The sequence below is a fragment of the Dromaius novaehollandiae genome, chromosome W, assembly GCF_036370855.1.
Source record: "Dromaius novaehollandiae isolate bDroNov1 chromosome W, bDroNov1.hap1, whole genome shotgun sequence".
In the NCBI taxonomy this organism is placed as follows: Eukaryota; Metazoa; Chordata; class Aves; order Casuariiformes; family Dromaiidae; genus Dromaius; species Dromaius novaehollandiae.
This window is the reverse complement of record NC_088130.1, coordinates 26190070-26478427: the sequence shown is the minus strand read 5'-3', so window position 1 is coordinate 26478427 and position 288358 is coordinate 26190070. Positions and strand designations below refer to the sequence as shown.

Below are 288358 nucleotides of genomic sequence, written 5' to 3'. Positions count from 1 at the left end.
TGGTTTCTGCTCTCGGTGCAATGGAATACTTCAAGTGCCACCTCCTGGACACCCAACCCTACTGCACAGCACCAGCCCTATTTCCTGTCTTCCCAAGTCTAGCACATAGAGGCAAAATTGGTTTTCCTTTAAGTCTTATCTTGATCCTAATGCAAACAGGTGGCTTAGTAACTTTTTTCTTTTAAATCAGTAGTTAAGAGTGATAGAACATTATATTCTTAGGCCTTGATCCTACTCCACAGGCAAGAGACCAGAAAAGACTAGGAAACTAGATGCAACATGGAAGCAGTGTGACTGGTCCAGAGGAGGAGGGGGGTGGTATCCCAGACCCATCTTCCTGATTAAATGGTAGTATGGGTTTAAGAGGATCTCCCTTCTGTCCATACCTGCCAAGTCCTGTCAGGTATACCCTTCATGAGGAAGAACAAGAAGTAGAAGTACTTGAGAATTGACAGCAGTTCATCAGGGATATAACGCAGTAAAACCGGTCATTAAATAACAAAGATCAAATACAGGTTTGTGGAGAGGAAGGGAAGGACATTCACCAATTTTAATACACATTTCTGCATTTCATTACAATCCTCACATCAGCTAGAACACAAGTCAAGAGTTAACTTGGTCCTGAATGATCATCTGTAAGAATGAAGTGACTAGGTGACCAATGCATTAGAGCACAGCAGGTGCAGCCTTTGAAATTCTGCATCTTGTTCAAGGGAGGCTAATATCTTGAGATAGACAGAAGAGAAAAGGCTTTGGGGCATCTTTGGGTAAGAACTTCTTACAGTAAGGCTGCTGCACCTATCTGGCCAAATGGAACGAAAGAGAAAAATGCCTTTGATAAATACAGGAGTTTCACACTGGTGACACAGGCCAAAACTGAGAATTACAGAATTCTACTCAGATAACTAAAATAAGGAAAAACACATCCCAAGCTTATTGGATATTAAGATACTGTTTTTGTCTCAGCATATGCCTGTGCTAAAAGGAACAGAAACTATCAAAAACAGAGCATGCCAATGCACCTCTACATTCAACAGGCTACCCCATTTGACCCTGTCAGACAAGGCAGGTGGACATTTGACCTCACCAAGGAGTCATGCTTAGCTAAAAACATGCCCCATATAGAGTGGAAAATCACAAATGCAACTATTCCTGTAACCACAGCCAGCAGTAATATCCAGTTGTTTTCATCACTGACTTGCTTCCAGTTAGTTCAGGAACAGAACCACCGCCTCTCCCTGCTGGCTTTAGCTCACAGGGAGTGTCTCCAGCAGTTTGGGGTGTTTTGACACTGAAACAAGTATCACATTCCCAGGAAGTCTGAATTCTTCAGACAAGGCCACAGCTGGATGCTCTAATTCAGAACTCTGTTCATGAATGAGAAGGCCAGATAAGCAGAGCAGTAGACTTAAACCCTGGGTTTACACGCAAGCAGCAACATTTCATTGTACCATAACATATCAACATTGACTTTCAGCCAAGTGCCTTCTGTACATTAAAAAAAGCACTAATTCAGCACAGCAGATGACAAAAATTGCTTATATAGTTGAAGTTTGCCTTTTACTCCCATAGTCTCCCTGTACATTCTCAGTAATTTTTTTCTTCTCCAAAGTACAGCATTGACTCCTCCAGATGCTCTGGACATCAGTGATTGTCTCCTTGTAGATGCGGCTGTAGGTCTCTGGCCTAGAAGCATAAAGATTACCAAACTATTAACATTCTCTATAGAAATTTTTAAAATAATAAGATTAACTAGAAAAACACCAGAAAAATATGGGGAAGCCAATACATAGAATGAAAAAAAAAAAAACAGAAAAGCAAGATGGAGGTTTATCTGATTTATGATTCCTCCCTAAAGGAATCTAGCTGCCTTACCATCAGGTTCTTGGAATAGGCCAGCTTTTCTCCTTTTGCCTCCAAAACTCAGACTGGTTATCTTGAACCTAAGACAATTTCCCAGTTCTTTGCTTTATCGTACTGCAGAACAGCAAATTCTCTCCCTGCATTGAACATCTCTTTTCAAAACACAAGAGTACAGTCAGTTATGCATGCTAACATCACATGCTCTGACATTTCTAACATTAAGTACTAAGCATTCCTCATAACTCAAAAGAAAGTTTGCTTTTTTTTTTTCCCCCCTCTGCATGGTCTGATATTTCTTCCCCATTGGACTGCATTCACAGACTTTCCTCCCAGCCTCCACACCAATCTGCCCATTTCAGCATCCAGCTGAGTTCTTCCTCCAGGCACTGCCACCTTCTTCCATCATCTAATAAGGGCAATTTTGCTCCTCAGCCCTCCCCTCCTGTTTCAACACTCCCTTCTCTTACCAGAAGGCTCATTTCGTACAGGCAACTCAAAATGCATATGCTCATTAGATCAAAGTGTCAACTGTTTTATTAAGATGACAGGTATAATCCCGATAAGAAAAATTCTCTATACAAATTACTTGAGGCAAAGCACTCTATATAAATATACACACAGACTCTATGACACATTCTTAATACAGCAATTGCAAACACCTCTACATCTCACTTCGGCGACTAAGACTGCCTAATTTTCAGCAGTACTAAGGAGCTAACTCCTGAAAAAAATTTTTCAAAGTGATTTCATAAGATGGTCTTTAGACTCTCTTGGCCTCTGGCATACACTATATATGTTTGTACATAAGCCACAGCCACTTGCAAGCAGTTTGAAATTATTCTTGATGAAATGCATTAAAAAAATAATGTATTACTTACAATCCATATCAGTGTTAAACCTAGATCTCACACAATATTTAGTAAGTTTGGGAGGCTGTAATAATTTTTTTTATTTTTATTTTTACAAGCTGTAATTAATTATCTTTAAAAAACTCCCTCAAATTTAGTCAGTCTTTGATCACATCTTGGAAACGGAGACAAAATCAAATCAGCCCAATTTCCCCTCCCTTGCCTCACTCTGCATTTCAGTCATTTACTTGTCACTAAGATGAAGTGTTGTTAACAGGAGAAAAAACACTTTCCATTCTGCATGGGCATAAAGAGCTTTGTGGAACCCAGAAAGCTTCTTTATTTTGGGCCTGACCTTGCCTTCATTTCTTTCCGCTCTTCATCTGCGCTTCACTCCAGCAATTTTACTGAGATAGTGAGATAGATGTTAGCTGGCGGCTGGGGGAAAATAAAACCCAAGAACATACATGGAATTTATGAAACTCCTTTAAGATGCAAAACTTGTTTACAATTTTCCTTCTTCCCACTAGCTATACAAGAAATTTAAAACACTCTTCATGAATGATCTTGTCCTTTTCTCCTCACCTCCCAGACAACTGTGGAACACTTGCTTTCTTTCAAAACTTTGTAATGTGCAAAATCAAAGGAGAACAGCATTTTATTGCAGCTTCCCAAGCACAGTCAGCTTATTTTCATTCATCTGTACTTCACTTGTGGGCAATAATGGTGCTTTGTCACACTGGAGAAGAGATCTGGCCACTAAGGCTCTCGAGTACACAAATAGTAGTGTTCCTCCCAAAAAAACAGTGCAAGACAGACAGGAGCACAAGTTAAAGGAAACTCAGTACAACACAGCTGCAGGCTTAAATATTCACACAAGTTATTTTTCTGCTTCATCATCCAGATCGGTGAGTAATACTGTTTAGGATTCATGTGGCATCACCTTGAAGGATTCAGAGCTACACAACATCAGTCAAAGCAAGAGCAAAGTTCTCAGGCTACAGGTAGTAACTTTTTAGTCTCAGCTTGCCTTGTTCCAGAAATGTAGTTTCTTTGCAAAAACTGGAGTGCTGGACTCAAAAATTCATCAGGCTTTTGTCTTTCAAATATTCATCAAGATGCACAGAATGAATTTTAGTGCTTTTCCACATTCCATATGGGTTAAAATTGGTTTCTGAACAGTAATTTAAAGTAGCAAGGCCAGAGGGAGGATAAGGAGGGTAAAATGCCATTAAAAAGACTTTCATTGACTTCTGCCAAAGTGAAACTGCTGACTGTTCATTAATTCACCCACCATCTTTCCAGACATTCAAGACTGAGTAAGCAAAGGAAGAGGTAAACAAAAAATTGCTTCAGAATCAGAACTTAAAGAATCTTTTCCCTTTACTTTGTATTGCTTGGCTCAAGCTAGAACATAGGAAAGTCATTTAGTATTCTTATTCACAATCTAGAGTAGAAAGAAAATATATCAAATTCTATTCTTGATTGATACCACGTCAGCAGTGGTTATGAATACATAAGTGTATGGTTTGGAAAACATGGAAGGTTTGGAATACAAAACACATTGCAAATCAACCTGAAAAATGTCAAACTAGAACCTCTGCATGGGAAACAATTCAAATACTCAAATGAAGCTGATTAATAATCGGGATAGCACACAGGTATATAGAGCAGGAAAGTGAAAAAGCATGTTTCGGTCCTCCATCGCATTATGGACGGAGAAAAAGCAATCACCTGCTTGCTGAGCCCTAGCACCAAGGCTTCTGAGTAGGTATCTAGACAACTTACTGAAAAGCTTCAAACAGCAACATCAGCACATCTAGAGGAAGAAATGTGGAGGAACTACCACATGTAACAACTTAGCCCATGTAAAGTAAGGGGAAAACAAGGTACATGTGTACAAATATCCAAAGGGAAGAAACAAAGGAACTGAAGAATCACCTGCTGAAATACGAAGCTTGCTATATGTTGAACAGTGAGATGAAATTAAAATAAAGGCATTTAAAATGTGTATTAAAAAAGAGACAGTTGATGGTATTGTCACAATAAAATACATTATGGCTATAGGAAATAATGCAAACAGAACTGATACTTCATCAGAAGGTAAAGGAGGAAAAAAGTCAATTTGTTATGTGTACAATCATCCTGCAGCAAAAATGAGATACAGAAATTGCCCAAAACCAGTGATCCTACAGCACTTTTGCCACAATGTTTTTACCCAACACAAGTGCCAAATGTCCATTTAAACATTACATTGGTAATAACAGTAAAAAAAAAAAAAAAAAATTCTTTGAAAGTTGGAATCTTGGCATGCCCCAGTGAACACTGACATGTTTTTCCACTTCATATAGACATATCCAAAACATTGGGAAATACAGCATTAGGGTATTTATTGCAACTTTTTCAAGTCAATGTTTGAGGCAGTTTTCTCTCAGCTGTAGCCTCCCTGCTGATAGGTCAAAGTAGGGGCTTTCAGCAATCAGGAGAACAGGGTAAGTCCTTTGTTATGGGCCACCACATGGCACAGGGCAAGCCAGCATGCCCCTAAACTGTCAAGAGACAGTGTGCAAAACAAAGCCGGCCTCTTTGCCCCCCCTGCAGAAGGCAGGATTCTGGGGCAGGCACAGGACCACAGCAGAAGAAACTCACAGTGGCTTTAAATGACCCATAGCTATTTTTATTACTCATTTTGTTACAATTACAACAGCAGCAGCATGACAAAGGCTGCAGATTTTCAGGTGGATGTGCAGAACCAACCAGCCGCAAGCTTGCAGCCTGGCTGTACGCACGATCAAAATGAACAGACTACAGAGACGGATGAAGCCCCCTCTGACCTGAGTGATGTTGGTGCTTACATAGGAACCTTCCCACTGCGCTGCAGATAAGCAATGACAGACAATACTACAAATTAGTGAAGGTCAATAGAGCAGGAGGCAGCAGTTAATCAATTACAAAAGCAAACCCTCTGTTAAAGCACCAAGCCCTGTGTTTTCTCAGGATAATCAACTGCCTGAGTCATGGAGTCTAATAAAATTGACCTGTTTTTCCTTCGTCTAATTGACTGATGCCTGGAATCGCATGAACTTTAGGTGTGCTAGAATTTAAGTCTTAATATCATGTACCAAAAGGCAGACATCTAATTAGTCTGCCTTCCAGTCTAATGGATGCTTCCGTGACATGGAGTTTCACCCAACCATGACCAAAATCTTTGCTTTCAAGAAGGTGTTTACAAAGAAAAAAAAATGCTTACAGGCTATGTATGAACTCTATTGGGTGCTAGTAAAGTTGCTATAGCAAAATAGTTCTTGTGTGAAGAACAGGAATTGAATTATAAACACAATTAAAAAAATCCCACTTTCCTCAGATGTGTTCTTTCTGGCAGAGAAGAAAAGAAATTAGGAAGTTAATTTTCTTCACATAGCAAGGGGTGGTATTTTTCCTGATTCATTCTCCAGAATAGGTCTTCTGAAATCCTAAGTAGCCTTACAGATTTGCTTTTTCCCCATAGCTCAGTGGGTCATCTACATAACTATTTGAGCCCTTTCAAAAGCCACATACAGCTTCAAGATTTTCTAGCTTTTTGACAATTATTTCCTAAGTATTTTAAGCTTAAAACTCTAAATGGCCTTCCACCAAAGCACCTCAAAGATTGCTCCTAATCATAACTAGCCACAATTGCTGTTGTAGCTGAAGGGAGCTGCTGATTTGCAGCACTTCCTTTAGCCAAGACACTTGTCTGTGCACTTGAGCTTAGCCACTATTGCTGTGTTCATAAACATTTGACAATGCTCAAGTACTATTTGACACATGGGTTTTCAAAGGAACTCAAAGCCACCCAAATCTCACTGCAAGAGTTGGCACCTAACAAAATCTCAACCCAAACCAGTAGATACCTTTTTTGCTGTTGTCCACATCTGTGAGTAAAAAAGTAACTGGATATTGACAGTCTAATTTGAGATACATGAATTATCAATCTTTTTAACTTCAGGCTCTTCCACTTAACTCCTCTTGCCCCACTTAGATTATATTCATCGAAGTCAGAAAGGGGACAGTAGCTGTAAAAATCCACTTCTATATATGTTTTTGGTATGAGAGAACAGATATCCAAGAAAAGAGTAAAAATTGAGACAGTCTCCAAAAGTGTACCTTCTGTGTACAACTCCATATGCACTCGTAACAGTATTACGCAATTTCTTCTTTGGACAAAGCAATTGCCAGGGTTTACCACTAATTAATTCTGCTCGAAAACGTATTATATATAATAATTATACCTGGTTCCTCCAGCAGCACACCACCAAGTACAGCCCCAGCAAAGGGATGCTAATGGCATCAGGAACTATAAAACAAGAGCTTGAAAAGCACATTCTCAAAAACTCAGAGTGCTATTACAGCTTCCATTTATGCATACGTTGATGACAAAGTATACATACATGCATATGTGTGTATGAGATACACAACTTGATAAATCACCTTCCAAATCCATCCAGTTTCCCATTGTTGTACCAGCACTTTCTCTGCTCCAGTAAACCTCTAACCACATTTTTCAGTGTCTCTGTAATAGTGTGATATTTCCTAGCTACTGTCCTTCTTTCCCAGCTGCACTCTTACAGAAGCCTTACTAACACTGTTTCCGCTGAACTGTCATCATTTTCTCATAATCTCATGACTTTGACTCCTGACCATCTGCATTGTCTTCCTCCTAGCATCAATATCTGGACTACAGAATCCATTCTATCACCATAGCAGATTAATCCTTTATGAGGCAAATCAATTTATTTGCTATTACTCACTTATACCATGAGTCCACTTACTCAAAAATTCAAAATTATTTTTCAATCTTAAGAACACCACACCTCAAATGTACACCATGAAACTCATGTTTTATACCAAAAGTTTCTGTGCCTACAGATGTTCAGAAGTGAGCATCCAGTACAATCCAAAAAGCACTGGAACACTTCTTGGTAGCACCAAGGGCTGTCTAGACTATCTAGATCTATAGTAAAAGTCCAGGGGAAATGGAATCAGTTGAGTGACTGACATGATTCTGTTACATTCTTAAATTGTCACGGATATAAACATTTCAGTGGCAGATAAAGAACAATGGAGAATAAACAGACTTTATGTGACCTGCTGATCAGACCTAGTACACTATGTAGCTCCATTAAGCTCCTGCTTAGCACCAGCACTTCTCAGAAATCTTTAATGAACTTTAGTTTCTCTTGAATTCTCATATAGTTTTAGGGGAGTTCCCAACAGGCACTGCTCTGACACCACTATCAGTGTTGTCATGTACAGTCAACTTTTGCATAAATATTCCCATGCCAAAGCACAACTGCTTATACAATAACAGCAAAAGCTAAGCACACATCAGAAGTCTATGTCCCTATTGCATACAGCCACTAATTAAAACAAATCACTAGCATAAGTAAAAGTGACTTTTAGCAGGATTAGCATTCAAAACTATGGGATTCTGTTGGAGTCTTAGAGAAATCAGAATGCAAAGTTTCATTTTAGTCAAAGATGGTATTTTCTCACTAGACAGAATGGTAACAAACACTAAGGCAAAAGTCTGAAAAGGTTAAAAAACCTCCAGCTTTGTTCATCATTAAACATTAAATGTGTTTAAGCTCCTTCCCAAGAAGGACATAACATCAGTTCTGCAGTCACTTTCAGTGCAAGGCAATTTTATGCCAAATAAAGTTATATTCAAGAGAATGTCTGAACATACCCTTGCCTTTGACCATCAAGGTCTTGGCTTCTTGTCCAAGGCAGCATGAGAAAAACTACAGAGGGAAAGGATGGAGATGAGGAAAACAAGCCTTCTCACAGATCTGAGCCTTGAGGCACCCTGCCCCTCTTATGTGCATCAGCAGGTTCAAGTGTTTCCAGCCGGTTCTCCTGCATTGGAAGTGCACTGCACTCAGAGCAGGCAGAGCCCAGAGGGGACCAGTGGTGAGACCAGGAGGACTGAAACACGTTCAGCAACCTTGCTGCATAGCCACAAAAGCTAGACTTTGGTAAACACCCCCACCCATGCAGCTCCACTAGCTGAGCAGTGCGCGCATTCAGCACGTCTGCACCACAGGGCCCCGTCCCCACCAGAGCACACCAATTGCGTCCAGGCTGGAAAAAGGGAAGGCCCACTCCTCTACCAGTTCTTCCTCAAAGAGAAGGAGACATACACCAAAGCAGAGGCCTCGAGCATACCAACACGCAAATGACTGAGGGACAGGATTTAAATAAGACAAGAGAGCACCAACACGATCTCATAAACACGCCCCTATACATCCCTCAATTTGAGCAACATGGGGATCCTCCTTACAAGAGGCAAATCTTAAGCTGGCTATCAGTCTTTGATAGCACAATAAATGCTCAATAGAAAGTTGTGATCTGATAAAATATCATTCAACATATATGAAAGCCAAAGAGGACCCTTAAGATAAAATTAGTAAGATTTTCCTGAGGAGCAATATTAAAACAAAAGCATACAGAAAACATATGCCACAACTATACATAACTGTATGTTGCAGTTTAAATGGTTTATAAGACTATCTTAATGTTGCAATCTCATACTGATATATGAGGCCTTTGGAACAAAGAAAATGGAAAATGTTGCTAGTGATCTTTGAAAGCACGTTAATGGAAAGTGGTTAGCACAGTAAGGCAAATGAAAGAACTAATTTATATGCAGTTAGACTCCAGAGATTGAGAAGTAATTCTCAAGCCTGTCCAAAAGAGACACAAAAGCAAGAGAAAAGTTCTAATAAATTATTAGCTGGGAAAACTAAGGAATCTGGTTTTTAGCAACTTGTCAGACAAAAGCCAAAGGAAAGATATTTAAACACAGCCTTTCGTAGAAGTGGGTCAGCCTATGTCCTAACTTGGGAAGAGAACATGTTAAGAGAAAAACCAAGGAGAGTAGAATATAATTCTTAGTCTGCAGGAGATGTTGAAAATCAAGGAAAGGACAGAGGAGGGTGAAAGGCTGAAGAAACCCAAGCAGTCCTAAACAGGACTACAATATCTCAATCTTCTGTAAGTGTAAGCTATGTTTGCAATTTATGAGAGTTAGCATTTAACTATGAATAAATTGCAGCTTGAATGAGAAACCTCTAGCATGAATACCAGCTTGGTTTCTCCATTTCATAGAGAAACAAGTCTGTTAAGAGAACAGAAAAAGGCATTAATACAAATTATGTTCTTTATGTCAAGCTAGGGATTTTTTTTTTTTTGGGGGGGGGGGTCCCTCCCCCAAGTACTTTTGCAGGGACAAGCTCAAAGACTAGTATGACCTACACTGCTCCACAGAACATTTGAAGCTAACCGGACAGCTCACCAACTTGAAAAACATGATCACAAAATGCCAACACCATGATGATGTTTTAAGTTAACTACTTGACCTTGCAGCTTGCATGACAGACACATGTGGCCAGTTACCACATCACCCAATAAGAAACACTTGTTAGTTTGCAGCAACATTACTTGACATCTTGTTCATATCATTAACTAAAAACCACACTCACCATAGACAGGATAAGATTTCTTTTAAAGACTAAAATACTTTGAAATTTTTTGTTTTATTCTACATTTCCCAGTTTTTGTTTGCTGAAATTGAATCTGACCTGTTATCTTGAACTAGTATTTTAAGAAATTCTTTAAAAGAAACCAGAAGCTATCAGAAGGCTGAAATTTAGATACTCTTGCTAAAACGGTAATTAAATCTCTGTGGAATCACACCTACTTCTCTGTAACCATGCCATACTGTTCCCTGCAGCCTTTAGAATTGATGACCTATGTCATCAAGAGAGCACTATAAATACTGTGCCTTTTTCTATTAGCACAGACTTTTGATCCAAGGAGCACTGAAATATAAACATGTCATAGCAGTTCCCTGTGTCAATGTGCTCTAAGCACCATTAAATTAAAGTTAATGACATTCCAGAGCATCATTAAAATATTTTTTGTCAAACTGAGTTGGTTTAATTAAAACCTATTATATCCCGTAAGGCACACTGCAAAAGACAAAGGCAGTATGCAAGAGCTATATACAATATTGTTATTCCTAACAGGTAAAAAACTGCCAAGAAGAAATTTGTTTCAGTTTAAAAATAGCAAGTTATTAAAGCTCAAAATTATGTAGGTATAGTATATAGTACTATTTCAAAACAGTTATCTTAGATGTGAAGTAAAACCTTTAACAAAAATGTTTCAGGAAATATGTTACTAAGTATATCATCTCCTCAACCTTACTAATTAGACACCTGACAAGTGAGGAGTGTGCTTCTCTACTTTGGACTATCATCACATCCTTGGGTTTGTGCTGCACTTAATTTACATTACACCATAGCTAGCACAAAGCTATTTAGAGCCACTGTATAGGAGATTCAAGGTCTTGTCCTAAGCCATTTGCATATCCCGTTGAGCTTTTGATGTCACTGCACATTGGAGCGTGTTTTCAGTTCTGGGATGCTCAAACAAGTTTTACATGCTGCACTGAAGTCCTTAGGCCACAAAGCCATGATGAGAGTAGGGAAGAAGCAAAAGGAGCAGACCGGCCCCATCTAAAAGGGGCATTCCGTAGCCACAATCACCGTAGAGGACAAACTCTGGCCTTAAACAGCACTGCTGAAAAAGATAAATAAAAATGACAATTCACCCATTAACTTTTCAGTTAACTCCTTCCAAGCATAAAGCAAGTATGTTAGCAGTTTTTGAAACCTGAATCAGGATGTAGAAATTAAGTAACCTTTGTAAACTCCTCACAGATTCTCAGATAAAACGCATTATCTTCTCTAGTACAGAAGCAGGCCTATTTGCACAGCAAATATTTAACTTGTTTAATAAATATGGAAATTAAAACAACTTTTGGTATTGACCATGCATTTCTTGCATTAGCTACCATAGTTCAATTTTTAAGATATTTCATTTCTATTCAATCTTTTTTCTGTTCTTGCATACAAGTATTTACACCAACAAACTAAGCCTTCAGGAAGCACAGCAATGTGAAAGGCAGTTTATCTGCTTCTTCGCTATAGTCGTTCCAGACCTATCTGTAAAATTTTGACACCATATTCTTTTATAAGCCAATTTAAGTTGCCTAAGAATTGCAGCCTGGTACTACTTCAGGCAACACAGACCAGCCATTTAGTTCTGTTTTAAAGCAGACTATTTCTGACAGCTTCAGAAGCGATATACACATGCACTCTTTGGGATTCCAATCTGACTGCACCTCTGACTATCCTATAGGACCAAGCTTATTAATACTTAAACATGAACATTAAGACTACCATGCAATTTACATAGGATGCTTTGGTTCCAACACGATTTCTTCCCTGAGTCACTGGCCAGTGAGGCACTTGCTTCTGTCTTACCTGAATTATTTATGAGGTGTTCCCCTGTAGAAATCATCAACTTAACTGGAAAAGCCACTCTGCAGAAAACTCCTGTCATATTTTATTTTTACCCCTGAATTAAGTTCTAATGTAATCAAGAGCACTGGATTTTTTTCCCTTGAAAAAGAAATTACATCCGAAGCATTTATTCATCAATGTCTATTACCTGCCACACATCTGAAATAGTATTTGGATTGAAAGGAGGGAAATCTCTTGTGCTGATCACAAGGTTCCTAAAAATTAGTGAAAAATGCAAATAGGTAGAATTGAATAACATTTTGATATAAATAGACAAGTAACTATCTCTGGAATGCCTGCTCCTATGGAATAATATTTTTTTCAAAGTAATCAGTATGATAGTAACTTTAGATCAACTTGCAAGCGGTGGGGGAAAATCAGCTGGAGAGAATTCATACCATTATTTTAGGAGGCTAATGTTTCATTGCCAGAGTCTGAGACATATAAAAAGAGTTATGTTAGAAATAAGCTTCTGTCTTCTATAGTTGCTTCAGCAATTTTGGAGGCAGAATGTACACTGCAGATTACAGGCATAAAACTGAAGCTAGCTATAAAACTTGCAGAGGATTCAGTCCAAATAACCAAAATCTCATCCAAAGCTTCACAAAGGCAAAGTTCATATATCTGCAAAAGGCAGTACAGGACTGCGTTTTAATACTCCAACAGAATATAAAGGTGAAGATTGGGAGCTAGTTCTCTGGAGGTGTAACATTCACCTCACAGCCTTTGTAATGTGAAAATGCTAACAACTCAGAGTAGATACGAAATTACAGGGTCTAAACTCTCAGGTTCTGTAACCAACTTGTACCTCTCCTCAGATCCAATCCAATTTCTTCAATAATTTCTCCCCTATTCCGAAATTTGTTTATAGTTACCATAAAAAAAAAAAACTCCAAAAACCCCAACTCCCACACAAGCAATTGCTTATGAAATTGAGAGCCCTAAGTATTGTTACTGAAAACAAAGACAGCTGCGTCCATAAGCAAATCCTAGAGTGATGTCTTGGGTTTTTTTCTTCTATTGTTGACATGTATCACTATAAACTAGGTATCATTTTTTAATATACATCCTGTGAAGACAACAACAGTAATGCAGATGAGTTACTGGTTAACGATGCTGCCAGGTAAGTGAATGACTTCTCCTGTTCTATTTTTAAATACATTTCCTCTTGCTGTAAAGCCCTTAAACTTAAAAGGGGACCTCTCCTGAAGAAACAGCTGCATCTATCCCCAGATTCATTTTGACATTGATAGTGCACAGTGTTACAAGAAGTTTGAGTTGCACGGTGTTCATGCCCCTTTCCCTCCGCCTTTGAAGCGACACATGCCTCCAGAAATGCAGAGAAGGAACTGTCCCTGTTTTCCTTCAATAGAAGGGCTACGACTCTCCTTGCACCTTGTGAAGGGCACGTAAATGAGGATCTCCCTTTACATGCTCCTAGGGAAAGTACAGAGTCTGTTCCTTAAAAGTTCACTTTCATATTTGGTCCTTTACTATTTGACAAACACCAACTTCATTTTTCTCATTTCAAATAAACTTCTGTTGAACAGGAACTGCAAGAGAAACTTGCACTCAAGCTGTCCTCTCTTTTCCTGTATCAAATACATACAAGGCCCCAACAACGCCAGGACAGGTCTGCAGAACATCACTGTTGACTCCACCATGACTACGGGGTCAAAAAGAAAACATGCTGAACGGAGAAGTAGGGGTGATTTTATTTCTCAAGAAGATACAGAAGTTCAGTCTGCCCTATTAAAGAACACAAAACTCTTATTAATCACATGACGACCAGCAAAGTGAATGACAGAGGAAAGAACTGGTCTCTATTTTGGGGGAGGCAGATGAGTAAAGCAAAACAGAACAAGAAACTAAAGTTTAAAGATCAAAATTCATTTTCTCTGCTAGTAAATGTCTGTTCAAAAATAAAGAAAATTCTTTTGAGTAAGGGTCACAAATCAAAAGTATTCAATGTTTTACCTAATACCTGACCCATTAACACATGCCATTACTAATACAATCCAGAATTAAACAGTGACCAGCAATACTGCAGTTCTGCATAATTTCATTATATTCAAATAAGACAACAAATAAAAACCCTGCTCCACACACACTCTTAGGCAAACAGAAAACCCACGCAGCCTTCCTAGGGAAAATTACATAAATGATTTTCATCTGAATTTAGTTTTCCCTCACAAAACCAATTCCACATTCGGCATACACTAGCACATCTAGCACAGACTTCAGGCATCCTATCTAATCCTAGCACTGAAAAGAACATGACAACTGGATTTTGTGCAAAAATTAAAAATCCCTTAGAGGTGATTTTCTAGTATAATAACCTACCATAACTTGATAAATATATTATAGCGTCACCTTTCCTCAGCGCCTACTACTAACTACTATGGAAGAGGTTCAAATACAGACCTTAGTTCAGTAAATGCTTAATTGCAAACAGTATGTGGCCCATTCTTCAACACACCCCTCAAAAAGAAAAAAAGTTTACATGATGCCTTTCATCTAAGCATCTGTTGTATTTTCAAATGTTCATATAACTCCTGCAGAGAAAGACAGACATGAAACTAGAATCAACCATTCCTTAATACAAAGGTAAATTAACTCTAAAATGCTTTTTAAAATCTGGTGTTAATTAACAATAATTCATGTATGGTAAATATGAACTCTGTTGTATACATATGTATGCATACATATGCAAAAAAACATTAGTAATTCACCAAATCCTGTAGGTTGCTCTGCTACTCTAACACATAAAGGAGTAAAATTGTCTTAATAGGGTTTAAATATTTATATACACTAGGATGTAAGTCTTTATTAAGGCTTAATCCCAACATTCAAGCCCAACTAACTTTGTTTGGTTGAAGAAACCTTTACATGCCAGAGAAAGTTCCAGATTCAGTTCAGCTATTAACAGGTAAAATTTGTTACCTGTCCTTACGCTAGGGCTCAGCAGAGCATATGGACTGCTAAAAGTGGTAAGCTTTTTTTAGTTATAGCTTATAGAGGCAGAGAGAACAGTTCAAAGCTACTTCCAACTGAGCATCTGCTGCCTGTTATGTCCATGACAAGATGTGCAAGACATAGGCAAGCACAGTCCACTCAGACCAAGTGCTGTTTATATATATCAACATAAGCAATAACTCTGCTATAAGAATCACTGTCCCATAGGTACAGCAATTTTTCTGTGGCTTAGTGGCAAACGCGTCTTCTTGCACAGAAAACTGATAAGCACCTTTCAGGAAATAACGGGTCCAAAGAATACTTCAGTATGTTTTAAACAAGTAAAACAAAGCAGTCGCTCTGGCTTACAGCCTGCAAACAAGCCAAGCTGTAAGGAGAGCCCTGGTATTAACACTAAGCCATAGTGATGTGCATCAAGCTTTCTACCAGCCATACCGCAGCAAGAGAAGCAACTTCCATCTGAATCCATAAATCAGCTTTTCTCTTTACCGCATTCTCTCCCCTCCCTTTCTCCCACCCGCCCCCCCCCCCCAAAAAAAAAAAAAAAAAAAAAAGCAAGCAAGCTCTCAGAAGATGAAATACGAGGGTTTTGGAGAGATTGTGACGAGATACAAGGAAGTGACCAGATACCTAAGGGAACATGGGAGCCCCTCGAGTGCAGGTTTTGTGGCAGGGAAAGCACAAGGAAAGGCTGCACAAGGACAGAACCAGCTTTGCTGGAACTTGAGGGCAAGAATTTGGGGGAGGAAACGGTAAGGGGGAGAAACACAAGGTACAGATAGTTACTCCTAGTAGGGTACTGCATTGGAGATGCAGCACTTAGGCGATGCTACAGTATGGGAACACAAAGAGGTTTGTGGGGTGGGAAATACAAGCCATCAACTAGTGCAGAAAGCAAGAAAGGAGTTCTGAAGTTGAAATGCTTGAGTGCAACGGTCAGAAATTTGGTCTTCACGCAGGTCTTGATGGATAACAACAGAACCTTTTTCTTCAGAACGGCACAAGAGGAGCCATGTCTCTTCCTTACTCAAGTGAGTGGCGCAAAAAAGGCACAGCATCAGATTGGGCCTACATCTTTGTGATACCAGCATATGTGAACAAACTCAATTCAGTGCAGAAGCAGTGGCATATGATCATAGTAAATTAAAACTTCTACGGCTTCAAAGCAAAAACATACGTAATTTATGTGCATTCATGTATGTAGGTACAATAAACAAGCCTCAAAGGAAAAACATGAGCCATTACACCTTTAAAAGTTCAGTTTTTAATTAAGCTTTTAAAAACAGGAAAACTCAAAAAAACCCAAACATGAACAATTTTAACCTAGGCTAAGAAAACCCTCAGTCTAAAAATAACTTTTGCCTTTTCTGAAGTCAGTTAAACACTTACTTTTTTTGATTTAACAGAAAACTAATAACAAGAAATTGCTTGGTAGTATTTCAGCACCATCTTCTAGCTGGAATTCTAACAGGGTTATGAAGCAATGAGAGTAAAATCCTGAAGATAAAAAGAAATTTATGCTTGTCCTGGGCCAGAGTTAACTTTTAATTTGAGGCTTTCTAAACAAAAGCTTTTTATGTTCTAATCTGAAAGATTTTTTCTTTTTCTTTTTTTTTTTTTAAAAAAAAACTTCGTCTTACAGATTATAAAAATACACAGATTTTAGAATTCCCTCCTTTGCAAAATTGTTACATGTGCTCAGAAGCCAATCCATGTCACCATTCCCCAAATCATGACACAGTAGCACATGGAAGGCAGATTTCAGTATTTGGAAGTACAAAGTGGACAAGGACAAAGGACCAAATATTAAAAGCAAACATATTATTCTTTTTAATCAGTATCTTGTCAGACTGCTGCTTTTGATCCATTAATCTCTCAGTAAGTGAAAAGTGAAACAGACTGACCATTAAAGCACAAAATAAAGCTGCTCATTAAATTCATTCTAAAGAAAACGCTTGCAAAGAGTGCTACTTCTTCAAACACGACCTCTCTCAAAGAGATCAGAATTTGGAGCACCCATTTCTTTCAGATAATTTAGAGGTAAATCCCGAATCCAAAAGACCTGAAAACACTTTGTAAACTCTTAAATACATTTTTCTACTGCATATATATTTTTAAAGCCACACAAGTTCCACTAAAAAGTAAGGAAAGAAATTTGTGTTTTTAATAGCATCAAACAAATCCTTAATGTGAGATTGAATTTCATATGACTACTGTGCTGCACCTATGTGGTCATTCTATTATTGCTAAGATGGGACAGCAAAAATCATAAAAAAATAAAATGCCTGGAGATTAACAGTGAATTATTTTTCATTCCTTCAGCAACTACTGCATACTGATTGATCTTCTGGTACTGTACAACATAATGAATTAGCAACTAAAGGCTTCCATGTGTCCAACACTGCAATACTACAAATCCTGTTAACTACAGGAGAAAATCATGAACGGCCTCAATGAAGACTATTCACATTAGTAAAGGCTGCTTAGATGAGTACTGTGAAATTTGTCCTTTGCTCAATTACATGAAACCTCTGAACTCACAGATTGTGCACACAAAAGTACTTAATGCAAGACTGTAACTCAATTAAGACAACTTTTTTTTGATCCTGTAATTCTAAGGCATTTTGCAGATGTCTGATGCCCAGGCAGTAATATAAATTTCTTTTCGTTCTTCATAATACAAGTTCAAATTGTAAAGACATATTTTGCCTTCTGTTTAGGAAAATATCCTTCACAACATAGGCTGAAGGATGCTCTGTTGTTCTAGATGGGTTTAAAACAAGGCAAACCAAATTAACAGATACAACATTAAACATGGACTTCTTCTAAAAAGGTAAACGTAGCATTAACGATAAAGCCCAATACCCTGGTTTCCTTTATCAGCGATGCTTGGACATGTCTATACCATGTCTTGGAGCGCGGAGGAAAGATTCACAGCCCAGCACCAGCCATGTCAGCCCTGGAGCAGGGGGCAGCATCACACACACAACCCTGCGCACACACAAGTTGCACGAGACTGCAACTTTAGCATGTCGATTCCTGCGCTGCGCTCCACTACAAGAATAACTGTGCCCTTCCTATGTTCCAATGAAGAGTGCATCTACGCTATAGTTAATCACATTAGACTGTTTGCTTCAGATTTGTCAAAACTAATTCGGGTTTACTGATATTAGCGAAAGATACAGAATTTATCTAGCCCAGAAGAACAAGGTTATATAAACTTTGCTAACATAGCCAGACAAATGCCTAAACGAAAGGTTACTGTCAGCTCAGGGTTAGCTAAAACTTATTAGCTAATCTCTGACCTAATTTTGACCTCTCCTGTTAACTGCATAAATACTTTCAAGTTAATATATTAGTGAGCCTTGTTTACACCCCCACTTGTACAGTTTCTTTCCTTGCTGGTCATCAATTAAAATCTTTGTGGTCTAAGACTAATTAGAACCTGATTAGTTCTACGCTGTTACGTAGAGTGGAATTGATAGTAAAGACAAATATTAAGCATTTAATTTGTTTCATGAAGGAGGCATTTATGAACATGAAAGAAGGAATGTCAAAGCCTTTATTTCACCTTTCTTCTTCTTCAGATCATACAATGTCACTCCACAGAGCTCACAGACATACCCAATTCTATTGCTTGCTAGTGCTTGCCATTAGGAAGAAGTACAGTTATATTTTGGATGAAAGAGGAAAAACTAATTAAATAACACATGTCAATCTAATGGACCTGCAAACATGTTAGCAGCTTGTATCCAGAAATAATCATTTGCCACTAAGTGATAATTCTGAATGGGCTGTTCACATTGGGCTTGTTTAATCCCTTTAATAGCATAATTGTCATAAGATAGGTATTGGTATATCATCCATACCTTGCCTTCCCTATGCAGATAAAAACAGTTTTTGCACAAGTAAAAAGTGAGGAACCTGAGCTGTAATTACAATAATCATCTCTCTACATTCAATTTCCCCTGCACCCTCCCCCCCCCAATCTGAATCAGAAGTGTTCAGATTCCGGCAAAAATATATATGGGCTTATCTTAAAGTCAGAGAGACAAACTAAATCTGACAGCATTGTAAGATGCATATAAATTTACAAAAAAATTTTAATAGTGTAAGAAATGAAAGTCTCAAAGTTTAAAAAACTATACAAATACTGCCTTATATTCAGGTGAACTAAATAATATAAGGAATTACAGTTTGAAAATCTACTGTAATTAGATATTAAAATTTTCAGTAGAAATTCAATACTCTTTAATACTGGAGCCTTACCATTGCATTACATTCAAATTCCTTGTCTTTCAGTACTGATAAAAGCTTCTCCAAAGTATATTTATCCAGTCATATTGAGCATCACATTTTTTACCCAAGAGATAGCATAATTCTAAGTTATTCTCAGAATTTTTTCTTCTATAGGAAATAAGAAGAATGATCTTTTAACATTTGAACAAAGGCACCCGGCCTTTTGCAAAATTAAAAGGCTTGTCCAGTAAAAACTGCTGTTTGGATTAAATCCAGGCTCATTCATTTGCTAGCTTCAAATAAATCCCCTTGTATTATCAGCATAGTTTTCCTAGATTTTAACATTATTTACCAAAAGTTCCATTCTTCTGAGTTTGCGTTTATTCTTTGGCATGGGCTTGTCATACATGCCATTTTTGAGAAGATGCTCCTTGCTGTGGTGGATCTGGGCGCCATGCTGAAGCTGGAAAGAACATAAAGCTTGAAGTGGACGGAGTATAGTCTGCAGAAAAACAGGGGAGACAAAAAGACTCAACTTCTTAGTAAACCATGACAGAGGAATCGCTTATTTCAGTTTTTGTATTTGAGGACCACTATTAAAAAACTGATTAAATATAATTTGTCCAAAATCAGTGGGGCCACAGAGGGCACAAATGAATAAGAGACATGCTAAAAGCCACACAGCAGAGACACGTACAAGTGCTGTCATTCCTTACTCCTTTCTCAGTCCTCCTTACTCCCATCTTATAGCCCCAGCTGCATTAACATAAGTTAGGGTTTTACTTCACCTTAGCAATGGACTATGATCAATTATCATGACTCAGTCAACAAGCAGTAATAAGACAAATAACTAAGTTCTTTGTGATTGCATAAAAACACCTTAAGGCAAGGTTTTAGAAAGAGAAGGGTTTCACATTCAAAGTAGCTGGGCTGCTATCCTGGAGACTGGATTTCATCCCTGTCTGCCCCCAGTGATATCACATAAGACTAATTAAACAAACTTATCTCAAGTGGTTCCTAATTGAAGGTTCTTCATTTTCTAGTTGCATGGCTTATTATTTGGCCTCATGTGCAGATGTGTAGAGCAATCACACATGAAACTAAATCAGCAGGAGCTGAGTTTAATCAAAAACCATGACTCCATGCACACTCAAAAGCTTAGTGAGCTATACTTGGCGCCAATTTAATCGGTCATTCTTAACTTTCATTTTTCTGGAACTCAATGCACCATTTTATACACTGGAGAACAGCAATCCTAACTTAATTCAGAGAGGTTATTAAGAGTTCACTGAGGTTTATGAAACTTCGGTATTGCAACATTTGTAGAAGCACTTCTGAAAGCTGACAATTTTGTCTTTGAGAAGCGGATTGGACCAAATACCAAGTGGTCGGGACAAAACAGAGTACAAGACAGGGAGCTGTACACACTAAGGAAGCATTCAATCCTGGGCATGAATAAGATAGCAGCCCTGATGAAGGAAAAGTATGCCAACATCGTCCTAGCACACCAAGGAGAAAAATTAAATACTGAATTTAAAGTGGGATTTATGTATTTCTTCATTTATTTTTTTTTGACTTTTAAAATAACTACATTCTTTCAGCATAAAAGCATATAATGTCAGCACTGTTATAGAAGTATACAAGTTGCTGGGAAAGTTTCTTTACCCATATTTCAAGTTTGAGCCACATTTTCCTGTATGGCCACACACTGCATCACAATTTTGTTCTAAAGACAATCGATTTAGTGTTGAGGTGACTCTTGTGTCACAAGGCAGACTGTCACTTATGGCATTCTCCCATCATCCTTGAAAATCCAAAGTGAAGTAGCATTGCTAGAGAAAAAAAGAGGAAGGGATGGTATACTCTACATTAAGCCAATTGCACAAGCAATTTTTTGCCCTGGGAACTATTTTAATGGATAGATGTCAAGTACCAAAACATTCATTATTTGATGGAGAAGAATATAAACACCTGCAGTGGATACTAGAATGTGGTGAATACACAGATGAGCTTTCAACCTCTTTCTATAGACACCTCTGGACTACTACTCTTATAAGCCTTTTAAAAATGCTCTAACATTGACATTCTTAAATTTGGAATAAACTTAAGTACTGCTACATTCCAAATTCCTCCAATCACACTAGACAGCTGTAAACTGGTTAGTAAGAATGTAGATGTAAGCCAGGGGTTGCACTCCTTGCCTGGGGTTCTGGCAATCAGTGGGACAGGCTTACAAAAGCAGTTTATCTTCAGTCTGCTTGCAGACTATATTCAGATAGACTCTGCAGTGTAGCTTTTGCAAAGAAAAACGTAGTACTTTCTATGTAGTAGTACTTAATTGCCCATCTTGAATTGCATCGGCTTTTGTTTTCTGAGAGTTAAAGATCATCTTGCCGTGCTTTGATTTTTTACAAAATCATTTTAAAATATTTATTAAAAAGATAAGAGTTATTTGACTCCAGTATCATGAAACCAACAAAAGATACTACGGAAATGAATCATAGAATCTAAAAAAGTTAACATAGTGGTCTGCTAACAGCAGCCATTCTCAACTTCATTTGTCAGACAGTAATTTTAAATCCAGATCTCAGCTAAGCAAATCACCTGTAAACTTAAAAGGCAGTTTAGGATTTGAAAATCCTAATTAAGAACAGAAACTTTAGTGATGCTAACTTCAAAATTTTAAGTTTCCATAAACCTTGGAAATATTCATCCTTTCAAACAAATTCTATCCAAACCTGTATTAGTTAGAGGCTCTTGGGAATTTCTGATAGTAACTAAAGTAATTCTACTCCCCATTATTAGACTGCATAGCCACTTGTTTACAAGATAACTTGTGAAAGAAAACTTAAATGTTTCTATTTTGTACTCAAATGAAATACATCGTTTTAAGGGGCACAGGGGTGTATATACACACACCCCCTACATATACACACACACATACATATATAAAAATAAAATGTAGAGTTTGTAGGATGAAAAGACTGACTTTAACTTGCTTTAGATTTCATCTACCATTAGGAAGAAGTACAAAAGAGTCAAAAGGCACAAAGCTTTCAAGATTCAGCACAAAAATTTCACTCCAAACACAGACTGCCACACCATTCAGTACCAGTGATTCACTAACCAACTAAAAAAACATGATGCTTTTTTGGCTTCATGAAAATTATATAACAGAACGATTATAGGTTATAATCTCTGCTAACTTTACTAGTATTTTCTGCTGATACGAAATACCAACCACACTCTTAGAGTGAAAACAGCTTTGGTAACATGAGAGTACAATATGTAAATTCTACACATGACAACAACTAAGCATGCAATTTGTCGAACTAGTACATAAAACAGTAGCTTTTGATAAGCTACAGTTAAGAAATAAGCAAAGAGAAATGTTAAAAGTATATCGAAAACAGGTTATATTAGTGCAATTCAGCATATTACAAATGCCATGTACACAGTTTATGGTAAGTTGTTTCAAAATATTGCAGTAAAAGCATCAAGTGAACTTAGGAAAACCATCACAGGAAGAGATACCTGTAAGCCACATGCATTACTTGTCCTGCTACACACACAACAGTGCTTCTTCTACTTATTTTGGGCTCGGTGTAAGAAAAAAAGAGTAACTGAGATGACAAGTTGGGAACATAGTGGTTTTCAGTAACTAATCTGTTGTTCCATATACAAAATGTGCTGCCAGAGGTAAAACTGGTCCATTAGATAAATGTTCAACATTGCATTCAACCTTGATGGTCATGCCAACACCAAATACATTCTGTTACAGGAGATATCTGACACTAAATGGTAATTTAAACATAACCAAAGCAAGATTTTTATCCTTGAATATTGCCCAGGTTTATCTTCATACCACTCCTCATAACAAAAAGCCATTCTAATTCCATTATTGATATAGGACTACAAATACTGCACCAGAATCTAAAGCACTGAAAAGAATATCAAAATAAAGTCAAGAGCATTGTATGTTACAAGTTCTCTCAACGGTTTGACAGCAATGTTGAATAAGCCTAGAAAGAGCGTACAGACTCTGAAACATCACAGGGGAGAGTTGTAATAATTTGACTATATTACAGAGTTCATAAATATCTGACATAAAATAGCTTTTGTTAGTACACTCTTGTTTTAGTTTGCTATGGAACAGAACCATTGTATGGCTCTTAAGACTTGGACTGTCAAATGCAGTATTAATATCTAATTTTGCTGTCCCTGTGCTATTCATAACAGAAAAACTCAAATATTTAGAATTAGTTACATACCTCTTGTATACTCTTATTTTTTTCCATGATGGTAAGAGCAACAGCTGCACATTCAAGTGTAGACAGGCAGGTGTTTGTTGGCTGTGTACGAATTACATACTGACTTGAAATGTTGGTTTTTAATTGCACCTGAAAAAATAGCAAATTCTGAAGTAAACAGATCAGTCCAGCAAACAAAATACCCCTTCCCTGCACTAAGAAAACTGAAACCCTGATCCCCTTCCACTCAGTAATCGTGTTCTTACCTTTTCTCTGTTTTGTCTCCCAACAGCCAATGACCTTTGCTACTATTAATATTATATACCCTGTGAGCCACCATCACAGATGAGAACTGAGTATTTCCCACTGTACAAACATGCATAATTAATACAACTGATTGTCAGGAGAAAAACTGAACGAAACAGACGTTGTACAATAAGACTAAGTTTTTCGTTGCTCTTTTGTGCTTTTTTTCCATTAGCAAAAAAATCCCACAAAAATGAATAAAATACTAGGAACCAGTTTCAGTCATCATACATGCCCTCAAACAAAAATAAAATACCTGTCATGAAAGTCCTAGTCTTATTTATATATAATCACACATGCTTGTTTTATCATACACACTGAATACATACATGATCCTATACAGTGTACAATGGTTCTGTATACACTACTGACCCTGTTTAAACACTGTCATGTTTTGAAGCAAATATCTTTTAAAACTACATTTATTCATATAATTTATTGTTCAATTTGATTAGAACTGATCTGCTTACTTACAACATTTCTCAAACTGATTTATTGGCTCTGCCTCAAGTGATAAGTTTATACCATCTCAGAAGTTAAACATTAAAGAAAGAGAAACTTCATTCGACCACCACATTGCTCCAAAACATCAGCTCCAAAAAGTATTGCCTTTATGAACAGCTGAGAAATGATAGATTTCACAGTATTAAACTAAATGAGCATTCAGTTATTACTCCTTTATTCTTAAAATTCTCATCTCCAGATATGTTTAAAGTATACTTTGCCATATAAATTAAGGTTTTGTAACATCATCACTGTCCACCAAAAATTATCAGTTCCTTTTCCAAACAATTACAGTACAACACAATAAATCCTAAAGAATTGTTAGAATAGCGCAAGCCAATTCATTTGCCTTGTTTCATTTTCATCCCAGCAGTTTTGTCTTATTTCTGTTTTCTCCAGAAAATGAGTGATTGTTTCCCCTGCCCATTTCAATATTGCTGCCATCTTGGTTGCCTGAGGCTTCTTAATTTTTCCTCACTTTAGACTTTTCCTTCTTCCTCACCTTCCCGATTTTTGCTTTTCATTTGTAGTGCATCATTTCCCTTCACCTCTTACATCCAGTTGCCCGTTCGTTAAAGTTAAAATTCCTTACTTACAAAAGGGAAACTCTAACCTGCTCAAAGACTCTGGATGACTGAGATCCAATTCCAGTACCTTAACTGACACTATGGGAATTGAAAGAGGGGGGAAAAAAAAACCAAAACAACCCACAAACAAGTGCAAAACCATTCTGTAAATACAAATTCAGGATGGAAGAAGAAATACAGGAAAAGATAAAGTCTTTAGTTGTTAGTGGGTAGGTTTAAAGGACAAGAGACATGCATGATTCAGAGTGTTTTAGAAGTTTCTAGCAAGGACTAGATAATGTTTAGATAATGTTTAGATAATTTAGAGAGATCCATTTCAACACCCCAAAAATACACACTTCAACCACGTTACTTACATAAAGCAATACAACATATTAACATTATGATTTCTGCATTATATAAAGATACATCTATCTTCTTTTCACAACTGTAATATTGCAGATATCTAAGTAAACCATTTAAAAACATACCTTGCAAAAGCCATTTTGTGCCCTCTTTCCTTTTTCTCACATATCTAATTGTCATTTTTTTTTATTGTTGTCATCTTTTTCTCTACCCCTTTCTCTTCTCACTGCTCTAGCAGTGTTCTTCCTTCAGTCTCCTACAACTCTGATTTTTCAAAATCTCTCTCCTTTGTTATTCCAATTCATTACTATCCCAGGGCATGACTAAGCTCTTATCACTTCTCTATATATCTCAATCTCCAGGTAGCCAACCCCAGAAATAATAACATACAACCCTACCTTCTAAATCACCTGACACAAATGCAAAACTAAATTCATATCTTAGTATGTCCACTCCCAAAAACAATCTCACTCTTCCCCATGAGAAAACTCTGTTACAAATAACATAAGTGAGCAGTAGTAGGTCTCTCCATCAGAATCTGGAGATAAGTACACAGGCCAAGACATAGTTCCTTACACTAAAGGATCCTAAGGAGCCAAACACCATCTTTCAGCTCCTATAGCTTAAATTTACTCACATCAATATTTTAAGATGTATCAGTCCTTGGACAAAACCATGACTGAAGATCAATGCATTTAAAGTTGCTTGCCACAACAGTTACCTTGGACACATTTTTAATCAGGCTATACAATTAGCAGCTGTTAGTTAATTTTAAAATGCACCAGTGGTCTCAAAGAATATATAAGTGCATCTTTCCTAAACATTACTTAGTATTCCTATATGTTCGAAAGGAAGTGGTAGAGAACATGCTTTATAGAGTTATTTCCTGCAAATTTAATGTCATCTTCACTTAAAACTCATTTTTAGTTTCTGCAGCTACTCAGCATATTTCTGCAAACAGTCTGGCACAACATATGACAAATTACTCAATTAATGAATGTGTACTACTTACTATAATGTCAAAAATAATACTTCATATTTAATGCCAAGTTATCTGAAGTTATTTCACGTCTGCAAAATCAAGGTCTACAGTCTCTAGCTCTGTACTCCATCTGACCCAGGGGTGGGGGAAGATTTTCTACTTAACACCTCATTAGCAGATTATGCTTGCTATTACACTATGCCAGGAGCCCATCATACAATCCTTAAATTATGGTCATACTAGAGAATTTTCATTATTTTATATTATAGAAAGGATGTTAACACTTATTTGGCTATTAAACTGCAAATCTGATCCCCATACCGAGGAGTAGATGCAGAGCAGATTCAAAAATGAAGCTCATGAACATATACTGGCCTTTGCCAACTACTTTCTTCAATTTGTTACAGTACTGTCAAAAGAAAGAGGAAAAATTGATTTAGGAGAGAGAATGCAGAATTAGGACCTCCAAATTTTGTGTACAGAATGAAATGCAAAAGTAAATGAAAAAGATATTTTTGTTGTTAAGGTTTGCTTTATTTTTACATTCCCTTCCTCGAACCATGCATGGATCTCCACCATGACACAGTAGGAAAGCTGGTTTATTCCAATTATGCAGAGGGCATTTTTAGCTCCTGCTAGGAACCCTGCTAGTTCCCAGCTAGGTATTAAGAAGGGTAAACTCAGACCATTGGTTCTCCAGGATGCAGCTTGAGCAACAGACCAGGCACCAGAAAGAAATCTTTTTCTCAACAGTGGACAACCACAATCTTCACAGTCTCTCCAGAAACTCAGAGAAACCACCTCAGATAACACTAGACTACCTGCAGATGCACGGACATCCCCTTCCTTGGGCCCAGACAACAGTGCCCTAAAGCCTTTTTTCTGTAAGAGCTGCCTGTGAGAAGGTCTGTCAGCTGGGTTCTGCTCCTCATTGCTTTGGGCTCAGCCAAAGCTGAGAGATTCCAGATCATCAGTATGCCAGAGGGAGGAAACTTGATTCTAACTCGAACTCGTGATTCTAAAACAAGCTCTACCCAAGAAAAGCTGGCTGCACTCTGCCTTATGCCATAGAGTCCAAAATCTGTTAAGCACAGCTTTCGAACAGCTGACTTGGTACAAAAGGGCAAATTTCTATTTCAACCACCAGCAGCAACCAAGTTTCTTCTTTTCTGGGGAGAGTGAGAGAGGATGGAGATAAGTGGTCCCAATCCATTTTTCTGAAAAATGAGATGATCACTGGGAAGAGATGAAAATAAGGAACAGCTGATTCACACACACAACCCCACAGACAGCACAGCACTGGGGATCAGAGAAAGAATACTTGACCAGGACAGCTCCCTGCTACAGTCTGTCCCTATCCTCCTCCCCCCGCCCTCCAAGATGCAGTTTACTCTTAAGGCATAGCACCTAAGAGATCCTCAGTCACAGGAATGTCACCTCAAATACAATCAGGGTGGCCTGATCGCCCACCACAGCTGGAATACACTGACTGAATGATTGATTCGGTATCACAAGCTACATACATCAAGGAGGAGTTCTGCCAACTTTGAGCACAAACTGAAGGGTAAGACAAAAGCAAAACAATACAGAAATCAAAATGAAATACAGTCAATACATATTTCAGACACAGCAAAAACACCCTCTTGAAAATTTGCCTAAAACCTATAAAAATACATGAAATATTTACTGCTCTCAAATGTGACTGGGGAAGTAGACCACTTCTAACCATTTTAACTAACAGGGCTAAGACACAAATGCATGACTTGCCTAGCCTTTTGTGGAGCTAAGGTAATTGTCTGCGAGGCCGTTTCGGGTAGGGTAATGCAACCATCTCATCAAAACTGCTCCACTAGATAGACAGACAAAGCATTAACATCCTGTACATCTCAAATCCAGCTTAACAGAGTTAAGGAAATGCACCTCCACATCTTATGTAGATAAAAATCTGATTTGATCTATCTTCTGCTTTACATCTGAAAAATCTCAGAATGAGTATTCATAAATACCCTATTCAAGTACATTTCAAAACAAGAATCAAGATATTTTATAACCATTTCCTCATAACACAATAAAAATATAATGATACAATAGTTGACTATTTTTAAGCTTGTCAAAACAATTTGTAAACCATAAGCATACTCTGGAATATTTCAGTTACTACCAAAATACAGCAATTTCAGGTTCAAAGAAGAGCAGCACATTTAACACCACTCAGCAAAACTAAACAATAGCATAAAAAAGAAAACTGAGAATATCTCAACCAACTCAAACTAGAGAGAAGAATTTAGATAAGCTGAATGCAATTACTCAGTGGAATTTAGCCAAGACACGGAAATTAGCCTATCTATTCTTTTTGTAAGTGCCAGGGAATTTGGGGGCTTAGTTTTCAAGCCATCAGAAGCCTGAAGCAACACATACAACCAAGTTTCATTTCTCTGCGTAACTCAAGACCCAGGGTTTCCAGAGACTCTAAAGTCAGCACTTCTCAAACTATTACACTAATTTAACAAACACCGGCTCCTCTGCCAAGACATCACCCTGTGAGCAAAAGCTAGAACCTTTGACTGCTTGCTAAGGCTCTGAACCCCAGTAGAAACAGTAGCCCTTTAGCGTTTTGCAGGGCTGAGCTCTTCTTTCAGGACCATCTTTGGGACTTTCCTAGTCAAATAATGACCCAGCTGATCCTGTTCAGAACCAATAAAAGCATAAGCATTGCTTTGATATGGTCAAAGACATAATTTTCAGAAATTAGGTCAAGCAACTGATTTCTGCTCCTATTTTAAATATTGGGACTGGAGCTCTTGCAGAAAACTAAGCACTATGCTTTGTCTTCTCCTCAGTGCCAATATCCTTCTCTTTTGCCACCACCTCTTCTGTGCCAATTTCTTCACTGCCCTTTTACTGGCTTTACTCTCCAAACAAAACCCAGCATTACTCCAAAATACCTTTGGGAATATAATGCACCTCCAAGAACAGAATGACTATAAGGGTTAGTAATACCCATTTCACAGGACACAATTTCTGCAACTCTTGCTTCCATTCATCCCATTTTCTACATTTAGATTACAGGCGCCTCAAAACAGGAAGAGGAACAGTACAGCCTTCTGCAGCTTCTATGAGAACCCTGGCATTTATTTTAATACTTCTCATGAGGATAGCGACCTTTTAAAATTGGGATTTCTGCATTGTAAATACTTTGCTCAATGGTAAGAGAATGAAATAAGTACATACCATCAGCCACCCTGTTTAACAATCAGTGGTTATTACTTTTAAGTCCTGTTTCTTTAAAACATATCTTCCAGAAAAATACATGAGTTTTTTGTTTTTTGGGTTTTTTTAAGTGAACTCTAAGAGCACAAAACCCAGCACGAAAAAAGCCCTCATCCTTCCACCTTGCCCATCATTCCAGAAACTGAGAGGTGCTGAAGAGAAGGAGCACCTTCTTCCACATGCTATTGTACAACTGATCTCTAACAAAAAGGGGAGCCAGGCATGGAAAAGGTCCGTCCCTCAATACCTTTTGCTTGTAAGCATATTTTCTAAATAGGATAGCATAAAAATCTCTCACACAGTTAAATAAAGTTACCTTCGTGACAGAGAAGATAGCCTGAGCAAAGTAAGCCTCAGCATGCAATTGCAATTTACATCAAGAATATAAATAACTTATTTGTTCAAAATCTTGGCTTTAAATTAAAGTGACATCTAAAGAGCTCTTTTCAAATTCTGCAGAATGTAACTGTCATGCAACTGTCACAAATGGACAGTCAGAAAAAGTAAATGGATGTCATAGAAATCTCCTCCCACTCCGCATGCCTTTTGATTGAATATTTAGATGCAACTATGGCATTCCTTGGTATCTGTTGCAGGTAAATTGCTGAAACAAGTCACAGATTATATTGCTACTCAAGTAAACTTCAGGGAAAGCAATTTGTTCAAATTCTTTGAAATGACAAGCTACTCTCCCCATTTTCCTGGACAATTTCCAGTGACCTCAAAAACACAAATAAAGCTTCCTTTTCCTTTTGGTACCTCACAAGCTTTTCCTCCCAGTTTATCACTTCCGGTTAGACTCCACGGTTCCATCACTACAAGCAGCCCTGGAAGATCTCACTGTCACACTGACAGGAACTATGGTAACCACATAATATGTTTTCTTCAAAAAAGCAGCAGAATTGCTTCTGCTGAACAGCGCAATGTGGCTGCAAACCCTTCTGCCTCCTCATTGTCCTTTCAGCCCTGTGCAGGAGAACATGAATCTGGGATTGCAATTCTGATTAACTCTTTAACAAGTCAAAGATAGTTTTCTTGCCTCCTTATATAGAAGGATCTGAGAGGTGCTCAGAATTTCCTTCAAGGGTCAAACATATGGCTAATGTAGGAAAACACAGTAAATGGCTATGCACTTTCAAAAATGTCCTTTGTTTGCTTCTTAAAGCAAAATGATTTAAGAACCAAATTCTTATTGTTGGGGAGTATTATTCACTACACATAAATGGTCCAAATTAAATCAGTAGAGCTACTCACCAAATGACTTAATGCTCAGCAACTGAATATAACCCTACAAGATCTTTGTTCCATAGCTATGTCAAATGATATCTCTTAAAAGCATTATCTCTGCATTTAGTTCCATCTCTTTCCAGTTACTGTAAAAGCAAGAGTTTGAAAGAAAATAAAATGAGTATCTTGTAATCTGATGTACTCATCAGGGTCCCAAATACTCCTATGTTCTGAAAAAAACATTATTCAGTATTTCATATTCTGATTTTTCTTTTTTTAAAAAAAATCTTTAAAAAGGATAACTCAGAACATACAGAGGATTTCTCTCTGCACCTTGCTTTCATTTTCAGATATAGTTGCGGGCCAAAGAAGCAAAATTGCAGAATTAAAGAACATACTCAGATTTACACCACCTTACTACAAAAAAGTTGAATAAAAAAAATTTTGTAACCAACAAACCAGAAGTGTATGCACTCCCCCCACCCCCCGCCCCCGATTTCAGGTTTCTATAGTGTCTGAGCCAAATTTGTTCAACACAAACTCTTTTCTAAGAGCTGGGAAAGTGAACAGTGAACCTTACAAAGAAAGCACTGCCTTTAAAAAGGCAATCAGAATATAGGCAAAGCTCTTGCAGTATTAAGAGATAACATTACATTCTCCACACATACAAAATTGTGGTACATTAGGCAAAAAGAAATACTGTAAACAAAAACCTTACAGGTGGCATCATTGCTTGGAGAATACAAGTTTCTTACAAAGCAAGATTGCTGTTTCATACTTTAGTTGGAATACAAATTAGAGGAATATTTGATGCAAGAACAAGCAGCTTTCATTTATTAAGTAGTCAGGAAAATTAACATGTCAAATGCCTACTAAAGTTAAAAAACAGCAATCAAACAAGTTTCTCTATTCTAAAAATATCTATAATTTACTGTATATATCTATATTGATCATCTTTAGAAGTGATAATGTTTGGAAGTCAGGTAAAATTCAGGTTCCAAAATACAGATATTTTCAGAGGAAAACCTGACACTTCATTCAAAATACCCACTACAAATAGGCACGCTGTTTTGAGATAGTCCAAGAGCTTCCTTATAAGTCTTTATGCTAAATATTTCTTTTCTCTCTAATACAATATGAAATCAAAGACATTTATGCAAAAATAGAGAACATGCAGTAGCATTCTTCACACTTCATGTACTTTATATTTGCAACTACTTCTGCCTATCTACTCATTTTTAAAGTGCCTTCCACCAGGAAACTGTCATCACAGCTTTCACAATAACTCAAGTTTTGAGTATCTTACCAGAGAAGCTAAGACAATGCAACAGTTTAGCACTTGTCGCACACTCAAAATGAAAAAATCTCCTTTCCCTTTAGGTTCTCAAACATTTAGCTTCAAGGTAGTAGACATACTTGCAAACTCTAGTAGTTTAGAAATGCCACCAAAATAAAGAGGCTTTTCCTCCTCAGAAAAGTAATGGAAATGGAATTTGTGTAACTGACATGAACTGAGAAAGAAAGACGCTAACACAAGAGTAAATCAAAAAATGAAAAAATACTAACAAAGTTCAAACAAAAGCAAACAAAAAAGCAGCATAACACTCATACCTGCTAGAAAGTTTTATTACTTCCAGAAGCAGAGCTATGACATTCAAAATGAACTTAGAAAATAATCTGAAAATGAAAAATTAAGTCCCTCAAAGAAGGGCTTTCTCAGCTCAGCACAAAGGTAAACACTGTCTTTTAAAGTTATTTACCATTATGAATGTTACTTTCATTGCATTCATATCCTAATGTTCAAAGGCTAAAAGGCTTTAGGGGTTGGGTCCCTTTTTTTTTAAGCTAACTTTTTAAAATATTTTTACATGCTTGTTTTTGAAAATATTTCAAAGGTTGCTTATGCCCATCTGCCTATTTGCAATCTCTGATGTCATGTACAACACAAGAGGGGCAAAGTTACAAAATCATAATGCTTCAAGCCGTTTCCCATGTCTTTTATTACTTACAGCATACATGAAAACAGCACAAGTTAAGTCCCCAACTCAAAAAATAATTACGAAAATAAAACTATGCTTACCTGAAAAAGTCCTTTTCAAAGGAGTAAGCAAGATATGCTGGCTTACTTTTAATAAAAAAAAGTATGCAAACAGTAACTATATATAGTTATACCACTTGTCTGCAGGAAGTAAAATATTTAACTGATCAGTGCAGCAACATTAATTTTTAAATTAACGAAAACCTTTATCTAAAGTAGCACTTTCTAAGATGGCATAACCACAGGCTGCTGACAGTGACAGACATGTCTCAGCCCGCAGTGCTGGAAGGAGGCTGAAGTATGTTTGTATCCACATATCCTGCTCCTCTGAGAACAGGACACTGGACTAGATGCCAGGAAATAACCTGACCTCACTGAATCACTGCGCTACTTTAGGCAAGTCGCCTTCTTTTTCTGAGCTCCAAGTTCTCTATCTGTAAGATGATATTTACCCAATATGGTAAAGTACTTGGAAGGCTGGGGAAAGGGGTGATGGACAAGTAGGAGACAGGAACATCAGAAATAGTGAGAAGTTATCTATAGATGAGTATCTTCTTTCCTCTCATTTTTTTGAGCAATATATACTTTTAAAAAGCTGTGGGAGTGACAAGGACAAAGTAAACAAGAATTATGAGAATCCTTCTTACATGCAGGGATATCAGAAAAATCAAGAGTCTCTTTACTACTGCACCTGTGTTTCTCGCATGAGCATTTATAAGCATAAGGAACATTATCAAAACCTGAAGACCTTAAGAAAGCCAACGTGTGGTCTTCAGTTAAAATAGTTGACTGAAACAACACCCTAGTATAGAGAAAAGCTAGTTTTAAGGTAATAGGTCCAATTCCTCTAACAGAAGGCAGCTTGAGGTTCACCTGAACAGCTAACACAAAATTAAGAGCTAACAGATAGGAAAGTTGAAGGGAAGGGAAGACCTCACAGATAAGATCAAAGAACAGATGGGACTAGCCTGATAGTATTTGGTCTATACACTTCCTATCAATAATTGAAATACCATCTAGTTATGATCTCAGCTTCTGAAATTGCAGGGTTTTTACCTATAACAAATACATTATATAATAGTGGCATTATGCTAAGTAAAAATAAACATACTTAAATAGGAGTTTTACAGTGCATGCCCAGCACATCATAAAATAGGCATTTTTAGTTAAATTTCTTTCCATGCTTTTTTTTTTTTTATTTAAGTAAAAGAAAAATCGAGAAACAGTTCTTAGTATTACCTCTCTTGCTCTGCTTACATTTCTAAAATGAATGTCAAGCAACAGATCAATATTTTATGCAGCACTATTCTTTTAATTATTAATAAAAGAGGAAAGTGCTGCAAGTAAATTCAGTCAGTGTGCAGAATACAGATCTACAGAACAGGGTCATGAAATGAAGAAAGAAAATTTAATTACATGTATTGTCACAGCTATTTAACTTTAATTATCTGCAAATATCAGAAAATTGAAAAGGAAAATTAAATACCTCAGTGTCAAAAAGTAATACCAGAGTACTGACATTGTTCTTTGGAACCTACTAATTACTGTTACTTTCTTTGGTTTCTTTTTTTATTATGTTACAAGGCAGTAAGTGCTTCCTTGGAAAAGGAGCAGAATCAGTTCCTGAGAACAACCTCAGGGGGATGAAGGTACATGTGCAGAAAGGTTAAAGAGGGGGAAAAACCCTTCAATTACAAGGTTGAGAACAAGGTCATTCACAGTTAAAAATATTTAATTCTAGTTTCCTTATTACAAAATCTTCATATCCCTTAAGAGCTTCAGCATGGGTTCAACACTACAAAACCTGCTCTTGAAATGTTCTAGCAGCAGGATATTCACATATATACATATACACACACAAAATGCAAGTAAAGAGTTCAAAAATATTTATGAAAGAAACACCAAATAAATAAATTTAAAGCAAAGAATGCTTCTGCCTAACGTTCAAGAGTGAAAACAGCCTATGTTTGAGATCTACCAAACTACCCAGGACCAAGTCACAAAGAAAATGTCACTGTAGAGAGGAAATAAATGCATACTTCTAAGCAGAAGTCAAATAAAGTGCACCTGTGTCACTCAAATTAATCCAAATGTCTGAAGGACAGTATCCTGTTGATTGCTCAGTGTCACATCTCTAATGCATATAAAGGCTTGACCCAAGATAAATCTCCATTGTTATCCCAGTCTGCTCAAACCAGTTCTAGCACAGAACACTTCGTTCTTTAGGGTCCAAGATATTTTCTTCAATGTTTCAGTCATAATAATATAGCAGGTACAACCTGAACACATTCCTAAACATTTCAGAAGAAGAAAATCAGATTTCTTAACTTTGACTCAAAGCCACATTTTTATTTTTCTTGATCTTTGAAATCATTACACAGCACAAGGTGTGACCTACTTATTCAACAAAAACAAATTTCCTTGCAACAACAAAGACTCTACAATTTAAAAACACCAACATAAACAAGGAAAGCAGCTTACTGCCAAAGATTTTAAAGACTTCTATGGTCTACAGATCACTGGGCTCTCCTAGGAGATTTTTAGTAAAATCACAGATGTCACATAGATCTAAATCAAAAGTGTTTATAGAACAAATCAGTGGAAACAAGGTACTTTTCTTCCACTGGAATCAGGATGCATGGCTGAATACATGCTCCTTTCTGGGACCTATATTCCTACGATTTCCCCCACCACAACTGTGCAAATGGATACACAGAAACACTAACTAGCAGCATTACAAATCCACAGAATCCAGTCAAATAACCCACAACAAAAAAGCACATTTGCTGGGGGGGGGGGGGGGGGGAACCTCCCCCCAAAACACTCAGCATTCAGCAACTGAACCACTGCTTCAGGTTCTCACTAGCCTTCCGCTGACCTGCCCCACAGATATTCCAGGGTGGTCAGTGAACATAAGGGGAAGAAACAGAAAAGCACAGGTGTTTCATATATATTTCACTGCATTGTCTTCTAATTTTAATATGCCAATTTGGCCAGGTTTCTCAGAAGCTGAGGATAAGACAGTTTCCCCCACTCCAGTACATTGTCATGCTTTATGAAAATTCTTTCATTCACTGAAATTCAAGACAGCATCATACCATGATGTTGCAAACTTTTACTTAAAAAAAAAAAAAAAAAAAAAAAAAAAAAAGACAACAAACTGGTCAGGATACCTCTAATTAACCAGTCTGAGGTCAAAGGTCATAACTTCCTGTCTTCAATAACACTTTTTCCAAACCTCCCCCTTGTATTGGGGATAATTGTATTGAAGTACCTCGATGGGTTTTTGGAGCACTACAGTATTTTAAGTCATCAGTAAGCACTTTTGAAAATGTGCTTATATTGATTACAAACTGCAGCATGTTTAGTGGACTGTGCTCATCTTATGAATGGAGTGAGTCAAGGGCCTTGATCTTTTCAAAAACTACACAAAAGCCAGAGAAGGAATGAAATAAATTTTGCAAAAGTAATCCTTTTCTAAACTTAGTGCTGAGCAAAGAGCATGTGCACAATAGCTGGGAACTTTGCAGCTCATCACCACAAACAAGATCATAAGCAAAAGCCTTTGGGGCAGTTTGCTCAAAACCCATTATGTTTACCTGTAAAACTGCAACTTCTTGAAAGCTAATAGTTTTACGACTAAGCATTTACAAAAGCACCTTTTATCACAGGATTCCTCAAATTGCATAAGAGTGTGTGTGTGGGGGGGGAGACTGTATGGTAAGATCTACCTCACCTACTGGCAGGTAACACTTTTTTCTAGTTCATTTAACAACTCATTTCAAGACGATGAAAGTTGTGTAACACAGAATACTTAAAGGAATGCTTAATTGAAACTACAGGGGAATTTAGCTTAAGAAAAGACTGTTACTTTCCCTTACAGGGAAGAATTTGGCTAGGATACTTAACAGCCCATCACTCATGGAGACAGTGCATAAGAAAAAAAAAAACATGTGCCACCCACTTTTTTTTTTTCTTTTTCTTCCCTTTTTTCCCTCCTAAAATCTAGTTGTAAGCACTTCAGCGAAGCACCAGCATCCCCAGCAGCAGGAGCTGCCCAAACTCCGGGTCTTTCCCAGGCACACCGGTGAGAGTAGGCACTCAGTCAGAACTCAGATTTTTGCTGCCATTTGAGAGAAACCCACCAGCATTTTGTACACTCAGCACTGATGATTTGGAACAACCCATCTCAAAGGGAAGGTTGCTCCACAACTTGTCACCTATTCTACCTGTCTTCTCACAGGTATTCCCACTCTGGTTGGTGTCAGTAGTGGGATGAACCCTCCGCCACAGGCACGGAGTGCTGTCAGGGAGCTACACTCCCACTTGGCTCCCAGGACAGAGGCAAACCCTTGTGTGTTGCTGAGAAAGCGTTCTGGAGCTCATCGCAGTCTCCTCACATCATAAGGTCCCAGCACAGGGGAAGGAAGCAGGAGGTGGGTCTGAAGGAAAGAAAGACCTAGACCTGGCAATAAAGTCATACCTGAAGCAAATTAAGTTGAAGAGCATCTAAGGAAAAGGAGATAATATAAACAAGTGGAAGAGCTGAGGCTACAGGGAAGGAGGGAAACAGAGGTGAAGGGGAAGAGTATTTAAACCTGAACAATTAAAAGTAATCCTACAGTTAGCATAAGCCCACCCATATGTTCCCAGCAATAATGAAACAAGGAAGTAGGCTTCTGCTTCCTGCAATTGGCAGCTTTCTCTCAGCTTGTTTAATGACATTAGCTAATACTGTGGCTCCAGCTCACTCTTAATGACAGTTTTAAAGGAAATTGAGGTCTCCCTTCCTTAATTTAGTCAGACAATTGAGCACCAAAACAAGAACAATAATTCTGTAAGGTCTGTAGAAGATCATCAAGCATTGCACAAAAGGCCAACTAGATCCCTTTGCATTAGAAAACTTTGCATTTCCCACAGCATTTGTAAGACCCATTGTTTCCACCTAAGCAGGAACGCAAAGGTTAACAATCTCACAAAAGCTGAAGCACACATGGCACTACACAACCTGTGACAGGGAGCATTTTATTCTTCAGCTTTATTTAGGCTGCACAATTAAATCATTTAATATGAAAAACACACTTGTATGGATGTACATTATTTATTCAAAAAACCAAAGCAATTCCGCTGTACTGTACTTGATATTAAGCTGATTGTCTGGAAGTTGGAAACTATTTTGTAAGGCACTATTTTTCTCTCTCTCAAAAAAAAAAGAAGGAATTTCTGAAAGTCTTAATAGAAAGGCTTTGTATTTTACAGAAGAAATGTGTAACAAGAAAGTCTTGAGGTAATATATTAATACCCCGACTGATCTGAGAGATCAAGAACTTAAATCTCTCCAAATAACTATTCTAAATGGAATTACTATGCTCTTCTGATCCAAGCAGTGACATTCAGTCTAAGTAGAAAACTCACCTACTTGTGGAAGTTTGTTTCTCATTTTAACAGTATCATATATTCTCATTGACCACAATAAGCATTATTTAGGAAAAATGGATAGTAAGCTGACTCAAAAGAAAACCCAAAAGTGTTCAAAAGAGCCCTTGTGAAGAGACGGTGGTGAAGACAATGATGAAGCAGGGATAAAACAGGCTGTGTACAACAGTCCACAAACATGAGTATCAGCAGAGGTTAGATCTGTATGAAAAATTAAGAGAATTCATACAACTGGATAGAACTGAATTCCTGAGTTCTAAAACCCTTGAACAGTACTATCCCCCCCACCACACACACTTTTTTTTTTTAAATGTATTTTAATTATCTTGAATTCTATTACTTCTAGTTTTAGGTGCTAACTATACCATTATCTGCATAAAGCTGAAATACAGTTAATCTTTATTTGTATAGCTCTGATCCAGAGAAATATGTGTGTGTGTGAATGTGTATTTATATATAGGTATTTAAATGTCTGACTGTTTTACCAAACGTATTATGGAGTTCAGTATAAAAAGTGTGAAAGCATATGTACGCACACACACATATATATACACACACACACACAGAGCACGCAATCTTTCTCAAACAGACTACAACCCATTAAATTTATATGAGAATAATTGTAAAATGAGAAAATAACACAGTTATCTTCAACAAAAAAGTGTGATAGCATTTGCATAAAAACTAAACACAAATGAGTATGAGTACACTGACCTTAGGTATATGTGAGTCAGTAGCTTCATTTATGTAAGCACTCCCACTGAAGCCACCTGGACTACTGAGGCATACAAAGGTAATTTCATACTTAACCATTCACAGTGCTGGGATCTAACACTAGCACCCTGCAATCTCTCTTCATCCCAGGTTTTCACAACGGCTCACACAGATCAAAAACTAAGTGGTCTGATCCTGTCTGACATCATTTGTTTATAGATGAGCCACAATATACTAACAAAACTTGAAATTACTTTTCCAAAGCAACAAGGGCAGCAAAGCTTTCCAAACTGACAGCTCAGGGACTAAACATGTTTTGCTTTTGTCCTTATGTGCATCATTATATTAGGGCTTGTGAAAGCCTGTTGTAATAAAAAATTCTCCATACATAATTTTGCAGTGGCCGCATGAATATTTACTAAAGAAAGGGAAGACAGTAGTGACAGCCATCTTTTTCAGAGATATGAGCCCTTCTGGTCCAAGGGACTTCAGCATTTGAAACAAGTTTATTCCTGTCTCATTCACAGACAGGTATTTGTACACATTTTTATATTAAAGCTACATAAAAAAAATAACATGGCCTTTTTATTTCCATTCTGCTGAAGAGTTGAATTCTAGTAATTGCTAAAACAAATATATAAGTCCTAATTAACTGCAAGTAGTGAAATGAATTTATGAATAGATGGACAAACTATGAGATTTACAGATGAAATCCTTCCACCCCCTACTCAGCTCTGCTGCTTACTTGTGACCTTGTGAAGTCCCTGAATTCTGTATAATTTTTTCTCACTCTAAAACAACACCTTCTTTGCTCTGCTATAAAAAAAAAAAAGAGCTAGTTGTGTGGAAAGTAATCTCTCTAAGCTCACAAAAAAAAGACGCTCTATACAAAACACAGGAAGCTTCAGTCAAGTAGCCTCTTTTTAGGACTGCCACATCTCCCATGCAGCTAATGAATCAGTACACAAGAAACTTTGTAACTAATGCTCCTGAGCCAAAGACAAAGTTTTCCTACCAATTTTAAGAACTGATCCTGTTTCCAGGCGATAAGACTTTTGCCTCAGGGTTAATCATACCTGCTTCCATCTGCCTTTGGGGAAACAAATTAGGATTTGTTCAATCCATTGCCAGCCTCATCACTCATGCCTCATAACAGAAAATTTTGTATTTCAGGATTTGTAAGAGAAATTTTAACACATGCCATGGAACATCAGGAACCAGCTGTCAAGGCTGAAAAATACAAACAGTAAGAATTACAGACAGGCAGGAATAAAAAGACCACTGAGCAGGAATGGATGCAAGTGCAAATAATAGCTGAATGGGGTATTACATTACATGTTACAGAAAGTAAGGCTATATAGACTTCTTGTTAGGAGTCTTGCATGGCATTAATCTCTATACTTCCTAGGTTCATCTCTCATTATATTTGATTACTGCTATCTAACAAATTAAGATAAATCCCACTTTAACTTAAAGGGGAAAATCTAGGATTTCTGCACTAGTACTTACATAGAAGGTGAACACATTTTTCTCTTCTTTGTAACTGCAGCAATAGTGTTTAACACATAAATGTTTCCAGTGAATACAAGCCTCAATAACCTACTCCAGTTAACATTCCTGTTCTCTAACTGAAGAGATTAAGCAGAAAACATCATTGACAAAAGTATTGCCAAGGAACAACCTGATTTAACAATTCCAAATCTGGTGCTGAATTTGGAATCCAGTCGTGTTGCACATGAAGTCCAAAGCATACAGATAATGCAGTTAGGTATTTAATACACTTGGGTTCTGCCCTTAAATGAGAATACCTTTTCATTGCAAGAATTATTACTGAAGGCCTAAGTTGATGGGCCCAAGTGCTGTAAGAAAGCCACTACCTACACTGTTGGGCAATTTAAGTTAATATTTAGAAATTACTAAAGAGTATGAGAAAGACTATAGAACAAAATTACAAAACTAAAGACCAAATTCTGCCATCCTTCACTTGCACAGTAAGATGCTAAATAGAGACTTTCAAGTAAGTGTCACTGATTTATCAAATGACTAAGAGAAGCCAACTCCTGTCCTGTTTTTTCTTTATAAATGCTGAAAGCTACCTTCGAATTTTTACTCTTAAGTCACATATAGTCATCCCCTTGATTCATGACTAAACCCTGCAAATTCGCAGCTCTTCCAGAATGACAGTAGAATACCTTTACCAATAGTAGAAACATTCAAACTTTTTGAAACAAAATAGTTTTCTACAAAAGATTTTGACATTGCCAACTTTCAGGTGGTGAGACCAAGAAAATTGGCATAGCTTTCTCATGTGCTGAAAGACTGTATTTTTTAACCATACTTTTATTTCTTTTAAAGTGATGTGAGAAGTGCTGGTAAAACACAGCTTATATTAGAAGGCAAAACTAAAATAAGAAAAGGAATATGATCAACTAAACAATTTGGAACAAATCACAGCAATGACTTAAGTCACAGACAGTTTACTAGTCAAAACAGATCAAGTAACAAAAAAGCACTGAAAAGACAAAAAAAGAAGGCCTGATTAAGAAAAATCAGAAGTAATTGTAAATAGGAAATACAAGAGCAAATTATTGCCTAGTTTATCTTTTCTTTGAAATAATTTATACTAAACATATACAAAGACAACAACAAAATAGAAGCTCCAGATAAATTAATGAATTAGCAGCAGAAATGAGCATTGCTGTTCAGAAAGCACCTTAATTAAAATAAGTAACAGACTGCCCATACACTAAGGAAACAAAATATGTTCACAGTGATATTAGCAGTAAAGGACTACTCCTGCAATATTAGTACTTTGACACAGTGAAAAGATGAAACCAGAAGCTCCTGGAAAAGTGGCTTCTTTTCTTCTTTCCAGAATCTATTCTTCAATTTTGGGCTACACTATTTTCATTACCAGCTGCTACCTTGTATTTATATTGTCCCTGTCCACCTAGGGCCCCATCAAGTTTCAGAGCCTCTGTGTCAACCTCCTGCTGGCTTACTGCCCCCAACATTATTTGATCTTTTCACCAATTTATTTTTTCTATCTGCCAAAACATTGTGTGCCAAGTATTGATAAGTGTACAGATCAATAAAATAACTAAGATCTTAAATGACACTGCTTCAATGGAAAAATACTTATATAGTCTGCTTTGTGCATGGTAACCTCATGCATGAAATGTTTCTGATGCATGGTAACTCTGAAGTCTAAGTATTCACTATAATTACTGTCAACAGTTTGACAAAACCTCTGAACAGCAATCCATCTAAGTATTTATTTTTTTAATATAAGCTCAATTAAGCAAGGACATAGTTCCGTTAAGTCTTTTCAAGCCATGTCCTGGGCTCTGAGGGAGCTGGGTGATAGAAAAAGTAAGGCTCAGCGATAGAAGGGCGGGGAAGGACAGAAGAGCAGCAAGAGATGAGCATAAGCTCATCTCAGGTATAAAGATGTCAACTCATTTGAGAGCTAGCGTTTGGAACGATAACATATGCTCAACTGTGTCCATTACCAGTCTGGCAGATTACTGCCTACAGCGCAAGATGAAATGAAAGCTGAACCTGAAATGTTAGAAATCTGCTGTAAGAAGCCAGATTTTAGCTGATGATATCAAATTTAACATAACAAAGGAAATACAAGCCAAACAAAAATAGATACATCAGAACTTGCTAAAAAGGCTGATAAGAAAATGAGGTGCTTAAAACATGTATAATGGCAATGCTATAATGAACACAAATACAAAGAATGATTTACCAGTATTACACTGCTAACATTATACCCATTAAGAGGAGCACATCAATGAAGAACTAGAGTGGAAGTGAATATGAAGGCCACCCCACACACTATAGCCTCAAACTGGGCCCACTCACACACAAGCAAGGACAGCATTCAGATTTAGAGTAAATATAGCTAGAAGCAAAAAAAAAAAGTCATGCAACCTATGCAAATGGCAGCATTACAACAGCTGGAATAGTCTTAACTTCATGAAAACATATGGTGCTCTTCTGATACATTAAATTATTTGGTGAGTGCAAAATATCAAGGCAGAACTGCAGATTATCAGGTATAAATACTATGCATAACAGGAGGAAAAAGCAAAATAATTAACAGAGCTACACTTCGTGCCCTTTCCCTAACCATCTGAAATCGCATTTCTCTTGACAGTTGGCTAGAGAGATGTCAGTTTAAAATTAGAAGGTAAAACTCAGTTTTCATACACCAGTGTACATCCAGCTGATTTTTTTTTTTGATACTCAAACAGCAGCATATGAATTCTGTCTCTCCAATTCTCATCAACTGTGCAGCACTTTCAAAGCTCACCATTTTTTAGGAATGGATGATTCTTTCTTTTTAGAAATATACAGTATAAACAGCAACCTAACTATTACAGGGAGCTGTTTGATGGCTGTTTCATGTAGGAAAATGAGTTCAGCCTACAGAAATAATCCTTTCAGGTATTTGCTAACAGATGCCTAGATGTAAAACAATGGATCAGAAACACAAACAAATAGAACTCATTCATTCACTATCTACTTCTGGTAAGTGTCATAAACAGTAAAACAATTTTATTCATATATTTGTGATACTGTGTCCATGTTTTATATCTGTGCTTGTCCCTAGTTTGTTTTTTTCCCCCTCCAACTTTTTTTGGTGAAGTAGTAGTAGAAGGTCAAGTGTTTTTTTGCCATCTGTTCCCACTATGCCATGCATATCTCCTCATAAATGGAAGCAGTTTCACCCAGCAGTTTCGCTCTGTGATTGCTTCAAACAGCCTAACTGTGCCAAGCATGCCTGCTGTGCAAACCAGCTCGTTCTTCTCGCTCAGTAACTGCATCCACTGGGCCAAGTTAATGCAATATTTTTCCATATCACCTTTGCCAACCACGACAGCTGTTGCAAGAAAGCCTGCAGTGCAAACTCTGATGCTTGTGGCCTCTGTCTCAGTTGTGGCTATGCAAAACATCCTGGAATAATGTGCTTCTCTAAAGGGTGCCAGTTCATAGAGTACAAACCAATCAAAGTAATCATATTATCAAACTATAAAAGTCACCTTAAACCATACATCTCATACATACAAGTTGCTGTTTTCCCAAGCTTCCCCTTTTCTATTTAGAAAAACAGACGATCAGAAAGACTCAAGATATAAATTAAACTAGCCCTCTTAAATATTTCTGATAAAGTTAAATACACAACCATAAATATCTTTCCCCTGGCTCTTTCCACAAGAGGCGAATAGGAATTTCTTTAAAGATTCTTTTCAAGGGAATAGGCTTTGCTGACTGAGCTATTGATTTCTACAGCTTTTTACTGGAGACATGCAGACTTTAATTCTAATTTAAAACAATAAAGAAGTTCATTTAAAAATTTGACACTACCTTTAAAAATCACTCTGTTTTACCCCAAATCAGTGAAGCAATGAAGGAACAATTAAATGCGATCTTCCAATGCCTCCAAGTTTGGCTCTTCATAGTATATCTTGCAATTAAGAATTGATAATCTCTTCATTACTAAGACATTTTTTCTATGTATAAAACATTGTGTTCAAAAGCTCAAATAAGTATTTTTTATGAGATTTTTAATTACAGCCAAGTTTTTTCCTTTATAAGTAACTCCTATAGGAATCACCTTCTCTTTTCATCTAATACCTCTTCTTTGGATATTGCCATATCTACCTCATTATCTTTCTGAAACATAAAACTGCCTTCCTACATTCCAAACAATGATATTCTACTTATTTTGATCTAGCGTAATTGTGTTATCAACCCAAACTTTGAAAATGCGAAATAAAAACCTCATTTCAATAGAGAACCATTCACAGAATATTTAAGCACAAGTATAAACGTTCTCCTTGCCCATGAGTGACAGCCTTTCCTTTCACTCGCTTCCAATTTTTGGCTCGATCTTTGACTAAATTCAGCAACTGGAGACTATTAAAAGCCAATGTAGATAATTATCTCAATTGATTTCAAGACAAAAAGTTAGGAAGCAGAAGCAACCATGTGCTCACAACTGAAGGAGTTGGCAGCTACAAAGTCACTGTCCCATGCTTCTCGTTAAGCAAAGACCAAAAATTCAGAAGTAGGAAATGGCCAAAAAATCCTGCGTTGTTGGCCACTGTCTTGCTTAATGAGAAAGAAGAAACAGAGACAAGAGTCATAGGGTGAACAAAATTCAAGCTGCAAGAGTTTTGGTGTGTGCTTCCAGATAGTTTCAGAACCCTTGTTTACCACCTGACTGGTGATTTCAACAACTGAGTAGCTTGTTAACCTTATCAGCTATAGGGGATTGCACAAGTAGCTCTAGTTCATTTCTCAGCAAAGTAACCTAACTTAGCTTACTACACAGTTGTTCACGCAGTGCTTAAACCTAGCCTACTTGTCTTTGTACTGCTCCATACTCCATTGGTGTCTTAACTGTGTACTACTTGTCTGAGATGACGACTACTTGGAGTTACAGCACTAGCTCTAGCTCGCTACTGTACTACCAGGATTGCACAAGCAAAGCTGAACTCATACTCAAACCATTATATATAATCTTTAAACTTGACTGAAGAGACAGAAGCCACTTCGCTCCCACTTGAATATCGGAAAAAAAATTGTTTTTGTTTGGCAGGAAGTTATATCTACATTGGAGAACTCTACCAGTGTCATTACAACTCTGGACAGCTCTACCTCTTCTGAGTATCTTCTGAATATCTGCAGGTATCAACTAGTATATACAGTTAAAAACATTCATATCAGGTCTAGTAAATTTAGTAACACCAAAATACCTGCCAGTTTCAAAAATATTTTAATATACTTATTGATTCTTAATATGCCATGAGTCAGTGTTTTTCATTTTCAGTAAAAAATTAAAGCTTTTTAAAAACAGGACACGCACTGCAGTTTCAAGAAAAAAGGAAGGGAGGGAAGGGACAGCAAAATATTCTTTTCATTTAAAGAAAGATCAGATAGAAAATACAGAGTATTATTTCGACAGCACTAATTGTAACCACTAGTTAACCACTATTATAAGGCTGTGATCTGTGCAATGCAGGTTCAAGTTGGCACAAAGCACCAGATTTACACTATGCAGAAATCTGCTAGGAATCTTGCTGTCTGCTCACATTTTTCCTCAAGAGCTCAGAGTGTGATCATTTTCAGCATTGCTCCATAAAATTCAAAAAAGCTTCCGTCTTATCAGCCCCCACGATAAACAAAAACTAACGGTTCAGTTTTGTGAAGTCTTGAATTGTTTATAAAGCCACATACTACAACTAAGTGAAAGTACATGGTACCCTGTAACTATCGGCATTTGAAAGGCCGATTCTTGAATTTCAGGGCCACCCTGCAGTTATAAGTTTTTATCCATACTCACATAGGGAGGGTTCCAGATTAACATTGCCATTTGTTCTTACACATATAAATGTCTGTGCAAAACAAAGAACTCAACAAAAAATTCATACCAGTTATAGGCAAATTAAGCTTCTTTGAAATCACATGACTAACTTTATACCTAGCCTTTCTAGCATAAAAACTTCCTACAGTACTAGCAGTTTGTCTCTGTAGACAGCAATTGATTTTTAGTTTCTCCTAGTATGCAAATATTTCATAACTTTTTAGATTCAGTAAGAAGTTAAACTTTTCAGTCTGTCTGTTAATACTATGTATTAATACTTTTAACACTTAGCAGCATTGTCTCAGAAATGGAAAAATGTTTCCTACTGCATGGTCAATACTACTGTCCACTTGCCCAAGATTTCCTTGGCATAATATCTTATTATCCATTACATCATGTTTTTGTCATAGCACTTCAAAGTTTTTCAGCCTCATCTTGCATTAGACTTCATTTCAGAATTTTGTAAGAATCCTTATCTATTTTAACAAACAATAATTTTATTATCTCACCACAAGATGTAGCAGAAGAAAGTACTAGATATAAGAAAGGCCAGTGTCAGGTTGCAAATCAATCCCAGAGATTTAAAAGTGCAAACAAAGAAAAACATGTCAATTATTTGCTTCTTTGACATTACTTGATTTGAAAAGCAAACCATTTTCATTCTCACAGGACATCTGCCATCTATGTGAGAAACAGTTTTAGTAGTCAAGCCATTACTGTTACTGTATCAATCCAAAAATTGTATTTCTGATTCACACTGAATGAAACTGTCACAGAATATGTTTTCTCCCCTTGGCAATATCCTACTTTAACTTGAATTTATAAAACTGTATCTAAGAACTTTTCACATGTTTTATCTGACTATGAATGTCACCATCCCAGTCTGCAATCAAATATTCTAATGCTCTTAAAGTTCAGGATGCTAAAGTCATAAAAAGTTACAACATAAACTCACACTTCAATAATTGACTGGTGAGTAGGCACATATCATACAGCACCCAGAGTGGATGGGCAATGGGGCTATGCTGAACACTGCAGAGGGGGCCACAGGACTGCCACCACCAATATCAAGACTTAACACTATTACTACACTCCAACAATTTGTCTCTTTCAGTGTTATACACCTTTATATCAAGATATTACCAGGAAATCATACATGTCCTGCCATGACCAGAAAGTCAAGGTTACATCTGTGCTACTTCATGGGGTGATACAATGCCAGCAAATGGATTAAGGCTGACATGCTCCCCAGCAGCTCATACATGCATGTTGCTGAACACAACACATACCCAGTTCAGCAGCAGCATGTACAAATAGTGTACATACAACACACTGAGCTCAGAATCCTAAAAACTGCAGCTGTACTCAAGACATGATCTAAGGCCATTGTTAAAATTCCCAGGGGATTAAAATCCCAGGGATTCCCAGGGTCCCACAAACCAGCTTGTTTGCTCCAAGTCAACCACACAGCAGTGCATTACATGAAGATGATGCACATCATGCCAGGTGCAGTCACACACAGTGTAGCTCATCTATACTGACCCCAGGAAAGTAGCAGTGAAAGCCTGAGGATAGTACATACTGCTAAGTTTACTATCCTAGCAAATCTGTTTTTAGTGTCAAATTACATAAGTATATGCATAAATGACATTCAGATATGTATGTCTGTATTTATAAGCAGTCCTTAAATGAGTATCTGATAAAATCAACATCTGATAAAACACTTTGTTTTGTTCAAGTTATTTAGAAATTATGCATTTAATCAGATGTTAACCGTTTCTCCAAAGCTGGAGATGGTCAGGGGGTGGGGAGGAGGGGGAATGTTATGTATTTTGTGGTTAAATTTACTACTTTTCTCTATGTCCCAGAGCCAGAGGTCCACCTAAATTATTTAACTTGAACTCAGTCAAAAATGATCCAGTTATGAACACAATCATTAGTCCCAGTTAGTACACCTAATAAAGCTATTTCTCCTCCCTAAGAGTTAAGAGCTCAATGAGCAAAATGCAGTATTTAGAAACAACCAGAATATTACTTCATATTCATGAATTCCCTAACCAAGCAATTATTAGAATCTGTGTGCACATACAGATTGCACACAAACTAGAATGAGTGCAAACACAGATTATAGTAGAAGTGGGGAGGGAAGGACTCTATTTTAATTCTCATATAAATAATCTGAAAAAGGGCACACTTTTGTCCCATGCACAAAAAGCATCTATTCCAATTATCCTTTGCACGCATCTGACTGGAAAAGGATGAATCCTCTCTAATGAATTATTTTCTATAGGTTGGGCTTTTTTTTTTTTTTAACCACTAACCAGGGCTGCCTTATTAAAAGCATATTTGGAAGTGTTCTGGGGTGCAGAGTTAACATAGGGGTCCTAAAAATCTGAAATGCTGAGAATGACAACAAAACAAGTGCTGTAGGCTTGTAGTTTACAAAAACACAATGAATATAGAGTTACACCAAATCAATAGCTTTTTGTGTCAGCCTCTAGTCCTGTTGTTGCATATTATAGCCTCAAGCTGACTTGTCTGAGTTTTGTTATTGTCAAACAACATGCTAAAGCTAAATTATCCGAATGCACTGACCTCAGCCATGAACTTCTTAAACTCAACTGTAATAGTGTGTGCGTGTCAGGGGAAGCAATTCACTTCACCTTCCCCAACTACTTTTAGATCAGGACAGCTAGAAGTTCCTGCTACAACACCGACTGTGATGGTCTCTATTAAGGATGTTAAACCACTCAATATGGCTTTGCTGTGCAAAACAGGACACGCTTAGCTCCTCACTAGCAGTAGCAGTGCAAGAGATGGGCATATTTTCTGACTACTGTTGTCAGACCTGCTCAAGTGATAACCTTCCAAATTGTCACAGTACGAACAGGGACTCTTTCATTGCAGCTCTTAAACAAAAGAGATTTTGAAACATTGGTGACCACTCCACCCATTGAGGTAGCAGCTTGACCAACTCACCAAGCCCCTCAGAGCACTCCTACTAATTTCAGTGAGTTATGTCTTACTTAAATCCCCAGCATTCAACCTCAAAGTGAGGAACTTAAATCTGTTTCCCAGCTAGAAGAATCTACATGTTTCCCATCTCTGAACTAAATGCCCTTTCCCCCCCCGCCCCATGCTATGAATTTTACCTGTTCAATCCTACTGTTATTCAAGATGACCTACAATTTTTCAGAAAGTCCTCCTTATCTGGAGACCAAAACATTCAATCAATGACTAACACAGAATTAAGGAACAGTACCCATCTGAAAGCATAAGCATTAGAAGCAAGAAGGCAGAAATTTTACCACAAGGGAACTGACAATGTGTGTGAACGACAAAGGAGCTTTAAAATGGAAAAAACTAGGTTCATTTTTTACTCTTCCCAAGAAGCTTTGTCTTTTTTAATCCATGAGAAAAAGTAACCTGACTTTTTAGACCCGTGCTTAAAGTATCCCAGAAAGCATTGGTAGTATAAAAGAAAAAAGCATTCTTCCTTAAATTTAGACATCTTAAAACCCATACTGGATAGTTAATAGATAAGTATCTGTCACATATGAGAAGGCTGCCTCCATACAGCTCTCATGTAGGAGCATTAGCATATCATTAAGGCTAACATGGCACACTCTCTCTTTCAAAAATATATTCTCAGGAAATGTTTTATAAGAGCTCTCTGCATTAATTTCTTTTTAGGATTTTAAAGATTTTTTTTTTCCCAATTAATTTGAAGTGCTCTTTGACTTGCATTCTGCCTATGGCATTGCCAAATGTATTGCAAGAGGAAAAGAGGAACATAAACTAAAATCCAAGACACCTACATATCTGAGGCTACATTTCAGAGTTCTTAAATGAAGCTTGCTACTGAAGGGGTCTGCTGACCTTGAGGTTCTACAAGCATATTCCATGATATTATCAGAAACTGGAGTTACCGGTATATTTGACTTTTTCCAAAAGCATTTTAATTGTAAAAATAATGCTTTAAAAATTTTAATATGTACCATTAACTCTGTAACTGGAGAGCATACAGAACTGGAGAAAGACAACAGAAAGCCATTGCTACATGGTTAAAATGGTAGTCCTGACTGCCAAAACTGTACTTATAGTACATCAGCAAAGCAGATTCCTGTAAAGGGTACAGACTTTATCCTATCAACTAAAACAGGTGTAAGAACCCATTTTGCCAGCAAGATTTCTGTCAAAATACAAAGCAGCAAATTTCTGAAGCAAAACATGATATTAACACAAAATATGAAGAGGAACAAACTTCAGAAATAAACTGAAGATCCCAATTTGCTTATCCTAGAGAGATGCTTAAATCGAGAAACATGTAAAGGCAAACACAATCTGTCCTGCTTCTCCCCTCTCAGGGGCTGAGTACACTCACAGATAAAACAGGTAGTCCCCTGAGAGAGGGAGCAACTCAAGCAACACACTCTTCAGTTCACTTTCAAAACACAGTGCAATGCACAACTGGATGTAAAGTTTACAGCTAGAAAGAACTCACTGCACATTTTCTGCCTAAAAGTTTAAAACTAAACAAATTCAAAATAAAGATTCACATATTCATGGATGACAAAAATGAAGGGTTCAACAAAAAAGGAAAAAATCCTTTCAACATTACAGAATTATAACAATTCCAAAGGTCTACATACATTGTGTTTCTGTCACAAGCCTCCTATAAATTTAGGTCCTACGATGTCAGAGACACCTGTCAGATTAGTTTAACTGAGGAAGTGTGGCTTATTGTATATTCAATATCAGTATATAAAAATCAGAAGTGAAAAGAACAAGCTTTGCCCCCTGAAGAAAGACTACCAACCTAAAATGGAGTGGAAAGAATGAGTTGGCTTTATAATCTCTGCTTCGGTTGGAGAAGCTTTCAAAGTTGTGCAACCATGGGGAGCACTCCAGTCAGAATAATTTTCATCTTAAAAGGGAAGAACATTTTCACTAAGCAATTACAGGTATTCTAAGGCAGCAATCCTGCAGAGGGCTAACTCTGCCTCATGCCATCTGCTTAAGTTTCCCCACTGTATATTGGCTGCTATCATAACTGCAACATCTGTGTTGACCCATGCCATGAATTAGATAAAATGTCAGAAATCTAAATAAAGTCATGCAAATATTCAGAAATACAAAATATTTGTCCTTATAGTTTACCTTCAGAGATGGTAACATTCTATGAAGCAGCAATAAGGTAGATAGTTGATAAATTCTTGCATTTAGATAATACATAAAGAAAAGTGCACTTTATTAAACTTTCTCTTAACATTCAATGTCATTAAATGTTAAAACTGGAACAAAACTCAGTACAGTAAAATCATCACAAAGTATCTTCTGTTACTTGTCAGAGCTTCAATAGAAATTTAAAGTCTTCGGTGTACAATTTTGAGCATACATCTATAAATAATAAGGAAGTTAAATACAAAGCCAGGACTGACTTGAGAGAAGTCAAGGCAGTAAGAGTTATCTGAAAAGAGGCACCAACATTTAATCAGACTAATGAATCCCATAGCAAGGAATGCATTAGTTATGAGCAAATATGAAGATGAAATGAAAGTAAATAGTTGATTCTGCCAGTAGGGAAGGCCGACAATGTGTGCCAGCATGTTAAGTCAATAATTAGCGTAATAAAAACACAAATCGCAGGATTTCAGCGCTTTCCTTCAGGGTGTCTTTTATTCCTTCATAAATTCTGCAGGATCTCAAACAGATCCATCCTTTCTTGAGAGTCTTCTGAAAGAACTTAATTGCTTTCTGAAACTCTCACATTTCCACAAGTCGTTTACATAAGAATCTAAGCAAACTTGCAAAATTTTCTCTAGATGGGCTCTCCTGAAGCCCAGACCAAGCTCTCACCCACTCCTTTGCTTCCAGGCTATCTTCACTAGCTAGACTGCCTTTATATGCTCCAGCAGACTTTTTTAAGAAGCCTGGTATGAAAGAAAAAAGTGCACAGAGAAGCAGTCCCACATGGAAAATGAAAGAAGTTGATCATAAAATATACGAAAGTCTGGAAGGAACAAAGTAAATTTTACGACTTATTGCAAGGCCTGCATTATAAACTTCGTAGTTTTCAGAGTCTCTGTGGACTTCTGCGGACTAATTATTAAATACTTTCTATGACCCCCAAAGTTTCACCTATAGATTCTTTCATAAGATCAAATCACTTAGATCTCCCAAAAGGCCCAAGAGAACATTTCTGGGCTTTGTCAGAAATGCACAGTTAAAACCCCTTGGATTTTCAAAAGAAAAAGAGTTTTAAGGATTTTATTTTCAACAATAAGCTTTTCCATAATGTTGAGGTACAAGTCAGATTCATAACCTACTTTCTGTGCCTTCAGCTCCTTGCTACAATCAGAACTATGCAAGTAAGAATTAGGATCACTAGTAGGTCAGAAGGATATTACACACACACACACATACATATACACACATACATACAAATCTCTGCATAATGTTTTTGGACTGATGTTTTTCTTCACAAGTTGCCTTGCCTTTTCTTCTAATAAAGAAAATGATCTTCTGCCCACAGCTCCAAACCACAAATTTGTATACATTTTTCCACTTGGATTACTGAAATTCTTTATGCAGATCCTGTTTCCTCAAGAGATGTCATACAATTAATAATGTGAACATCAGAAATGTACATGCACAGTATCTAAACTGGACATCTCAAAACAGGTCCCTGACCCACATAGCTTACACACTATGAAAAGGTAGGTAGGATTTCTGTTCAATAACCAATGAAAGCTGTCATTGAGTAGTACAGCTTGAGAGAAGAATCACTTCATGTTTTAGTTGCATCAGTATGATCAAATTTATCTGCTACAGAAGGTTAAGTGAGAGGTTAATTTGTTCTGAAGTTTGTTTTCTGTTCCTTATTGACTCAATGTTAAAGTTCAGCAGGTTAAAACAAATATTTTAGCTTTATGTATAAAGAAATAAATATTCTGTCCCCATGCATTTACATTAGGAACATTTCATATTCTGCTATTTTGAACAGTTCAGTTCTGTGCTTAAAGAATTTTTCAACTATTGGACAAAACTGGCTGGCTATGTCCCTTTTAATTTTTTACTAATCACTGAAATCTGCTGGTTTATGCATGACTATTCTTTACACTCATTTCAGTAATGCTATGTTCACAGGCAGCATGGAGGCATAACACTGGTAACAAAATCCCAGCATATAGCTGTTAAGGTGTCTTCCAAGTATATTACTAATTTACAATATTTTTCCATCAGAAAACACATCTGCACCTCATTTTACTTAATTCTCTTAATTATCCTGAAGAGTTCTGTTGTGATCAAACATTGTTTTACTAGCTCATTCATTGTTTTTTCTCAACAATAATGTGTGATAATGGACTACACAGAAACGAGTGCAAAGAAGGAATAAAATAAGAGTTGAGCTTTATTTAAAAAAAATTGTTTACCTTAATAACCTGTTATTAGCTTTTTTCCCTAAACAAAGAAATACACACCATTTCTTCCAGTTCAGATATTTTTATTTCAAGGAGTCATTTAGAAATTAAATTTAGCTTACATGTTAACTACTGACTGGACAAAAACAAAATTCGATAGTTTATGATACAGAACAAGAAATAGGTTCTGCCACAGCAATAAGCTTGAACAGTATAGCTTTAAACACTTTAGAACAAGATCTGAAAAACAAGATTGTCAGCCAGCTCTTCCAGTCATGCTCCTCTGAGCAAGGAGCTTAAAAAGATTAGGAAATAAGAGTAAGCTAAGCTGAATAAGTGAAAACCTAGGGGCTACTCGCTCTTACCAACATTTTCCAAGAGAAATGGAAGAAGATGCTATCTTGAAGAGACAGATGACAAAAAAGCATTATCTACTCAGTCATCTCATCATAATGCCCCTACTGATCTGATCTGTCAAAAGCATTAACAATAGGCAGACATAGCTAATAGTCAAATGCCATAAAGTTGTCATCACTTGCAACATAGCTCGAATAACTGCTCTTCAAAAAAAAAAAAAAACCCAAAAAACACACAAAAACACCCAAAATCCATTGCAGAAGACAATCCAACTGTCAGCAGAGAAGAACCTCACAGGATGATCAAGTTTCAACTTTACAGATGAAGGCAGCATGAACTTCAGCCCTCCAAACACATAAGGTTGACTGATGCAGAAGTAAAGGACATCAGTCACTTAAAATGACTGGACAAAACAAAACAAAAAACACTTTAGAAAGCATACGATACCCTTCTTCTTGTTCCAGTTTTTGAGGAGATTGCCTCATATGTAATCACAGGGAGAAAGTTCAGTCTGCAGCAAGGATATAAGAGAACACAAGCAAAAGGCAAGGCAACAAAAGCCACCTAAGCTATTCTCCAAGTTAATCTTCAAATAAGGGATACCAGTCAGAGAACAAATTCAAAAGCTGTGTTGTAGAATAGTGGGCAGGAGTTTAGCTGTAAGCATTGGATCTTATCTTTAAAGAGATTAATCTATTTAGTTCATCTAAAAAAAGAGAAAGCAGCTGTCTAAGTACAGGAATAGTTAGTTTCTGGCTTGGCTAATAAAACTAGAAGTAATTCAAAGTTATGAAAAGAGAATTAAAAAATGACAGAGTTTCTCCTTTATCTCCCCTCTAAGTGAATGTATTAAGAGAAATGACTTGTTTTTTCTAATTTGGGAATAAGCTAGTTATTCTCCATCCAGAGTGTAGAGTTAGAGATATGTGACTTTTACTGGCAAATTTGGTAGGACCCAACTAAGCAGACTCTATGGAAACACTTTCTCACTTTAAGGTCAGTCATGTATCAGTCAGGTGCATCGGTTTAAGACAAATGTTCTGTAGAATTTGAAATGAATTGCAGTGAAATAAATTCCATAAAATCTATTCATAAAGTTGCAGTCAAACTAAAATGCAGTGAAATGAATTCCATAAGTTACTGGTTTTAAGTTTTAAGTTTTATCTGTTTTACTATCTTTATTTGAAAGTCAAAATAACCGGACTAAAACCTAGCATTTATTTTCCATTTCACCTGCACCAGTATAACCTAATCATTATGCTACAGTTAAAAGCCCCAAAGCAATTCTCAGATCTGACATAAAATGGAGATTTTGCCCTCTAAAGGAAGTTGTTTGCAACTTAGACATATAGCAGCTTAGTTTGGCATTAACAGCATGTTAACTAACAGTATTCAATTTAAACTATTCTAACATCACAGTCAATAATGGTTTGCAAAGTCTGCAAGTTTGCAAATTGCCAAATTTTTTTTCATCCCCAGAAAGGATACAGCCAGCTCTTCACCGATTAAAGAGAAATTCAGTAACAAATAATTTGTTCCATTATTAAAAATGGGAATATCGATACTTTTTCCACAAAATACCTTCAACAATAAGTTAGAGAATAAGACAGCTTTGTCAAAAAATTATACCTGGACAAGTGATCCTCATCTCTTGGAACTACTGCAGAAAGAAAAACAGAAGTCTTGTTTATACCAGTGTTCAATATTTTTATACATGCTGAAAAACTGCCCTCTAAGCCCCAACCACTATGCCAATATATGGGGAGAAATATCTTAGATGTCATTCCATCTACAAGAAGCCAAGAGATGAGGACAAAGTACTGCCTCTTATTTTGATCCCAAGCAAAACTGCTCCCTTTTCCATGCTTCTGCAGCAGATACTGACTTGAGTGTGAATTAGTTTGGCCATGAGATTTCAGCACTCAGATTTTTTACAACTTTATCAAGGAAGAAGCAACCAGAGAATCTGTGCCATAACCAGGCCTCAAAACACTACAGCCTTCACCATGCAGATCCCCTGTGCATACAGTCTCCTTAACAGATTTTGCAGGACTTGAGAAGTAGCCACTTGCACACCATCCTCCACTACAGAAAATGACAACACACACACAAGTGCCAATGCAGTTTAAGTACACCATCACAAGGGTTTGTTGTCTGTATTTCCTAGACCACGAACAGGATTTCCATTATGAACTCGGTTCCTAGAAAGCACTCCATAAAACCTACCACACCTTCCACTAGCTGCCGACATAACTGTTAGTCAAGAAAAGGACAATCTGGACACAGAACTGCAGTGTGCCAAATGAGCACTTTCCCTAGAAAATCTGTAACGCAGGCATTTAACCCAGGTACAGCATTGTAGTGTAAAGGAACACAGCCTGATGTGTTTACATAATATATATAAAGCAAGTTCAATCTAATAATAGGAAAAAAGTTTCTTGAAAAACAGTGATAGAATCACATGTAACTAAGCTTTACTGTCAAAGCTTACCGAAAGGTTTTCATATGGTGGAGGCCAAACATAGGAGACAGTCTGACATTTTCATAAGGGACTATTCTACTTTCATCTCCCTGTTAGGGCAATACAAAACACTTATCCAGGAAAGAAAACGCATATTTTGTTGCACATGTTCTAATGTCTCAGGTAACAGAGAGGCAAAGTTTTCCATGCAAGTCAGAGTAGCTCTCAATCTGCAAAGGAATTGATTATGAACTTAGATGCATTAATTCAACAAACCAAAACAAATGCCAAGTGATAAAAGTAAAAATCCCACTAAGTCATCTTTTTCATAATCGCAGGTTTTTTTTATTGTGCAAGTTTTCCTTAACAGTTGGTTCTAACTAGGGGAAGGGGGGAAGGAGGGGGAAATTCCATGAGATCCCCCTTTAACAAAAAGGCTCCTTTTCTGGCTTGTCAGAAACCAAACATATGTTCTACACATGTAAAAAACAATACATACGACTTACCTGCTTGGGAAGCCGGAAGAGAGAATTTTTGTAAAATATATCTTTAGCCTGACTCCATGTTCCATCGATGATTATCATCACAGATGGACTGGAAGGCATCAAGGCAATTTCTTCCAAATTAGTTGCTTCAGCTCCAGGATACAAAATTAGAGTATTGGGATTTCTGCACACTGTGGCTAATTCAGGATACCTTCAACGCACACACACAAAAAGATAATAATAATTAAACATTTCCATGACAAACACACACTTCCAGGTATTCTAACCTACTAAATTCAATTCATCTTAATTTTACTTAAGTTTCTAGATAAATGTCCCTCACTCAGCCACCAATCTCTTCTGAAAACTTCAGGTAAAGTTCCTGGTTGCCCCTTACCTCCTAATTGGGGGGTGTAGTGGGGGGACACCCCCCACAGATGTAATCAGTGAAAAGCTTAATGAAGCAATTGGGAATATTTTCCAATGCTTTAATCACTACAGATTAAGAACATCCTCTAATGTCTGTTTGAAGTGAAGATGTTTTGAATTGTTTGCTAAAAGTTTAACATAAATATTCTAATAAAATTTATTCAGATGCTAAATACAAAAATACTAGCCTCCCCTTTTTGAACCTTGAATACATAAAGACTATCAGTAGTCCTTCTGGTCAGTGTCCATAGGACATTTCTGAAAATTTTTATCATCTCAACTTGGTTTAAATTACTACTTCTATAGGCATACCCCCAAACCCCATACATTCTTCTCTTCCTCCCTGTTGGTCTGTAGATTTGGCACAAAATAGATGAATTACTTATTCTCTCAAGTGTTCACATTTTGAACAAGTTACCATAAGAATCAGTGAGAGGCACTGTTACTCAGGTCATACTAGAAGCTTCAAAAACCCACCTGGGCAAGTTAGTCAGCAAAGGAGAAACTGAGGAAAAGCTAGCCTTCTAATCACAGCTCATTACTTGTCATGAATCAAATCCAGTAATATCGGCTCACAGTCCTCAGAACTGCATCAGTTCAGGAAGGAGACAACAAAAGGGTTGACTGAAGCATGTGCAGCAGACTAAGAAATCAGTTCTGCATAGTACTTCAGAGGTTATAGAGTGACTGACTGTTGGGGAAGAGGGAGCAGAGTAATACACAGTTGACATTTTCACGCTCTGAAGTCGAATGGGAAGCCAGTACAGCTTAACACTGTTCTGGCCTCCTTACCTCCTATATGATATGATTTCTAAGAGGACCAAAAGCATACCCAATCATTAAGCTCAGTGAGTAGCAATGCCCCTCATCTGGTGTACTATCTTCAGAGTATCTTCAAAACAGTCAAGTGAGATACATCAGATATATCACCATCCATTTAAAAACAATTAGGAAACCAAAGCACCTACTGCATACGATCTACAAAAGGGACCAATGCATGGGGAAGATCAGGTACAATGGGATTTACAATAGTCAGTGCACCAAGCGGGCTCTCCATGCTATCTAACAAGAACCACAAAGGACAAGTATATGTGCCAAGACACCAACAGAAGCAGGATTTAAAGATACCAGCTCACAAAGGCAAATTCCTAATGCTATTGTACTCTCAGTTTTGAGGCCCCAGGACCTGGGTACCTGTACCATTTCTCTAAAATTCAACCATCTCCTTTCTTTCCTTCCTTAGAAGAAAGAAAGAGGAGGAAAAAAGGCTAAGAAAGCAATGCTTAATAACAGTTCTTGAGCTGATATGTATTAGGTGTACCTCAAACCTGCATGCTACTTCACTCTGGACAGATGTGGAAACACAATTTGATCAATGTTAAGTTTAGGCAGAATTTCAGTCCTAAGACAGACTGTGAGCTCAAGACTTGTCTAGGACCACATAGGAGTCATCCAAAATGGCAGAATTGAATTCAGTGTGCCAATATTAGCCCAGAGTTAGTCTTCCAATATTTGACCACCATCACTCTCCAAGTAAACAATCCAGATGGTAGTGTTGAATCAGACCATTGCTCAACACTGTCAATGTTATTTACCAAAAAAAAAAATCCAGTAATAAACTTTTCCTCCAAAATAAACAAAGAAGTGTAAACAGAAGACAGTTGTAAAATAAGTCTGTGATAACTTTCTACCAAGGACTACATGGAAATTTACCTGAACAAGTTTTAACCTTAACTTACATTGGTAATTTGTAATCACTTCAGCTTAACCACAAGTCATGCTATACATGATCATATACAATAGGTATTTCACTACAGGCTACCAAAACACTCAAGGTTTAAATCTACAAAATTGGTCATTAGCTTCAGATGCTTGAGTGCCCAACTCCTCAGAAGAGCTAGGTATCCTAATTCTGGGATGTTAGAGCTTTAAAATAATCAAGATCTTAGATGACAGCTAAAAAAACCCAAACAAAAAACCCACCCACCATCTTGAGTGATGCTGGGCATATGTAGAGAGATTTACCATACTTTTCTTTCATAGTAAAAGGTTCCTAAAAACGCATGCTGCTCAACCCCTTGCAGGCCACGGTACCTCACATTAATTGCACTGTAGGCTTTGGGTTTACTTGTTTTCTAAGGCTTTGCTTCCTGTTAGTTTGTTACCAATACACAGTGCAATAGCCCTTTTCCTGCTCATGACTTACCACTATCAAGAATTTGCCTCCCTTCCCCAAACAGGTTTTATGCAAATCCTTTAGTGGCATTTAATTATAACTGCATAAAAACTGAGAAAGTCTCAGAGAGACCAAGTCTGCAACACTGAAAAATATAAGTGGACCTTGGTTAACTGAACAAACTGATGCAGCATTTGAAAGGCAAGTACCTATCAACAATACCACTTTTCACAGCCACTTGGCAAGAGGACGCTTCTGATCTGCTTGCTTTGGGTAAACACCAATACAGTATATTTAATCACACACTACTATTAAAATACTGCTATAGGGAAGGATATTCTCTGCTCGAGCCAGATGTTTTAGAAGGAAGCCATTATAAGAAACAATTGTGAAAAATTAGCCATTTCACTGAAATGCTGAAAGAGCTGTTGCCTGCTCAGCTCTTTTGAAAACCTGATCCACACACTAATAATATAATTTTTTTTGGCATACAAGCTTTGACTTGTATGCTTAAGCTTACTATAGCACAAAGTAAAAGATTATGAATTAGATTTCATCTCCATGTAACTACTTCTAAAAGCAAGGGCATATAGTCCTACAATAAAAATACATTAAAACAATGTCAATATTGATTTTTTCCCCAAATACCACTAATTTACTCCATTGTTTAAGTACACAAGTAATTTGAGACAAATAGCATGGCTCATTAAAAATAGAGAAGACTTTTATTAAGGTTGATGTTTGTATTCATGACAACTCATGAAATATTAACCAACATGCCAGCTTTGAAACTCTCCTCAGAGCCACAGCAGAAGCTCCTTGCTCAGTGCTATGCCTATACATTGAAATGTATTTTTGCTTTTCATCTCCACCACACAAAGATGGAGTTGAAAAACTCAGCACCAGACCACTCACATATATGCACTACCCAGCCCACCCCTACATTGTCTAGAAGCATCCCATTGACTAGAGACAAAACCCAGGTCACACATCAGATCAGTAAATTAGGAAGGAGACATGCAACTTTACAAAGACACCATCTAAGCCCAGCAAATTGCTAAATTGCTGAGAGGGGAATCAGAAAAGTCTCATTAGAGGCTTAACCTGCTATAAACCACTCTACTGTGAGCTTATCTTTTGAGGTGGGATGGGTTTGGGGTTTTATTTATTTATTTTTTCAAACCGCTGTTTAAATTCAGAGACATAATTCTGTAGTCCACCTAAACCAGTGAACACAGGGAAATGAAATACAACAGAAAGAAGTAGGGTAGGAATGCAAGGATTCAGTTGGGGTAAGCACAAGGATAAGTTAGGAGCACAAGTGCAGGCAGTCACATCAGGAAAACTAGTCTAAGCTAAAGAAGGATTAGTTGATTGTTATGAAGTAAAGTTTCACACAGCAGCTGCCTGCAGTCAGAAAGGTGATTTTCTTACTCATCTTGCCATACCTTGATGCACAGCACCTGACAGCTTTCATAGCATCAGCCATCTAGCCATGCAGTTTTGGCAGTGCAGATGGAGAACAGGGACCTGTCTGTTCAGGAGTCTGCATTTGCTGCAGACAGGATACTGGGACCACATGCTTCAAAAATGAAACTTTCTTCAGGATGAAGTTTTCTTCAGGAAACCTCTCAAACAGGCTTGCCACTAATTTCATTATAACTTGAATCCATGAACAGTTCAGTGAAAGAACTCTCTTGTGATCAAATCCCTTCTCACTGGTGTTCAGGAGATGGTAATCTTCTGTCGTCCTTGAAGCCTCATGCGCAAATGCTTGAACACAATTGTGGCCTAATGCTGGCAAACATGTCAAAGATGATAGCAAGGCTCGGCACAGTCAGGAGCACAGCAGTTGGCACAGGAGGTCAGAAGAGGACAGGAAGAAGAGAGCAAAGCGTTGTGTCTGCTGGCCGTTGCTAGAGACAGACTTTGGTTACATGTTATTCATATGTAGCTTGTCTTAGGACATTCCATCATGCTTTCATAGAAGCTTTGCTTAGTCTGAAATACGTAAAAGGGACTTGAGTTTTACCTGACATTTTAATCAGTACAGCCTGCATGCTCATGGCAGACTCTTTGAAGCTACCAAATCTCAAGAGAGGACTAAAGCTGAATTCCTAAACAACCAGTACTTTTTTCCTACATATCAGAAGCTGACCTTAAAAAGATTTTACAACTCTGTCAGTCAGGGGAAAAAAGAGAAAGTTTCTGCATATGCAAAAAAAAAAAAAAAAAGTTTTCTTAAACAGTCCAGCTCCTCCTGAGCTTTAGCTTTTTCGAAGAGCCTGCAAGTACGCTATAAACTCAAAACTGAAATGAGAACTCATTTCTGACTTTAGGTACCATACTTTAGTGTACTGTCAAACTTGGTGGGATTCAGAGTTACGTCATTTTGGATGCTATTACTCAAATAAGTTCATTTAAAAAGCAGACCTGCTAGAGTACTTCAAATGCAGAGTTGTTCTATGTTAGTAACAATCAACTACGCAAATCCTTCATTTATTTTTGTCACATGTATTCATGCACTTTTAACAGCTGTTATCAAAAGCTTCATGCAGGTTTGTTATGATTATGACTTCAAAGTCATGAACCCAGATCCTTTTTTCCCTAAATTGAAAAAAATTACAGTGAATCACTGATGAAGTTAAATGTATGCAATTCACTCACACGTATGTAACAAGGAAGAAAAACATGCAGATCTAACCTTCCACCTCAGCCAATATGACTAAGTTCTTAATTCTTAATATTGTGCAAAGAGTTGAGAAGACAGCTTAGTTCTTTCGGAAATTTGACAATCATGACCATTACATAACAGATTTCAGGTGGTGTAACCTGAAAGAGCCTGATAATGAACATGGCTTCATTGTCTGTAAGGCATGATCTAGGTTTGTAAGTTAATGCAGAACAAAGAGCAGGCAATATAATAAATTATGATTTGAGTGGTATGAGTGACACTTGAGGGAAACTAAAGAGGCCTTAAATTCACATGCACTGGACATTAATAGAAAAAGAGGGAGGTTGCTCAAGGTTACAGTCACAGAAGGAGGTGTTGCTTTTGTTCTCTGAAACCTACAAGGCAGAGCAGGATCCAGTCTGTCCTCTGCGGGTCTCTAAGCCAATGCCTAAGGACAAAAAAATTTCAAGACAAGACTAAGAGGTTAATCAAGAAGTGGGAAGGTAGGATACTGGAAAAGAAATTCAAGTCTTACTATTTCCACAAAAGAAAGAAGCAGCACAAATTAAGATGATAAAATACATGGGATTAAAGAGAAACCCAAAACCTAAGTCATAATTATTTCATTATGTCAGAAAATTAGTAGAAAGAAGTATAATAAATATACAGACAATAGAAACTCACTCAGATACTACAGATGGTTAATACCATAAATCTAAGTGCACATCAGAAAAGCTAGGTACAAAATGAGAATACAAAACCATTCCACAAGTACATTAAGAGCAGGAAGAAAAAACCCACAAAAACTGGCCTGCAACTCAACGGGGAAAAAAAAAAAAAAAAACCAGCAATACATAAAACCTCAAGTTGAATCCCACAGTTGAATTTTGCAATGGAATCATACAAGTAATGCAAAGAGCTTCAACAAACAAGTCAGCTCTTCAGTTACAATATAGGCACCTCAAGAAGTACTCTATCTCAGTCATAACAATTTGTGCAAAATCTGGAACTGTTTGTGAGAAGAAATCCCTCAAAAAAACATGAACTGAAGAAAGTTTAAGGACAAGAACAGCAAGAGTAATCAAAGCCTTTACAGAGAAACTGAATAGACTAGGTTTGAATATTTTATAAAAGAGAAGGCCACAGGGAAATCAAGGCAGTATCAAAAAAATCCAAGTACAAAAAACACAAGAAGTTGCCTGTTCTCCCTGTCCCCAGTAGACAGGAAGAGAAATATTGAGCATAACTGCAGCAAAGATGCATAGTGACCAAGGAAAAATCCTCCCAAGATTTTTAATGGTAAAAAATTAAGTCCATATATTAAAATAGATTCACTGATACTACTGTAGAGACTCCACTACTGGACTGTATTAACACCAGGCATATATACAGTTGATTTTGCCTTCTGTACGAGAATAACATAGTCACATCCTGAGGATCTTCCAAGCTCTACCTCTGTAAGTGTGCTACTATATAGTATAGCAAATATCAAATGCTAATGGCCTTCTTTACTCTTACTCTTGCATATGACTTCCACTAATGGCACTATACTGAAAGAATGTCTTATCTATAGACATCAATGTTTCTAGTGTTCCCACACATGCACTCAATATAACAATCTTCCTCTGAAGACTCACTTCAGGTGCTCTACTTACAGTCTCTGCATATATTACTAGCTTCTGAGGTTTCAAACTACAAGCATTCCCATGCAGAAAAAAAACAAACAAAAACCCCAAAAACAATTATTATTTATGGTTGCAGTATTCCATTTCATTCCATTTAACATTTTCCTCCAATAATTAAAAATTTGACCAACCTGAAGATCATCAACTTCTTTCTATATATACACACATTAAAATTCCTTATTACCCTCCTTTCTACAACAGTTAATGTACAGCTCATGAAAAGATGTGCTTTAAAGGTGTTTTAAGGTATGTCTATGGCCTTGAACCCCAAGGGAAATGCTTACAATACATCTCAGGCAAATCATTGTCCAGCCTCAGTTTTAGTATGCAGCAGGCACTCTGGGCCTATGTAATCCATTTAGTCTTACAACAACACTCTAACCAGAAATACTGGGGTCTTTTTCATTTCTGCCTAAACTGTATCCAACCACTTTGTCATAGAAGATTGATATGTTCTCATGACCATACTTAAAACAAGTAGCATCTCATTGTTCCTGGGATGCATGCTTTAGAACTGTGCAAGTTAAACACTGTCTTATCTTATTATAATACAGTCTTTGCAGCATAAACATTTTTATTACACATCCAGAACCAGTTTCTTTCAAACTCTTTAAGGGCTTTCAATTCAACTGGAAACTATTAAACTTCAGTGTTAAATACAAGTGTTCAAATTAAAAAAGCCACATTGCCAGTTAGCATCAAATAGTATTAGTATTATAGAAGAGATGCTCATTTAGCATCTTTTAAAAAAGAAGTAGGTTAACAGGAACTTCTCATTTTTTCCCCTCATTACTGCTACTGGTTCACCTTCGCAGGTCACTTGACTTTTTACAAACTCCTGCACCTGAGAAGCTGTGGGAATACTGATCCCCACAGTTCTTGTAAGATAATTAAATGAATCAAGTCAACAACTCCCTTTACTCTGCACACTTAGAAATAGTTCCTCGGGATCAGTGCTGTAGCATAAGAGATAACAAGGAAGAGAAAACTGCTGTTTCCATACTAGTCTCTAACAGGGTCTATAATCCCCCCTGTCACCACTCTTAAACAGCATGATTTTGTGACCAAAGATAAATCTAAGTCACTAATATTTAAGGTTTTTTGGACACCTGTAATTTTATAACTATTCCCCCATCTACAGGGGGCAGGGAAGTCCACAAAAAACACTTAAGTAATTCTTTTTAATCTAGGAAAACCTGTATATCACATACTTTATAACTAATTACTAAATTCCACAATGAAAACCCACCATTGCCCATGTCTCTGAACAACATTAGCTATTACAACACAAGCATATAAATAAAATGGACAGGAGCTTGCTTGTTTAAGGACTCTAGTACATCACTATCATTAGGCTGGTAGTGTGATCTTAAATTCATTTTTCCTGTCAGAGGTGGAACTGGTCTGCCACAGTGTAAAAGCTAGAAAAAGAAGGGATAATGGGTTCTCTTTATTCCGATATTATTCCTATTTCCATTTACTTCTCCTTTGAGCTGTTGTTCTTCTATAATACTTAGTTTAGTACTTTCATAAAATGAAAACTGCTTCTTGCATTTACTGTTAGTGTACTTGCAGATTTTTCTGGAAAAACCGATTGCAGCCAACCTTGGCATTTAGTTCAAGTACTAATTTTAATTAATATTATTTCTCTCTGCCACCTTAAAAACAAATCATTTTGGTTCATAATTATATTCAATCTGTAACTATTTTCAGTTCTCATTCCATTATCCAAAAGCAGCATGGAAAAATTTTGAAGACTGACAAAAATCATGAATCATGTGTCTGACTAACCTAAACCTAAAACACACTAATGTGCACACAGTCATTTCTGATGTCCTTTCTCCACAGACCCCCTCACACCCCCCAGTAAGAATTATCCACCACCACAGCTGGGGACTATCGGTCAAAATAGAACTGCAAAAGTGCTGCTGTGAATTTGAAACTACACCTATGAAAAGGAAAATCAAAGTCACTGTTTATAAGTGACATGAATCATTCTCAGGCTAAACAAAAGTCTGAAAGCCGATGTTAATCCACAAGACTGCAGTAGACTAGATAAAAACAACCTGTGGTACAGCAGCTTGTAGGCAACTGTTTTAGAAGAATAGTTATCTTCTCAGTTTGTCATTACTGCAGGAACAAGAGAGCGAAATACTTTTTCTTAAGGACCAGTTGAGGTGCATTTTGTTTCTGTTTTTTAAATAACCAAAATAGATATCTACCTATCCTATCACAATGTAAACTAAGCACTACTGAGAAGAATATGTAAAGGTAGCAGGGTACGTTTACAGTTTGGACTTATGGGATCAGGAACTGCTTTTCATTTCTAATTAAGACATACTTATCTTGGTATTTGTACCATCTGTAGCATCACAGTATTTAATGATAATTCTCAAAGAACACAGACATTAGAACAGAAAACAAACATTCAGATAAAGCATTTTAATAAATAAGCTATATTTATTCAGTTACTTGACATATTTAAGTTGTGCATAAAGACTATGAAAAGAAGAAAAACAATATACAAAACAGGAATGCAGTCAGAAGAACACTTTATTCCTCTAAATTCTCAACTCACTGGACTAAAAACATGGCTGAAGCTTTGTATTAAGAATATTATTAATATAGGTTGAGATATAGTATCATCCAAGAGCTGAATATTGTAGCCTCAATCCCACAAAACCCATCAGCATCTATGGATTAAATTGCATGGGCAGAATATCTCACCCCGTCTTCGTGCCAACAGTCATAGTTGTTAATATAGACAGATTAGTTTTGAAGATGAATGCAATGGCAGCTGAAGGAACAGTTCAAGAAAGAGCTACAGGAACCATTATCTTCGCAGTTTTTGCTTTGCCAGTGGCCGTCAATACCAATTTGGAAAGCTAAAGTAGGTGAGCAAGAATAGTCATTTTCATTTTCCCTTCAGACTGTATCTTCACTTCTACAACCTTCCTTTGACAGTTTTTTCTGTTCTGAAAACTGGAACCATTTTATCCATCTGCTTTTATAGCACACTATTGGATAGGTGCTGTAACTTTTTGGTAAATCAACCTGGGGCAAAGAAGCAGCAACAATTTAAAGCCAGTAAGTCTCGCACTGTGCAAAAGCATAAAGGTATAAATGCTATAGAACAGCTCCAGTCATTCCACTGCTGAGTTTGTTTTGCTTTGCTTTAAGTGAACTATTACGCTTATTTGCAAGTTTCATGCTTTGAACAAAAACCTCGAATATTTAATGACTTTCTAGATAAGTTTATTGTGAGGGGAAATCACATATGAAAACATACATTTCCATATTCTACTGAAAGTTTTTTTTTCCCCCATACATTATATTCAGTACTTCCTATCTACTGCTTATATAATCTAAAACTTAGCAAAAACACTTCATGGCTTATGTAGCACCATGGAAAAAGGTAAGAAAACCAGTATACAGGTTTTTTGTGAAAATTCCTTCTATAAAAAAAGCAGCAAGAAAGATCATTTGGTTAAGTTATATCCAGCTTCTTTAAGCAATTAACTGTGGAGAAGCCTAGCTCATACTGCATACAGTGATACTTCGCAATATCTAGCAGCTATAATCATAGACTAAAACTCCTCTCTCCTACATAACACATACATGCAGACTAAGCCAACCCTCACTCAAATAGCATGTGGGAATTATACAGGAAGCATCAGAAGTTCCAGCAATGCTAACAGACTTTCATAGATCTTTTACTGAGCCTTAAGATGCCTGTTATGGAGCACAAGCTAGCGATCCATTAATATTTCTAAAACCTTAAAACTTAATTTCAACAAGATTCCTTTTTTCCTGCTAAGCCTGTAAAAGTTCTATTAAACATTTGTTTTCTGTAATGTCTCTATTGCATTACCTAACTTTTTTTGGGCACTATGAGTATATTAACCACGTGTACTCTGAAAAGCAGCATTTCTTCAAACTCATTTTGGAGAGAAAAGGGAAATTTGAGACAGAATCTGGCAACTTAATGAACACTTGAAGTAGCTTCACAAGGGACAAAAGTCTTCCACTCCTTCCAGTAGAGGAATTCTCCAAACATGCCCCAAGCCCAGGAGAAAGACAAGGCAATTCTAGTACCAAGTATAATAAGAAAGCAAATCAGAGAACTACCTGGAGAACAGAATTTAGAAGAAAGCTTCAAACTAAAGCAAAAATATCCAAGAAAATTAGCAACTGAAGCCCAAGAAATTAGTATTAGAAGTAAAGCATATATTTCAACAGCAGTGGTAATTAATATATGTAGAAGTGTCAAATCCCTTTAATTAAAGTACATCCACAATTACTTCTCCAAAAAAGCAGCAAGTTTTGCTTCCAGTAATGCATGTTTCTCCTCTGTAACCTGGACTAATACAGCTTGTTTCACCATTAACATGAAGTATTCATAATGATATGAAGTATTTGTAATGAAGTGAATTTTCTTCTACAGTGATAAACACCAGTCTTTTAATCACCAGTGATAAACACCTGGCCACATATTGAGACTTTTTTCCTGATAGTTGATGTCCCTCTATTCCATGCTGACAATGTGATTCTTGGACCTTCTCTAGTATGCCCTGCAACACAACTATGTAAGTCAGTGTCTGGTACAATCAGTAGATACGGTCCTGGTACCAGTTTAGATTTAAATATCATGTGTTCATTCCTAGCTAAACGGCTAACTCGAGGCAGACCATACTGTCATAACTACTAGCTCAACCCCCACTCCCAGCAGCAAAAAATAATAATAAAAAAATAAGAGTACCAGCTTCCTAATGTTGCTTTTATAAAAAGGGTTGAATTCAGTTCAGTTTATATTGTGTCGCTCCCTTCAAGCCAGCCTTAGACAATAACATCCCTTATTCCATCAGTTACTTTAAGAGATGACCAGAAGTCTACCTTGGAGCTGAAAGGTGCGATATTCAAAACCAGTACAGCCAGAGAAAACATACCTAGAGTTACGCTGAGGAATCTCAAACCCGATATGGTAAAGTACAGTTCTAGAGGTAAATGTGCTATGTTAGCATTCACTACTTTTAAGCACAACAGCAAAGCTGACTGGCTATGCTCAGGCTCTTAGTGCTGACTGAGATAAGGAGAAAGATGCAGATTTAGTTTAATACAAATAATGGCACGGAAAAACATGAAAAAATAAAGTCTACCTGAATAAATAATGAACCATATATTGTAAACAGTTTTAAATTATTTGGTAAATGGTAAAACTTCATTAGGTGATAGTTGATACAGTGAAAATATTTTTATTTGTAAGTAAGCAAAAGAAAAGTGCCATAGTTAAAGCATGCAAAAGTACCACAAAGACCTTTATGAAATTAAAGTTGCATTTTATTACTTCAATATTGGTTGAAGTTAAAAGTTTCACCAGGTGTTCCAACTCATTTCTGATCTAAACTACTGATCTGTAGCAGAACTGGCAATTTTACTGTACAGAATTTACTGCAGAGATTTCTGCAGCCTGATTTTGGAGAGCCACGCAAATAAACTTGTAATTACCTCCTCACTGTTCCAAGCAACAGGGTTATGGACAAAGATATCTGCGTCAGTATTCCCAGTAGAGATCAATCATTGCAGCATATGATTTTAATCACAGTGCATAGAATTAACAAACTACATAAGCACGAATATTTGCTGCAGGAAAAGGTTTGAGGGCAAGACTACCATTTGGTTTTAAAAAATGAATGAAGATCAAAATCATCTTTTCCCCTCAAACTGTGATGACAAAGCATAAAATGAAACTCAAAAGCAGCAGTTGCAAGACTGTTCATATGACTAACAAAAAAAGATTCTTGGTTAGAGTTCAGATACAGTTGCTCTTTTCTGTACAGCATATGCCAGAACACCCTGTTGAGCTGAACAATATTATTATTCAAGAAAAACTGCCTTCAAAAAGTTTATTAGTAGCCTAAGAATGAACAGAAATTCCAGAAATGATACTTCATTCATGAATGAGAATCTGGTTGGGTTTTTCCCTTTGTATTTTCATAGTTGATAGCAAACCCACTGCTCAGAGTTTACAGCAATTGTTAGATATGGTCCTATGAATGATCCCAAGAGAAATCAGGACACATCCTTCCCCCCCACCCCCTTCTTTAAAGCATTATCTCTATTAAAAATATCTTAACAGACATGGAAGAAAATTTAACCAATAATCAAAAAGAACCTGACATCTTTGAGCAACTGGAGGTGACAGCACATATTTGAAGAGCAAATGGAATGACAGTACACTGTACAATGAACAACTTTGAAAGTAAGCAATCAGTTCATTATTGGTATGACGAGAGGAGATAAAATTTTGACTTGTCAAACAGCCAGAACAAAGCAGTTCAATACACTGAAAAAACAGCTGTTAATAGTCTTTTGGATAAGTCTTCACAGGAAGACTGTTTTGTTTGTCAGGGCCAAGGAAAAGCATGCTATAGGCTTTGAAATAGGTGCAAGTCAGGACAAGAATTGTCAGCTCAAGCTTAATATTCACCAGAACTCATCAGAAAATTAAAATTGCTCATTCTACTCCAAAAGAGTAGATCTTAAAGTTTTTGGTACATGGGTGATGTGACCATGTGTTTGTAGATAATCTGTGCAGAATCAGATGCACAGGAAAGTGGCAAGAGACACAACTCAAACCAATGCACAAAACAAAAGGGAGAATCCACATACAGATGCAACAAGGGAGCAGCTGGCAAGCCAAAGAACAGCAGTTTTTGTAGCTAAAATAGTACAGGGACAGAAATTAAAAGGTGCAAGAACATCAAGTATTAGAAGATACCCCCAAGATGAAAATAAACTTTTGAAAGAAGGGTAAGAAGTGATGGTATTAGGCCAAGAGAAATCAAAAGATCCAGTCACTAGGTCAAATACTTAAACTAGAAGACAAAAGGAAGGATAAGACAAATATCTTTTGCCAGTGCAGAACAGAATGAAGGAAAGGCAACAAAAAGAACATACACACTATTGCATTCTGTCAATATTATCCTAGAAGAAATCTTCCATATTGAGGAAAGACACTAAAAGGAGTTGCAGCAGAACTGTATGGTTCAAGGAAAGAATCAAAGACAGTAGAAGTGTTGGTAGCAAAAGACACTAGGTTGAATTAAACAAAAACTTAGAATTATTTAGCTGGAAATATAGCAGAACTGAAAGAGCGAGGTGAGCAAAGAAAGCTCTATCATAGCATGAGAGATCAGTCCTACCAGCAGAGAACAGGAAGCAAGTTTGGGCTGATGATCATTGCAGCTAACATTGATGAACACCTGAAGACTGAATAGGAGCATGAAGGAGGAAGTTGCTGGACAATATTCAGAGAAAGGCAGGGGTATTCAAAGATGGAGAGAAGGTTAAGTTTCCATATCCTCTTGATAATCAGAAGCACTGAACCAGAAATACAGATTTAATACGTTTTGATTAAGAACTGTGAACCAGAAACTATCCTAATGCTATAGAATTTGAGACCATGAATTAAGGAAGACTTAAGAACCATAAGTCAAACAAAAAGAGTTTGGATAGACGGTAGCCAAGGCAAACTGTAAGGAGGATTTGTGAAGTAATCAGATGCAATGACACTGAAGGTAGGGGAGGGAAAAAAAAAAAAAAAAAAAAAAAAGACGTGCTCTCTGGCTTTCTGCTGCTAGATGACTTCAAAGAATGGGAAAAGAGATGATACAACTTGTAGCATGTGTACACACCTAGGAAGGCAGGGAAAAAGGAAAGGAAAACTATGCATAAGTAACAGCCATCTAAATGCTAACATGCAAAAAAAGAGCAACATGAATGGCATTTGAGTGTCAAAGTCACTAAGGGAAAAAAAACTTAAGACATGATACAGCTTCTAGTCAAGAGGAAAGCAGTGTTTCTAAGCTAAGGAAAAGCAAAACAAAGTAAGAGATGATTTAAAAAAGTAGAAGTTTTCCTAACATTCTCAGTAAAGGAGATTAAGGTGCAGACACTAAAAATCATTACAAACCATTAAAATCCATTCTGCGAATACTAAAAAAAGATCTGATACATCAATAGTAACGTTCACATATTCCTTCGCAGAAAGCTCAAAAAAGTCTAAGGCATAAAAGTTTCCAGTCATATTTACTTGTAAAGCACATTTTGTCAGGGTAAGCATTCTATATACTGAAATACACGTATACATTATTATATATATAATATACACCAAAGTGTATAACTCAGAAGTTAAAGCTTCAGTACTTCAAAAAACCCAACAGCAAAAACCATAAGCTACAGATACTCAACCAAACTGGTCTTTCAGGTCAGTAATGTCATCTGATCAGTGAAGTCAGCAAACTTCACTACTAATATGACAGTATATTTGATTACATGCTTTCAGGAGAATTAAAATGCCAGATTGCAGGAAGAATAGACAAGACTGGGGAAAGAACAAAAGTTAATGTTAACAAGTCATTTCCCCATCTTTTTCCATTCCTGTTTCAATATTATATTGAAGATATCAACTTGAAAAAGCTTTCATTAGCTGAGTGTTCTTCTAGAAGAACTTTAAAAGTTGGTTCTTTCACTGTTCTGCAATATGTCAATAATAAGGTAAGTGAAATTCAGTTAGTTTGTGTATCAACTATCAACCACAAGAAAAGCTGGGCAAAGAAAGTAGAATTAGGTAGAAGAAACATTAAAAAGCTGAGCTTGATATTTATTCTTTCACCTGAACACAAGAACTCAAAAAAACCAAAAAACACTAAGAATAAGAACTCCTGTCTGATTTTCAATTTTATTGTCATAAACATCAGAAAGCTTAGAATTTAAGCTTTAATGCTCCCCATTTATCTACAGCACTCAATTCAATGAGGAGGTTTTTTAAATGAAATCCCTCACTAGTTTCAGATGCTGATTACAAACACAATTTTGTTGAGCTAGGACAACCTGAGGAATATAAACTACATATACTTGAGTGACACACCCACTTTCCCCTTGAAGAGAGGGGGGCACTAAGCCTGGAAGAGCCGGCTCCCTCAGGCAGTATGTTTGTTCTCTCCTGAAAGCTGATCAGTTTGCTGGTGTACCACTGCTAGAGCTGTGGTGATGGAGACTGCAGAGCATCAGCTAGCTGATGGCTTCATCCTCACCTAAAACCATAACAGAATTTATTTGTGTCTCCAAAGCCTAGCCAGAAGCATGCTGAGTTTTCAAAGCTGTTGTAAAGGACTGCTGGATCCTGTTTTAACAAGTATGCCCACTGTTATTCTATACTCACAATTTACAAGTGTACAAGCAACCACCAAGGGTATTGTTCTTTTACAGGCCAGTCTCGGACTGTGCAGTAGGGTTTCTAAATAAACACTGGGGACAGTGAAATACATGCACCAAATTATCCCACTTGCAGGCACTGTCCACATTCAAGTGCAGGCATAGATTTGTTAATTACTTCTAGCCCTGCATCAGGGTAAGTCAGATCACCAAAATTCACATTAACCTGAGAAAAACTCATCTCTTTCGAGTGCATTTGTAGTATGTTGATAATTCACCATTTCCAGTGTGTTTTATAGCAGAAAATACTTATCGCATAGGAACTAGGTAATTCTGAAACTACTGAAGTTATTTTGGGGTTGAGATATTCCACAACACGTTTTGACCTAGACAGGATCCTTTATGTTAGAGCAATGTCCTTGTGGTGAAACTTGAAGGAGCTTTAAAGACTGTATTCATCACTTCCAAGAAAAACTTCTAAAGCGATTTTCCAAAAGCAGACTGTGTTGATAGTGTTCCACCCAGTGCATGTCAGTATGAAGAGTTACTTCATTTTCAGCTTTAATGGGAAGAGTGTACAGTTTCTCTGTAGCCTGAAACTGGATAATTATTACCATTATTACCATAGAAGACTAATAGAAAAGCAATGTATTTCTAATGTGCTCTAGTTACTATATACAGTGGGGTGGGAGCAGCATTCTGAATCATCTTTCAACATTTCTGTAAGGTGAACACTGAAAAAAGTTTTCTTCGAAGATTAAACTCAATTTTAAAATTTGCTTCATCAATATTCATGATTTTTGTTTGCTTTCATTGAAAGTGTATGTAATAAAGTTTAACAGTGCTTTTGTACCAGGAACTGGTTTCTAAAACTTGCTTCAAATGAAAATAAAAATTTCTGAGACCAATATTATAAGTCTCAGAGAAATAAAAAGCAAATTTGAAAGTGCCATGATCCCCTATAATCAGTTTTCCAGAAAGAAAATTTGGACAAAAATATTCTTGAAGGATTTTTCATCTCTGACACTCAAGTACAAAATACTGCTTATATTTCAGTAGCACCAAGTGTCCTGCCAAACAAAGCAAACACAGCAAGAACCATGCAAAACAGCAAGACAAGGCTAGCACCAGGTAAGAATACAGTTACAGAAAGGTTTATGAAGAGCTGCAGAGTAACCACCTGAACTTTCAAGAACACCACAGCTGAAGAGAGTGACCCAGCAAACTGGCTGCCTTATCATTCACTAGTATAGCAAAGAAGGAACTGGCCATTCTTCCTACCTGAAATAGAGATGACACTGTAGTATGCTGTGGAAGAGTAAAGATAAGGGAGGAAATCAGCCCATTATGAAAGAGATTTTATAACCGCATCTTGCTAAAAATCAAGACAGCGGGAGCTGCGAATTAGAAGAAAACCTACCAAGTGTTTCATACTATTATACCAAATCTACATTTACTGAAAGTCAGAAGCTTATACCAAAAGTTAACATACACCATCAAAATAAAAACCAAGAACACCAATTGCTGTTAATAGAGAAATTGGAAGAAACATCTCAGTAATACACAGAGAATCAGAAAAAGATATCAGCAGTCCTGCTCACCTGTCTTCACTAAAACGTCGACCAATCAAAACTTTACATTTGTCTGGAGGGAGACAAGCCACTAGCAGAGGTACTGTCCTTAACACTCGACTTTCCTGAAAAAAAGAAGTTACTTCTGAATAAAAATCAAGGAGGTGTCTATGAATTCTTAGTTTCCATCTACTTTTAAGTTTTTTTTGACTAAACCCACAAAAGTTGTATCAGCTAACAGGAAGAAAAAAATCTGCAAGAAAGAGCACCCAATTGTGATGTACTCAAATCATACTTTTGTGACCAACAATATCAAACTTAGTCTTGTCCTAACCTATGACCATCAGTGTAAGTTAATTCAGCTAGGCTGCCCATATCAGAAAAACAACAAGTTTAACAGAACATTAAGATTAGGCAAGAAAATAACATTCACATTAACATAATAGGTTGAGGAGCTAGCTTCACTTACTTTCCAATATGAAACTCCTCCCTTGCCAATATAAATGAGAGCTTGACTTTTATAGACAGGTGCTAAAAATAAAAACATTGGTATTGATGGTATGAGATTATTTATTTCATCATGATCAAGTAAGACTAATTCACTACTCAGAAGACTTCCTTCTTCATAATAATGTAAAGAGCAGCAATAAATGAGCTGGAAGACTGTCAATTATTTGTCTCTGACAAGCAAAAAAACAAAAGATCAGTCAAGTGAGTCATTCGACTGTTCCTTTCAATGTCATATCATTACGTCAGGATTACATTTCTACCAAATAAATACATTCTCCTACCAAGAGGAAAGAAGTTGGAATTGTCCAAATTAATCTAACAAATATGTTTATCAGATAAAACACAGAACCCAAAGCTGAAGGAATCAAGAACAAAAGCTGAAGCAACCAAGAAACTACACGTTCAAATACATTTCATGTTTAGACTTTTCTTAATTTTTAATTTATTACATTTTTTAGTTATTTAGCCTATTTGTTATTATACCAGCTATTTTGCATTTACCAGTGTAAAATTGTACAGTTGCTCTCTTGTTTTTCTCAGTGTTCTAATAGTGATTTGCAATGCTTTTTTTATTCACTATTCGAAGTACTAAACACAGAATTAGGGTTGGAGGACTGGCTTTGGGTCCCCTCCCTTCCTTTTCTGGAAATTAACAGTGCTTTTGGCTAGCACAGCATAATCCATGTACAATGACCAGGACAGTTTTAACTACTAAAAATATTTATTAAGAAAAAGTAGACATTTCTCCCATCCTTTCTACACCAAAATCATTTTTTCCATGATTTAAACACAATTAGCAGAAGTATTTGCCTTATATTTGATCCTTACTGTTCAATAAAAAAAAAGGAGTATATAGAGTATTATACTAAGCAAGTCAAATTTAACAGCTAGCATGAGATCAATACATAACTTCATTAAATACATATAAATAAGTTTTCCTCAGATGTTTAACACCAAAAATTCTTTCAGTTATGGAAAGAGAAGGCAGAGAAACTGAATCATCCTGAACAGATACTGTCCACTGTACTTTAAGGGTTCTGTCTTGAGCCACAGCTATCAATTCAGTTTTGAAAAGTACAGAACAGCCAACATTTTCCCAGAGATCCTGCCAAGGATGACAAAAGGCAGAAGGTAAAACAAATGTGTATGGGGCTAGCACACCTAACTATGCCACAGTCCTGGCAGAGGCCATGACAGTAAGCATAAGAAAAAAAGAGGAAACATACCACAAACACCTGCAGAGAGGAAAAAAGTTAGGCCAAGCAACAGCAAATAACACCTTCACCTTCCCACTATTCCTGTAACATCTACCAGGTTTGTATCTAATTAGTTTTTAAATTGCTTCACAAGTTAAAAACTATAATCAATGTAAGGACTATCACGCAAGAATAGAAGGTGAATGGCAAGATATCTGCTGCTGTACAATAAATGATTCCTCTCTTTCACAATACCTAACACCTGCACAAGTCTACCTGGCAGCATGTCCTCTAGTCGAGACACTGCAAGAGACATGTAAAGCTCTATCAAGCAAGGACAGCGCCACTGCAAGCGCCACTGCAAGCACTAACACTGTCTGCTAACTGAGGTACTGTATAATGCTGAATAAGTAAAGAGCTGGACTAGGAGAACACAGGTTTCCAAACTCCACATCCTTATTGTGGGCCCAGCATCTCTCCAATTCTGTGCAACTGCAGTCCAGCTCGTAAAATCCTTATAATCTACCATCATACTTGATCATTAGAAGGCAAGAAGAGCATTAACATAAACTCTGCTATTGGTTAAATTAAAAAAATGAGTCCAGAAAATCTCCAAGAGCATGAAACAGGAAAGAAAAGGATACTGTAGGTACATTAAGTCCAATATAGGACACACTTTATCACCTAGAATCTTTGAAAAGCAAAAGTGCCTTTAGCAGGAGACAATGCAAAGAAAGCTGCTGCTTTTGTGGTTCACAAATGTGCTCCTCTAATAAAGTACTTACAAAACATACCATTCTGAACTGCAGCTATAGTCTTTGTTGTCTAAATATTTAGGGTCACCACTAAGAAGAATTCCTTAGTTCAAGTATTTAACACAACACTAGCAAGGAGAACTGCTGTAATTAAAATACGCTCCTCCCTGGACCAACTTGAAGCCTCTGTGCCACACCATACCAAGACTCAAGATTAAAACAGGACTATTCAGATAAGAAAACATGTCTTGTGTGTACAGAAGTTGCAGAATTACTCACCTCTGCTGGATGCTGAATTATATATAAGCAGGTGGAGACTTTTAGTGGATGTACTGGCAGGAATGGACACAAGCACACCTTCTGAGGACGGCTATGTGACACAGAGGAGGGAAGGAAAATAAAAGTAATGACAGATAGAATAAATATATTACAAATACATAGCCCATCCCAAGAGCCACACTAATAACTCCCCCCTTACAACACAGCATACTAAACCAGCTGAAGTAATTTTCTATTCACAAAAACAATCGTTCCTAAAAATGGAAAAAGAAAAGATTTAATTTTAAAAACAAACAAAACCAAAAAAGTTCAAAATCCTTTCTTTATTCAGATAAGAGTTTTAAGAACAGCATTCGAATACCTTCTACAGTGTGGTTAGGATTAAAGCACTCTAAAAACCCTTTTATTTTCTTTAAGAGAAACAACCTATTAGTAGCCATACCCAGGGAAATCTGTTATTGCATTTCACACCAAGTTAGTGTTTCAATCATATAAAACAATAGAAACAATACTTTAAAGAAGTATACACACAGGAAGACCCAGACATGCTATACTTATGAGCAAGCTTTTTTTATTTTAACTCCAGCTACGCTGATACATAATGTGGGACTGTAAACAAGAAGCATTAAAACAAAAGCCATTTCAGGAATTTCTATTTCAAGTCTAATGAAAAAGAACACAGAATAGATCCAGCTATTTAAGTCTTTGGTGCACCATACACTTGTTAAAATAACTAGTGGAAGAATGTTACAGAAACCCATACCAGAATGGCTATTCTCTAGAGCATCCTGAAACAAAGCATTACTTCTTACCAGTAAATGGCAGCACTGCAGAAAGACAGTAGATAAGAACTCTTAACAGCTGACAGGCTGTGTTAATCTAAATCCACTACTTCTAGCCCTATCTACTAAGACAGATGTTTGTTTTGAGATTACTCCCCTTCTCTATGGGGTCCAGTTAAAGTTACCTAACAGCCTAAGTCCAAACTGGAGAAGCCGGGGAGTAGGTGGAAGGAATTGGTACTGGTCAAAATAAGCACTGGAGGAAAAACATTAAAATTCAAAGATTTAGAGTAAAAGGTTCAAGGCCAAGTAACTGAACTAATTTAAGATGGAAATTATTCAGGTACACATTTCTGATAAAACATTCAAGTCGCTCCCCTTTTTTTAATTTGCACTTCTAGTGTTGTCAGTTTCTTGTTGATACTCTGCATAACTTTGGAATATCCTGCTGTATTAATGCACAGGCTTTGAGCCTAAGCTTAAGCACTCAATTACAGGAGTCAGTGGGGACTTTTACTGCAAGCTCACTGAAACCAACCTCACTTCTGGGTCCAATCAGCCTATACTTCTGCAGTTCTCCAACACTGTACCACCGTCTTTCTTCCAAAAACTTCTCTTTATATGTAACTGACTTCAACAGAAGTTTCTGAAATCAGTTTGTTAACAAGCTGGAAGCAGCAAATACTCCCAGAGGCTGTTACCTCTGCCTTGAGAGTTAAATAAAAGCTCACCTTCTTTTTGATCATCATATTTACTGACAACTCAATTTTATATTAAGTGCAATTCCTTGGTTTCTCCTCATTATTACATATTTACTCTCATTAATAAGAGAAGTTGTTGACATTCTCACCATAATGGCACTTTCTCCTAGGGAGAGATTAAGGCATGAAAATCTACTACATAAAACTATTTCAAAACAGTTAGCCCGTGACTGCAACTCACAGAGCTGCATTGTTCACTAGCTTTTATAACCAGACAGAAACAGTTTCCAGTGATTTCTGACCTCAGGGTGTTTACTATAATAAAGTTGGCTAGATATAATTTACTTATTTTCAATCTCCCTTTTGTATATGCTTTTTGTATTTTCCACACTGGTTTATGTTTTTCACAGGTAGCTTTTCTGAGCTTTGTTAACCTTATAAAAAATAAAGGAAATTACCCAGAAAGCAAGCATTTTTAAGTAGTTACAGAATCAACCCTACCTATAATTTGATTTGTAGAGAACAGAGCACAACCCATTACAAATAGAGCACTTTTCAATATAATTACTTACATATGTATATACATCACTTAACTTTAAGCACCCAATTAGGTACCTAATTATGTTGAATATGTATTTTTACAACCCCATCCTGGGGGCACAAGGACTTACTTCTGTACTTTCATTTTGGTACCTAATGGTTATTGTGCTCTTGCAGAGAGGAAGAAAAAAAGAAAAAAGGAAAACAAAACCACATACTTTAAACTTTATCCCTACATGAAACCTATATTATCAGCCTGCAAGAGCTGGGTAGAAAGCACTTCAGAACAAGAGAAGCTCTGTTCCACCACCACAAAAAGCCGCCTATACTCTGAGAAAGGCCACCTAGGCAGAAAAGGCCTTTTGTATTTTTCTTTTGTTTTAAGTTTCTCATGCACTCTTGCCCTCCACATGCAGCTGATGGTACAGAGGAGTAGAGGCAGCAACAGGGAACTTAATGATAAACATCAGCCTTCATCCATTTCTGGAAATGGTAGTCATCTGCAGACTCCAGGAGGGAGCAAGCTTTCGCTAGTCAAACCTTTTCCAAAGTAAGGATATCACAGGCAAGAACTGTAGTATTTGGAATATTAATGGAAAACTTGAGGGCGGGGGAAGGATTTGAAGGGAATGATTTCTGCAGTATTATCCACTTACATGCAATTTCACTATAGCTCAAAGCTATCCAACAGGTTCTTACCTGTTTTTCAGTACAGCATTTCTAGTTCAAACTTATTACAAAGCAACCTGTCACACTGATGGAAGTAAAAATCACTATGTCTAGCAAAAGTGCTTCACATGCAAGAGAAGACAGCCATGCACAGAGTTATGTCACAGTTGTCTCTCTTTTTCACATTTAAATTATAATGTTCACAAAAACATTTTCCCAGCAGAACTGAATCCAGACAATGGATTGTGCCATACTGTGGTGTATACTAGTAGTTTAGTTAGTTTACTACTAGTAGTTTCTGGGCAGAGATGCTCTAAAAGTGAAGCTGCAGCAGCTTGGAGAACAGCTGTCTAACTACGAAATTCTTTCCAAGTGGCTCTGTACAAGTTCTCACAATACAGACATCTTCACTTGTAACGAGGAAAAGGTTAAACCTGAAGCAATGTGCCTAAAGGGCTTCTGAAACTGAGCACCATCCTGGGAATGCAAGCAAGTATACTCATGTCTATATTCAAAACCTAAAGGGAATTCAAGCATTTTATCCCAGAATAAGTGAAGAAAAATGTTAAATGTTCATGTTCAGCATTTGCAAATTTTTCTAAGGAAAGCTACCAAGAGGTTAAATGTGCCACAGATGTTCTAGAAACAATGCTTGCAATACTAAAATAAAAAGGAAACTGAGGTTTTTGAACAACTATACATTGGGACATCGTCATGTTCCGACACATATTGCCAATGTCAGGCACCAGAGTTAGTATTTTCAAAGAAACATGCCTGGCCAAACAGAAATGGCTGCTTCAAGTTAGATTTCTTTGGTATTTAGGTCAAAGGACCAAGGGTTTCAAGGTCAAAACCCACCTGAGAAGCCTGAAGAGAAACTGAGTTACCATATTTGTTTTATACTAGTGTTTTAATATATGCTTCACATTTACATATATATATATACACATATATATATACATATATATATATATACATACACACACACACATATATATATATAAAATGAACTTGAGCAAATATATCTCAATGAAAACAATGTTCAGGAGTTTTAAAGATGCATTGGAACTCTGTGCAAAGGGTTTAAAGATTTAAGCTCATACATTTTATAAAATCTGAGAACAAGCCTTAGTTTTGCTAATTTTATATTAGAGAACTAACATTAAAAATAATTTTTCAACTATATTTTGCAGCCTCCAACATTAACTGTTGGAATTATATAAGCTGTCATTAACTGTTACAGTTATAGAAAGGCCTTAAAATTATGAGTGGCAAAACAATAGAACAGCAGATTAAACATAGATAAAACAATGCAAACGGGGGTGGGAAAAAAAACAATCCTAACCCAACATACAAAACCCACGGAGTCTGAGGTGAATGTTACCACTCAGGAGTGCGCCCTTATGATAAGCAGTCCTGTGAGAACAGCAATTGAATGCTTGGTAGTGCTCAAAAAGGCAAATCAGATGTTAAGCAATATTAGCAAAGGAAGAAAGAATTAGAGATAGAAGATGCTGATGCCACAGCATCAATCTCTGGCTTATCCACACCTTGTACTGAGTGCAAGGAAAGGCTGCAGAAGCCAGTCCAAAACAAACAGAATGGAACTGCTCAGGCCAGGGGCCACAGGCCTCCTCACCAGCTGACACTGTGGATACAAGAAGTTTACATGGGTTCAAGGGAAACTAATAAAAAAATCATGGAATAAAAATCCATTGAATACACAAACACCACCACTGAATAAACAAAGCCACATCTGGCTCAAAGTCCCCCGAGCTACAGGCAGTTAGAGAAAGGAGAGAAGTAGCAGCATATGCTTGCCCTGTTCTTAACTTGTCCTCAGATATATACTCACAGCTAAAATCTGTTTATGCTTGGACACAGCATGCTGAACAAGATGGACCTTTGATACACTCTAGTATGGCCATTCTTCCATTCTCAGTCATCTCAGCACAACTTAAAAATGAATGTACACAATGCCAGTAGCACTGGGTAGAGATAATCTACCTATAATTTTTTAGTCCTTGTATTGCAGCTGTAAAAATTTTATTTTTATACACTTCTGAATTTCTCTAAGCAAAAGTCTTACTGCTCTTTAGGGCAGCCTTCTGTAACAGACAGGACATAACTGCTATCTTAAAGATGTTGCCAGATGCATCATATTTCTGCTTTCCCTCTTCACAGGGCTATAGTATGTGACCTGATATAATTGTTGCAACTTTTATGGATAATAAGAAGCCATCCCTATTAAATGAAAGCCTCTCTCTTTCCTTAAGCAGAGGGGAAATAATTTGACTACTTTTTCCTCTACATGGCTGAGGCCCATCTGGCAAATTCAGGGCAAGCACAGCCAGGAGGAACATTTGGTATTCCCTGGAGCTCTGCTTACAATAAACATGGATCCTGCAATTCTAGCCAAAATGTCCTGGCCACCAGCTGCACTGAGTTGAAGACAGGCCTAAAGTTCACACCAGCTACACCTGCACAGTCGACTTCAGGTTTCTGAAGACTTGCCCATCCTCTAACCTTCATAGGTTTGAGTCAGATTTAAACTAGGAACTTCACAGCTGATGGCCCAAATATACAAGCTCTACTGCAATGCTCTGATAATTGAAACTCACCCATGCTTTTAATCCCCTGTGTAAGGGGCAAGCTACAGGCTGTAACACTGAAAGATGAATGAGTTATTTGGGGTTCTCTTTTGTTTTATAATAAAACAGGATGACCCAATTCAACTGTTACCACTGCTTCAATTATGAGCTGCCCTTACTTTCCCAGGAGCAGGCACTACGTAGGTAATATGACTGGGTGATTTTTAAGGCACAAGATGCCTGTGTAGCATCACCAGGTAAACATTTCTCAAGTGATTGCAATACAAGCCCCTAAGTCTCATGTTCAGTTTCCCTGAGGTACACAATAACAAAACATCACCTGCGCTGTATTTCAGATTTAATTGCAAAATTCATGGTTTAGTTGTTTTAACTGCCCTGCTTGCATTACTGTAGCTAAGATGTCTATGACTATCCTCATGACTATTCAAATCAGTTAGCCTACAGAAGACTAATTCCCACAGACAAGATCAAGAGTTAAAAAACTGCTAGCAGAAACATGATAGAAATCCATGCTTTTAGTCTCAGTTTTCCAGGTACATGTATACCAACCTCTCCACTTCCCTTCATAACGGGTTTCAAAAACCATCTTTGATAAGTACTACAGCTCTCATAACTACATGAAATTCTCTGCATTTCAGCAGCACTTTTTAGGTCTCCACTCAGTTTATTTTGAACAGTCTTTACTCAAGCAAAATTGCCAACCCTTAGTCTAATATTGTTTCCCCCCCCAAAAAACAGATCAGGCTTATGAGTTACATTACATTCTGCCTCCCCCATGTTCCAGTGTCCACCCCTTCCTCTAACCTCTTTCAAAAGACTCCAAAACCCTCTGGGTCAAGAGGTGCAGAATTTTAAAATTAATTTTTATGAATTTCATGAACAGCAACAGGAAAAAAAAGACAGCATCAGAAACACAGCTTGAAGAATATGGAGAAGGAACAACAAAACATTTCCTGTTCACTCAGTAACCAGCAGAGCACCAGCCTGGTACAGGAAAGGGGGACCCCCCCCACCCAAAGGCAAATTGCTGAGTTTTTGCTTCCCACAAGAAGTTAAAAACAAAACAGGTGTATTTTTTTTAAATAGTGCAGCCAATGAATTTAATGGTACATACTAGTTTCCTAAATATACCGATTCATTTAAAGGGAGAAACATCCAATATGAATCACATTGAAAGTTATGTTTTTTGAATTTTAAACATGTAACTTAAAGGGCTCCTAATTACATACTTATATTAGGAAAATACAGCTTTATAAACTGATTACACCTACAGATTACTCAACCTGCATTCCTGGACCAAAAAAATTCACACAAATATTCATTCCCTTTCCCAAGCTCTTCAACCTGTTCTTCAGCTCCAGAAGTATTAAATGAGCACAAGACTAACTATTCTGGTAACAGCTTCTCCATAAAAACATGCACATAAGCAGCATTCCATCCAACCAGAAAAAGATCACAGAACAAGAAAAATTCACATTACCAGTCAACATGCAAACAACCACTTTGCAAATAAAATGCCTCTAGGTGTGAAGAGGTAAAGACATTTTAAAGTTATCATATACAAAAGCTCTTACTGCTTTTTAAATAAAAAAGGGCCCAGCAACTTCAAGCAGTCTAACATAGTAACAAGTTAACTCAGGCAATCAGAAGTCTGGAGCACTATTTCCAACTCATACAAAAGCCCCATCACTATTCCATGAGACAGTTGTGAATTAATTTGATACATCTTTACACTTTGCAAAAGACCATTTTCAGACACATAGCAAACACATGTGAATGGCATTAAGTAGCTAGACGCACTCTGAGGTAGAATGTCAGGACTCAATATGAAGGTATATAAAATGTCAACCCCCTTCCTTTTTTTTTTTGTGCTCTGGAGTACCAGGCAGAAATAAGGAGGCATCTTAGAAGCATGCATTTAGTGTAATATCAGACAGGATCTGTTTGAACTTGGAACTAGAAGCAATACAGCCTATTACATGTTCCAATACTGTGCTATCTAGTTCCGATAAAAGCTATTATAACACTACATTTTAAATTCATTAAAACATACTGGACTAAGTTTAGCACTTTATCATAGAAAATATTCAAGGCAGAAGCATGGATTTTTAAGGGGTTAATCCCAAACTGACACAAACAGAAGTGACCAACTACAGACAGATTACCATTTTATGTGAAGAAGCAGTTTTTCAGAGAAATCTTCCAACAGTTCTACAGTTGAGACAACATTGTACCTGCTCTTCTCGCTGAAACGTGCCACCAACATACCTAGCTTGGTCAAGGTGTAAAGAGCCATGATACACAGCCATAACAGCTGTGACAGCAAAGGCACACAAAAGCAATGCAGTATTTAATACAAAAAGGCCTCCCCCGACCCAAACCAGAGACACCAGTGAAGAAATACAGAAAGTTTAAGCAGCCAAGAGCAGCACATGGAGACAGAGCCATCTTCCCACCTCTCAACAAGGCAGCTCCTACTGACAAGCAGCTAAGAAATCACACCACAGATCCTGACATTCGGATCCCCTCTGTACCAGCTCTCAGCAATTCTGCTGCAGCTAAGTGCTACAGTGAGAAGACAACCCTTTGCCCTTCCCTACATTTTCCACTCTTCTCAGCAACACTGGCATCAATTCTCCCCACAGAACCCACAATATGTTTTCCATCATCTTCCAGCAAGGAGAATTCATCAATTTGAGAAGTACTGTTCCCTTGTAAGTTTAACCCCTGGGCCTTTGCCTTGGGCAAAAGAGTTCAGTAAACTCATACAAACCATAAGGCAGGTTGCTACCAGAAGCACTTCCTATATGAAGAAGGACTAAGCAGACCTGTAATTTTTAGCCTGGAGCAGAGACAACTGGTGAAAAAGAAAGTCACAAGTCACATGGAGAAGCTCAATAGAAAATATTTTCCTCACCTATAAATACACATTATTTCCTATAAATAGGAAAGAGACACAAACAATACAAGCGAGCATTAAGTTCAAAAGGAAACAGCTATTAACAAACTGCATAGTTAAGACCAGACCTTATGATTATGGAAACATAATTCATGGCAAGAAACAAGTACCCACCATCAGGAGCTATTGTAACAGGAAGATGAGTTTTCGGTTCAGAGAATCCCGGAACCACTACTGCCATGGGCCAGAAAATACCACTGCACAGCTGACCTGTACTATGCTCTTCCCCAGGCAGCTGCTATACTCTACTGTTCAGCCCTCCACCACATGAACCCTAGTCTGAGCCACTCATTCTCAGTATGGTTTACTGTGGCACAGATCAGCATGTGAAAGAATAGAGCTGTAAAGCCACATGGAAGTAGTTCTCAGGTCTTTCAGGCTTCATCAGAAGGCCAAGCATGAGCATGTATTTTACTGTTGTCAAATAACAAAGCAAATTGTAGGATGACAGATCTCAAAAAATGAAGCAACAGACAACATCCAGCTCCAACACCCAACTAAAGAAAATTAAGTTCACCAAAATAAGTATTCAGAACAAGCACACACACTACAGGAACTCTTATTTCAACATTTATTTTCCGAGAAGCCTGATGTGTTTGGGAAATTATCCCAAAAGTGCCAAAATCTGAAAGGCAAACAGCAAAACTATCCTCAGGACAGGTCTTAAATAAGTTTGTTAGTGCCGATTTTGATCTTGGGGGTTTCTGTTGTTGACACCCAACCATTAAAAAAAAAAAAAAAAAAAAAAAAAAAAAAAAAAAAGAGATTGACATCACCAATTCATTTCCTTTTCAGCCAACAGCCATCAGTTTGTAAAGATTTTCAGTCAAAGCAGAACTGGTCTGGATTTCAACTGTAGCAAAACATTTGAAAAGCATTACTTAGAGATTACAAGATGTCATTCTTCCTAGATTTAAGACCAAAACTGGACAAGAAAAAGCACCTCTCTGGAGATGAGGGATGGAAGCAGTAACTTATTTCATGACAGGCTCAGAGTTCTGCTTAAGGACAACATTCCTGTCTTTTGGGAAATTAAAATCAGCTTGCATGTTTCTTGAAAAACTAAGCAAATAAGTAAACACTCATTTCCTGCAAACAGACAAGGCAATATCTGTATCTAAATATCTGTATTTAGTAAACAAAAAATCTTTCCTTTCAAAGCATTTTGTAGTTCATATAATAAAAAAAGGGAAGTTTGGAGTGATATATGTGGTTTTGAACACTACATAAACAGTATAATAGAAAATTTTCAGGTTTTTTGTATTGAAGATATAGTATATCTACAGAATTACCATTTCAGGGTGAAGTTCAGTTTTATGGAGAAATTTATAACACTACAGTGGTAGGCAATTAGAAGTGTTTTAAATTTGGACACTTATTTTCATCTTTGACATTACAATAGAAAGTAACAGTTACCAACAAAATTCCTGAATTGGTTAGTATAGCATTTGTATGAAAACTAAACAGGATAAGTTGCCTTTAAGGAGTATTTTTTTTTTTTTTTTTTTTTTTTTTTTTTTTTTTTTTTTTTTTACATATTTTCATGCTGAAGATATAAAGACAAAAGTCAACAGACATCATGTAACATAGATGTGGACAAGGTCTATGCTGCCTTTGTTAAATGCTCCAAATTGTGTAAAGTTCTAACACAACCATTTTCCAAGACAAAAATTTTTTACCAGATAAATTACATCATAAGAAAAGGACAAACAAATAAGTTTGGTGGAGAAAGGGGGATCTGACTTTTAAAATCCTCCGATGTTCACAAGACTAATCTGAACATATTAAACAACAAATATCTTTCCATGCCACATAAGACAAAAGATGCAAGAACACAGTATCCACCCTGCATATTTTATTACCACATTATATAGAGGCAGATCTTGGCAGATAGCTTTCGTTAACAATAATTGAAATGAACAAATCAATAGGAGGACACTTTCAGCTATTTCAACAGCTGGCTATAGCTTCCATTATACCTAATAGGAGTTAATAAAACAATAAGATTTAGCTTATGCAGCACTGGACTCATTACAGAGAGGCCAGGAAAGCCAAAAACTAATGAGCCTGAGATTGTTGACATTTCATGCATCTTGGGTCTACAGTCTGGCAAGATAGCTGGCACTCTGACAAGCTTGATGCCAGACAATTAACAGAGCCTTAAATTTGCTGAACAAGGGGAGGCAGTAACGCCATTTGAACTCAACCATTAAAACTGAGACACTAAGGCTAAGGTGTTAAACTTAAGTTTTCCACTGCCAGCTTTATAACTCCTCATCTGTTCCTCAGAAGCTCAGAGGCTGCCATGAGCCAAGATAATTCAGCAAATTCTGTAACCAGAAAGGTGTCATGGAAGAGCTCAAAATTCCCCTGGAAATAGAGGAACCAACAGATCCAGGAAGGAAAAAGTCCACCAATACAGATTCAGTATCTTGGATACTTGATCTATCTGTATATGTGCAGAGAACACTCTGGTTAATAGCATAATGTAAAAATAGAGATATTTTCAAAGAGCACATCAAGTTTCTAAATTAATATTTCTTCAGTTAAATGAAGACTGATACCACTGGCTGAAGATATTTTTTGCAACATCACAGAAATGCATTCATTTGAATGCTTGCTTCAAACTGAAGACTTGTTTCCCCAAATGCTTCTATCCTTTTAGTGTCTGAAATAATAATTAGGAAATGAGAAACTGGCATTGCCAGGAGATAAAGCTAGGTCCAGCTATGCTTTAACTTGAAACACAACTTTACATCTGAAAATGCTGCAAACTAGTTCCAACATAAGAACACAAATTGCTCTTGAAGACTCTTAAAGAGGATCCATTGTAGTTTTCATCTCTAACCCTTCCTTAATTTATGTCACTCCACTGATTTTAATTGACAAGACACTGAATCTGAATTTCATATATACAGGATTTTATTAAGTCCAGTTACAGATTCTGATATATTCCCCTTCCTAAGGGATCATCCACAAAAAGGTGAAAAGTTGTGAGTAGTTATTTGACAAGAATTAGAGTTATTGCCTTTTGCACTTAACTGCAACAAGGGTATCTATGATGGTCTGCCCTACCCTGGTTGGAAATATTTCCACTACCTTACTCTCCTCACTAGAACAGAACATAGAAAGCTGAAAATGATCCTAAAGGTGTGAGCTGGAGCAGTTCAGAGGCCACTAAGTTATAAAACTGAAGAGAAAAACATTTTTCATCCACACTCATAACACAGGAAACCTGTGCAACAGCTACTTTTTAAACATAGGCCTTTCCACTAAATAGGAACACAATCTGTTTTTTCCTTATATGCAATCTGTGCCTTTGCTACTTAGTGCTAGAGCCCCAGGAGTGCACATCAGTCCTGTGCAATGCCAGTGCCACCTACTGTTCTACAGCCTCACTTTGCTCTGTTGCTTCTTTTCCAACAAGCTTGTCATTTTATAGATCAAAAATGGTGTTCGATAATAAAATGTATTTGCTATTGTGCGTAACACACCCACAAACAACTAATATTCCTAACAGTATCTCCACTTCTGTATTAGGTTAGCAATGAATAATTATGCAAGTCTTAATTGCATATGTACAAAGTTATTTCCAAATTTCACTGTATTTTTATATAAAAATATGCAATACAAATCAGTCTAGTGCATTGCTAGCATCTGTATCTCCACACACAAGAGCACACACAGCTAATAAATTAGAGAAACATTAACACAGCCTAAGGAAAGCTTGCTTCAACCTCCAGTTCAATTGCCTTTTTAAGCAAAAAAGTACAGTTTTTCCAAAGTGATAAGCCATCAGACACAGAACTCACTAAATGAATTGTTTGGGCATATATGCAGACAACAGAAAGCACACAACAGGGAGCAAACAGCCACAAGCTGTTTTAGGAAGCTACATTTTAGGAAGACGTGAAGCAGAAGGCAGAAGTCTCTGTAAGTCGTAGAGAGAATGCAGGAAACCAATAAAAAAAACAGAAGGAAACCCAAATAGGTGGTAGAGCAGAATGTTTTCTGCTCAATTTGACCACACACTTCCTTGTTTTGTTTTTAAATGAAAAAAATGACCAATACTTAACACATGAATTTCTTTTTAAAAAAATTAAGGCTTTCACGAACACGTAGATAAGGGGTACTTTTCAGGAATGAAAAGGAGCCAACACAAATCAAACTGCAAACAAATTTGCCACAAGGTTTTTCACTTCTCTTGCCATACTGTTTTCTCACATACGGTTTTAGCAGAACCTACCCAAAGCTGCTGTTTAAACAGCAGTTCAGGAATAGGCAGCTCTTTGTCATGAAGACTGCTGCTCTCTACCAAAGGAAAAGTTTATACTGTGTCAGATATGAGCTTTTAATCTAAATGCTTTCAGAAACTACGAGGTACTTGGAGATGGAGAGACAGTTTAGTTAAAGAGTAAGACACCATAACAGGTGTCATGAATACTACAGATGAGGTGTTCAACTCTTCTAGAGAGCAATTCGGAAGAGGTAGCAAAGTGTCAGCTTGCTGCTCTGCAGAAACAGACACCCATCTCCCATGTCTACATGTGGGAGATGTTTGGGGAGCCCACACCCAACTCCAAACAAGCAGACCTGTCTTCCTCCAAGTCACTAGCCTAGTCACTAAGTGTGCTTTGCAACGCATACCACTATTTCCACTGAAAATCAGTGTTGTCCATCTTCCTTCCAGCTATAAAGAAGAAAAACCTTCAAAAGTGAAGTATACCCAAAGCAGCATACCATCTTGATCCAAAGCAGCACTGGGATGGGACTTACTACTCACATCACTAGTGTTACTTATGTTACAATTTCATAAATGTTTGAAAAAATATGTGGAATATCCATGCCCTGATGTGATCTTAACAAAACCCAGGAAGTTTATCCCTGCTTTGCTGAAGTAGCAGTGTCTTTGTTGCTCAACTGGCTTATAAAACATTTAGGAAACTACACTACAAGCCTGAGAGTTCTCCTGTATCAAGACTAAGTTGATTCCCTGCTGGCACCTAACTTCCATGATAATTCATAAGAGGACAAAATACACCACATGACTGTAGACTTCTGATTGACAGATAACTTTTCCAACCTGCCAGGACTAGCTGACAGCATACTCTTCAGCCTGGGGTCCCCAGTAGCCTTACTAGTGGTAGCCCTCAAGTACCAGCCCCAAAAGCCTCACTGCTGAGAACTCTTAAATATTATGGCTAGTCAGTCCTCCTCCCCCTCTCCTCCCCAATAGGGCATCTGTGCAAGTCAGGAAACACAGGCTCTTTTTACTCTGTATAGAAGAAAATAATAGTGGACATGGAAGTAAGCAAGAGCAAAGGCAGCTAGAGAAACAGAAGGATTAGAAGAAGGTTAGCTGGAGCCAGCATCAGTAGCTTTCAGATACATTCAGTGGTCCAAACAGCAACTGAAGTGGTGTAAAACTAGTCTACCATCTGAAGTGAAATTACCCCAAAAAGCTTCACACACTGCTTTATTGTTTTTTTTATTAAAAAAGGATCATTTCACCTTGTCATTAAGGCAAACCTTGCAATAATCTATGCAAGAGTAAAAGCTTCCAACATTCTCAGCTTCCATGTCACAGTTTATGAAAGGCTTTTGGTTTGTTTTGAGGCTTGTTTGTTTTTACATCCACAGCTTCCTCTTGTTCCAAAAACATACAGAGCAAATATCAACAAAACTGATTTTAAGTGACTTTTTATCTCCACATAAGCAATAAACCTGAATTTCAAATACTAAAGGAGTTAACTATGCAACATTACCTTATTTAATACAGGATTTTAAAGACCATCTATGGCACATATATTGTATGTTACTAGCAAAACACATTTCCATACAAAACACCTTTACAAAGAATATTCCAGTATAAAACGAGGAGATGAGAAAGGAGTTGAATTAAAAGCCCAGTCCTGCACCAAATGAAATCAAGTGAACTCTGCCACTGATTTTTAATAAAAGCAGGCTCAGAACCCATACACCTTTCAGAAGTATTCCAACCTATGCTTTCACATAAAAACATGGATGCTTTCTACCAGACAAGCTTACTTCTTTAAATAGGTACATATTCATGTTAAAAGGAGACTCTACCATTCTCTGTAGTTTGTCTTCAACAAAACATAAGCAAACAATTACAGTTAACAGAGTTTCATATGACAAATAACCTGTATTAGGAAAGTGGTTAAATACTAAAAAAACCTTCAGCTAAAGTTGTCTAGTGAACTCATCACTTCTGGTAAAGCTTTACACAACCTTGTTAAGCTAAAATTGTTATATTTTGTGACCATCACGACTTTTAGAGATTTCAGCATTCACTTAGGCCATCCACAGGTTACTTTTTAGAAATCTTTTGTTAATATAGCAAACACCCCAAAAAATAATAGAAGAAAAGAAGTTTGTCATAAGTGGTAAAAGAATGGAGTTCCATTCATTCAGAGAATTTCTATATACCTCAGTTTTAACACTGCATAAAAAGGCAGCATGCAAGCAGATGAATGCTGTGTTCAAGAGATTTTCTGGTAGCTCTAAGCTGTCAGTGTACTGTAAATGCCACACTGCACTCTAGTGTCCTTTTTTCAAATAGGAGACACTTTGCTGAATATGTTTTCACTTCTTCAAAATTTAACATTCTACTTTTCACATAAATGTTATTAGCTGTTTGTCAGCTATTTGTTGACTGCCTTTTGCCACAATGAACTGGAGTATCTTGAAATACATCCAACAATTTTTTTGCTGTTTAACTGTTTAATAACTTTATATTATTTTATGAGGCCAGGCATTTTTAAAATGAGTTTTCATTACTAAAAAGCAAGTAATCTATAACAAAATGCATTAAAATATAGGACACTTCACATTAGTTAACTAGAGATCAACTTCATTAAGTCATTCTATAGCTTTTTGGAGGATACTGTAAGATGCTGTTTAAGGTACACATGCAAATAAGCACAAGTACTTTTAAATGCTGGACATAGCACTTGCCACATCAAATCCCAGAACCCCATACTGACTTCTAACTAATGACTACTCAGGGCACTTTGAAAGCAGCACTCCTGAGGAGAAACACCTTACAATAATACTTTCTTTTGCTTAAGAAAGTTAGAAGTCTAACACATACATGAACCTTTCTTGTATAATTCAGAAAGGCTTTTTTTAAAAAAAATAATTAATGCAGCATATCTGGCAAGCATGCTCAAAATTCAACGAAAACAGGGATAAAGTCCACCCAAGTACATCAGTAGAAGACTGATGGGAACAAGATGTGCCACAACAGTGTGATTTTAAATGGAAAAACAACTAGCATTTCCTGTGCTGAGGCTATAAGTACTAGTCCAGGCACAGCACAATACCAGTACAAAACTATTAAAAAAAACAGGTTCATGAAATAATTTATACTGGAAGGAACCTCTGCAGGTCATCTACATCAGCTTCCTATTTCAAGCAGAGTGAATTTCAAAGTTAGATCAGGTTCCTCAGGACCTTGGCTAATTCTGAGCACTTCCAAGGACAGAAACTTCACAGTCTTACCAGGCAACCCGTTCCAACATGTAACCACTCTCATGGTGAATATTTTTCCTTACATTCAAACAGAATTTACCTCTTTCCAGCTTGTGACTTACTCCTTGTCCTATCCCTGAAACTGTAAGAATCTGGATCTGTAATTCCTCCTCCATTGCAGTGAAAGGCTCAAATTAGATCCATCTTTCTTTTCTCCAAGCTAAGTAAGCCCAGTTCCCTTACCCTTTCGTCACACACCATATACTCTAGCACCTCAGCAGCTTGCTGCTGGACTCACTCCCATCTTTCTCCTCACCTGTGCTGGGAGGTCCAGAACAGGACACTATTCCAGATACAGCCTCACTAGTGCTGGGGGAGTGGCCAGCTCCCTCAGGCTGCTGGCTACACTCTTGCTGAAGCAACCCAGGGTGCAGTGGGCTGCTTCTGCTGCCAAGGCACCCAGCTGGCTTACACCTGACCTGCTCTGCTGCCCACCCAGGCTCTTTGCTGCAGAACTGCTCCCTCACCAGCCAGTCCCCAGCCCTGCAATGCTACCAGAGGCTGTTCAGTCCCAGGTGCAGGGCTTTCAGTTTGTCTTTGTTGACTTTCATGAAGTTCCTCTTGACAAGACAGTTCAGCAACCTCTCTGAAGTCTCTCCTGCAAGTCTGGGCATGTGTTAACCAGCTTTGGGCACTATATGAAACCCTGAGGAAAGGCCTCTCCTAAGCAGCTGCCAGATAAACCTTCAACTGCTGACTTGAGTTACCGTTTGAGCTCAATGGTCCAGCCAGTTCTTTGTTCACTTCATAGCCCATTTATCTAATCCATGTCTCCTTAGCTTGGCTTCCAAGGTGCTGCAGAAAGCTGTCAAAAACCCTAATGTTCTTACCAACTCAAATGAATGTAACCATCACTATCTGAAAGCCTGTAAACCTGGTCAGACACCATTATAGCCATTAACCGGTCTGGCAAATGCACATGGGCATGCTGTTTTTCCTTCTTTCCCCTTCCCCCACTTGCTTTTGTGGGTACACTATTTCATCAGTGATGTAGTACTGCTCTGGTTAAATTTTATTTCCCCTCTCCCCTCAAAACTGATACTTAATCTATGCTTGCAAACAGTAACAGATGCCTCTAAACACCAAACCAAAGCAGTGGCTCATAACAGAATGATATTAAAGAAAAACTAGCTTCAACAGGGTTTGAACAATTACACCCACTGTACAGTTGTAGATGTCAAAATCATTACCAAAGCGGTTTTAGAGACTAAAGCACTAAGATAGATGCCTAGATCCCTTTGAAACCACTTGAGTTTAAAATGCATACGTACCCTTCAGAATCTCTGCTTAAATTTTATAAGGCATGAGGGCGCCATAGATAGAAAGAAAAGCTTGTGCTAAAAAACCACCAACCACCATCTCCTTGAAGATGACATATTCCAGAAGGCACTTAATCAGCACTAGCTGCCTGTTTTTTCATACATTAGGCTTTTCAAAAGAGCTTAGATGTTCATAGAGAATTAGATGTAGGTCTCCAATAGAAACAGCACACCTGGATTTAATTGCCCACCTCTTTGCTATTTTAATGAAGAAATTCCCCATTAGAGGATACAATTAACAAGCTCTTCTATTAAAAATAACAAGACACATTTAAACCCTAATCATGTTACAGACTCAAAACTCCATTTCTTTATTAAAGAGCAGTTAATTTTCTATACCAAATCCTACTAGAAATACAGAGAAAAAGTTAGGATTGTTCCCAAATAGTGCATATGTAACATTGAATACAGAACTATCAAGAAAAACAATTTCCAGATGTTATAAAACTAGAGGGGACCAGTTCTGCTGTCCCATACAAGAAACAAATCGTAAGAACCCTCTAAATCACCCTTCTTGATCTTTTATAAAATAACACTCTTGATTTACCACGTTCCAGCCATCAAAAATATAATCCAGTATTCACAAAATGAGCCATTGCTAATTACCGCCATCTCACACCAGTCTCACCTCATGACTGAGCTGATTTTGTCATACTTTGAATTCAAACTCAAGTCTGTTAACTACAGACCAGTGACTAAGATACCCATAATCCAGCGATCATCCACTCGCCTCTCAGTGGCACTTCCACCATACACTCTCTCCTGCTAGGTGGAAGATTCCTGTATCAATTCATTGCTCTGTAACACCCCTAGATTACTCAAGGACAGTTCTTATTATTCCATCTTTTAACATCTGAAAATTGTCACTAAGTTTGGGCTACAGGGAGGAAAAAACAAAAGAGTTACTCAGAGACTAAAAACCAAGCCTCTGGTTATCAGCCCAAGAAACAATTGTTCCAGAGTTCCTTAACTGCAGTTATATTGAGACCTACTAATTTTCCATTTAATGTTTATCATATCAGTTTTTCAACACTGCTATTTCTCTTTTCTACAGGAATTTAGTTATATCAATATCTTCATTGACTCAATATATAATACCAAAGAGAGTGAGTTTTAGAAGTTTTTTTTAAAACCTTCTGTTTAATCAACCCCTTCATAAATATAGTTCTATGTCAAGTTCTATGCCAGTTTTAGCGCTGATCTCTGGAAAAACATCAAGCTGGTAACCAGCATTAAGTTGAAGTTTATCATATTCAAACATACATAATCACAATATTGGCTTTCTGCCACTCCTCCGAGATTGCCTTTATTCAAGACTTTACAAAAAGGAAACAAACACACTATTAGCTACCTTGAAACAATTCTGACATCTCTTTTGAAACATCTTAGATGAAAAGGTTATTGAGACCAGTAAAACCATCTAGCTTTAGTCATTGCTATTTAACATGCATTCCAAGTACTACTGGAAAGTGTCACGTGATACAAATACACCCTTTTTCCCATTAAATTATATACTTTAAAAACATTTTAAGAATGTAATAGAAACATTAGCACACAATGAGTACCATAAAGAAGCGTCCTTTCATTCTTTATAGCTTCAGGAAAAACAAACAATACCAAAAAAGACTAAGTTTTCTGGCAGTGGATTTCTCCAGATTGTCTGGCTTCTTTACTAAACGTAGAACTCCAGGCGTTTTCTTTTACTTAAGCTAGAGATCACTTTCTTCCCACTTTCTGAAGGAAGCATTTAAGTAAATCATTCTTGAACATTTCACAGTCATTCCAATTTGCTCCACTTACTGTCTCCCCAGTGCATGATTCACCTATTTTCAGCATCATTAAACTACACTTTTGAACTAAATATAAATATAGGGAACAATGCCCATTTCCATGACACCATAAGACAAAGATTTATTAATACAAGATACAGATATGATACTCAAAGACTGTATTAGCAAACACTGAAAATTCACACAGAAAGTGTCTTTTAAGGTACTCTTGAAAGTTTAACAGCATGCACACTCACTCATTTAAAGTCTCTAGAGTTCTGGGTGACAGTTGATTATCTATTTAAAAAAGACCTCAAAGAATTATATTGTCAATCATTAGCACAGACACAGAATGCATCACAATAGGAAAGACATGTAGAAAGAAATCAAGATCAACCATCTTGTCCATTGAAGCTTTCAATGAGAGCTTAATGAAACTGCACACACACAGAAAAGTAGCAACAGTAAGTAGGTGGCTACGCATTAGGTAAGAAAAGATTGCATTCAACTTCTTAGCATAAATTTTCTACCTACTACTATTGTGCCAGAAAAGCCAAAGTGAGAGGCTCCAAAAACTCTTTTTTTACATAGGGCCCAGCAAGACAAAAAAATGAAGCACAGCACAGAAACAGTCTCCTTTGCTCATCTCATATCTGGAAATACACAAAAACATATTAAACAGGCAAATCTGAGATGAAACCAAAGCCATCTGTTACAGACAGTTCTGCAGGTCTTCCATATTGTACAGAAGTTAAATAGCTTTAGAAACTGAGGAGAATAAAAAAACAAAACGTACACGCCCTCACTAGTAGTGGCAAACATAACTAGTATAAGCCAAAAACAGCATGGAAAAAGACAGTGAGGGAAAGGGGGAAATAGATGAGTAAAATGTCTGAGAAGCCAAAGGAAAGCTATGTTTCCAGCAAAAACAGTCTACTACTAATTGGCTGACACAGCAAGGAACTTAAAGGTGGATTATTTCTGAGCAAAAAGCATTACAGATTTTGACAGCAGCCATTTCAGCAGAGCTTGAGGAGCAGAAGCATGACCAAGGCACAACTACAAAAGAGCCAAAAGAAACAGAATCCAGAGCTTATAGACAATATTTGACTTCAGAAATGAGAAAGCAAAGTACAGCTGCATTGTGAAAGATGAATCTGAAAGAGAGATAAGATGATGGAATGAAATAGTCAACCAAAAGAAGCAGAGAAGACAGCAAAACCCACCTTCCATATCTGAAACAGAAGGCAGGAAAAATGCATTAAGTGAAAAGCAGGCAAAAACCAACAGGTAGAGGAATTCAGATCATTCTGATAACATCCTCAAGGGAAGGCAGGAAGAGCCTTAAGAAGTCCTAGACATACAGAGGCAAGTGAAGAAGGTTTGAGCTGTGAATATGAAGTGACAGGAAAGCTTGGGACTGTAAAAATGAAATTTGACTAGGCTTGAGAACATCTCAATCACACGCTTTTACAAGAAAGCTCTGCAGCACCAGACTGTCATAAGAAGCACTGGGATATGCCAGGACCAGCTTTCCTCAAAAGAAAATACTGCTCTTGTTTATTGGCACCACATTTGAAGTGAATCCACCTATGCCATACTCTTTACCAGAAATTACAAGAAAATATTACCAGAATGAGCTGTGATTAAACCAGCTTCTTATGGGTTTATGAACAAAAAGTCTTCAGATCTAATCTATTTTCATAACCATTAAGGCATAAAAAGGAAAATGGATGTTGTTTTATGTTTTGCCTTATGCTATGTTTATAAAAATCAATAGTGATTCTTGTAAAGGAACTATTTGTCTTTACAGTATTCCTTATGATTAGACCTCACCAATTTAATCACTGTTGAAACATCTTTGCTTTCTCTTACAATAACTACCCTCCCCAGGGCAAAGTTGCAGTTGATATAATTACGGAAAAGCAGCAGATCAAAAGGTACTAGAGTTGCTTTAATTAACAAGATTATTCTCTGCTGCAGCTCTTGTCTCTAGATGTGCTGCTACGAGCCAACAGCTACCCGCAGTCAAAGGACATGGCCATCCTGACATAGCTGCCATCCTCCCCCCTCCTTTTTTCATGCCAGCAGATCAAAATGAATGCTAACCAAAACAGCTGAGCACAAAATAAAGTGTCCTAGAAAGGTCACTACTCATTAATCTAATCACAATATAATAGGAAATGAGTAAATGCCTTAGAAGTTTAGCCAAGTAGAAAGTAGTAACATTCTAGTCACCAAAATTTAATTAATCAAGACCACTAGCACCACTCATAATGGTTAATACAGGCCAGAGAAACACAAGCATGAGAAATTCTAGACACATCCACCAAGCACAGAATGAAAGTCAGCTGAAACCCATTGACCAATTTTCATCTTGATTTTTATAATTCTAACCAATATAAGCCACTGAAAGTTTAGTACACAAACTATAATAATTTTAAAGCAGCAAGAATAAAAGCATGTTAAGATTATGAGAGGTCCAAGGCACTCATCACTGGAACTGTTCTAATGCTTGGTAATTTTTTCAGTTACCTTTAGCTTTTCCTCCTAAAGTGTGGTACAAATTGTTTATACCTTGGTAACAAGCAGTATTCACAGAAGCAGTCAGAAATATTAAAAAACTAAATTTGGAACAACAACATGGCAGCAGCTAGAAGCTCTGCAGCAAGACACAAGATATACTGCCAACAAGTCAGCCATAAACTTGTGTTTGGGAGTAAAGACCTCACATTTCATCAGGCAGTATTATTTATTTCTGCAATCTTCCATATATCCACCAATTTCAGTGAAGTTGCAGCTTCACCTACTGTGGGTAAATTCTACATGGATTTTAAGTGCAGAAATTCAAGAGTCCCTCCTTACATTCTTTAAAATTCCTATTTGAGAATCATCTATTAAAAATAAATTAAAAATATCTAAGACATACAGGAACATATAATTCTAAGAAGGAAAAAAAACTGAGTGACAACCTTCCAGGCTTTCAGGTACTTTTGCTTTCCACATCCCCAACACCATTAGAATTTCTTAGGCTCTTCAGATAAGCTGACATATTACTCCATAAATATTTGTGTTGCTCCAGCAACAGGAAAAATCTATATAACCACTTCACATAGAAATAAACTTCAACAGTTTGTAAGCAAACTTTTTGCATTTGTAGAAATATACTTTTATTGTTAGGCAAGTCTGCATTAGGCTGTGAAAACTTTAAGGAAATGTTTTCCTTGATGCACATACATTTAAAGATAAGCTTCAAAAAATAGTAATTCACTGTGGTCTTCCAGATGGATTCTCTGCTGGCTAATAAGGCACAACCAAATCAAAGTCTGGGGGCGGGCACACTGATAACAATTTAATTGTCTAAGTCACCTTCTAGCTTTCCAATCACTAAGAGCACTAATGCAGACCTCTGTTAAAGTATACAGATACCCAAGCTGGCTCTACACACAGAAATCAGGTATCAAAAAGAATAAAGTCATGATAATAAAGCTCTTCCTCCTGCAACTCATGTCTGCTGCAGGGTTGACAAAGCCCCAAATCAGGGTTATGCACCTGATTTGCACCGAGATCTCTTACCTTATCAGCTGCCTCTGTACACAAGCTTGTGGAAACAGAAAGATTTTACATCTTTACCCCTCTGTATTAAATCACATACAATCTTGAAATGTTTCTATTTAAAAAACACTGAATGACAGCTTGAGAAATCTCTGATAATACTTGTAAACTTTGTTTATTTTAAAAAACCAGACTTGTAGGTGCCTAGACTGTATTTTCTATAAATATTTAATCAGGCACATCTGTGTTTAAATTAGTTTACAAAGGTTTCTATCAATTTACTAGTTCAGGGAATTCTGCCCCCACATCTGGAATACCCTGACTAACCTATGCATGCAATTACTAGGCCAACCCAAGGGTACCACAGAATTGCAAATGCATCATATCTTTTTAAAAAGTAGTAAATAAAAAAGTCAAGTTAATTTCCAAAGGTCAAAAGTCCATAAAGTGTTCTTCCTTCCTTCAGTTACACTGAAACACAAAAATATTTACCCAGTTGGCAGCAGCAGCAGCTGAAAACTACTATTTTAAAAACTTAATCTTTCTCTCCAGTATTTCCCTGCTAGGAACTCCCCAGCATAAAACCAGAGTTATGCTGTTGAGGAAGTCCTTCCTCACAAATTCAAAGCAAGACAAAAATATTAATTCTTCACAGTGATCACCTCACACACACACTTTTAGACCCATCTGCAAAATACTGAATCCTGTTTACCAAAACACCTTCTTCAAATGCTGATGCTGTGGACACTCAGGAGCTACTTTAATATAAGCTACAATTTGTAGTCATGTAAAACTACAGTATGTAGCATTACCATAATCTAACCTCCTTTGACGGTGACTACAAGAACTAGAAAGCAAGTTTCTTGGTTACAAAAAGATAACCGAGTATTTCTACAGGTTTTTGCCTCATCTCAGAACTAAATTTTATTACGAACTGCTACAGCACATGAAGTCTGCCAGGGTCCCATTATTCTATAACTTTGCCAAGACCAACTCCTCTGTCATAGGTATGACTTCCTTCTGCCAGCTTTTGATCAAAGGGCCAGGAATGGCAGCATTAACATGTGCCCCCTATCAGTGGTTACACTACCATCTCCTGTATTTCAGAAAAGTCTATATGTACTTATATATAAAACTCATTTTCATTTATTTTGAATGGGGATACTCTTGACTTAGCAGTATTAAGTAATCTCACCATTCTCTTTCATGGCAATTTAAGCTCATCCAAGTGAAGCTTCCCCAGTTCCACTTTCCACCGCCAATCCAATACCCCTGCTCACAGCAGGCAGGCAGTTAATGCCTGACCAGCAGAAAAGTAACTCAGCAGAACAGCTAATTCACCTGCATCAAATCAGATAGTTTCTCTCAGTCCCATGCATTGTTACCCACCTTCTGACATACTTCAAGTACCTATTAAGAAGCTTCTGTATGCCCCTCCTACACAAAGATATATTGCTGTTGCTTGTGTGTGACAATTACATCCTTCTCTGCTAGAAAGGAGTATCATAGTGCACACAAATGTTTTCCTCTGCATATGCAGTATACAGAAGAGCACAGCACACCATCTGCCAAATACAAACAGCATGATGCAGCTATTGGACCTCCAAAACCAAGTTTGCTATCATGCTGTTGAGTATTAGAAAGCATCAGTGGCAATAAATACAATTCAGGAAGAAATACTGAAATGACTTCTCTTCATAACATGCATCTTTTTGATTGGTAAAGGAGGCCTCCAAAAGAAAAACAGAATCCCAAAGCAGACATTTGAGACTCTCTGGAAAAAAATTGAAAGATCAAGTAAAGCATCTTACAGAACCATTAGAAACACTGACTCCCTCCTAACCCTAGCAGTATCTTATGCCATTTGCTCCCAAGCAATTTCTACAAGAAGAGGAAGAGACTAAGGATGATATTTTAGAACTCCCTTGCCCTGCCCCTGTAATACCAGAGGTGCCATAAACACCCCCAGGTTATCAGGACATGCCCAATTTTTCTCCAACCGCTGAGAGAACCCAGAAGGGACCTGTAATACGGGCACTTTCAATGGCAAGTACCAGGACCAGAAGACATGCTCATTGTTCACACCCCAGAGACCCTTGGACACTTAAGAAGCCTCGTCAAAGAATTTCCAAACATAAGGGAAGAACCTCAAAAATTTAGAGAGGAATTGGAGACTGTAATTGTTATAATTACTCCTATAGTTGTTACAATCCAAACTGAGCCAATATGAACGAACTCTTGTGGGCTGTTATGCCACGTGAAGTCAGATAGCAACTAATAACCAAAGCTGCCTGGCCTCCCAACATCCCAGGTAATGATAGAGAACTTGTGTCAGCTCAGGATTGTCTTCTTGAGGCAATCCAGCCAGTCTGCCTAAGAAAAACAGACTGGGCCAAAATAATTGTAAACAGAAGGAGGGGTAATGCCCTGCAGATTACATGGACTGCCTCCAGGAAGTCTTTAGCAGGCACTCTGACATAGACTAGGCTGCTAAAAATGCTCCAGAAGCTGTGACAGCTGCCTTTGTTCAAGGCTTGCAATCAAATATTCAAGAGCAATTACTATCTATTACCATCGGGTGGCAGACTAAGCCTCTTATTGGGACAGTCACCATTGCTAATCACAGCACTGCATATCAACAGTGCAGAGATCAACAGTGAGACTAAACTCCTGGCACCGCAAATCCAACATTTTACTCCTAGAAATACTAACAGATATAGAGGAGCTACAAGAGGCTGGGGCAGGAGAAGGGGAGCAGTGGGAAGAAGCTTTGATCAACAATTTGGGGGACATTTTAGTCCTCCTGACAATTCATGTCACTATTGCAAACAAGGACACTGCAAGTCAGAATACCCTTACAGACCAAATTGACAATCCTTCGGTCCAGCAGCATTCAGTAACCCTACCTCTCCGCCCTCCATGCCACAATCTCAGAAATGCAGTTAGGATAGCTAGAAGGTCAGAAACATCATCACTCCTTTACCTTCAGGCCAGACTAGCCTTTATTTATGTTACCCTGTTAACAGCAAGATTGTTTCTTGCCTAGGCATTACTGGCATTACTTGATCTACTTTATACACTCCCAATTTTCCTGCGGTTCCCTTACCTTCAAGGGCAGTAAATGCTGATGGTGTTTCAGGACAACCAAATTAAAGACACCATAGCAGTTTCACATAAAGCAGCTGAAGAAAAATCTTTTGATTAGTGGGGTTGGCTCCCAGACCTAGAAGGATGGCTAGCAAAACTGCTTAAGACTGTGTATTTCCTTAGGACTGACTTGATGACTTGTGTATGTATTGGTTCAGTTAATCCCATGTTGGGGCAAATTAATGCGTAAAAGGATAGAACGAGGCATAACTGTAGCAGAGGCCAGAACGACAATGCTGATTATATTAAAGGATAAGGAAGAAGAGAAAGAAGTGTTTAGACTAATGACTATAATTTTAAGGACTAGAGGCAAGAACAGGCGATGGGGCAGTACAGCATATGCAATGATCAACCCTGGGTTCCCAGGAGTCATAATTAGGGCATTCGCAGCCCTTCCACCATCCTCTAGACCTTTGAGAGAAAGATGATATGAGACTAAGTCTCCAAGCGGGGGAATAGAAGTGAAATATTAATGCTTCATAGGCCTATGCAGACCTGTCTGGCAAAGACATACCTGCAGCATGACCTAATGGCATTGACAAGTGAGTATGACTCAATTACAGAAGAAATGTACTGTTTGTAAAAGGAAGTACTAGCTGTACTGTTAGAGATCCTTATCCATGTCTCCTACTCCCTGTTATAACTTATCACATCCTTTTTTTCCATCTGACACATAGCTGTAGTTCTATGAAAAACAAGTCACATAACCCAAATGTATATCAACTCCATAACCACCTCACTTGGGCAAAGTTCAAATTGGCAGAGCCTGCCACTCTGCTGCTCTGGGTTCTCTCCTATAGCTACAGTAATAAAGCTTCTGCTCTGACCTGAACCTAAATTGTATTTTGGTTCTTCCATGATGCTAGCTTATCCTTGCTCTCCTTCACAGCAGCAATGTACGTACACTCACATCGACTGACAGGATGCTGCAACTCCCTCCTGGAGCCCTACAAGACTGTGCCTAGTCACAGGGCACACCTATCCCTCTTGATAGAGGAAAGTAATTACTGGCACAACCTGGCCTTTAATTGCTGCAGAGCTTGTTAACACTCACAGGAACAGATCTCACTTTTCTGTTTCACCTGCTCAGCCTTTTCCTTTCTCTCTCCTCATGCTGTGCAAATTCAGCTCCCTCTAAACTCCAATCAACTTAGCTACCCAGACAGATGATAAAATTTTGACATGTACTTGTAAACCCACTTTATACATTTAACTATAGTCAACAAGAATAAATTCAGCAAAAATATTGCTCTGATTTAGAAGTCTTTAGAAGTGCTAACAGTTGTTTTTAAAAAAAATTACCTTTGGTACAACACTTAAGAAGCAGGAATAATTAAATGCATTCAAGTGATGCCTGTCACCTAGCCATGTGTATTTTTTTCCCTTTTTCAATATAAATATAATGCATAGGAAATGCATGGATTTCTTTTAATCTCTTATGCTGCAGGACAGTAAGTCACTTTTTACAGGTCATGAACAACAAGAAAATATACAGCTTTAGCTTCATAAAAAGCTTACTAAGCACCAAAAAGGAATCAATACATTCAGGAAGTAAAAAACTGCAATAAAACTTAAAGCTGTGAAAATAAGTGCCTAGAGCTCATAATTTCAGAGCAAAGAAATCAAAACCCATGAAGCAATTTTGATGCAGAAGGTATTGCTAAAAAGTTATTGCATGCTTATTTCCACTTTCTCTGATAATTAATTGAACATTAAAATTCATGTTTACTCCATTTAAACACCTTAGCAACATGCTATAAAGGAAGCTGCATATATTTACTTGTGCTGAAGAAAAAGCACATTGCTTCTTCAGTCTTCCTATGAGCTTACATAAGTACCCTGCATTTATTAATAATTCTGCCAAAAACATTATACATTTTTTGAGAAAAAATGAAGTGTGACCGTTCCTTCATAGGTCATTATCAACCATTACCAAAGAACATTCATACAGTACACAGATTAAGTATGGTATCCATAATATTTTAGATCTAGGCACACAAACCAACATAGTACTATGCTCAGCAAACACATGGCTATTCTATTTAGTGATTTACAGGGAAACAGAAGAAAAACATATACTAAATATTAGCATATCTCATACACTACACATAAGTAGCAGCATTTTCTATTACCCATGAGTAATTCCCTCAAAATGAGTACTACACAAACATACTGCAGGACACTGAGCTATGCTTGAATAGTCTGGCAAAACTGAGGCAAAGAGGTGATCAAGTAGCTGCCTGCAACTAACTGAAAGGGTGTTAAAAACAGAGCCAAGTGCTCTATTATAAACTATAAATTCAAACTTAGAAATAGTATCAGAATGCTCACATAACAGGTCTAATAAACCTCATTGACTTTTTTAAAGACTATTTATGAAAGTTATTTGCAGAACTTCACTAAAGAATACACTCTTGAATTCTGAGGCTGACATACAGCCAACTCACTTCATTAAAAGGAACTGTGTGCATGTGTGTATGCATGTGATACAAGATCAAAAGTAAGTGAATACTTTACAAATCTGAGTTCACATCACCTTGTATTAACACATCCATTTGCCAGCACTTGAATAGATTTCAAAGGCATCTATAAAATTGTTAAGTAGAAGGAGTTTCTTGCTTTTAAACTTCTTTTGATAAGGTAGCAGCACTTGGCAGCTTTACTGAGGTTTTATGTACTTCACTATATGATACTCAGTCATGCCAGACTCTCCCCTCCCCACCTTAAACCCCTGAAGTCTTTCAGAGGCATTTTCCAAGTTGTCTGAGCTTCAGTGAGGCAGACTGTGTACAAGAGATCCTAAGCAAGACAGATACTGGATCTAATCTAGTACAACCAAATTTAAGCTCTCCATGAAAACAGGCAGGGAACCCTTCCAAAGGGAAATACACATATATAAATAGATAGATAGATATACTATATAAAGCTTTTTTTATAGTACATATAATTTTAAAACCAGTGCCTGACCAACAGTAATAAACCCACACAAACTTTTCCCACCTGTACTGTATCTCAAGCTTCCATTACATTTCTGTGCGAAAAGCAACTGAAATTGTTTCCCAACCCTTAGGAAGGAACACAAGGAAGACAACTTTGGAAGAGTTAAACCGTTAATGGATAACCTGAAACTCAACTCCACAGCTAGCTTCAACACCAGTATATACACACACATAGCAATGAACAGCCGCAGAGACGTCCCAGGGTTCAATGAGATTTCAACTTCAATTAAGTAGCTGAGAGCACTACACGTGTGACAGTCAGTGGCTTAATAAGCAAGCCACCACCATAATTAAGCTCTTCTCAAACACTCAGTTTACCAAAACTTAAACAAGTAAACCCATTTTCCTTAGGCGCTACAAGGTTCCTGCTTACAGCGATGTAAGCATCACCCTGCGACCGATTTTGAAAAGAAAACAACCCTTTCTACTGTAGACTTACTTAAAAAATGTTTTAACAAAAAACCCGCTGAAGTGCCTGAGCAACGGCCGGCAGCGGCTGCAACGGCGGCCCCGCCGAGCACAGCGCCCCGCCCGCGGGCGCGAGCCGCCAACGGTCGCCGCGCGGCCTCACGAGGACCCGCCACCATCCCCTGCCGGCCCGGCCGCACCGCGCAGCCGCCGGCACCGCCTCCCGCCGCCCCGCCGGGCCTCCCGGCTCCGCCTACCCCCTCTGCGGCGCCTCAGCGGCCGCGGCCCCGCCTCACCCGCAGCGGCTGCACTCGGGCCGCCTCTCGCAGCGCTCCACGGGCAGCTCCCACAGGCCCGCACAGCCTTCGCGCTCCTCCTCCTCCTCCACCACCACCACCGGGGCGACGGCTGCAGGAGCCGCGCCCGCAGCCCCCGCGCTCCCGCCTGCCGGGGCGCCCTGCTCCATGCCGGCCCGTGGCGGCAGGGCCACCGCCGCCAGGGGCCGCCCGAGGGCAAAGAAAATGGCCTACGCTGCCGCTCCCTGGAGCTGAAAAGCCCCCGCCCCTCCGTGTGGGGCCGCCCCTCGTGGGCCCTCAGCCAATCAGAGCGCGGGGGCTCCTTCGTCCCGCCTATGGGGGCGCCGGGTGCTTGTGCCGCCGTTGGAGGGAGCGTGCCGGGGCTAGCGGGTAGGGGGAACCGTTGGAGCGCGGCGCTCACAGGCGGCCCGGCCCGGCCCGGGGTTTCCAGCGTCAGTAGTGCCTGCGCTTAAGGAGTCAAAAAAAAACTGTAGATATAGGTCAGGCTTTAGATACAGGCTCTATTCAGCTTAATAACCAGATATAATAGTAAACAATACAGAGAGAGTCTCTGGCATAGTAAAACTGAATTCAACTCCTAGGTCTTTGCAGTTCGCCTACTAGAAATCAGCTGAAATAATTAACTGGTGAATTACTACACAAGGGATCATCTCCTGAAATTAGTAACTGCAGATAGGTTGGGCAATTGTGATGTTATCAGTTCTGCATCCAAAATAAAGTATATTGTGTGTATGTACATCTTCAGGGCCTTCTGATGTAGTTCAGACCTGCTGGTAGTAGATACACGTACAACATGAAGATGGTTTTGCTGCTGGGTTTCATATTTCTCCACTGCGGTTTTGTAGTTGTAGCTAAATGTTCTTTCTATGTATGCATCTGAAGAGCAAAGGGAGCAGTTTAAGCCAAAGGAAAATGTTGCCACAAGTTCAAATGAGCATACATTGCCCGTGAATAAATGTAGGCTGGAAGTTAGAGGGTTCCTGTGTTGCAAAGCATTGCTGTCCCGGCCTACCAGCACAAGTGGCAGTGATCAAAAACCAGCCCAACCTTAGCTGCTTCTGGAACAGAGCCAGCATCTGCTCTAGGCATGTGGTTCCAGGACTCCACAGAAACCAGCAACTCCTCTCACTACAGGCCAGAAAATCTGAAACCAGATTTTCATTTTAAAACACTGGAAGCATGATTTCTAAGCTAGAGAGTCTTAAACAACAGAGCAAGTTTAAGAGAAATCCCTCAATGCTAAATACAAGGCAAAATATAAACTAGTTTTATGACAGATCTTGATAATCTGTTCTTCAGGCTAATAGGTACGTATGTCCACACTACCAATTTAATGCAGAATTAGCCTGAGTATTCAATATTCATATTTAAATCCAAATTAACACTCCCCTCCACCCCATGTCAGAGACCTGAGGAACTCCGCAGTGACTGCTTTGTAACGCTTTTCTGCGTTCTGCAATTTGGGAGCTTCTTGTTTGCACTTAATACTCTCTTATGCACTGCACTGTTCCCTTTTTGGGGGATCATGGATGATCACATGTTTAGTGACTAGCTGTAGACTCACTGTAGTATGGAAAGTCCATTAAATTTTACGGAAAGTACCATTCTTTTACATGTCCAGTCTCTTCTGCTTTCTTACATAGATCCTTTTTATTCTAGGCTTTGCCTTTAGTAAGAATGAACAACTTAAATTTCTTGCTGTAACTGGTGGTGTACCCAGAAAAATCCCCTCTCTGAAGTTCAAATTTAATACATGTTTTAGAGATGTGAAGGAACTCTCAAGACAGCAGTTCTCAAGCAACGGTATTTGAATGACATGTGTAGTTCTCCAGTGTCTTTTGCCAGCTTAAGTCAAAGTGCCACCTTTCTACTTGCATGCTTGGCTCATGGTTTCAAATACCAACATATTCATTTGAAATCCTGTTGCGTTTATTATTTTTGTTGCAAAAGCTATAGCCTCATACAGGGTGTGCTGCCATGGAGCTAAGTCAGGTTCAGGGCTACTGTAGTTCTTTCCTGTCCACTCCCATGGTTGGCCATACATTCAAGGAATTGATGCAAAAACCTACCTTATAAAAAAACAATTTAAGTTGGATGAACTGCCTGAACAGGGTCACTGCAGGGCCACCAGTGTCAGCACGAGGCATAGGCTGCAAAAGTGGGCTCAAAGCTGGGAGTCGGGAAGGCGTGATTCATTGGCTAAGCTGCTCTCTCAGCACACCACCACACCACGATCGAGCCTGGGGAACTCCCAGGGACCGCAGCGCAGGGTGATTTCAGTAGCTTGTACTAGCAGGAGGATTGTGAACCAAATCCAGGTGCTGTGGAATGGGAAGTGCAGTTGCAAGTGGAAACAAATTTGGAAACAGGTGAGCTAGGAGGCAGTCATACAAAGACTGTCACGCTGCAGGGAAGAAGAACAGATGATTATGGACTGTCATGAGCAACACTGGTAAATACCACCATGGGCAACACTAGGTACATGCAGGAGAGGTCCATGAACTCAAAACCAGGAACTGGGGAGTTCTGGAGAAGAGCTTTGCTTCTGTTTGACTCAAGCGTGCACTGACCTGGTTTGCCACCCACCTTGTTTCCTGAAGAAGGCCTTTCTGAAACGAAAAGAATGGTTTAGAGGGACAAGGTAGCCGGTCAGAATAATACAGCGCCAACCACCCACAAAGGACTGCCTTGCCTTCATGACTATTGCTCCAGACAGTGCCATACTTTTCCACGTGCACAGAGATTCTGTGAGGCTTAAGGGCAAAAGCTGAGCCTGGGACTGCCTCTGTACTAAAATGTGCCATGCTATAAACGAGTTACAACTTAAAGCTGGGAGCAAGCTGTCGTATTTGTTTGCCTGGGCACTTAAGGATTGCACATACAAAAGACAAACAGCAAAAAGGATTTAGCCATGCAGTAGGGAAAAATTGACTGCGTGGTAAGCAACAGTGTAACAACTATGTATAATGTTGTTTCCTAATCTGTTCATACATTATATTTCTTTGAAGTCATGACTCAGTACCTAAGCGGGCTTCAGATATTGCCAATTCTGTTTAAAGTCTTTGGATTTGTCTATCATTCTAGCTAACTTACTGCTTATCAACAACTGATAGCAAGTGACTTGAAAAACACAGTTCATTACAGATATTTTAGTCACTATTATGTGGTTTGAAATGTCCTTTACATAAACTACAGCAGAAAGCAGCAAGAAAAACATCCTGTTTGTTGCTTAATCTTCATCTGCATTTCTTTCTGTTGACATAAGAACTTAAATTCGTGCAATCATGTCCAAAGTGCTGTGCAGCAGTGATTATTCCTTTATTCTGGCTGATGAAAATCCATTTGCAGAGTGGACCGTTGCTTTTTAGCTCCTCTTTTCTACAGCATGTGCCAAAAGAGAAACACTTTCCATAGCATAGTTTTCCTCTCAAAATCACAGCATTTGGGGAATAGTAATATTCGTCAATTTGAGCTTTTTTCCCCATCAGCCTGGAGATACCCCATAAGGAAAAGCTGCTAAGAGCTATTTTTAAGTGAGGAAATAGCTTGAAATAACTATTCTATCCCAGCTGTCTCATACTAGCTCTTGTACAGACACTTTTATTTTCTATTTAAACTATACAAATAAGTTACTATGCAATAAATGAGGGTGTGGTTTTACTGGGTGACTGCTACATCCCAAAACTGTCAATGTGCATGTTTTCACATGCAATAAATATGAGGAAGTGTTTTTCCTCTTTCTCCCTTTCACTTACAGAAAATCATCTCCCACTCTGAAAAGGTAATAGTGTACACAATAATAGTGTTACAAGCAGAGCCGTAATTCTTCACTCAGTCTTTTATCACTAAAACTTTTTTGTGAAGCTGCATTGGAACTAATTTCAACTAGGTTATATAATATTGTGGTATTTTTCTTCTAAGAAACCTGAAGGCTTTGGAGCAGGATGAATATCAATACAGACAACAGCTTTGCTTTTTAAATATCTCTAAGCTTAATATTAGTGACTTAGAGAGTTTAGTCCCCTTTTTAACACAGAAACTTTTAGGAGCCTAAAGACTGGTCTGCAACCAATCTGCAGAGTTCTGCAAGCATCATTTATCACCTGTGAATACATTTTACCTAACACAGATACGCCTGCAAAGCCCAAAGCCAGAACTGCATAGATGCAGTTATGCCAGCAGATATATCCTATTTCATTTGATAATGATGCCCAGTACATTGCTACAAACACACAATTTATTGGGAAAAAAAAAGTCATGAAGTGGTTAAATATATCTTTGAAAGCATAATTTTATTATTGAAGAGACAGCTTTTGAGCATTTTGGTTATCTTCATTACTTTAAACTATGCCAATTAGGCAGAGAGATAGCTTCTTTGAAGCAATTTTATAAATTCTGCAGTGGTCACATGGCTATTTATAATTCACCTGTGCTTGGCATTCAGCACTCTGAATTCAGTGGGGTGATGCCAGTGGTTTTGCAGGCATCTGTGCCCAATAAGATAGTCACTTTTAATGGCGGATTATCTGTTCTCCCAGCCAGGGCTTTCAGCAAACATCCATGCCTTGAGTTCTCAAGAAAATAATGAGTTGAATGAAAAATGGTTTTCCTCCCTTTGTTTCAACTCAGAAACTCTTGAATATTGGCAGCATAATGAGTGTTATGCAATACCACTGCAGGCTGTCTCCAGTCAAGCTCCATGAAGCTCAAACCAATATGTTGTTCAAGCCTAAATGTACCTAGCAAACTTAAGAAGTCACAGTACATTTCTAAATGCAACAGATAATTTGAAAATGAGCACTTACCACTGGTCTGACTTAGCCTCTTGCCACATAAGGATAATAACAGCAATAATAGTAAAATTTATTCTGAAGGCACTGTAGGAAGAGGACAAGCTGGGAGCCGAGGGCGACAGTGGGGCAGGCAGGGCCTCCCCGACAAGGGCACAGGCCCGTAGCCCCTGAATGAGGAGAGCGGAGCGGGCACCGGGACGGTGGCTGGAGGTGGCCGAGGGGCCTGTGGCCACCACCCCAGCCCCGGCACCAAGGCAGGTCTGAGGTTGGGCCGGGACGACAGCAGGTCGGGGCAGCTCCGCGTCGGCGAGGCTTGTGGGCAGGCAGAGGCGCAGCTCGGGCAATGGCGGGACCCAGAGTGTAAGTGGGGTTTCTCACGGCTCTGTCCCCAGCTCTTTCCCACCAGCTGCTCCACGGCTGGCTGTGGGGCTGCCCCACAGCACAGCTGGCCCTGGGCACAGGCAGGGGAAAGGGGCACCCCAGGGCCCTGCCACACAGAGCATGCGTCAACTATTCAGGCGAGGCAGTGGGCGCTGAGAAGAAGTTCAGTACCGTCACCTATTTCATTGGCACAGCTGGACGGAGAGGCCGACTTTGAGACACAGCCTGAGCTAATCCATTTTTTAAAACTGGCTCTAGAGCAGAGCGATCTCTGTGTCATCTCTTTTGCCGTCTTGGCTGAGAAGAGCAGTCTTTAGCTGCCGGGCAGGAAAAAACTCAGCCTCTTCAAATGGCACATCTGGATCTAGCAGAGAACATCTGTCCACAGATTACTGTCATAGTTCCCTGTCAGCTTAATCTGGCGTAAATTGTCCCTGCTGCTGGAGGTGATGATCCTGCCTTTCTTCGACCCATCCCCATCTCACCTCGCGCTAACACCAGTGATCAGGTGGCCGCACAAACAACCTGCAAGTTTCTTTTTCATGCTTGTTTTCAGCCTAATCACTTGAGTTTACCTTGTGGCCAGCCAGGTGTTAGTGCTGGCATAAGTGTGGTGGAGGAGGACTGAGGAACGGAGAAAAAGTCCATTAATTCGGGAGCTGCCCATACTGGGCCTGGATTCAATGACGCTAGCACCCACGGTAAGACTCACGGCTTGCCTGCAATAGCAAGACCTGCAACCCCCTTGTTGCAGAATAAAACTAGGCCAATGCAGAATGCTGTTTCCAGTCCTGTTTGCGTCATTCAGAGCTCTACTGCCAGTAAAACAGTAAAACGCCAGTAAGAATGTAAATGCCAGTAAGCAGGTTATTTTTCTTGGAGTGCGCTGCGTGCCCACTAGGTGTCCCGGCTCTGCCGCACCGGCGAGCGTGTGTGCGAGTAAACCCTGCTCCGAGTACTATAAAAATGCGTTATAAGGAAATGTGGTGGTATAGCCCAATATTTCCAGCTAAAAAGTCATGACAGCTTTACTAATATTTTTCTGCCATTCTTCCTTTTACAAACCACCACTTACATTTCCTGTGTTTCTGTTTCTGCTATGATGTTAACCTTTTCCACACAACGGTGGGTGCTTTCTAAAGTGATATACCAGTCTGCTGCTAGTGCTAATGCTTCGTCAGTGGGTAAGGCAGCACACTTTTGCTGTCAGCATATTATATTAAGTAAAGTTACATTTTTATGATTTAGCAAAACTCTATATTCTTTGGGTTTTAGTTTCACTATTAATGGGTGCATAATATGTGTAAGAGATCACAATTGGGAAAAATAAAATACTAGTTTAGTGGCAGAAGTCTGGTCATGAATCTGATCATTTTTATGTTTATAGAAAGTAACTACCTTCTCAATTACTTTCGTTTTTATATATTGCAACTAGATCTCACACGCTGCGTATTAAACACTCATGGAATTCCACAATGGTATTTTTATGAGGTCACATGCGAAAGTCATTTCCCTTTCGAAAGAAAAAGCCAGTTGCCTTAGACTAACCAGCTCAAGTAAAAAAAAATACATAATGTACGGGCTGTTCATTTTTATTCCCTTTTTTTTTTCATATTAAAAAAGAAAAAAGGCAATGGATGTCTGTAAAATGTAAACACATTATATTTGAATGCAATCTTTTCAATGATAGTCTGCAATTTAGTAAGAATGCTTCTGGTGATTGCATCATGGTCTCACTCATGATACTGGGCTAAAAACAGAGGTAATACTCATAGCTAAACCTGTAATTGCAGTTTGTGATTACAACTCTGATGACCTGGAGCTCAGTACAGTGATAGTTAACTGATGACCACCTGCTAATTTGAAAATCCCTGCCTAAAATCAAGATGAAACTTCAAAATCCATGCAGCATAGAGATACAGCTGTAGCTGGTCTCATAGTCTTGGTATGTTATATATATCACCTGGGATCTGTAAAATGCAATTGAAAATACAAAAAGCAAATGAAGAACTAAACAAGCATATTAACAAGACATTAACAGACAGATTAAAATAAGCAGCAGTCTTTGAAGTGGTATCCGCTAAAATACCATGCGAGTAAGAGTGAATGTGTCCTCCACTTCACGGCTTCGTGGCTTTACTTCATTTATAACACAATTCTTATTTTCAGGACCATCCAATAGAGACTCCTGTTCATTATGTGAAGTCTCTGAGAAGCTGACAAGCACTAATGGAGAGTCTACCTTTACCAGCTTGTACTGCTCAAGCAGAGGTGGCAAGTCACAGGCAGAGAAAAGACTGTGAGCACTAGGTAAGAAATACTGACTGAAATCTTTGACTGTAAGCTTTTATTAAAGCCCATGGTCATCCATATTCCGCTCAATCATACGTTTACAGGGCATTCGGGGATGTCAGAAGCCCTTCTCCCATTGATTTTAGATGCGCTGCGTCCACAGAATTATTTTCCACGTCATAATGAAAACAGTACCTAAGTATTTGTTTCAGAAACCTGTGCTGGGAATCAGGCCAGACCTCACAGTTACAGTATTTCTCATCACTGTGGCTGCTCTAGCTTTAGTGTTGTCTGCTCCAGTGTGGGTAATGCTATATCCTTCCCTACGTGGGTGAAAGAGGCAGCCACGAAGTGGAGTCACAGAGTGGAGCCACGAGGCAGAAACCACTCCCTGTTCATTCACTCCCCTCCCACAATAATAGCTGCACTGCTCCTGGTCTTAACAAACAAGCAAAAAGCTTTAAGGTTAAAAGAAGCCTAAACTGTACCTATCTTGCAATACAAGATACGGCTTGTTCAGTGTTCCTTCTATCAGAAACATATCTACAGCCAAGAAAGATGACTGATGTGACCTATTCTTGGCCACAAGAATGTATCTCCAAAAAAGGAAGTACCACTTTTTAAATCTAGAGTTTTTGATCATTTGGAAAACATGACAATACAGAAGGGAAATGTCAAGGCAACTTTACTCATGCCCATGTGCTTAGCAACATCTTGCCATTGCTTAGGCTGGGAAATTTCACAGAACAGATGTATAATAAATTCCGTATTTCTGCTTTTCTGGTTCTTTAAGCACAGGCTCCTAGACAAACCTGAAGCAAATTGAGTAAAAACCTCTGGTTACAGCAATAGCACAGGAGATTTGGCTGAAGTTTGTTAAAAAGAACAACAGAATAACCATACCAGTCTGCAAAATGCGAGCATAACTCTTTCACAATTTCATCTCTAGACTGCTTATGAAAATTATTGACAGATGTGAAAGTGTGCAGCAGGCCAGAAAACTCTCCTCTGCCAAAGGGACAGCACGCAGAGCAGCTGTCTTGGATTTATGGGCCAAGCCCTGAACTAGTAATAGATAGTATGGCCAGTCGACATCAGCAGAGCATCCGCGCCCTCTTTTGTAGAAGAACACTGTGGTTAGAATACAGATGCCAATAAAGGGTGTGAGGGGCAAATACTGAACCAGGTTGCACTGGTAACTTTACAACTGTTACTTCATCCCTTGTATTAGGAGAGGAGAAAATAGTCTGCAGCACAGCAAGTATCTACAAGCTACGCAGTTTCAGTAGGAGGCACTTTGAACAAAGCTGTGTGTCAGAACAGCACAGAGCTAGAGCAGATCATTTTCTCCTCTGTGCTAGTTTAGCAGAGCTGACAAGTGCATTAGGAGGAACGATTTAAGAGGAATGATTCAGGATATCACCTGCTCCTGCACCTTTCCTGCATGCTGCCTGCTCACTGTCACTCTCACTCTGTATCTTGCAGTGTAGATGGCCCAGATCTCCCACTCTGAGGTACAACTTCTAGTCCCTTTGTTCCATGTTGAGACACACTGCATCTATCACACCATACCCTTAGTTCATATATATTCTGATGTTTGAGCCTGAATTGCTGAATGGATGCACATGGACAACTGAGATCATTTTTAGACAAAATATTAGTACAGATACATGATGCGCTAATGTCCCCCTTAGTTATCTGTGCTGAAACACCTGGGGGATTGTGATTCTGTTTTTGCTCTGCTTCTGAACATTTTGCTTACTCTAGCAATGCACATACTAATACTTCCACATCACGACAATATTGTTAATGGTCTCAGGCATGTAAGAAAACTTTCACTAAAGTTCATGGATTTGTTTCACCTACAAACAGTTGTTTGCATAATAAAAAGTGCTGTCAGGCAAAACATGCTTTTTTTCCCACTAGTTACCAAATCAGAGAGCGTAAAAATAAACTATTTTAGGAATTTTCCTGCTTTGCTGAGCATTCAATTTTCTTTCAAATAGCAGAATTTGAATGCTCTGCCAATTCCTGACTGAATTCTTTTTCTTAGACAGAACCGAATCTCTTTTCCCCCAAAGTTTTGTGTGTTTCAAAGAAGACTTTGAACAAAGCTGAATAACCTGCATATATAGTTCCACAGTGGCTTTGCACAGTAAATAGCTGTGGTAGCGCAGCTTATTCTGTGTTACTGCAGCTCTACCATCTGCTGCAATAGATAATGTAGCAGGCGCAATCAATGCCCAAAATAATTATGTCAGCAGAAACCTTGATGTAATGTAGACATAATGGCTCTGCACTATACTAGGGCGCTCCCCAGACCAGGACACGGCATCCGTGTCATCCCTGGTCAGCAACCCTAGCTCAGCCTGACCTCTGGCTGTTCACAAATGCCCTCCGGCCTTGCAACAAGTCACGACGGGGCTTTTTTTAGAAGGACCTTGGGACTCTTTCTCCCCGACGATGTCCCTGCAAGAATGGCGGGCTGGGCCCAGGTTAAATGGAGTGAGAGGGTTTGCTTCAGCTCCAGGAATCACTCCTAAAAGGGGCCACCCCTAGGTGGGCTCCAAGTGTGCTCCTTCAGGTACGTCGTGCAGACAGTTTTAATCATCAGGCTACACAGGACAGGAGGACAGAGGAGTGAGGGGCTATTCTATATAGCACTGTAGATAACAGGCTAGCAAAATCATTAAAAATAGCACAGGGAAACAGGATGCCCAGGGATATGTACTTACCATGAGGTACCTTCCTGCTTCAGGAATGCCAGGTTTGTGAGTTTAAGGCACATATTTCTGTTTTATAGTGTTGCCCATTAAAAGGGAGAATGATCACTTACAGTGTTGGGCAGACACTCCAATAACAAGCATGTTTGCGAAAGAATCAGAGCATGCTTTGAGCTGAGAGGGAGCAGTGAATCCCAAAGAGCCTATTAGCATCATTTTCTTTCCAAAACTTTTTACTGATTTTTCCCTTCAGTCATTTGACCCAGTCTGAAAAGCCACTAACCCGCTTAAAACTAGTATGCAAAATGCGTTGTTAAGGAATAGGCCCTTAAAGGGTTGGCACAGAGAACTGGTATAGGCTGGCCTGGGAGATTGTGGGAAGGCTCAGTGGCCCATATGTTCCACTCTCCTATTTGTATATTATTCCATTAAGCCTTTCTCATTCTAGTCCTGATTCAGGCCTGTATCTCTGAGAAATCCCAGCCACTATTCACTAACAGAAGTGGGATCCTACGTAAGGACTTCTGGGATGTGAGAAAAAAAGGAATAATTAGAAGGACTGAAACTTACTGATAATGTTGCAAAGATCCTGGGGAAAAAAAATTAACAAGGCTTTTAACAAACTCGTCCCAAGGAGAAAGGAGACTCACGGAAAATATTATTTTTCTTGAATATTGCTGCATCATGGATTTTTGGTATCTTTAAGAGTTTATAACAAACCAGCAGAAGAAAGCAAGCAATAAATTTTATAGACTGAAAGCTCAAAGATAACTGCATTCTTAGGAAAAGTTACTTTTGAAAAAATGCAGATTTCACCTCAGACTGCAGAAGGGAAGAGAATCCTCTACAGAATTTTTGACTGATCTCTAAATAATGATTCAGATACACTTCATTGTATTCCGTTCTGATATCACACAGTGGCTGAAATCAAAGATTGAAAATGTGGAAAAGACTGATAGAAGATACAGACCAACCTTCGTACAGTTCTTTAGGTGTGTTACCTGAAAAAAAAATTGGCTAGAATGAAAATGTTAGAGAGGAAACAACATACAACTACAGTAAGCAGGCTGTCCCCTGGAAGAGGAACCTGGAAAGCTGGAAAATTTTGCAGAAGAGAATCTAGAACAAAAAGATAGCAGCATGCTCAAGTGTGCTTGCTCAAACGTCCAGCACCTAAAAAATGCTGCAACAGCTGCAAAAAGATGCAAACGTTTCGCAAGAATTTGCTATCAAGAGAAAAAGAAGTGAAAGAAAACAAGCAGCAATCAAGATAACAAGGAGTGATAGGAAGCCAGTGCAGACAGCAACGGAGAAGAGCACTAGATAGATAAAAAGTTGAACCAAAGGAACAGATTCTTTCACTAGTGATGGAATTCATATAAATTATAAATTGAACATTGACAGCCAGGCAAACATTGCATCTGAAAATGTAACTACTGAATAAGAAATAGAAAAAATTGCAAAAGGCAAAATTAGAGTTCATAGTATCTACCAAAAAAAAAATCAAATTTAACTTCCCATTCGAAATTTCACATTCTTTAATAGAAATTAAAGTTTGGGATTGGTTTGTTTCTTATAGTTGCCAGGAACAAAGCTAAAATAAGCTTTTTTTTTTTTTTTTTTTTTTTGCCTCTGGCAGCAGTTTGCAGTGTGCACATGGTAGAGGAATCCAGAAACATTAACAAATAAACTGGCATCAGTATGTCTTTAGTAGCAGAAATAATCTGGCTATTGAAGCTACGGAATGTGAAGTACTGCCCAGAGATTCCTTACCCCAGAGGCATTCCTCCGGTCATGAAGCTCAAAGCAAAAAAAGTAAACATCCCTTTACACTAGAAGTAATCATTAGAAACAGAAGAGGCTGTGAAATACTTAAGCCTATTCCTTATGGTAGGTAAAGCAATGGAAGAGATTCTGACTGTGATGCTTGGGAGTAGGTGAATACATGGCATTTCTTATGACATTTTCTTCGTGGTAGAAGCAGACTGGAAACTCAAGATATGCACAGGAAAGGAGGAATACACTGATGCCTCCCATAATACAACGACAGGGAGGGTTTCCAGCTATCACTCTATGGCTCGATAATAGAGTATAAACAGGGAAATAAAGACTGATAAGAGGCAGCTGATAAGAGGATTGCTTTCAAAGGTATTTGACAATTGAAGATGATAGACTGTTATAATGTAAGTCATTTTCTTAGATTATCCAGTCTTAGAAATAATGAGGAATAAACTTGCAGAGACCACAGCAAAAGATGACACATTGCAGAAAGTCATTAAGGCCGTCCTAGTGAGATAGCCAGGGAACTGCATACTAAGCCCCTACTATCACTTCAGTTCAGATATATATGTCATCAATGGCTTATTATTTAAGGTAATAAAATAATGTTGGCACAGGTGTTATAGCAGGGCATTAGTATACTTGAGAAAAATTATGGAGGTCACATGGTATAAAAAAGTGTAAAAGAAAAGTCTGTAGAGATAGAAAGATATAAAAAGGTATGAAACTTGTCAAAAATCATAACTGGGACAAAGGAAAAAATCCCCACAGTTCTGGACATGCAGAAGCCAAACACTAAGATAGATACATTCAGGCAAAGATGATGTTATAATGTTGTGTTATTTTGCTGAAATTGTACTTTTCGAGAATCTAAAAACAAATCATGTCACAGCACACAATAAATCTGTATTTGTCAAACTTAAAATCTTAGCATTGATAGGTCTACTAATAGTTCATAGTAAGTTGTGAGGATTTTAAACAAATAGTGGAGGATTTCAGAGTTAAATGAGAAACGTACAGTACCACGTATCACCCACTGAACTATCTACTGGAAAGTGGAGTAAAAGAGTAAATAGATCTTTGAAAGTTTAGCCTTTTACAAAGAATCCCAGTTTGGCTCTGCTGAATTTGAGAACAGTTTGTAAAAACAGACAAATGCCAGCATAAATGTTAATTAACATGAAATAGTAACCAGAAATCCTTGTTTAAGCAAGACAGCAAGAAGTATAGTCTACCTTGATGAATAAAAAAATCATAAAGATGCAAAGAATAATAAAATGACTGGGATTCCAGGGTGCTAAAGCCTCAAGATGGTATTTACATGTACAGCAGCATGTCGTGGGCTCAGAGGGCTATTGTTACTGAGGATATTGCTCCCGTCCCTGTGAAAAACAAAATTTTGAAAGACAATCTTTCAGGAATGGGCTGCCTTTTCCCTGTTTCTGTATCTTTAGTGAGGGATACGAAGAAGGAACATGTGGCAGCAAAGGAAACATAAAGCGGAACATATGTAGAAACAGACCATTCCACCAACTCTCCAATGGGAAAAGAGAGTCAGCAGCTGTGGCAAGTAGTGAGGAGAAAGAAGTGCCTCTGAGGAGACCGACTTAATTAGACAAGTTCTTGAAAGGGTTCCTGAGCACTTTTAAGAGGGTTAATATTGCTAAATATGTGTTTTATTAGTATCAAATTGTAAGGCTAAATAATTTTCTGTTAATGTCAAAAATAGGCTGTCACTAAAAGCAAGCAAAGACTAGGCTCATAGGACCCCAGGCCCAGGGGATAACTGAGGTGGGGATGGCCCCCAGCAGGTCTCTGGCCCACACTGCTGCTCACGGCAAGGTCAGTCCCAAGGTCCAACCAGGCTGCTCAGGGCTTCATCCCACTGGGGCTGGAAGCCCCCAAGGAGGAAGGGAGCTGCCCAGCCTCCCTGGGCTGCCTGTGCCCCTGCCCAGCCGCCACGAGGGGAAAAGGGCTCCTTATGGGCAGCCCAACCCTCTCTCGTCCCAGCTTCTGCCTGTCGTCCCTCGCCCTCAAGGCACACGCTGCGGAGAAGAGCCTGGCTCCATCCCCCCGATAACCCTGGTAGGTGCTGGGGGCTGCTGGTAGGAGCCATCCCTGCTCCAGGCTGGACCAGCCCTGGCCCTTAGCTTCTCCATACAGCATTGGAACAGCCCGGGAATGTGGGATCCATATGTTATGTGTGTAAATCACCCCATCTGTTGTGAATCCTTCCATCAGCCACATTTTGAACTGAGGGTCCAGCTACCAGTCTGCTTCTTTAAGAAGCCTGAAACATCCCGGTATTCTCCTTGTCAGAAAATAAACACTGAAAGTTTCATGGAAAAAAAGAAAATCCAAAAGAAGAAAGAAGCATAGAAAGTTATTTTTTCACAGTATTAATTGTGCGCATATATACAGACTTTTATTTGAGGATTTGGAAGTACCTTTCTAAAGAGACCTATAAATAATCAAACCCTATCATTTCCCCTTACAGCTATGATCTGTAGCACAGGCGAGTTCAAAGTCCCATGCTGCAACACTCTGTGGCTCCCACAGTAAAGAGAACTGCTGTGAGATGATATGAAAAGATGGTTCAATGCTCTTCCACTGAGATCAGTAAAAAAACCAGCGTGCACTTCAGTGAAGAGTAGGAAATAGGCCGGAAGGAATAAATCTCCTGCATGATCAACGCCAGCTAAGGTGACATCAGCATGGAAAAAAAATCACAAAAGCAACAGCACTGAGTGTATGCAATGTGAAAAGAAAACCCACTTAACGGCCAAACAACAAAATTATTGTAGATAAATGCTGCTTGTGGCCACACAACAGCATGCAAAGCTGTGCATTTCAGCGTTTTCCAGTCTGAGCCGCTTTGATGCTGATGCTGTTGTCATGTGAATGTGTGTGATCACGTACAGCAAAGGTCTTTCTAATGATGCTGCCACCTAAGGATGTAGAACAGAGGAAGGGAAATAGAGAGTAAAATGTCAATTTTGCATGCCCTTCTCAGCTGTAAAATTAGTAAAATAGCTTTTCCATTAAAGAGTCCATGCTGATATGAATGCTGGTGGCAAATTCACAGATAGCTTGTAAAAGGATTATTTTCAGAGTATCTTGAACTGCGCACGGCTTGTGTACTTGAGTGCCACAGAATTTTAGTTGACATGAAGCAGATTAGCGGGAACGCGAGTTTACACCACCTTCAGGTGTTCCGCATGTGCACGACGCTGAATAAACACCTTCATATAGAGGCAGAGAAGTGTAGGCAGTTTCTGCAGAGAGCAGCTAATTGTAAAATAATGTAGTTTGTATCAATGTATACATCACATTTTGATTTGCCCCATGACCACAAGCCCATTTTTAAGGAGGTTCAAAGTAGCAACAGAGCTGGATAAAAGCCTGAAAAGACATGAAAGATTGTATTATGCTGCTGCTGCTGCTGCTACTGCTGCTGTGATAGAGATGTCTGTCAGCAAAGCACTGAAGGGTATTTTTAAAGGAACTTACACCTCAATAATGGCACCTATGAGTAAATTTAGTGTCTCAGCCATCCTTGGCCAAGAGCATACGTATTTCACGTAATAGCGCTAGTGGAAGAGAAGCTACAGAGGGGACAGCCTTCTCTCTTTACTTAGTTAATTTATTCCTGCTTGCTGTGACTTGTGACAGTCTTTTAATCAGGCTATTGCCAAAAATTTACACACTCTCTTAATAGAAAGCCTGCAAATAGCATCCTTTGAAGTCACTAGTGAGCTTCTAGCTGATTTATGGGCATATGACCTTGCGCAGTATTTCACTAATATTTATATGCATCACTATCCATCAACTGCACATCCCACGTCAGATGTCACTTATCTGACTTGCATAAAAAAGGATCACATTCTTATTTAGTGCTTTGAATACATGGTAGAGTTTGGAAACCTCCCCAGACTGTCCCTCAGTTCCTTCTTCTGAGCAGTAAACCAAATCCACACTTAACTGAAGCTTAGGTCACTTGCCTTAGGAGGGAATAAAATTACTTGTAGATATTTTTCTCATTGGGTTTCTCCAAAACTAATAAAGTCAAGAGCTGACACATTTAGTACATGATTCACATTGTGCTTTGTTTTCCATTCTCCTTTGCCATCTGACCAGTGGAGAATATACAACTGTGCAGCAAGTCTGTTCATTTGTGTTTCTTACCTTTAAATTTCTTCCAATTTAAGTATTGTATTTAATATGTTATTATGCAAAATTGGTTTATAACCGTTACTATTTCCCAAACCTAAAATGCATTTATGTTTTTTATGCATTGTATCCATATAAAAATAAGTGAGTGATAGTATATAAGTTGGAACTCCATAAATTCAAAGCTGTCATAACTAAAACCAGTTTAGAATTAACATACGAGTCATAGAATATGAAATCTCAATGCTTCAATTAATATTCCAGAAATAACTGTATCCCTTAATAAAATAGGTGCCTTGCTTTCTTAAGCAATTCTAGCTCTGTCTCCAATTACATTTTTTATCTTCTTTTGCTTACAGTTTGTAAGTTATTGAAGATGACACTTGTAAGACTATGTAAGCAATACCAAAACCAATATACAATACTTTATTGGTATTTTCCTGAGGACAGTTATTCTTAATTACATGTGCATCAACCATTCAATGGAAAATTGCAGTTGTTACAGTAATTTCATCTAGCTATAACCAAAACCAAATTGGTGATCTTAATGGTTTTGATATATTGTCTCATCTTTTCTGTTATTATATAGCATATTAACGTAATGAAATACTGATTTGTCAAACAGTTATATCGTGTTAATCCAGACACTATAGTCCCTTTATCTAGGAAAAAGTCCACATTATACTAGACACTACTGCTTATGTAGTAGGAAAACACTATGAGTTTCTAGGATTTTAAAAAACCGTAAACCAGGACATGATGAGCTTTGGGTTGAATCATCTGGCAATGAAATCATTAAAGATTCATATCTTGTCATACTTTAAGTAATCATTGCTGATTGTTATGCCTTCTGAAAAACATGCCAAGTAGCATGCATTAGGGATGATTCATAGTCTCTCTCTGTCTCACATACAAAAACACACATATCCACACAAATGCACACACATACACAGACAGACTCCTAAAAACATCAGTTTGACTATTTAATATGACAGGTAAGCCAACAGCAGGAAAGGATTTCCAAGACTGAACTGACAGGTTTAGCCTTTTGAGTACTGGATTTTTTTTTAGTTCTTTTCCTCTCTGGACTGACATGTTTAAACACAGAACCTAATTATACATTATACCTGATTACTATCCATCTTTCTCTCTCCTTCTGGAGGGAGGGTGGGTCTTCCTATTTTTACATAAGAAGAAAATACTCTGTAAAAACAAACACAGAATGCATATTATGCTTCTCTTTTGACTTGTGGCTGTATTTGCTACCAGTTTCTTTGCAAAGTCCCTCTGGAAAAACAGAGATAGCATAGTTAATAGTAAGTTCAAAGAATTCCTTAGAGACACCGTATTAATAAAGCATTACACCTGGGGATCTGAATCACAGTGGCCTTTGCAGGGGAGGTTCAGCAGTTAACATACAGGATAAGACACCGGAATGGAAACAGAAAAAATTATTCGTTCTTCCAAACTGCAGTTAAGGGCATCTCTACACTGCAGCTGATATTCCACCCCAACCAGTTACAATGTTTTTACACGTGATATAACTGTATTTTGTGAATAAAGCTTTGGACAGCTGTTTATATTTGTACTGTAGCCTTATTGGCATTTTAATGTCTGCGTCGTTCAAGCTGATTTTGTGTTTTTAAATCATTGCCTGAAAACCTGGCAGAATAAATTGCCTATAGAAAAATATATCTACTGTAGAAGAAAAGAAGGTAAGACTGAAACAGCCTTGCCCGGCTCTGAGTCTGTATATACCAAGTGATTTGGTATATCAAAACAGAGTAGGACACCAGCTTCTTGAAGGTTATTTCATTTCCCTGCTACTTTCCCTTAGATTTGGTTCTTTCTCAAGTGTATGTTTCTGATAAACCCTGGCCCCATTCTGCTCACACATACACTGAAAATACCTGTTACTTGGCTCTGTGGGGTAGTAAAACAACACTGTGTTGTTCCAAGTTTTATCCACACCCTACCTCGCACGGTATTTCCCCGTTCCCTGATTGGGTCCTGCAGGAACCATCGCAGTACAAATCGTAAACAGCAGTAACCAAGCCCTAGGCTGATAAAACACTGCCAACTTCCTTCTGACATACCAGCTATACATATATATATACCAGCAAAACCTGCACTTCCATCATCCCCTTATATTCTGCCCCACAGGGCAGCTGCCTCTGCCTCTCATGCCTGCCCCAGTGCCAGTAGTGGGATGCTTTTCTCCCCTTTCAGTATTGCTGCCGTTCACTCCTCCAGACTGCTAGCGATGGGCACTTATCTGCAACATCAAATAGCCCTTTATCTTTCCAAAACACTGAGAGAATTCTCCCGCGTAAGTGCTCTCCGTGCATTACCTTTCAACAGACTTGCGCAATTCTACCTGCTAAAGTGGACTAGGATAGAGGTAGAAATTCTGAACTTGTCCCTGGCAACTATCTGCTGTGCAATCAAGTGTTTTATACAGCAAAAATATTTCTCGATGCATCTACATAATGAAACACTAAAATTCATGTAACAAATAATGTTACGCCACAGGAAGAATCTGTAGATGGAAAAATAAATGTAATTTCTTAAAGCTGCTCCATTTCACACAGTTTCCGTAACCAGACTTTCATTCCAGCTCTTTGGGGTGCTGAGCACCCTTAACTTTCACTGGGCACTCATTGAATATGACAGGATTAAAGTCTAAATACTTTAAAAAGCTCCTGGTTCAGTTGCTCGAACAGGAATTAAAACTATTGCAGGCAGTAGCAACATGGTAAATAGCGACTCAGCAGTAAATAAACCCAGTGCATTCAGGTGGAACATGCAGTATGTGGTGGAAAAAGAGCCATGAGAAAGCAGTATTGCTCTTGGGCAGATTAAACAGTTTACATCACAAAACCACACGCTGTTTCAGGAAAGTCACAGTCTTCATACAACAGAGTGACAATTTACAGTCATTGCATACAACATTGCAACAAGGAAACTTGGGCACCCTTTTACTTTAATCTAGTTGCAGAGTTTACGTCTTCAGCTGCGCAACAGATGAAGTCTCATACTGAGATGCAACCCACCGCCTTTTAATATGCCTTAATATATGCATGGGTGAATTTTAGATCCTGACAGCAATTGTGTTAAACAAAAAATCTTACAATTTGTAATGTATAAAATGGAGGAGGTTTCATTACCATTCTCTCCTAGAAGAACATAAATACTTTATTACCAGTTAAAGAAACACAGATTACATACAGGCAATCAAGCAAAAAGAAAGATGGCAACTTGAATAGCTCTCTTTGAGCCTTGTGAGTGTGGTTAGTTCCACAGAAAATCATTAATTACAATACCATTTTCTAGTCAGCATACAACAGCCAAGCGTGGATCTACCAACAGGCAGAAATTTTATTCTCTTGTTGCTCTGATCTCCTTTGCTTTTTGTGTATCTAGAAAGCTATGAATGTGTAGGGTTTGTATGCCACCAAATAGTGGAAGGAATTTGCAATAACAAAGAAATCAGCTCTCTCTGAGTTGACTGCTCTTGCTTTGTCTGTCTTCTCCATTTTGGGGGGTAAAAAGCAGAATAGAGAGAAGATAACAGTTACATTAATAAAATAAGTGTGCCTGACTGGTCAGGGTTGCCTGTATATGCATACATGAACGCTTAAACAGAAGAACATGGCTCTACTATTGAATTGTAGAAAGCATAAAAACAATTAAACAACTCCGAAGCTTTCACTATAGACCATTAAAAATGGCAAAATAACAAAAAGTAGGACTACCTCATGAGAGAAGAGAGGGTGTTTTTTTGAGGGGGAAATGGTTTGAGTTACACTGTAACAGTAGAGAATAAAAGACATGTATTTTGTATTTCTCTTTGCCAACACTCAACTGCCTGTCTGCTTAAATCTTTGTATAGGTAATGAGTAATAATCATTACTCTGTCATAAGCTCATAACTCCCTCCCATGAGGTTAAAACCTAACTATAAAGTTCTTCAAAGAGATACAAGTTTGAAAAAAGAACATAACATCACTTTCAATTTTCCAAGCTAGCCCTTGAGCATCTTATGCAAATTCTAAAGGCCTATACATAAATATTAGTATGTGATGGATAACAGTAAAGCAAATACATTATACCTCAAAGGAGTTTGTCAGGGACAAATATAAGGAGTGTCACCATTTTTAATATGATATGGAAAACATGTAAGAAGCTTCAAAATAAACAGTACAATATTCCGCTTTAGAATAGTCATGTAGAATGAGTAGAATATTCATGTGGGCACATCTGTATATTTACATGTAATTTAACATTTACCTTCTACGGTAACCTAAAAAGTTAACATATTTGGTATTTTTATATTCAGCCTTAAATCTACAATATTTCTGAAAAAAGAATAACTTCTTGAACAACTCAGGGTTTACATTAAAAAAATACATTCTGGTAAAAAGTACCATGTAACACATATTTTAATTGTCTTTCACATACATTTCAAATAACGCACTATATTGTGAGCAGTCTATTCAGAGTTCAATGCCAGTAGGTGAACTGTCTGAGAAACCTGAAGGCCAGATGGAGTCTCCCAACTCTACGCAAAGAATGGACCTGCTGCAAAAGGTATCTTCATATTGGCAGAGAAAGTCTCACGCAGTCATTGCCAGGATACTGATTCTTGCAGCATGATATATGAGGTACCCCGTGTGTACATGTACATTCACATACCAATGGATGAAACTTGAAAACTGACTGGTGCATTTGGAAATTGGCTCTGTTTGGCATTTGCAAAGAGACCAGGCTCCCATATGCCACGTGGGATCACTCTGACTATGCACTGCAGCTTCGACATGCCAGCACGCGCGAGGTCACTCCCTTGGCAAAGATTTTGTAGAGCTGCTCCACGCACAGGCAGTTCACCTGACTCTTAATAGCTCTGCCATGGTGCAGCCCTGTGCCCTTGGAGCAGCCTGCTGGGAAAGAGCTAGGGGAAGAGCTGAGAAGCCCCTCTGGGGCCTCCTGGCCTTTATTCAGAAGCTGTGTTTGTGCCCAGGCCTCCCTCACCCCCAGCTTGACCTGCGCCACAGACATGCTTGCTTCCAGCCCCGTACCTTGCTGACCCGGACCCGCTGACTTGGCTCCCTGGCCTGACATCAGACCCACCTTGGAGCTGGGGCTGGTGTGGTGCCCGTAGGCTCCCCAACTGCCCACGGTCACCGTCCCCAGCCCTGCGCTGCTCTCCTCATTCAGGGGCTGTGGACCTGCGCCCTCCTCGGGAAGGCCCTGCTGCTTCCTTGCAAGGACACCCCGTGCATGTAGCATGGAGCCAAACACACACTAGCTCTATGGCCCATTCAGACAGGGGACAAGACTTGAGCTTTCCAAACTATGCTTTCAACCACTGCTGTCCAGAGCTCAGGGATAAAGAAACAGCGAACAGAGGTAGGAGCAAATGGCCTGGTCCAAAGCTTCCGCCAAGTCCCTTGGGTCTAGATGAAGCGGTAAGCACAGACTGAGCTCATTGATACAGGCAGCAGTAATAAACACGAAGAAAAAAGCTCTAATTTCCATTTTCTAAATTATTAGTGGTCAGAGGATATTCTATAAACATACAGGGAAGTAACAGTTAATGTATTATCCAGCAGCCTTTATGCAAGTTATTCTCTTCAAAAGTAGCTTGAATTTCAGTCTATGAAATGAATGTAAAACTCCAAATGTGAATGGAAATGTTAAAAGCTTGTTAATTGTTAACTTTTGATTTGTAAGCCTGAAGAATCTAATAATGGTTGGCTTTTACTTTGGAAACAACTACTGAAGATATTCTAAGCTTGTAAAATGGAAGCATCACCAAAAGCCAAATAAAAGATGCACTGAATAAATCAAAACATAATTTCTAATATCTTCTAAAAACAATACCGGCCAGCATTTATCTCCTGCACCAAAGAAAAGGTTATATCAGATAATTAATATAAAAGCGAAGGTACTGCACTATAAATACTAAGAGATGTCATAACAACATGAACTGTCACAAAATGTCTTCCACCGAATGAAAACAATATGAAAAAAGAAGTAAATATCACTGTAACCTGTAGGCTAAAGATAAAAAACACAGGGTACTGAAAAAATTAACACAGAAATTTCTCAAAGAAATGTTTCACCATGGTTGACTGTTTAGGACTATCCTACTAAATGCCAATGTTTATATGAATGTTATGTTTCCTAAGATGCCAGGCTGCATTTTGATTCTTTCTATATTGCTAAAATTCATAAAAGCTCAAGACCTGAATCAAGGACTCCTTCAAGTCATTCCCACTGTGGGAGTGGAGGGTGAATTCCAGATCTTAGGGAGATCAATAAAGCTTTTGCTTTTGACCTCACTGAGGTCAGAATTTTGCCTCGGGCATCCACAACCCGAAGAAATCCTGCAGAAGAATCAAGGGCAGCAAAGACAGATGAAGTCAAAGAGTATATGAGGTGGAACATTTGTTCCTGGTTATAGTGCATTATTACAGTAAGTAATAATGTAATGAATTGCATATGATAAATTATTTCAGAGAGAAAAAAAAAGAATGCTACCAGCCCGTAGATGATTATTAATATATCAGGGAAGAAAATAACATTTACTAGTACTGTTGACAAGCTCTAAGCATACCACTTAAAATGCCAGGTTCTTTCAAAGCTGCCTGTGTATCATTGACATAAGTGATTTTAGTGCTGTTAATGAATGACTCATGGATGTTTGCTGTACAGAAAGAACACAAAATATGGCACTGACATGTGCAAGTAAAATAATTTACAAATATATATTAATTTCCCACTTTAGTATCCAGAAGAATATTGTTAATCATGCACTTTGTAGAATTGCAATTTTGATTTTAGAAGAGACATATGGGAGTATGATTTAAAATTCTCATTTGGACTTTTCTGAGACATTATTAGTGAAGTACTGGCAAGATGTACTAATGCAAAAAGCGCATGTATATACTTCCTACTGGTTTTTGGAGCATTCAAAGGTCTGATTGTTATTGAAATACTAATGCTTTGGTCAATGATCCAAAAAGCAGCACATCATTCCTTTCCAAGCCCTTCTGTATGTGCACAAATGCTGTAACTGACAGCCACTAAGAACAGCCACAGCCACTATATGTTAAAATATTAGGAACTGATAGTCTTTCCTCTCTTCTGCTGTTCTGATATTAAGAATACACTGTCCCTTTAAAAGGAAAAGGTGAGAACTGAGGTGAGCATGTTCAGCAGTAATTGTGAATGACAGGAACTGACAGCTTCTTTTCTGAAAAGAATCACAGCTCCTGAGAGCTCCTAGGAGAGAAGAGAAGATGTTGGGGGGGGGGGGGCGGGGACAATGAAAAGGAGCTTACAGTAGTATTTTGTAACTCTGTAGAGCAAATTTAATGCCTTTTCATTTTTTTAGAAACTTCTGAGAGAAAGGAGAAACAAGGGTTTTTTTACAAAAACTGCTTACTTGAAAGTGTGAGAATAATACACAAAATGAACAAGTGCACAGGGAAATTTTTTTAATTCTAAAATCCTTTTGTGATGATCATTAACCTTTTGAGATTTTTTTACCTTCCAACAACTACGAAGTTTTGAAAGTCTGAGCAAAACCGGCCTGTGTGCTTTTGTCAAGGAGACAACGTAGAGATACGTTTTTAATTGTATTTAAATAGTTCAAGCATTCTTTTAATGCCTGTACTGCTGAACTGGCCTGGCCAGAGTTGAAATTTGTCAGTGTCCAAGAATGAATTCACTTTGTTATTATAATAAAAAGTAAAATAAATATTATAGCTGTAGCTGAATTCATGGATGTTGCAAGAGAGGTGAGAAGTGGCACCAAACAGGACACGTGCCCAAGTCCCACTTGTGGTAGCTCCTCTGCTCCTCTCCTGGACGAGAAGTTGAAGGATCATAGCAGCAGATACAGGAAACAGCCGAGTGCGGTGAGAACTCCTGCACTAGAGCGGGCTGGTGACCCTGGCAGGTGGGAAGGAGCAGGCAGTAGCCATCAAAGTGGGGATGGGAGCCAGGACATGTGTGTGCCCGGCATGCCATTATATGGGCTCTCACCCTAGCCACAGAACACAGGATAAAAGGAAATGTCCTTTCTGTTACGAAGTAAACCAAACATACTAATCTGAATAGTCACAAATCTAATTAGGAAGGAAATGAGAAGTTCCCAATTTTCGTACCATATCAGCATGTTAGGGTGTGTCAGTTGTAAATATATCATATTGTGTTGTAATTAGATGTAAGTTAAAAAGCAGTTATCAGTAAAACTCTATTGCTTTCATTCTTTGACTTGGTGTCCTAAGTTTCACTTCATAAATTCTTCACCTTCCTTAGACTAGGCACTGGGATTGCTTTCCACTGTCATCCCGTAACTTGTCATACTGCAAATCATACTGTGGCATGCATGAGGTTCAAAGAACCAAAGTGACTCTGCACGATTTCTGGCCTTTTCTGTCCAGAGCATTCTGAAACAGTCCTATTCAAAAGAAGCGCCTAAAGCAGGCTGGCCACAGACACAGCTGGAATGGCTCACAGGCTGGCACCGGAAGTAGTTGGCAATGCGGAAAATTACACACAGGGGCTTCTTACTGGGTTCATTTATAATTCACTCTTTTGCCCAGAACCAATGAAAATAATTTTTGTGAACTTAAAAGTCCACTGAGATTGCTTCATTAGATTGTGCAGCTGTAATCAAATCATTCCTGGCAAGGATAAGATCACTTTGATATGATTCTGTGATGATAATTTGATAAGCTTTTTGATCCTTTCCAAAACAGAAGTGATGACGGTGATAGCAGTTTATATCCAGCACAAGAGAAGCATGACTCTCTGAAGGAATGTCTGTGTATATACAGGCAGAGAAAAATCTGATAGGTTTTTCTCAATTCAGAAGACCTTGGAAAATTGGAGGACTCTTCCATTTGCTTGGAATTATTGCAGGAGCCACCAGCATAGTTAGATGCTTTTCGGGCCGCTTTTCAAAGGATGCAAGGCTTATAATTACCAAAATAATGTGTGAGACTCATGCCAAAAAGTTTATGAGTTGACCTTGTTTGCATGAGAACTGGAAAAGTAGCACAAGGAGAGAAGGCATTGTTGTGCACAAATATGAAGCATCAGCTAATAAATATTGTGGGATGTGATATACAAAGCAATGTCTGCACATTATGAAATGATTTTGATTTTATATTACTGTAGTGATCCTAACTGGAAGACTGCTACACATTGAGGACTTAGTGATCCATGTAACAGTCGACTGGAGGAGGCCTGTGCTGTGCTCCACATATCCCTTGGCTGCAAGATAAACTTAGGTGGCTAATCCTAACAGAGGAGTCTGTAGGCAGCTCTCGCTTGGTACCGGCAATCACATCACCTGTGTGTCCTCATCTTTATCAAAAAGTGAAACAGCATGTTCTCACATAGACATCCTTTCTCTTGATAGTAGGAATGATGAACAGAATTGTTTTTGTCTAAGAAAATCCTGTAAGAGCTCTACAGACCAAAATGCTGGGGAGCTTCTCCAAGGGCAGGATCTGCGTAGTGTAGCATGTCCTGAGAGGTCTGTCCTTTGCTGTATCACCTCAAGGTTCCCAGCAACAGAAGGGACGTAATACTTCATTGCTAATCTTTTATTCCGCTCCTACATTTGCATATTCTGATTAAACATCATATTATACTTAAAGATTCAAATGGGCATTCTTTCTCACCGAGACCCAGAAAGAAGGATATTGTGCCTCCCTGGTGCACAATAAATACTTCTTATAAGAGCTGGTAGGCAGAATGAGACTCTAATATTCCCGACTGGGTTAATGTAAACATAAGAATGGAAATTGGTATAGGAGCTGTAATTTATGAGAAAAAACACAAGTAATGCTATTGTTGAGAGAAATATATTTGAGAAATTGATAAAATACTAAAAACTAGTTATAGAAAAACAATGCTAAGAAATAACCAGACATCAACTGCTTTCAGTGTAGCACAGAGGATGTCCATGCTTTCCCACAATTTGGAGATACTTCAATCTATCAGTCCATTTAGAGGTGAAGAGTTGCTCAGGTGGTTAGATACCTGATCTGACAGATCTGAAGATCTTCATGCCATCCTAAGGTGCAAGTCCCACTGCCTGTCACCCTCCTAGCTCAGGGTCAGACTGGAGGTTATCTCATCACATTGGCCCTAACTGGCTAGAACCTTTCACTAACCTGTTCTTAAGTTCTCCAGTTCTTAAGCCCTATTCCGTAAAGCAACACCCATCCCAGAGGGTTTCCCGTTTTTTTCTGATTTACCAAGATGCTGAAAAACCTGGTTGCCTGTAGCTAATCTGGCCTCCCAGGAAAATTTCTTCTGAGTTTCCTAAGTCTCAAGCAAACAGCCATCCCATAGCCAGACTGCTTCCCTTTGTAACACCCTGCAGTAAGGCTGCAGGTGTTGCCCTCAGCCTGTGAAATGAAATGGGCTAGTATTTGGGGCTACAAACTCCTTCGTAAGCTCCAGGAAGGAGGGCCATGGAGCAGCAGATTTGATTCACTGAGTCTGCCTCCTTTTTTCCCCCATCTGGGTGTGCCACATCTACTGCCTTGCCACCAGGCCAAAGGAGCAGCTATTTTAATATGAAGATTAAATTCATTTATTCAGCAACCATTATCCACAGTGTATCCTGGTGACCATGAATAATTTAAGAGTATGTTAGGGTTTGTTTTTTTTGTATTCATTTGTATTTTACAGAAACACAGGAAAATTACTAGCACTAACTAGGCAAGTACTAAGGCCTCTGCTTTGCTGCCAAAAATCAAGAGCATGACTTGAAGACGTGACTTGATGTTACCACTTTGAGAAGCCAGTGGAAAAAATCTGAACCCGACGTTTTCAACTCAACAGTAAGATTTGGAAGGGCAGCGCTGCTAAGTTACCAACGACACTATCGTAAATACTCATTATGAAGGCAGTCTACTTGGTTCGGTCCAGTCATTTGGTAGGTAAGAGAGCAAAAATACTAATACATTTTGCTTTTTTTTTTTTTAGAGGCAGTGGTGTTTTGATTTTTGTACTTCTCTGCTGCTACCCATCTACTTCACGCAACCATTTGAAAAGCTGAGTTTTTTAAACGTCTCCTGAAACAAAAACCACCGCCAGCCCCTGCAGCATGGCAGGACTTTCACAGGCACTGAACGGGGGAAGTTCTGGAGAGGGCCGCTGAGCGGGCCTTGCCGCTGTGCAATGCGGAAAACACCCGAAGCGCTGTGCCCCGCTGCGGAGGGAGGGAGGGACGCGCACTTTCTCTGCTGGTGACGCTGCAGCAACAGCAGCGCTGGCCCTCGCCCCGCTCGGACGGGCCCTCTCCCTCAGGGGACCCCACGTCTACTTCGGCCGCTCTCCCCGAAACGCCGCTCAGACGCTTCGCCCCTGCTGGCGCCCCGCCCCGCCGCCAGGAGCACCGCCTCCCGCGGGCGGGCCCCAGCAGCCCCGCCCGCCGCACATGCGCAGACGGCCCTCGCCCCGCTCCCCCTCCCTTGGCGTAGCTCCCGGCATGCCAGCGCGCATGCGCAGCGGCCGGAGCCTCCCTGCTGGCGGAGGGGAGGCAGAGGCAGAGGCAGAGGGTTCACGCTTTCGCGGCCGGGCGCGTCACCAGGGCGCGCTCTCGCGAGGTTTGGTGCCGCGAGGCAGCTCCGCGAGCGCGACCGGCGGCGCGGGCCGGTGACAGGGGGCGCTGCGGCTCCGCGCCGCCCGGCGCCCGTGCCCGCCCCCCCGGCGCGGCTCCGCCCCCGATATGTGCCGCCGCTGCCGCCTTCCCCTGCGCCGCCCGCGGGACGAGGGACGGCCGAGCGGCTCGGCGGCCGGGGGCCGGTAGCGGCCGGCGACTGCGTGTCGCCATGAACCTGCACCAGGTGCTGACGGGGGCCGTGAACCCCGGCGACAACTGCTTCTCCGTGGGGAGCCTCCGCGACCAGCCCTTCACGGTGAGCCCGCGCCGCTCCGCGCCTCCCCGCCCGCCCGGCACCGCGCGGCCTGCGCTCGCTGCGGAGCCGGCGCCGAAACCGGCTGCGTCAGGCGCGGCGGCGGCGCGCCGGTGGCGCGTGACCGCGGCGGGCGGGGCGGGCGCCCCCGATAGCGTTATCGGCCGTTAACGGCGCAGCCCGCGGGGGCGGGCGGCGCCGTCCCGCCGGTGCGGGGCCTCCGCGCGGGGCCTGCGGTGCACCTGCCCGGGGCGCGACGGAGCGCGCGGAGCTTCCCTGTAACGGCGGGGACTGCGGAGCCTGCGATGCGGGCGGCGTGGGGGGTGGGCGGGGTGTACTTCCAACTGGGGAAAAAACAAAAAAAAGTGGCTTTATACCGCTGCTTGACAAAGGTGGGACTGCCCGTGTGTCCCGCCAGAGGCTGGCTGGTGCGGGAATATGGTGGCTTTGGAAGCGCGTGTGAAAGATTACATAAACATCAGCTTCTGCATGCGACTTTGAGTGCAAGGGAGTCTTAGCGCTCGCTTTCAGGCAGGTATATAATTAAAATACTTACTGGTCTTAGGTGAAGCAGATCCTGTAATACTGTGACCCAACCTTAAGGTTTTAAAACCATCTTTGAGCTCCTTCTCAGCGTTTATACTTCTAGTGAAAACAAACACTTACAGCACTTAACATAGACCAAAGCTTTTCTGGCTTTTTTTTTTTTAAAGTATTTACTGTTCTCCCTTTTGCTTTTGTGAAGTAGGCAGATTGTTCTTGTGTTTTCTTTCCCCCGTCCCTTAAAAATATGCCATTTTAGCCTTCCTTTTTCGGCTGAAGATGAGTGAAATAGGACTAAGCTAAGTTTCTTAGTGCACCACGTTTAGGTATTTTAATCTTACTTTTTCTGGCCACCTCTAGTTACTGCTTACAGCATAGTGCAGTCTTTGATAGGAGAATGATAAACAGTAATGTAAGAATTAGGAAACTTTATTTTTTGTGTCCTTTCTTATCTATGTAATTAAGTTCAGCTGGCTTCTTCCAGCTTCAGTTTGTAGTAGCAGTGCAATGCTAGGGCTAGAAGGTCTGGGGTATGGTCAGCGTTCCAGGGTGAAACATCTTGGAAGTACTTCTGCTGGGTCTGTCTGGGATTACTTAGTTCTACTTTTAGTGAGACCATTGGATTTCTTTGGACCCTCTGCCACTGTGTTAGATTGTTTTTTTGCGTCAGCATGTTCATTTATCTCCTCGTAAGGAGATGTGTGTGTTTCCAAAAACCTGACCATGTAGGTAATTTCAAGTTGGAAGTTTTTTTTTTCTTTAACTGGAGCAATTGGGACTTCAAATTCGAACTGTGCCAAATTTCACACATCCAGAAATGTTAAAGACCCACAAGTGGTGGGAAACTATTTGTCAAGAGACGATGAAGTTTGCTTTACAATAAGGTGCTGGTAAGTCCTCGAAGTATGTTCTCTTAGGTTTCCAATTTTGACACCTTTTTTTTCTTTTTTTGAGGAAAAGAGGTCAAGTTATTGATGTCACTGAAAATCTCTCTCTGCCTTTTATAACCTAACTTACTAGAAGTGTTAGAAATCGGTAATGCATGAGAAGAATGAGAATGGCCCTTTGGGGAGAAAGGAATAATCCAAAAACAGAGTTTTCAGTAACTGTTTCTATGGACTCTTGTTTATGAGAGTTATTCTGACATAAATGTAGTAACAATGTTTTCAATAGACACACTCATCTTGATTTGTTTTTGTCTGTCCCCTCCCACCCCAAAGGTTATTAATGCGTTTCTTTTTTTTAAGAAATGTCTATGATTGCTTGTTTTATTTTGCAGTTGTTCATTTTATAAAGCCATGTTAAATTCACCAGATGGCTTCAAAAGACTAATAAGTGAAAGGTACAGAAACTTGTGTTTATCTTTTTGGAAAGGCATGGCAGACTTAAACCTCTAGAAAATCCAACAAGAAGAATTGGCAGGTCTCTTCCTATGTCTGAAGTTATGATATGCATTAATAAGTATAAATACCATTGAATGATTTCTTGGAAGTGGAAAAGACGCATTCAGCTTGCAAATTGCAGCAAAGTATATGGACGTGTACAAGTTTTTCAGAATCTCATTTGAAACAAAATGAAAATAGTTTATAAATGACTTCCTACATGCTTAATTTTGGATTCTTAGCATAAGGAGAACAAGTTGTTTATGTCTGTGTATGTATTTTATTTAGCGAGCTTACAGAAATGTTCTCATTACATTGTAAAGGCCTCCTCCCCCTTCCCCGCCCCCCTTTGCTGGGATTTAATCTTGGCTTGTTGTATTTAGTGACATAGAGAAGAGCAGGGAGTGAGAAAGATTAACCCTCCCTCTCACAGTTATTTTGGAGAGTCTCACTCCCTCAGTTATGGATTTTCTATGCCAGTCTCAGCAAACTTGCATGCTTCTAGTTTTCATGGCTAAGAACTCACAGGAGTTAACACTTCAGGATTACTTACTGTGCAGCTGGGGAAAGCTATCTGCCTGGCAAAAGAACTTGGTCTGTAATACCTGAATTGCAGATACAGTGTGGTCCAAAACACTGTGTGCTGCGCTATACTGAATATTGAAGGTAAAAAGTTTTCAAATATTCCAACTTTTTTTAAGTTAAGAACAACAGATTTTTCTCCAAAACTCTGAAAATTGAAAGCAGAACCAGTAAAAAGTGTCCATAGTCGCTGAATTTCATGTAACCTTTTGGATGTGTGCAGTTAGATCAGTTCTGCTTTAAGACTGTATTTGAGGTATTTATCCTAATGGTGTGCAAGTGGCCGAGCATCATTGTACTGGTTTTCTTTTTTAGGATGTGAAGTGTCAAGCAGAGTTCAAGCTTCCTTAGGGAGAAACACTGATAAAGAGATTTTGCACATCATTTATTTATATATAGCAAGCATAAGGCTCATAAGCTTCAAGATGATGCAGTAAGCATCCCTGTTTTTAAGTAGCTGTTGAGAGCAGGTGGTAATAAAGTATGGTACATTAAATGAATATGAAGAACTCATCTGTAAATCTCCAAGTGAATTTTTCTGTTTGTGCAAATTGAATTTGGAAAGCTATGTGTGAGCACAAATGTACATTTTATTCATTTTAATTGAGAACAGAATACAGGTCATCCTGTTTAAGTATGATTATCATGTGCCAGTACTTCACTTCTTTCAATTTGAGGGCTGTATGTCTTTTATAAATAATTCAGTGTTGTCTGAATTAAGTGCTACATAACTACAAAAATCCTGCAGATAAAGTTAGAGTTTGGCTGTTTGCTCTGTCTGTGCTTCTCCAGAAATTGTGTTGTTTTCAACATATTTGTCTACAATAGAATGTGTCCTTTGCTTTCTTAGTCTTTTCAAATATGAAATACTTGAGCATAAAAACACTTGGTTAATAAGTTTAGAGAGTTTCTCACATAGATAGGATACTGCTATAATAGTTATTACCAGAGTTGTAAGTTATTGGGTAATCGGCACTGATATCGCTTCTACTGTTGAGTGACTTTGTGCGTGTTTCCTTATTAAGTTCTGCTTCAGTTATTATCCCCCTGCCCCCCAACATCAGAAGAAGAAACAAAAATCCCTCTAAGCAATGGGGACTTCACAAGCATAAGTCCTAGGACTGGTGTTGGAAGTGGCAAAAGAACAGTTCTCTGCAGGGATGAGACTTTGGCAAAGAATGATTAATTGTGACTTTTGTCCAACGTATCCAGAATGTTTTTTTGGTCAGATTTCCCTTCTGTATGTGTGTTAAATTCATCCTGAACCTGGAATTTATTTAGCTGGTTTAACAGAATTATAAGCACTTGAAAAATGTGTTTTTGAGTAGTTTGATCAAGATCACACACTGTATTTTCCAAACGTACTGGATTACAATATAAAATACAGGTTCCTAGCTTTATAAAATTGTTTTGTAAATGAAAGCAGGCTCTGTGGCATGCTAGAATTTACTTATCTGTCTAGAAAATACTCAAATTTATTTGTATCCAGAAATCCATGTGTATCTATTGTCAAAAAAATAAATGATTGGTCATAAGAATCCCTCAAGAAGTTAGACTCCATTTGTACCTACTTCTTGACTGTAATTTAGAAAAGGGAAGGAGGCCTTTCTGATACTTTTTTTTTTTCTTTTCCAGTGAACAGTTCACTGCTTAAGTTCTGAATGGGTTATTTTTTAACTGAACTAAACTCAAAAGTCCAAACTGAATAAAATTCCTTGAAACAGCACTGCGTTTTTCACTGAAGTGTAAATAAGCCCTGCTTCGAAGTGCATAGGCAATCAATCCTCACTTGGTGAATTATCTTCTGTTAAAATACTTTTGATAAAATTAGAAAGTGTCTTTTCAAGGGTGGTGAGAGTCTTTCTTAAAACAAATTTACTTAAGTCTTACTTCAATGAAAAAATGAAGAAAGCAGAAGAAATAGGTACCTGATGTTATTAACAAAGATCAGTTTTTTTTAAGTACAAAGTTTTTGTTGCTACTCTAGGATGCTCTGTATGTTTTTTGTGCTTTTCCTGGGAAATCTCTTTCATGTTCTCTTTTTTTTTGTGCTTGTTCTTTTTTTACCTGAGAATTTGATCTTCTCTAATTTATAAATGGCTATAAAGGCAGTAGAAATACCTACTGAATACCCCTACTTTCAAACATATCATAGAAATGTTATTCAGCTATTACAGGATTTCAATAACATCTTTTTAGTCTGGCAATTTGATTGTTAGCTCAGGCATCCAGACCTTTGGGACTTGCAACATAATTTCAAGGGACGTGAATACCCTTGGATGCCGGTAAAAATGGCTCAGATGTGGCTTGAGAATTTCCTCTGCAGTAGCTGAGTAGTCTGCAAAAGGTAGTGGGGGCTCTTGTGTTGATAGGCTTCCAGTCTGCCAAAGGTAGAGACAGCATTTCAAAAGAAGTTTTTGTAAACTGTTAAATGCCGTCCCCTGGTCCCCTTCAGCTACGTAGTTCTGTATGTCCTTGGGCCCAGCAGAGTTTTGTATCTTTCTAGTCTGTGTTCATCAAATCCATATATGTCTGCATGTATTATGTGTGTATTACTACATAATTACATATGTGCATGTGCACACACAGTACTATATTCAACTGCAGATAAGTAGCTGAAATAGGGAGGCAGATTATGGTATGTGTACTGGTATGTGTACTGTCTTCATATAACAGATGTAGGATGGATAAAGTGTGTGCAGGTCCTGTAAGATGCACCTCAAACTTTAAGTAGCAATTTCTGAAGAAAAAACTTGTATATCTATATATAGAAGAAATACAGAAAGGGTGGGGTATAAAGCTGATGGCTTTAGAAGGAGCCATACTATGTGAGAGGTCAAGAGTCTTGCTCCTCTGCTGTTGTTCTGTTGAGACTCAGGTCTTGTTTGCCAGTACCAGACTGTTTTTAAGGAGTTATTTGCATCAGATTTTCACTCTAGGAAGAAATGAGAATAGTTCCAATAGGTATCTGTAATATCTTCCTTTAAAACTAATAAGCTTTTAATGATCAGTTATGATCAAAATATAAGTTAATCTTCTCCAAAGAAGTATAGTTCTAAAAATACAAGCTAACATCTAATTAAAAGAATAGGTAGAAATTGTATGAGAATCTAGTATTGCATGCAAAATAACATTTGTTTTTACAGGCGCCAAACATCTTTCACTTCCTAATTTCAGGCATGTTTTGTTTTGTGACCAGCTAGTGAAATCCATCTTCCTGCAGCTTGAACTAGTTCTACCTTGTTTATTTGTGTAACAGAAGAACAAAGCATTGTTTAATAAACATTCCAAGAACACGATAATGTCAACATTATCACTTGTGTCATTGTGTGGAGACAACTTTTTTGTAAATACCCTAGGACATTCTTAAGGTGAAAGACTTCTCTGACTTGCCAAAATCAGGCTTCGAGGCTCTGCTTGCTCTAAAAAGGCTTCTCAATATATATTTTCTTAATTTATTATATATTTAGGAATCCTTTCTTAGTAGTACTATATGACAACATTTCCCTTCCCTCCTGCCTTCTTTCCCCACAAAAGACTAATTTAGACTGAGGTGACATAGACAAGAGTATATGCTTATACCCCAAACTTGCTTCTTGCCCTATAAATGGTAGGACGCTTGAATTACTTCTCGTAGTTTCTGTAGCTTTTAAAAATACAAGCTCAGTAGTACCTGCCATCTCAGAAATGAGAAAGATGTGGTAAGTAACCCTTGTGCAAAAGAGCAGATCAAGTTGATTAGTTAGTGGAACTGGTTTTTGTTATATTTGAGATCATTAGGGTACAAAAAGTACTCCTTACTTCTAAGTACTGTCTTCCATTATACTATGCTAAAATACTTCATACAGTGTTCTGAAATGCAGATATTGTCTGGAAGTCCAGTATTAGTCTAGCAGTTAATTTTGTGCTCTCATGTTAGAGAAGTGAGTTTTTTAAACTATACTACTGCTTGGAAACTGCATTCAGAGTTGGAATATGGGTTCCAGTGAATGTGTATGAGGATGTAAGACTTTACGCAGAGAAGATCTAAAGAAAAAAATATGGTGGAGATAGGAGAGAACTGAAGGAAGAAGAACACCAAGCTCACAGAAGGTTAGGGTTTTTTTTGGTATATAATTTCCACAAAGCGTAATGAATGAGGGATTTTCTTAGGTGAAGGCGTGCTATCAAGCTTCCCTGCTATTGCATCTGATCAGCATGAGGTATAATGCGATTGAGACAGTAGGCAACAGTAGCCAATGGGGCCTTGGTTTCATATGCAGCTTCATTTGCCAAACAGCTTGGATATGCTCTATTTCGCTACCTTTTTTTTGTTTGTTTTTTTCATATGTGTATTAACGCCCTTCACTTCTTCATCCCCTGCCTGTTGTCTTTGAAACTATTGCTCTCCTGCAGGCAAACACTGCCGAAACTTCAAAAATAACTTTCAAGCCACTTTCCTTCTGTTTGGCTGTGGTTATGCTAGGAAGCTCTTTGAAAATGTTTTTTTACTGATCAAAATACCTGCCTCTTTGGGGAAAGATCAACTCTAAAGGCTTAAGAGCTACTCGATGATTCTGCAACTTGCTGGGGATTGGGAACTCAATATGACCAAATGTGGTCTAACACATCTAAATAGATTGATATTAGAAGTGGTTCTTTATTTCCAAATATCAGTTTTTTCTGTCAGTATGTGAACAACTTGCGGACTGTAAGGATAGAACGATCATCTCTTTCTTGATGGAATAAGATTTCTTTCTTTCTTCTTTTTTTTTTAAAGACATTCTCCCTCCCCCCCCCCCCCCAATCTGCATGCTTATGAGTGTACGTATAATTAATTGTTAGACTTAGGAGTTGTTGGTATGAGAAGATGTTCCCCAACTTTTCTTCAAATGATCACCACTGGTATGACTAACTCTTTTTAACACACAACGTATGATGTAGGGCAAGAAATGGAAGTTAAGCATAAGATTGGGGGGGGGGGGTTAAGTGTTGTAGCAAAAGGGAAGAAGAGCTATATCTCTTAAAGAAAAGTTTGTTAGTAAAGGGGACATTTTCAGGAAATACCACATCTAAGATTTTAGCATATCTCTTTGAACACGGCTACTGTCCAGTGCAGCCAGGAGTAGTAGGAAATTGACTTCCGATGCTTTTGTAAGTGCTCACTCCTGAAATGCTGATGATCTTAAGTGCCTAAAGCCTCCAGCACGTGGTGGTTGTCAAGTTACCTTTGCTGCCTTCTGATGGAAAGTGCCAAGTGTACTCAAGTTTGGGAGGTTTTTTGGTTTTGTTTGTTTGTTTTCATATATATGGTAAAGCTGAGAGAGTTCTAGATCTGGTTAAAATGGTTAGTTTCATTGCTGGTGTGTTGCCAGCATGTTACATACTAGTTGGAAACATTGTAAAGGTGTGACATTGTGGAATCTCAGGCCCGCCTGTGTTGCTGGACAGTCAGAACCAGATGGAGAGGAAGCCTGGTGAGCCTGTGAGGTGCTGATGGGTTCTACATGGGCATACAGAAGAGTTGGAGGTCTTCATGCAATCTTCGGCACTTTTTTTTAAAGATATTTTGTGTTAAAGCTGTGTTGTCTCTGTAAAGCAGAGCATTTTGTTTCTTCAAACTACCTTTAAAGGAAACAGTAAATTTAACAAAATAGTTTTGGAAGAAGTTGTGTGTGTGATATCTTTGAATCAACTTTGCCCAGTGGACTGAGGACTTAGTGAGTCATCAGGAGAGAGGATTTTTTTTTAAACTTTGGACCTGTTCCTCATAGAACATCTTTCCAAAGTTCAGTTTGGCATTTGGATGTCAAAATAATCACTTAATTTTGAACAAAAATACTGCTAAATCTGTTCTTTCAGAATTAATTTTCAGGCTGTTCTGGAGCCTGCAGTTTAATGTTTGTATTTGTAGTAGATGCTCCTGTTTTGACAGGGAGAGCTATGCTGCCTGTGTAGCTGATCTTGAACCTTGTCTTGAACTTCAGAAGTGGAGAGGACAGGAAGGGGCACAGAAAACCTGACTAATAAATTATCATAAATCAATATATGGCTATATTTAGTCTGCAGAAGCATTCTAGACAACATTTTCAATTATCAGGCTAGGTCAATGGTCTGCAGCTTGGGAATTAATACTGGCACAGAATGCTAATCAGTCTTTTAGGTAAGATTGTTTTGGGAGGTATCACTGAACACTTTGTAGGAGAAAATTGGCTTTGGACTGAAATGTCTTTTTTTTTTTTTCTTTTTTTTAATGCATGTATTGTATGATAGTCCAGGACAGACTTGCTAAAAGTATTCTGCGACCTGAAACAGCTGAAGACATGACTGTCACTTTCAAATTTGCAGATGTAGCTTTCCATTTCTCTGCTCATTTTCAAGTCAAAAGTGTACTAAAAATTAGCAGGGTGTTTCTCCATGGGTGACCCCTTACATCAGCATATGAAAATTCTGAATTTGCAGTTCTTGTGAGACTCTTCTGCTCCTGAATCATTTTGCCCGACAGCTTATTTATTTGACACATTACTATTGCTTTTACTCTTAATTCTGCCTCTTGATCCTTGGCTCTTATGGGTTGGTTTTTTTGTGTGTGTGCATTCCTTGTTACTGGACTTCCATCCTTGAATGATTTATTCTCATGTTTATTGAAGGATGCTCACTATCACTTAATGAACAGTCTCAAATGTTTAATTTTCTTCTTCAGTTTAATCTGTGCCCCATTTCTCATGTATGTAAGGATAGGAAGAAATACTTGACTCAGTCACTCCAGTGCTCATCACCTGCCTGTATAAATGTGTTAGCTACATCAAATTACTTATTTACTCTGAAGTTTATATTGCCACTAAAATGAATCTGTGGAATGCAAACAACAGGAGGCTCAACAAGTCTAAAATTGTAGTATTTCTTTTTTTAATAGCTCAGCTTCATTCTGTTTCCTTTCTGCATTTTACCTCTTACAAATGCTGTATACCATTTTAGCTTCTTGCTTTTATTCCCTCTTTTTAAAAATCTGTTTTTAAGTGTCTGTCTCCAGTGTAGGAAATGAATGTATTTTTTACAGTTTTGCATGAACTTTGTTCTTCCCATTTTTTTCTCTTAAAGACTTTTCTTTTATAATTCCATCTTTGCCACCTCTTTCCTGTCTTGAACCACTGTTTCTGCTTGTTACACAAGTATTGTGTTGCACTTCTAAGTGTGGAGGGAAAAGTAATCTGCTACTTCTGTTGCTTGATATAAGTTGTAGACTTGTTGGGAGAAGTTTGAGCTCTGCAAATATCTCTGTCTCTGTCTACGGTGGTCTACATGGATAAGATACATGGACTATGCTATTTTATACTTCACCGGATTGTTTTAAGTAGCTGTAGTTTTACTTTTTTTTTTTTTTTTTTTTTTCCCCCCTCTCCTTCTCCCCCAGGCATATGCATCAGGATGTGATATTGTGGTACTGGGGACTGACTTTGAAAGATTACAGATAATCCCTGGAGCAAAACATGGCAACATTCAAGTGGGATGTGTGGACTGTTCAATGCAACAGGGCAAGGTATGTATAGCAGTGTTTTGAATAATGTTCCAACAATGTCATGTTAAGCTCTTTCTCAAGAGCAGAGATGTTTGCAAGTTAAGGCAAATACATGAGAGTGAATGGCAAAATGAATAATTGCTTTATTTTATTTGTGGTAAACAGCACAGTAAAACTGAACTAGTAAGCATAGTTGTGAGATTGTAGAAAATATCTAAGGCTGCACAGGAAGATGAATAGCAAAGGTGGCAAGCATTTGACCAAAAGCTGAGTAAGGTGGGAGCAAAGGCAATTATTCACTCAGGTTTTACGCTGCTGGGTATGTCATGGATGTGCCTTGACATGTCAGTATTTGGCAGCAGATGAATGCTTTCAAAGAAAAATCAATTTCAGATTTCTCTAGAAACAACATCCCCTTCAAGCAGTTCATAAAGGCTTAAAATTGCTCTTTGACAGGGTTTTCCTTACTTAGATTCTCAGCTTTTGTTTTTCTGATGCAGCTAAACTTGATCAGAAATGTTGCATTTTGGATACTACAGTTTCTTTTTACCACAGCAGACCACAGTTTACCACAGAACAGTTGAGAAAGAATTCTATACAAAGCATTTGAAAGATCTAAGTAGCTCGCTCTATTGGGATGTCACAAGGTGGTTGAACTCTGTTACAAATTAAACAGGAAATTGTCTTTGGGTACATGTGATGTGCAAGTGTTTTATTCCACTGCTTTCATTAAGCAGATTTCAGTGGGGTGGTAACGTGAGCCTTCTGCACATTGCCGCAAAGCTTATAAGTTTATGAAATCTTTGGTTAGACTTCTGGTGTCTGTCTTGAGAGAAGGTCTGCTGTATGGAAACAGCTTTGCATTTACCTGTGAAGTCTAAGGAGGACAATCTAGATGATTGATGGCCGCCCTCTGTTCCTACCTTTTAATGTTTTTGAGTGATGAGCTCTTGCACCAGTGGTGAAGGAACATTAATGAAAATGAGGTAATGTTCTCCTCTGCTTCTCTGTCTGGTAGTTCAAAACCATGAAGAATGCACATTCCCCCCCATTGGTTGCTGTTAACTAGAAAGTTTTCTTGTGTGAGCAACCTGGCTGTATATTAATTGATGGTGAAATACATGTGCAGATCACATGTCACTGTCCGTCCTATATCTTTATGCAAATGTGGGAGGTCATCTTGACTGCATGGTAGTAGTTCTGCATACATTGGGATAATGATCTGTCTTAAATAATTGCAAAGGACTAAGTATTAAAATTCTGAAATATATTGAGCTTCCTTTGGATTTAATCATTTCTTAAGTGGAGCGATGTGGTCATTTTGATTCTGCAAGTTGATATAATTCGCTGTTAGCAATTAGACTAGATGTATTTGCAGAGTCCTGAAATACCAAGCAATGAATAGCTAGATATCTGTTCATTGACTGGATTGTTCAATACACTTCCAGTTTGCTGTTAGCAAAGACAAAATTTCTTCTTACAGCCTTTTCATCAGCATTGGTGCACAGATCTCTCTTCAATTTACCTCTGGATTATTCTTTGCTGTTTAAGATGTGCACAGAAAAACAGAAGGCAAATAATAGTTTATTTAGGCTCCAGCTTTTAGCTTTTCTAGAAAGAATTCAGTAATAATTTTTATAGCTCACTATTTGTGGTACTTTTTTTTTTTTTTTAATTCCTTGTATCTTATGGAGGCACCTTCCCCTTAGTAGCTGACCTTTGCTCTGTTTGAGGGACCTCCATCAATAGCTCTCTTTGCATGATAGTTAGGATCAGTTTGTAAAAGGGTTATTTACTGGCTATCAAAGTAATAAGTTCAGGTTTATGTTCTCCCTCAGGGTATGGCTTACCTGTAAATCGAGTTCTAGTTTATTTGGGAAGCTAATGCCTTGTGATGCCTTTGAACTAGCCACAGCTTCAAGTTCGTGCTTGACCTACCCCTCTCTGGGCTTTGAAGGTGGGGGGAACATAGCACCATCTTTCTCTCCCCGATGTCGTTTGGGGATAAGTTTAGTTGTCAGCCTCAAAAAGAATGAAATGAGAAAAATGTATGAGAATTTTTAGATCAGCTCAAGACAATGTGGTCTATCTTTCTTGCCTATGAAAGTTTAGCGACTAGTGACTTTCACAAATGGAATGATGTAATCTTAAGCCACTCAGTCTCTGGCCTCTTGTTGTGGGCAACTAGGCAATAAATGTTTTATCTGGAAGTGGATACAGTACTTGATATTCTGCCATACAATGTAAGCCGCAAGCCTCTTCCTGCCCCCTCTAATTAACATAAGAATTAAGACCAAATTTTTTAATTGTAACACGACAAAACTGTAGTTGTTCTCATAGTCTGGCTTCTACAAATATCTAACATGGTACAAGAAAATGGTCCAAGCATGAATGTTTTTTGGTCACTTGAAAAATTTAACCAAAGTTCTTCAACTGTCATAGCTGGTGACAGTAGTGTTGCAATATATATCAGGCATTTTATTTGTGGAACATGCTTTTACTATTTTTGAAGAAAAATGTAGGTATTTTAAAATGTCATATTTAGTTTACATGCTAATAACACATCTGTTTAAAAAGAATCCATATTGAACAAACTTAATGTTTCTGCTTACAGAACCAATTTTCTAATCAGTAGAACTGCTAATTATTTTGAATATGCAACCTCAGTTTTGACTCCAGGGTTCATAATTGTGTGAGTTTTAACTGTGTGATGGGGTTTTTTGTTTGTTTTTAGTGTAGAAGGCAGGCTGTGGGTTCTTTTCAAAGGATCTGTGATTGTGTTTTATTTTTACTTTTCTGGTTTTTGGTAGTTATAACTCAGTAAGAGAGTATGGACCTTCTGATGAATGAGAAAAATGTAGGCCTTTTATGAAACGTGGAGGAATAGTGGGGAAAAAAATAAGTTCAACAAGAAACTATTTGGATTGTACTAAGGCTTTATAAAATGAGAGCCTGGTGTTGCTAGTTATATGCCTCTTTTGGACTAAGTAGTGAGAGAGGACAAAGTTATTGCCCCAAAGGCTGATGATTTATTCTTAAATGATCTTCAGGTACCACCTCCAAGAGTGGTGCTGATCTCTCCTAAAATTCAGTCAGGCTTCTCCACAGATCTTACTTCTGATAGCAGGATTTAAGTATACAAGAGGCATCTGGTAGCTATCTGGAGAATTTATCTGGCTAATCTGGGAAGTTTTTCAGTGCACAAACTTACGTTATTCATGTTTGTGGCATGCTGCTCAGTGAGGACTGGTCTAAGTGGCTATATCGTTATGGGAGCTTGTGGATTTTTCATGGGGATAGCAGTTGCTCTGGATGCTGTTTGTTTAGTATTTTGGCATGCTAATGTTAGTTTGTCTTAAACTCATGTAACACTGAAAGACAAAACAAGTGTCCACACTTAGATTTTTCATTTTTCTTCATTTCTAATTACTCTGAAGTTATTTAGACTTGCTGTTGACATGTGGGAGGGAATTATTGGAATAAAAAAGAATAGGTGAGGTACTCAAAGAAGATGAGAGAAGGCAAATATTAGCCTGAGATGTAAGGAAAAGGTTTCTTTAGGCATTCAGCAGCTATGACAAAATTACTGTTGGCGTTTTGGGGTCAGGCTGTTGTTTAGGTTGTTAGTCTGATGAAGATTTATTAATTTATTTGCTCTTTTTAATGCAGAGGACTTCTTGTCTTTGAAACTATGGATCTACAGTTTAAATAATATTAACAATTTAGGTATGACAGGCTGATACTTAAAGCTGTTTAAGTTTTGGATACTGAAATCAACATGCATTTTTACAAAATGACTCTGACTTTCTTTAATGTTGTTAAAAGAAAAGAGAAAACTTAAGGCAGACTTTCACAAGAATAGAATATTGACTATTTCAGAATATCAGAACTGGAGATCATGGTATTGCCTTGCTTCTCTTGACATCAAGCATCACTTGAGAACACAGGATGTCCTTTATCAGCATGACCCATGCAAACTCCTGTTGTAAATCTATATATTTCAGAGTAGTTTTAAACATTGCCATGCAGTGGCTCTCAGTGTGAGACCTTGAACAAACATCTGACTCATTTTAGCCCTGCTTACAAGGTCTTTTAAACTTGCTTTTATACAATTGTCTTTGGATAAAGTGCTTGTAATACCTTGTCAACACAGGTTTGTGGTGGCTGGTGCCAGTGATGAAGTAAGACTTTGAAATACCCAAGAAACCTGTTACCTTACTGCAACTTTTAAAAAAAGTTTTGTTTTGTGTTAGCATTAAGTTTCTTCTGTTTTTGCAGTTCTCTGCATTGGATATTTAGCTTGGGCTTCTTGATCTTTCTGAAATAGTTTTAAAATTTAACATGTGCTGGGGAAGCCTGCAAAACCACTCTGAACTGATGTTCGTCCCATTTCTTAGCACATAAACTTGGACTGCTGCTTTGAGCATTTATTGAAATTATATATGGAAAGAATATTGATATCAGATCTAACAAAAATGTGCATGTCCACCTATACTTTTAGTAGTTGATTAGGACAAGTGTGTGAATAAAAAATTGTGTTGTTTTGTTATCATCAGTACGTGCTTCATGATTTTGCTAGATGTGATCTTTTCTGTTATCAAAAGGGAATATGGAAACGAGCTTCAAATTTATCTACAAGGAGATTTAAATGTAGAATTGTCATTCTGCGTTTTCTTCTCGTTTGTTCTATAGCTTATTTTGTGTGTGTATTTACATATAAATGTAATTCATTTTAGATTGCAGCTTCTTACGGAAGTGTAATTTGTATCTTTGAGCCAGTTAGCCTCTTGAACCAGAAGAGCAGTCATCATACTGTAAGTAATTCAGCACTCCTTCGTTTCATTTACTCTCTTGTCGAATTTGTCTCACTTCTCTGGTTTGCTTTAATTTTGAAGATGTTTTCTTTCAATGCTTAATAAATAAATAAATAAATAAAAGAGAGATATGGTGGCCATGAGGGAGTGAAAATGGTAGGAGGGCAGACGCGTATGCTACTTAGCATACAGGTTTCTTAATACTAGGTCTTATTATAATGCTTCGTATCACTGATTTATCTTGACCTGCAGTTAATGTTTGAAAAATGCCCGAACCCAAGAAGGCATGTGAGCCCCCAGCCCTCCAAAGAGTATAGCTATTACAATAGGAATTCCTTTTTGAACCATCTTGTGTACCCTTTATGGCTTGATGTGTTTTACCACAGTTATTTTAACCTTGGTTTATGAAATTGCACCCTCTTGCTTGAATCTGTAATTCTGTTAATTTTTCAAAAAGTTTAGCATGACTTTTGTAGAACGTGTGACAGTGTTTGTATTTCAAAGTTTGTTCTGTGGTGATGAATAAGAAAAATAGTCTCTTGATAGCATGGCTTAGTTTTGGTGACAGGGGATTAGTGATTTAGCCATCAGAATCTTGATTTTTGCCTTCTGATATGATTTAGGGCAAGGTATTTAACCACTGTTCTTAGAAGGAAATGATTACCAGTATACTTAATTGAAGTATTAGTGTTTAATTAAAGTCAATTTGACAATTTGAGGGCTTGGCAGCAACAATTGCTCAAGGACACCATCTCTCCCCTTCCCTCCCCCCCGCCCCCCCCCCGTTTGGTCTCTCTATTTGTATTAGTAGAATTGTTTATACGAGGTGTATAGTGGATTCCCTCTGCAGAATTATTCTTTATACTGACCAGCTCACTTACGTGGTTCCTGGTGTCCCTGTAAAACAGTGGTATTTTATATATCTACTAAAGATACAGTATTGAATGTTTATAACATTTTATACCACTGGAAAGCAGCGGTATCGAACAATAGTAAAATGGGACTTTGCATTCTCATATGAACACTTAAAAATATGGTGCTCTCGTTGATCACTGGAGCCCTCAATTCCATCCTGAATGTGTTTTGCTATACCACTAGAAAATCTTACCCTGAAAAAAGAGTTACCTTAAACTTGGCAGTTATTGTAGTAACTGTAAGTGGAAGTATGTTTCCACTCATGATTTGCTTTCAAGTATCAGAAGTATTTATGATTGAAGAAATATTCAGTTAGTTCATTCTCATAGGTAACTTCAAGACAATAATTTCCAGCATGTTTAGGTTGATGCAAGATTGTCTTCCATTTATTAGAATATTCAAAATCTTAAAACAAACAAAGCCTGCTGCAAAAATATATTGGTTTTTAGATCCTTATCTGCAGGTACTGCTTATTGTTTTTTCACTACATATCTCAAAGGTTTAGTTGTTGTATTTTAGCTTCCATGTATGTTAATTTGATATTTTCTGTAGTGGGTAAGGGTTACTTTAATACTATCTGTCTTTGCGAATTAAGAAAAAAAAATTGTTGGCTCTGTTTTCAGTGATGAATTCAGATTCTTGCATAATTCAAAGCAACAAAAGTTTGCAACTTACTGTGAAGGCAAACCAGATAAATTTCCTTAGTTTAATCCTCAGCATGTTCCACCGAATGAAGTACTGGTGCAAAATCTGAACATACTTAACCATTATACTTTTATTTATTTATTAAAATTAAAGGGCTGGGGGAAGTATCACACATGTCATCATGAACTTATCCAAATCCTGCAGTTTAGCCCTACTACTGATACCATATACTGGGTGCCTTTAATATATGTCACTTTCTTTTTGTTTTTCTTTCTTTTTTTTCCCCCAAAACTAAATCAGACTTCATTTAAAAAAACTCAGATTCTGATGATGAATTTAGGTACTGAAATTTTTTTCAAGGTAGCTTTTCAAAAAAAGTCAGAAACTTCTATTCGTGTCACCAGATATGCGTTCTGTTGAAAAACAAACCACAATGAGTCCATCTTTATTAGATATGTGGTAACTTATTTTAAATGTATACCTAGTAAAAATTGGAGAGCACAGTAAAGATGTATTTTTTCTAATATTATCTAATGTTATATTAAGGGGAAAGGGGAACCCCAGTAAGAATTCTCATGGTAATGTTTGTGTAATGTAATGTGAATACTTAATTTCAGAGACCACATTATCAGTGGCAGAAGAATGCTCAAATCCTACTAGAAGCAATAGCACATAATTTAACATGGGATCCCACAGGTAAGAAAGGAATTTATGTAGCACTTTACTTGATATGGCAGCTAACTTCTTATTTAAATTTGGCTGTTCCTTGGAGGAAAAGTAAAGATTTCCTTACCCTTTGTCACTTGTTACAGGAGAGCTAAAACATTAGCTGCATGTGTATTATGTTACTTGTTACCCTAATTTAAGCAGTATCTAATACTGCAAAAAAGTGGCTTAAATGGTAAATATTGTGTGAAGGAGGGACATTTACAGTAGCTCTAAGTGTCTCTTCTAGAGAACTAACTACTTGGAAAATTTAATGGATTTTGACTATTTGAACTGTAGCTATTCAAATTAGAATATCTCATCAGAATAGAAGCTGGCTTTTTGCAAGATTGACCCGATCTGTCAGTGCCTTCAAGATAAAGGGTTTCATAATAGCAGTGTGCCTTTTACAGCAACGTTGCCATAGAAGGAGGGTTAATACAGTATTTGTGGCATATTGTTCTGCAGTATAGCCAGTCACAAATTTGCATTTTTTAAAAAAATATTTTTTATTTCTCAATAGAGAAGTCTTTGCACTCTTAGTTGTTTTATGGTTCTATTGTTACAAATATTTTTAGGCACTCGCCTTTTAACCGGTTCCAGTTGTCTTCAGCTTTGGTCCAATAGTCATTCGGAAAATCCTTCTGACAATGGGAATGCTGGAAGAACAGATACTGGCACTGGAGAATGGAGGTGTATCTGGCAATGCAAGTAAGACACTGTTTTAAAAACAAATCATTCCTTTCTCCTTGCTGGTTCACACCTTTCAGATGAAATGCGTGATGTAATTCAGTGAAACATTATTCTGTGCTGTTATTTGGTAAATACTGTTCAGATATAAATCTGAATCATATTTACCTTGAATATATGATGTTTCTTTCTTTCTTCAAGATCAGCTGTGTTGGTTTTTCAGGTAGCTTATGTTTATTGAGCAGCTCTTCAATTATATTGAGCATTAGTAAAATACTGAGGGAAGGTTCCTTTTGTCATTGTCCCAGTTTCTCATTACTTGTACAACAGGTAAGGTTTATGCAGTGTATTTGAAAATTTTGATTGCAGGACAAATTCAAATAAACTTCCTTCAGTGTCCTATGTATGTGTCCCCTCTTCTTTTCCTCCCCCTCCCTCCCCATTGTGCTTTTTCTCTATTCTGAATATTTGGAACAGTCATGCAAACATGCATGTAATCTGTTTTCCTGCATCTCAGAATGCTACTCTTGTGTTAATGTTGATTAATCATTTTAATCTTTCTTGTATCGGCACAAAGCCCAAAGAGTTTTAGTCTAGTACTTCGGTTTATAAGCTAAATTAGTGCTCCCTGCCATAGGAAGGCTCTTCTAATACATTAGGTGCACTTTTTGTTTGGACTGATGTTCCATGTGGGAGTCTCCTTAAGTAAGTCTCCCTAAGTGGTTGGCTGGAGGGACTAACTTGTAATTATTCTTCATGAAGCACTTGGTGTTAATCAGGTAGTTCCCAGGACCTATCTAGAAAAGTCTTTTAATCCTTCAGTTGTTCCTTTTACTTGAAGTACCTCTTGAGTCAGGATCTTGCATTTGTGTGCTGTGTTAGGAAAAGATCAAGTTAGGTGTCTAATTTTAGAGAAAAGAGTCCATTACTCCCTGCTTGAACAAATATGTAATGTATTTTTAGAAGTGTTACGAGTTGAGTCACAGAATGGTTGGGGTTGGAAGGGACCTCTGGAAACTGCCTAGTCCAACCCTCCTGCTCAAACAGGGTCAGCTAGAGAAAGTTACCCAGGACCATGTCTAGTCATGTTTTGAATATCTCCAAGGATGAAGACTCCACAGTCTCTCTGGGCAGCCTGTTCAGTGTTCAACCACCCCCACAATAAAGAAATGTGTTCACGTTTTTTCTTGTGTTCAAGTGAAATTTCCTGTGTTTCAGTTTGTGCTCATTGCCTCACGTCATGCCTCTGGGCACTACTGAACAGAGTCTGCCCCTGTCTTCTTGACACCCTCCCATCAGATATTTACACTCACTGGTAAAATTCCCCCTGAGCCTTCTCTTCTCCGGGCTGAACAGTCCAGCTCTCTCAGCCTCTCCTTTTATGAGAGATGCTCTAGCCTCTTGATCATCTTTGTGGCCCTTTTCTGGACTCGCTCCAATATGTCCATGTCTCTCTTGAACTGGGGAGTCCAGACATGGACACAGCACTCCAGATGTGGCCTCACCAGTGCTGAGTAGAGGGGAAGGATCACCTTGCTTGATCTGCTGGCAACACTCTTCCTAGTGCAGCCTAGGATACCATTGGCTTTTTTTGCCACGAGGGCATGTTGCTGGCTTATGGTCAACTTACTGTCCATCAGGACTCCCAGGTCCTTCTCTGCAATGCTGCTCTCAAGCTGGTTGGCCTGCAGCCTTTAGTGATGTAAGGGGTTATTCCTCCCCAATACAATCAAAAGGAGATAAACCATTTAACCTAGCATCTTGACAAAGGATGTCCATAAAAGTTCTTGTGAATGCACCAGTGATACCAACTGAATACGTTGTTTGGCTCTTTCTCTCTATACTCAGAGTTTTATCAGTTGTATTTATACCACTCCTTTGGTATTAAGACTTGCAAATACGTAGAATTTAGTAGATAAAGATTTTATGGTGGATCCACAAAACTTTGAGAACATTGATAGGTAATCCTCTGTGGCATAAAGGAGATCTGGAGTGGTTTTGCTGCTCTGGCTTTGGCAGTTTCTTGATGGCTAGCTTTTGACTTTCAAGCTAGATGTAGGTCTTAAGATCACGTACGTAAGCAGCTGAAGTGTCCTTCAGGTCTTCCAAGTAATTGGAACCGCCATTTGGATAAGGAAGAAGGGCAGCTTCAAGCCCAGTCTTCTCTCATCCTTCAGTGGGCTGCTGGTGTATGTTATGTTTTCTCAACTGTGAACTTTACTCAGATATTTTTCTCTCCATCTCAGTTTGCACACACTAAATCCACTCCCTCCCCAAATATTTGAAAACCTATTTTATTAACTGAATTTGCATGTCTGCTAACTTTCGCCTGTAAATGTTAAACTATCAGGAGACCATCCGAGTATGAATTTGATTTGTGATAAATTCTTCAAATTTGTAGGTGAACTTTCAAATAAATATCTAAGGAGTGGGATATTGTTGTATCTGTAGGACAATTGATGACTGTTCAGTCAGTTCTGAATGAGTTTTATGTGACTTGACATGCTGTGGCCATGTCTGCAGGGAGAAGACATTTCTAACATCATTTCTGGGCAGATGCTCAGATCATCCAAGTGACAATTGAAAAGTTATCCTTTGAATATGATTAATTTTATAAATAAGAAAAGTCAAAGACTTATTTATTCAGACACCTTTGGGCCCTCATCTCAGTCTAATGCAAGAAGCAGTTGTCTTGCAGACAGAATGCCATAGATATGGTGTGAGAATCTTGGAGTGCAGTTGTAGCAGTCTGGATCACACAGATACTGCTTTTCTTCTGTCTCTTCAATAGTATGTTCTGTGTTTGGATCACCAGTCCAATAGACTTAATTTCATAGTTTTTCTCATTTCCCTCTTATAAACTCTTCTCAGGGAGGAGAGAGTGAGCTTGGTTTCGTGCACTTTGAACTAATGGGTCCTGGAAAAGATCAAGTGAATTTGCTCTGTCATTTCACCTTTTATGCCTGTATGTCTTCTAGTACAAATACTAGAATTAGTTCTTCTGTTAAAATAAGCTTTTCTTAATGAAAAGTTTGCACAATGATGAATTTTTAAATACTGACCTTTGTCTGAATTGATTTTAATGTCTGAATAGGCATTCTGAAATGTTTCAATGTTGGGTGTACTAGGAGAATATTGCTTCAACCAAGAATTGAAAATTGGCTTTCTTTGCACAGGTTTTGTAATTGATTTGTTGTTATTGCATGTGCTAAATGCATCATGCTTTCATTGACCTGATGGCTAACTTGATCGTTCTCAAAAGTTAGGCCTTACAACTTGTTATGCAAGTCTAACAAATTCAAGATTAAAATTTATATTGGATTTGTGCTGCACAGTTAAATTCTGATGACCACCCTGTTGTCATTAATAAAGTGGTATGACTAAAGCAGTTGCTCAGTGCTTCAAAATCCGTGAAAGAAGCTGATTTATCAATATTTGCTAAAGAAAATAAAACACAGCACAAATGAACCATATAACTAGATTATTTTGGTGTGGCATCTTTTACCACTGTGACTGTTGATATAAAAACTGCTTTAAGATTTTCTTAAGACTTTTCTTAACCAAGTTACTGTGTTACACATTGTTGTTCTCTTGGGTTATAACCCTGCAGGAAGTGTAAGAAAAGGAAGTCTCTATTTCAAATGAATAGGAAGATAATACAGACTGGAAGAACTCGGTTTGAAAGGCTTATGAAGTGGAAGTAGAACGTATTTGGAGTGAAGCACTTGGGTTTAATCCATTAGCAGCTACTTTTCCTTAATAACATTTTGAAATGTTGAATGCTGTATCTGTGTCTCAGCTACAGCTTTTGTTTCCTGTTTCTTCTCTTTGGCCCCAACTCAGTGTTCTACCTAAGTTTATCCCCAGTCTCTCTGGACTTTGTTAAAGCTCAAATTAAACATTTCACACAATACAGCAGGCATTTGCATATAAGAATTGAAGCACTTTCATAATTTTGAAGGGGAAAAAATGTTTAGAGTTCTGAAAAAGTATTAAATTTTATTTTCTGTTTTTAATTGTCTTTATTTTGCAGAACTGCTTCTCAAGTTTGTTTAATGAAATTCTCACCAGATGGGGAATTTTTTGCCACTGCTGGAAAGGTAAACAAAAAAAAAGAGAGAGAGAGAAAACTCAGTATTTCCAGTAATCCTTCTGTGCATCTTTACATTTTTGCAAACGACAATTTGGGAGAAAGATAATTCAGTACCAAAACCCAAAATATTCACTGAGTACTGATTTTAAAAATCTACTTTGAATGGGTCACATTTCGGTACCAAAACATAAGACATCAGAAAGTGAATAGTTGGGTGGGGGGTGATCTGTGAATGAAATAAGCGCAAAAGAAAGATGTTGGTTATTCATTTGTTAAGGAAATATGTTCAATATTTCCCCAATATTGTGATACACTTAATCAAAAACAGCTTTTCACTTTTTTCTCTGTATATACACTTGTATGTCTAACTTAAGAGAATTCATGTTCCCTTCCAGTCGTGTATCTCCACATAGTTAATGTCAGTGTTTGCGGCTAGTCTTACAGATTAGTTTTGTGTGCTCAGCAATGAATGGTTTATCTGCAAAAGCAATAAAATGCCTTTGCAAAATAAACAAAGGTTAAAACATAGTGTCACCATCATATCTTTTGACTTCCTAAAACACTAAAAAAAAAAATCAATCTTTTATTTGTACTAGGAAAGCCATTATTTGGGTTTTGTAAGAGAATAACCTAACAGTTCAAAGCAGGGAAAATTAGCATGGTATAGAGGATACAATGAAAAAATGGCTAATTCATAAGCAATTTTCTCTGAGTTGTAAAGGGATGTAATTGAATATTTTGTTGCTGCAAATAGTACTGTTGTTTTTCTTCGAGAGAAGACTCGCATTGATATTGGTCAAAAAGATCGCGTAAGAATCTTTGGAACTCTCTTGTGAGAATTTATGGAATTATCACAGTAATTATGGAGAAATAATCATGTGTTAGGATTACTGATTTTAAAAAGAGATAAAAACCTTACACTCTAATCAGTCTTTACACAGGTTAACAGATGCACACAGGTGTCAAGTTTGTGCTGTCAACTAAAGAATGTAGTATACACTGCAGAATTGTTGAAAAGGAGACAAAATGGTAGTAATAAGGATCATTGGGATGATGCAGTTGCTGAGAGTAATGGAAACCTCTGGCTTAAGTGTCAATTTCACAGAATACAAAGAGATATCATGAATGAGTCTGCAGATGTAGGAATCAAAATTGATTATGCACTTTGCTTTAGTCTGTCTTGAAAGTGTGAATGAAAAATTAGTATGCACACATAAGGATCGATTAGAAGAGTGTTTAGCTTAGTTGTAGTCTGTGTTTTTTTTGCTGGTTGGAACATAACGTCCCCTAATACATGCTTGAAGCAGAGAGGTTCAAAGATGGTTCAAGTTGCAACCAAATCTTTCTTTTAAAAGGTAATCTTGTCATGCATTTTTTTTGTGAATCCGTTGTATGCATCACTAACAGATGAATAACATCCATTTTGCATATTTGTTATGTTATCTCTATGCTTGCCACTTTAGGTTGTAGTGCTTGCTTAGAGGACTATGACTTTTAAGGTATTTGCTATATTTAAGGAAGAGAGAAAGATGTAACAAATCAGCTAAACCCTTAAAAATAACTTGTAGATTTCTTTTTCCAGGTAAAGTGTATTTCAGTTGATTTGTTTCCAGCATGTGAATGTGAAATACCAGACTTCGATGAACTATGCTCTGTATAATAAAGAAGCAAGAAGTTCTTCCCTTCCTGTTTTGCTTGTTTAGAATAACATATTGCTATATGTCCTGTGATGTCTTTCACGATATACTGGCTGAAATACCTTTCTTGAAAAAAGACAAATGAGAATCAGAGGAATATTAGAAGTACTTGGTACTTTGACACAGAGCTTACACATTTCACCCGAGACATAGTTCTCTTGAACTTTTATTTGGTTCTCCAGCTGGAAGGTGAATGACTCAGTAAGCATGTTTTTATTTGTTCTTTGTTGTTTAGGATGATTGTCTTGTGAAAGTATGGTACAATGCAGACAGCTGGCGATCAGCTGTAACACCTCCTGGTGCAAGTCCAGGAAAACAAGCACAAGAAGTTGATTTTTCATTTGTTTATTTGGCTCATCCTCGTTCAGTAAATGCATTTTCATGGAGGAAGACCAGCAAGTTCATGCCACGGTCAGTAGTTCTAACAGCCTGAAGTTTGTAAACTGTCCAGGGGGAGGGGAGAATATGTCTAACAAAACTTTGTGTGTTTCAGTAGGTTCGTCTGTAGAAGTGCACTAATTTGTGTGTGTGTGAGGGGGACATTTTGTTTTTTTTCCTGTGAAACCTGCTTTAAATTGTAATTGTGGCCTGTGAGCATCCTAATGCCATGAGTAATATTCCAATCAGTAGCCATTTGAATTCACCATACCCTTGTGTGTTTGATAAATATGTGCTCTTATACCAACCTTTAAATAGAAGACTCTTCATAAAACCATTAAAGTAGTCCTTAAATTGATTTTTGAAAATCCACTTATTGCATGATGCCCGAAGGAGTTTGCTGCTGGACAGTACTGTCAGATGTTCCATCTCTTTTTAGAGTCTTAACTTTAAAACTAAATTGTAAACTTATATGGGCTGGAAATCTGAGAACATGTATAGTTTTTGCAGAGCTTAGTGTAGGCTGTTTGAAATCTTTTGATACATATGTAATGCAAATTCTATTTAGAAGAATAGTCATTAGAGAAGTTTGGAGTTTAAGATTTGCGGTTGTATTCCTGATATTATGTTGGTTTCTCTGGTTTGGATGTGTGGTTTTGTAACCGCTGTATAGTAGCGTGATCTGGATAAATGACAACAGGACTACAAAAACAATTAGCTTATTGCTTCTTACTAGTTCTGTAAATTGAACCTAAGATTTAGGGTTGTATAGTTAAGTGATTTTCTTATGTCGAACTTCATTACACAAGTAATTTATAATCAGAAACTCGAATAGCTATCAAAGCTTATTATGCATGACTCGTTTATAGTTCTTGGCTGAATCTTACTGTCTTTGAGACTATTTGTCCAGTTGCTCAAGAATATGTTGTTGAGTTTTCCTTTCCTTAGTATCTAAGTTGCATTGTATAATTCTGAATATCGATACTGGAAATCATTTGCTACTGTTTTATTTTGATGCTATATGATGCAAGTGGCATCTTTACGCCTTAAATTTTCTTTTGTTAGTGGTGCTGTCTGCAATGTTCTCCTGACTTGCTGTAAGGATAATGTCTGTCGTCTCTGGGCAGAGACTTTGTTACCCAATGACAGTCTGTTGTATGGTGGCGGATACAACAATTGGACTGATGCAGTGAACTTAAATAACTTCAAGAGAAATACATCAAGTAAGGAACGAATGCAAAATGCATTAGAGGTAAGAAATGAAATTGAGGAGACTACAACACGTGCACACACGTGATTTTAGACAGCATTGTAATTAATACTTCAAACATGGGTCATAAATTGAACTACTTTAATGCGTTATGTAGACTTACGGTATAAGGTAGTGGATTTATGTGAAATTTCCCTCGTGTTCAGCTGACAGAAAACAGTAATGCTGAGCTGACAGCAGTCTGTCTGAGCTTTCACATTTGAAGATATAGGGACTTTATATCCCTACTACTGATTTTATTCTGGTCACTGAAGCAAAGACATTTATAGTATCTACTAGTTCAAAGAGCTAGGGACAGTATGGAGTGGCATATTGTGCATGAGTTCTGTGAAACCCACTAATGATGCTGCCTTAAAATTATAGTAGAGGCTTGCTTCTCATGTTAGGAGTTGTGGGATGTTTTCTGGCCTATGCAATTAGAAAAAACAATGATAATATTGAGGAAAAAGATATTTTCTGCTGCTATAGTCCTCAGGTAGAGCAGATTGCTCTTAAGCAGTATCTCTAAGGCAAATGATCCTTATTAGCTAGTTTATCAATGGGAAGCAGAAGGAAAATATAGCATTAGAAGTCTACAAACCTGTGTAGAGAGTATTTGGACGTTGTGCTCTTGTCTTAATGGAATAACATATTTCACATGATCAGGCTGCTTTCTTAGCAAATGTGGCATAGTCGACTATAAATTTGTCAGGCTGAAAGACAATGCAGTGAAGAAAGACTGTTCCTAAGAAAAGTGAAGTTGGGAGACAATTTTGTGTTCCTGCTGAAAGCAAGGGACAAAATTAAAGATCAGAAATAACAATTAGGTAAAAATTGGGAGAAAATGATTTTGCATGAGCCTGGTATAGTAGGAGGCAAGAATAGCAAGCGAAAAGGAATACAAAGAAGGTAATACCAAACTAGTAGAAATCATTTATCTTTTCATACTTCTTGATGCTTGTACAGATAGCTATAGCACAATGATACTTGTACAGGTAGCTATAGCACAATGGTCTGGAGCTATGCAGTATGTGGAGTGTGACTTTTTTTAATACTGGCACACTTTGTTTTAAAAATTGAACATCTCCCCCCCCCCCCCCCCCCCCACACACACACACACATTGGCGCTTTAGAAGCGAATCCACTTTGCATGGTGGAGAGACTTTAAAACTAAGTGGGACATTGCAGTGGAAGTAGAAATACTGATCTAATCAGATCCAAAGTACAGATCTAATCTCCTTTCAGAGTCTCCCTGAAAAGAGATTATTCAGATCTTTTTTCTTTGATGCCTTTAATAAGTTTGGTGCCTTTACAAAACACAGTAATATTTATCTGTTTGGGTATAAAAAACTATGTGAGCATTGTCAGCACACTAGAAAACAAAACAGTTACTGAATACTGTAAAGGCCTTTTTATAAAGAAATTGGAAAGTATTGGTATTGCTCCACTGCAGACACAATCTGACTGATGTGATTTTTGTGAGCAAATTCACTGATGTTGCTTTTGAAGTGAAAAAAATCTTTCATGCACTGTATCTAGAAAACCACTTACAGATGAAATCTGCTTTTTCTTTTTGAAAGGAATTTAAAATGACACCTTATTCTTCATGCAGTTAAACCTGAAGCACTTCCGACGAGGAAGGAGGAGGTCAAGTGCTGTAGTTGCACATACTGGATACTCTCCACATCAACAAGATCCTCATGAAGTTCACAGGAACATCCCTCCTCATGCAAATGCACTCTGTCACTTTCATATTGCTGCCAGTATCAATCCAGCTACAGGTAAGAAGCAGAGTAAATTCTTGCTACAGGCTAAACTACAGTTCCTGTTAGATATGTGTTGCTGCATAAGCTTAACTTGCTCAGACGTATTAGTAAAATATTAATACGATTGTGCAAGGTCCCTAGGATATTGGTTTCATTTAACGCATGGAAAAATCTACAGTAATGAAATGCTTGGAATAAATTTTCTCTATAGGAATAGCGTCCTTCATTTTCTGTTGTTTTTACCTGGGATTCACAGTGGACTGATATGTACAAGGGTAAATATTTGTAAATGGAGTTACAGGTTCATTGGGAATTGTGTTGATTGCATAAAATATCATATTGAAAGCATGCTGATAAATCAATTCACAAGCTTCTCAGAATGCATATCTAACACAAAAGGTCTGAAGTAACCATACATATCTGTACTTATCTCTCTGAACCAAGCAAAACAGACTTAGACCTTCTTGTTTTATAAATTTAATATTTACTTGCACTCAAGCACTATTTTGATAGCACTGAGGAAAAGCCCCTTCAGGAACTAATACTTCTGCTTTTGTAAAGTTTGTGTATGTTGAAAATGAAGCATATTGTCCACTCATTGAAAAACTGAATAGAAATGCAATATTGAACTTCCTCTCATTAAGTTTTATTGCTATGATGTGATTTCCTGTGTCTAAACTTAATGGGTGATGATAGCATATAAATCTTTGCTTATACTAGTTAAGTTCCATCTTAAACATAGTGTTTTTATTTATTTTTGCTGCTACTGACTCTTTGCTGCTACTGACTCTTTTTGTAAGGCCACTCTTTCGATCTAAATGTATTTATGGTTAGTTCATACTTAGCTATGATGTCCTTGGTAGGTTAAAGAATCATACTTACCATATTTTACTTTTGATTTGCTAAGCTACATGTTCTTGCTTAAGTTCCTCTTTCTTTGACGAATGTGACCAGAATTGCATAAAGCTTTCCAAAAATAGACTTCCAGCTGTTTTGTGCAATGCTCTCAGTACTATTTCTACAGAAAATGTCTCCATTCAATACATCAATTACTACCTAATGTCATAAAAGAAAGTTCCTGTGTAACAAATCTTGGAGACTTCAGGTTCTCCTGTTTGCATTTCTGCATCATCAAATGTATACAATGAGCTAATAAACCTTTTCATGTGGTTAGCAACAATGAGCTAATAAACGTTTTCATGTGGTTAGCACACTTTTTTTTTAAATCCATGGTCTTGATGCATTTCTGTTTATACATAATGACTAAGGAATCTTTAATTTGGCTTTTAATAGTCTTTGCAATATAACTGAGCCAAACTGCCAACCTGCCGAATGGGAATGGAAATAATTGTGGAAAAGAATGGTAAAAGATTTTTTTTAGGTATCTAAGACTTTTAGTTGTCTTTGACCTTTTAAATTTTTCTTCCTTTTTTTTCCTGTTTTAGTAATATCCTGCTTGAGAGTCTTTTTTGTATCATTTGGTCTGTAATTCTTTCAGTAGATTTAGGGAATAAGGGGTGGTTCTTTAATATTTTATTTGGAACCTCTGTTCTAAGTAACTCTTATCTTAAGCTTTAATTTGAGGAAATATCTGTTCTCCTGCACAGCCAATTCCCTAAGTACTTCACTCTGGCCAGGTTCTCTAAGTAGTTCTTTTAGTTTGCCCTATTGGAATCAAATTTTATCTGAAAACCAAATTGTATTTTTGCTTTCATTTAATTCAAACCACATCAATTTATGATCTTTCACTCCAAGATATGTCCTTATTACAATATTCAGAGTATCTGATAAAAACTAAGGCCAAAACATTCACATGTCACAAAAAAGGATATATGTTTTTATAATTTTTTAAAAATAATTTTGAAACCAGTTTTCTTATAGTGGCAAAATTCTTGAGACTTTCCTTTATGGTAAAGAGTTACTTAAATTTAAATTTGGCCTGGATGGAGTTCAGTGAAAGGAATAAGCAGTTGTTTGGACAAAATTGTATTTAAGGAGAGCTGGAAAGAGTTACTGATTTTTTTGTTTGTTTGCTTGTTTTTTAAATCCAAAGACTTTAGAAGGTTTTTGGAAAGAACAAGTGTGACTCTGAAGCAAGTAAAAATTCACTAGCTAAGGATTTTGGCCAGAGCTGAGCATCAATTAAAAGTTGGTAATCCTCAGGAAGATGCAGTGGTCCTAGAATAGAATAACTGAAGTTCTGAAGTAGGAAAATGGAGAAGAAAGTGATTTATTTCAATCAAACATAAAAAAAAAAAAAATCCTTAAAGTACGTAGCTTTATATTCTAATATCAAAAGTCATCTTTCTAGTTCACCTTGTTCATGTTTGCCGTGTTTACCTGCCTTTATGAGAAATAGCTTTGTTCTCCACTCCGATTTCTGTTGTTGCCAAATCCATTATCGTGTTTTTGTAACTAGCAGTAACTGTCTTTTCTAGAAAGACAGACTATATTTCTCAAATCCTGTGTTCCTTTTTTAGGACAAAATTCCTGGTCGTCTTGTTGATCCTTTTTTATATATGTGCTCTCACTCATTTTCTTAGCCTAGACTGGAGCATAAGTAATACAAAAGTATTGGTGGTGTGAAAAACAGAATTGGAATAAGAAATATTTTGTCTCCCAGGAGATGGAATTTATGTACTACTGCATTGATAGCAAGTAGAATGAGATGAGAACATGCAGACTTCTAGGTGTGAATTAAACGTAGGTTGAGCCTTCAGCTATTGCTGTATGGCCCATTTGAGAAATTACAGTAAATCAACTAGCTGCTTTTTTGCCACATTTATGGCTCTGCATCAGTCTGATACTCGCTTCTGTCACTTACTTTGTGATTACTTCTTTATGTTTAATAACGGCCTGTCACACTAAGTAGCATCATATGGCAGTGTGAAGTAGTAAGAGGACTGATAAGAACCTGAAACCCTGACTATGTGATAGTGTTACAAAGGACATATCTGGTCACTGTATTAGTTCTGCCTAGCCATCATGTATGATCCTTGGTATCAACATATCCTTCCTGTAGCCTGCTTTCTGAAGTAAGCATCACCAAACTATGCTGAAATGATTTGGTTTGTACTGAGCTGTAGTAGCAAAAGCAAGGTAAATTAGCTTGTACGGACAGCTTTGTCATGAATATGTAGCTCAGTGTCATACAGTAACTCTAACGTAAATGTGGCTGAGAGCCTCCCTTAGAACATGGTTGTTATGCACATCTTCTTGTGGATAGCAGCCGAACAAAGTAATACTGGAAGTGGATGATGTTGGTGAAAGGAATGACAACTAGCAATATGCTTATTCCTAATTGCATTTTTTCATAGTAGAACTTCTGCTTAAAAACAATTATTATGAAATTACTTTTTATCCTGTTCAAGCTGCTTTGTTTTGAAAAACATTTTTAATATCTCTTTTGATAGATATTCCTCTGCTTCCTTCTATCACATCTCTGAGTCTTGGAGAAAATGAAGAAAAAAATGGACCTTTTGTTGTGCATTGGCTAAACAATAAGGAACTTCATTTTACCTTATCCATGGAAGTATTTCTGCAACAACTTAAAAAGAGTTTTGAACACCACTCTCCTGAGACCAGTGCTGAGGAATTTAATCAGGTCGATGGCAAATCAGAAGAAGGTAAAAGTCCTTGGCTTTCGTTTTATAAAGTAATATGTAATGTTCTTCAACATTAAGTAAGGGATAGATAACTTAGTATCTAAGGATGCAGATAGATTACAGTAGCATTTTTCTGCATTTCCTTCCCTTCCACTGGAAGTACTTACATGGCTTTTTAAAAAAAAAAATCTGTTTCTAGAAATACTGAATTTGTTAATGGTTGTTTCAGAGATTTTTAGTGCTTTCTGCTGAACACTGTCTCCTTAGCTATTTAAGCTGACCTGAAGGCTTTTGCATGGTAGTGTTATTTTAATATCTTTAAGGAAGCAGATAGTCTTAGAACTAAGGTGTTTTTTTTGCTTTTAATATTAATGTATACCTAATTTAAATAGTTTTATAATGTTATATAAACGATTTATTTATGCATAGTTGGGAGATGTTTTTGTTCTGCCTATGCATTGAAGGATTTAAGTGGGAGGAAAAAAAGTGTTTCATATTAAGGTGTAAAATAATCTACTTTATTAGTCATTGACTGAGGTCTGCAACAGAACTTCTAGTTTGAATTTTTGTTATTTTAAATTGTGCTTGTATGAGTGGTTTAGAAGAAGCTTGAAAGGTTCTCCATTGCCTGCTATATTTCATCTTGTGAATTTAAGATGTATCTGTGTGTGTTCTAGAAGCTAATGAAAATGGAGCTGAACAAAAAGGAAACCAAGAAAAGAGGGAACTAGGTGGTGAGAAAACTACTCCAAATTCAAGCTTTATTCCTTTATCTTCTGCAATTATCGATCATGAAATTGAAGTACTACTTTCCGAATGGAGTAAAAATGCTGACATGCTATTCAGTATACATCCTGTGGATGGTTCATTGCTGGTATGGCATGTGGACTGGCTAGATGAATACCAGCCTGGCATGTTTCGCCAGGTGCAGGTACTTTATTTTTTCTGGATTATGCATTGTTACTCAATGAGAAGTATGCTGTGAAAATAACTTTAATATTAATTCCTCCTCCCTTTCTTAAATTTCTAGGTGTCATTTGTCTCAAGAATTCCGGTTGCATTTCCGACGGGTGATGCCAATTCTCTTTGCAGAAGTGTAGTGATGTACGCTTGTACCAAAAATGTTGACTTGGCTATTCAGCAAGGCAAACAAAAGCCCCCTGGCCTTACGCGATCCTCATCTATGCTTATCTCTTCTGGACACAGTAAATCAACCAACAGCTTAAAATTAAGTATCTTCACCCCCAATGTTATGATGATTTCCAAACATGCAGATGGGTCTCTGAACCAGTGGTTAGTGAGCTTTGCTGAGGAATCTGCTTTTTCAACTGTACTCAGTATTTCACATAAATCCCGATACTGTGGTCACCGTTTTCATCTTAACGACTTGGCTTGCCATTCAGTGTTACCGTTGCTGCTTACAACCTCACATCACAATGCTCTGAGGACACCAGATATTGAGAATGCAAAACAGACAAATGATTCTTTAAAATCTCAGGAGTCACCATTAAGACATCAGAATAGAGGCAATGCAAGTGTAACAGCCCAGGATCCCAATGCAGTTTACAGTGAGCTTATTCTTTGGCGAGTTGATCCTGTTGGGCCATTGTCCTTTTCTGGTGGAGTTTCTGAACTTGCTCGGATCAATTCCCTCCATGTTTCTGCATTTTCTAATGTTGCGTGGCTGCCCACACTTATACCCAGCTATTGCCTCGGTGAGTTTAGTTTCCTGACTTGTTAAGTGTTATAGAGTAAAAGTAATTTAGCCTAAAAATGCTATTAAATAGGCGATATTGATATATTTGAAAGTACTGAAGAAATGTAAGTCTGGACCCTTTATTTTACAGTTTTCCAAGCTGCTGGCACTTGTGTATCATTCTGTGAAGACTTACTGTGTTCTTTATTCTATCTTCTTATATGTATCATTAGGTACTTGATGTTTTAGGAGCTAATGCAGTGCTGTTCTTAGATGATAGTATATACTTTAGATTATAAATATCTCAACAATGATTACAGACTATGGTCAACACTAAAAGCAGAGGTAGATTTTGCAGGTAGTTCATAAATGGAATTCTGATTTCCTTTAATGCATTTTAACATTGGTTGCTAAGCTCAGCATTAAACTTAGTAGTTCTTACTTGTGAACAGAAATTAACAAGAGAAATTATTTCTTGTGTTATATTTTTTTCTTTGATAACTTCAAAATTGTCTCTGGCCAAAAAAGGGAGAATGTTTGTGTTTGATATATATTTGCGCGCTTTGTGCATTTGTATTTTTCAGGTGCGTACTGTAATTCTCCAAGTGCCTGCTTTGTGGCTAGTGATGGACAGCATTTGAGATTATATCAAGCTGTAATAGATGCTAAAAAACTTTTGTGTGAGCTCTCCAATCCTGAAATTTCTGTAAGTGAAACCTGTCATAAGTTTTTGGAGGTCATAACTTAATTCTATAGCATGAGTTTCTGGCTTGCTGCTGAGATTCTGCTGACTGTGATAGCTAAGCTCTGCTTGTAAAATCAGATATGATAAAATTTCTTAGCATTGTAGCCATGCTGTATTCCATTTAATCTTCCAAACTGAGCATAGAGTCAGGTCAGTGTTTGGTTGGGTAATACCTGTGAAACACTTGTGCTGCGAGGTGCAATAACAGAGTAAGAAACACTGCACTGTTTGCATCCTAAGAAAAAGTTGAGATACTGTTGTAGCATGGTGAAAGGATGATAAATTGCTGATGGTGATGCTTTCCAGATGAGACATACAAGTTCTTGCCACCTTGTAGCCACCAGAAATAATGTGGTTCTTGGGGAAACTAAGAATGCTATGAAAGTTCTTAATGAATTGCAACCTGTTTAGAAATACAAAAAGCTGAGTCACTGAGACCATGCAACTGCCCCCCCCCCCTTTTTTTTTTTAACAGAAATATGTTGGTGAAGTTTTTAACATTGTAAGTCAGCAATCTACTGCCCGCCCAGGATGTATTATTGAACTGGATGCCATCACAGAGCTTGTAAGATCTTTTGTATGCTTCTTATAGCATTATTATATCGTTTAAAATGTGTTAAAAATGCAGGCTACATCTGTAGTGCTCAATCAAGTTAAAGATGAAGTAGTTAAAGACCGATTCTGGCATATACCTGCTTTTAGTTTCATAATATCTGTAAATGAAGAGAACTTGAATAATGAAAGTGCTTTTTTTGAGAGATCTTTCATTGATATGGCCAACTTAACAAACAACCTAAAAGCTCCCATCTTAGAGAGCAACATTATTAATACACTCCACAATATTCACATCTTGTGTGTGTGGCTCTCTTTCTCTTTTTTAGCATGGTAGGAAAACACAGTTATTTCATGTTTTTCAAGAAGACTTCATTTTAAATAACCAGGAGAAGGAAACAGCTGAAATGAGGAACAACTTATCAGAGTCTGGTAAAGAAATCTTTTTCCTCTGTAGAATGAAAAATATAGTATCTGGTCTTCAGCATTTATTTTATGAAAAAGAACCTGTATAGCTTTTTGCATTTTAAGGTCAAAGATATTTATCTAAGATGTTTATATACCAAAGCACCATTCGATCAAATTTTAGATGAAATAGCTTGTGATGAGGTACCCATTGTATACTGAACGAAACATTCTGTTACTAATAACTTTGTCAGTGCCAAAGGGGAAAAGGTGTTTTAAAAATAAAGCTTGTAGCTACGGAGTATGACACAGACAAAACTTACTTCAGTTTTTCTTACTCACTCCGTAAAATACAATGTTCTAAATATTGTGTGGATATTTCATAGCTATTGTTTTAGAAGATATTCTGCAGATCTTTGGGCAATTGCTAATTACACTGGAATAGATGATTGACTCTCCTTGCTTGGTGAGGTGGGTTAATGGTTGAGTTATATAGGCATCTCACTTCTGTTCAGAATTTTCAAATGATCTGGAAAATAAGGGTCAGGATAAAATGACAGTCTGTGATACCAACTAATTTGGGGTAGTAAAAGAAAGGCTGAATAAAAAGGAGCAAAGTTGCAGAACAGTCTCATAATGTTGGGGGTGATAGCACAGTACATGAAACTTATTTTGTAGAAAAAAAAAAAAAGAGAGAGATATGGGAAAAATGGCCTGAACTGTGTATATACATTGAATTCTGAATTAGTTATTGCTACCCAAGAAAGATCTGGAGTAATGGAGATAAATCTATGAAAGTGTTAGCCCAACTCTCAGTAAAGGTCAAAAGATACATATGGAATACCAGAGTTTTAAAACGCAATAGAGAACAAAAGAGAAAAGTATTAGGCCACAGCATAAGTTTGTAATTTTGCATCTTGAATACAATGTGCAAAACAGTCTCTAGAAGAAATACAGAAACTATTCTAAAGCCTTGGTAAGAGGAACAACTGAAAGTCTACAACTCCTCAGCTTGGGAAAGAAGCAGCCAACTGAATACTTACAGAGGTACTTAGTTACCTGGGGTCTCAAAATAATGATATTCACAGAGAAATGAATAAGAAGTGATTATTCACTGCATCTTATAATATAAGAATGAGAAGACATCAGATGAAGCTAGTAGGTGGGAAGTTGAAAACAATGGGATGTACTTTTCTGCAGAGTGCCTAGTAAATATATGGAACACATTGCCACAGAATGTTGTGGATACTGAAAGATTTACTTAAGGTCACAACAGAATGCAATAAAATCTGTGAAAGATCATTAAAAACAAAAAAAACCATACTCTTGGCAGCTTGCTGAGTTGGAGATAGCTGAAAGCTGGAGAGCACATGCGGAAAGTGCCACTATATACATACCTACTTCTGCATTCTTCTCTAGGCATCCTGTACAGACCACTGCTGTGTAAGAAATTGAGCTAAATGGACACTTTGAAACTGTAGATTAGAAGTGCAGCATTCACATGCATTCTAAGTGGAAACTATTTTCTAGTACTTTAAAGCTCTTCAGTTTTAAAATGTCTCCCTCTCCTTTCCTTTTTGATAAAGCATGTAAGAATTTAGCTCATGTCGTTTTAATAACTGGTTCACTTCCTTTTTTTTTTTTTTTTTTACACTGTAACAGAAGTAATCCAATATAGAACCCACAGGGGTAGTGCAGCTAATTCTTCATCATGTTTTTCTAGATGTGTACCCAAAAGAAGTTTAGAGGAATCATGGAGAAAAGACGGTACACACTAGTATCGCTAAACTGACTATTTGTTTTTGATCCTAAGGAACTTCCTTTGGAACTAAGGAGGGAGAGTGGCTGGATGCACTCTCCAGAAATGAGCTCCTCCTGACATAACAATTCACGCCGCCTTTTCTTGATGGCTGAAACTATATATAGCAAGTGGTTTCTTACGAAGAAGCATCGTACTTCTTATGTTTCCAAGACTATATAGTCAGTCTGCCTGGGCTGTGTTCAATGGATCTATCCATTAGACCAACCTGTGACCTGCCCAGCTATTGACATGGCATTGCCTCTCTAGATGTTACTTGTGTAGTTTTTATATGTCAGTCATAACAGCTGTAGCAGCCCAGGCCAAATCTCCATCTGACTCACTGTCTTACCTCTTATGTTGGCCAGTAAGAGATACAGTACTTAAAGACGTATAAGAGAGAAGGACAAGCATGCAAAGTGGAGAATATTTTCTGGGATGTAGCTTTAAACATATAGCAAATTCAGGCAAATGTTTTGTCATCTCTAAAAGAGAATATTGACGATTTAAAATATATACATATGTATATACATACACCTATAATCGTTTTAATGGTTATTACTTGTGATAAAATTGGGGGGGAGGGGGAGCATGGCTGTTGCTAGAAGTTGTATAACAATCAGGTATAGCCAGACCATTGTGTTTGAGTATCATTTGAATATGATTATTTCTAGCTGGTAAAATTTAGTGCTGTGCTTGGTTCAATAACCCCTAAAATCCTCCTGTTCTGAATTTTATCAGGATGCCAGCAAAATGGATTCTCTGAAAAATTCTACTTAATAGTAATAGAATATACTCAAAACCACTCATTACTACACATGTGGCACTTGCACTTGAAGTCAATTCCCGTCTCAATAGGTAAGCCCTTGAGTTTTGATGTAAAAAAAAAAAAAAATTTTTAAAACAACTGTTTTTAATTAAAGCTAACAGTTTGGATGTATTCTTGCTTCTCGGTCAGAAGTTTTTGTTCTGTAATTTTAAAGTTTGCACAAGTTCTGAATTGGGATGTAGTCTGAAGCACCTAAATATCAGAAATACAGTTATGAGGAGTTGTTCTCTGCTGGTTCTCTTTCAGACTTTGAAGCTACCACAAAAAACTTAAAAGTAAGCTAAGATATACTTCTGTTGTTTTCTGTTAACATCTGAAAATTAAGGAAATGTAAATCCAATATTTACTACATACTAGAGGAATCCGTTATAATGCATTATTGTTTAAACCATATTCCTACTTTGTGTTGATTTTCATAAAAAGGAGTGAAACTTTCATATCCCATAATCTCCAAGATCTTACATTTTAAGCAAGTATTAACAGAACTGTTCTGGAAGTACTTTTTTCCAGTGTGAGTTAAGACTGAGTTCTGCATTTAAATTTCTCTATCTGTGGGTATTTTGCGCCTCATGAAGCATTAATTTCCATGGATACCACACATTTTTTTATTTTATATATATATTATATATATATATATATAATGTGTGTGTGTATATATATATACACACCCACACACACACATATACACATGCACTGCAGTTTTGCTGCTTCTGGTTACAATTTGATTGCTTTAAATCTGAAGAGTGTTTGAAGCTAGAATTTGAAGCAGAATTTTAGAAGTATTTAATATAGGAGGTGTGCTAATATTTCTAATATTTAAATGTGAATTTAGGAACACTTTTCATTATCATGAAAGGAAAATTTTAAGTCTCTGGTTTTGTCAGTCTTTTTGGAGTGTGTTAAAGTGAGTAAAGTTCTTAAGTTAAATTTAGTTGACTCTCTTTAATAACAATGCAAACTTTTTTAGATGAAAAGATAGATTCAAATACAGCTGAAGCAGCAACACAACAAGAAGGATTATATTTTTCACCAGATCCAGAGAAGATACAGTCACCTTTCACTCAGAAGTATCAGGCTTGTAAAGCAAACCTTCAGAGCACCAGCTGGCTTACACTCTCTTCAAAAATGGTGTATAGTCAAGAGCTAAATTTGCCAGAAGGAGTGGAGATTATAAGTGTTAAGCCATCAGCAGGTTTGTAATTTCTTAAAAAGAATAAAATAAGGAATTGTTGCCATTCTGACATAGCAGTAGGTTTTAAAATTATGACAAATTAGTAGTTTGGTATTTGTAGTAGTTCGAATTAAAAACCTGCAACTGGATTGGATGCAAAAGGCTTGCTAAAATATGATACCCTGACTTTGTATCTTGATCCTGAAACTAATACTAGAATAAAGCTTTTATGTAAGGTATAATGCTTCTAGAAATCCAGATTCTGTCAATAATAAAAATTCTAGCAGCTGAAGTCTGTTTTTGCAAGCCATCATAAATTTTTCTTTGTAGGATCTGCTTTTAAACTTTGAGGATTTCATCAGTAGTCTTTCAAAAATATTTTATGAACTTTTTAGATTTCTGAGAGAAATATTTATCTGGTGGGAGAAAAAGTAAATATCTATTAAAATCATGCCATGGAGAATATAAGTGAGGACTGATTTTTCTTTTTTTTTTTTTCTTTTTTTTTTTCTTTTCTTCCTTGGTAGAGGGAAGTAAAAACTGGTACCTAACAACATTAATATGCAGGTTTAAAACATGTAATTTAATTCCTTTCTAGAGAATGAAGTGGGGACTAAGAGTAAAATGGGTTCATGCTGTTTCTGTCATCGTGTTTCCTTTGTGAAACCCTGCAAACAACCCTCTGTATGAGGACTTCCTCATACTTTTTGTTTCAGAATAGTGAAATGATAACAGAATATACTGATCTTTACTCTTGGCTTGCATTCTAATGTGTTGTCCTGGTAAAAATGTATTTTATTTTATTTTAGGACATCTGAGTTCCTCTTCTATATACCCTGTTTGTCATGCTCCTTATCTACTGGCTACTTCGTGCTCTGATGGAAAAGTTCGGTTCTGGAGATGCAGAGTGACTACTGAATCATCAGCTTCTTCCATACCAGAATATAATATACACAGTGGTGTTACGTATATATGGGAAGAATGGCCATTACTGATTGAGGATGGACTTCTTAGTAGTAGTGCCATTAATGTTCCAGGAAGGCCAGTTGAAGTTAGTTGTGCGCACACAAACCGATTAGCTGTAGCATACAAGCAGACAACATGTAAAAACAGTCACCTTTCTCAAGACTTTATAATGGATGTTAGTATTTTTGAATGTGAATCTACAGGGGGTTCTTCGTGGATTCTAGAGCAGACTCTTCATTTAAATGAAATAGGCACCATGTTAGACTCTGCTATGAGCATTGATAGTAATTTAGTGGCATACAACCGACAGGAAGTTTTTCTGTCTCATAGTGGGAATATACCCAGCACTAAGCACTTGGTTCACTTAGACTGGATGTCTAGGGAAGATGGTTCACATATTCTGACAGTGGGAATTGGATCAAAATTATATATGTTTGGCCAACTGTCTGGGAAGCTGCAAGAACAAAATGGTAAGGAGACTGTAGTAATCTCCCACAGTGGCAGTATGAAGACTACAACCCTTTCTAGGTTTGTTCTACTGCGTTGCGTTGACTTGGTTTCTTCTGTAGAAGGGTCGCCTCCTTTTCCAGTCTCCTTGTCTTGGGTGCGTGATGGCATTCTTGTAGTTGGAATGGATTGTGAAATGCATGTTTATTCTCAGTGGCAACCTCCTTCCAAGCAGGAACTAGTTAGTACAGATTCTTACAGTGGAAGTATACCATGTATAACAAGCTTAACGAAGCAAAGCCAGTCAGCTGCCTCAGGACTGCATCCACCAAAACGAACCTTGACCAGGTCTATGACCAGCCTTGCACAGAAACTTAGTGGGAAAAGAACTGCCTTTGATCTGTCTACAGAAATGGAAGATTCTGGTCTTTTTGAAGCAGCTCATGCGTTATCTCCCACTTTACCTCAGTACCACCCACACCAGTTGTTGGAGCTCATGGATCTTGGTAAAGTACGTAGAGCAAAAGCCATTCTGTCCCATCTAGTTAAGTGCATTGCTGGAGAAGTTGTTGCTATAAATGAATCTGAACCTAATTATGATAGGAGACTTAGATCTCTTTCAATCAGTGCTAGTGGAAGCACTGCAAGAGATCCCAAAACATTCAGCAAAACTGAGAACACAGACTATATCGAAATAGATTCAGTTCCACCGCTGCCTTTATATGCTCTGCTTGCTGCCGATGATGATTCCTCTTATTCAGAAAAGTCTAATAATCAAAATAATCAAAATAAAGATAAACCCAATGACAATTATGAAGATCTCTTTCAAAATTCTGTTGCAAGTACAGATGAACTTGTAATGTGTGATGCAGATGAAGATAACACAAAACCAAAGGTCATAGACCTTTCTCAGTATAGCCCAACTTACTTTGGGCCAGAGCATGCTCAAGTTCTTTCTCGTCACTTGCTTCATTCGAGCTTACCAGGTCTCACTAGGATGGAGCAAATGTCACTGATGGCCTTGGCAGATACAATTGCTACTACCAGTACTGACATTGGAGAAAGTAGAGACAGAAACCAGGGTAAGCTTTCTCTCTCAAGTTAGAAGTAATACTGTGTTTCACAAACTTTATTTGGAATTTTTTTCTGTTTACCTTTGAATTTTTTGTGGCTTATTGAAGTATGTGATAGTTTTGTTTCATAGTATGGCTTGTATTTACTGTGCCAATAGTGCTTTAACTAAAGTTTCATGACTTCAGGCTTTTTCAAAAAATCAAAATCTATACTGGTAACTGCTAATGTGAGTTTGTTGTTCCTTCAGTTCACAGACCATAATTGTGTTTCTCAATCACTTTTTAAGAACGAACTTTAAGAGCCAATGTTAGTTCTACTATCTGGATAAATTCAGAAAAATAAGTTGTTTTTCTCATTTGATAAAACCATTTTTCCTGGTTTTTGTGTTTAAAAACAGGTAACTTCACAATCTCTTGTTTGAAATTTCTCTTTTATTGAGGGGAAGGTTTTTGAATTTAGCTATTACATTTATGGATATAAAGCATCAGCAGTCATAGAATTGCAGGGTATTTTTTCTTAAGCAACTTAAAAGCTATTTAATGGTTTCTCTTAAACATATGAAAATGTCTAATTCCAGGTGGAGAAACTCTTGATGAGTGTGGTTTAAAATTTTTATTAGCTGTTCGGCTTCACACGTTTCTAACAACCTCACTCCCTCCTGTACATCGAGCTCAACTGCTTCACCAAGGTAACTGAAGTGTTTTGTTAGGTCATGTGAATCTTATGTAGGGAAGCAGCTGTGCATGTGATTCCTGTGTTGTTGACGTGTCTCTGCAGAGTTAATGAGAGAATTATGTTGTCCTTTTGTTTAACATCCCCCCCCCCAAAAAAAAAAAACAACCCAATGTATTATTGCTCAATGTGAGTGTATGCCAGAGCAGAAAATGCCTACTTTATTTTAGGTAGAGGCGTTGGAGCTTAGGATGTGGTTTTCTCCCTTCTTCCCTTCCCACCTCAATGTATCAATAACTTTTTGGTTTCAGACTTCTTGTACTTCCCAGAGCCTTTTTTTGTACTTGTAGTACCATGTTGTTCCAATAGCCTTCTGTGGGAATAATAGAGTAGAAAATATAGAGTATTTGCTTAATGAGTTTTTCTAATACTTATTTGAAAAAGATTCTAATGGCCTCCTCAGTCCTTATATTCCTACTGTAATTATCCAGTGAACTCTTTCAAATAAAGTTTTCTTTGGTATAGTTTTGATTTTTTTTTTTTTTAAACTTGATAACTACAAATGAGATACATTTGCTAACGCCTAATCAAATCTAAAGGACTGGCTGTGATTGCTTCTTAACCCTTTAATCAGTCGTCAGGACAATGACTGTATTTCCAGTCTTATGGCTTGTTACCCCTCAGCTGAGATTGAAGCTTGCCAGTGTGCCTCAGCACAGTATTGCTGAGCCAGCTCTCTGTTGGTGTACTTCTAGCTGTGATACTCCTGCCTTCTACTGAGCCCAGAAACTGGTGAGAGTTAGAAATGCCTCTGAGGCATCAGCAGAGTTGCAGTTCAGAGTGCCTCTGTGCAAAGCAGCATCCCCTGGCCCTCACTGGACTTGCAATTTGATCCATAGCCCGCTGTATTGCTGATGAATAATTGTTATCTTCAGGTCATGTTTTATTTTTTTCTTCTGGTTTCCTTTTGTGTGCCTATTCTCGAACCTGTTTTCTACTTGAATGATCCCAAATTTCACCTTTTCCTAGCCATTCCAAATCAAAGTAGTGAAGGTAATTTTCACAACTTTTAAAAGCTTGATTAGCTGGTTGCACTTTGTATCGTAGCTAATCTTAAGGGCCCTCATTATAAGTAGATCTTGAGCTTTAGTCAGTCACACTGTTCCTTGCGAAATGTATAATGAACAGTTTGCAAGTGAAAAAATGTTTTCATCTGTAATGCGCGTTCTTTAATATCTGGTATGCAATGCTTACATATATTCCTAAACTTCTGCAATCTGATCAAATACATGCTTAAAAATCCAGAATAAACAATTTGGCCTTTTTCCATTCTCCTCCTCCTGCCTCCCTTAAATTTATATTATTGATTACTTCATTAGTGAATCTCTCTCCTTCTCTCTCTCTTCCCCCTCTGCTCCCTTCTCTCTCTTGCTCAAATGGCTGATTATCTAGGCTTGTCTACCAGTCATTTTGCCTGGGCATTTCATTCAGTAGCAGAAGAAGAACTACTGAACATGCTCCCTGCAATGCAGAAAGGTGATCCAACATGGTCAGAACTCAGAGCTATGGGTATAGGATGGTGGGTCCGAAGTATCCGCAGCCTGCGGAAATGCATAGAAAAGGTAATTTTGTTTCAGAATGCTGTATTTAACCAAATCATTTTCAAATAGCTTTCCTCTGGTGTTTACTGTTGATGAATTATGAGGTGTAACAAGTGTTTCTGAGTACTTCTTGCTATATCTGATGTGCATATAGTTTGTTGTAAAAAATAAATCAGTTAAATACAAAAGTTCCACCTGTACAAGTAGTTTGGGTTTCAGATTCCAGTGTGAAGCACGCTCTGGCTTTTTAGATATTTTGTTTTGAGGGGTGTAGTATACAAGCCTCATGGTGGATGCTGAGTATACAGTTTTGAGCAAGTAGGGTAGTTTTTTTGTTTTGAGGCTTTTTTCTTTTTTAGTAGCAAGGGTTGTCTGCTAGTCTAGGAAACAAATTATGGAAAAATTCTCATTAGAAAACGATGAAAAGTGGTGCTACCATATATTTGTCTTGCAAGTTGATACATTTCCATGATAACTAAAGGTATGCAGAGCTAGAAAATATCATGCACAAGATACTTTGAGTATAGAACATGAACTAGTAAACGCGTATCTCAAGTCTTTCAGTCTTTGGGAGCTAAGTCATCGATTTATGAAACTTATCTGCCTAGCACTTAAACCCCAAGTTTCCTAGGCCTGCATTTAAGGTTACCTGTGTGGGTCTTACACTACTCTTACTGCCCCTTATGCCCTTTACCTGTCCACTCCCGGAAGGGAATCCACCAAAAGAACAACTTTTGTCCTGTTCTGGCTGGTTCCAGACTGTTCTTCAGGTATTTATCTATCATTTGATTACCAGACCAACTAATAAAGTAACTTTGTTACAATGATGGATCTGATTTCAGGTTTAGGCATTCCCATTTGATCTCCTAAAAAAACTCCTAGAACAGGGAAAGTGTTAATCAAATGGTATAAAACAAAAGCAAGGGGTTGAAGTAGCAGTATCTTCCACATACATTCTTATCACATCTTATAGTGAGAAGAGGGATAATATATGGAAGAGTATTTCTAAGCACTATGGGAACATGGGATGCAGAAGTATCAGGAATCCTATTTAAAGATGCTCTTAAATTTGGGTGGGTTTGTTGTTGTTGAACTGTCTTCACAGGTGGCTAAAGCAGCCTTTCAGCGAAACAATGATCCACTTGATGCAGCAATTTTTTACCTTGCAATGAAAAAGAAGGCTGTGATCTGGGGATTGTACAGGTAGGAGACATCCAGGTTCTTATATGGAATTTCAGTGTCTGGTCTAATTCGGGGGAAAAAAGTTGAATTGTGGTGTTAATTCAAAAAAAATACAAATATTGCCATGAAAGCGGAGATGCAATTTCTAAATCACCTACAAAATTGAATGAGTAATGTCCTGTATCTACTGTGGTAACTTAGTTGCTGTTTCTAAAGGTGGGTGCCTGAAGTTCAGTGTCAAATCTACTGTAACTTTCGTTTATTACTTAATTGTGGATTACATCTAGAGGATTGCCTGTCTTGTGTTTGGAATGCAATAGGTATCTCTTAGAAAAGTAGCAGACTACATAAATTTTACCATAAATTCAGAAGACTCAATTAAGGCTGTCTTTCAGTCTAGCATTTCATAATAATGTTCAATTTCCCAAATTTTTAACACATAGTTTACTCTTAAGAATTCATCTGAGACAAATGAGCTTTTCTGTATTTGTTTCAGCCTGACTAGTTACTTGTTTCTAATGCAAAAACATTAGGTTTTGTACTTGTGAAGTTTTTGTTCCTTTCTAAAAAATGAAGACTCTTATTTTTCCGGTGTTGTGATAGCCTCTGCATTTCCTATTGAAACAACTTATGTAAAATTCTGCTGATATCTGAGGAAATCAAAAGCCAAAATAATCTAATGAAATATGTAATATTTTTGTCAATTATGTTCAATCTGCAGGTCCCAAAAAGATACTAAAATGACACAGTTTTTTGGGAATAATTTTACTGAGGACAGATGGCGTAAAGCAGCATTAAAGAATGCTTTCTCTTTGCTTGGCAAACAGCGTTTTGAACATTCTGCAGCATTTTTCTTGTTGGCAGGACACTTAAAAGATGCAGTGGAGGTAATAAGACTTATATTTAGTGTTCGAATTTTATAGAATGTATTTAAAGTGACTGAAATGCATAAGAAAGCTCTCAGTTTGAACTAGTATGACTTCTGAAGTTCCCAGTTTGTGCTGTCTCTTCCTCCCCTCCCCTCCCTTATGTCAATGGCAAATACAAATCCTTGGTGTTTGCATATTGTTTGTTTCAGCTCCCACCTTAGTGTTACCAAAAAGTCCCATGATTCATTTCTCCATAATAAAATCTATCTACCTTTAACTTGCTTTCAAACTCTCTGATCTGTCACATCTGAAAGCAATGTAGATTTGCATTAGGAGGTTCCAGATGTGAAAATGAAGGGTTTTTGGCAGTGGTGTGTGTTGGCTACCAAAATCCTTTCACAAAAAAGTAATTCCTGGGTCTGCGTATAGGAATAAAACAACTGGGTGGGAATTCAGCTGTGTGATAATGAAGAATTTGTTTTGTAAAGCTTCTTAATCAAAATACGTAGTTTCAAGAAGTGGCCTGTACCTGTTCACAAAGATTTATTGAAGCCATATGATTTCAAAGATCCACTGTCATGTCAGAATTGCAGTGAGGCAATTGTAATTTAGATCTTGCACATAACAGTTGGCCATTGCTGTTATGTATAGTTCCTGCTGATTTATTTTATGGACTTGAGATAAATACTTTTATCAACTGAACAGATTTGCGTCTTGTCTTGTGATCACTTTAACCAGCGGAGAAATTATAATACTGGGTTTTATAAATATATTTTCAATTAGGTCTGCCTTGAAAAACTGAATGATATTCAATTGGCTCTTGTAATATCAAGACTTTACGAGTCGGAGTTTGAAGTATCTAGTACTTACAAATCTGTACTACAGAAGAGAATTTTGGGAAGTGTGTCTTCTGGAAAAGATAGCTCAGGAAATATGCACTGTGATCCTTTTCTACGAAGTATGTCTTACTGGATTTTGGAAGATTATAGCAAAGCTCTTGACACTTTGATTAAACATTCTGTTGGAGATGAAGGTGGTAAGACTATAAATATTTTGGCTGTTGGGTTGATTTTTAACTCTTTATGCATTTGGGTAGTATTGTTGTATAGTCTGAATGTGATGGTATACAGCACAGTTGCTCGCTATTGCTAGTAAATAACTTACAAAAAATGCATATATCGCTACAGTATTAAATATAACTTTGTTGTGATTATCCCGTATGGTGTGAATGGGTACTTAATTTGTCCTTTAAATATGTGAATATCAGTATAATGAGAAGTAGCTCTTCAGCTGTTTTTCCATCAGAAACTTGGAAACGAAGAGACTAACTTAATTAGTGACTCCATAACAACCTAAGAAAAGTTTCTGACTGCAAAGCTACCTAGCAGAGCCTAGGAGACATACTATTTTGTAGTTTTTAGTTATCAGGAAGAGTTGAACAGAATGATACACCAGCATAGAAAAGATTGTTTTGATATTTAGTGTGATACTGTTCAGTTATTCTCACCTTGATCACATCCTCCTGTGTAAAATCTATGTTAAATATTACTAATTTTTCTTTAACCAGTTGAGTGACTTGTTTGTGGGGTTTTGCTTTGTTTTCTTACTTAATAGTTCTTTTTTCATCTTTCTATTATGTGTAGCTAGTTGTGTCATAACTCTAGACAACAAACAGTAAGGATGTATCTCAGCCAGCTCAGACTCTTTGAAAGCTATGTGAATCATCCTGTGCTGATGCTTGTAGCTTTCCAATGATTTTCTGACCATCCATTTGTAAAATATCAAAATAAGATGGTAACTGGTTTTCTAGGCTTGTTTCGGGCATGGAAGCAAAATCCGTAGGTGTGCCATTGCTGACTACTTCATTTGTTGTATGCAATACAGGTATTAACACGTATGTGTGTTAAGGATTTCCTAGTTTTATTAAGCGGCATTTGTTAAGAGATAGATGAAATAAGACAGACAAATCCAAAACTTATAAAATATCATTTCCTGAGGTAAAAGGTTTTAGTACAACGTTAATATCTTATCAGTGATACAGTGATGAAGACTTTAGAAATCTAAATGGTCTCCTTTTGACTGCAGCAGAACTAGTCTGACTGCAAGGAAGTGAAGTGATAGTTGTTTCAAATTATGGGTCTTACATGCTCCCATTCAAGCTCCTGTAATTTTGTTCTTTCCTTTAGTAAAGATTAGGTCTTAAGATGTCTGTCTCTTCTTTTTTTTTTTTTTTTCCCCCCTCCCCTCCTCTTTTTCCTCTAAGAGTATTTAAATGCTGAAGGTGAAAAGGGGAATGCAAATAAGTCAACAGTAAAATGCATATTGAGACTTAATAGCCTTCTGATGAAGATAACGCTTGCAGATGGATTATTTCATACAGAATTGTAGGTTTTCCTCATGATGCAATATCTTTTCAGATGAAGGAGAAGGCTCATCAAATTGTAACGCCGCAGTGTTTAACTTCTATAACTACCTAAGAACACATCCTCTGTTGTTGAGACGTCATTTTGGCTCTTCTGATGCATCTTCCACACGTGTTTGTCTAACAGTAGAAAATGGATTAGCTGACAAAATCAACCTAGGAGAAAGAAGACTGTTTTTCACTACTGCGTATGCTCACTTAAAAGCTGGTTGTCCTATGTTGGCTTTAGAGGTATTATCAAAGATGCCAAAAGTAGTTAAGAGGTCAAAGCCATTCTGTAGCTCCCCTAGTTTAATGGATACCAGTAAAGACTCTTCACCATCTTCTCCAGTTAAAGGGTTGGAAATGAAAGAGCAGTCTTCAACTGTTGACTGGTCACAGCCAGTGTTGAATGGTCTGGGGTCATCTTCAGATTGTTCATCAGGAAAACATTCAAGTTCAGCTCTTTCCTTTGACTGGAGTCAGCCAAGTCTAGTATTCCAAGATGAACCTTTGGAACTACAATGGGACAGTGACAATGATGATGAGAGTGAAGATTCTTCCCTGGTAATGAAAGAGCTAAAACCTTTGAAGAAAAGTGAAAAATTAGATGAAATAAGTTCTAGCTACACAGAATCTTTTAGTGCAATTGATGAAAAAGATGTTTTAAGTCCATCAGAAGATATAATTTCAGCACAGCTGAAGTTTAGAGCATGCCTGAAAATTCTTACTGTAGAGCTTCGTACACTATCCACTGGTTATGAGGTAGATGGTGGGAAGCTGAGATATCAGCTTTATCAATGGCTTGAAAGAGAAGTGGTAGCTCTTCAGAAAACCTGTGAATACAGTGCTGAAGTGGAAGAGATACAGTCAGGTATTGCTGGGGTGCCAGAGGAAGTTGCATTAAATGAAAATGCTGAGGACTTACCTGACCAGCAAAAAAACATGCTACAGAAAGAAAATTTTCAGAAAAGACATCAATGGCTTCTGAAATACCAGTCACTCCTAAGAATGTTTCTTAGTTACTGTATACTTCATGGCTCTCATGGTGGAGGCTTGGCATCTGTCAGAATGGAATTAATTCTGCTGTTGCAGGAATCTCAGCAGGTACGTGGGGGAGTTTAATTTGTGTTTGCTTCAGTTTTGTTATAGATCGTTGAATATCTTGTTATTTTGGAAATGAATAATTCCATTATAGTGTATACCTGTTTTATAATAATCTGATACTGTATGACTTTTCTAGAAACCCCTTCCCCCCTTTTAAAATTTCTTCTTAAGAAGCTGTACTATCGCTTTTTTTGTCTTTTGCTTGTTTTTAGGAACAGTCAGTACAGACTCCTCCTAGTCCTCTATCAGAGCAAAGCTCCATACCTCTCCTGTTTGCTTGCACAGCTAGTGCCAAAACAGTGGTGGCTAATCCATTGCTACATCTTGGTAACTTAACTCATGATATATTACATGGCATAATGGACCTTGACTCGCCACCTCATCCAGATACTCAGAACAACAAGGTGTGTATTTTTATTGTAGTCATTTGGATTTTTTGTGCATGTGATTATTATCTAGTTTGCTTAGTCGTGAATGTTTTTTGACAGCATGAAAACTTCCTGATGTGCCTACCTGTGACAAGCAATAAAACTTTGGAACATAAATATTTTTTTTGTAGTTTGGGCTAAAACAATGTCCTCTGAAAAATTATTACCCATTCTGGAGGTGCTGAGCATTGATCCCCTGCAAGTTGCCTCTCTCATGATTGGATACTTGTCCAGGATGACATCTGTTATGGAAAACACATTATACTACACTGTCAGTGTCACATTTGACTTTTATGTCAATATGATCACAATTTCTCTAATATTAACAAGTTCTGTATTTTAATAGACCTAAATAAAATTGATAGCTTTGAGATGCAAAAACTGATGGTCTGCAAAGTGAAGAAAGCTCAAATGTTTCTGTGAAACAATTTTTGTGCTCATACAATCTTTGTTTTTTTGTTATGTTTGCGTAAAGTTTCTTCTGTACTTAATCTGGGACTGAAAACTAAACTTAAAGCTTTGGGTTGAGTATATTCTGAAGTTTTGTACGTATTAGATCCCAGATCCAGTTTACTTTTTCTGGGGATTTCTAGAGAGCCTCAAGAGATTGATTGCTCAGTTACTAATCTGGTGCTTCGTTTCACAAGGAATGGACAGATGTATATATTAAACTTCATTTTTAACTGAATCTTTTTGATCAACAGGTTCTCTAGTTCTTCACGTAAATGTATTTTGTGATATATAAAATATATCAGCTATGACAGAAATAGTGATGTTCAGTGTGATACTAAGTAAATTGTGTGTCTTGTTGAGAGATGCAGCAAGAGTTGTTCAAAACCAAGCTGCTTTACAGTCTTCATTCTGAAGCAAAGCCTTTGTGTTCTTAGCCAGCACATCAATACTCTTTAGGAGTACAATCACTTATGACTGTTGTGAGTATAGTGGCTTAAGATGTTGCTGTCTCTTAATTGAGGAACAGTGCAGGTAGAACTGAGCTGTGATTGTGGGTTGTGTGAGTGCTTCCCCGTCCCTTTCAGTGCAAAGTGAGTAGATTTAACTGAGAAGAATTCTGAAGAGAAAAATACTTTGTCAGTGAGTTTTGCTCTAAGCACTTCTTATCTCTTCTGTATTCAGTGTTTGTTCTGCAGTTACAAATTTGTATATGTTGAAGTACTATGATACTAATGACTGTTCATTTTGAAGTGTAATCTGTTCTATAAAACTTTGTCTTCCAGATATATGTAATGCATACCTTAGCAGCATCACTCTCTGCTTGCATCTACCAATGTCTTTGTGATGGCCACAGCTACAGGTAAAGATTTATCACAAGCAAATTTTAGAGAGCAATCAAGATAATGTCTCATTATAGTAATGACATAATATGTAGTGCACCAAAAGTCAATACTGAAGTTTTCCTGCATCTAGCAAGGGCTATCACTTGAGCAGTTTTAAACTTTTTTTTAAAATAAATATGACATCTCAGTTCTTTGTTTCACAGCTCATTACAAGCAAATCAGTTCACCGGAACAGTGTATCAGACTTTGCTTCTAACTCAGCGTCATTCTCTAAGAACGACAAGCTTAGATGAAACAGTGTCTCCCAATACGTCACCTGCTCAGTGGCCAGGTATTCAGAGTTGCTTTGTTTCTTTCCGCTTAAGGAGAACTTAACTGTCTGCATCCGCTCTAAGAGCGTGTAGCTATGCTGTAGACTTTCTTTTAGTGTTTGTAACATTGTTTGGTATAAATAATATGATAAATATTTAATCTTCATTTTTTTAAGAAGCTGTAACCTAGTAGACCAGGTTATTCACTAGCTCAAGCAGACTTATATTGCTTTCTTTTACTGAGAATTGTTAGCTCAGGCTCTAGTAAAGGGCAAGAAAACTTAAAGTAAGGAGAACTGCTGTCCTGTGCTCTCTTTGCTCCACCTGCAGGCGCACATCAGTCTTACCAGTCTTTTGCTTTCATATACTTTCATATGTATCACAGATATGATTGTAGCTTATGGGTGTCTATTGAGGTAACTTTAGTCTATTGATAAATAGAAAGTTTATACAGAATTATGTTCTGCTGTAAATACAACAGGCCCCTACAACTTGAATACTTAAACCATGCCAGGATATCTGCTTGTGAAACTATGTTGGTTCTATTAGAGAGTATGTAAGCTACCTAAAATATTCTATATGAGCTTCAGTTTATACCAATAACTTCAATGTAAACATAACCAAGAAATATGCCTTCATACAGTGGGACTTGTTTTTCAAGGAGTAAATTTCATATTTCAAAAAAAACTTTGAGAACCTCAAGATTATGGGCTTGAGCACTGAAAAGTTAATTTGGCTCTTTCACTCTGTTTAATCACAGGTGAACTATACTGTGTAATCCTGGGTAGTGTAGCAGTCTTTCTATTTGGTGCTGTGAATTTTTTCTTTCCAGTAGACCTTTCTGTCAGTGAATGCACAGGCTTTGGAGACAAATCAGGTTGTCATCTGTTTTTCTGATTTCATTAATTGCAGAGTTAGATTTGCAATGAATGAGACAAGAGATTGCAAGCAATTGTGCTTATAGTTAACATCAGCTTGAACTAATTTCTCTGTTTTTGAATGGTCTCATGATTTCTGTGCAAATGGGAGAATATCAGGTGAACTAGAATCTTTGCCCACTGTTCTTCATGTTTTTGACTTCTTGTGTGCACGAAGTGAGACAGTAGGAGCCACATCTGAAACTTTGAAACTTTTTATAGGAACATAAAAATCAGTACTCAGGAAAAAGAGCACTTGTCAGACAGTGGATATTCTGAGTTGATGCCTATAATTAATGGATGGTTCTACCACTGTAAAGTGAGAAGACAACATTTCAAATTACAGTGTTATGGTGCAGTTAGGTTAATACCTGTTTGTGAAACAAGCACCACAGGAAAGTCCATAGGAAAATTAAATTTTTATATGAAGTGCAGGAAGTTCACATAATGTATTAAATCTTGGAGTACTGCATTAAACTTAGAGAACAGAGAGCTAACCCTCTTCTAAAAGAACTAAGGAGCCAGTGAAGAGAGGATTTGAGAGACATGGGAAGGAAGATTAAGTAGTATAATTACTTGTTGTATCACAGTGTCTCAGCACAGGTTAAACTGGCAGTTTTAAGATATATCCCAAAATTTGGGTGCTTTTTTGTGATTTTTTTTCACTTGAAAAGTTCTGAAGCTCCTCATTAGCTGTTAGTCTGATACATGAAGACAAAAAGCTGTACTAAACTGCTAAATAAAAGCAAAACTTTGCTTTCTCTTGGAGTTTCTCATTTTCTCTGAAACACCAATTTTTTTTCTATGCAGAAAGGTAGTAATTATTATAGGTTGTCACTCAAAATGCCAATGAGTTCACAGAATCAAGGGAGTGTTTATTTTTTCTTTCTTCTCTTTTCCCTCATTTTAGGTATAACAGCTCTAATACGACTCTTGAATTCTGCTGGTGAAGAAGCCCAGCCAGGTCTCACAGTTTTACTATGTGAAATTCTAACTGCAGTTTATCTTAGTCTGTTCATCCATGGCCTAGCAACGCATTCCAGCAATGAGTTATATAGAATCATGGCTCATCCGCTTAATGACAAAATGTGGTCTGCTATCTTTGGAGGAGGAGCTCATACTCCCAGCAAAGGACAGGTGCAATTAAAGGCGAAAACTGGTTAGTTCTATTTTCTTTTATCTTTTTTAGAAAATAATTTGACTTCTGAAAGCATAAGAAAAATTGTTTGGAACAGTTTTTGCTCGGTAAGAATTTAGTATGCTTTTAGATCTCCAAAGAAGAAAAAGATTTAAAATCATTGATATAGGTGTTCTGTAGAAGAGAGTCTAAAACAAGTGAATGATACTGAAATAAAGTTTCAAAGTAGTACAGCTGCTGTTACGTGGGGCATGAAGTTAATCTTAACTGGCACATTTTCAGTACTGTTACAATTTTTATGTTCATTTTAAAGCTTTCCAGTTCTGTCCTAACAGGATTATTCCCTTTTTACAAATACAGTGTGTTTTCTCTCTTTGGCAGGTAGGCACTTCCCAATGCCTAGCCCACATCAGGTAGTAGTGTTCTCCATGGAATGTGTGGGGTTTTCCAAATCCCTTACTGCCTTCAGTACTCATAGTCCTACCAAATCTTCAGGCAAGACACTAGATTTAGTATTAGGTCTCTACATGAAGTTTGCAATGTGTGATTTTTGCATATGTAGAAAGAGAGAAAAACTTCTGTTTGCAAGCCATGACATCAAAATTTAAAGTGATGTTTTGCAATCACAGCAGCAGTTGAATTGGACCTTTTTTAAAAAAAAAAAAAAAAAAAAAAAAAAAAAGGCCTTAATGTAGTACTTCATCTGAAACCAGTTTCAAATATAAAATACAAAATTACTCTGACCATGGTTTGGAAAGATCAGAAGTATTTCACATCTTTGGAGAGCTGCTTGTTTTGCTTCATGAATATAAGCATTATTATGCATGTGGATTTCTAAGTGTTTGTTCTAGACACTGTAAAAAATTATTTTGCTGCTATTCAATTTTAATAGTATGAGAACCCTTTAGAAAAGTGGGTACCTTTTCGTATTTTAAATTTGGATAATGATGATTTATCCTGAGGTCCATAATGACTTTGGTAATGCTTTTCTTTTTGATCCAAGTTTCTGCTTTGTAATTTAGTTCAGTTTCTATATAACATAGAGCAACTATCCTGTAAGTATCTAATTTTAAAAAAGGAAGGCTCTATAAATGTAGATCTCTTAAACTACGGTGACATCATATGTCACATGTGAAGTATGTATATAAACTGTCCTTTGAACTTTGCATTTGAGGGAAAACTAGATTTTAGTCTGGTTAAATACAGACTTTGTCAGATGTTCAGAAAAAAATTTTCTAAACAGTGCTCTAATCAAAAGTGAGTTCTTGTTCTAGATCTTGCTGTTTGCTTTGTGGCATTGGATAAGTGTTTCTCAATAACCTTTTGTTAAAGTAACTATATTTGTCATATCACGATTGTTTGAAGGCATAACTAGCTTTTTCTGTTGGCAATTCTAAGTGTATTAGGTGTTTGTAAGTATGTACTAAGGTGTGTTAATGTTGCTAGTGTTTTAAAATAATGAGATAATTATGTTTTTTAAGTAGAAAAATATTCTGAAGGTTATTAAAGGCCTGTCTACTTCCAATCTACATGATTCTAAGATTCCATAAGTCTATGATTTGTTTTTAATGCATGTTTACCTCGTGCAGATTTTGGAGGAAAAGTCCTTCTGAGTCACTTTAAATATTGAAGAAGAAAAAATACATAAGAAAAAATAGAGCCTCAGTGAAGCAGAGGAGTCAACTGTAAAAATCAACTGTAATTTTGTGCCATTACTGTCACTTTGCTTTCTTAAGGCACAGAAATGGATACTAAGTTACTTGTTCCAGTCAGCTATGACACGTTCTGCCCCTGTAGACGACAGCTTTCCCATTTTCTGTTATGCATAACAAGAAACTTTTTTCACTAGCTTTTATTTTGAGATTTTTGTAAAATATTTTCCCTCCCAAAAGGAGGGAAAACCCAAAGCAAAACCCAAAGCAAAAAAAAAAAAAAAGATAAGGATTCATATTATCAAAAACATTATGTGATTCCCTAGTAATACAAGCCCTGCACTAACAGTGAAAGGCCTAGGTACTCTCTTTCAGCCCTGTTTGCTGGTCCTTGTCCCTGCATTCTTTCATTCAGCTTAAAACAATGAGTCTGAAGGCTTTGGCAGAAAACTTGTTTCCACTGTTGTTCTGCACTGGGATCTGGTAATCCAGAGGTGTCTCACGCACTGTTTCTCTCTCTCTCCCTCACCTTTGTTAAGGCTCTATCTCATCCAACCAAGTTTAGAGGGGAAAAATAAAAATCTCACAAGGTCTGCTAAAAGTAGAGCCTGATAGATGTGCTTCCTTGGGATCAGCAGCGGTCTCCAGTTGGTTGCTGTCATGCTAGGTCTGTCTGGGCACTGTCTCTTCACTTGATGTTAAGGATCTGAGTTTAAGGTACAATAGTGTCTCGTGGTATCTTCTCCTGGGGCTAGGAGGTGCTGGTTAAGGAATCTCAATACCAGGGACTGATACTGTTCCAGACATGTCTGTGTCAGCAGTATGTTTTGTTTTTAATGCAGCTTGCCTTTCTATCCAGTCATTAGAACTTAAGTTCTGGTGTTGGAGCTAAGTTTATTTGTGTTTTGTATTTGTTTTTTGTTTTCTGAAGAACTGAAGATGCCTGGTATGTTAGCTGCTGGAACCTCCATCTCTGTCCTTCTGACCTGCATGTGCTAATATGTAGCAGAATCTTGTTGCTGGTCCTCCTAATTGTCATTGCTGTTGTTACCTACAAACTGTGAGGCTGAAGGTTGTCTCTTTACCTGAAAGACCCTTGAAAATATTTTGTCCTGAGCCACCTCCTTCTGTGTACTCTTATTCCTGGAAAGAGCATGGGTGAGAGGAATACTCCAGACCTCTAGTTTCCAGGTTCCTTTTGTGCCCACTGAAGAATGAGGGTAAGATTTCCAGCTGCTCCATTGTTGTTAAGAAGGCTATTTGGTGCCAAACCAAAATCCGGAGTCGATCACTTCCCTTCTTTAAACCCCTCAGCAGGAAAGGAGGAATCACAAATTACTAAGTCCTTGGAGGATAGACTCTATTTTTCTCTGCTACTCATGTGTCTCCAAATGGCAGTGCTACTGAAAACCAAGCACTCCTTGTTCAAGAATTATACTTGTAAGTGATTGGACAAGCTGGATAAGATGATCTGCCCTTCTGTATCTTTTCAGTTCTGTCTTCTGGAGTACTGTGAGCCTTCTGTTTGCCATAACCCCAAGTTTCACAATATATTGTATGTTTTCCTCACTCTTTCCAGCTGGCTTCACAGAGTTCTACTAACTCTGCTATCTTTTCATCTGCTCCCCAAATTTTGTTTATGTTCAGAAATAGAAATAGCATTAAATCAGAATCAAATTAGGTTTCCTGAAGAACTCAAGTGACACAGAAGTTCACTAGGGTGATGCTTTTTGCAGAGTTACTCAGCTGAGCTATCAGTTGCTTCCTGTTAAGAGCCAATACATTCAGAAGAATAGCTGTCTCTCCACTATTTGTGGCAGTAATGCATGTGTCACAGTGGATTTTCTTTCAGTCATTTGAGTCATTAGAAGAACTTCCTTAAAGTTCAGGTTTTGTCAATAGCATCACTGAAAACTGTCCACTTCTCAGCGAGATAACCCAGAGCACTACTGATAACTTTCCTAAGCACTGGCAGCACTTGACTGAATAGACCTGCAGCCACTGGAAGGACTTACCCTTAAAGCTTGATTCTTCATTTTGCACCGTATTTCTTAAATAAGACATTAGTCTTTGGCTTCAGATTTTATAAAGAAATGTAGCTTCCAAGAAAGGATAATCCTCCAAGAAACAATCTGTCAGTGCATTGCTTATTCCCTTTGTTTATTTGATTTTTAGCAGTTTAGTCTGAATGTGGATGTTGAACTCTGTAAGTTTCAAACTTAGGAGGTATAGTGTTATATACACTGCTGGCCAACAAAGTTAATCAACAAAGTTAATATTTGGATTATGTCATTTCTCTCTGTCCCCTGCTTTGGGTGACTTGAACATGCAATCAACTTTGGATAAGTAATTTGAATTTCTTGTAATTTAGTGTGATCCATGTTTTTCAATTTTAGTTTTTACACAAAAAACTAAAAAACAGGAGCCAAAAAGTAGGTCTTGGTAGTCTTGTAAAATTTTTGACCTCTATTGTTAGTTAATTTGTATGAAAAACTATTGTTTTCTTGTTTGTAAAGATGAGCCAAAACGTAGTCTGAATGTTTCAGAGCTGTATCACGTTATACTTTTCAGACACATTTTTGTCTTTGCAGTTGCAGTAAATGATGATGACAAACTGTGGGTTAGCATCTAAGAATTTGTATTCTTACTGATGTCTTAAGTTTGTGGACGTACTACGTTTTCAAAGAGGAAATTAACTTCTGGAGAAATAACTGTTGTTGATCATGATTTTGAAAAAATCTAGTAAATTTCCCATATAGTTTTTCTTCCAAAAAAAAAAAAAATCATGTAACAAGTCTACAGAGAGATGGTAATTTCTTTGTAATCCGGAGGGTTCTTAAGGATGAGTTTGAATTTTACTTGAACAGTTAGAAATCCATAGTTTCATTTCATATACTCAATCCATTTTGCAAGAATAAATTAAATGCAAAACTTATTTCAAAAACTGAATATTTTGCAAGTACACTTTATATACTCTAAGTAGTCATTTTGGATTTCAGATGTATAACTTATGCCTTTAATTTAAAAAAAGTTCTGTGTACAAATAGTCTATACAAAATAAGGAATGATGCTGAAAAATGTACAGTTTCCAGTATGTGTAGCACCATTTGCATTGAATACTTTGAATTCTATTGACCTACACCTAGGCAAGCCTATAATATTCTTTTATCCTTCAACTGTAGTATAGTAAAAGTTGGGATGTGAACCACATCTTGACCAAGAGAGTAGAGGGTGTTAGTTTCAGTGAAAGAATTTGGCAAGGTGTTTTTAGCAGGTATCCCTGTCTTGCATTTTCTCCCCTGATGTCCTAACTTTTCAAGCAATTAAAAAGTTTTAGTATAAACTTTGTTCTTAATTACTGCTATAGTTGTAGTTCTGTAGGGAGAAATGATAAACTGTCATCTCTTATTGTGATGATTTTTGCCTAACATGCCAGAGATTTTGAGGAAGAGAAGCCTTGATAATATGGATGCTCAGATAAAACTTGTCCACAGACCATGCAGTCCTGCTGTCAGTCTTATGCTTGTATTTTTTTCCTTAGATGTTCTGGATTGATTTGTAGCTTTTCCCTAGTCTTCCACAAACTTATTCATGATGTTCAACAAAAGATGCTACTATTACAGATTTTATAAATGTCTGACTTGGAGTGACAGAGCATCTAAGCAAAAGATGAATTCAGTGTTTGGTTGGTCAAGGTTTATTTAAGGAAGTGTAAAAAGAAAAAACTCTCAAAACTCATATGTTTATCTGCTTGCTGTACTACTGTGCAGGAAACTTCTTCAAATTTCCCTCTTAAAAAAAAAAATAAAAAAGGGAAACCCTTGTCAAAGTAGAAACTTGTTGCTTCAGACCGGATTCAACAATGTCATACTTGATGAACCTTTTCACCATCAGATCAGGAACAACAGTAAAAAGCATCCTCACAGGCTTTTTCTGCAGGAATGGGTTAATCTCAGAACAGATAAAAGGATACAGATTTCCCAAGTTTTAAAGCCTTTCAGCTTGTGGAAGGAGCTACAAACAGCCATGTCAAACTGTTCCTTTTAAATGCAGAATTCCCTGTGATATGGTTAGTAGTAGAAGTTTTGACATGGATCTGAGACTGCTCACCTTGAATTCCAGCTCAGAATTACAGGCTTCAATGTTAGGCTTGACTTCTTATGGTATTTTGGAGCATTGAGCAATCTTCATTACTTGCGTGGCCTTCCTATTCCATATTAAAGTCATTGTCTTCTGTCTATTACTAGGTCTTTTTCTTGGTTAAGGCAGCCATAAAACCAAATTAAATGTTTGATCGAAAGTGTCTGCGCTGTGGGTGAAGGAGCTATTTTGGTAGAGGAAGCCTTAGATTTTTCAGAACAGGAAAGGTCAACAAGGTCTGGATACATCACAAAGTATTTTGTTGTGCTTGTCTCTTAATTTTTTCGGAAACTTCCATTCATAGTGTGCTGGAATGCACATAATGTCTTCAAAAACATCTGAGCGTTCAATACATACTTTCTTTCAGTTTTTCAGCAATCAGTGCTCATTAAGTTGTACATAAATACAACAAAGAAGGTACAGTCTTGTATAGCTTGACTACTGTAATCCTATGAAACATCATCGGGTTGCTACTATCAAGTGCTTATTCATTAAATTTGGGTACCTTGGCTGAATGACTGGAGTCATGTAGATCATGTTGTCCATGAGTAAACAAAATATAGTGAGATTTTCAGGGTTTGTATGCCTGCCAAGTACACTTTCTTGTTAGGTTGGAAGTTGAAAATGTCCAGCAGCGTAGACTTTCACCTGATGGTTGTTCAAGTTGGCATTTGTAGCTTCTGAAAGGATTATAACAATCTGTAAAGGGCTCTGCACTTACTAAAATGATTCAAGATATGGCTTGGTCTCTAGCTCTCTTCTTTGGCATTCCATTTTGGTTTGGGCTTCTGCAAGGCTTCTGTCTATTGGTGCTGCGATCTAGGATGATGATTTTGTAAGTGGAGGGTTTCATAATTTTACATCTCTTAACTGATGGCTTGCATTTTGCATTTCTTTGGGGTGTCGTCAGTTTAATGTGTGCATGTCATCTTCAGTAAAACACAGTACCTCTGACTTGCATTTTAAGTTTTTGGGAAATTGAAAAAGAACTGTCTTTTTGCTCTGCCTGGGGAGGTAGAAAGGAGGTGAGGTGGGCAACCCACCCTTGGAATATCATGGTGTGTATTAGATCTTGGCGGAAATGGAAGCTTTTTCCTTTTCTGAAACACACAATTTTTTCTTTGGAAAATGATGTTATACTTACAAGACAAATGTAAAATTAATGGGTTTTGAACACAAAATGTGAAATAGTTTTAAGTAGAAATATATGAAAATAATTTGAAGTGATAGTAATCGATGATCTGAAATCCTAAATGACAGTGTTGGATTTTTTTTGTGAATTTGTACATGTATTTAAAGATTTTTAGAATGTAAAAAAGGCACCAGTAATATGTATTTCAAATCACTCTAGATCTGGAGTGATCTAGTTGTACTTTCATTTGCCTTTCATATTGTTATCTGTCAATGCTTGTTGTGTCAATGCTACAAGCCTGTACTATGCTTAAAAATATGAAGGATGAAAAAGAATGTGAGGAATTCTGTTTTAAAGTACAGCATTATGTTTTGAATTCTCCACTGAAAAGCAACCTGCAAAGCTATTCTTGCTTATTTCTGTATCACGCAGCCTTATCAATCTGCAACCTGCAATCATGCTCCTTACTTTTCTGCCTAGTGTTTCATTTTTTTAAGCAGTTGCTAAAATTCCATACAGAGTAATGCATGTGCATGCTCTTTGTTAGCTGATGAGCTTTAAATAATAAAAGGAGAATACATTGTACTCTAGCTATTATGTTTTCAGCTTTAAATACAGGTAAGTGAATTCCAAATAATATCCCTAATGGGGAAAAGTCTATGTTACAGCGTAGTAGGATAACAGACTATCACAATATCCTAATGTCAAGATGGGGTGCAGGATGAAATACTGTCTCCAGCTTTTACTAGATTATACAGAAATTATTTTGTAGTTCATCTGTTTGTAGTTGTAATGGTCCAATTGTGGTCAAAAGTGTTTTTGAAAATTCTTAGGCAACTTTTTGTTCAGAAAATTAATATGAAAAAGATCAGCCACTGAATTTAGGGAAATGATTGTGCCCACTAAAAAAACCTTCTCATAATACAAGCATTTCTTTTTACATGCAAGCGAGGCATAAAAATACAAACTTAAAAATTTAAATACTGCTCTCCTCAGGGTTCACAGTTGGCTCAGGGAAACATTTCTGTTATGAACATGTAAGTTTTAAGTGTAGCGTACGACTTCTTAAACAGGCTGTGTTTTTCTTTTGTCCAGACTGTTAGATCTTCTGTTTTCAAGTGACGGGAGTACCTATAAGTTTTGAAGGAAATAGTTTCTCAAGCATCTGTCAAGACTAAAAAGGCTCTTGTGAATAAAACATGTTTGTTTAAAAAAAAAAAAAAAAAAAAAAAAAAAAGCTAGGAAGTACTTCTTGCAGTAGTTCCCTCCAGTCATACATAGGGTTGATGCCTGTCTTTGAGTCATCCTCAGTGTTATTAACAGGAGAAGGTAATTTTAGCAGCTTCAGTGGAAGCTTTTGTGGGCCTTTGGTAACAGAAAGGAATAAAGTTAGAATGTAAAGCAGCCATTTTTATTTGTGATCTCCTTATTCATCCTTGAAAACCAGTCTAGCTCAGCTCTGTTCTTATGTTGATGGTTGAACTCAATGACTTGGAATATCTAGTTTCTGAGTCAGCTTTTTTTTTTAGCCTGCAGGTTGCTTGTCTTGGAGCCGAGTTATTACTGCTGTTTTATTCCATCAGTCAAAGATTTAAACCATAAGGCAGCCAACATTCCCCTTTACTTAGCAAAGGCATGTAGATGGCATCTTTTGTGACCTGCTGTCTGGTCTGATTATTGCTATATATAAAATAAAAAAGCCACTTAATTAAACAAGAAACAAAGGTTATATGGAAAGGTTTTCCTAGACTCTTCCTCCTCAACTGTTTGTTGTACTTAGAGGAAAAGCAGAGTCCAGGCTTGTTCCATGGTTCTTCTGGATGATATCCTAATTTTCAAACCTTAATTGGATAACCATAAAATGAAGATTTTGAATTACTTATGGAAAAAAGTTAAATGTTCAGTACTCAGATAAATAGGTGGTAAAAGTTTGGGGTTTTTTTTTTTGTTTTTTACAGAGACTGTTTCAAAACGACTTCCTTTTTATCCTAACAATTCAGCTTGCTTTGTTTTATCTAAGCCTTGATTCCGTTTAATTGTTTCACTATAGTCATTAGTCTCCATCTAGTATATCTATCTACTACTTTGAAAATATAGAGTCAGTTTTACAGTCAATGAAGAAATGGATGCAAAGGTGGCTTTTTGTTTATTTTTTCATCTTTTAATTGAAGATGGACGAAGGTGGTCTCGTTACATTACATCTCCGAGCTGGTTCCCTTTCTGAGTCTTCCTTTCCGCACTAAAGTGTTGTCGGAAAATCGGAACACTGCTTTGTTGTTCAAAGTGGCAATCCACAACATTCCTTCTCTACTGATAAAAAGACTTTATTCAAATAGAGTTCAGCTACCAAGAACAGGAATGATTTTGGGTCATCAGATGGTTATGTGAGCCTTTTCTTAATTTCTAAATCAAGCCATTACTTTTTCCCTATTGATGAAGTTGATAGTTCTCTTAACTGGAAAAATAATGGCTCCAAAACAAAGCTTGTTCATTCATGTAGTTGTAGCACAACTACATTAAGATTTTTCTGATAGTGCGAATAAATGGTTTCCTTGAGTACTCTCATCCTGGAGAATGTCATTGGAAGAGATCTCTTTGCCACTTTTTCCACTGAATAAAGGCAGTCTGGAGGGAGAGGGGAACCTTCAACTCTTTGGAGCTAGAGTATTACTACAAATAACTAGTCATTGCAGTTCTTCCCTGTTTGATAAGATAGATCTTTGATTGTATTGGTGAAAATAGGGCCTTTTATGTTTGTTGGACAAACTTTGTTAAGACAAGTGAATTTATCAGGATTGTACTGTTCAGGAGTCTTCTGAAAGCAGGTCAACTATAGAACAGGTGGAAATCTTCATGTGCAAAAACTTGCAGTAGGAATGGTAAGCTTAAATACTTGCACTACATATTTTGAAAGATAAGACTGTTGTTTTTGTTTTGTTTTGTCTTTTTGGACAAGCCAAAAAAAAACCCCCCAAAAACAAGCTTAGATAAACATTCAGTAGTATTTATTTAAGTAGTCTAGTTCTTCGTAGTATTGTTGCTTGAACTGTGATACGTCATCCGTGTTGTAAGAAGAAAGCTTCTAATGCAGTTGTGTGCATATGCTACTACTATATATTACATCTACTGGGGGTTGTCCCCTTTTTGAGTTCTAGTTCTGTTAGTTTTGTATGTCTGAGGATTAATTTTCTTTACGCTTGTTTCATATAGAAATGCTAAGCTAAAATTCTGAGAACTTGTCGTGAGGAAGATTTCTACTTTCTATCATGAATCTCTTTATTCAAAAAAGAAAAAAAAATAAAGCGGGGCCAGGGGGGCGGGTGTGGCAAGCAACCCAAAACAATATATTGTACTTTTGGTTTCTTCCTCTGTAGATGATGGAGAGAAACAGCAAAAGCGTTTTAAGCTTTCGTCGAAAACCTCTCCAAAAGAGAGTTCTCAGTCACCTTCGTTGCCATTGGTAGAGCAGGAATCTCCATCTGACAAAGAAAAATTTATTCCTCCTGAGCTTAGTATCTGGGATTATTTCATTGCAAAGGTAATTTTTCGCTATTACAAAGTTTAGAGCGTTTTTTTATCACTTTTGGAGTAGTATTTTTTTTTTCCTGTTTAGCCTTTATTCTAGATACTTAAATTAAGATGTGATAAAAGCTAACTTTTGTCATTATTCATATATCAACTATTTCTAAAATATTAGCTGTAGCTGCTGTATTTGAAACAGCTTTCTTTAAAACTTATTATGAAATTGATTTAATTTCAGATAATGATATGAACAGTAACATGTTGCCTTTTTACAGTTACAGAGTACAAATGTGCAGGTAACTATGGATCAGCTATTTAGATGAAAAAGGAAATGGGAGAAGCTTTTGATTATCAGTGTCAAATGGGGATGGGTGAAATAAACTTGTATACTTACTAGAAATCAAGTTAAATTGTCTTGTGTAAAGTCTGCAGTGGCAGATCTTCCAAATGTATATAGGAGTACTCATGCAGAAGGCTTGCTGTGTTAAGAGCGCCTTTTCTGAAGACTACAAATAAGAGTGAGAAAGATGCACAGATACAGTCCTGAATTTTATATTGATACAAAAATGTGTGTTTTTCTCTCTACAAAACTATGTAATTATATGCAGTTATGTGACACATTTCTATATCATATTCTAATATATCAGCAAAAAGATATGTAAGCAGTATTTTAGGAGCAAATACAAAAAAGAAATCCCAAATAGTGAATAACACAGTGGTGCAGTGATAGTGCTCGTCATAAATACTGAACTCTGCAGGCAAGAGATAGGATTTTTTTTGTTCGTTAGTCCCCTGAGCCACTTGAGGACCAAGACACACAAAGTCTGAAGTAAAATTAATGCCAAGTAAGACTTGGGAAAAATATTACAACTTTCGTTTTTGGTATTAGAATTTTGAGTAATTCAGAAAATAGCTAAGCTGTTGAAATACACTATATCCACAAACACTTACCTTTTAATGAGGTACAAACTTGAAATATTGCTAAATTGAGTTAGATGGTATACCTGCTTTTTATATAAAACATTAAATATTACTAATGTTGGACAGAAGATACTCAAGGAATATTGCCTATTTTTTTAGCCTTTTCTTCCATCGCAAAGTAGAGTAGAATATGATTCAGAAGAGAGTCAGGAAAGTGATGAAGATGATATTGATGGAGAAGTGTTTGCATCAAATTCACATAATCAAGAGCATGCCAATTCAAATTCATACAGGTAAGTAACTTAGAATTCAAGATATTCTGCAACGATCGGACTTGGATTTGTGGCCATTTGATTTTGAGATAATACAGCAGTTACCTGATGTTTCGTAGAAATGCGTTACCTAGACTTTTTAGTCGGTAATTCACAGTTCATGTTTTATTTGTTAATACACGGTATAGTGACTCTTGCATTCAAAATATCTGTAAAAGTCTAAAAATACTGTTCATAGTTCTCAACAGTTTATAACATGAGGATTTAAAGCTTTAAAAAAAAATCCTAATTGTGAATATATGAGATTTATTTTCTTATTAGTAAATGACATAGTGCTTTCTTGTTAGTTGGTCATTGATGCGGTTGGCAATGGTTCAGCTGGTACTTCACAATTTGAAGACTTTCTACCCTTTGGCTGGACATGATCTTTCAGGTAATGAACAGCAGAATTGTCTTTCCATATTTAATAACCATATTTAAAAATCAGTTATGTGTTGAATAATAAAAATACTCTAGCTTTATTTTTAATTGAAATGTTCTTAACTTTTTTCCTAGTTTGGGATTAAATTGTCCTGATCACTTTATTTATAGAATAGCGTAATGGGTGGTTTTAGAAGATTGGGTGAGAAGGAATGCTCAGCAGTTAGCAGATAATGGATCCAAAATACCATTGTCACAGCAGAAGTCTCTTTGTTCTCAAGTACTTTATTTGCACACTTAGTTTTTCCTATATGCCTCTTAGGCATACAAGAGTGTTTACAATACATATTTCTCAGTGAGCACTATTCCTCTTCCCCCCCCCTTCCCCACCTTCTTCCTTTCCCCCTTTTTCCTTTCTTCTTTTTTGTCGTTCAAAGTATGTCATTCCTAGTCCATGCTTATTTTCAGTCAGCCTTGGAGAATGCTGCTGCTGTGTCTGGCTCAGGCAGTGTAAAGCAGTTCATCTCTTAATACTTGCAAGTATTAAGCTGAGGTCTGAATGAAGCTTAAATATGGAGATATTTGAAGTACTATCCAGCCTTTGGCAGTGGAATTGTCCACATAATGAGTATAATGCAGAAGCACAGGGGGGTTAAATTGTTTACTTGTGTTTTTAGAGCTTCCAGTTAGCTCCCCAATATGCCATGCAGTTTTGAAAACGCTACAGCGCTGGGAACAAGTCCTTCTCCGACGTCTTGAGCTGTATGGGGGTCCACCTCAACATTATATTTCAGTTCATGCTTCTGAGGATGCATTAGCTGCTGGCCCTGCACTGCTTCGTCATAAAACTTTACTTGAGCCTGCGAACACTCCATTCAGGTGTGTGTGATTTCTGTAAACAGTGACTATAATATATTTTATTATACATCTAGCATATTATGTTGTCAGTGCAGATGATAGACCATAACTATGTATGCCACTTTCTAGATTTGCTCTAATAATCCCATTTGTAAATTGGGAGTATACATCAGAAATCATGCATATCTGGTCCAAAGCACAACCAAGAAAAATGGTCATATTTTCTAACTTTGTTTTTAGTATTTTTTAAATGAAGCTTAACATAGTCTACTGATTCTGAGTGGTTGTAAAGAATGACTCTGACTGTTGATAAAAGGAAAAATACCAAACTTCCTTGAGAGAAATGATCATTAAGGATGAGTAACAATGAATTAATAATTGTTCCCCCTTTAGAGGGAATAAAATTAGGTTCTTGTCAATACCCTTTCTTAAAATCAAGAGAAGAAATGTCTACCGCTGAGAATTGTGCAGTTGTCCGTAAAACTGCATGTTGCAGCCAGAGAAGAATTCTTAGTTTTTAATTGTCACTTTCTTACAGACTTCTGCTTTTTTAATCTTACTGTCATTTATAGTTGTAGAACCAACAGAAAAGTCCACCTTTTTGTTGCAAAATACTTTAGGGTCATCACACTTTCCCGCCTGCCCCATAACTTGAGTTGACTTTAAAAAAAAAAAAAAAAAAAAAAAAAAACGGGGGGGGGGAATGACAGCCGAAAATTTGTGTTGTGGTCTAAGTTTTATGAGGCATGTGTGTGCTGCATGATATTATTTTTTAAATTCAAATGATTTGGGGTTTGATGGTTTTGGGCTGCCTTAAGGAGCTATAGTTGCATGCACAAATTTTGCTTTAGCATATGGTTTCTAGGCATGGGTGTCCACATTTAAAGTCCTTTTTTTTTTTTAATGAATACTTACATTTATTGTATATGTATTACTGTTATTAAAATAAACTGCACCAATGAAAGGCTGCTGTCATCTCTGATCTGCTTCCACAGTATTCTGGCTTGTCACAGTTGTTTCAGAGATGTTGCACAGCTGATGGTTTGTTCCTTAATAGGAAATGTTAGTCATTCATTGTCCTTGTGTTAGGAGCCTTTATCAGCAATAAATGTAAATGATCTGCGTTTTGAAGACAGAAGTAGGCTAGTAAATAATCTGTATACTGATCTTTCTTTTGTGTAATAATTTCTGAAAGAGTTTTTTCTGAGTTGTCCCAAGGTAGGAGGTGAAAATATTTTTCCTTCCCTTTGCACCCCCTCTCCTCTGTAGGTCTGCTAGGAAGATGGTGCTAGAATATTTGTGGATAGATACTGTCCGGTGCTTAGAGAGCTATAGTTCAGCATTACTATTTCATCTGACTTAGTTTGATTAGTATATAAATTATTGCAGTCTCTTGTAAGTATGAGTATGATATAAATACTCATTTTAACTCTGATCTGTAGATCTAACAGTCATGTTGCACTATCTGTGAAGAGGCTTTGGCAATACTTGGTTAAACAGGAAGAAGTCCAGGAAACGTTTATCAGAAGTATTTTTACAAAGAAGCGATGCTTAAATGAGGTTGGTATGATATATGAACTGTTGCAGGTTAATCTGTGAGCTTTTATTTAAGAAATCTGCCTTTTTCTTTCTTTCTAGGGCATGAATGAAAAATTAACTTGTCCATGACTGTCTACATATACAGTATTTTTCATTGAAAATCTCTGTCCCATTGTTTCATTGAAAACAGAAATAATCAGTGTCTGAATTGTAGGCTGCCTGAAAAACTTAGTCAGCTTTGAGATCATTATAGAAGTTACCTCAAAAGAATGGCAAACCTTAAAATTTCAAAGATCAAAATACTTCTAACCTAATCAGTCAAAACTAAAAAAATATCTGAGTTTATCCTTGCTGTATTTATTCTGGCCATTCCAGATTTACCCACTGGTTTCTATCATGTTATGTTTCATTTTTAAAAAAAAAATGGCTATGCAACAGTTACAGGGACAGTAACCTTCTTTAGCTGTTTTCCAGGTCACACAGACTCATTTAAATGTTTCAAAGTTGTAGGTCTGCATGTTGGGGTTTGTTGTTTTTACCTCTCTATAGCTGTTGGGGTGTTTTGTTTAACCCCCTACTCCTGGAGGGATTTATTAGTGTGCAGTATCTTTTCTGTTCTCTGGAATTCTATCCCATAGCTCTGCCACTTGTCCTCTGATCAATAAAGCTGCTATCAGTCCTCAAACTGAGCAGTTCTGTTGTTCAGGTCTACCTGTACAGGGTGGTTTGACCATGTCACAGTGTAACACAGTAAAATTGCATGTAGCTGTACCTTATCTTTCTATGTCCCACACTTGTCAAACTGTGACATTTAGAGTCTCAGCCTGTTGGCAAGATTGGTATTATTCAAAAGAGTTGTCCTTTGGATTAATGGTTTTTAAAAATTGCATCTTTAGATGAAAGGTAGGATAATAATTCTAAGAATTTTGAACTTGGCTATACTTGTACCTAACTCTGTACAATGTAGAGAATGTCTTTAAATGTAGGATGCCTTTAAACTTGCATCTTCCTGCTGTAATCATTCCGATTTTTAGTTTTAATTCTTCAGTCTAAAACTCTACAGTTCTTAATTATCTAACCTCATCATGCCAAAACTTACTGAATGACTTCCGATTAGTGTTTTATTTTTGCTCCTTTGTTAAATTATTTCCAGGTTATATGCTTCAGGTCAGTAAGTGACATTCGAAAGAATGATTTGTATCATAGAAAAACTACCTAGCAGCAGAAACAGAGGAGAGAGGATCAGATCAGAACACACTAAGCATGTAGGAGAAGAGAGTATTTGTCATCAGTAAAGCCATGACAGCAAGGAGTTCTGCATGAGCTTGTCTTTGTCCTGGCACAGCTAGACTACTAGCTTGCTTGGGTGTTTATATGCTGAAGCCACTTGTATTCAGTGCAGATTGCAGTTGAAAGTTATTCTTTTTGTCTTGTCCTTTGAAGATGCCCTGTTTCTGATAATGTCTTATGTTAATGCTGCTATGCTATATGGAGAGGTTTTTTGGAGTATTTCAGATGTTTTTTTATGTTTCTAAGTAGAATCACTGGCAGCCTTGCACAGTATAGGTTTGTTAGCATTGTTTCCAGCTGTTACTAATAATATGTCAATGGAGTCCACTTATTTTCCAAGAAATCTGACAGTACAAAATATGTAAAATAATATCTCCTGCACTCAATATTGAGTTTGGAATTTGAGAATTACTGTTGCTACACAACAAAATACATGTGATGTGCATGTGTATGCAAATTTACTGTTGTGTTTTAATTGTTCTATGTTGGAGTAAATAACAAGGAATTAAGGATTTCCTTGAGACCTTGTATGTTGTGTCTTATCTTTATTTTTTTGTTTTGTGGTTGTTCTTTCGTTGGTGAAGTCATTAGAGGACCACAATGAAACCATGAAAAATTCTATGCTGGAAGAGCCCATCGTCAATAAGGTACACAATAGTAATGCTCAAATTATTTAGACTTTACATTATTATGAAATCCTTTTTTAAAAGTGGTGTTGGTAACTCTTAAAAAATTGTTGCCAACATAGCAAAAAAACTGAAAAATTTAGTTTTGCAAGAACTTAGAAATTAGACTACTCTTCATATAGAGCCTATCTGAAACTAAATATGTCCTAGAAAGCTGGATTAAACAACCAGGTAACCACAGTATTATCAAATTCTGTAGCTATTCCAGCCACAGAGTGGAGGCTGAGATTTGCCCAAATGGCTTGGAAAATTCAGTAGTACTATGGGAAGTGGTACACAGGAGCTTTGACCTATCCGTAATGGCTAGAATAGTCCCCCATTGATGAAGATAGATAACTGTAGTCTGAAGTCAAAGTGCTGTTTGTTAGCATCACACTAGTTTGATATTTAAAACTTTTAATGAGCCTTAGTTTTAAGGTGGTGATGAATTAGCCTGTACAACATTTTAAAAATATTTTTATTCACATTTCTAGAAATAGTATTGCAACTTTTCAGTCTCTCATAACAATCTTTCAAGAAAGTTGCTGTAGTCTTCAGGTTGACTTTTTACAAAAATGGTGAGAATACATAATTAATCACTTTGTGTTATCGTTTATATGATGGAACAGTATTAGCAATTAGCTAATTGGAGCTGACTGACTGGGCGGGGGGCTTAATTTCTTGAGAGTTTGTTCACCACATGACACAGGTCACTACCTGATTGTCACTGCAGTTTTGTGCAGTTTTAGCTAGGACAGAAGACTACTGGAGTAGCAACACGTTTTGTGAATTCTGTTTTTTGGCCTAAAAAAGGGGTATTCCATTCTGTGGTATGTAACAGCTACGGACTTTTTCCAAACCTTGAAAAAGACTGTTCACAGTTCATATGTATTTTGCCAATGAGCAGCTTTTTGGACAGCACCATCTTACTGTTGTTGAAATAAAATACCCTTGGGTAAATCTGTTGAAGACTGGAGAATTAAGAAATCAAGTTGGTGAGGCTGGAAAACAGCAGGTCTAGGATAATGCTTTGATTTTAGAGGAAGTACAAAATTTTACACTTGTAAGGCTTGAATTTTCACATCACCATTTCTCTTTTGCAATGCCTTTTCTTACTGTAAAATTGTCCTGTATCTACAACAGTTCCTCTAGTCTGTCAATTTAATACTTACAGTTCTGAGCTCTTTAATTTTGAATAGGAGTACTGCAGTGCTGCTAAGAGATGCAGCTTAGAATTTGATTATGTGCTGGCATACAGCTGGATTCATCTTAAAAATACAATTTTCTATTTTCTAAAATAAAATGTGGACGAGTCAAATACTATGTTAGATTGTGTAACAAAACAAAAATTGTTAGTAAAATTAATTTTTAAAATAGCTGCTAATTGTTTTGTGGTATTGGAATGTGCAGGGCAACTTAGCAGATTTATGCAATTGTGAAGAACGGGTGAGTTGGAAAATGTTCAAATTTATTTTCCTGTTCTGGATCTTGTCTGTGCTTTCTTTTGGACTAGTTCATCACTTTTAGTGGTGAAATTAAGTTTTGCTAAGAATATGAAGAAACTTAGCAAAACCCTTTTTTTCCTAAGCATAAAACATAAAGTCTTTTTTATCACCACCCCCTACTGTACATGTAGCCTCTCTGGTTTTCAGTATCCCTAAAAAATTTATGAGAATGAACACAGTAAGTGGGACTTAGGACAGATTAAGTTTTCTGTGTTGCTGAGGTAATCTCAGCATGGCACTGGGAAGCTAGATTACGGATGAAACATTACCATAATAGTTACTGATCATATTTGTCATATTTATTGTGCTTAAAATTGAGACAAATAATATGATTGTTTGGTCTCTGTACTTCCAGGAAAAAAAAAGTTGCATAAAAACTTGCAGTTAAATATGCTTTACTTTTTAAATACAGATAGAAACAGATGTGGGACACCCAGGAGGAAAGGCAAGAATAATTCATAAAGAGTCTGACATCATTACTGCTTTTGCAGTCAATAAAGTGAGTATAAAGGAGGTATTGTAACTTAATTGTGTGGTGCTTCCATCTGTTAAACAAGTGGTGATCCCACTGTGAATAGGTGTATCCTTTGTCAGCTGCCCTGATACAGCTTGAGTTATTAGTGCTTCTTTCTCTAAAGCAGTTAGTAATCATCCTGTTAAAGAAACCCAGTTCTATTACAGACTGTTGTCTTTTTTTAATTATTGTGCAATAGGCAGGAGGGAGAGGGAGCCTCTCTACTTTTTTCTTTAAGCTTGTATGTAGTAGTGTTTTTCCCTCTTCCTTCTCTATCCTATGCAACAAGAAAATAGTGATTGTCTTCTCTTGTCTAACCATTTAAGCCTTAAGTAGTGGATGAGAGGAGTGGAGGTTGCAAGAGGTGTAGTATAGTATGCTGGGTAGTAATTTCTTGGTTCTCTTGGACAAGTAAGGAGAAACTAGAGCTGCTTGGGAGAGAAGGTTTAAAATACAAATTGTGTATGTTGCTATCCCAGACAGAAACAAACTTTTAAAAAGGAAACATCAAGTTTATCTCATTTGAATATATAGATTAGGCATAAATGTTTGTATTTGCAAACTGATTAACCATATGTTTTTGTGAACAATTCTACCAAAACCAGGGCAAGTCCAAAAAGCATGCTTTTGAGTATTCTTTTTGTAACAGTTCTTTTTTGTGTTACTTTTTCAGGCAAATCGGAACTGCATTGCCATTGCATCAAGTCATGACATTCAAGAATTAGATGTTTCTGCGATTTTAGCTACCCAAATCTATACCTGGGTTGATGATGACATGGAAGTAGAAAATAAAGGGTATACTTTCTATGCTTCCAGTATTGCAGTTTGACTGTGCATAAATTTACGATGTAAGAAAGCACAATATTTAATGTTGTTGCTTGGAATATAACTTGTAATGTTGTTTCATTTATAGGGCTGATGATTTCTTAGTTATACATGCTCGTGAGGATCTGGTAAATGTTCAGGGAACTACTCCTTATACTCATAGTAATCCTGGCACACCTATCAATATGCCTTGGCTGGGTAGTACGCAAACTGGCCGGGGCGCATCTGTGGTAAGTAACTTGTCAAAGACTAGTCTTCTCTATCTGTATCTCTACTTTCTCTTCACTGTTGCTGCTTATGTTTTACATATAGCATGTGAATAGAAGCAGCTTGTGTGTATAATCAAGACAAGAGCTGGAATTTTTTTATGATCTGATTAATGGGCTAAAATACTGCACAGAATTGAAGCTGCACCAGCTAAAGAAGCAGAGTTTTTAGTCAAGCTATTTGTTTTCTCTACTTAAGATAGGTCATTAAAAAACAGAATTAAAAAATCAAGGTTCAGGTAGGAGATTGCAGTTTAAATTGTTCTTTAATGAGCTGAAGCCAAATGCTGTACCTGAACAGCATAAATTGAGGATATAGGAGGATTGGGTAGAAATGTTTGTGTAAAATATTGAAGTAGCTTTTAGTTAAAGCAGAATCTCAAGTTTCATTCTGAGTTCCAGACTATTCCAGTCTTTTTTTAAAAGTAAATATCAACTTCTACTCTAGTACAAAGTGCTATTTTATTGCACTGTATATTAGTATGATCCTGTGTTGCAGAAATGATAGTGAATGAACTCCTAAAGTAAATTTCATTGGCTGGACAAAGAAGGCTTCAAGTGAAGTGAATTAAACTCTGGGCAAATGGGGATTCTTGGAGTCATGAGAAAAATAAACTGATATTGCAGAAATAGTACCAGCTACAAATATCCTGTGTAGTTGGAACTCCATGTCCTACTGATGTAGGACAGTGGGGTTTTTTATCCCCAAGATTACTGACAGCTCTATCTTGTTTCTTTTGAAGTGCTGTACAGTGTCCCTGTAACTTTACTTAATGGCATTATTAAATATCTCACTTCTGAGGCATAGGTTCTAGAGGAGATGATCAATTTCACTGTTTTGCCTTTCCGAAATAAACTAGTGAAGGACACCCGGTAAAGCATGACTGTCTGCAAGACCAGATTGACCCTTCTGGTAGCAGTGGTGACACCTGTACAACGGTAGCTCTTATTTTTAGAAATAGACACCGAGTCTGGAGTAAAGTTTGGACCTCAGCAAAAAGCTATTTGCACAGATTTAATTCAGATTGGATGATAGTTCTAATCTGGCCATTGACATACCTTAGTTTCTATGTGAGGTAGGTGCTCTGCTCTCTAATAATGCAGGTCTGTAGATTAGTCGGCTGGGAGATGCTTGCTTGGAGCCACTTTTAACTGGACTGGAATGATCACGCAAAGCACCTGTACTCACCTTATGCTGAGTACATCTGCACCTTGTCTTAAATGTTGGACCTAATTTTTGGTTGGCATTGCGTTAGACTGACAGGGAAGTAGAGAAACAGCTGCAGCATGTACTACCTGTTGCTTGGGGAGGGGAGGTGAAGCTATTTAATGGAGATCAAGGTAAAAGGAGGAGGATGCAGGGAATGTTGAGAGAAGCAGGAGTTTGTGGCAGGGCTCAAATCTGGAGGAAAACCAGCTCCACTGAAAACGTTTTGTTGTTGCTATTTATTATTTTGTTCCTTCCTATACTGCTTGTGATCCTTGTTCCCATCTTCCATAATTTGCAGCCCACTGAATAATAAATACATAGCCTGCTGTTTGGTACTACTACTGGCTTTTCGGTCTTGTCTTTGCTTTGCTTTACCCCATCAACAGGACAAAGTATTTTGAAAATAATGGACTCTTCTATGACTCTAAGGCAGCTAACTTCATTTCATTAGCTCTGAGTTTGTTGTTACTCTTCACTATTTCTTTTTATTCAGTTCATACAAAGTAAGTGGGGAAGCTCACCACTACATTCTTCAGAGCAGTGTGTTCATATGGTTATCACATGAGATGCTTCTAAGAGAACACAAGTAAATAGCATATACTGTCAGCTTTGTTAAAGCTTAAGTAACATTCAACCACTTGCCTTCCAAGTCAATACAATTGACAGCAATATTTACTACAGTTTAATAACTGTTGGTCAAATTTTAAGCTCTTTTTTTCAGTCTTAAGTATGTTAGGCCCACAGCAACCAACTCCCCAACAAAGCAACCAGTGTTCTAGCCATCTGCTAAAGTTAATGGGAAGCTGAGGGCTAGGCAGTATTAAGTGTCCATTACATTATTTGCATTTGATAATGATATTTGGCTTCTGAATCAGAGAGATTGCACCAAGGACTTGTGTTAGCATAGTCCTTGAAAGACATATCTCCATAAGCTTTTATTTTTCCTTTTTCCAAAACATCATCCACTACAGCTTAAGAGAAGATGATGCATTTTTTCTGTTGAATGAAGCAAGAAGGTTTTCACTGACTTCTGGATAGAAGCTATTAGCTATAAAGCTTAAAGCTTTTTTTTATTTTGGTGAAGAAATATAACAAGCGTGAATAACTTCTGAGTTTTTCTGCCACTTAGACATAGAGACAAATTTACATGTTAGAGATGGAAGTATTGCAACTGTTTACTGACTGGTATGCACAGTATTGGTTGAAGTATATTGTTCTCTATTGTTGTGTCCTAATGTCCTCAAATGTATATGTTGTTTTTATTCTCCAATATTTTAACAACACCTTCAGAGTTTTTCCTTGTCATTTAAAGTTTTTACAGATGTAGGGTAAAAAACACATCTTTGAAGTTCCTTTTTTCATATATTGTTTGATCTTCAGTAAAGTGTTTTGAAATAGTTTTAGTTATCTAAGAGGCATAAGGCTTTCCCTTCAACAAATAATAAATCTGAGAGCTGGAAGCTCTAAATCTACTTCCAAAATCTAATCAGGAGGATTGCAATTACTCTAACAATCCAGAAAGCAGTGTATTTTAGCAGGAGAATAATTTATTAGCACTTCAGTTATTCATCTTCATTTTCATTTGCAAGCTGGAAATGTTAGAGAACATTGCTTTTTCAATTCTTTAGATCAGATATAGCAGTATGGAGCAAGCAACAGTTTGTAGTTAGTGCTTCATGTCAATTGGCATGCTAATGTGATTGGAGGCCAAGGGAGAATAGCATTCTTAAAATATATAAGTGGCTGTGTAGTGTTTTTTGGTCAAGCAGTGGCCGAATACTGTACGGAATTATAGCAGTTGAGGAAAACAGTTCAGTGTCAACTTGCTAGTGGTGATTAGTAGGTGATAAGCTATGTTGAAAGTGAATGCTGTGGCAACACCTTTTTTGGAAATGTTTGTTAAAAATGTAACACGTGGCCCAAATGTAAACTCATGCCCTCTTCTCTCATGAAAGTTAGGGTAAATTATTCATGCATGAGCAAGCTGAATCCAACAACTCTCTGAGGAAAGACAGTCCTCAAGACAATCAGAAGCTTCTGGGGGAGAGCTGATAGAAATGAATGAAGACTTAGCTTTGAAATACATTAGTAGAAAGAAACCAAGGGAAGAGGCATTCAAGTTAAACAGATGCATTCCCCTGATGAAAATTCACCACATTGTCCTTCCCACTGGGGTAATATTATGGGCTGGACTTTTCGCTTAATTTGATGGGATTTGTTATCTTAATTGTTTGATGTCTTCAGTTCTCTTTGTTTATTGAGCTCTTCCTAGTTAGGAATTGATCAGTTAAATCTACATGGAAAAAATAGCATTTTTGGTAATGTATCTTGCTCAAAGGAAAGTTTGGAATATAAGACCAAAAGTGCTGTTGAGAATCTGTTGGATCTGTATTTTTGCAATTAATAAATGCTCTTGAAAAATCTTTGGTTTACCCATTGCTAGCTCTATTGCTTGTTCTGGATGGCCACAAATAATCACAGTTATTTTTCAGTCAGTGACAATAAACTAACTAGTCTTGAAAATTAATGTAGTCCCTCCTATTTTTTTTAATTTCTGTTAAAGTTTGTTTACCTCTTTCTTTACATGCTTCTGCTTCTTCCTCTCTCTTGCTTATCTTACAATATTCAGGAATATTCCAATAAGTTTAATGGAATCAGAAAGGAATTGGCAAGAAAAGAGGTAAGACTGCAGTCTAAGGAGTGTTTATATTTGGCTCCATAGATCTCTGAAGCGAAAAGTTAATATTTACCTGTGTGTAAAAGCTGCATAAGTATTAACATCTACACTAGTCTTGGGAGAAACTAACTTCTGTCTGAATTTCTAAAAGCAGTACTTGCTTTCAGTAGGAATTTCTCAAGGAAACAATTGTCTATCGCTAATTATTTTAGTTCAGTAGGTATTTTATTCAGTAGTATTGTTTAACTATTTTTTTATTATTTTGCATGTTGAACAGATGCTCAAGAAAGCTATTAATAATGTCAGAAGAATGGCTTCTCATCCAACATTACCATATTGTAAGTTCACTTTAAAACAAAATTATCTAAAGATGATATACTTGCTTATTAAGTTTCAGTGGTATCCAGTACTCCTACGGTATGGAAGGTACTATGCAGCTGTTATAGCACTAGTTATTTTGAGGATTTTGTGTGTTGCTGTGACACTTCTTTAAATTTTGGAAGGAACCTTCCTGTTCCACTACTAGGACACTTGTGAAAAGTTATTAAATTATCTTCTGTTACAGATCTGACAGGTGCTCAAGATGGTAGTGTAAGAATGTTTGAATGGGGTCATGCACAACAAATCACATGTTTTCGCTCTGGTGGCAATTCAAGAGTAACTCGAATGAGATTCAATTATCAAGGAAATAAGGTAACTGACAGAACATTTCTCTACTTATCCTCTTTTTTTATTTGAACAGAAAAAACAATCGTAGATTAGCAGAAACATCTGGTTCTTCAAATCCAAGTCGTTTCTCCGACTGTAGAAGATAATTTCTGTGTTCTCAGACATGTAGACAGCATAATTCTCAAGGCCCTGCTTTTCTGCTGGATGTTAAAAATGTTAAAATAGATCTATAGTATATCTATATAGTGTTTATATATATACATATATATAAAAAAATCCTAGGTCATCCTTCATATATACTGTTGGTGTTCAGGTTCTCTGTGTATGTGTGTGTGTGTGTGTGTGTGTGTGTGTATATATATATATATATATATATATGTGTGTGTATGTGCTATTTGAAGAATGAACTAGAATTTCTTGGAGCAAATATTTTTGGAATCTTTATGCATTATTGAGGTCTCTGTAGACATAAATGCATATGGACATAGCTACCATTTTAAGTATTTCTATACCATAACAATTGTATAAACACTTTTTGCAGCTCTTGTGTAAACTGCTGTTTTGGTAGTTAACTACACCACAACATAAGGAAAAGACTAAAAATTTCTGAAGCCTTACAAATTATCGGAAGGCATGCCACTCTGTTTCCAAAGTGACGGTGTACACTAGAGATCTCCTTATGTGTTAGTACAGTATCAGTGTATGTACCAGATTAGATTTGACAAGTTGCCTTGAGAACAACAGTTGTAAAGATTCCTGGGACAAAGGAATTTCTTTTTAGTGAACTGTATGATGATAATATAGTTACTCTTAAGGTATGAAGTAAATGAAGCATATATTTTTAAGTATGCAATATAATACATACATACATGTTTACAACTTGTATTTCTTATTTCAGTTTGGAATTGTTGATGCTGATGGATATATCAGTTTATATCAAACAAATTGGAAGTGTTGCCCACTTACTGGAACCTCACCGAAACCGTATTTGGTGAGCTGAAACCTAAACTGTGGTGGTCTCTTTTTCCTGCCCCCTTTAGAATAGTTAGGAGTGAGCCAGGACTGTGCTAAAGCTTGTGTTGATTGAATTTTAGTAATATTTTGTTATGTGATCTATTTGACAGATAAGTTCTCAAATCCTAATCATATTTCTTAATTTGGAGATGCAGTGTTACATCTGAAATAATGTAAATGTTCTTTGATATGATTTCAATAAAACAGGAATGGAAAGTCTATTTGAGTGAAAAATAAAGAGTATCAGAAGATAGATACATACCATTATGCGCTGTATTCTTTAAAATGTTCTTGAAGCATCTGACCTTCTTGAGGAGGCGTAAGCTTTCATGTTAACACAAAATCTGCTTTTTCTTTATTTAATAAGTAATTTCTAAACTGCAATTTTTCAGACCTGGCAGTGTCATAACAAAACAGCCAATGACTTTGTTTTCATCAGTTCATCATCTTTGATAGCCACGGCAGGATTGTCTACAGACAACAGGTAAGAATTTGTTAATTGCTGCTGTGACAAAGAGAAAATGAAGTGAGGCTATTTTAAAGATTCTCCTTAGGGAGTTTGAGAGTGTACTTCTGATCTCTTTCTTCCTCAGGGAGGGGAGGAGGGAGGGGTTTGCATCTAAAGTCCACAAAGCTACTAAAGATGATTCTATAAGGAAGCACAAATCCTCCATTCATGCTCGACATAAACTTCTCTTAAGTTTTTTTGTGTTTTTTTTTTAAACAGACTTAAGGGGTTGTCAATAGCTTTTCAACTGATGTTTAACTTTTTAAGTCAGTTTTGATGAAGAAATAGCAAAAGCAATGCTAGCATGCAGGTAAATTCTGCCACAAAGGACTGCATCTTAACATGAATCCCTTATGAGAATAACCAATAGTAGAATGACTGTGTAACAGGCATGTTCTTGCAGTGCGTGTGTAACTGATTTTGTCATGTCCAGGGACTGGACTTGGTTTCTTATTTGGGATTTAAGTAATGGAAGGCTTCTTATTAGGAAAGGTTAGAAATTCTTTAAAATAGACATGTAAGCAAAGGAAGTAGAAGAGAGTAATTTGGAGTCAACTGAAAGGTATTGACTTTTAAAAGTCTGTTTTCAGTGCTTTTGTGTATGGAATAGCTTTTTAAAATATTCAGATGAATTATTTCAAGTGTTCAAAATACTACTTAGAACACTTCTCACTTAATTAAAACATTATTTTTTCTATAGAAATATTTGTCTTTGGGATACTTTGGTTTCACCTACAAATAGCTTGGTGCATGGTAAGTGATCATATTAAATACATGTGTGTCTGTCTTTATGGAAATGTTATTGTGGGAAGTAACTTGAATATTAGTAGCAAAACATCTTGCAGTGTCCTGTGGGTGCCTCATCAGGAATCTATATTAAAAATAGATTCTTGATAAGTAGTATGTATAAATGATCAGTTTCATGGACGTGAGCATCTTCCTTTGCATACCTAGTATCTTTGCATCACAAGCACAACCCCTGAAAGCTACAGGTCTTTAATTTCTGTTCTTTTTTTTTAAAGGTTTTGAGCAACTCCTGCTTATAGCGACTAGAGTATTGAGAAGACGATAGCTATACAACTATAAAAACTACAGTTTTTAACTACAGTTACTGTATTTGCATGACTATACATATACACCCTTCAATTCCATGTTCCTAAGGCAGTGTCTGTACTGATAAATCAGAGAGGGTCCACTCAATTTATCATTGAAGTATTAGACCAAATAATAGTATTGTAAAGATATGCATCTGGACATGTCCAGATGCATTAGCTGTTTCTATATAATATGTAAAGAATATGAGCAGATATGCTTTTTATGAACTGTTATAAACTTCATTGTCTTTGTGAAAATCCAACCACCAGGGAAGCTGTGATTATGGAAACTGATCTCTGGATTTATAGTTGTAAATAAACACACCAAGTTTCCTAGAAAATGGTCATTGACTTTTTTCCATGAACAAGTTTAGCAAGCACACGTGCAAATCAAGATCTCATAGACTGATATTTACAGATGAACTTTTAAAGATACTGTTATGTTTGTGAAACATACAGTGCGTGTTTGATTTCAAATGTCCAGTTTTACCTCATTTTTATTTTAGGTACTATGCCAAATGGTGGATTTTTTGATGCTTTTAGCGTATGTGTGCATGTGTAGATACCTACCTACAGTATTTTAAAAAATGCTTTAGAAGAATTAGTCTGCTGTCATAACTATGTACCTATTTGATTAGACTACTTTGAAAGATGAAATAACTAGATATAACTGGGTTTCATTATTTTTCTTACTAACATTTCATTGTAATGAGAAAAGTAAATTCCAATGTCTAAAGCTCAGAATAAGGCTGGGCAGAGAGGAGCTGCGAAGCCTTCTTAATTAAATTATGGTGAAAGCTTAGGCATATGTGAGACACACGTGGGATTTCCAAACCTACATTCAGAGAACAGTTTGAACCACAAATACAGTATGTTACATGCCAAGTGTTAGGGTTCATAGCATCTAGTCTTGCACATACTGGGCTTTGTTCTGATAACTGTGATCTTCATTCAGTTTCTTTAGTTATGGTAACTAATGCAGTCTCACTAGGAAGAGTGCATATTATCCAAACAAATGTGAAAAGCAGCAAATTTAAAATAACCAGTGGAAACTGTTGTCATAGGATATTAGGACAAGTAATTTAGGAGGACTGAAGAATGGTTTTGATGTTTTGTATGGAAAACTATGCTTTAAAATAACAAGTATTAGAGATGTGAGAAGAATCCATCTCTGAGAGTCTGTTTCCAGAGCGATAGGAAGATTGTTAATTTTTTTTTTTTCCATGCAGAGTGCAGTTGCTCAGTTTGGGAATACTACAACTTCAGGATGTTTGATGTGAAGCTAGGCTTAAATATATATGGGATTGATTGTGTCCAGTTCCACTGCAGTTTCAAAATCACTGTTACTGTCTTAAACCATTAGAGGTTGATGGAAAATTAAAGTTAGTACAGTGTGTTTATTTAAATTCATTCACTTTGGCTTTCAGCTTTTATTTGTCATGATAGTGGAGCAACTGTGCTGGCATATGCTCCAAAACATCAGCTGCTAATATCTGGAGGCAGAAAAGGCTTTACTTGTATCATTGATCTTCGCCAGAAACAGCAGCAACAATTACTCCAGAGTCATGATTCTCCAGTCAAAGCAATTGCTGTTGATCCTACAGAAGAGTATTTTGTCACAGGATCTGCTGAAGGCAACATAAAGGTTTTTTTTTTTTTTTTTTTTTTTTTTTTTTTTTTTAAATGAGAAGGAGGGAGAAGAGAGCTGACGATAATGTATAAATTGAAATTCATTTTAAAAAATTTGTGAAAACCTTAAATAGGTGTGGAATGGTCAGATATGTCCTACATCCTGCATTGGTCCTCAACTCTGACCCTCGCATTTACTAATTTAATTATGAAATTTTAGTCTTATTTTGCAGTAGTCCTTGCAGTTAGAAATATTTCTTATTATAGATTATGAATATTAGTCATTATAGATTGCTATATATCTTTTTTTACAATTAGTGTCAAAGACAAATGCAATATGTAGTCCAGTCCAATTTTTCCATGACTGATTACTAGTGAGCTTTAAGATCATCACAATTATCCTTATATTGAGATTGATGATGTTTTGATGCTTTTTCAGGTATGGAGTCTGTCTACCTTTAATCTCCTTCACACTTTCATCAATGAGCATGCTCGACAGTCCCTCTTCAGAAACATTGGGACAGGGGTCATGCAAATTGAGGCAGGACCAGCAAATCACATATTCTCCTGTGGTGCCGATGGAACAGTAAAGATGAGAATCTTGCCTGATAGATTCAGTCCTTTAAATGAAGTGTTAAAAAATGATGTGAAGTTTATGATCTAATATTTTTCTCAATATGGTGTGTAAAATTCCCCCACTATCACCCCCAAAATACTTTTCCTGTAATAGCCAACAAAGCAAATAGACCATGATAACTCATGCCACAAAGATACTGCTTTTTTTGTTGTTTTCATATTTATTACCTGGAGCTTTTAGTCCCTAATGCACTGATGCCTTAAAGATTAACGAGGTCCTTCAGATTTTGATTGTTACCTAAAATAAGCTTTACATGACATTGAATTATAGATTTATAATATTCTTAAGGTGTTGCTGAAGTGGTTTACTCTTCCTGTTTTGGTAGTTACACTCCCTTCTGGAGTGTACCATCTGGGCCTGGCCTCTGCTTATATTTACCTAGTCTTTCTCTAAAACCAGGTCCAGATGGAAACCTTAAATAATGTTATTCTTTCACTGTGGCAACCACTCTCTCCTCTTAACTTGTTTAGTCAGCCACAGATAAAAATGTATAGCTATGTTTAGAAAAGAAGCAAAGCCTATTTCAGTAGATACACCTACTGTATCAGAAACTGGCCAAGCAAATGTTCATATAATGAGCCACTGTCTCTCTCCATTCCTGGAATCCAGGCTGTTTACCTCTGCAATTCACCTGAACTCTTTCCTCTGATCTAGGGTATATGAAACTGAAGGATATTCTGTAACTTGTCTTCTGTTCTATAGCTTGAATCACTGCCATCAGGATGGCAGATTTACCTTTTAAAAAGTAGTATATTTTTAACCCTGAACACTCCCTTTACAAAAATATGTAAATATTAATGGATATCTTCCTATTAAAATTGTCAAGATTGTGTGAAGCTTTAGTCTTGATCAAGAAATACAGGAAGATGTTGCTTTAGAATATGGCATTAGAATTTCTTTAAAGAATATTTATTTACATGTCTGTAGAGAAAAAGAACTAATTTATTTTTACATTTTTTCTGGTAAGACTTTATTTAGCCCAAAGATACTCAATTGATTTCCAGCACTTATGTTCCTGTTTGTCTACTTTGCCTAAGTACTTTAAAAAAGGGGAAAAAAAAAAGAAAAAAAGAAAAAGAGCAAAGTACTTTAATACTGTTGCTCTTTGTACTGTATATTTACTTCTGGTATAAAATGAAAGAAAAATATATTGAAGAGGATAGATTTTTTTTTGCCAAAATATTAAACTGTGTAACTTAAATATTTGACCAAAATATTAATGCACAAAGCCTTTAATTTTTTTAATCAGCTAAAAACTGTTTCTGTAAGTATTTTGAGTTGCTTTTCCCGACCTATTTCAAAACTTGAGAAAGCTTGATAAACATTTAATTTGTAAATTAGATGCAAGGCTGGGTTACTTGAATGCAAATGGTGTACTTTTTTGCTAAAAGATATTTTGTGAAATATAACATCAAGATATTAAATGTTAAAAGTCAGATTCGGGGTTGCGGGGATAAATAAAGCATAGTAGAAATGAAGGGCTTGTAAAATGAACTTTGTAACATTCTCAGGATGCTTTTATCTTAGGAATATAAAATTGTTTAAAAAGATTTTGTAAATTGTATTAAGGTCCTTTTAAATGTGTGTTTCGCAAGTCACAGTGCAAACACTAAGAAGGTTTTTATGCACGTTACCTGAACTTTCAAATTGTGCAATAAACAGAATGTGAATATTTTGCCATGAAGAAATATGTGGCAGCATTTTCAAACTGATACAGCTGTTCAGTGGTTCAACTCTAATTGTTCTTCCAGAACATTTATTAATAATTGAAATCAAAATTGGTATTAAAACAGTTTAAGTACAGTGATGGACCAGAAAAGTGACTATAAAAGTAGTACCACCTTACAGAACAGACTTGCCCAATGCATACCTTGTATCTGCTCAGTGACTTTCTTCCTCTTTATTCCTGTTAAAGAAGCAGAACTATGGCATTAGGAGTAACACTAACAGAATCCCCTGAGACCCTGACTTTGTAGATGCTTATGTACATGCATTAGTTTTATGAATCCATTCAATTAATAGAAGTTACATTCAGAAAATGAAAAAGTACAAAATCATGAGAACATTGTATAATGATGTCCGTGATGTTTTGTCCTTAAATATATATATTTTGTTAATGTTAATATTTCAAGCTCAGCTTATTGTACTGGCAATTACAAAAAGCTGTTTTTCATCTGTAAACTGAGCAGATTTTGTGGGATTTGCCAAGACATAGAATGTTGCCAATTTTCTGAGTAGAACTGCACTTTGAATATCCATTCCTTCCTTTACCTGGCGAACTCATGCTTATACCAGAAAAGTAATGACTGGAGGCAGGCATTTTCAATAATGTTTGTAGTTACCATAAGCTACTCTCAAAACTAAATTATGTAAAATCACAATGTATTTGCCACATCATAATCTTTCAAATAAATCCTGCAGAGACTCAACCTCCTAGAATTCCATGTTGCTGCTACTTCATTTATAAACCAGATGTTTGTCTGTATAATGTTCAGTGATGTTTAACAACTGTGTTAAGTCATTTTATTGGTAGCTTTCTTACAATGATAGAATCTAAGATGAGTCAACTTCTGCTGCATCTAAAACTTTTTAAAGGGACTCTCTTAACTTGAAATCTAGTAACTGGGGAAAAGCTGAATTCCAAGCTGTTCCAGCTGTTGTCCTCAACACCTTCTACTGATTTTTGCCTGTTGCTGTTTGTCACAAAAAATTAACACTGGCTACCCAAGGTTATATGCATGAAGTGGGCATATGTACAAATTTAACTTCAAAATTATGTTTACCATTGTTTAATCACTAATAACTCCATGTCCAGAAAAAATAACTAACTTTGCAGTTGATAATGGCCCTTTTAAATATCACAGATTAGAATTTGCAACTTCTGTTAGTCTATGGGGCAATACATAATACAATTAGATTTACATTCTTCTGTTGCTAATTGATTCGGTTACCTCGACCAGCTTTGTGATCCAAGTTCTTCACTATTACTTCAATCAGTAGTTTGTGAGAGGTAAAACTCTGGCCATCTGGGTACTTAAACTGGCTTGCTGCTTAAGTTGTAAACAGATGTTTTGCTGATGTTGCAAAATTTTTATGGAAAAAGATGGTGATTGGAGTACAGTTAAATTTTATTCCAGCTGTGGCCTGTAAGGTGAGCTTACATGCTCCGCGTTTTGGAAGCCTCTGCTACCAGTTACAAGAAATGAAGTGTTGCAAATTCCAACAGTAGGTACCGCTCCCTTCCTCTTAACAGCAGGCAGTGTTTGATTACTTACAAGGGGGAGGCCTTGGGGAAAGAAAAAAGCACCCGGCATTCAAAGGAAGTAAGCTTGGAGACTGGACCTGTTCTCAAAGATAATTTTTCTTCAAATTTTTTTTTTTACTAAAAATAGCAACACCACCTCTAATGGGCAGATTCAACACACTTACCAAATTACTTTCTAGAAAATAAAGTCATTAAGTAATTCATCTTTCTGCTTTCCTTTTTATATGCTAGCTTTCTAAACATTAGCATTTTCTATGTGGTCTTTTAAAATTCATCGTGTCACTTGTATTGGGCGCTTAGTCGTATTTCGTAATGAAATTAGGCTTTTTGGCATCTGCCTCAATGACTTTTTTTTTTTTAGCACTGCCTAATTTCATACAAATGTGACAGTACGTGGAAGTATGAAACTCTTGACTTTTAGCCTAAGCTACTCCGATCGCTAGAGGAGGCAGCCGCCTGCCGCCGCCCCCAGCACGGCACCCCGAGCGCGCAGAAGAGCAGCAAACGCGGTAGCGCGGCCTCTACCCCTGCAGCAACTCCGGCTTCGATCGCTCCCTTGCCGCGCCGGAGCGGCGCCCCCCTCGTCTTCACCGGGGCCCTCCCAGCCGCCCTGCCCCACTGCTCCCCCCGCCCGGCCGGGCTCGCGGCACTGCCACCGCCCACCCTTTCCGCGGGGCGGCCCCGCCCCGGCCTCCGCGCGGGCAGCTTCGGTCCGCTCTGCCGCGGGGCGCTCTGCCGCTCCGCTCCCGCCGTCGCCCCGAGGCCCCGCCGCCGCGCCCCTTTCCGCGCCCACACAGTAAGTGCCGCCGCCGCCATTCCGCGCCCCCAAGGCGGCGGGAGGGCCGCCGCGCCGGAACGGGACCCCCGCGCCGCGCCGCCCCGGCGGGGCCGGCCGTCAGCCCACCGCCCTCCTTGGCCCCCGGCCCCGCCGCGCCGCTCTTCAGCGCCGCGACGGGCCCCGGGGGCCGGCGGCGCCTCTCCCGCCCCCGCCAGGCCGGGGCCCCTTCCCCGCCCTTCCGCGGGGCTCCGGAGCCCCCCTGGGGGCGCGCGGCGGCGGCGACCGTTGAGGCGGGTGGTTGGCCGCCCCTCGGCGGCAGGTGGGGGCCGTGTGTGGCGGCCCCGGGGAGCGCCCGGGAGCCGCTCTGTACCCGCGTCAGGTCCCGGCGGCGCTGGCCCCGAGGTCCCACCGTGGTCCCCCGCGCTCGCGGAGCCTGAGCTGGCGCCCAGCGCGTCTTCAGGCGCAGGGCTCGGCTCCCGGCGGAGCTGGGGAGCTGCTCGGGTTTGGGGGCGAGGGGCGGCGGCAGGGTGCAACTCGCTTGGAAAAGTCCCGGCTGCAGCAGCGCTTCTGGCGCCCAGCTGCAGCCCTCACGGCGTGCGGCTGGCGGGTCTTCTACAGCCGTGCAAACTCTATCGTTTAAAAGCATATCTTGATAAAACTCTTGAGGTAGGAACTGTCCAAAACTGTTTACGTTGAGATTTTTGTTACGCAGCAGTGTGTTTAGCTGAAAAATGCATGCCAAGGTTGGGTTTTCTTTTTTTGAGGAGACATAATTGCTTATCTTCTTTTTGTTGCTCTTACCCGGACAAGGAGTCACTGTTGTGCTTTCGAAAGTATTTCCGTTTGCATGCATCCAGAAGTATTTCTGCATTTAAAAATATTCATCTTTTTCTGAACTCACTCAAAAACAGATTTGTGGTTTTTAAGGCAGAAGGGACAATTATGATAATGCAACTGAATTCTGCATAGTGCTAGTCAAAGACTCACTTATTCGAGGTACATGAGTTTGATTTTGAAACATTTGCAAAAATTGCTGCTAGTAAAATTGGTATATACATTATTTACATGTTGTTAGTGAAGAATATAAGTTATCATTCAGTGCAGGTGTTTAATGTTGAGAAATTTGCAGTGCAGCTTTTAATTCTGCAGCTCTGTGTGCAATTATATGTGCGTGTTGTCACTTCAGCTTGAACATGTGCATGCACTGGTCAAGCAAAACGCAGTCCAAGCGACGTTTCAGTTTACGCATGTGCTGTTCCGGGTATGCACATTATTTTGCATAACTGACTACTGAAGCTATTCAGGCTATAAACTGCCCAGTCAGAAAACTCTCGGAGCAGTCTGATAGCCCAAACGAGAAGGCAGATTAGCTGTCTATTGTACGCGGAGGTTGGATTAACAGCCACCAGCCTCGCTTATCAGCTCTCAGTCAGAAATCTGCTTTGAAAGAGTGTCGAAAGCGCGGCTGAGAGCCGCAGCCTTTTTGGGAGCAGACTGGCCTTGGAGCTGCCGCGGACCTAGGTTCGAGCGGGGTGCGGGTTTGGTGGGGAAGGAGCTTCGCTAGCCTGAACCCGATCGCTTGTGGGCATTGCCGTAACGCTCCAGGTTGCTATTCCTCGTTTGTAAACCTGGAGTGTGTATGGCAGAGGTGGTACGGATCAGATTACAAGGTATTTAAAAAGATATATGAGAAAATTGGCACTGCACCAAGGTGAAGTCCCAATTCTGCCCGCATTTGCTGTTCCCTTGTTGGGAAATATTTTAGATCCATGAATGTTGTTTAAAAATGTGAAAAAGTCATTGACACTTACTAAGCGCTGTTTATAATTCTTCCATTTAATGAATTTTCATGGAAATCTGTATTTCTTTGTGGTTTAAGTTTCTCATTATTCCTAACTTGCAATGATTAATGAGCCTTTTAGTAAACTTTGGAGACAATGCAACTCTGAGCTATTATAGCTTGAGGTTAAGCTGAATGCGTTCTGTTCCCGAATATGCTGTTTATATTGTTGCTGTGTATTAGGAGTACAAAAAGTAATGCCATGTGTTGCAGACACAAATGCAGGACCCAGGTACTGCATGTTGTATGTACAAAATAACTTTTTGTGGTTACATCATTTTAAAATGGTGGTAACGGGGAAGAGAAAGAACAGTCCTGAAGGGAATTAGCAGCTCATGTATTAGAAGAAGATGTTTGGATGTTCTTCGCTGCTTCTTAACAGAGATCTGTTTCCAGAAAGGTGGGAATCATCTACCAGCTGCCAAATAAACATGCAAAAATTTGCTAAGTCTCTAACCCGAAGTCGATGGGGGGCGGGAGGGGGAATCCAAAGTTACGGACTTCTGCAGGGGAAGGAGAACCAAGGCCTTTATTTGGAAGACAAAATGTGGAACATGCTTAGAAGCAGGAAGAAGGAATTAAGTTATTCTAGTGCATTCATTTATTTTTTTAACCTGAAAGGAAACCTCACATGGAGCATTGTCAAAATAAAAGTTACGGCACAGATCTTTGTAGGAGCACAAAATGCTCGTGCTTGAAATGGAGGTCGCTCACGGTTTGCCCTGGTGACAGGAAGCGACTCACTTCCGTTGAGTAGTAACTAATCTGACTAAACCTAGATTTTAGTGTACTTTGTGACTTAATCTGCCTGTTTTGAAAAAGTACTCTTTAAGTGCTTCCTGCTAGGTAAAGGAAAATTATTGCTTCAAATGATCACTGTTGAGGAATGGCAGCCTTGGTCAAGTTGTTATTTCAATACGTCAAGTCCTCCAAGTTGTACAGTAAAATGCTTGATAATCTTTAATGCAAGTAATATGTCCCCACAAATTATTTGTATACAAATAACAAAAGTACTGAATAACAAAATATGGCATGTAAACTGCAGGTAGAGAGAAGCTACAACATTTTTGTGAGAAATTTCCTTTGAAATTGCTGATGTGTACTCGTACCTCTTTATAGAGATTTTTGCATAGAATTTCTCTTCATTCTTCTTTCTTGTACATGAACAGTAAAAAAAAAAAATCACCAAGTGATATTTCTGGTGAAATAAAATCTGATTTATCTACTTTAATGTCCTGATTAACCTGAATGGTCGTTAATATGTTTTCAGTAGTTCTTGCAGTACTGGAGTGGTTCAAAGCAGCTAGACAGTACTCTCTGGGTAAACTGGGGTTTATAGCTACCTTGTGTCATTGAAATATAACACAAAGTATTTGGACTGTACCTTCCTTCCATCCTTCTTTCCCTCCCTCGCTCCCTTTATAGTTTCTTGCCGTTTCTTGTTCTTTCCCGCTCGTTCCTGTGCAGATCGTTGAAACTACTTTCTTCTTCTTTACCCCACTGGTAAACTTCTCACTTTTTTTTTTTTTTTTTTTTTGTAATTAGGCTTTGTGCATCAGGTTGTTCTGATGAACAAAATGAAATTTAACTGAAAAATATATAGGAAGAAATTTCTCCCTAGAAAGAGCATAAGGTACATTTGAACAAGCGTCAAGATACTTTCCTGTGATATGTATTGCAGTTTAACAAATTGTGGTAGTATCAACTGTCGTTTGGAGAGACTGTAGATATATGAAATGTTGTGCCCCAATAGCTGATGATTTAAGGCAAACTAACTTAGAATTTAGGGTCACCCCCCCCCCCGCCTCCCCAAGTCTCTCCTTAGAGCCAAGAAGCCGCCATGTTGTCTGTTTGCTGCATAATACAAGTTTCTGTAACGTTTTTCAGCCAAGATGTAGTGGAAAGTCTGGTCATTTTTACTTGAGGTAAAATACTGACTTTGTAATCAAAGAAACTCAGTATGGCTTCAAATTAGTTACGGATTTCTTTTCCTCTTTGCCTCCAGCATCTTCAGATCACAAGACCTGGGGAAAATAATATTTCCGGTCAAGTAGAAGTTAAGATGGCATTTTGGCAGTTAAGTGAACGAGCGAGGTTTCACTAGACTTTTTTACGCTCCCTTCCCAATTAATGCTTTCATCAAACCAGAGTTTCTTTTTCTGGCGTGAATATGCACTAACCACGCCTCCACCTAGAAACCTGCGTTGTGCGCTGTGAGACCGACGTAGGGATATACAGATCAGCGGTGCGTGCGTGTTTCGTTAGCATTTCCAACACGTTTCAAGGGGGGGAAAAGTTCAGAATACTGGATTTACATTAGAAGCTGATAATAAACACGTAGTCAATAATATATAATTACAACAGTCAACTTCCTAATTTTGATTGGGCTTCAGGTGCTGTTTTTTGCATTAATCGTTGAAACTGTCCTTTAAAACCAGAATGTCCCTTTTGTCTTTCTTTCTCCATGGCAATACCTGGGACTTCCACAGTGATCTTGAATTTAATGAGAATAGGTCTTGCTGTCCAAGGTGAATGTGAGATGGAATATCAAAGAAATTTTTAGTTTTAAATTACGTACATTAAAGCTATTGCTTAGTTTCAATTTTGATTTTGTTTGGAAACTCAGATGGTTAAAAAGTAAGTGTCTCATCTTAAACATACTTTACAAGGACTTCAGAGTTGTTACAGTGACTTCAGAGTTGTTATCTGCCTTGCAGATTACAAAACCCTTAGTTGGTATTGGTAAAGTATTAAAATGCACACTGAGGATTAAGAAGATACCTGTATCAAAATCTGCATTATTTCCCAGGTTCTCTGTGGACTTTCTCATTAACTGAAATTGTATTTCCTAGTAAGTGAACTTCAGTGTTAAATATGACAGGCCTAATTTAAGATCACATGTTTATTCCAAAAATAAGATTGGTTATTTTTCTATGTTTTTAATATTTAGTTTTGAAGTTCAGTTCCTATGATAGAATCAACAAAATGTACAACTCTTATGACTTGCTCGAAGTAGAATGACATTTGCTATATTAAATATATGCCATACATGTTAAAACTCATCATCTTTTCCTTTTTACGAAACGATGAAGTGAAGAATACAGCAGTGTTATCCTAAAGAAATCAGGCTGGTATAATAGTTTCTAATGGCAGTTATTCAGATACATCTTTGAGTGTGGGTGATAGTTGTTAATCATTTGGAGAAGGTTTGTGTGAGCAGTGGGCTGTGTTCAGTCTACCTCCACTGCAGAATATTTAGCATGTTTAGTCTCCGTGTCTAGAGGCCCTAGAGTTCAGTACGAGCTGGTAGAAATGGTTCGTTGTGTGAATTGTGTGTTTACTGTCTGGATCAGTAGGGCGATTTGCATTGTGTGGTGATTATTTAAAATGAACTATCTTAAGTAAATACTGACTGTTGTATCTATATACTGTTATGCCAGATTGCATAGGTGACGATAAGGTTTGCCAGACTTTGGTCACTTTGAACGCAAGATAGAAGAGAAGGTCTGTGCCCGTTATATACTGGAGTTCCACTTTTTTGCTGTTATTCCCTCTTAATTAGCAATGAAAATAAGCTATTACTGTTTTATCCCCAAGAGTTGGGCTATAGAATTCATCCATATTATCTCTGAGTTTGATAATGGAAAAACATTGGACTCATGCCCAGTTCTTTCTTTTCCTCAAAGAAAGGCTTTGTTATAATTTACTTAATTTTTGCTTTTATATCACAGCTTGATGGGGGCATGTCTAAGCAGTGTGCTGATTCTATGGACGTTGTCTTGAAAGAGCAAGTCAGGAAATGGAAGAACAAACTCTAAGAACTAACAGATTGCTTTCAAGAAAAGTGATCAGTTTTCAGTGGCTTACAACTTCGCATGTCTTATTTTATTTCTTTGAGTGTCTTCATTTGATATGTATAAGTTAACTTTTTGTTAATCAAATATTTTTGTAGAAACAACATAGGTTTTCTGTTTTGGTATTTTGTTTGCAAAAAATTCCTGGGGCTCAAATATATTCAAGTTTTTCTGTCCTAAATAGCTGAACTGAAGAAAAAACCATAATGGTACTCCAGATTATTCCTCTGCACAGGAAAAAAATTGGGAAAGGGTACAATACATTAAGGTAGAAGGTTTTGATACACAAGAAAAAAACCTCTAGGCTGAGAAAGTATATCTGCACATGATAGTTTTCAAATATACTTGTCTCTTGAACCTTGAGGTTGAGTATATAATTTATGAAGGGAAAAAAACTTCAGTTACTAGTAATGGATTTTCAAGCCCTCTGTCCTGTCCAACATATGTATATGACACACACATAACCTTATAAAATTGTCTATCTTGACAGGCATATTAAATAATAAAGTTCTAAGTGATTCTGGAAAGGAAAGAAAATGTTTTACCTGTTATGGAAAAAATCTTTAAGAAGGAGATGAAAATCTTGTCAAAAAACATGCTAAAGTGGACTTTATCAAACAAAATTTCACGACATTTCAATGATTGGGAAATACGATGTTTCTGTGAAAATTAATTTCCCTTTAGTTTATAATTGAAATAAATTGCTTTGGACTCAATTCTTATTATATAATGGTGCCACTTGCAATTTGATGGGTAATCCTGAACTATCAAAAATATATTTGGATTATTGCAAAATACTATACTTTCCTGAAGTAACTGTCTTTTATCTACAAGTGAACCTAAAGGTCTGGAAGCTAATCCAAAAATCCTGAAAAAATAGATTGCAGATGGTCAAAACAGTTCTCTGTCAGAACTCTGCTGAGTGAATATGTTATTGAGCATTTCTGTCATAAATATATCACTACTGCCACTCAGTCTTTAACAGAAATACAGTCTAACTTCCTGCTAAGTCTGGAGAAATCTTAAGCCATAACTAAGTCGTTGGTCTTACTATAATATGGTTGAGGGGAAAAAGCTGTCTGTACTGTTTTCTTACAGACGTGGGCATAGAAAATGTTGACCTTTATATTGGAAGTTAGCCACTAAAATAAAGAATTAGTCTGGGTTCCTAAATCTTTCCCTATGTTGATGTTGTTCAGATTTGAAGGCTTGCATTGTTCAGCAGCTCCTTTTTAACTATAAATGGTCCATTGCATTGCAGAGAGGGCTTTTATTCTTGTCAGCTGTGAATAACAAAATGCTCTGAAAATATGATTTAACTTTTTTGTTACAATGTCTGGAGTAAATAACCGCCACTTGACTTACCGAAATCATTCAGTTTTATTTTTATGTACATAGTTCTAAAGGGAATTTTTGGTGTTTCTTTGCTTTGAGGAAAGAAGAGGAAGTTGCTGTTATGTTTATTACTGTCAGGAAAGCATCATAGTTTTATAAGAGGCACTCAGTTTTTTTGAGCTCTCTCCAATATCTTGTGATTAACTAATATGTTATACTAATATCTAATAACTAATATGTTAGATGTGGGTGAAACAACTCCATCTTTACGTACCCACCAAAATGTTTTGTAGATTTTTGGAATATTTAGACATTGCGGTTTCAGAATGTTGTAGATAAATAAAAGGTGATGTCAGAAGTTACCTGTGACTTACTGAATCAACTGTGGAATATATTACTCTTTAAATAGTGAGTATATGCAAGCATAAAAGCAGTAAGTAAGAGTTTAGATAAACAAGCGCCCTGTGATTAGGCTAATTTGGAGTATTCCTAAATAGATATGTATGTTTAACTCATTTCTGATACCCTGATAAACTTGCTGATAGAAGAGTGGATTTTTTGTATATTTGTTCAGTCTGTTTTTTTCTGAGAATTAAAATAATTTTCAAGTCTTGAGGAGAAACCTTTGCCCATCTTTGGCTTGTCCTACATTCCTCCTCCTTAAGTGGGAGCACAAATCCTGTATTTTAGCAGCTGGACTTTAATTGACTCTTGTATTTCATGCTTCTTTACAAGATGAAAGAAAAAACAGCAAAAATTGTGACCCCCCCCCCCCCAATTCCTGCTGTCTCCAACTTGTAGTAATTCAGAACTCCAGCAGAAGTTAAACCTCTCTCTCAAGCAGTCTGGTCTTATTTATGGTGTTACTTGCAGTTTACCCTGTATCATCTTTCTGGAATGTCTGGAATGATTTTATAAACAGCTATGGGGGTTTTAGTAGTGTGTGAGACTTAAGTATGCTTTTTATGAGATAAAATTAAGAAGTGACAGCATCCTTCAACTTCTTGTCTGATCAAAGCTTTTTCTAGCTTCTGTTCCTTTTCTCTTCAGCAGTTGACAACGTATTGATAAGTGGATATTTCTTGTTTAAAGATGTCATTCTAGAAACAGTTTACATAATACTGTTGTATTTGCATGAATTTCATTCACATTAAGATCTTATCTCTGAATTTATGTGAATTCAATTGATTATTTTCAGGTACCTTCACTTAATTTGTTATCCATTGAATGTTTGCCAAAGTGCTTTGGTATATTAGGTTAACAACTTGTTGAAGACAACGAGCTCTGCAAATCTGTTTCTTCCTGAATCTTTTGAAAGCTTTTAAAAAGCAGTGTGTATAACACAGAATAATAGCAGAAAGGTGATTAACCTCTGAATTTTTAGAGAAATTTGTATAATATGGGCTATGAATTTGTGTTATATTGGTCTGCAAATGGCCACATTGGTCAATGATGTAGAAAGTATGCTGATTGCTGCTGAATGCTTTTGTGCATGTTTTACTAGTGGTATTTGCTGTACAGGTGATTTTGAATAGGCAGGTAGATAGTTGTAAGCCACTTAAAAAAACAGCTTTGTTGGAAAGATGAGGAGGATAACTGGGGAATGGATGAGAAGGAATATTGAATGTGAACTCAGTGATAGGTTGTGAAATACCAGCTACGTTTTCTTTATTCAACTCCTAAAGTTTAAGCTGTTCAAATCCGTCTGAGATGTTTATACGTTTCTTGCACTTCAGATAGACTGAGTAGGAGAGAATATTGGAAGCCTGGATCATTACTAAAATATCATCTTTTCTTAAAGCACGTTCTAGGTTACATCAGGAGGTGAGGAGCATTGCAGTTAGTGGCGGAGACCATGTTCTGTTTCCACAGTACTGTGCGGATCATCTGTCATCTCTAGAAACCAGTTGTATGACTGTGATTTCCAATGAGATCAGTGTAGAGAAGTGTTTTTTGTATCCTGAAGTTTTTAGGTGTTTCACAGTGTTCTAGCATACTCATATTATAATGGCTTATGTTAAAATTTAAGATTTTTAAGAAATAAATCCCATTGACCGTGTATTTCTGTAAAGATCTTGTTTAAGAAGAAGTATCCAGATCTATTTATCAAGCCAGTCCTGGGTTTCAGTCATTGTAGAACAAGGTACTTTGAAAATCTTTTCAGAGTGTCTGGATCCAGCTGACAGGAAGTCAACATTTGAGACCTCTAAAGTATGTCAGCAGAAGGGCCCAGAACTGGAGTATATGCTGCTGTTATGTGCACAGGAAGCAGTGTCAGAAAAGCAACGCTATTTTCTGCTCATGTACAAGAGTGTGTATGTAGGTGACTGAGTTTGGGGAAGGAGCATGCATCATTACAATGGACTTTGAAATTTAATTTTAAAATGGTGATAAAACAGAAGTAGTATGTGGTAAGCAAACTTAAACCCAGGGTGTACCATGTAACATCCTGTTACCTTTATATGTAGGAAAAGTAAACCAGAAGCCCACAGAAACTAAAAAAGCATTCATGACTGTGTATTCACCCAGTATTTCACCTGTTTGCCTTACTACTACATTATTTAAAAAGCTAATGGTTATGGCACAGGACTAAAATTTGGTGTCCTGTGTCTCAGTGGAAAATATGTTGATGGAGGAGGATGGCAATAAACAGGTAGGCAAAGTGATAATTAAAAATTAGCAAAGAGTAGTGATTTCCAGAACTTGACCCACTACTGGGACATCAATAAGAAATCTCAAAGAGCTGAAATTAACTTACTGGGCCCAAAAATAAAAGAAAGAACTTCTCGTATACCGTAATTTTGTCAACTAAAACTGTAACCAAAGGCATTTGACAACAGTGCCAGCCAGAAAAGAAGTCTTTCTCAAAAGATCCTTTTACTACAGAAATAATTTAGATACCCACCTGGATCTGCAGCATGATAGTCTGGAAAAAATACTTGACAGTAAAGGTTTTTTTTCTGAGCTCAGCCTTGCTACGAAAAAGCAATAGAAGCAGTGAATTAAAGCTTTTCTAGATATTATTTCTGTTTTGGGTAGATATGACCTGAAAACGCTTTGGGGAATTTCCCATGGTAAAAATATTTTGATGGCCTATTGGCTTTAAAGCCAATTGCGTCAAGAAAATTGCATCAAGGAAAGTTGGCAGGCTCTCTCCATTGAAGTTCACAACTGGATCATTGCTCTTTGTTAGGGTCAATAATTTGAGCAGTGTTTTAGGCCATAATAATGTGTGGAGTATTTAATAGTATTTAATATTAACAATAGTATGGAAAAGTGACAGAATCCTTTAACTTCTTGTCTGATCACGTAGTATCTCGTGAGTGTTTTGGACAGTGCATGTGCTCTGAGGATTGTCTGCAGGGGCGCAGGAGCATCGTGTAAAGAACTATGCACAGCTCTGACGTGTATGACAAGACTGTATTTGTCTACCCACAGTAACCATCCACCTTTAGTAATGCTACACTGCGGTAGGAAGCAGGGTTATTCGTTTCTCCTGTATTCAGGTGGGTGACTAAGTACAAATCTTCTGAGATTACGCTTCAGAATGCAGGGAAATAAACATTTTGTTGCTTGCCCCTGTACAGATGAAGCAAAGAGCAGTGACCACTGGTTCATTTCCTCAGCTCGTGTACGTTCACCTGAGGTTCCCTCAAGAGCAGCAGTACTATGCCTCACTAATTTGGAGGCACTTCAGACAGTCAGAGGCAATTAATGTTGCTGCAGGGTAGCCCACTGCAAATAACATGCCTTAAATTTGTTTATGCCTTAAACAATACTGGATTCTAATTATAAATTTCAAGCTATGGAGTGCTGCTTGCTGAAAGCTACAGCCTACTAACAGACGCCCTTTTCTTCTAGGCTCATAGTCAGAGCTAAGGATATCATTGTAACCCACTTTTGACCCTCAACCCCTTTTATTAAAACAATGTACTAGGAAACCAATTCACTTCACCAAAGTAAACCTACGAAGACCTGTTAGACCCTGCCAGAATTTTCAGTTAAAAAGCACATTGCAACATTTTCAGCTCTATTTTCCATGTACAGCCACAGAGCATCTTTGACTGCTTTGACCACATCTGTGTGCAAAATAGTAAAAATGTGTGCTGAATGATGAGAGAGGACTCTTGGGTATATGTCAGTTTGACAGAGCTCCCAGTTTCCCAGTTGCTTCCGACTTCTGGGAATCCTGCAGTGCGCTGAGCCAGCAGCAGATCATAGCGCCAGGCTATTATTTGTCCCAAATATTATGATCTTATATCTGAAAAGTCTGTTTGAATACACCAAGGATTGAAATAGGAAATAGCTATCTGTATAAATGCAATTATTGTGCAATAGTTATTCTGTAATAGTTAATGTGTGACAGCTCATAGCAAAACCAATTCCCTATTTGGGTCCAAAACTTTAAATGAAACTTTGGATGTGAGATTGCTTCGAGGAATAAAAATAGCACAGTCAAGTGCTTCAGAAGTATAACTTCTTGATTTTCTTTTTTTGAAATTATTTCAAGATGTGGTACTTATGCACAATTTAATCTTTAGTTATATATCTGCATTTACAGGTTAGTTCCAATATTTAAAATGGGAATCCTGAGGCCTTGCACAAAGCAGAGCAGGCCATGCCAGAAAAAAATGAGAACAGTGATGTTTTAACAGCCCAACTGAACACCTGGGAGGAAATTAGATGATAAAATTGATGAAGGTATTCTAACATAAACTGGTGAAATAAGAAAATGAAATTAAAAAACTGGAAAGAGACTTAAGGAAATAACTTGTTTGCTCTTAGTGCCCCCCCTCCACCCAGTGCTCTAAAGGAAGCAAACTTTATAATTAGAGAGTGTAAGATCAAGTTAAGTTTAGACCCGTTTGTTTGTGTAGTAACTTTTGTCAGAATTAGCTGTTCATATGTGTTAAAGGACACCATAAAAAAGAACAAAAAAAGTTTATTCTGGTTTCCTTCAGCATCATATGTATACAGTTAACTGTTATTCTGACTAGCTAGTGCCTCTTGTGTGTGTGATTCTTCCATACAGCAGTTGTATGAAACTCTCCTTTCTTTTGCTGTTCTCCTCCATGAAGCCCTGTAACAGTGTTTGAGTAGTGTAAGATGAAAGCAGCCCAAGATGACCCCATAGGAAATAATTGGCACAAAGGGAAAATGAGTTTGGCTGTAGTACACTGTGTCTTTTATTGACAGGAGAGGTGTGTAGCTGATTGTGTGATCCAGAGTAAATAAGTTTACGGATATTGGAGTAGTGTCTATTTTGAACAAATGTAAACCAAGCTGAAAGCAGTCTGGTGCAGGAAAACACTCTATGTGAAATGTTAAACTCATACAAAACATGAATGAAAGAATTCAGCTTCTGTATTTGAATAAAACTCTTTCACCTGCCAAATAGGAATACTTGATTTCTATTGTGTTTTGCATTCATTTAAATGAGGGGTCTGTAGTAGCTGATAATATTTGACTGTAAGTAAAATTTTACATAGTTTTTCTTATGTAACACACATCCATCTTTATGTGCTGTTTTAAAGCATACTAAGCTAAATGTTCTTATGATCAGAAACTTTTCTTATAGCAGATACCTGGTTTTAATATTTGTTTATTGAATAATTATTAAATGAAAGCTGCTCAAAAAGTAGTTTTATTCCTGTGATTCATATCTATTCTCTTATAGGGATTTTAGCAGAGTGTTAAATCCAGATAAATGTCTCCAGATTTCCCTATAAGTGCATGTACTTGTATGTACACTGAATAAGTGTAGTATGCCTGAGCAATGTTCTCCTGTATTACTAATATACAGATTATTATAACTAAAGCTTTTCAGTGCTTAGGACCCCAAATTGAGTTGTTTCTTAAAAAGTAATTCTTCTCCTTTAATATATTGTTATAGGGCTGAAGGAACGTGGTGAGGATATCCAAACTCTGCATTTTCATTCTTGACTTGTTTTTTAATTTTTTTTCCACTGAACCTTTAACCCTGAATTTTCTTGGAAAAATGCTTAGCATAGAGATAACTGCAACATCTTATAGCTTTAATTTTTTTGCTGAACTATGCACTCCCAATTTCATCTCAGTGTAGTCTTGGTGAGAATTTCCTTATTTACTATTTTGGCATAAAATATAAGAAATCCAAAGACAGTATTATTTTGGCATATTTTTAATACTTGGAAATACAGAATGTTAACTTTAACTCATATTTTTACTACTGAGGATAGTAGTAAGTGATAAATTATAGATGATTTATTGTTTCTAGAGTTTGAAACGCAGAGTGCTCTGGTTGTTTAGGCTGTTTTCATAGCTGCTTTATTTTTATGAAGGAAGTACAAAGCAGCTAGTTCGTATTTTCGGATTTTCCTATTTTTCTTATGTTTTAAATTCCCTTATGTGCACATGCCCATATTTGCAGATTCTACCTTAACCTGGGCAGCTAAGAGGTTGCAGGTGAGCAATGGCTGGTACCAAAAGAAAGTCTCCTCAAAGAAAATCACAAGTTACTTTGTTTTAAAATCACTATCATTCTGTAATACTTTCAGGAAAAGTAGAACTGATTTTATGAGAAGCATTAATGGCCTTAATCCTATGGGAAACAATGAAAGTAAGGTGAAGACAGTTAAAGTCATTTAACTGTGGCAGATGACCACCTCAATGCCCTTAAGAGCACTGGGAGGTAGTCAGGAGTTTTAGAAGGATTTGGTTATAGCTTTGGTTTTCCCTCATTTGGAATTACATACCCAGACCTGGAGTAGTACCCCTTTTCCAGAAGCACACATTCCCAGCTAATTCAAGTGAAGATGCAATTTGCGTAAAGCTTCATACATTTAACATTTAGATATTAAATTTCTGGGATTTATTTTTTTATCCCATGACTTATAATCTGAGTTTTGACTTGTGATATCACATAACTGTTTAAAAGTTTGTATTTCTTGTGGGGAAAAAATTCAAGTCTACGCATGACTACTGGAAGCTTTAAATAGAAGATTATCATCTATTAAGATCATTTAAGAGACAGAAACAGTTAATTGCAGAGCATCATGTTTTTAGAGGAATTGTTTTTCAGTTTATATTCAGAAAATGTATTCTCGGATCAGTTCTGTGGGTTTTTAGAGGTATTACTTATTTTGGTGCTTTTTCTACATTCTCTGTTTATATGTAAAATACAACTTAAGTTGTGGAAACGCAGGCAGTGACTCCCTAAGTATGCTGTTCACAGGTCCAAATTTAGGCATTATAGTGTTGATAGGAAGGTACCACTTCAGTGAATGCAACTCTCCTGTTTTGTGAGAACATCTTTTTCATTTATCAACCATGGGAAGTGAGATCTTTCAGCCCCTTCATGCTTGCTGGCATATATAGATTAAGAACCTGTTTTTCAGAGCTAAAATTTGGGGAATTTGCAATACTACTGACAAGTTATTTGAATAGCCTAGATTGAAATTCTAACAGTAGTTCAGAAGAGCAATTAAAGCACCTTCTCATGTTCACTAAAATAGTTGGCAGAGGATAGTTGTAAGGAAGCATGCTTTGTCAATAGCTATACACTAAAGACATTTTGTAGAGTGTTTTTTAGATAAACTTCAGTTTTTGTTTCAAATGTTCTGAGCTTTGCTGACATTACATGATGGTAAAGATGACCGGTTACAGCACGTTCCAGGAAGTGTAACTCATATTTGCTTTCTCCCCAAATTATGAATGCATTTGTTGTAGAAACTTTGCAAGCAGAAGAATTCCCTGGTGACTGCTATTGCTGCCTTACTGGAGAACTTGAAGCCAATAACTGTTAAGAAATTGCTTAATATGCAGCAGCTGATGCATGTTAATACCAGTGCAAGCTTTTCCAGTCATAGGCTGAAACCAACTCTTATGCTGCCATCATCTGCCACTTGCAGTCAGATTGTTCTCTTCCACCATTTTTCAAATACCAAGAGTAGAAAAGAGTCATTTTCCAAACTTCTGTCCCCCCAAAATAAACTAAACTTATGTTGCTTGAAGCCTATCAAAATAATTTTTTAATACAGACAGCAGTAGTAAAGTCTCTGACTTTACTGAACACCAATGTTTTTATAGGAGGATAAGTTTAAAAGAAATATAACTTAAAAAGCGATACATAATCATAACAACAAGTGAATGTGAATTAGAATCAAAGTAATGATGGGAAGTCTTGTTAGTTTCCCTGGCTGCTCAACTTTTTTTTTTTTTTTATAAAATTATGTCTCTGGATATAAGATTCCACTGCTGTTTTTCAAATAATGTTGAAGACTATCCATTCTGATTGATAGAAAATGTTTTCTAATGTTTTACCACTGATTGCCTTGGGATGTGCACTAAATTATTTTTTGCTAATGTTTATACAGTTGACCTGAAATCAGCTGACACTTTCCACAATTTTTGCTTTTAATCATTAAGGTACCTTCACAATGGAAGAATTGGAAAAATCCAAAGAAATTACAGGTTTAATATCTAAAACCTGTTTAACCTTGAAAAATAATTCAGGTAGACCTTTTGAACGAACACAGGTTTCTTGGCATACTCCCAGCTTTTAAATAAATCATTCCTACATGTTTAGTGTATTAAACTTAATTTTAGAAGAAGTGAAAGAGCAAAGAAATTGAACCAATGTCTACTGAGTCTCCTATTAACTTAGCCTCTGGGACCGCTTCTTCCCCCTAATTTTTTTTCATTAGGTAAGATTTCTATGAAAAGGATTTTTCCCTGATCCTGTATAAATTCATAGCAATTTCATTAGGTTGGTGATGGCTATGATTTTTAAGACGTGTTTTGAAGAAGCCTGCCTTCTGAATCATAAATTCTTGCTCCTTGCTATAGCAGATGACTGTGTCTCATATTCTGATAAAACCTCATTTTAATTCCATTTAGGTTTTTGCACCTTCTGCATCTGGTGGAAGATTGGTCTAGTAATTGACATTTCTAATGTTTAAAGTTATATTTGTTTGTTTTTGTGGCCAGTCTGTTCTCACTTGTTTTCATATCAGCGTTGCCTGTGAGCTGAAATAATTCTTTCCGTTCAACCCTTGAATGTATTTATAAACTGATGTACAATTGTCTGTAGTGAAACGCTTGCACAGCCTGCCTGTTAAAAGACTAAATATGCCAGATTCTTTGGCCTTCCCCCACAGGATAGGCACTCCTTCCCCTTGATCATTGCGCTCTTTCTTTGTACTGCCTCTGGTTTGAATTCTGCTCTTCTGAGCAGGGGTAGCTAGACTTCCAATTAGTACAGATACCTATTTTTATATACATATATACCTGTTAGAAATGGTGTTCTATCACTACTGGAATTACTTCTCATGATACTTTTCTCTCTTCTTACCAGAGAAGGACTGCTGGGCTCCTAAACTAAATGCTTCAAGGGGCCACAGACAGGCTTACTTTGGCATTATCAGGGACAGAGTGGCTCTGGATGCAGTGGGGAATACTAACCAGCTACAGTTAGGGTCATCTGGCTCTGTGACAGTCAGGTGCTTATGTACAGTATTAACAAACATATGGTAAAATATTTTTCCTGCCTCCCTGTTGAAGCTGCTCTTAGAGCTTAAGAGGGTATGGAAGTAATGGTTGTACTGGGTGAATTCAGCACGGGCTTGCGTTTAAGGCTATGAAGTCCTGAATGAAGCAAAAAGAGCTACAGCATGGTTGGCCTCTTCACTGTCTGCATGTGGCAGATGGTACGGACCACTTAATTAGAAAAGGTTGACAGGGTTCATCATTTTGAGCTAATAGAAGAGTAGTGGGAGATCTTTGGGCTCCTGAAATTAACCTTCAATGGTTACAGTATTTGTTCTGAGTGAGTGCTGTGAGGGTAGCTGCTAGGATAGAGTTGGCTTGAGAATGAAGGTCCAATCGAATAAAGTTAATATCCAGTCAGCAGGAGGGAGGCTCAGTCACATTCAATAATATTAAAAAGTAATTTAAAATGTAATAAAAAATGTACCGTGCACCATTTCAAGTGTCAGTCAGTGTCAGGAATAGTGAAGGTTTTGAGCCAGTTGTTTTTTGAGGAGGCCTCATGAATGGAGCAGTGGCCAAGGAGAGGGTATGTGAGCCTGTAGAAGGAAACGTGCTGTGCTGTGCTTAGGCAGGACTGCTGTGGTGGGAGCCAGGCAAGTGGGGGTAGTGATCTTGCAGCCAGAGCCCAGCCTGTGAGCCTTTTTGGACCTGAACAAGGCACCCTAAACCCACACAATGTATGCCTTTTATGAATTTCTGTAGAAAAGTTAAAGTTGTGGTTTATTGTTTAATCACATACCAAGTGTCTGTGTCATCCTTTGTCTGCAGATATGATCCTGTGGCACAAGATCTTTTCCTGTTGTTTCCAGTCGATATCCTCTCTTTACTGAAAGATTGAAACAAGTAAGCACTAATTTCACTCACATCTTTGGCTGCCAAAAATTTCATTCAGTCCTGCTCCCATGCTCATGTTACCTTCTTCCTTGTGTCAGCAGAAACATTCATGCTCATCAGACTGAGGGGCTTGATCAGGAGATGAGTTTGTCTTTTATTTCTTTTTCAGCTAATTTATTTTTTATGGGGATCAGTTCCCCCATCGAGTTCATCATCCAGCTAAACAAATCCTCATGCTGCCACAGGGAGTGCTCAGGCAGGGGTGGGAGGAGGAGGAGGAGGCAGAGTTGTAACATGTCCAAGGGCAGGGAAGGGCGCGGCTGCCTCATTTGGAGGCACTGCCTAAAGTATGCATACAAAGAACTCTCTCCATCTGACTTTGCACTTGGGAATACGAATGTGAATCCCGTTTCACTAAAATTAGTTGTGCTCAGATCTGTCCACTTCTTCCTGTATGATTTGTCTTTCTGTGTTAAGGATGCTTCTCGGTTTCGTGGGAGGCATCACACAAACTCTGGCATTCTTTTGTGCCAAAATTTATTACTGTAGTGTTGGTTGAATATGTTGCAAGATTTAGCCTTACTCTAGAAGCAACATTCTTTTAGCCTGATATTTACCCTTCGTGTTGCCGTTTCTCCTTTAGTAAGTCCATTGTCCAGCAATGCGCTAATTGTCATCTAACGTTCACTCATAGCATTCTGTATAAGTCTGGATTGATGAAGTCTACTAGACTTCTAGAAAATTACTTGCCTCACTGGAGAAGGCTATTTGGTTATTTTCACATGGCCTACTTTTGAGGTAGTCATTTCTAAATTATATTTCAGTTTCATTAACCTCACTATCTTTGGTTATTCTCTTTAAAAAGTCTTCCATAACTTTGAATGCTACCGTAAACTAAGAGGCTCATAGTTGCTCCGGTCACTCTCTCTTTCATGCACGCTCTCTCTTTCTCTTTTCCCCTCCTTTTCCCCTTTCCCAGTTTTCCTAACTTAACAGATGTATTTTATTTAGCCTTCCATAAACAAAATTATAATTACCATCTGTTTGCAAGAATTTTTCAGGAAATGTTGTAGACTATTTGGGTTCTGAAATTGTCTTAGGAAAGGTCCTGTTTATTTCTCTTTAACTCAGATTTTAAAGCATGAGGTTTTGGTTTCTTTTTTTGAGCATTGAGTGTTTGGATACAGCTTGCCTTTGTTTCTTAAATGTAAACTTGCCTATCAGAGAAAAGCTGCCCTTGAATAATACTCGTGATCCATAAAGTGCGTACTGTGCTGCTGTAGTATTTGGCATTTATTAGTATAACTTGCCACAGTAAAGTGACTGATTTGCTGTGGAATGCAGGGCATTTGATCTAGGAATGTCAAAGTAATCTGGTAGTAGAATAGATGTACGGGAAGCAGAAGGTGCTAGATGCTGAGATTTCTTCATTACTGTTAGCCTTTCTTTGGCTGTGTCCTGTGCTTTGATTTCTGTAGCATGGTCTTACGAATACCTACAGTGTCCAGGAGAATCAGCAATGGCAGGATTGTATTGCAGCAAATATATGAGAAGGGCCAAAATAGCATCTGCAGTCCACACGTGTGTTAATTTTACAGGAATATATTGTGTTTTAGACAGACACTTTGATGTATAATCATTGCAATAAATAAATCTGTAGCTGACAAACATATGTATGTCAGAGTATGTTTATACTGGTAACCATGCAGATGTTTTGAAATAGTCTCTTTTAGCAGTTGCTTAAGTGTTTCTTTTTGTTTCTTTTGCTTAGTTGTTTCTTCTCTTAATTTTATAGCTTTGCCTTGCAAGTGACAAGTCAGTGCACAGAAATGATACAGTGGGGTTTTTAAGTATTTTAAATGTTAAAAATGAATGAAAAACAAACAGTACTTAATCCTGATCTGCAATCTCTTTTTCAAAATATATGAAAATGTTAGAATTGTATTATTCCTTAAACCGAGTAGACTAATTTCTGAGTTACTTGCTGCAGTTCCTATTTCTTGCTTCTCTAAAAGCCATAATACCGAAGGTCACTTTAAAATATTGTTAGCTGCGACAGAGATACTTGAGCAAATCAAGACAATACACAGAAGCCAAGATGCTGTGACTTGCTTCTCTGTTGCAGTTGTATTTTATTATCTGCTGAGCCAGAGTGTTGAAGGCTTGGTAGACACAGATGTCTGGTTTTATTGTTTAGGATTTTCTCTGATGGCTAAGAGATAGCTGAAATTGCAGAAATCACAGTAAAGAGCGTATTCTTTAGGGATTTGTAAAATGTCTTTCTTGAGCAAGCTAAGTTATTTATTGATGGAAGTTTTTTAAAAAAGGAGACATTTTCTCTGGTCTAGGAAAAAGGTCTGGATTGTCTTCTCAACTCTGTAGTACACTTCAGATGAAATCTAGCTTAGCTGATGTACTACATGCCTCTTTGCTCACACAGTTGTACCTAGCGGTGAATATCTAGATCATATAATCTGTAATCAAACTAAAAAATGAATGGTTTCAGATCAGTTGATATCCTTGGATGGAAGAGAAACTAGAGATTTTCTAATATAGTTGGGGGAATATAGAACAAGAGGTAGGAATGATGTACATACTTTTTCATGCTGCTATATGGTCATTTCAGTTCTGCCAATTCCCTCATGTATCACTGCTCAAGTAGAACAAAAAAAAATATGCCATAACAGGAATTATTTAGGGTAACAAAACATTCTGTATCTTTGAGGGCTTTTGCTTTGGGTTTGTTCTTCCTAATTCGTAAGAATGATTATTTGGTAGCATACAGTATTGTACTGAAGAGTTTCTATCGTCTTTACATAAACTTAAAGGCTTTTAACAGTCCTGATCTCCTCTGCCTCAAACTCAGTTAGCAAATATAATAATGAAAACAAGTGTTCTACAGAGGCAGCAGGCGCTGAAAAGCATTTGTGATCTCATTTGAGTTAAATTTGGTTTACAAAGCAAAGCCCCTAGAAGTTGATCCATAGCACAGATTCATAGCAGCTGAAATGCATATTAGTGAAAGTAATAAAATAAGTACTTTTAAGGTCTTTCCCTTTGTTCACTCACCTGTAAGACAGCAAGTATGGTAAATCTTGATAGGTTTACTGAGTCACTAAGTTTCTCCTGAAAAATCCAAATATTCTACAAAGTCCTGGTAAAGACAGCACCTGTCTGTATAAGACAAGCATTTTAGTTTTAATTCCCAAAGTCGGAATTAAAATTTAATTTGCAAAGCAGACCCCTCTAGAGTTTATGGTCAATTATCTTTTCATTCCCTATGAATTCAAACCTCCCTTCTAAAGACTCATTAAATTAAAACAATGGAAGCTGTGATGAATAAAGCATCTGAATTGTCTTTCTGCCAATTAGACTTCCCAGTCTTTTTGCGCATTAGTTTATGGTTCTTGAGAAGAAATTTTGGAAGTGTAAATCAAAGTTAGCATTTTTTTTTCTAAGTTACGAAGAAGCTTAACTTCTTTCTCTGTTTTAAATTCTTCTTCAGAACATTTAGTACATTCCCAGTCTATTAAATTTATTGCTGTTTGTGTGGATAAGCTCTCTGACATCACATTCTGCTAAGAGCTTGAACTGCTCATCTTCCATTATATAATATGCTGTACTGCTTTGTATACAGCAGCAAATAAAAGCCTATTAAAATCAAAACCAGAAGTAATTATTTTCAGTTAATCACAACATCTTTTAAAAGCAGGAGTATAACAAAAACAACTTTAGTTTGAAAAGCTGTTTGGTTGTGGGCTTTCACCAGATTAAGGTAACTTTGTTGTAGTTGAATGTATATATTATATGTTTACATCTTAAAAAACGAGATCTGTAACCTGTTCAAATGAGATTTCATTGCACATTGTGGCTTTATGAAATGAGGATGAAATACAGGTCATTTGGTGTAAGATGCCCAGTACTACAGTGAATGTGGCATAAAAGCAGAAGAATAATGTCTTCTTTCAGGGAGAAAATGACTTAAAGAGTATTTCTTAAAAAAGAAAAAGACAATAATACTGCGGTATCCTAAATCTTTTTCTGGATTATGAGAACTTTCTTTCAGGCTGCCTCATAATTCAAAGAAAATGCAGAAATGCAAGTGAAACAATGAAGAGCTTTGTGAATCAGACCTGAAATCCGGTTGGGTCTTCAGAAACAGGCATCAGGTACATACAAACCCCTCTGTAGAATAGCTCTTACCTTGTCTGTTATTGTGAAGGTTTGGGACATATTTACATAGATAGGTTCAGATGTAGGCAAACAAGCATGTGCCATCCTCCACTTTGATAACACGTGAGCCAGGTTTGATCTAAAAGCTTGAATTAACAAGCCCTATGAGATCTGTCTTGAAATAGTACAGCCAGATTTTTCACAAGCTGTTTAGAGTCTTTTGTGATTAACATTTGCTCCTTATGAACAGAATGTTTTGTCCATATGGCTTATATACTGAAGTTGAAAAGTTGTAAACTGTTTAACAAGTTTTAGTGCTCTAAAAATTAAGGCTCTGACAGGATTCTGGCAGGTTTAGCTGTGACAGCTTGTGTTACCTTTGGCTCTCAAGGAGTCTTTACCCCCATTCTGCAGAAGTTTTAGGACCTTGTGATAAAACATATCAGGGTGGTGGACTGTAAATGTGCCAGTACCTTGTCCACTCCATGTGACACCCCAGGATCTTTGTGCAAACCCAGCTTTATTAGTGGCTGACACTAATATCTGTGAAGAGGGACAGCTGTGACACAACCGTTTGTCCTGCTGCCTATACTAGAGGCACAGTAACCTCCAGTAAAGGAACAGTAAACCAGCACGGGTCAGTCTATGAGGGTATACATTTTGGAGTCTTTAGTCACAAGTGCAGCTAGCTGAAGCACAGTGATTCAGAATGAGATGAAATCTGTTGGTTCCCATGCTGTCTACCAGGAAACTTCTGACAAGGAAGCTTCCTGGATGCATCAGTTATTCAATGAAATTGTTTTGCTTGTCATCTTAGCAACTGAAGATTTTGTTGGAGAATCTCTACAGGACAGAGTAGGATGAATGACCATCTACATACCTGTTCCAGGGATTCCGAAAGCTCTTTTGGGGATCCCAGAAGAATTGTAGAAACTCAGTGAAGTACCACAGAGTCCTTGAGATCTGGTATTATTTTGCAGTCCTGCTTCGAAACAGTACGTTTGAGCAGAATAGGTCCAGGTTCACTTGTTATCTGTCAAGAGAGGTTGTTGGAGCTTTTCAAAAGCATTTGCAAGATAAATGTGCTGGGATTGTGGAGATCCAGGGTACTTCATCTGCATTTAGGAGAGACAGGCAGGCACAACAGTTGCAGCACAGTCCTGGGACAAAGTGAGTTAATAAGTAACATCATCAAAGTGTGTGGACTGGTTTTCTTCTTAAAACGAAAAAACAGAGAAGACCATAGTACTTTTGTTGGTTCCTTTTTTCTGACATAAATGCATAAAAGTAGATCTTTTGAATGCCTTACAAATTAATGTATTAATCAATATAACTTTTGTTCTAATTTCAGATTTACAGTTTAAATAGGTAATTTCTATATTTTAGGAGCTTTGATTATAATAAACTAAAACACGTCATGAAGTGTCTCTCCATGAAGTTTAAGAATAACTTTGAAACTAGTACCATAATACATAATTCTGTTCATAAGGAGTGATATTTAGGAAATGCAGATGGGTTGATATTGGGTGTGGATCCAGCAAACATTTTAAAATTTTAAAATATGAAAATAGTTGCACTGATGTTTAAATAGATGAGTAGTTTGCATATAAATCCTTTATGTAAACATTGTCGCAATTCTTATTGTCTTCTGTTATCTAGACGTTAGTTATACAAGCTGAAAGCTTTAACCTTATGAGTTATGAAATGTATTTTCTAATTTACAGATTTATGAAGTCTTAAATGTTTTTCTGGTTGTTCCTGTTTTTCTTTTTTATGTACTATATTATTTCTCATTAATTCTAATGCTTGCTCAGATTCTGTTGTGTTTTGCATGGTTATGTATAAACCATCTCTGCCTCACATGGTTTCTGAGCTGCAGATTGTTGGGGGAGTGCTTGGTGGCAGTATTGCCATATGTCTTGTGCTCTTCCTGCTTTTGGCCATGGTTGAAGATAGAGTGCTGGGCCAAACAGACCTTTGTTCTGATCTGGTACAGCTGTTCTTATGTTCTTAAGTGATTATTTAAAGGGATGAAAACTTGCAGCATTTGGGATGAAATGTAATTCTTCTCAAAGGTGACCTTTAAAAACCTCTTAAGCTCCCAGTGGCAAAAGCTGCAAATCCTGTGTTTCCCTAGTTCTCATAATTTTTCAGTCACCTAGCTAACCCCTCCAGTTTGTAACTGTGAGGTTTCTGGTCCTGTGAGCTGATGTGTCTGCTAATGAAGAGCCTAATGTGTTCTGAGGTTTAAATGTAGAGTAAGAAGGGGTGCCAAGGAAAGCCTTCCTCTTGGCAGTTTCTCCTCAGTGTCAGACAGATGCCAACTTTGGATCTTTCACTATCATGAGGAGGAAAAAAAAGTCTGCATTATGGGAAGAGTCTCCAGCTTTTTCAAGGGCAGATCAGATTTAGTCAGAAAGCTGAGTACTCTGGGCCATCTCATCTCACAGACTATAGCAAAGTATCTCTGTGCAAATCCTGGCAGTCCTGCAGATAATGGTGGAAGAGGAGAACTACTTGAGAAAATATAAAGAAAAACTATGTGCAGCCAAAGGTCCCTGACATCCTGAGTAACCTCAGTATTTGGCATTTTGATGATTATTGTAATAATAGTGGAGCCAGCCCTGGCACAATGTCGTACTACAAGTGAGATTAGAATTTCATCCTCCATCAACGAGGATTGCTCTCAGAAATGCAGACCTTGGCTATTCAAGCATCAGCACAAAAAAGTATAATCCCAGGAAACATTCAGGTCTCCTTGGTGACATTTTCGAACAGTGCACGCAACACTCAGCGCTGTCAGTTCTAGATGATCCCTATTCATGTACATCAGCCTCAGTCTGTCAACATCAGTTTGTTGCTTGATGTCAGGCTGTTCTACAGTATACATTAGTTTATTTGTATTTGTGCCATCTCAAGATGCTTTTTCTTGCACAGGGACAAGAAAGGATGTAACCATGCTGTTGATCTCCATCCCCTACAGTACAGTGGTATCTCAAATAGCATCCTCCCTGCTGCCTCAGTTAAGGCTCAGTTAAGCATACTCTTTCAATGTCTGCTGCTACCATGAAAGATCTAAGGGCCTTTCCCAAGTTGCTTAAGTGTATGGTGACAAGTCTGCAGAATCTGATGGAGGCTCTGAGGGTTTCTGCTTGTGTGCAGTTGCTACACTGATTGGAGCAGGCTGCTGCAGGATGTCAGAAGCCATGAATGTCACCATATTCGTATCAAATACTTCAGAAGCACAAGTTTCACGTCCTTTTCCTTCTTAATTCAGTGACTTCCTCTTTATCTGTCTTAAACTGATTTCCCTCGTTGCTATTTGACTATGAAGAATAATAGCTTAACTTGGTGCTTGTGATAAAACTTGTATTTCTATGCTACTCTTCAGACTAGCACAGTAAATTGATATTCTTTTCTTTCAGCACTAACAGCTTATATTCAGGAGACTAAATGCTTAGTTTGGATGCAAGAGGTGCTGGAGTCACAGCAGTAAGGACTTACACTGCTTCTGTTGTCTTTAGAGGAATTTCTCGACGGTAGAGCTCTTTATTTCCTGATAACAAGCAGACTGTAGTTTAAAATCTTCAACTTGAGAATTAGAGATTTTTCCACTCTTGTTCCTTTAAGAAGCCAAGGACTGTAAGATATTTGGAAGTTTTCTGCAGAGTCACTGAAAGAAGCTAAGATGGAATTTATTCTTCTCTAGAACCACAAACTTTGCCTCTGTGATTTAACATTACAACCAGTCATACCCATCCAGATATTCAGAAAAGGAAGTGGTGCTATTGCTGATGTAGACCGTCTTCCTGTCCTTGCCTCCAATTCTATCTCACCACAACATCTTTGAATGTATGCCAGAAGTTGTGAGCTTCTCTGTTTTTTCCTCTTCTCTTCTGTGTTTGGACACAGATTGTACATTTTCCATTTCACTTGGAACTGTATGATCTTGAACATCACTTTTAATGGTTACAACATCCTGTCTAGCTATAGTGGAGCATGTGATGGCATCAACTGACATAACATCTCATGCCAGACTCCACATAAATTGCTGCAAAGTTGTCTACAATCCCTTACGATACCTGTGATCACAGTCCTGCCAAGGATTTTAAATCCCTCTGAGCAGTGCAAGGCAATACAACGTTTTTAGGGAAATATCCATCCAGATTCAGATAGCATGTAGCGCTCTCCTGAGCTTGGGAGCACACCAGGATGGTTAAGGTACAGCATTTCCATATACCTCTGTGCAGGAGCTGCAAGCTATAGAGAGCGACGTCCTGCATTTCTGTGCAGGAGCTGCAAGCTATAGAGAGCAACGTCCTGCATTTTTTTCATTGAATCAACAACTGTCATGCTTCGGTGTTGACAGTTAACAACTATAAGGTATCACATAAATTTTAATGAGATCTTTTTCCTGTGTAAGAGAATCATTGACCTTTGGGCAGTTATCTTACAAGATTTGGTTAAGGTTCTGGACCACAAGAGGGAGGTCAAGAAACAAGGCTGAAGATAGAACATTTTGGATTAAGAAATTCTTAAGGCTAATGTTTCATTTTGGTTTTTTTTTAAAAAAAACAACTGTTCTGTTTCCCAGGCAATTGGTTGCCAGCATCACAATTGGATGCTTTCCTTCTCCCTCAGTCTGAGGTATCTCTTCTTCAAAAACACTCCAGAGTTTTTATGGTCGTCAGGAGTATGCTGGGACAGCTCTGGTTCCTAAACCTTTTCCATTTTGTAATCTGGTCTGTTTTTGCCACATAAATGCGTGGGTTTCTCATAACTATGAGGAACACCAGTCAGTGTTAATCTATGCAAGTGATAGACTTTGTCTTCCTATCAGGCCTAAGGTTCCTTAGCATTTTCTTTTGATCAGAGATACCGTTCCACAGGGTACCTTAATCGGGCAATGGTGTCTCTTATAAGGGGGCCTTTCAAGCCTACAAATGAATACTTTGCTGTTTCTTCTGGAAGAAAATGATGGTGAATATGAATAAGCACTCATTTGAAGAAGAAAGGGAAGCTGTTTAATAGTCACTGGAGGTTACTCTGATTGCATTTTCCATAGTCACATTCATAGTTCTTTGTCTTTCTGTCTCAAATCCTGTCTCGTAAGAGATGACATTGCCTGACTTGGAGAGCACTACTGTCTGTGGATGAAGCGTGGTTGTTTTTGGAATATTTCTGAACTGTGTATCGGATAGGCCATTGTCTAATATTGCTGTCTGATTTTATAACGAATTGTGGTTTATACAGACTAGAATGGTAGCACAGCCTTGAGGTAGACTGTTGAATATATTCACTGAGTATCAACATTGAAAACAAACATTTGCCCTAAAAATAACTGTCTTAATTTTCATAGTGAAACTGTTCCCCAGCAACTCTGTAATTGCTAAAATGCATGTAAAAGTAGAAATACATATTTGATTTGGGGGGAATACTGGATATCACAAATTCACTTAAACATGAGTCTTGCAAGTGCTTTCTCACGTGCTGTTGATTTTCAGTCACTACCCAGCCTTTATCTTTCACGTTATCACTAGCCTTGTTTTTGATGAAGGCTTATCAGAGTCTTTGATCAATAGCTGGTATCTGGTTTGGTGCAGAAACAGATACTATTTATTTGTTGAGGGTTGGCAGATTTGCTCAGGATACATACAGTTTGATTTATCTTATTTAGTCAAAATAACATTTATGTCTTGTTTTAGTATAAAACACCTGTGAATAATTAACTGCCATGTACAGCCAATTTTAGATAGGTATTTGCAGTGTCAGCATCTACCATGTTTTTACTGTACTGATACTGTATGAAATCAGTTCTGTTACTTTATTTCGTAAGGAGGATTTTTTTAGTATCTACAGGAGATTTGGAGAGGATAATGCACCTAGGGATGTCAGCACACAGCCCTGAGTCAGATCCCTGAACCCCTGAAGAGAACTGGCCAGTTTAGATGGCATTCACAACCACCAGTGGATTAAGGAAGGGCTTACCTCAGCTTCAGCAGGAGCTACTGGCATGCAGGAGGTCTCGGTGCCTCTCCCGGTGAGGCACCTTGCTCTGAGCAGAAGGGCACTGCCTACTTCACCCCAGAATTTGTTGCCTGGGAGTTTCACCTCTGGAATGAAGTCCTTGTGTGGTGGTTGTTCAAAAAGAACATAGAGTTGTTTTTTTGATGATGATAAAGATCTAATTATGTGGAGGTGCTAATAGATAAATTCAGAGTAGAAATAGGTTGTATATATATATATTTTTTATACTGAGGGTTGGAACTAAAAGATTTTGAAAATTTCAAATTTCAGTCAGTATTGAGTATCTCAAAGCCAGTTCAATTTTGATTTCATTTAGGAACCATTTGGTGAAAAGCTATAACCAGTGCTTAGTTGGAGATCAGATAAGATGAGTGGTATGTGGTCTTCAAATACATTACAAAATACAGTACATTACAAAAGTAATCTTTTAGTTGTTTTCAGATTTTGTAGCCCAAACATTATTAACTATGAGCTATTTATGTTTTCTCTTGTGCACATTGGCCCATGTACCTCTGTAGCTCTGCAAAGAGCTTTTAAGCTGTATTTAAAACACATAAAGGAGATAGTGTTTATATGTAACATTTCTTGGTCAGTGCTGACAGAGACCATATTTCAGAGCAAGTGGAAAGCTGAATGGACAGTTGATACCCTGCAGCTCCTCATTTTTTGTGTACTGTCAATGGTGATGTAGTGTCATACTGACATTTGCTATACCTTATTCTTAAAATTACACTTCATGCTGAGTGTGTTCGAATGCTTCTTAAAAACTAAGCACAAAATAACACACAAAATAATACACAAAATACAAATTTTGATTAGCTAGCTTTTTTAAAGTCTTTTTGGCAACATTTTTCTCCAGACAGCAACAATATATTAAGAAACATTTTCTTAGCCTTAACTGCTTGTATGTTTTAATGCAGTAGATTTTTTCTGTTCAATATACATTCACTATTAAATGTTTGTATTTCATGTATTTCTGATTAGTGTTGGAATAAAAGCTGGAGACGTGGTAAAATCCTCTATGACAAGTAGGACTTTTTTGTGTAGTCAATAGGGTCAAAAGTCTTGTTGCTATTGATCAGATAAATATCTTTGTGGGTTTTTTTATGCCTGTGATTTTGCAGTGAAGTTTTTTTTTATACCCTGTTTTGTTTTGTTCGATGCAAGGAATACTTCACCTCCTGCTACATTCCAGATACCTACCTGTGGAGAGTGCTGTGTTTAAATTCCTTAGAGGTTTTGAAAAGGAATTAGATTATTTGTGCAGTGTCCATTAAAGAATGATCTTGACTTGACCACAAGCTTTTGAAGGTCAGTCCACGTTTACAGTACAAACTGCAGAGTGAAAAACCACAGTGGATAATCGAACCAAACTCTCAGGAAACAGGGAAACATGACAGCTTTGGTATTATGTTTCCCAAACATGTTCACTGTTTACTGTTACGTAAGGTTCTGTTGACTTTTTTCAGATGTAAAAAATACATTTTGTTATGTGTGTGTTGGAATGATCTGTTTTGGGAAGGCACTGTATTAGCTTAGAGTCGAGTATATTTGTAGCCTGGCCTCATAATGCTACATTTCACCTCGGCTTTTCCTCTCTAGAATCTACTAGATTTGCTGCTGTTTTCTACCTACAATCAACTAAGCTGAGATCAAGTAAGCTTGTGTGGATAAAACAATCCAATTTGAAGGAAATAACTTTATAGTTAAGTGAATATATAAGCTTTCCACTGATAAATGATGGAGACTTACTCAATTTTGATTAGAGAGAAAAAAACCTTGGCTAATGAAAATGTTGAGGGAAATCTTACCTCTTGAGTAGCATTATTTAATGTAACCTGGGAATGTTTTGAGTGGTGGTAATTCCTGCTTGATCTTTTTTTGTAGGGAATGTGAAGGTATTTGTACTTTCATTTAGGACATAATGTTTTAAGGTAACCAGGAAGTAGAAGATATACATTTAATATTTGCTTTTATTTTCTCAGACTTCTGAAGACATGGTAGGGAGATGTCTCTAATGTAGCCCAACACTGATTAAACTTGACTATTGTCGTTTGTCTTATATTGCATCTGTATTGCTACAGTTCAATTGAATTTGAAAAATAAGATTTTAATCGGCATTCAGCAAAAAATGTGAATAATACTCAAGGAAAAAAAGGATTGCTTTGTGGGATTTTTTTGGAGTTTTTTTTCCTCCCAACATAATCAAATAATCTCTGTCTTACAGCGTGCACGGAAAGGACTGCTATTGGCCAACTTCTGATGAATTTTCCTTTCTTTGCCATTTGAGTTGCTTGTAATTTTCAAAATAATTTTGCCTTCCCGTGGAATTAGTGAGACTTTGTCTTCTCCTGGAAGCGGCTCAAAGAAAGCAGTAACCCTTCAGAGTGTTTTGCCGGTTTGGTTAAAGCCGTGTGCGCCGTCTTGAGCCAGGGCATTTCCTGCTTGTGATGGGCAGCCCACTCTGACCTCTTTCTTCACAGGAGTGGCAGTTCCCGACTTTTTGGTCCCAGTATTTCAGCGTCTTGTGTCTCGACAGGCGGGAGGTCCTCTGGGAAGGGGAGCAGCAGGGTAGGGAGCAGTGGGGCTGAGCCATGTCTGTCCAGGCAGGAACTGTGGGTGAAGGAGCAATACCACAGGTATCACAGTCGCATCAATACCTTGCAGGATACCTAAAATTTTACTATGCTTTTAAAGTCATAGAGCCAAGTTATTATCACTGTATCATCCATTACACTATTATCTAGACATTGGCACCCTGTAGTACAAAATTGAAGTCTTATCATAGCTGGGATTTGGGGAAAAAAAAGATAAACGTTTTCTGCTGCTGTCCGATGTGTTGATAGTTGATCTCAGGTGATGACTGCTACATGAAAGGTGCTTGCTTGTCATGACTGCCTGATTGTGTATGATTTGCAGTATGGAATTTCAATATGCGGGCGTGTGCGAAGCAAGGCACCTTTCCCCCCCCCCGCACTGCAGCTTCGCTTCGTCCGTCCTGTTCCGTTTCAGTGGCAGAAACGGGAGCGGAGCCTGAGGACCTGCTATTTTCGGGGCACTGTTGCCACCTAGAGGCAATGGCTGAAGCTAACAATAACTGCTCGGTGGCCTCAAGCAGTCGCTGACAAAAATCACAAGTGAAAATGGTTCGTCAGCTCCCCAAGCTGGTGGCAGCCCTGCCTCCAAGGCAGGCCTTCCTCGCCTGGCTGAGCACAGGCGGGGAGAAGAGCCTCGTGTCCTGTTGCTCCCAAACACTCCTCCTGAGCTGTTAATATCTCTTCTTCCTATTGTAAGGTAGAGGATGAGATCGATTTTTGAGGTTCACATCTGTGCAACACATAGATTGTCAGATGGGAGTCCTTATAAAAATGCCAGAGTCACATATGAACATGTAATACATTTGCCAGTGGTGCCAGAATGTGTGGATAATCTTTTTTTTCCTTGCCCCATTTAGTCCCCTTAATGACCGAAGATATCATCTCTTGTACATCCTGAGTCTCGAATTATGAAAGCACGTGGTGAAGTGCTGAGACTGTAAACAAATTACAGCAGTGCAGCTCCAACAGACAGGCTGCCTAAGCAGTTAACTAACTGTCGTAAGGCTGTGCTGCAATTCAGCTTTCAGTGAAGAAGATAGTGAACAAATAAACTTAGAAGTGTCATTCAGATTTTATTAGTTATGTCTCTTTCTTGCAACTAAATACTTGAAATAGTTCGTGAAGGTCTTGGAATAATCCTGTGGAGTGGCATTAGGTTGGGGCCAGTGCACATTGAGTTATTTCTGTTACTACGACATTCTAAGAACGAAAGGATGAATTTCCTGTAAAGCAGATAAAGTACTTTGACTTGGACTTTCTTTTTGTTAAAAAAACTTATTTGGGCTCCAGCTAAAATTCCTCAGTTTTATTTTCATTGGAACTCTTAGATGCAATCAATCAAAATCCAGTGTTGCCATTTCAATGTAACGCTAATATGCCAAACATTAGAGTTAACGTCTAAAATTTACCTGCATTGCTCACTAGCATAAGCCTCTTTAATATCTGGAAAAATGGGTGAACTGTGAATGACAGTGAGAATGCCACTCTTTCTTTGTAAAGAACTTTGGTTTCTCTTTGCAAAGCACACAGTAGAAGGTACAGTGTTATTAGTGACTACTCTTAATAGCTATTCTTTCTTAACAATTGCACAGAATTACTGTCTTAAAAATAAAAGTAACAGTTTTAAAAGCATCTATATCTCATTTTCTAAATGAATATTTGACTTGTGAGCCTAACTCTTCAAAAGGATTGGTGCACCTTAGACTCACTGCTGAAGCGGCTGTCTTGTCCTCCCTGCCTGGTCATGCCTCCCCTTCATCAGCCTCACCTTCATGCCAGCATAAACGATCATGTGGCTGTGCAGCAGTGCACGAGAGCTGAGAGCTGACTGAGGTTAAAATTCTCCTGGCCAATAAAAAAAGTTACATGTATATTAAAAGTTGGCTTTAATAGGAATCCTCCTTTTCAGAACACGATGTGCCTATGCTAGCATGGCACATGGAGAGGAGGAAGAGCAAGATAATACTACGTCTTTAGAGAATCACTCTGACTTAGACCGTGATGCAGAGTTCCTAATGCACTTTAGTTCCGAAAATATCACCATGGACCAGGATAAGTGAGTGCTGAAAATTTTCCTTTTAAGGCTGCCACAAATTATCTTTTTTTTATTTTAAGTTTGGGTCACAGGAAATAATTTTTAGCACTTGTTCAGAACAGTCCTACCTACCATTTTCCCAAAAGAAAGCCAGTTCTTACAAGTATTTTTCTAAATTCTTGATGTGGGTTCAGTCTAAGCTTTAGGCAAATAATAAACTAATTTAAGACCAGTTTGGAATATGCAGAAATCAATATGGTTCTTTGAATGAACACCACATAATTAGGTACATCTGGCTTGTGAATGTAAACTGTAACTAAACTGAATTTTTAAAGAGTAAACTCTGCTTAGATTTAGCATCCATTTAAATCCCTCTTTTAATCTCTTTTATTTAAATTTGAACTAAAAGGAGGTTTTTCTCATAGCTTGGTATTTTTATAGTTTTATTTGATTTGAAATTTTATCTGGATAAGATTGCATTTGATATGCAAGTGATGTTTTTAGCATTTGCATGATTAATGACTTTGGCATCTAAAAGAAAAGGGGCATGGTTTGATTGTTATGTATTAGCAAAACACTTGGATTGTCAGCTTGAAATTGGAACACAGCCCTCACAAACTGCGACACGTATTTTCCCATATGTATGTTGTTTTCATATGAACAAAAGCTTTCCTATTTTAAGATACTATTCAATATGTTGTTCTGTCGTCATCACTACAATACCTTTTAAAAGAGAAATGTACCGGATTAGCCATGAACTCCAGTAGGATTGTTTAAATCATACCGTTTTTAACACTAATTCAGCCGCTTTGTTTTCAAGCTCTTTTGTCTTTTGGCTAGGTAATATTGGATTCTCTGGTTTTAATTAAAATGCCCCCTTTTAATTAAAATTATTCCAGCACTGTGTTTTAATGCATAAGTATCTGGAAATACCTCTTTTCTTGCATCTTGCTCAGAGTAGAATTAGCTTAAGTATCTCTTCTCGTCTTCTGTGGTGAAGCTTTTTGTCTCTGTGTAGTGTATTTACTCCCCAATAATCTAGGGAATCTAGTGACACTTTTGTGCATTTTCAATTTCTGGTACAGGATTTCTTACGTTAGTAATTTTGACATTCTGCTCCTCAGATTTCTTCTTAGACCTTCCCTTCATTGTTGTGAAGGATGTGATGTCATATAATAACATGACCATTTTGTAAGAATTTTACCATAAACTATCTCTGGGAAGTTTTTTTCTGTGTGTGTGTGCCACAAAAATCTTAAATTTAACTCAGATCTCCTGTACTCTTTTGTCAAACTGCAGGATTCCACATTCTTATCTCTGTTCTTGCTAGTCTCTTCATCAATGTTTTTTATAATGTTTTTTATAAGGTCTTTTACTTGGAATAACTATCTTGACAGTAATGACCAGTGTGTGCTTTTTTAAAGGAGGAATTAAAGCCAGAAATGTAATTTTTAGTATCTGGAGAAATAGTGCTATAAACCTGCATCTGTAACTATTGCAGTTCTTGGTGCAAGGCCCTCAAAAGACAGCGAACTTTGACTACATGATTTTTATTGCGTCCTCTGTGATCTTCTGAACATTTAGCAAGTATTGCTGATTGTTGCCTGTTTGTTCGTAGCAAACAAGTCATTTAATGTTATTCAGCATGTTTGCTCTTGATAAATTGTTTTATACTTTATCCTGCACTGAAACCTTGTCTTCACTAAATGGTAACTGCTGGATAAATAAGCGTGCTTGTCAATGCATGATAGCTACCTGGCTACTGTAAAGCCATCATACTATTAATGGCTTCATACGAGATTGTGCTTGCAGTCATGGCAGCAGCGTTATATGGAGTTCATATCTCAGAAGTCATAGCATTGCTCTGTGTGTGAATTTGCAAAGTTGTTTGGAAAGGAAAAAATGTAGGCCTGTGAACTTCATTAGCCGTCATGTAATGTGGCAGGGTGCTGTTCCGTGACAACGATCCTGCTCACCTGGAGGCCCAAAGGTGCAGATCAAGCTAACACAGCCTTCAATATATTTGGCCTCCATCCTGTGCTGAGGCTGTGCTAGCATTGAAACAGGATTGTTAGCAGATGGCTCATGAAAAAAGTTGCATTTTGAGGCTAAGTTTCCTCACCTCTTTACCACAGAGCTTCTGAAAATTGCCAGCAGCAGTTTAAAAACTGTTATCACTATTTGTAAACCAGAAATCTGAGACAACATACTTGTAGCAGTGATTTGGGCTTGGAAAACCTATCCTGCACAGAGTCTTTGCAGTGTGCAAAGTGGTTACTGTTACGCTGTCTTCTCAGGTGGTCAGCACTGGAGAAGCACTATTGTGACATTACTGTGCTATTGCAAATGCTATTGACATTATTATGGGTATTGCATGGATGAACTTTGTAACTTTATTATGAAATTTTTAAAGTCCTGTTAGTCCCATCTGTAAAGCTTATGTTCAATATTAGTCAGGCAAGCTCAACTTTATGAAGCCTCTTGTGTGTATACTTTCTTACCTCCCCCCCGTGTTACTTGTTTGGCAGCATTGCATTTCTTCCAACCCTTAACTTGGCGGGCTCATTTTGAATCCATTTATCATCCTGTGCTACTGTTACAGCAGGTATTTAGACACACTTTTGCTTTGCTCACTCTTGTGGTGAAGCCCCAAGTTTTGCTTGCTTTGACTGGAAGCTGCGCCCACAGTCAGACCCGTGTTCCTGTGGCACTGCATTTGCATGCTTTGCTCTTGCCGTTTGGAAGTGAAAGGATGAGCTGGGCCTTGATGAACTAGCGGGATGCAGAGTGGATGCTGAAGGAGAGGGTATGGAAATAGGCAAGGAGGAAAGCACAGATGGGGGAAATAGAATGAAGTAAGGGAGGCTGAGCAGTTCAGGGCGGGGGGAAGGGGGGAGATCACTCTGTGGTACTTGGGGCTGGACTTTCTATAATTTAACCACGTAGTAGAAACATAGGCCAGAGTAGCATCTATGGGTCTGCCGAATAGCTCAAAGTATTGCAAGTGCCTCAGCAGGTGGCTTGAGCAACATTGTGTGAATCACTATGAAAACTGCAATGCAAAAGGATAAAACAGAGTTAATGATAAGGAATAGCATGCAGCAAGGATCAGGCCAAAACCTGTAATTCCCGTATTTTTCAGACTTGGCTTGTAGATTCCACCTGCTAATGCTTTGGTTAATCTTGTCTCTCTAGCTTTCACTGGACTGAATTTTCCCAAGATTGTTTTGGTATATGTGGGTTTTACAGTGAAAGGTAGTAAAACAAATAGATCTTGGGAGAAAAGTTTGGCTATAGCGACAACAGATGGGTTTTTGCATCCAGTTCTCTCACTTACAGAGCTGTATAAACAATACCAACATAGCACAGCTAGTCAAAAGTTCTCTTTTAATGTAAAATAACATTAAATCCCAAGTTGGCAAAATTGCATAAGAGCTGGAATTTGTTTTTGCTGCACTTGTGTTACACAGATGGCGCATGTTGCATTCGCTTTTGCAATAATAGAAGTGACACAACTACTGATGGTGTTTTCTATCTCTGGGTTAAGAAATAACTTTAAAATAGCTTTTTGGCTTGCTAATTTGAATGTCTGTGTGTAACTGTTTAAGTGCAGAACTGAGAGCAGAACAACTTGGATATAGCGCAAAAAACCTGAAAATCTAGGGTTTTTTTCTGTGACTCTGTGCTCCTCCCTGCATGCTTTTTCCTCCCCAGTCATGGACTGATGAAAAATGCTTTGTCTTCTAGAAATCACAGTTACAGTGTAGAGAGATTTACGAAATAATTCTGTTGTTGGTCACTTGAGTTGAGGCAGCCTTTGGGTTGTTTGACCATCTCTTTAGAGGGCTGACGTAAGAGTAAATAAAGCAACAACAAATGCAAATAAAGCAATGACTAACAACTAACTGTTGTTATTTTATCCTTTATTAATTAGTCACTTTGAAGCATCCCAAACAACATTTAGTAGAGGATTAATGGTATTTATTTATTAAAGTTCTTTCTTCTAGAAGAATTCTCTTGTAAATTCAGTCTCTCTCTCAATTATTGTTGCTCTTCTGAACTGTTCCTGGTTAGTTAAAATCTCCTTGGAAATTTTATATCCAGCACTGCTTTTAATACTGTAGGAGCAGAGTTCTCTGTTAGATATTTGGAGGTAAGGTATTATTCTTCCAAAGAAGTCCAAGATCTTTATTATTGAACTTGAGGAATTCAAATATATGGTTTAAAGTCTTATGAGACTATAGGCTAATGAAAGAAGCGGTAGAATTGCATGCAGAAGTAGATGGCATTAAGCAAGGTTTCATTTAAAAGAATATTTGGTGTTGACTCATACACTGTCATATTTCTAATCCTACTAAACACTTTTGTTGTCTGAATTTTCTTTCAAGGTAATTCTACAAAAAATATTTGTAACTATATGCAAATACATTCTACTTCAAGAAGCTTCCTCAGAATTACTAACTAGCAGTTAGTTTTTTGTGGAAATTAATTGTATGACTTTCTAGTTACACAAGTCCGTTAACTGTATAAACATAGGTGGGAAGAGTTCATGAATCTGTAGAAGGAAAGCTGATTTATCAGTCTACTATCTCTTGCGTTTGTTACATTGGTGTTTTAATACTTTACAAATAATACCATAAAATCTCTCTTTCCTTGACATATTCCAGAAATGATTTGGCTAATTTATAGGCATTCTGTTTTCTGCCAGCCTATCATGGGAAAAATGTCTAGAGAAAGGATTAAATACAAATTCTGTATTTATTTCAGAAAGTGATTGATTCTGCAATCAGTTTTTTCGCTGGCAGTTTTGATTATCTTGGAGCAATATGTTTCTGAACCTTTATCTTGAAATTTGCTGCTGTTCTTGGAGTTGTGGAATTAGGTTAATGGTCAAAGACTTTGAAGTATACAACTTTCTCTAGTCCACTATTTCATAAAATCATCAGCTCCTAGAAACTTTTTTTTTTGCACGTAAGCCGTTGTTTTTAATGGTTTTCCGCTGATCATAGTTGCTCAGTACTTAATGCAAGATGACTATGTAATTGTGGAGAAGCAGCAATTATAAAACAGATTGATCTCTTTAGCATGTATGTGCTAAACGCACAAGCAGATTAGGCGATAAGGTTTCTGATCAGTCTTGTTTTGTGAAATCTGGTTGCGCTAGGGAGACAGGCTGTGTCGTAGCTCTAGTTTTTAACCCTATTATTTGCAGGAATCTGAGAACAATCTGTTAATAAGGCCTGTCGCAGCTCTTAAAATAAAAGCAAACTCCTCCCCCCACTTTGGTACCTATAATGCCAAGCAGTGGATAATTCAAAGTGGCTCCAAGCTATTTTTGAAACAGATTACTCACCTAACTGCTGCGATGTCGAATGTGTGTTAGAACCGAGACTGCGGAGAGCTGACACATAGCAAAGCAAAACCCACATAAGTTCAGAAGTCGCCCGTTCAGGGAGCAAGTCATCTCGGCGTTTGGTGAGTGGGGCTGCATTGCCTGAGCTATGGGCACAGCTAAGGAGACTGAGTCAAATGGGACTAAGGAAGCATGTGAACCCTTGCCTCCCCTTTGCTTCTGCCTGTAGCAGTGTTATTTTAGCTGTGATGGCAAAAGGATGCAGGAGCTGAGAGATGCGTCGGGAGAGAAAATGTCTTTACTTGCAGCAGTTCAGCCTTGCTGTCGAGCCAGCATGTAGTTTGAAGGGAGAGGCCTCGCTAAAGACAGTGCTGCCCTTGGCAGCCTTGCCTCCCTGCTCCGTGTGCAGCAGCAGCGCACCCGCGAGATGCACGTGGCAGAGCACACGCAGCTGCGATACGCGTGTGCAGCAGCAGCGGGGCGGGCAGAGAGATGGGCAGCTGGGAGATGCCTGGCGGCTCGGGCTCTGCCCCCCAGGAGAGGGGCAGCATCACCAGAGCCCAGCACTGGGAGACCTCAGCACACAGTAGGGAGACACAGAAGCACATCCGCTAGCAGAAACTAATAGTGAAGGGCTAGAAAAGACAAATTTCTCCCATTTTATTAAATCTGTGCATCTTGAAACTTTGTGCAGTTATGGGCTGCTTGTCTGAAAATTTGTAATGCCACTGGAGAAAGATGTGAAGAAGGACCAACGCAGCAAGTCAGAGGCAAATTTATACGTTGTCTTTGATGCTTACTCAATTGGTAACTTCTACTGAAAGCGAGGAGACGCTTACCAAAAAAGTTTACTACAGTTAATTCCCTGATGGTGTGTTTTTGAATTTAACCGTTTGTCCTCTTTTTTGCCCCAAACTTTTGTCTAAAGACTTGTGCCATTTTTCGGAGCTATTACAAATGCCTTGTTGCTATTCTGATAGGGTTGCATGTTTGAAATTTCCAGAGGTGTATGCAGAACACATCTATTGCATTTATTTCTGCTTAGAAAACCTTGGATCAAAATACAGCAGTCTTTCATCTCATCCCCTTTCAAAACGTCAATTTGAGCAAAACTCAAATATTTGAGAATTATGAAATTATGAAACGCAGTTATAGGGACAGATGTGTCATAGTGTCATTATGTTTTGCAGCTGATGCTCATCAAGATATAATAGGACATGTGACTGCTTTAGGACTGTGTCCAATGTTCTCCTTGTCCTATGGGAAATTTGTTTGGAAGTGAAGTGCTGAGGTAGGGAACTGCCTCGTCTTCATGCCTGTAATCCACTCCCCATGAAGAGTGCCAGAAGTTGAAAATGAGTCAACAAATAACCCTTGTATCAGAAGCAGGTACGGATGTTGGGGTTATGGAGGAGAGAAGTTTCTGGGGTAAACTTCCTTTTATATTACCACGATTGCTAAATTGCAAAGTTTTAAGTAATCCCTAGGTTACACACATGCAAGTATGGTATCTTCCTTGAGCAGTGAGTTTACACCATGAAAACAGCTGTGCACTTGCTACTTTTTCAGGTCTCTAGTCCTCCATGGGACAGTTTAGTGCAAAGCTTTACTTTCTCATCATAGTGATCACATAACATTCTCATTTACCTCACCCTTGACAATTTCTGGGAACGAAAATGTCTGTGGCATGGCTGTTGGCATAGCATAAAGAAATCACAGCTGCAGTTATGAGTACCAGCTCTCTCAAGGCACTTGTGCGTCTTTTATCACAGCTGAGAGTGAGGCTGGGAAACCCAGATTTCCTCTACCACAATCAAAGTGCTGTCATGTGGCTTCAAATAGTTCAGTACAGTTGTAGCCAGCAAAAGACATGCAGTTGGCTTATAAAGAGAAAATGGTTGGTGGCCATTGCCTGTAACAGGGAGTTAAAGTTGGCGTGTACCTTATTTTTATTTTTTAGAAGTTTGCAATGCATTTAACCTGACATTCTGGAAGAGCAAAACTTATTTAAGCAAAGAGGAGGGTGTTCTTTTTTTTTTCTTCCCAGGAATATATAATGTCTGAAATGTTATATTACCACTTTCTTCTCTAGAACTGCTCTATGGCCGTGTGGTTTTTTTGCAGTAGCAGATTTGTTCTTGCTCCATGGCAGCTGCCTCCTCTTTAAAGCTTCTTCCTGATCCTTTTCATATAGTAGGTCTGCTTCCTCTTTTTTGTAAACCAAAACATTATTGTCTGTTTTGATATTTAAGTATTAAGCTTCAGTGTCCTCTTGGCAGGTGTTGCAGGACTTTTTTGGACCTTCTATAATTTTCATTATTTTAAAAATTGATTTTAAGAAAATGCCTATGTACACAGAGGTGACTAAGTGTGGTTTGGGAAACAAAACATTAGCAGAATTATAAGCTGGGTAGGAGAGGTACTTCCACAGCTACCCTTCCTTCAAGAATGCCCTATATATTGCTGTAGTAAGCCAAGGCCTGGCTGCTCTCTGTCCTCTGTGCGGTGTTCTGGCGTTTGAGTTAGCAGAGTTAGGGGCTTTTAGGTCACTTGCAACAGAATTTTTTTTTTCGTTTAAGGGAAGAGTGTGTGAAAGACGACACTTTACTTTACCCTCCTTGTCCTATCCAGCATCATCGTTTCTAAACTTTGAACCACTGAAAACTAGTGTGTAAAGCCAGTTTTTGTGTGTGTTCTGCCACATATTTTAGATCTAATTTTCTTCTGAGTTTTTTGGCCTTCCCTCAGAGATAGTTTCTGTCCAAATGGGAGAACGTGTGGTGGATTTTAAGCCCTTCATTTTAGGAAGTTATTCCCCCCCCCCCCCCCCCGAGAATCTGTCCTATGAATTTTATTTTTGCCTACAGATTCTGTTTTTAGAGTTTTGTCATTCTTTGTTTTGTCCTTCTCACACCTTATCTCATTCAGATTAAAAGGGTTTTTCAAGTTTCCAGGCATACTGCAGTATCGTCTCTTGCCTGTGCAAGGGCATCATCCACCGAGTCTCTATTTAATTTTTACCTTACCCTGTTACTTTTACTGGAGTTCGAGGACTGTTCATCGGGTGGAGACTCCGAGGATAATAATGACCCAATAAGCTTCTGCCGTTAGAAGTCACTATTTATCGTAAGACTGGAAAATTACCTACCTGAACTGTCTTCAGGCTGCTTGGAGTCTTTTCAGCTGACAGATGTGTTTTGAAGAAGCGTAACAACCCAAATGAAAATATAAAAAATAAGTGTCTAAAGTCTGAATTGCAACCCTGTACACAAAAGGAACAGAACTGGGTAAGGAGGTGCAATCTGGACTCTGTAGAGAAGAAACAAATCAGAATAATCAGATTTTTCTCATCTGTCTTCAGAGTTCTAACGTGTCCGAGAGATTTCAGAAATCTAAAATTACAAAACTTTCTGAGGTTTAGCTGCAAGGCTCGTTCTCTCTCCCTGTCTATCTGTCATCTACAATAGGAGAAAGACATCTATTGTGTAAATCTAATTATGGAAGGATACCAGATTATATTCTGGCTATTTTATTTCCATAAGAACACTACCTTTAATCAAGGGACCCCAAAAGCTATTACAGTTAACCTTGGCTAATGCTGTGTTTCTTCCTGTTCCTCTTCTATTCTGTGTGGGTTTTTCTGAGTGGTTTCAATCTGCTATCCAGTAATTACCCCAAACCAGCATTTGGGGAGCAGGAAGATGTGGAGGAGTAATAATTCTTTTATTTTTTTATTTATTTTTTTGCTTGAAAAATGTGGCTTCTTTAGCTAGTTTGGTGTTGTAGTTGCTTTTTTTCTGTGATACCATTTACATTAATATTCCCTTTCACTCTGTGTGCTTTGAAGGACACAACTGCTATACTTTGCCACAGCAGGCTAGGTAGTAAGGCCTGTGGAAGACAGCTAGCTTCTTGAGTGTCTGTCAGAGACCTGTGGAGTTGTGCTTATTGCCGATAAAAATATTTCAGCATCATCAAGAGGCTTCAGTGCAAATGAGATCCGTCTTTCTTAGGTATGGTACAGGCACGAGTACGTTGTAAAAGGCCGTCCCTATCCTGAATAAAAGCACTCAAAGCAAGACAAAAATTGCTCACATTCGGAAATACTATGTACCCTGATTCACAAAGCAAATTTGCCTTGGTTCAAGAATGCATACCACCCTTCCTGACTCCATGCCTTTTACCTGTGAGAACATCTTTCTTACCTACAATGTAAGCCTTGCATTACTTACAAATACACTTTAATGGATGTAGCTGAATTTTACCATCAGAAGTGCGCAAAGGATTTTTTGAAGGCACACTGAGCTTGTGACTGGAGCTTTGGCACTTTCTGATTTCATCTTGGAATATACTTACTTCCCCTTGGCTATGACTCCAGTAACGCAGTCCCTAATTGCTTATAGCGTCACTTACCCGAAGACCCTCCAGCCCCCTCAGGGGTGCACATTTAACCCTGATAGCTGGGGCAGGCCAGGGGGGATCCCGCGCCAGCGGCGCAGCTGGTTGCATGCCCGTGCAGGCAGTGCAGCCGGCACTTCTCTTGAGAGCTCGCACCTCTGCTCCTGTGCCTGAACAATAGCATTTCCACAGAGGCTTTGTTCTGTTTGCTGCACTAAAAATATAGTAAAGCAATAAATAAGGAAAAGATATTTCCTAGTTATCCTGGGATTTTACTGAAGGCTGTGCCAATCAGAAAATAGGCTTCCAAATAACTGCCATTGCTTTTGCGCTGAAGGCATGCATCCTGTTCATGACTTCTGTCGTGTGACTAGTCAGGGGAATGCTGTAAAACATAGCCATTCTCTTGCTGTGCTGTAAAACAATATTGTATAATATGCCTTTAAAAAGGATATCTTTATTAATATGTGGGAGGGGGCTATAACGCAAAGGAGTCAAATAGTTTTTTCAAGAATCAGAGACCAGTTGCTGCTTTCAGAGTAGATAGCACCATTTGTTGACCATGGTGAAGGAAAAAGTAATACAATTCTTTAGCTTTAGCTTGAACTACCTGAAAGAAGGCTGCTGCTTTTCATCCTTTAAGCATTTATTTAGTCATCCTGTATTAGTCAGTACAATTGCAGATGCTACAGAATGAATTCTAGATAGCAAGTAGTGTTGAAATGTATAGTTTAGGCTTAAAAGTGATTTAAATTAAATTTTACTGCAGGATATCAGCGCCCCAATCTGTTTGTCAGTCACCACAATCAGACGCTGTTCCACGCTCAGGGTTTTTTGGTGTCGTACGCTTGCTTTCTCATACCACGTTGGCAAGCCGTAACAAGTAGAACTCCACCCTCTCTACAGCCTAAAAGACTAGGGGGAATAAAATGCATAAACGGCAACTGCTGGCAAGGAAAATGAGAGTTTCTGTTAAGGTGCTGTTTTTCCAGACAGTTGCTCGTATGCAGTTCAGAAGGGGGCGGGATCCTTTTCACGTAGCTTCTCTGTGATTTGTTGAATTCGCAGACTTTTCCCCTTAAAATCCCAGCCCTTTTTCTTTTTTTTTTTTTCCCCTTTGAGAAGTTGGCTTGCTGCTTCTCAAAGCTCACGTCAGCTGTGATCTGGTCTCCAGTGAGTTACACTGACACCATGAGTTCGGAAGCTGATGAATCCAAGGAAGGTATGATTTTAAATATTTTTAAAGGCCTTGATTAAAGGAAAAATACATCTAGCATCGTCCGAGCTGCTTTTGTGAGCCAGAAGAAAGCATGAGTGAGAGTTTCTGCTCGTTTTTTAGCTTTCGGTTGTTGAAAGGGGAGGGAAAACGTCTTGGCAAAATCATCTGAAGAATTTTCTTTAGATTTCACTGGAAATGAAATCACCAACATGTTGACACCAGGGATATCTTATGTCTGTCTCTGCAGTGGTAACTTAGGAGCATGTGAATGAAGTGAGTTTCACACTTAGGAGTGTGAAATGGTGTTTTAAAACATTAACAGCCGATTGAAAGAGGAAGATTTTTTGAAATTGCAAGTGCTGTATTTTTTAACAAAAGAGGAAGTTGTGTGGGGGAGAAGTGAAAGGTCATTATTTTGGGAATGAGCTTGGTGCTGCTTACTTCCCTTTCAGAATGAGTGCACACACGTGTGTGTGTGTGGTGTGTGAGTGTGCGTGTTTAAACAGAGAAGTGTGCCAAAGCTGAAGGGCTTCATTGACTGCTCCTGGAGTGGAACGTGTGGAGCGGCTGGAAGTGCTCCAACAAAAACACAATTATTCACTCGTGTTGTTTTGGGGAGGGGGGTGTTTTGTGCGAGTCAGGGGGGCGGATAGTAGGGAGTGCGTGGGGGAGGAGGAGGAGGGTCATTTCCTGAAAGTGTGTACATACAAAAGGCCATTTATACAGAAGAGAATAGGGCAATAGTGGGGTTATAAGTTGGATTTCTTAGAACAGAATTGATGTTTCATGGTTATGAATAGTCCCTAGGGAGCCTCAACCTTACAGAGATTCAGTATGGCACAGAAAAAATAGATTAGCAAGTAGTAAGGAAACCCAAGCATTTTGCATTTGGGGAAAACAAGATGTTTTCAGAATATCTCAGCTGGCTTTCCCCTCACACTCTTACAGCTTCCCCCACATGAAGAATACCATTACTATAGGCATGTATCCATTTGCATAAAAGAGTATTTTGTTGATCCTCAGAAAAGTAGGTTTGGACTGAATCAAACATAATGGTAAAAATGCTGATAGAGTGGACTTAATAACAAAGCACGATAGCCTGTGTTTTGATAAGAGTTATAAAAATGCTCCCTGTTTCATCTTCCTCTCTCATTGAATGAACAGATAAACTGAAATGCAGCTTTTCTTCCCGAGAGGATTCTGTAGGACTGATTTATTGAAAAGCAGAACTGAAAAATATTTCTCCATAGAAACTGTTTGAAAAAGAGAAACTGCGAATAAGACTATGGCAGTGTGAACGTTCTCCCCCAGCGGTACAGCAGGAGAGATCAGCATGCATGCCATAGCATGAAAGGTCCTCTGCTTTATATACAGGAAGTTCCAGACAATTTTATAAAGTTGGCTATATTTGAAATGTAAACTGGTTTCTTTAAAGAAACCTCTTACCTTCTTAGCTGACTCAGATTCTCAAAATTCTCTGAAAAGACTCTTGCTGTTCTGTGCTAATTATTTGGTTTCTTTTGATATAATTTGAGATGCCAGGATCTTCATGATGAAAAATGCATTTGGAGCAGGTGGCTGAGGGAGGAAAGATGGGATAACTTTTTGGTTGAGTTATTTTTAGCTGGGAAAATAACTGGGTTTTGCTGCACTGTGATTTTAATAAATTTGAGTGGAAAAATAAAAACAGTCACCATTATGAGAAGATGAGCTACAGGTGTCACTGCGAAAGTTTCTCAGTCACTCTGTAAATGCATTTGTGATGATATGCTCACGTGTGTAGAGGAATAATTTATAAGGTGCATGGGAAAAGGGGATTTAGTGTATGTGAATAAAGACTGAGATTAACAGGTGAATACACAGAATTGCAGCTTTGTACTACTTTATCTAGTCTGATTCAACATTGCATGAAAGGTGACTGATCAAAATAGCTTAGTGAATGTGGCAGAAATTAAGTATTCAGACTTTAATTAACCAGCTCAGTTTCATCAAGAATAGGGCTGTGTGCTTTTTGCATAAAGATCGATACTTCTCAAATTCAAACTGGATTTTGAGGCTCAGGCTTTTAATACTGAGGACAGACAATCTCTTCTGCAGTTTACCAAAGCAGGTGGTTGATTTTTCCTTTTAGTGCAAGAGTGAACATCCCTCTAAATAGGTGTTCTGATTCAGCCACAAATGATGAGGACCATCCAGGGAATTACTAGGTAAAGCTCAATGACTAGTCACACAGGGGGCAGAGGGTACATTTAGAAGATTTACAAAATACTTATTTTGGTAAATATCGTACATCTCAAGGCCAAAGGTAGTGATGGAAATACAGTAGCTAATCTGCTACGTGCTGAAGCCTGAAAGGAGGAAAAAAACTACAGGGAAATTATTAATGGAATGCTGTTTGTAAGATGAAAAGCAAAGGCAGAATATTTCCATTTTGCCAGATACAGAGATGCTGAGGTGGTCGATACCTGCATTGTTGGGCAGGGGCAAGTGAAGTGATATATGAGGCATTCTGAAATATAGTTGGAGCTTCCAGGCTTGACTCTAGGACCATATGATGGAGGATCAGCCTGAAGGGGAAGGAGGATTGAGGGCACAGTAATAGTCTTGAATGTCACATCTATTCTGACAATTATCTGTTGCTGAAGAGAACGATACTTCATTTTTAGCTATTTATAGAAGGTAATTGCAGTATTTAGAGAACATTGGGAAGTCTGCAAAAAGTGGATTTAAGGGTTTAATATATATATTTTTAAAACTGCAAAACAAGATCAAAGCCCATAAGTTTTAGTGTTATAAAAGTAAATTATACTCATTGTTATAATGAAACCCAAAAGTCCAGCTTAGTTTTGAATTATGAACTGCCAAAGATTTTTCTCTTAATTTTTTTTCATACTTAACAAAGGTATATTCTTTGATCTCAAATCTATTCTCATTTATATCCGTAGGAACTGGGAGTAAAAACACATTGCTAGAAGACAATGTGACTTAACTGTATTTTGTACTAATTGTTGGCTATGGGGTATGCAGTAATGCATGTAGGCTTTTCAGCTTCTGTTTTTGATCTCTGCGTGGTGCATGTTAGAATGCTGACATCAAACGTGGGGGGTTTTTTTTTCAGTTGAGATGCTGAGTAACCTTTAAACAATCTTTATATTCATCTGTATACCACAATGCTGTTACTTATGTATGGTGTTACTATATGAACAGTGATATGTAGATACATGGCATCAGTCTGCATTACATATACAGATTCCAACAACTGCCATGCTATAAATAAACCTGGCATATTTTCCTGCAGTTACTTTTGTGCTTGATGAAACAAAGAGCATGGTAAAATCAAGAAACAGGCTGTAAGATATTACTACATGCTGTAATTTTAATCTGGTGTTGTATGGTAGATAAGTCATGCACCAAGGAAAGTATCAAATGGTTTCAGACTGTTATTTGACTTAATTGCTTGCTATGGTCTGCAGGGAAATGTTCTTGATATTAAATATATGTATCGTGAATATACCTTTTTAAGTACATGCAAATACATGTTAAAGTTTTTGTGATATTAATGGATTCTTGACATAATAGTTCTCCCATAAAAGGAAATAGCAATTTACATAAAGCTTCAGAAGACTTCAGCTTCATTTACAGGTTTTAGGTTGTATATTTAGAAAATAACAGGAAATAAATCTAATGTCTCGAAGGTAGGGTAGAATAATATTAGATATCAGAGGGTTTGTAATACATAACCTATGAAACAGTGGATAATGTATTACAAATTCAGAAGCTGTGAGAGCGCCTATTGCATCTTTATAATATTTAGTTTTAAGTTCCATATTTCATGGGAGAGACGCCTCTCTGCGTTCCTAAAAGTGCTCAGAGCTTTATATAGACACAATTAGCATATTTTTTTAATCCAAGTGAGGTTATTGAGGAATGAGCTCACCTGTTTTTTTTCCTTTCAGAACTCAGTCACACATGTTATAAAATTATGGAGCACTCACTGTTTTAAGAAGTAAATATTCCCTCCTGTAAGTAGTCCTGAATTTGCTTTGCCATTTTGCAGTCACTTCTTTCTCAGACAGGTCTTTGAGCTCTTTTAGATTTGTCTGAGAGTTTTCTAGGATAGAATCTTCCTCATTTAAATAATAAAATGTCTGCTGTTGTGCTCTTATGGCCCATTACTCCATCCACATCATTTCTGGGAATGTAATATGTAGTGTGTCAATATAAGATTCTGTCATCCCACCATATCGAAAGCTAGGTAGCATCTGTGTTGGAATCTTTTATGCTTTTATGACAGTAAATGAGGAGACTCAAACTGTGCAAGTTGAATGTTATCCATACTTAAATGCCAAACGTATCGGATGTTGACAGTCCCATTTCATGGCAACTTTTGAAGTTACAAACTGTTTTCAGACAGAGTTAGAATAAATTACATGAAAAACATAAGGTTAAACAGAAATGGAATTTCTTTGGACCCAAAACGGAGTGTTTTTGTGTGAATTGTGGTAGCCTTGACAGCTGCAAAAATTGGAGATTTGACTCCTTTTCTATTGTGGAGCTCTGTTTTCCATACAAAGTGAACCAGCACAGAAGAACTAGTAGTACGTACCTCCCCACTGCCCCTTTAGACCCATGTTCTGCCCCCCAGGCTAGGGAATGTGTGCTCCCTTTGTTTTGCCTGCCCCACTTCTACCTTCCCTTGTCAAAACAATAACCTCCATAAAACATTAAGGCCGGTGAAACAGTGGCTTTTTGCTGATAGTATTCTGAAAAGTTCTGTTTAGAGATAGGAAGAATCATCTGGCTCCAAAGGATATTAGTGATCCGGATTTACCAGTTGAAGGCTTTTTATTGCATTGATAAGTTCCCTACTGCAGAGGAAGAGCATTAGGAGGTTATTGGGGTTGTAAATGTCATGTACACAGTTCTGTGAATCAAAACAGTGATTAACAATTACGTAGTTCAAGTAATCCTTTCTATAGGTTGTTAGAGTTCTAGAGTAATAGGACAAGCCAAAAGCAAAATATATTATAATTTTAACTTTGAAAATAAGAAAAAGAAAAAAGGAAAGAAGTAAGTTTATGAAAGAGAAGCAAGAAAGAATCATTACTAACTGGACATTGTAATGCTATACCACATGCACAGCAAAAAACATTGCCAGAGGTGCAAAATAGTGGGAGTGGATGGAAAAAGAAGTGAGCACCTTAATGAGGAAGGAGCAATCATAAATTTGGGGAAAAAAATCAGGAGATCCAAGCAAGTCAAAGTAAGGTTTTCTTTTTTAATGATGTTTGGAGGATTGTGTATTTAATGAAGCAAGATACAGGAAGACAACGAATGGATTTGAGGACAGGGATTCAACTCCACATGGTTCTTAATGTAGCTGGTAGAATTACATCTAGATGTAGGCATTGCAGTACTCAGTAAAAGCACTGATTTAAGGCTGTTAAACTCTGGCAGCAGCTCTGAATCTCTCACCTCAAAAACTGAAGGAATGTTTTGTTTTATTTATTTTCCTAACCAAATCAGGGTAGCCTTTAAGATGACCTTTCCTTACCGAGTGAGGTTAACCTTTAAGATAACTTTTCTGTAAATGGTTTAGATGACACACACATTGCCTGTTTTACAGGCTTAGAATCTGATGTGCTGAATTGGTGTTTTATTTTGCTGTATTCCGTGTTTGGAAACCAATACTGAGTAGCTGTCTTCTACAGAATGCTTTGCTAGTCTGTGTACACCACAAGTTTAGCACTCTTCCTTGTGCAGCTGGAGCAGATGAGGAAGGTAGGTGGTAATTTGAGTAGAGGCCATGGGGAAGCATTTGCTGTAGCAGCTAGGCTGCATTACAGGATCACTAAAACTCAGGTTAATCATTTAGCAACAATTGTTGGGTTGAGTGCTGGATTGCTCTAAGAAAATTCCATTAATATAATTATACTGACGCAATCAAAGCTAGTAATCCATAGTGAACTGCAAGACTAACGTGTTTAATTGTGAATAAGATACAGCCCCTTGAGCTACCTGGAAAATAGAATCATAGGTAACTTAGGCTGTGAGGAGCCTTTGGGGGTCCTCTGGCCCAACCTGCTACTCAAAGCAGAGCTAAATTCAAAGTTAGATCCAAATGTGAAGTTAGAAGACATTGCTTCGGCTTTGTTCAGCCAAGCTCTTAATATCTCCACAAGTGCTGATCCTACAGCTTCTCTAGCAACATGTTCCAGTATTTGACCACCTTCCCTGTGAAGAATATTTTCCTTACATCTAACTGGAATTTCCCTTGCTGCAGCTTCTGCCCATTTCCCCTTATTCTTTTGCTATGCATCTCCAGGAAGAGCGGCTCTGTCTTCTTGGTAACCACTCAGTCAGTAGTTACAGATACCATTTAGGTCCCCTGGTAGTCATCTTTTCGGCCAAACAGACCTTGCTGTCAGCCTGTCCTGTAGGTCATATATTCCAGCTCCCCAGCCATTTTGGTGGATCTTTGCTGGACTTGTGCCGGTTTGCCAGTGCCTTTTTTGGAGAGATACTGGGGAGCCTCAAACTAGACACAGTACTCCATGTACAGGCAGGTGATGCTTTCTTTTCAAATTAGATCTGATTTTTTCATTTTACAGAATGGCTTCTTTTGGTGACTTACTTTCCCCTTCTCCCTTTCATTTATCTGTTTATGATGGCATTTACTATATTCTAGCACTTTTCAGACCCTAGGGTTGTTTTCTTTGAGGAATTTGCAAACTACAAGTAGCCATAAATCAGGCAGAAGTTAGAGATCAGGGAGCAAAAGTCAGTCAATAGGCAATCCCCGGAGAATCAAATAAGTTTTTTATATCTAGATAGGCAAGAGGGCCCTGCACACACATTCAGAAAGGCTGTGTTCTTCAACAATATTATTTCCAAACATAGGAACTGGCTAAATGAATGGCTTCTAAGAATGATGAGTATTTTGTAATACATGAGCCAGGGGTGGCATAAGGGAAATGTGAGACTAGGATACTAATAATCATTTGTATCTTTTATTCAGAGGCACACATGATTGCTTTCATCACTCAGTATTTATCATTTGGTCAAATCTTATGTTAAATGTGATGATTTTGTAAGGAGTTTTTTGAGGAGCATATTGCTTTTTTGTTGTTGTTCTCTTCCCAAATGTTTGGAGTCTCAATAAACACAGTTGGGTAATAAATAAAACAAGCAAGCAAAAACTGTATTTCAGGTGTTATCTCAACCCCCGGACTGATTTCTGTTACGGTTTTATTACAATCTATGGTAATAGGAGAACATTTCATAAAGAGGTAGGGAAAAAAACACTAATTTTTATGCCACTGTATTAAGCAACTGTTGTTTTTGTTTTTCCTTTCATCATACTCAATAGAAGAAGCAGGAGGATAAAAATAAACAGATCTATTTCATAATGGTTTTAAAGTCTAGCTTTTTGTTTAAGGATTATTTTTTCCTGTTTGCTCACTGGGTAAATACTTTAGATCCAGCGATCTCCTAGTCAGTAGTAACAGTTGCTGTATATGACTATGTAAGAAATATCAGTGCTTGAGCTGACTGTTTCTGCGTTATAAAAATAGAAATGAATAAAAATAGAATAAAGTATTTGGAAAACAGTACCAACTTGAAAGATAGTTTTGTACATGCTGATAGTAACAAATTCTTTTACTATGGAAAGTGTGTAGATTTCCATTTTTTCTCTGCTTGGGTCAGTGGATTTCCTGAATTATTTTAGTTTTTTAATGGTAGTTGTACATTTTTTCTTTCGTGGACACATCTCTGTAATGACTCCTGAACAGGATACATTGTGTGATTAGTGATGCAGATGTGACTGCCGGCAACTTGGTTGGTTCCTTATCACCAGTGTCAGCAAAAGTGTAGGCATTAAACTTGCTCTCAGTTGGATGCAATTTTGTTGCGAGTGGGGAGAAGAGAAATTAAGAAATCTCTCCTTTTAGAGTTTTATTCTGCATTCATCCTTTTGGCATCTTTTCTCATAAATACTATTTTTCTTCATAAGATTCCCTGCCTTGGTTAAGTTTGGGGGTTTGGTTTGTTTTTTGCATTTGGTTCCCTGCCACAATTTGGGTTTGTTGTTGATTTCTGGTGTTTGACTGGCTTGCAATGAAAAGCAGAGAACCGCCACCCCTGCAACTCATGGCTGACTGAATTTGGGGAGCTTGGGATCGAAATGCTTACCACAGATCTGTTTCTGCAAAAGCAATGCAGAGGAACAGATGCGCACTGTATGAACTAATTTGGAGATATTTTTCCGTACCTCCTGAATTCAGCCTCAGCAGTTTTAACTATACAGATTAATAATGGAAGATCAGCCAGTGTGCTTTGTGTGGCAATAGGGGAAATCTATGTTTCAGTTTGGTGTTGCAAGATACAAATGTTGGCGTCTGTGCGGAGTTGTGGTTGTGCTGGCAGTTTATGGTATGACAATACATTGCAGTAAAGTGAGAGTTAGCGTTTCATCTATTTGAGACCATTTGTCCTTGGACGGTTTGTCGTTTGAAATTCAGAGGCATATTCTGGGATGTACTTTAAGCAGCTATAGATATAGATAGGTACTTGCAGGATTCTCTAAGGTATTTAGAAACTGATCTGTGATTTTGGACCTTTAGGAATGATCCCGTCAGGTCTTGATGCCAAAATGGTTGCATTTCACTTTGTTACAGGAATTAATAAAGCACTGAATCAGCGCATGCACAGACAAGCCTCCACGTAATGAGCTCCTTCAAGATACATAGAAAACTTTGACTGAGAAAAAGGAGAAAATGCAGAAATTGCATTGTTTTTAAATCTTAAACTTTCATGAGATCTGTTTTTGCTTTTACTATGTCCTCTTTAGCAAACTATTCTAGGAAGAGATTTTTTTTATAGAAAAAAGAATAGCTGAATATTAGCAAAAGTGAGTAAATGACACTGATGAATATTTGAACTAGCGATTCCAAGGGCTATTTTTTCCCAGTAACAAAAGAAAAACTGAATTAATTTTGAAGCTTATTCAGAAACATTTATATTAACAATATTCACTGAGGAACAGTGGCTTAGACTTTATCTCAGAAACTACAAATAACATGAAACAGTGAGTCATTTTTAAAATTCTCTCTGGTTATGAGCAGCTGTGAGCAGAAATAGTTGACACTTTCCTGAAGAGATAAGAATAAAGAAATTGGCTCTGCTGTCTACATCCACAATAAGACGTCTTCACCAAGCTCCCAGCCTAAAAGCTGAGGATTGGAGATTTAAAAATCCTTCGTGCAAGACATTCTAAAACTGCCCTGGATGTATATTTAAACTGAGTTTTAGTTTGCAAAAAATGGTTTGTATTATAATCAATTGAAAGATGTAATTTATGGTTTTAGATATTGGTCAGTTTATTGTGGCCTATTATTAATTAATGCAACACCTTATGGGAAAAGAGGATAGGAGGTATCTTGTGGTGAGGACAAGAGAAACTGTTGTCGTTTTTATTTTCTCTGACACTGCAAAAATGTCATTAACTAATTTTGAAATTTAGATGGTTGGTGTTTTTTGTCATCACAGGAATGCCTGTCCTTCTTCAGGATTCAAATTTGCATTCCCTCCTTCTTACTTCTTGAATAACAGTCCCGAAAATCACAAGCTACTAGAGTGTTTCCTGCCAAAGGAAGGTCATATGGATAGCCCCTCACAGTTGGTCTGTACTGTTCATGGCCTACTTAAAAATACTACTTGATGCCAGTTCCAAGTAACGAAGCTGGACATTTAACTTCTGCAGTTGTCAGTAGCTGGGATAACAATGTACTCAGCCTTTTATGCCTTGGCCAAAGAGGGGAACCACAAGACAGATGCCGGTTTTATAGAATTACAGAAAGGTTGAGGATGGAAGGGACCTCTGGAGATCATCTAATTTTAGTGAATAGATTTACAAAATTTAAAATTAAATAGGGTCATTAGTGCCTTGCTAGTCAAGGTTCTGCATCCTAATAATAACGCTTCCTGATATAAAAGAAAATGTCAGTGTTACACACATCCTGTGTGTAACCAGAAGGGTAAATTTTACAAAACAATTTTCTGACAGTATTAGAGGCCTAATTTTCCCCTTATGCTCTATATTTTACTAGGATATAATAACATTAATGAAAGCAAAACAAAACCGTACGATACTTTGGGAGGTGGGTCTCGGATTTGACAATCTTAGCAATTTATGCTTGAGAATTAAGCTATTGAAAACTGCTTAAATCAAAGGTTTTAAGAAGATTGTTTTTAATAATCTTATGTATAGAAATATTTTGCATAATGCATCACTTGTTTTGATCATTGGTTATGAATTGGAGAAGCCAGGAATAAGGAAGACCAAAGGCAAACAAACAAGAGTCAAAGCGAAGTTTCCAAGAGGTGGATCTTGGAGGCCTGTTCTGAACTGACAGCAAGGGAGCGAGGGAAATCCAGGAGAGAAAATACTTTCAACCATTGATTTTTATGGCTGGAAGTTTGGACTGAAGTCCTGGTAGTTGTAGTGTGGAGAACAGGATAGTGAACAGGGTATGGCTACTAAACATTGGGAGAAAAAAATAAAACTGGAGGGTTTATCTATTTTGTTCCTTGTGGAAGAGGAAAACAAAGGAAATATATTTTCAGTAGTGGGAATGGAAGAGACCGGCAGGACCATCAACTTTAATTCCCCATAATCGTAAGTAAGTGTACAATGGATGGTTTGTGCAGAAGAGTAATCAAAGCATATATTCTATGTACAGCCATCCATTTCATGCTGGAAAACTTATTCTTCATGATATAAAAACAGCAAGACCTGTACTGAAAAACTAAAAGATAAAACTGTAATGGGCAGCAAAAGAGATGAAGGGCATCACCACTGTCCTAGGCCGCTAGAATAGCAAGGTATCTGGCAAGGAAAATTCTCAGACGGTTTATTCTCGTGCATGTGATAATTCATTTGATACTGAAAAAAGAACAAACTGTCCAAACATCAGAGAATTTAGTGCCTTTGGAATTGCTCCTAGTTTTTTCTACATCCTGTCTATAGTTGTGGCACTCCTTGGTGCCTCAGAATAAGTTTCTTAAAGAAGAAAAAAACAGAAACCCAATTACGCGTGACGGTGGTGGTGGGGAAATTCCATCCTGTATCTCAGGGCAACCAGTGGAAGGGACAATAGTAATACATATAAATACAGTGTAAAAGAGCAATCCAGTCTTCTTTCAACCTTCCACTGAGACAGATACCAAAGGACACCTACCATGTGTCCAAGACACAGAGAGAGTGACACACAGATTGACATTGCAAAGAGCGAAGAACCAGGACTAGAAATACAAGAAAAACTTTATTAACTATTTTCAAAGTCAGTGTAAGATGACTCGCAAACCCTTCTGTCATTTTAACTCTCCTCTGCTGTGGCTTGCTTTACATTCTATACAAAACATATCCCTTTGCATTTTGACTGCCAAGTTGATACCTTGTTCTTGTAATTGATTTCCCTTTTCCTGTCATGCTGTCTTGTCTCTACTGTATGGGCAGATGTCAGTTCCTTATATTTTTTGCCACATGCATCTTGAACTTCCTCTACATTTTTTGCTTTGTCAAATTTAAGTTTCACCATGCATTCCTTAGGACTGCCTGTCTCCATGCTTTTCCTCTTGCATCCAAGCCAAAAGATCCTCAGTTACATATTGTATGTCCTGGGCCCACAGCTAAGCTTTTGGTTTTGTGTGAAGACATTCTTTTTGCAGTGTTGGTCATAAAACAATTAGATATCTCTGCCTTTTTTTTCTTTTTTTTTACTTTTGATAAAACATTCAATTTTAATTTTTTTCACAAGTGCTATTTGGGTTAGGGAGCTTGGTGCTGTTGGGTTGCTGCACAGTTTGTGTGTTTTTAAGGCTGGCTGAAAAACTACAGTATCTGGGTTGCATTTGCTTGTTTTGAAGGAATAGCCTTGAAGTGAAAATGAAAAGATTTGTACAGCATTACTGTTGAGTATGCATGGACACCTGGTAGATACAGAGGAACCTGATGTAGCCCTGAAATGGCCAACAGCTGAAATATGTGGGCTTTGTATTTAATATCACAGCACCTGTTACTACATTCCTGCAAGGGTAACAAATGGTGGCAAAGGAGTGAAATACCAAATATAGTTCATGACCCTACTCTGCGTGACTGTCATTTTCTCTGTTAAATATCCAATATATTTAAATACATGCTTCTGTAAGAGCAGTCATCAGAAGTATATGGAAAGAGGTTAAAATCTTAATTTTTTTCTTACTAAAGCCATACTGTTAATTGAAAAAACATATATAGGCTTGAGGAAAAGGGCTTTTAAGAAGGCTTTTAAAGTTTCTAAACCAGCTACAGTATGTATCATGTGATGCAAAGGGTGGCTGTGGGAAGCACAGGCACGTAAAACCAGAATAACTTGTTGGCACAAACCACTCTCATGGGACTGCGAAACTCTACACATGCATTCTTGTTGGAAATAGTATCCTGCATTGCCACACTACCCAACCTTAACCTGCAAGTACTTTTTTTGGCAATTCTTTTCACCTCTTGATCAAAAAGTATTTTATTTTCTGGTTTTCATTCTTTAGGGTTTTTTTTGCAACTGGGAAGTGGATTTTTTCTGTTGGTCAAATTTTGGGACATTTTAATATGCTAAAGCTACAAATTGAATAGTAAAATCAGGAACTTACATAACAAATATAGTGTGTGATATGTAAACCTACTGGCAATGACTTCTCCAGGACTTTATTAAATAAGAAAGGTGTTCCCAGCATTGTTTGCTAGCTTTTCTCTTGTTCTCTGCTGCTGAATGTGTGTTCCCTTTCAGTATGGGTATGCAGATCAGGCATACTATATATTCCAAAAGTTGCTTGATTAACCAGATATTTTTTCCAAAATTGCTTGATTATCCATTGCTGCAGGGTGACTTCCAGCTCCAGAGCTAACTTCCAAATCCAGTCAGCCTGCTCATGCAGTGTTTGCCATGTGTTAGTCTTGGCTTCAGATTCGTTTTTTTTTTCTTTTGAAGATCTTCTAATATGAATGTTAAAATTAGTACACATTGCTGGACTAATTAACGTTCTTATATTGTGCTTAGTTGGTAAAGATCGTGCTGAATGAGAATTTAGTACAATCTACTGCATCTGTTAAGGGAAATGTAGGCAAAAGTTATTTACCATTATGAACATATACTTTGTATGCATTGAAAACTTCAGATCAATTTTTCTAGTCAAAACTGATATTCATATATAAATCTCTCTTTTCAAAAAGAAGGTGCCAAGTCAAATATTTGCTCTTCCAATAAGGTGCATGTGTACCTGAATCGAATAAAGGCAGATGTATGTGGAAGAAATGAGTACTATACAGGGCTTTTGCTTTTCTAAGAGTGTCAAACCAGAGGGCAGGGCAGCAAGTTATGAATTACAGTTTAGAGTCTAGTCCCACTGCAGTTCAAAACAGATTCACGTTTGGGAGAGAGAGGTGGTGTTACCTGTGTCCTGCCTTTTCAGCTGGTATTGGGCAAGAGGGAAGCTGGAAAGAAAGACTGAATTCACCCCCTGACATTTTTTTGTATCATGTTCAGATGTTTCTCTAACTAAAGTTCAAACACAGCTGTTCCTTTTAAGGCCAGAAATAAGCCAGGGAACTCTTATGCTGCTGTGGTGGATGGAAAAGTCAAGAGTCCTTCTGACTTTACACTCTGTGAAGGAAGATCATAGCTAAAGACTAGAAATCCTTGTATGTCCCACAAGCTGTTAGAGTGTTACCAGAAATATTGCTGTGGAAAATATTCATTGATGAGTTTTGTTTCTTCTGATATGTTTTTCTCCTTTTGAAAAGTAGTGCTTTTTTTTTTTTTTTTTTCATTCCTTATTTCCCTTAACTGCGTTGTATTTCTTTTCTCCTGCACATAGCTGTCTGCCCTCCAGGTTTTCTGTTCTTTGCTCCTTGCCTAAGCCATCTGCCCTTCTCCCAGTCTTTGACTTGATAAACTCTGTGGCGGCCTTGGTCTCTCCTCACTCTTGCCATCAGCTACCTTAGGAGTCAGAGTCCCTCTGTCTGAAGGTCAAGAGTGAAGGCTGTCAGAGCTGTCTGCTCTAGCATGCCTCGTACAAGCTTCATCAGCTTTTGAAAGGCAGACACATGAAGAAACACTCACAATTGCAAAGACTAGCTAATTTTCTGAAGTGGCTGTTTGGGGACTGCTGCATTTTTGGAGTAAATTTTACATTCCAAGGACTTTATTTGTGCTTTTAGAAAGTTGCATTTAACATGCCTTTTACCTAAGAAAGCTCTGAAGCACTTCACTACAGATTAGAATCAAAGCACTGAGTCTTTTGTGGGGGGGGGGGGGGGGGGGGAACATTCTTTGAAAATATGACTCATTCCATTAGATGGTGATCAAGAAGCTACAAATCATGGTGGCAGTTAGAAAAATCAGCTTACTTTATTATATCTGAAGAATGAGTAGTCCGTGTTCTACCAGTCATTTTTTAAATCTTTTCTTTATGTAATTAATATACTGTGAAAAAAATGTAACAGCTCTGCTAGTACCAAAGGTTTATGGCTCCATTTCTGCTTGTTATATAATTCAGGAGTTGTTCCTTTATGGACACTAGCTCTTGCAGTTTATCATGGTTTGAGCTCACTTTACTGAAGTCATGTATTTTTATATGAAGTCATTTATTTATATGTCTCAGTGTATTTACTTTCTTAGTATTTCTAGCCTTTACCCTTCTTGAAAACAAATGTAGCCCTGTATAAAGACCCTGAAAACGGAGAGTGCAAGAAGATATCAAAATTCAGTAATTTTCTAATATCTTGGTTTGCAGGCACTCTTACAGTTTTGGAAGGGCATGACTCACGGTCACAAATACTTGGAAGTGAGTATTGACAGTCCCACTTGGTTTCAAGTTGCCTCCCTCTGAGGGAATGATGCTCGCTCGCTCTCCCTCCACGAGTGTGACTGAACATGAGATTCTTAGCGTGTGCACAGACTTGTAGCTTTAGCTTTAACCCACAGTTTAAACAGAGGCAAACACACTTTTCCACACAGGAAGCCAGACAGGAAATCAGTTGCCACATTTCTCAAAACTCTGTGATACAGTCTTTTAAATCATGCAGAAAGTGCTCAGTTGGTGCTGGATCTTTTCTCCTAATCCTCTGTATGTATTCTTTGTATCCTTACCAGAAAAACCCTTTCATGTTTGGATCTTGCACCCTACAGTGGGCAAGCTTACTCTCTAGGTACTAGTGACAATTAGTAGGTGGTATGTCAATCAGTAAAATGAGAGCTCAGTCTCACATTGCAATGTTATCATTAATGGCTTCACAGTCATATTTCCTCTTCAGCTAAGGCTGTCATGTTAAAGTCTCATGAGTATATTCGCCAGAAATGGGAACTGCATCAAAAAATTTAACTCTCGAGTTGTCCATAGAATTAACGTGGTTCACTGCAAGTTTTTACTGGATGCTTTTCTTCAGGTGTGTCTTTATTACAAGCCTAAAAATACTCAATGACAATTTTATCCATAGACATTAGATTGAATACACAGACTTGACTGTATGTACTATCAGTTGTGCTAGTGATTGTTACCTTGGGGGGGCATGGAGGACCAAAAACATTCTGCCTTGGTTTGGGGTACTGAAATCATCTGATTCGATTTTTTTCCAAATACATTCAGTTTTAGTTTAAATGTAGTTGAGAAATAGGATATTTGGCAATAGGCATTTGCCACAGTAAGTAGGGAAGTGTACTGGCTTTCATGGCAGGAAGAATGAGCATCACAGCCATAAGAAAGAGCCTTCTTGTACTTTTATACCAGTCTCCTCCTGAGAGCTTATTAATGCAGAATTTTCAGTTTTCACTGAAAGTTCATACTTTCTACACAGTTAAAGATTTGAGGAAAACATCTCTAAGGTAAATATTCTGGGGAAAATGTATTGAGAGAGGTGCCTGTCCAGTATTGATTTACTTCAATGCATAAAATACAAAACTAATATTAAACACCTGGTGTTGTTTGCAAAAAAACAAGAAGCATCGTAATTAATAAGTTCCCAACTTCCATAGAAATCAGCCTCTGTTAACTAACTGGCTTGTCTTCTAAATTGTAAATAAATGAGAAGACTTTTCAGATGTCCCTGATATCCCTAAGGTCCTGTCAATTTCTGAGTGACAGAGGGAGGATTCCTCCCTGAGAGCCTGTCACCTGAGACTGTTCTCCTCTGCAGAGGGTTGGCTCCACTGAACGTAATCATGGCAGTGAACCAGAAATGTTTAGGTATATTGATTGTACAGGAAATGACATCCCATTGATTTCAAAGGGAGCAATATAATTTTTGAAAGTGAAATGTAAGACTGCATAGAAAACAAATAGGGGCTATAAAGAGGAATCATGAGAAAGACTATCTATGAGATGTTTAAAATTGGTTGGATTACCTGCCCAAATTCTGAGGCTTCTGCAGGCCACCAGAGAAATGGCATTATTTCTGGATGGAAACTGTCAATGAAGTAAGTGTACTCAGAGGTTTGTATGTATCGATCATCTACTGTATCCCCTCCTTAAATAGTGACTATATGAGAGCAACACCTATGAAAATCAGACTGCTCTAATTAGTTGTCTGAATGTGGATTTACATGCTTATTTTTAGGTGCTTCCATTTGAAATTTCAGTCAGAGCTCTTAAACTGGATGTATGACTGTTCTCACGTTCAGAACTGGGGATTAGTGAAGCATACAGCTGATAGCAGCTCCTCTCTGTTTCTTTATGATCTGCTAATCAGACATTTCAAATATAGGTGAGTTTCCTGTTCTTGGCATTTGCAGATATTGGGTTAATATTTTAACCTCTTCTTAACAAGTACCCTGCCCTATGAAGTTACAGAACCTTTCTTCTCTCTCCATTTCTGCTAATTGTTCCAGTTGTCAGTTAGCAATAACGGCTATTGGTGTTACATTGCTTGCTCAGCAGTGCAATTTCCTTTAAGCACTCTTTTCAAGGAAGTGAAACCGCTGCAATGTATTTTTGCATTTTGAGGTGCCAAAGTAAAACGAAGCACTTCAGACAGAAGAGAAAGGTAGTTGAGAAAAGTTGCTGTTATGGAGAGAGGAAAAAAAACACCTTAACTCTGTGATAGGTTCCGACAGTGTTTCAAAATGTATGATAAAGTATGTGCTAGATTTAGCTGAACGAGCAAGCAACAGGCTTCACCTAGGATATTTTGCATCTGTACGTGAGATGTGTTTCTGCTATCAGCATTAGTAATTGCAATTCCTTTTGACAAGAAAGTAAGTAATAATTTTACTTTTTTTAAGAAAATTCGTTCTGTTGGAGTTCTAGAAGCTCGGTGCTTAAACTCAGTTTTGTTGAAGCAGTTGGCTGGAAAATAACATTATAGGGTTTTTTTGTTATCAGTAATGAGAAAAAATCTGTTTATAATAAAATACAAACAATTTGCAAATGTCTTTTTTTGGATTGACTGACAGACAGGTATGAAATTCATGGATTTAACAAATTAGAACACATAATACAGAGAAAATGAAGCTGACTTGTGTTGTATTGCTAAATAGAGAGAAAATAGGCTATGCTGCATAGTCTCAAAACTGGAAGAATTTTTAGAAATGCCATTAAGAGTTTGATACTTTTTGTAAGTGAGCAACTCCTGTTTTGCTTTGCAGTGATAATTGTGTGTGGAGCTCTGCTTTGTCAAATCTTAAATCATGTAATGCAAGTTATTTTAGTATTGAAAAACCATCATATTTTGGTGTTGGGAAAACTGTCACATCTTGGATTGCTTAAAATTGTTACTTTGTGTATTGCTATGTGTAAATTGTTAACACAAATTTTGGGTGTTTGTGTGACTTGTTGGAGGCAGGTTGTACTGATCCTGTTCAATTATAAAATATTCTTTGTGATGAAGTTAGCATTTGATAATAAGAGTACCTGCAGCATCTTAGAAAAGAACCTTTTACAATATGTATATATATACAGTATTGTGTTTTGTTCACAACTTTATGGAAGATATTTCAAAATGCCGTGACTGCTCTTATGAGACTACAAATGCCTGTATATCTTTGTGGAATGTCAGAAAGGAGATATAATGGGAGATGAGTAAATTGGAAGGCTTTAAGAAATAAAGTAACAATTGATACTCCTGCTGGGGAGGGGGAGGGAAGGGAGGAGAAAAAGACTGGAAACTTTTAAGTTTTGTGGTTCTCGTTCTTCTTATATTAAGCAGACATAACTCATACAGCTAATGTTTCTGTGTAGATCTTTGTAAAACATTGGCTACTGAGTTCTAGTGTTTGACCACCCTTTGAAATATTCTGATTAGTTTTATTTGAATAATAACAGATACAGTTTTATATTTAAAAACTGAAATATTGAATCAAATATCTTCAGTTCAGACTGCCTACTTAGCATCTTTAACTTCTTCCCAGATCGATGTGGTTTAGAAACGTGTCTGTCTTGTGATCTTGAGTGCTATCCCTAAAATAGTTGACAGTTGGGTTCTTTGGTTTTTGAATATCTGTGTGTAGTAAAAATTTAAAAAGATGTGCTATTTTAAAAAATGTGCTCAAACATTTAATGCTTCAAAACAAAATATAGGTATGAACTAAAAGACTTAAGAGAGAATCCTTTTTGAAAGTTTGCCAGATCACAGAAAAGAAGCGTATTAAAAAATTTCTCAAAGGTACTGTTGAAGGCAAAGTATAGCTTGGTATCTCACTCATCCTTCAGCACAACTTTCTTTTTATTTGCTGGAAACCCAGAGACACCCTGGGTTTTAAGACACCCAGTTGCCCAAATACAAGCAGCTAATAGGAAACTTTTTCCAAATTCGGGGACTTAACTGTATGGCATCTGCAGAGCTTGTTTTCATTAAAAGAGAAAAAAATGTTTCCAGCCCCCATGTTTGCAAAGAAAACCTTCCATATGTGAAAGAAATATAAACATATGAAGGGTTCCCTTCAGCCTGTTTGAGACTCTGAGAAAGCTGCAACTTAAAGGCAGCCATCTCCCAGACCATTCAGCATGGAAATTTTGAGTTCACATGTGACCTACTGGAAAAGGTTACGAGAACATGCTGTAAGTAATTGTCACTGATAATAGAACATGTGCGGTAAAATTTCACAAAACAAGTTTCTGAAAGAATGTTTGAGGGTTTTTTAGTATTTGAATACCTTACAAAGACTGGAACCAGTCATTGGGTATATTGATGCAAACTACCATAGTTTTGGAGTAGAAACCTGCTCTACAATTTACTTTAATGACCAGAAAAGGATTCCTTAATGAGGTCATGCTAACAAGTGTAATGGTAGCCATTTTTGGCTACCTCTCCATTAAGTATAGAACATAGAAGGATTTACATACACTCCTTTTGCTCTGGAAACTAGCACCTTCAGATTGCATCCAGAGGATCTCAGTATTGTGTACTGACAAAGGATTGGCTCACTCTCTCTATACATGTATATATACACGTACACATGGGATCTGAATTCTCTGATCCTGTAGAATGTTTAGAAGGAAAAGATTTACAACAGTTGGTGTACTGAATTACTATTTCCAGTTGAGTAACACTGGCAATTGCCATGACATTAGGATAGTCATGGTTGCTCGGTTCCTTTAGTTTTCAGTTCTTAGCTATTCTCATGGAAGAATATTTAAAGGATTTTGCCAAGTTAGCTGGTTTCAGATTTCATTATGAATATGAAAATCAGATCAAACTTAGGCATTGTCTGATCAATTAGGGCAGATTTATTGCCTCAGATAGAAATTCCCTCAGCCCATATATATTTATTTTAATCTATTTTTCAGCATCTTCTTATATGTATTTTTTTTGTTCTCAAGCTTAAAACAGTCTAAAAGAATATAAACCTAAAAACAAAGTTTTAGGCTTAGAAAAGACAGGTTTTTCTGCAACTATATATACTAAGTTTACATTATTTTTTTGGAAATTACTAGGAGTCAGATGAAAGGATAGACATGGAAATATTCCTTACCTTACTCTCTGTAGTATGTCCGTGATGAAGTATTGACTGCATACTTTTTTGTGTTTGTTTCCCAGTGGCCACAGATGTCTTCAATTCCAAAAGTTTGGCCATTCAGGCCCAGAAGAAGATCCTTGGAAAAATGGTGTCGAAATCAATAGCAACTACTTTGATAGATGACACAAGCAGTGATGTTTTAGATGAGCTCTACCGAGTGACAAAGGAATACACACAAAATAAAAAGGAAGCAGAGAAGATCATTAAAAACCTCATTAAAATAGTCCTCAAATTGGCAATTCTCTACAGGAACAACCAATTTAATCAGGATGAAATAGCCTTGATGGAAAAATTCAAGAAGAAAGTACATCAGCTGGCTAAGACCGTGGTCAGTTTCCATCAGGTGGATTATACCTTTGACAGGAATTTTTTGTCCAAACTGTTAAATGACTGTAGAGAGCTACTTCATCAAATCATTCAGCGTCACCTAACCGCAAAATCACATGGACGTGTCAACAATGTGTTTGATCACTTCTCTGATTGTGAATTTTTGGCTGCCTTGTACAATCCCTTTGGACCTTATAAACTCCATTTGCAGAAACTTTGTGATGGTGTCAACAAAATGCTAGATGAGGGGAACATATAAGTACTTGGATTAAAGTTGACTGCCCATGTATTACTTGTAGATGGAACACTGCTGATTTATGAAGGAATAAGGGAGCAAGCAAAAGGGTTTTTTTGGGTTTTTTTTGTTTTGTTTTTTTTAAGATGAGTATTTCAAAAAGATCTTTATTAAATTGATTCCTTATCATCAGCTATCTGTTGCTATGCACAGTCCGCCTGGAAGAAAGACTGCACATGTAACTGTCTTACTGTGCCTTGCCTATGGAAACAGCTGGATAAAGACAGTAAAATAGAACTGTCCAAGTAGAGCAAGACTCTTGCAAGATAGCGACACGAAACAAAACAATGTGTTGCCAGACAATCTGAATCTTGTCTCTTTTATTTACAGAAATGTTTCTAAACTATCAGTCCAATATTGTTGGTAACAGACTATCACGGTGATGGTACACTCTATAATTTCTTTGACTTACTTGTAAAATATATATTTGATTGATTTATAGTCTTTTATGCTCTCTGCACAGATCACAGCTTCCTAGTGCTGCCCTTATGAACCATTCATTTTTTGAATACTCAGATCAGTGATGCTGTCTCATAAAGTCTGAACTGGCTTGTTCGTCTGCAGGCTAGTGATGAAAACTGTATATGTCTGCCTACCAAGTGATCCTTACAGATTTACACAGATGCCTGTTTCCTTTGATTATTTCAGGAATGATAACCTACAGTAAAACAGCCTGACTGGGAAAAAGTATTCCCTAGAAAACATCTGCAGTGCATAATTTTAAACTCTGCCTATAAAATTGAAAGGTAAAACACAATGACTAATCTATGCAATTTACTATGATATTTTTCTAATATGTCCTTATTATTTTGAAAAGGTGTGGGTGAGTGTATTTTATACATTAGCCTGATGTGTATGATGATGTGAATTCAGAAAGCTTAAACATCTGAAAATAAATTCCAAGCCAGTTTGCCATGTGTATAATGAATCTAGAAACAGAAATTAATTTTGTCATTGGCTTACATGCTATTTAACTAATGCAAAAGTGTCATCTTGAATCACTTTTTTTTTTCTTTTCTTTTCTCCTCTCCTACCTGTCACCCTTCTTTTTCTCCCTCTTCTCTGTGCCTTGCCCTTAAGGAAAAAAATGTGACTTTCTAGACACTGTAATGTGCTTAAAAGCATGAAGTTAATACATTTCAAACATCTGAAGACTTTTTGTTAGGAAGCATTTAAAGAATTTGCAGTTTATTTAATTGCCAATGTTTTTGCTGTTTGCTGTCTCTTTTTGTTTTAATGAGTAAACCAAAGAATATTTGCACTCCAAACTTTTCAAGTTTTTTTTTTCCTGTTGCTTTTAAATTATGAAGAGCAAACCTGGCCTGTGTTGGCAACCAAAGCGGTACAGCCTCTGTCAGATGTCTTCAGCACTACTTGTGGCTTTTCTAGAGTGAAAGTTGACTTTTATTCATATTCATTCAGTCACTAGGTTCTGAATATTCCAAGAAAGGAACCAAAAATGTGCTGGAGAAATGTGTGTTTGAAGTATCAACTCATTTTATACAAGCCACTAGTGTCCAGCAAAGAGGAAAAGATGAATGCACTATTAGCCTAGAGCAATTAGGAACTCATGTAATGACAATGCAACAGAACTTGTGCAGAGTTTAGAATAATATCAGCAAGATCCCTTTTCTTGTTTTGCTTAAAAAAGAATAAATACATTGCACTTTTGTCTCTCAGAATTAATTTATAGTAATGCAACATCATGAAGAAATCTCTCAAATCGTATAGTGTATAGTTTCTGACTCATCAGCCCCACATACTCTTTTTATTTTTCCACTTGGAAAGAGCAAGTTACCTATTGCTTTCCCAGTTTTTTGGGAAAAGACCTTGACTTTTCAAAACTGCAGCTCTCTTCTTTGTAAATCGCACTTCTAAATCATATACTGATCTACAAAATAGCACAGTTTGAATGAAGACTGCCAAGTTATTGAAAGGACGGGGTATCTCATTGATTAGAACTAGGCATACTGTACAAATTTGCTAGGTAAACTACCACACATTTGCTTCAACCATGATCCAAAATATTTTGATTGCTCAAATTTTCTCAGGGACAAAAATTGCTTACATGCTTTTTGTATATTGTTTACACCTATTTAAATACATATGAGTAATTGTAGTCGAAGTGTCTTTTTTTGAGACATTCAGTAACTTCTTATTCCATTGCATTATCAAATTAAATGTATACTTTATAGAAAAAGTGAAAAGTGCTCTTTGAAAAGTGATTATAAACATAAAAACTTGACAACTATGAGAAATTACATTTAGCTCACAATCTAGCCATGTTCTTTTCTGAGATACTGTAAAAATAGTTCTTATCTGGCATTCCTTTCCAAATACAAAGAAGCAATTTTTTTGATGATTAAAGGAAATAATTTTACAGGACTTCTAAAGACCTACTTTTATAAGTAAATGACGTAACACTTAAACTAAACTGTAAGATTTTGGAGTTCATTTATTTTTCCTGCAGCACACACAATACTGGCTTTAATTATCAAATTTCAGAAATAAATTCATAGCAGTTTTCCTTGTAGTATACTTGTATTAAAGTGTCAGCCACTTAGCACGGATGTGATTTATCTTAAACCCATATTCTTTGTCTAGCTGAATTTAAAAATGAAAAGGTAACAGTAGTTCTGTTCAATTACTGATAGAATAATGCCCCTTATTCTATGCAGTAAAACTGATACAACACTGTGTTTTAATAGGGGGGAAATGACAGAAATTCTTAAAATCCTAAAATCTGCTCATCATGGACTGATTTTACAATAGACTTTAAATCTCAGTACCATAGATGTTTCAGATTTTAATGCCCTTCTAATGTTTAGTTTATCATTAGTGCTTGATGCCATCAAAATATATGTTGTTGAAGTTGTGGAAGTTAAAACTATTTTATAGCCTTTTGGAGGAGCTGCAAAGTGGTAAGACCTTGGATACATTTTGCAACATGCATCAAACTACTATGTCAGCTGTACAAAGAAAACAAGATAGAGGGATGTTATCATGGCTGTTTTCTGTGTGTCATCTTAACAGGGCTTCATTAGAACTTTTCATCACCCCTTAATTATGTTTGTATGCACGTGTGTATATGCGTAGACAAGCAAAAAGAGACAATCAGGTAAGTTATGAGCATTATTCTTGCCATAGAACTCTTTTAAGATTTATCTCCATTTAGAAGGTCCAGAGATTATTAGCAGGAGTCTGGAAGCTTCCAGCAATTGGGGCTTAATCTTGAAAAAAAGATTCAGCCTCTCCCTTGAAGCAAATTCCTGCAAAATAAGGGAAAGAGCAGATGGTCTGTTGTTTTTCCCCATCTCTCCCTAAAAATACTGCATTGTCCCAAGGAAGTAATAAACTGTTTTTGATGCTAATTGGTTTCAGTTCCTTTCCAGCCACTTGTATCCACTTGCATACCATTTATAATGTGACTAAAGGTAAACTGGAATTCTACATGTAAATGTTAAAGGGACCTCAACATGCTTGTTTTAATGGTCCAGCAGAGAAGAGAGCGTTGTCCTCGGGAGTCCCTCACAAAGATGACAGTGTTATGATGAGGAGGGGGAAGTCAAGCAGAATAAGCTCATCAGTCAGCTGGTCTCCTGCTACCAGGGCTTTTCAAGCCTTACATGCTTTTCCTGCCTATTGGCTCTTCAGACAGGTTTATTCCTTCCCTATCCTTGTTGCCCTGAGGAAAGCAGTATGATGGAATATGTTAACTCTTCACTTACTCAAAGAAACAGCCCTAAATACCAATTTCCTGCGTTTCTGCAATGTAATTTTTAATCTGAAGGAATAATCTACATCTTGATATAGTTGTTAATACTGTTTTGTATATAATCTACATCCTCATAAGTATAGTAAGCATTTAACCTTAATTTCAGTACATGTACCTCTGAAACTTTTTAGAAGAAACATAGTGCTTTTGTATACATTCCCGAGGGTATACTTTAGCATGAACATAAAATGAAGATTCCAGTTTGCATAACCATTTGCAAAGAAAACTTCTTGTTACGACTGTTTTTCATTGAGATTTGGGCAGGTCAGCCAACATTCACAGTGAAGAGGCAAACATCTGTGCTCTGGATAAAACAAACAACTGTCAAAGGAGATTACAGTCATTCAGAAAATTTCCATGATATCTTATATCTGTGATTTCCCTCATAGATGAAGCTTCCCTTGGGAGAAAAAAGTTTGCTATCATAAAAAAAAAAAAAAACAACCTACCAAAAACCACACTGTGGCTACTACTTGGACAATATATTTAGGCTATGTAATGCAGTTGTTATTTTCAGTTTTACTAACAAATAACTCTTGCATTTGTTC

The 288358-nt window shown here is 37.7% G+C and overlaps 3 protein-coding genes across 26 annotated transcripts in view; 2 read left to right on the top strand and 1 right to left on the bottom strand.

Annotated features, from left to right (window-relative positions):
• Nucleotides 1-107140, bottom strand: part of LOC135323463 (tRNA-uridine aminocarboxypropyltransferase 2-like) — a 110049-nt gene extending 2909 nt beyond the window's left edge. The window contains exons 1-8 of one of the 3 annotated variants that reach the window (XM_064499743.1): nt 106902-107140; nt 77592-77682; nt 74882-74976; nt 74562-74588; nt 57122-57311; nt 23608-23736; nt 19689-19838; nt 1-1686 (exon numbers count right to left, since the gene is read on the bottom strand). The exon at nt 1-1686 is cut by the window's left edge and continues 2909 nt beyond it. In XM_064499743.1, the coding sequence (XP_064355813.1) occupies nt 1645-1686; nt 19689-19838; nt 23608-23736; nt 57122-57311; nt 74562-74588; nt 74882-74976; nt 77592-77682; nt 106902-107071 (894 nt within the window). In that variant the 5' untranslated portion in view covers nt 107072-107140 and the 3' untranslated portion in view covers nt 1-1644. Of the gene's footprint in view, nt 1687-16338; nt 19839-23607; nt 23737-57121; nt 57312-74561; nt 74589-74881; nt 74977-77591; nt 77683-106901 lie in introns of those variants that run through there. The other 2 variants (XM_064499744.1, XM_064499745.1) reach the window with 2 other exon arrangements.
• A 27462-nt stretch (nt 107141-134602) lies between these two features.
• On the top strand, nt 134603-218571 carry LOC135323509 (dmX-like protein 1). 8 transcript variants are annotated; one of them, XM_064500167.1, is made up of 45 exons: nt 134605-135010; nt 144908-145033; nt 149749-149826; nt 152004-152082; nt 152670-152802; nt 156815-156881; nt 158807-158982; nt 160015-160201; nt 161811-161979; nt 165378-165590; nt 166247-166500; nt 166600-167284; nt 167850-167971; nt 168486-168575; nt 168892-168994; nt 171507-171623; nt 172628-172786; nt 173575-175260; nt 175830-175940; nt 177377-177546; nt 178631-178728; nt 179429-179594; nt 180360-180612; nt 181994-183084; nt 183297-183488; nt 184748-184824; nt 185011-185138; nt 186946-187194; nt 187555-187668; nt 197472-197635; nt 198700-198833; nt 199160-199245; nt 199910-200111; nt 201533-201650; nt 203504-203566; nt 205502-205588; nt 206277-206398; nt 206517-206658; nt 210859-210919; nt 211147-211274; nt 212149-212241; nt 212657-212748; nt 213473-213525; nt 215294-215511; nt 215935-218571. In XM_064500167.1, exons 1-45 carry the CDS (start codon nt 134924-134926, stop codon nt 216157-216159), a joined length of 9168 nt encoding a protein of 3055 aa, XP_064356237.1. In that variant the 5' UTR covers nt 134605-134923; the 3' UTR covers nt 216160-218571. The 8 variants fall into 8 exon arrangements, with proteins under 8 accessions (XP_064356241.1, XP_064356240.1, XP_064356237.1 ...); XM_064500166.1 differs by having other exon boundaries at nt 172562-172786; nt 180360-180609; XM_064500165.1 differs by having other exon boundaries at nt 172562-172786.
• Nucleotides 218572-220059: 1488 nt separating this feature from the next.
• Nucleotides 220060-285303, top strand: LOC135323454 (tumor necrosis factor alpha-induced protein 8). 15 transcript variants are annotated; one of them, XM_064500186.1, is made up of 4 exons: nt 220060-220193; nt 237501-237575; nt 249369-249422; nt 283434-285303. In XM_064500186.1, coding segments are annotated over exons 3-4 (567 nt in total). In that variant the 5' UTR covers nt 220060-220193; nt 237501-237575; nt 249369-249421; the 3' UTR covers nt 284000-285303. The 15 variants fall into 15 exon arrangements, with proteins under 15 accessions (XP_064356256.1, XP_025971229.1, XP_025971232.1 ...); XM_064500191.1 differs by lacking the exon at nt 220060-220193 and adding an exon at nt 220825-220841; XM_064500193.1 differs by lacking the exon at nt 220060-220193 and adding an exon at nt 221681-221696.
• Nucleotides 285304-288358: the final 3055 nt, after the last annotated feature.

What these genes read in the sequence shown, in the direction of transcription:
- LOC135323509 (XM_064500165.1), top strand. Translation starts at nt 134,924, where the DNA reads ATGAACCTGCACCAGGTGCTGACGGGGGCCGTGAACCCCGGCGACAAC. An exon ending in TCCGCGACCAGCCCTTCACG is followed by an intron (nt 135,011 to 144,907) that starts GTGAGCCCGCGC and finishes CTTCTCCCCCAG; the next exon opens with GCATATGCATCAGGATGTGA. An exon ending in ACTTAAAAGATGCAGTGGAG is followed by an intron (nt 179,595 to 180,359) that starts GTAATAAGACTT and finishes ATTTTCAATTAG; the next exon opens with GTCTGCCTTGAAAAACTGAA.
- LOC135323454 (XM_026115443.2), top strand. Translation starts at nt 263,341, where the DNA reads ATGAGTTCGGAAGCTGATGAATCCAAGGAAG. An exon ending in AGCTGATGAATCCAAGGAAG is followed by an intron (nt 263,372 to 283,433) that starts GTATGATTTTAA and finishes TTTGTTTCCCAG; the next exon opens with TGGCCACAGATGTCTTCAAT.